Below are 288,358 nucleotides of genomic sequence, written 5' to 3'. Positions count from 1 at the left end.
CATCTGCTTTGTGCAGGAGAGAGGGAGAAAGCCTGGGATGTGTAGCTGCAAGCTGAGCCAGTCCACCTGCTGAATAGTATCCCCAAAAGTACATCAAAGCTTCCTTCTTATTTCTTGTCAAGCATAAAGCTCAGGACTGCTGTCCTTTGTGTAAATGGCAGTGTACTGCAGCATGTCCTCAGTGCTGCAGTGTAATCTCCCCCTTCCTTTAGCTTCTTAGCAACAAACCCCTTTAACTACTTATGCTTTTTAATATTTTTTTTTAATCCCTATCACACCGCACCTTGCAAAAGTAACCTCTTCTTCATCCACATGAACATCTATAGTATCGTACTGTGTAAATAATCCACCAGCAAAGAGTCAGCCTGTTTACCAACCCTTTCATGGCAGTGTGATGAGTGTTGTGCAGTGATTGACTAGGTAACTTGGGGAGAAAGCGCCTGTGTGTGTGTGTACTACTGGCAAACAGCACAGCCCTGGTGCCGCCCTATGATGGGGCCTCTCAGATGCTTAAAGGGGTACTCCGGCAAAAATTAACTTATCTCCTATCCACAGGATAGGGGATAAGTAGCTGATCATAGGGGGTCCGTCCGCTGTGACCCTCCAACATGGGACCCAGGCTCTCCCAGTGAGGAGAGCGTGTCGTCTACCGGTAGACAGCATGCGCTCTATTCATTTCTATGGGAGCGCCGATGATGCCAGAGTGCTGAAGAATACACTCCTCACTCCAGCGGGACCCTCATGATAAGCTGCTTATCCCCTATCCACAGGACAGGCTAATTATCGCCAGAGATCTCCTTTTAATAAACTGCAGTGAGCTCACTCAAATTTACCTTGTCCCTACTCAACAAATGGGTTAAAGGGTTAACAAAGCCAGACAGGTTTATAAAAATCTTTTGAAATGACAGGTATGATTTAAAGAGTCTGAAAGAGCTGCTGGAAACTGTCAATCACCTTTTTTCTAGACAACAGAAAAAACTAAAATGGCGCTACCCTCACCTAGTGGCCAAAGGAGCTGCTGTGCTCCTAACACATAAAGAGCTTTATAGGAAATGTAGATTCCCACATTCCTGTAGAGAGACACTGCTAGACACCCATTCAGTGCATGCACTTCAGTAATACAGATGTTTTACCAGTAAAATGCCTCTCAGGTGTTTTATTGGGAGACGCAAGTGCCATGGGTATCGACTAGAGATGAGCGAACTTGCAGTAAATTCGATTCGTCACAAACTTCTTGGCTCGGCAGTTGATGACTTATCCTACATAAATGAGTTCAGCTTTCAGGTGCTCCCGTGGGCTGGAAAAGGTGGATACAGTCCTAGGAGACTCTTTCCTAGGAATGTATCCACCTTTTCCAGCCCACCGGAGCACCTGAAAGCTGAACTAATTTATGCAGGATAAGTCATCAATTGCCGAGCCGAGAAGTTCGTGACGAATCGAATTTACTGTAAGTTCGCTCATCTCTATTATCGACTGCTGACACAAAGGATAAGGGACATCTGGACTGTCTAGACTCTAGACAGTCCAGATGTCCCTTTTCCTTTGTGTCAGCAGTCTATACCCATGGCACTTGAATCTCCCAATAAGATGCCTGAGAGGCATTTCACTGGTAAAACATCTGTATTAATTAAGTGCATGCATTGTCTAGAGCCTTGTATGTTGAGTATGGTTTCAGTATTTTCAACATGCACTGGTCTTTCCTGGAACACTATTGTAACATAAAGAACTCACATAAAGAGAACAATATACAGTATAGCCCTCTGCTACATATCACTTGCCTCTGTTTATATTCTTTAACACTGATAATTTACTTTCTTTCTGCAGCTGGTGCCTCACAGGTTAAATGGAACAAAAAGAACACAAATTGTCTCGCCACAAGTCACGACGGGGATGTGAGGATCTGGGATCGGAGGGTAAGTAGAAGCTGGGGAGTCAGCAGGTGTGGGGTGAGGGGCTGTGTCACTGCTTAGATTCCAGACTTGCATTTCATTATTGATCAGTGTTTAAATAATAAGTTGTGAAGGCCAGAGCAATGCATCTAGTCCTAATTAAATGCATCCTGCTCTATCATTCCAGAAACCCAGCACTGCAGTGGAGTACATCGCCGCCCACTTATATAAGATCCATGGACTAGACTGGCATCCAGACAATGAATATGTCCTAGCGACTTCAAGCCAAGACAACTCTGTGAAGGTAATGTTCCTGGATCAACAGCCTTTCACACTCATAAACTAAATATATTAATTAGAAAAGCAGTGATTGAATGCTGCTTCTTACTCCATATGACACTCTAAGAGGTCTGTTGTAAGGAGAGCTCTTTGCAGGGTCCTTAGATTAGATGTCTGACCACTTTCATGTAACTTTTTAGGAAAAGCTGTCCTGTGTGTGTATACAGTCATGGCCGTAAATGTTGGCACCCCTGAAATTTTTCTAGAAAAGGAAGTATTTCTCGCCAAAAAGGATTGCATTAACACATGTTTTGCTGTATACATGTTTATTCCCTTTGTGTTTATTGGAACTAAACCAAAAAAGGGAGGAAAAAAGAAAATTGGACATAATGTCACACCAAACTCCAAAAATGGGCTGGACAAAATTATTGGCACCCTTTCAAAATTGTGGAAAAATAAGATTGTTTCAAGCATGTGATGCTCCTTTAAACTCACCTGGGGCAAGTAACAGATGTGGACAATAGAAAAATCACACCTGAAAGCAGATAAAAAGTAGAGAAGTTCACTTAGTTTTTGCATTGTTTGACTGTGTGTGCCACACTAAGCATGGACAACAGAAAGAGGAGATGAGAACTGTCTGAGGACTTGGCTATCCGTCGACATTTAAATTAAATGAAACACTATAGCAGGAGACCCAGAAGCACCCCACTGCTGACACAGAGACATAAAAAAGCAAGACTACATTTTGCCAAAATGAACTTGAGTAAGCCAAAATCCTTCTGGGAAAACGTCTTGTGGACAGATGAGATGAGATCAAGACAGAGCTTTTTGGTAAAGCACATCATTCTACTGTTACCGAAAATGGAATGAGGCCTACAAAGAAAAGAACACAGTACATACAGGGAAAAATGGTGGAGGTTCAATGATGTTTTGGGGTTGTTTTGCTGCCTCTGGCACTGGGTGACTTGAATGTGTGCAAGGCATCATGAAATCTGAGGATTACCAACGGATTTTGGGTTGCACTGTACAGCCCAGTGTCAGAAAGCTGGGTTTGTGTCCGAGATCTTGGGTCTTCCAGCAGCACAATGACCCCCAAACATATGTCAAAAAGCACCCAGAAATGGATGGCAACAAAGCACTGGAGAGTTCTGAAATGGCCAGCAATGAGTCTAAATCCCATTGAACACCTTCCTATAAGAGAGACCTGGAGCAGTTTGCAAAGGAAGAGTGGTCCAATATTCCGGCTGAGAGGTGTAAGAAGCTTATTGATGGTTATAGGAATCCACGGACTTCAGTTATTTTTTCCAATGGGTGTGCAACCAAATATTAAGGGTGCCAATAATTTTGTCCAGCCCATTTTTGGAGTTTGGTGTGACATTATGCCCAATTTTCTTTTTCCTTTTTTTTTTTTTTTGGCTTCGTTCCATTACACACAAAGTGAATAAACATGTGTATAGCAAAACATGTTACTGCAATCCTTTTTTTGTGAGAAATACTTAATTTCTCTATCGGCTCCATTGGGGGACACAGACCGTGGGTGTATCTTGCTTTCTCTAGGAGGTGTGACACTATGGTAATAAAAAAAAGTCAGCTCCTCCCAGCAGGATATACCCGCCTTCAGGCTCTGAGCTAGTCAGTTTAAGCTTAGTGTCTGAAGGAGGTGGACGGGTCTGGTTTGCTCCAGACCAGGTCTTCTGTTTTTTGTTTTCCTAGTATACGGTTTTTCTATTCAAATCTTTTTGTGGTCCCCAAGAAGGTCTGTTCTGTGCAACCAATTCTAGACCTCAAGCGCCTCTTCCGAATGGGATCTCTCTGCTCGGTGGTAACGTCCCTGGAACAAGGGGAGTTCCTTCATCGGTGGACATCACGGATGCCTACCTCCATGTGGCAATATTTCCAGGCCATCATCGGTACCTCTGCTTTGCGGTTCCGGAGGGGCATTTTCAATTCGTAGCCCTCCCCTTTGGTCTAGCCACGGCTCCTCTGGTCTCTACAAAGATCCTTGCACCAGTGATGGGCTTGTTACGGTCGAGGGGTATCTCGGGGATACCCTATCTGGACGACCTTCTCATCAAGGCTCCAACCAGAGCCCAGACTCTGGAGAGTCTGGACGTCACTCTCCACACTCTGACTCGCTTCGGGTGGATGGTCAACCAGGACAAGTCAGTCCTCCATCCTACCCAGTCTCTAACCTTTCGGGGACTTCGATTCGACACGGCCTCTGCCCGAATTTGTCATCCGCCGGACAAACGTCTGGCGCTACAGGCGGGGGTCCGCTCCCTTCAAACCCAGGTATCAGTCTCCATCCGCACTTGTATGGAAGTCCTGGGTCGGATGGTGGCATCGATGGAGGCCGTACCCTTTGCCCAGTTTCTTTACCGCCCCCCTTCAACTGGCGATTCCCTCTCGATGGAACAGGTCTCCTCTGTCTCTCTATTGCCAGATTGTTCTCCCCCTCAGGGTCCATCAGTCCCTGCTCTGGTGGCTTCGCTCCCCCCTTTTTTCTCCAAGGGCGGTCCTTTCTTCCCCATCACTGGTAGGTTGTTACAACGGATGCCAGCCTGTCGAGCTGGGGTGGTGTGTTCAGGGATTGGACGGTTCAGGGACTCTGGTCTCCTCCGGAGACCCTTCCTCCGATAAACATGTTGGAGTTATGGGCGATTCTTCTTTGTTTTCTTCATTGGGAGTCCCTTCTTTAGTCCCGTCCTGTCCGCGTTCAGTCGGACTACGCCACGGCGTGGCGTACATAAATCAACAGGGCGGCACTCGCAGCTCGGCAGCCATGGCCGAGGTGACCAAGATTCTCTCCTGGGCGGAGAACAAGGTTCCGGCCATTTTGGCTTTTCACATTCCGGGAGTGCTCAACGGGGAAGCGGTGAGTGGTCTCTTCATCCGGAGGTCTTCACACAGCGCTGCGGCCTCTGGGGCATTCCGGACGTGGACCTCTTCGCGTTCCGACACATTCGGAAAATTAGTCCGTTTGTGTCCAAGTCCCGGGACCCTCAGGCTTTGGCCCTAGTGATTCCTTGGGCGGGGTTCGCCCTACCTTATCTGTTTCCCCCTCTTCCGCTCCTGTCCAGAGTGCTGGGGAAGCTCAAGGCAGAGGACGTCTCCGCCATTCTATTAGCTCCAGATTGGCCCCGAAGGTCGTAGTACGCCGACGCCTGATTACTTATCTGCCCACCCCAGGGACGGTTTGGTACGTCCCACGGTCTGTGTCCCCCAATGGAGCCGATAGAGAAAAGGAGATTTTTTAACACTTACCGTAAAATCTTTCTTGAAGGATCCATTGGGGGACACAGCTCCCGCCCTTTTTGGGTTTTTTCCTTTGGTTCTTTGTCCGAGGGTGTGTTCAGTTATGTTTTTTCTTCTGGTTCTCGGACAGTTTTGGGTTTTTCTTTGACCTCTTGGTCTCCTCCTATTGCTCTGGAATTTAAACTGACTAGCTCAGAGCCTGAAGGCGGGTATATCCTGCTGGGAGGAGCTGACTTTTTTATTACCATATTGTCACACCTCCTAGAGACAGCAAGATACACCCACGGTCTGTGTCCCCCAATGGATCCTTCAAGAAAGAGATTTTCCGGTAAGTGTTAAAAAATCTCCTTTTTCTTGAAAAATTTCAGGGGTGCCAACATTTACGGCCATGACTGTATGAGGAATAGAGCTATTTATGGCCAGGTAACTTGAATATGGTATTTTTCACCAGAGTTCTGCTCTATAGGTTTTTTTTAATTTTCGGTTGTTGACTTGATATTAAAGTGTCTCCCATACACTGCACACACAAGGGGTCTCTGCTCTCCTGTATCTCTGTAACCGAAGAAGCAGCAAAATAGGTGACCTAATTGAACAGTACTGATCAGTGTAAGCAGAGAATCGAAGACTGGGGTCAGATATAACACTCACTACAAGCTGCAGGAGCCGCTCCCTGTCTCTCTGCTTCTGTCCCTCTCCAACCACTCCCCACCCCTCTTTTCATAGACGTCAAAGGGCAGCTGTAACCTGATACTTCAGTTAGATGATTTGTTTTAAGATGAACTTGAGAAGTTTTTGCAAATTGAATGATGAGTTTGAGTGAGCAGAAAAAGTTGGGAAAGAGGCATTTATCTTTGATAACACATTCTACAAAGTTTATTTCATTACCTTTAAAGCTTGTACTACGGATTTATGCAAAGCTTGTTAAGTGTAGTGCCTATTATGTTTACCTACAGCTGAAATGGCAGATTTTGAATTTGCTACTGTAAAAACATATTAAACATCATTGCTTTTGGATTTTATTTACAATTAATTTAAATGGAAACAGTCACTTACATATCTGTGCTACACAATATTACTTTTTGACTTGCATTGGGATTCTGTCTTGTTCCCCCAAACTGTCTCTTGACATTTCAAAAAAAATAATATATTTTTTTTAAGTGACAGATTTAATAAAAGTTTATCTTACAGCATTAAAACATCTTCAGATATGTTGCTCATAGTTGTTAGGTACATCAGGTCTCACTTCTGAGACCCTCTGAGATAGTGAGCTATTAGCCGTGGCATCGCGCTCCACTTCTCGACCTGCCTGCATGATTCAACCTTTTCTCTGCATAGAGGTCATTTTAACTTCATTTTGGTTCTTTTTGCTGGGGACTAATTGGACAGTTGGACTCGAGTATGCAGGCCATGATCGCCCTGATATCAGATCACTGCATTTGCGGCAGTGCGGCACTTAAAATGGCTGATCTGATCGCCCGCGGCACTGCCGCACGTATCTGATCTGTCAAGATTGCGCACGGAGGTCCCCTCACCTGCCTCCGTCCTTCTTCCCGAGTCTTCTGCACTGATCTGCCTTTCAGCAGATAATACTGATCAGTGCTATGCCCTATGCATAGCACTGAACAGTATTAGCAATCTAATGATTGCTATAAATGGTCCCCTATCGGGACTAAAAAGAGTTTTAAATGATTGTAAAAAAAAAAAAAAAGTTTAAAAAAAGGGAAAAATTTGAAAAAGCCCCTCCCCCAATAGTTTAAAATCACCCCTTTTCCCCATATTAATACAAAAATGCATAAAAACTATAAATAATAAACATATTTGGTATCGTCGTGAGCGTAAATGTCCAAGCTATAAGAATATAATGTTAATGATCCTCTTCGGCGAATGGTGTAAATGTTGGGGGGGGAGTCCTAAATTTCTGCTTTTTTGTCACATCAAACTGCAAAAAAAATTAATAAAAAGTGAGCCAGAGAATAAAGAAAACATGAAATGTTTACCTTTTTGAAGTGTACAGCATGAAAACAAAAACTCCCCCTAATTTGCAAAATTATGATTTTCCTTAAAATTTCCGTGCATAAAAAAATTTTTTTTGGGTTTACCTTACGTTTTAGGGTAAAATTTGTGATTTAATTACAAACTACATCTGGTCACGCAAAAAACAAGCACTCATATGGGTCTGTGAATGGAAATATAAAAGAGTTATAGATTTTAACAGTCGAGGAGGAAAAACGAAAACGCAAAAATAAAGTTGTCTGTGTCCTAAAGGGGTACTCCAGTGGAAAACCTTTTTTTCTTTTTTTTTTTTTTAAATCCAACTGGTGCCAGAAAGTTAAACAGCTTATTATATTACGTCTATTTAATAATCTTAATCCTTCCAGTACTTAGCGGCTGTATGCTCCAGAGGAAGTTCTTTTCTTAGTATCTGCTGAATCTGGCAGCATCCTTCCGAAAGTCTCCCGGTTGATCTATTCTATATACTTAGAATATATACCGTATATACTCGAGTATAAGCCGACCCGAGTATAAGCCGAGACCCCTAATTTCAACCCAAAATCCCAGGAAAAGTTATTGACTCGAGTATAAGCCTAGGGTGGGAAATACCTCATCCCCCCCTGTCATCATCCAGACCCGTCATTAACATCCTCATCATCCCCTTGTCATCATCCCACACATCCCCCCTTCATCATCCCCTTGTCATCATCCCACACATCCCCTTATCATCCCACACATCCCCCCTTCATCATCCCCTTGTCATCATCCCACACATCCCCTTATCATCCCACACATCCCCCCTTCATCATCCCCTTGTCATCATCCCACACATCCCCCCTTCATCATCCCCTTGTCATCATCCCACACATCCCCTTATCCCACACATCCCCCCTTCATCATCCCCTTGTCATCATCCCACACATCCCCCCTTCATCATCCCCTTGTCATCATCCCACACATCCCCTTATCATCCCACACATCCCCCCTTCATCATCCCCTTGTAATCATCCCACACCCCCCCCCCCCCTTCATCATCCCCACCCCCCTTCATCATCCCCACACCCCCCCCCCTTCATCATCCCCTTCTCATCATTCGCCCTCAGTGGTCTTCAACCTGCGGACCTCCAGAGGTTTCAAAACTACAACTCCCAGCAAGCCCGGGCAGCCATCGGCTGTCCGGGCTTGCTGGGAGTTGTAGTTTTGAAACCTCCGGAGGTCCGCAGGTTGAAGACCACTGCGGCCTTCAACATGCGGACCTCCAGAGGTTTCAAAACTACAACTCCCAGCAAGCCCGGGCAGCCATCGGCTGTCCGGGCTTGCTGGGAGTTGTAGTTTTGAAACCTCCGGAGGTCCGCAGGTTGAAGACCACTGCGGCCTTCAACTTCATCCAGCCCCCTCTCACCCCCTTTAGTTCTGAGTACTCACCTCCGCTCGGCGCTGGTCCGGTCCTGCAGGGCTGTCCGGTAAGGAGGTGGTCCGGTGAGGAGGTGGTCCGGGCTGCTATCTTCACCGGGGGCGCCTCTTCTCCGCGCTTCCGGCCCGGAATAGATCCGTTGCCTAGACAACGACGCATCTGCGTCGTTGTCAAGGCAACGTGACTATTCTGAGGCCGGGCCCGAAGCGCTTAGAAGAGGCCTCCCCGGTGAAGATAGCAGCCCGGACCACCTCCTCACCGGACCACCTCCTTACCGGACAGCCCTGCAGGACCGGACCAGCGCCGAGCGGAGGTGAGTACTCAGAACTAAAGGGGGTGAGAGGGGGCTGGATGATGTTGAAGGCCGCAGTGGTCTTCAACCTGCGGACCTCCGGAGGTTTCAAAACTACAACTCCCAGCAAGCCCGGACAGCCGATGGCTGCCCTGGCTTGCTGGGAGTTGTAGTTTTGAAACCTCTGGAAGTCCGCAGGTTGAAGACCACTGCGGGTGGGGGAGTTCACTCGAGTATAAGCCGAGGGGGGTGTTTTCAGCACGAAAAATCGTGCTGAAAAACTCGGCTTATACTCGAGTATATACGGTACTTATAAATAGCACGGCCATCTGTTTTTATTTACAGGGCGCTGGGAAGGGACTCTGTGAGTTGATGAAACACATTCTGTAAACTAGTTATAATATACGGTAGTTATCCGGCCAGTTGCTAAAATCGTTTTTCTTTTAGGACGCTGTACCGGTGTCTAACCCAACTTCCTCTAGAGCATACAGAAGCTAATAAGTACTGGAAGGATTAAGATTTTTAAATATAGATACTTTACAAATCTGTTTAACTTTCTGCCACCAGTTTATTTATTATGGAAGGGGAGGGAGATAACTGAGCCCTTGTGAGACCTACTCTGCCCTGGATGCCCTATTATGTGACCCTGAGCCTAAGCAATGTAGACACCCTAAAAAGGTGTCAGAATTATTCATATTAAATAAAACATGCAAAATTAAGATGGATCATGGATTTGGGGCAGTAAGCTAAAGATCTCTGAGATCCTGATCAAAACTTTAAGGAAGAAGGATTAACATTGTATTAGGATTTTGTTATTAATATAATCCCATTGTAAATCAAGATGCTTTTAAACCAGAGTTTAGTCTTGACTGTGGTCTGGAGTAAGCGTTTTGGTCATCTCAACTTCTGATGCTTTTCTTCTCTCTTTCAGTTCTGGGATTCACGGCAGCCCCGTAAATGTCTTAGTGTCCTAGCATGTCAAGTGCCCGTGTGGAAAGCACGTTACACTGTAAGTGTAATATCTGATTTTTACAAAGCCATTATATTGTGAAGTATTAACATCAGAACACATGGTAGAGAAATAATATTGTTTGGTTCAGACTGTCTCTTGTAAAGTCCCCTAGGATAATGTATTAAAAGAGGAGGCCTTTGCCAAACTAGTCCCCCTGTGTTTCATGGAGGCTCCAAGTGGGTTTCCCTGGGCTAATATTATTGATATCTGAACTCTGGGGCCCCAGTCTCTCCCCCAGAATGGTGCGTCATGACCACCCCCCCCCCCCTGCCTGAAGCGGGGGTTGCCACGCCCCCTCCATATATCTCTATGGGAGAGCCGTTCGGCAAACTTTGGCTCTCCTATAAAGGTATATGGAGTGGTCATGACGCACTGCTCTGGGGGAGAGCCAGGGCTCCATACAGGAGATCGCGGGGAGCCTCAGCAATCAGGGGATACGTTTTTTTTGTAATTTCAGGTAAGAGACTTCTTAAATTATTTCTGTGCTTTTCTGGGGAATATAAAAAGGGGTTGTCTAAAGTGAAGTTACCTTTACAGCCCCAACTGCTCTGGACCTGGAGGCCTATATCTTGATAATGGCTTGATCTATAAACCTTCAGCATTTTCAAAAAATGTGACCGTTTTATTGACAACTGTACCCTAGAATTTCACAAGCAACTGTCCTACAATCTGTTAATTTATTTTTTATCTTTCAGCCCTTCAACAATGGCCTGGTCACAGTCATGGTCCCCCAGCTCCGCAGAGAGAATAGTCTTCTGCTCTGGAATGTCTATGATCTTCATTCCCCTGTGCACATCTTTGTAGGACATGACGATGTAGTGCTTGAGTTTCAGTGGAGAAAGCAGAAAGAAGGTTGGTTTTCCTCAGTTTTTATCGGTGGTAAATTTTTATCCATTCTCTTCCACAGCAAAATTAAAAGGGAGTTTGGTATTTGGCTACATTGTAAGGATGCCCATACACATGTACCTGTGCTTGCTGTGAGGCTAAAAATAAAGTTTCTCAAGTGCTTCATTGGGGGACACAGGACCATGAGTATATGCTACTTGCTACTAGGAGACTGACACTAGGCAAAAAAAAAAAAGAAAGTTGGCTCCTCCCAGCAGGATATACCCGCCTCTTGGCTCTGAGGAACTCCGTTTTAGCTTGGTGTCAGCAGGAGGCAGACACAGGTCTGGAGTTCTCCAGACCTGGTCTTATTTCTTTTGTTTTTTTTCCCAAGTTTCAGCCTATAGTTAGATTTTCTCTCCCTTTTTTAAAATTTTTGTAAACATTTTTTTAAGCGTGGGGGTGACAGGAGCATGGCGCTGCCTGATCCCCCACCCCCGAGCTGAGGGCTAGGTGCATTGCTGAATGGGCCGTCAACCCATCCCCCCCCCCCCCCCCCCCCCTTGCCACCAGCCAGCACCTGGTGTTGTACCCTGGGTCCGGTTCCCCCATTTTCCCCTGTTTGCTAGCCGGGCTGGATTAAGGCAGGTGGCCCTAGCTGCTCCAAGTCTTCAGGGTGAGTATGTACTACGTGGGTAAGTATGTTTTTATCCTTCTACCCCTTCCCATACCTTCTGCCTGCTGGTCTTTGTCTTGCCGTGCACCTCGCCTTTATTCTGCGCATGGCTCCAGTGCCGATGGGTGCGGTCCCTTTCTGATGCATGATGCATGGTTGGTCCTGGTGCGGCCGGCTGTCTGCGCTCCGGGCTGCAGGCAGAGAGCTCTCTGTGCTCTGCGCTGCCAGTGGCTCCCCCGCAGCCTCCGGGGCTCTTTAGGGGGAACTTTGTTAATGCGCATGGCGCTGCAGCGCTACGTGTGCATTCCCTGTTGTTCCGGCCCAGATTGCGGGTAGTGACACTAATCGAGCCCGCTGCTTGGGCCTAGTGATAGCTCCGCCTCCTTCTCCGCGCAGCTTTGCCTGCCTACAACACTGAGGGCTGCTCCTCTCCTGCACCCAGGCCTCTAATCTCTCAGCACACGCTCCAGGTACAGAACTTGCCCTATCCTGTGGGAGCGCGTGCTGCACGGGGCTTTGTGTTCTCCTACTAAACACCCCCCCCCCCCCCCTCTTCTCACCCAATGGGTCACCTGGCCCAGCGTGGACCTGGCTGTATCCACAGTCCTGACCTGACGCCTTTTGAAGCAGCAGGCGCGGCTTTGTCGCCAGCCTTTGCCTCCACTTGGGTATCCAAAGCCCTCTCAGTTTGGGCCGGTCAATTGTGCCAGGGGATTTTAACAGGCGCCTCCCCCGGCGATTTGGCACAGCTAGCTCAGCAGATCGCTAATGCTGGGGACTACATCTGCTCTGCCTCCTTGGAGTCGGCTCGCTGCGCTGCCTTTGCCTTGGGCAATCTGGTGGCTCTTCGGCGTTCCATGTGGCTTAAAGCTTGGAATGCCAATGCGGCTTCTAAGTGCTCCCTTACTGAGCTGCCTTTCCTAGGGTCTCTTTGGTTAACACCTAGATGAGACTATATCTGAGGCTACCGGGGGCATCAGTTCCCTCTTACCCCAAAATCGTCCATGCCATTCGGACTCGTGGCGGAAGACTTCCTCCTTTTGCCCCTTTTGATTCTTGGGCCGCCAGGACAAACCGGCGTACACTCAGGATAGGAGAACACCCTCTTTCAAGACTCTCTCCTCCTGGAAGTCAGGGCCCGTTCAAACTGCCCCTCTTCCATATCTGGAACTCGCAAGCCTCCCACTGCCTAAGGGTGCTCTGCGCCCCCATCCGAGCCTTCCCCTCCGGTGGGTGGTCACCTGTCCCTCTTTCGGGACATCTGGCTGGTGCAGGTTCAGGATGCTTGGGTTTGAGAGGTCGTGTCCCAGGGCTATTGCATAGAATCCTCTTCTACTCCCCGGGATCGTTTTTTTCGATTCCCAAACCCCCTTCCACCCCCCCCCACGATCTCCTGCTCTTGCTGCAGCTTTTCAGGTGGCCCTTCGCACCCTCCTGTCCCAAGGAGTAATTGTGCTGGTTCCTCCTTGGGAAAGCTTTTCGGGGTTCTACTCTATCTCTTTGTTGTTCCCAAGAATGACGGCAATGTCATGGTGGATTTACCACTGTACCTGGCGGGCCTATTTCCGCTGGTGTGAGGCTCTTTCTCTCTCCCCCACCTCTTTTTCCTTGCCGAACCTCTTGTCTTTTTTACAAAAAAGGAAACACGCCTTGCCCTCAGTTCCATCAAGGGACATGTTTCGGCTCTTTCTATCCTCTTCCAATGCCCCCTTGCATCTGACCTTCATGTGCGCACTTTTTTGCACGGCGTGGCTCACGAGGGACCTCAACCTCGTATTGGTTGCTCGGCAGGGCGCTCCGTTTGAGCCTCTTGGTCAGGTTTCCCTTCGCTTCCTTTCCTTGAAGGGGACCTTCCTTGTTGCAGTCACGTCCATTCGCCATGTGTCGGAATTGGCTACCCTCTCTTGCCGTTCCCCTTTTCTGGTGCTTCACCAAGATGAGATGGTTCTTCAACCGGTACCCTCTTTTCAACCCAAGGTTGTGACTTCCTTTGACCTGAATGAGGAGATTGTGTTGCCTTCTTTCTTTACCTTCTCTTCCGCAGGAACGCCAGCTCCCTAAACTAGACTTGGTTTGGGCGATCGGACCTGTTTGTCGATCACGCCATTTCGGAAGCATATCGTTGCAAGGGTGGGGTGCCCCCCTTTCGAGTGACGGCTCACTCCGCTCGTTCGGTGAGGGCGTCCTGGGCGGTCAGCCTCGAGGCTTCGGCTCTGCAGGTTTGCAAGGCGTTGTCTTGGTCGTCTCTGCATACCATTGCCAAGTTTTACAGGGTTCATACCTTTGCGTCCAATTCCGCAATTCAGCCGTCCGCCTGAGTTTCTTTTCTGGCTGGGATGTTAGTCTTCCCTCCTCAGGGACTGCTTTGGGACATCCCATGGTCCTTTGTCCCCCAATGAAGCGCCTGAGAAAAGTAGATTTTTTAGACTTACCGTAAAATCTCTTTCTTGGAGCTTCTATTGGGGGGGGGGGGGGGGGGGGGGACAGCACCTGCCCATTGGTTTGTTTGTGGCCAGCCAGTTTCCGTGGCTGTGGTGCAGGGATATTTTTTTTGTGGTCGGTTGCCCTTCATTTGTCTGTGTTTGTTTGTTAGGACTTTTTTCTTGGCTGGTTCTCCTTCTGCTTTGGGGCTAAACTGAGTTGCTCAGAGCCAGGAGGTGGGTATATCCTGCTGGTAGGAGCCAACTTTCTTTTGTTTTGTCAGCCTCCTAGGGGCAAGCAGCATCCCATGGTCCTGTGTCCCCCAATAGAAGCTATGAGAGAGATTTTACGGTAAGTCTAAAAAATCTATTTACGGTATTTGTTCTTCTTTTGTCATTATTTTTGTCCGAAACTAGGAATAAAATCAGATTTATCAATCTGAAATCAGATTTATCAATTTGCCTGAAACCCATACTGTCTTTTTTTTTTTTTCACAGCAACCAATCACAGCTCAGCTTTTATTTTACTAAAGCTCATTAATTTTACTTGATCTGTGATTGGTTGCTGGGGCTAAACCAGATGGGTTGGATTTCAGGCAGATTGATAAATCTGGGCCAGAAAAAACCATAACGGAAAGATTTGCATCATTTTCTGCATTTTGGACCCACTTTTAGATTAGGTTAATATTACAGACCAAAATGAGGACCAAGTACTGACCAAAATATTACATGTGAACCCAGCCACCCCCAGACATGAAAACTAAGGAGAGTACTAATCATGTGTTGCATCACGTGACCCTCTGCTTTCTGCTGTTTATATGATCAGAACGTTATATAATTATATATTTGTTAGTCCCTTGTTTTCCCATTTTGTACACATTTGTAAGGAATGTATAATAAAGCAGAAAACCCCCTTAACTGGAAACTGATGAACAGAAGGCATTATGTATTACATATGTATTCCTTTGTTGTTGTTATTATCATTATGATTAATAATAATTTTTTCTCATTTGTGAACATTTTTGTTTTCCTAGGGCTAAAAGATTGCCAGTTGGTGACTTGGTCACGGGACCAGACCTTGCGAATGTGGAGAGTGGATGCTCAGCTTCAGAGAGTAAGATGATAATGTCACAAGCCTGTAGAAGAGATATTTATTGCCTTTTTTATTTTTTGCATCTGTACAACTACTTTTACTATGTAGCTAGATACAATATATAGATTTAATTGAAGATCTAGAATTATGTTTACATAATTTTCATTCTGAAATCCAGCTGTGTGCCAATGATATCGTGGAGCCAGGGGATGAATTAATAGACGGAATACCCTTGATGCCAGAGCAAGAAAAGACTCTACAACCTCAAGAGCAAATATCTGTTCCCTCAGAAGAAGAGGGTAAGTGATAAGACAGACTTTTATCTACTTAAATCATGTTATATCTCTGAAGGGGATGGGTAAAAAAAGTTTAAAGGGGTATACCAGCTATAGACATTTTTTCCCCTATCCAATCAGCACCCGGCATTTTTTTGGTGGGCTACTGCGTAAGTATCGGAAATCTTCCATAGACATGAATGGAGGGGGCATGGCGTGACATCCCTTCTCCAGTTCCGGAAACACAGTTTTCTGAGACTGGAACACCAGCCTGGCAGAGAATGCTGGGTGCTACACGGAGATCGCAGGGGTCCCAGCGGCGGGGCCCGTCGATTAGACATCTTATCCCCTTTGGATAGGTGATAATATGTCTATGGCCGGAATTCCCCTTTTAATATAGTTCTATAATTTTGTAATATAACATTATTTAAAAAAAAAATACTGTTGTTGTGATACATACATACTTTTATTAATTATATGGCAGCAGTAAGAGCTGACATAGGGCTATCTATGTCAGGAACAGTGGGTTTGTTCATGCTCTTGCACAGTTAATCATCACTAGCGCTATCGTGCACACAGCACCAGTGGTAGCCTGTCCTATTGTATATTCTTATGCATTTTAGCATAAGAATATAAAATGCAGAGGGGGGAGCTCTGTATGTCCAGTGCTGTGTGCGTGGCAGCCTCTAGCAGAGTGAGCCATACTTGTTAGTAATCACTGCTCTCTTTGCTAGAGCACAAGCAGCACTAGTGATAGATTCTCCAGAGTAAAATATATTGTAATGCTAAAGTGCCTCATAATATACAATAGGATAGACTCTCTATCACCAGCGGTGTGTGAATAGCAGGAACAGCCCTGCAGTTCCTGAAACAGGAATTGGTGACATCAGAGAGGCATGTGCTTGCTCTTATGGCTCGCCCTCAAAGTTAAAAAAATAAAAAATAATCTTTTACAAAAATAGTAAAACATTTCTAAATAATGTTATTTAACAGAATTATAATTATTAAAGAAATTGTTTCCGGATTACCTCTTTAAGCACCAAGGCTTGGGTGCAACTTCTACTTCTGCCCCCTCTTAAGCTATCACACTTAAAAACGACTTAAGCAAACTTGTACATGGTAATGAACTGAATCTAAGTGGGGCATTTGTCAACTGATTTTAAGCAGTTTTGTGGCATTAAAAATGTGCATATTATGGTGCATGGCACATTTACAAACACATTTCTGTGTTTTCTGTAATTTTGCTTAGAAATTACACTTGGAAATTCCGGTGCTGCAGAATCCCATTGCGGTCAATAGGTTTCCACTGCACAGTGCTAATTGGGGAAATTCAGCTACCGAAAGAATTTCAGCGGCGGAATTTTACCGGCCAGAGATTCTACAGTGTGATCCTAACCTAAGTGTTTGAATGAAGTGGCAGTGCACATGCGAAACCGACCCTCTATTCAATAAAGGGAGCAGGGTCACCATTTTTGTGATCTGTGTAGGGTACAGTGGTTGTTGGACCCCCACCAATCAGGTACATTGCCTATCCTGTGAATAAGCAATATACTCTGCTATCCCAAGCGCTCCAATGGACAAATAAATGGAACATGTGCTGCCCCACAGTTCTACTCAGTGGGGGTTCGTTCTGAAGATTAGACACTTATGTTTTATGGGCTGGAATACCCCTTTAAGACCAAAATTTGCCAATTTGATTTCTCGTCCATATTATTGGAGGACACTGGAACCATTGGTATAGGTTTCTGTCACTAGGAGGCTTACACTAAGGAAAAAAATAATTTTCTCCTCCTAAACAAGCTTTATCTGTGCACTAACAGTGAGGTAACCAGTTATAATTTAATGTCTGTACTAGGCAGACACAGGTCTGGAGTCTTTTCTTTATTAATGTTTAGTATAGCTTTCTGTCTTTTTTTTTTTTAGATTTTTTTTTTTGCAGCAGTTTAATCACGGAGACTTATTTCTGTTGACGGCCATCTAGGATGCCTACATGCACGTGCCGATCTTTTCTTCAGTAGTTTCTCTGCTTTGTGTTTCATGCTAAGCTTTTTTAGCATGCTTCCCGAGTATTCACCAAGATTCTAATTTCAGTAATGGCCGTACTCCGCTCTTGAGGAGTCTCAGCAGTGCCATACCTGGAGGACATTCTTATCAAGGCTCCATTCCCATGCAAATAACCCGGAGTGTTGACCTTGCGGACACTTTACTGTTTTGGCTGGATCATCAACACAGCCAAGACCAACCATTCTCCCTCCCTGTCCATTCTTTTCTTGGGCTTGCATCTCAGCATTGCAGCAACTTGAAGCGCAACTGTCATGTACTTGGGGCTATATAACCTACACACAGCCTTTGTACTGTGGGCAGATTGTGTCTACAGTAGTGTTTTTACCTTAGTTCTCTCTGCTTTTATCACCCCCCAAAAAACGTTTTTGATATCAGCCACACACAGTCGGATAGGCGTGGCGAAAGGTTCGCTATGCACTGCCGCCAACACGCCTATCTCCTGTACATAAGCGCTGGGACCGCTGTGCGAGTGACACACAGGTCCCAGCGCATGCGCATCTTAGCTTATCCCTGATGCACGCCGCAGTGTGTTATCCTGGCAAGCGCTCGCTCCCTCCGCCTGCCTCCTCAGTGCGCCTGTGCAGTGCTAGAGTCAGAGAGGCATGTCGGCGGCGGGGCATAGCGAACCTTGCGCCACGCCTATCCAACTGTGTGCGGCTGCTATCAAAAACTTTTTTTGGGCTGATAAAAGCAGAGAGAACTAAGGTAAAAACACTACTGTAGGCACAATCTGCACACAGTACAAAGGCTGTGTGTAGGTTATATAGCCCAAAGTTCATGATAGTTGCATTTTAAGTCCATTTTTCCCCCGAGGACAACTGGACACTTCTGCACTCCGAGATTTAAACTTTTCTAAATTGAGAAAGTCAAGAAACCAGCTCGCCTGTTTCCAGCTTGGCCACCTTTTATACCACACAGATTCTGTGTGCCAACTTCCTGAAAGAGATGAGCGTAATAGGCACAGAAAATTTTCCTTTATTTCCAAGCTAATAAAAACACATTGCACAGTCAACGGTATCCCCACTCCCTCTGACTCCATCCCAACTACTGGCAACAGCTAGCGGGTGGGTGGGAGAAAGGTTGGGAGATCTGCAGAGAAACTGTGTCCCCATTCTTGTGAGAAAGGGTAGCGGGAATGGAGTGAGACGGAGCGGGGATGCTGGTAACTGTGTCCTGCTGTAAAGAAGGAAACTGTCCCTGTAGCAAAGGGTGTGCTCGCGGCTGAGCCAATTACAGCCCAGGTCACATTCGGGTACAGGGGCACTGTTTTCTTCACACCGGACGCTGGATATATGTGAAACCAGTCATACAGATAAGTGTAAAAAAATAAAAAATAAAACATTTTAATAGATCTGGTGCATGTTACTCTAATTAACTTCTGCTTTGAGCTAACGAAAAGCCCCAGTCTTAATAAATCTTCCCCTAAAGTGTTTAGAGAGTTACAGAACAAGATACAAAACAGTGATTAGATTTTATTTATGTAAAATACATGAAAGCCCCTTTTAAAGGTATATTAACTCAGGTCATTTATCACTACCACCATGACAAAAAATATACCATAATGTAACATGCTAAGGAAATGACAACCTTTCTATGGATGCTAAGGTCTTGTTTTTATTAGTTTAGTTTATCTTTTTATCCCAGTGGCTTTTGATGAGGAGTCTCCTTCAACGCCGATAGTGATGGGTAATTCAGAGCAGCCCGGGCTCCCTCAAACACTTCAGCAAGAATTCTCCTTGATTAATGTACATATCCGCAATGTTAACATTGAGGTAAGTGTGAAACAGGTTAGAACCTTTAGCAGCAATTTAACTACTTGCTTTTATTCATCTGACTGCCTAGGACTTATGGGTGTGGTTCTGCAGCTCAGTTCCATTGAAGTGAATGGAGCCAAGTTATTATACCACACACAACCTGGAGACAGACGGGGAGCTGTTTTTGAAAGAAATAAGCTCTGCTTTTCTATTCCTGGATAACCTCTTTAAAGCTACTGTCTGGGGAGCAGAAAAGGTATTACCTCCTCTGTTCCTCAGTGCTCCACCTCTGGGGACATCATTACGCTGTTGGACATCGCAAACGATTATCGCAGCTAGTACCTGCCCCCTCTCAAAGGTATACGTCTAAAATGTGCTGAGGGCAAAAGTGACTGGTAATACCTTTTCTGCTCTCCAGGCAACCCCTTATATTTAAAGTTTAGCTTTTTTGAAATTTTACTTTTTAAATAATGGGGACTTGCTTATGGAGTAAGTGGGTGCTAGTGCTGGGTGATATTGTGTGAAAGATGCACCAAAGCAGACTAAAATGCAAGTTGACAAATTATAAACTTAAAGAGAAACTGACAACTTTTTCACCAAACCTAATATACTTGGTCATAGTGTGAGTAAACAGCTTTAACCCCTTAAGGACCCAGCCAATTTTCACCTTAAGGACCAGAGCATATTGTGCACATCTGACCACTGTCACTTTAAGCATTAATAACTCTTGGATGCTTTTACTTTTCATTCTGATTCTGAAATAGCTTTTCTACTTTGTTAGTGGTAAATTTTCGTCGATACTTGCATCATTTCTTGGTTCAAAATTCCAAAATGTAGCTTTTTTTTTTTTACTTTGAAACTCTCTGCTTATATGGAAAATGGAAATCCCAAATAAATTATATATTGATTCACATATAAAATATGTCTACTTTGTTTGCATCATAAAGTTGACATGTTTTTACTTTTGGAAGACATCGGGGGGTTTCAAAGTTCAGAAGCAATTTTTCACAAAATTTTCTAAATTGGAATTTTTCAGGGACCAGTTCAGTTTTTATGTTGATTTGAGGGGTCTTCATATTAGAAATACCCCATAAATGACCCCATTATAAAAACTGCACCCCTGAAAGTATACAAAATGATATTCAGAATGTTTGTTAACCCTTTAGGTGTTTCACAGGAATAGCAGCAAAGTGAAAGAGAAATTTCAAAATCTTCTTTTTTTACACTCTCATGTTCTTGTAGATCCAGTTTTTTAAATTTTACAAAGGAGAAAAAGCCCCCAAAATTTGTAACCCAATTTCTCTCAAGTAAGGAAATGCCTCATATGTGGATGTAAAGTGCTCTGTGGATGCACTAGAGGACTCGGAAGAGAAGGAACGACAATGGGATTTTGGAGAGTGAATTTTGCTGAAATGGTTTTTAGGGGGCATGTTGCATTTAGGAAGCCCCTATATGCCAGAATAGCAAAAAAAAAAAAAAAAAACACACATGGCACACTATTTGGGAAACTACACCCCTCAAGGAACTTAACAAGGGGTACAGTAAGCCTTAACACCCTGCAGGTGTTGGACGACTTTTTGGTAAAGTCAGATGTGTAAATAAAATTATTTTTTTCACTAAAATGCTGTTTTTTCCCCCCAAATTTCCAAAAAAGAGGTAATAGGATAAAATGCACCCCAAAATTTGTATGAAAATACCCCATATGTATTAGTTAAGTGCTTTGTGTGCGAACTACAATGCTCAGAAGAGAAGGCGCACCATTGAGCTTTAGGAGAGAGAATTTGTTTGGAATGGAAATCGGGGGCCATGTGCTTTTACAAAGCCCCCATGGTGCCTGAACAGTGGACCCAGTGGACATGGGTGATCCATGTGACCCCATTTTGGAAACTACACCCCTCACAGAATGTAATAAGGGGTTCAGTGAGCATTTACACCCCACTGGCGCTTGACAGATCTTTGGAACAGTGGGCTGTGCAAATGAAAAATTTTAAGTTTTCATTTTCACGGACGACTGTTCCAAAAATCTGTCAGACACCTGTGGGGTGTAAATGCTCATTGCTCCCCTTATTACATTCCTTGAGGGGTGTAGTTTCCAAATTGGGGTCACCTGGGGGGGGGGGTCCACTGTTCTGGCACTATTGGGGCTTTGTAAACACACGTGGCCTTCAATTCCGGACACATTCTCTCCTTCTGTTCTTAGCATTGTAGTTCGCCTGCAGAGCACTTTAAATCCATATATGGGGTATTTCTATACTCAGAAGAAATGGAGAGGGGCAAACCTTCAGCTCTTGCAAAACTACAACTCCCAGCATGCACTGACAGACCATACATGCTGGGAATTTTAGTTATGTAACACCTGGAGGCACATTGGTTGTGAAACACTGAGAGTTTATTACTTAGTGTTTTGCAACCAGTGTGCCTTCAGCTGTTGCAAAACTGGAACTCCCAGCATGTACGGTCTCTCAGTGTATGCTGGGAGTTGTAATTTTGCAACAGCTGGAGGCACACTGGTTGTGAAACACTGAGTTAGGACACAAACTCTGTTTCACAACCAGTGTGCCTTCAGCTGTTGCAAAACTGCAACTCTCAGCATGCATTGACAGCCGAAGGGCATACTGAGAGTTGTAGTTTTGCAACAGCTGGAGGCACACTGCTACAACTCCCAGCATGCCCTTCGGCTGTTCTTGAATGCTGGAAAAAATGTGTTTCCAGCTGTTGCATAACTACAACCTCCAGCATGCACAGACTACCAAAGGGCATGCTGGGAGTTGTAGTTGGAAGCAACAGCAGGAGGGGAACAGGCCACACCTCCTGCTGAATCCGACCGCCGTCGCTGCTGCCATCGCTCCTGCCACTGCTCCTGCCTGCGGCAAAGGTAGGAGACCCCCGCCGGCCCCGATCCCCGCCCAGCAGGGTAGTGATTGGTTGGTTGTTCCGACCGATCAATCACATGATCGTGAGGTGGCACCCGTGCCACCTCACTCCTGCTGGGTAAGGCTGAATGGGGCTGCCCCATTCACCCTTTTTTCCTGGTCATTGGGTCACAGGAGACCCGATTGACCCGGAATCACCGCAAAACCCTGGTCTGAATTAACATAGGGGGTCTCAGGACCCCCCAGGGGTTTGCACGGGGTTCCTGCTGAATGATTTCAGTAGGCATCCCTGTGAGCGGCAAGGACCGGAATTCCCACGGGCGTACATGTACGCCCTTGCTCCTTAAATAGCAGGACGTCAGGGCGTACCTGTACACCCGTGGTCTTTAAGGGGTTAAAGGGGTACAATCAACTGGTGCCAGAACGTTAAACAGATTTGTGAATTACTTCTATTAAAAAATCTTAATCCTTCCAGTACTTATCAGCTGCTGTATGCTGCAGAGTAAGTTCTTTTCTTTTTACATTTATTTTCTGTGTGACCACAGTGCTCTCTGCTGACACCTCTGTCTGTCTTAGGAACTGTCAACAGCAGGATAGGTATGCTATGGGGATTTACTCCTACTCTGGACAGTTCCTGAGACACAGAGGTGTCAGCATTGGGCACTGTGGTCAGACAGAAAATACATTTTAAAAGAAAATAACTTCCTCTGGAGCATACAGAAGCTGATAAGTGCTGGAAGGATTAAGATTTTTAAATAGTCATTTACAAATCTGTTTAACTTTCTCGCACCAGTTGATTTTAAAATATTGTTTTTCACCAGAGTACCCCTTTAAATAGAGGGGTGACTCACATTTATTGGTGCAGTACTTGCAAAGTTATGGCTGTTTATATCTTCGTTCTTATTGCGCTGCTCTGTACAATGGAGGCTGGAAGCTGTGACTGCCAAGCTGCGGATTGGCTGTGACTGTCACGTGATCTCTGCTAACTAATAAGTAAGACAGGAGTGCCGACTGCAGGTTAAACTGGAAAATCAATTATTTCAGTGCATTTGGAAGTTTTATTTATTTACTAGCTGAGTACTCGGCGTTGCCCGGTTTTTCCTTCCTAATCCTTGTTGGGGAGGAAAATAAACAAAGGAGGAAGCTTTTGACTTCATATCCCATCCTCATATATTGTTGTCATATCCCAACCAACTATCCCGTCCTCCTATCCCGACCTCTTATCCTGACCCGTAATATGTTTACCAGGTATTTAAAATATCTCCAGCCGTACAGAAGTTATGTGAGAACATACATTTCCCATTGATTTGCATGACACTTGAAACAAAAAAAAACACCCTCACAAATGGGGGTAGTTAAGTTTTAAATTAACTTTCCTATATTTTAACCCCTTGGGGACGGAGCCCATTATGACCCTAAGGACGGGAGCATTTTTTGCAAATCTGACCACTGTCACTTTAAGCATTAATAACTCTGGAATGCTTTTACTTATAAATTTGATTCCGAGATAGTTTTTTCGTGACATATTCTACTTTATGTTAGTGTTAAATTTTCGGCGATACTTGCATCCTTTCTAGGTGAAAAATGCAAAAATTTAATGGAAAATTTGAAAATTTTGCATTTTTCTAACTTTGAAGCTCTCTACTTATAAGGAATATGGATATTCCAAATAAATTATGTATTGATTCACATATACAATATATCTACTTTATGTTTGCATCATAAAATTGACGAGTTTTTACTTTTGGGAGACATCAGAGGGCTTCAAAGTTCAGCAGCAATTTTCCAATTTTTCGCAAAATTTTCAAAATCGGAATTTTTCAGGGACCAGTTCAGGTTTGAAGTGGATTTGAAGGGTCTTCTGGTTAGAAATACCCGATAAATTACCCCATTATAAAAACTGCACCCCTCAAAGTATTCAAAATGACATTCAGTAAGTGTGTTAACCCTTTAGGTGTTTCACAGGAATAGCAGCAAAGTGAACGAGAAAATTCATAATCTTCATTTTTTACACTGGCATGTTCTTGTAGACCCAGTTTTTGAATTTTTACAAGGGGTAAAAGGAAAAAAATCCTCTCAAAATTTGTAACCCAATTTCTGTCGAGTAAGAAAATACCTCGTTTGTGTTTGTCAAGTGTTCGGCGGGTGCACTAGAGGGCTCAGAAGCGAAGGAGCAACAATGGGATTTAGGAGAGTGAGTTTTTCTGAAATGGTTTTTGGGGGGCATGTCCCATTTAGGAAGCCCCTATGGTGCCAGGACAGCAAAAAACCCCACATCGCACACTATTATGGAAATGACACCCCTCAAGGAACGTAACAAGGGGTACGTTGAGCCTTAACACCCCACAGGTGTTTGACAACTTTTTGTTAAAGTCGGATGTGTAAATGAAAAAAAAAAATTTTCCACTAAAATGCTGGTTTTTCCCAAAATTTTACTTTTTTACAAAGGGTAATAGGAGAAAATGCCCCCCAAAATTTGTAACCCCATTTCTTCTGAGTATGGAAATACCCCATGTTTGGACGTCAAGTGCACTGCGAGCGAACTACAATGCTCAGAAGAGAAGGAGCACCATTGAGCTTTTAGAGAGATAATTTGTTTGGAATGGAAGTCGGGGGCCATGTGCATTTACAAAGCCCCCCGTGGTGCCAGAACAGTGGACCCCCCCACATGTGACCCCATTTTGGAAACTACACCCCTCACGGAATGTAATAAGGGGTGCAGTGAGCATTTACACCCCACTGGCGTTTGACAGATCTTTGGAACAGTGGGCTGTGCAAACAAAAAAATTAAATTTTTCATTTTCACAGACCACTGTTCCAAAAATCTGTCAGACCCCTGTGGGCGTAAATGCTCACTGTACCCCTTATTACATTCCGTGAGGGGTGTAGTTTCCAAAATGGGGTCACATGTGGGTATTTATTATTTTGCATTTGTCAGAACCGCTGTAAAATCAGCCACCCCTGTGCAAATCACCAATTTCGGCCTCAAATGTACATGGTGCGCTCTCACTCCTGAGCCTTGTTGTGCCCCCGCAGAGCGTTTTACGCCCACATATGGGGTATTTCCGTACTCAGCAGAAATTGCGTTACAAATTTTTGGGGTCTTTTTTTCCTTTTACCTCTTGTGAAAATAAAAAGTAAAGGGCAACACCAGCATGTTAGTGTAAAAATTTTTTTTTTTTTTACACTAACAGGCTGGTGTAGACCCCAACTTTTCCTTTTCATAAGGGCAAATTTGCCGCAGCTCATACTTGAAGCAGGAAACTTGCTGTAAACCCGCCCGTGTGAATGTACCCTGTACGTTCACATGAGGGGGGGGCGCAAACCTCCAGCTGTTTCAAAACTACAACTCCCAGCATGCACGGTCTGTCAGTACATGCTGGGAGTTGTAGTTTTGAAACAGCTGGAGGCACACTGGTTGGAAAATACTGAGTTGGGTTCTGTTACCTAACTCAGTATTTTCCAACCAGTGTGCCTCCAGCTGTTGCAAAACTACAATTCCCAGCATGTCTGATCACAGAAGTGCATGCTGGGAGATGTAGTTATGCAACAGCTGGAGGTACGCAACTACAACTCCCAGCATGCCGAGACAGCTGTTTGCTGTGTGGGCATGCTGGAATTTGTAGTTTTGCAACATCTGGAGTGCTACAATTTAGAGACCACTGAACAGTGATCTCCAAACTGTGGACCTCCAGATGTTGCAAAACTACAACTCCCAGCATGCCCAGACAGCAAACAGCTGTGTGGGCATGCTGGGAGTTGTAGTTTTGCAAGATCTAGAGGGCAGTATAGAGATCACTGTGCAGTGGTCTCTAAACTGCAGACCTCCAGCTGTTGCAAAACTACAAATTCCAGCATGCCCACACAGCAAACAGCTGTCTGGGCATGTTGGGAGTTGTAGTTTTGCAACATCTGGAGGGCTACAGTCTAGAGACCACTATAGTGGTCTCAGACTGTAGCCCTCTAGATGTTGCTAGGCAACTACTCACCGGCTTCCGTCGCATCCGGGAGCCGTCCTCTTCTGCCGCACGCCGCCGCCGATCCCCGTTGCTCCGCTGCCTCCGGAGGGGTAAGTGGACTCCGGCGCCGCTCCTCTTCGTTTTCCCCGTTCTGCCCCGCCTATTGTGGGAGGGCAGGACGGGGAAAAGGAAAGTAAACCCCTCCGCCCCAGATCTGCTATTGGTGATCGCGTCTAGACCACCAATAGCAGAGATAGGAGGGGTGGCAACTCTGCCACCTCACTCCTATCGCTTTAGGGGGATCGTGGGTGTCTTAGACACCCGCGATCCCCCTTCTATTCCGGGTCACCATAGACTTGCAACACCATAGACAAGTGAATTCACTTGCGATTTGCGCCGATCGCCGACATTGGGGGGGGGTCTAATGACCCCCCTGGGCATTTGCACGGGGTGCCTGCTGATAGGTATCAGCAGTCACCCCGGTCCCCGCCCGGCGCGCGGCGGGGGCCGAAATTCCCACGGGCGTATGGATACGCCCTTCGTCCTTAAGTACCAGGACGCAAGGGCGTATGCATACGCCCTTCGTCCCCAACAGGTTAAGTGGACATATAAGTAACATGTGACCAAGTATTATCGACTTGTAGGGGACTTTAAACAAAAACCCTGCCCCTGGCAAATGGGGTGAGTAAGGGTTAATTCACCTATCCTATGTTTGTTGTTGACGTATAAGTAACATGTGTGGGACGTGATGCTGACACACACACACACACACACACACACACACACTGCTATGGGCAACTGGGAAACTTTTTCCTCTGGACAGGTTTTTATAAATCTCCCCCATTGAGTTTTATATATAATATTCATTTATTTTCAAACATGTTAACTTGGAAACACCTTTACATGTAAATAGAAAATAAACTGTAAAATATTTATGTGCGTGAACTACTAAAGACCCTTTACTATACATTTGCTGTAATTCTGTATTATTTCGGTAGGCCCTTTAGTTGTTTTGGGGTGCAATAATATTCTCAGTGTCCTCATGTTTTCCCTTCTTTCCTTTTAGATGGATGCTATGAACCGGAGCTGCACTGTGTCTGTCCATTGTGGTAACCACAGGGTACGCATGGTTGTCATGTTTCCTGTCCAGTATCCCAATAATGCAGCTCCATCCTTCCAGTTTGTCACTCCTACAACAATCACCTCTGCCATGAAAATGAAGTTGCTGAAAGTAAGTGAATGTCTTTTCTCTCCACAGATGTTATTTAGACAGTGAGACTTGAATGCTTGAGTTAAGTTGTCCCGAGCTGGTGCTTGACTGGTGACAGGTAGAGCTGTATTTTATGTATATTTGTGGTGACAAACTATGATGATATGCTGTACTGGTTGAAAGATTTTCTTGCTATGCTCTAAATACACTATCCGTAATAATGTTCACTCATATACACACACTAGTCAAACAAAGGAGGATGAGGATGGTAATATGGTGATAAGAATTTCTCAGTATTGTAGTTTCAGGTTTTGGGCCTGTAAAGCAAATGTGCAGATACAACAAACAGATAAAACAAACAGATTTCACTTTTTGTAAAGGACATTTAAGGGCCATGTATAAAGTTCTTCTGCGTACACACTTGCATATGCCTATTTTAAACATCAAGATTTTCTTTGTTCTTTTTAATGCCACTACCTAGTTTTTACTGAATTTACCATGTGGTATCATTAATATGTTTACCTTTTTTGCAAAAATAGGTAGAATTATAGTGATACCAAATTTATACAGTTTTTATGTTTACTTTTTTTTTAATAATAACTTAATAAAAACATGCTTTTAGGTAGAGCTTTTGGTTTTTGTCTCTCCATATAGAGCCCCATTTCTTTTTTAATTGACTGAGCTGTGTGATGACCTTTTTATTTGTGATGAGTTGCTACATCTCTTCCCTTCATCTCTAAACTCCTTAAAGGGGTACTCCGGTGAAAACCTTTTTTCTTTTAAATCAACTGGTGGCAGAAAGTTAAACATATTTGTAAATTACTTCTATTAAAAAAGCTTAATCCTTCCTGTACTTATTAGTTGCTGAATACTACAGAGGAAATTCTTTTCTTTTTGGAATGTTCTCTGATGACATCACAAGCACAGTTCTCTCTGCTGACGTTATTATAATAATAATAACGCTTTATTTATTGTTTTCCTTAGTGGGATTTGAACCCAAGTCCCCAGCACTGCAAGGCAGCAGTGCTAACCACTGAGCCACCATGCTTCCCTTAGCATACATCTGCTATGCATAGTTGCTAAAATGGACAGAGATGTCAGCAGAGAGCACTGTGCTCGTGATGTCATCAGTGTTCCAAAAAGAAAGGAATTTCCTCTGTAGCATTCAGCAGCTAATAAGTACTGGAAGGATTAAACTTTTTTTTAATAGAAGTAATTTACAAATATGTTTAACTTTCTGCCACCAGTTGATTTAAAATAAAAAAGGTTTTCACCGGAGTACCCCTTTAAACATTTGGTCTGTTCTCACCTAATTGGCTATTTCTCCGCTAACTCCCTTCTTGACTCCTCACAATCTGTTTTCTGGTCTCAACAATCTTCAAAAACTGTACTCATTAAATCTCAATGATCTTCTGACGGCTAACTCTTATATTTATTCTCTGCTGATTCTTCTGAATCTTTCTATAGTAGTTGACACTGTAGATCACTAACTCGTACCGGGTATGCACCACTGTATGAACACAAAAGCTTGGGGCTTCTGTGTTCATGGCATCACACCATGCCCCCTCCATTCATGTCTATGGCAGGGGGCATGATGGCCGTGTACTAGCCCTCACATTCCCTCCCATAGACATGCATTGAGGGGGCGTGGCATGACATCACGAATACATTGTGTTGCCGGCCCGGAGATTGCGGGGGTTCCCAGCACCTGGACCCCCTGCAATCAGACATCTTATGTCCTATCTTTTGGATATGGAATAACCTATCTAGGGGCGGAGTACCTATTTAAGGATACTGCTCTCTCTTAGTTTCATACTTCCTCTGATTGTTAGTTCACTTGTATGTTTTAAGTTCTTCTCCTCTTCCCTTTGCTGTTGGGTTTCCTAAGGGATAAGTTCTGAGTCTCCTTTTTGTACACTTTTAATGGCGGGTGGTCCCCCAGTTTATCTTTTTCCTCTGAATCTACGGAATGGTGCTTGGACAAAGCTAGTACCGACAGACAGTACTGCTTTCCTGACAGATCAGCCGTGCCTCCTCAGGGAATTCCTCTGACTTGGACTTAGCTTGAATAGAATGGAACACTAAACTGGTATCCCTCCTGCAAGCAATTATCTGGGCTGCTTCCGGCACCTTGTCCATTAAGAACGAGTCTTCCCCATTCATGGATGGGGTATCCTTCAGCTGTCAAAGGTGCCAACCTTTAGTTCCCCTAAAGTAGAAGTAAAGGAACAACATGAAGAGGTATTTAGCCTCCGTTTTGAAAAGGGAACTTTATATCGATTTTCTTAGAATATTTGACTGTCATTGTGCTCTGCTTTTCCAAAACTACTACTCACCTCTTCTTAGACACTTTTGGGGGAATTCATCAAGACCTGTGATAAGGAAAAGTTGACCAGTTTCCCATAGCAACCAATCAGAATGCTTCTTTTATTTTTATTTTAGAAACCTTTTCAAAAATGAAAAAAGCGATCTGATTGGTTGCTATGGGCAACTGGGCAACTTTTTCTCTGCACGAGTTCTGCTGAATCCTTCCTTTTATCCTTTAGTGACTTAATTTCTTTCTTCTGGATTAGCAAGGTAAAGTGTGCACAGCTTGTGCAAAACATCTTCAGTGCATCTCCACAGTAGTGTCAGACAGTCTCACAACAGTGTGGATGAAATTTTCTCTTGAGCCATCAGGGGGAAAAGATTATCCCTTTCCTAGTACCGATCTAACCACTCATCTCAAGTCAACATGTTCTAAGCCCATTATTTCCAAGTCTTTATCTGAATGGTCCCTTTGCTCAAGGACTTTTATTGGTGTAGGGAAAACTCCTCATCAAGGAGTTATGGCTTGCCCACATAGATTATGGGTTTAAAGGGATATTCCAGGAATTTTTATTGTTTGACTATGATACAGGGGCTGTAAAGTTAGTGTAGTTCATAATATAGTGTCTGTACCTGTGTGTGACGGTTTTCTCACAATTCTTCTGTGATTTTCACCCCAATATTTATTTTTATCAGCATACAAAATTACTGTTGTCTCAGATTTTTCCCAGCTTGCAATGCGGCCGAGACCTGACTCACTAGTCAGCTGATGACAGGGAGCCTGTCTGCTTCAATGGGTGGAGGGATCGCTTGGTGGGAGAGAGATCAACTGCATCTAATGCAACAGCTGTAGGCACCCTGATTTGAAAACCACAGGTCTTTTGTTTCAATGGGTGGGGTGGCTGATTTGTGGGAGGGAGGAAAATGGAATTGTGGGATTTGTAGTAAAAAAAGAAAAGTCAAACAGGAAATACAAGTTCACAAAAAGCTAGCCACAGTATTATGGTAATTCCATGACACAGCCATTTAGCCCCAAGACAAGCACAGATCCTTCCTAATCATGTCCATTACTGTCTGCCAGGTATGTACTAAAATCACCTTATTGTGGATAACCCCTGTAAAAAGTGGTGTCATCAGACTACAAAATCAATTTTTGTTTTTTTCTCCCACCAGGTCAGTTCTTCCTGTTGACACCTCCTCAGTCCCTGTCTCACACATCTGCTTATTTTTCTAAGCTATTTATGCTCCAATGTGGGATCGCCCCCATCCAGAAATCATCATCCTGCATTCATTTTCAAAGTTGCTATTTTAACATTTTTACAGTTCTTAAAAAAATAATTTCCGCCAGACCTATCTTCAAAGAGTTGAACAGTTTTTTGTCCATTTGCGGCTTTTGGCCTTCCCAAAAGACACTCTTGTCATTTTTAGGAGGAGTTATCTTTGGCTTTATGCTTAAATGGGTCAAAGCAGAGAGAATCCCTGTTTTTGTTTTGGAGGGTGTGGTCAATTGTGCTTTCCCAACTCAGCCATTCCATTGATCCCTTTGATCTTAACCTAGAACTGGAAATCCTCCAGGTTTCTCAGTTAAATTTTTTTTTCAAATCAAGTGATGCCGGAAAATTAGTTGGATTTGTAATTTATTTCTAATTAAAAACCTCAAAGGGGTACTCCAGTGGAAAACATTTTTAATCAACTGGTGGAAGAAAGTTAAACAGATTTGTAAATCACTTCTATTTAAAAATCTTAATCCATCCAGTACTTATCAGCTGATGTATGCTCCACAGGAAGCTGTGTGGTTCTTTTCTGTCTGACCACAGTGCTTTCTGCTGACACATCTGTCCATGTCAGGAACTGTCCTGAGCAGGAGAGGTTTGCTATGGGGATTTGCTCCTACTCTGGACAGTTTCTGACACAGACAGAGGTGTCAGCAGAGAGCACTAAGGTCAGACAGAAAAAAACTATACAACTTCCTCTGTAGTATACAGCAGCTGGAAGTACTGAAAGGGTTAAGATTTTTAAATAGAAGTAATTTACAAATCTGTTTAACTTTTTGGCACCAGTTGATTTATAAAAATATATATAGTTTTCCACCGGAGTACCCCTTTTAAGCCTTCCTGTACGGAGGTGGCAGCAAAGAGTATTGTGGTCTAACTGGAAAGAACTGCGCCACATCAGTGCTTGAAGGCATAACATTTTAAAATAGACATAATATAATGGTGGTTTCACATCCTGTTTCATCAACTAAATAGCATAGATTTGGCAAACAGTAGCAAGGGTAAGGGCTCGGGTTCGTGTATGGCAGTTTGCACAAAATACTTGGATGAAGTGCTGTAAGTTTGCGGCGGATGTCACCAGGGATTTACACTCTCAGCATTTTTAGAATTTTCTAAGGGTTTGCAAAGGTTCTCTCTTCCCCCCCCCCCCCCCCCCCCCTAATCCACATGATCAGACTTTTATCTAGTGGTTAGGGGGATATGTTTTTGTTGCTGGTATATCCCTTTAATTCCTTCCCAGAGTCCAATGATGCATAAGTTTCACAGCCTGTCAGCAAATGACAGATCCAAGCGGCATTAATTAGCAATATGTTACTTGAACTTATTTTGTAAATTCATCTGCATGTATTATGATAGGATGTCATCATGTCCCTTACCAAATTTAGGTCTTTCAGCTGCTGCTTGTACGAACCTCTGCCAATGATTTCCTTTATTTTATTTTGGAGGAAGAGGTGTTTTTTGGCTCGACAGAAAAACTTCTTTTTTTAAATGAACATTTATTCTTTTCCAGATATTAAGGGACACTTCGTTGCAAAAAGTAAAGCGGAATCAAAGCTGCCTGGAGCCATGTCTGCGCCAGCTGGTCTCCTGCTTGGAGAGCTTTGTTGTAAGTATTCTAAATATACTTTGTATCTTAATGTCTCACCATTGTCACCTCACCTTGCTGACAGTGAAGGGGAACATTATTGTTTACAACTCTGCCTTCTAAACTACCGTAATACTTTACACACTCTTTACAGTCTGAAATACAGACTGTAATAATTTATCAGCAGGTAAAGTAACATTTATTAAACTGTCAGGACAGGAGAGAGATTTGTGCTACTGATGGCTTATAGGGTTCTGGGCTGTGCCTTGATAGGACATCACCCTTCACTCCCACCCACTTTCAGCTGTTCTACATTGGAAACATTGTGAGGAGTGTGTTGTTACCTTTTCCTGAACCCTAGAGGATACAGGATGTACACGTCCGCCCTCGCTGCCTGGTACCTGGCACATCATGACTTACATGTCTTCTCGCTTCATAGACTGGGGGTCGCAGCGATCATGTTCATGTCCACCATTACCCTTTAGATGGCAGCCAGAGCTCTGTTCACCTAATTCATGGCCAGGCCATGGCTATCCTTTTGTATGGCGTGCCTTCTGGCAGGCTGTACAAGTAGATCACTGATATCACGGTTGAATGCTTTGCCTATTGATTGCTATTACACTAAACGGTAATGGCAATCAATGGAATGCTATATATATAGTCCCCTATGGGCCTGTGAAAGGCAGTGCAAGGCTGTTGAAACTTAGCTATTTTAACATTGTAGGATGGAATAAAGTTCACTTTAAATTGCTGAAACCTCTGTGTGCCGCAGTTTTTCCTGGTATCAATTCAAGGAGCCTCTGACCAAGGTTCATCAACCTGTGTGCACCTGTATATTATATTTCTGCTGTGCTGCTGTTCTGGGAATTTTTAGATAGATATAGCATTTTATTATTTGTTTTTTAATTCTATAAAAGCCCCTTCCCTAATAAATAAAATGACCATTCTTTTCCCATTTTACAAAAATAAGTATATAAAAATATATAGGTATAGCCGCGTGTGGAATTGTCCAAACTATTAAAATATTATGTTTATGTGAACAGCGTTAATGTAATAAATAAAAAATGATAGCAATTAAAAACTATAGATCAGGACTCAAAAATGAGCCCTCATACAGCCCTATATACTAAAAAATTTTTTTTAAAGTTTATACGGGCCAGACTAGGACAATTTTAAGCATAATGATTTTGCTTAAATTAAAAGAAAAAAAATTCCTTTTTTTTTTTTAATGCAGTACAGTAATAGAAAAACTATACACATTGGGTATCGTTTTAATAGAAAAACAAAATGTAAGAGCAAAACCCCCCTGAAAGTTACAAAATTGCGACTACAAAAATGTTATGGTAAAATAAAAGGTGTCATTACAAAGTACAATTGGCCGCGCAAAAAGCAAGCCCTCATATGGGTCTGTAGGAAAACAAAAAAAGAGTTATGGCTCTTAAAATGCAAGGAGGAAAAAATTTAAGTAGCCTGTGTCCTTAACCTGTTAAGGACCAAGGGTGTACAGGTAAGCCCTTGTGTCCTGGTACATAAGGACCAAAGGCGTACCTGTACGCCTTGAGTCCTTAAGCAGCTTTGAAGCTTCATAACCTAGTGTCGGCTACTATCAGTAGCCAGACACTCATTGTTAATGGCAGGAAGCAATACTGCCGCTGCTAGTCATTAACCCTTTAGATGCCGTAATCAATGCTGATCATGGCATCTAAAGTGAAATAAAAAATCTCCAGTAACTCAGAGGGGCTTGCGGGGGTTCCGTGAGCTAAAACGGCAGAGAAGGGTCCCCTTGCCTCCCTCATACATCCCTGTATACGGAAAAATAAAAAAATTATAGGGGTCAGAGAAGGGCAATTTTATGCATATAAATTTTGTTTTTCCTGGTTTCTTCTAGAACCAGGAATCTAGTCCATCAAGTAATCTCTACACCTTGCAAAGCCCTGTCACTCCACCACTGCCAACATTTGCCCGGGTAACCAATGCTTATGGGTCTTACCAAGATGCCAACATTCCATTTCCCCGAACTTCTGGTGCTCGCTTCTGTGGCGCAGGTAATATAATGTTCTGGCATAATATGTCTTAAGAGCATATGTGCAAGACTTGATGATTATTTCAGATTTTTTTCCTCTTGAGGTTATTTGGTTTACTTCACACGGCCCATGACTATGCACAGAGCCATCTCCCCCACAGAGCCCACCCCAAGGTCAGTTCCAGGTCTAAGTGTGTCTTGTCCTTTTAAATGTCTTTGTTCTGAAGTAATATAAGGATTATGCAATTTGTCTTTTTACATCCGTAGCACCTACAAAATTCATATAGGGGGACATTTATCAAAGTCAGTGTTGGTGCATTGGTGTTATACACATGTGTTGATGGTGTAGTACAAGTGTACATGCACCAAATGTATTAAATGGTACAAGGCATGTGATAAGTATGGTGCTTGTACACATCTCCCTTCGGAACACCACTTTGTATGTCTCCTTCTGACTTTTTTTTTGCACCTGTGCAAATTTTGTGCGACTTTTAAAACTGCTGTCTACAGCAATTTTTGTAAGCCAGGTCTGGGCTGGTGTATGTTTGTGGTGTAATTAAGGGCTACGGGACAAATCTGGGAAAAGTCACACTTAAAAATGTTCCTAAGTCATTTTAGTCAATATCACTTTATCAAAAAGTTGCACGCTTTGCAAGTGCGACAAATGTTTAACAAACTTCCACCAAAAAGCTGTGTAAAAAGCTTAACATTTTTTGAAATTCTATAAAAAAAAAATGTATATTGTTCATAGCAGTAATAAGTCTCCACACGGGGGGCATTGCTGTAAGATAAAAATAATTCTCATTGTTAATGTGTACCTGTTGTCAACAAAAACTTTTTTTTATTATGTAGATAATACCATTTTATGTATATTTGTAATATACATTGGTTAAAACTGTATTTCTCGGTCGCTCTTCATTGGGGGACACCTTACAGATAGGTATATCCTCTTGCTACTAGGAGGCGCTGACACTAGGAAGAAAAAAAGTCGGCTCCTCCCTGGCAGGATATACCCGCCCACTGGAAGTGAGGTAATCAGTTTTAGCTAGTGTCAGCAGGAGGCAAGACACAGGTCTGGGTGCTCCCCAGACCTGGTCCTTTTGTATTATTTTCTAGTAAGAGCTGTTTAGTTCTTTACTCCTTTTTATTTCCTTTATATTTGCTTTTTTTCAGGTGGGGTTCAGGAGCATGGCGCTACTTGTTCCCCCATATGCGGCTATGGGGCACGAGACATTAATGAATGGCACCGTTAACCACTTTCCGCCAGCGCCTGGGGTTGCACCTAGCGTCTGGGTCCCCCTATCTTGCCTGCTCGTCCCGCTGTTGCAGCCTGACGTGATGCAGGTGACTTAAAAGCTGGCTGAAGACACTCCTCTGGTGGGAGGAGTTTATGTCCTTTTGTATGGCTGGCGTCAGCTGGTCTAGCCACAGTCTGTTGTTTCGAGTTCTACCATTGCTTTTTTCCTCCCTCGGAGCAACCTCCCTGAAAAGGTGTGTTCTTCATTCCCCTTTGTTTGTGTCAGTTTGTACTGCATTGACTCCATAGTCTTCTGAAGTAACCTTCCTGTACCCAGAGCCTGCGAGTCCCAGCTGGGTTCTCATTTGTTTCCCCCTCCGTTTCCGTTCTGGTGGGATGTTTCTCCGGAGTGCTCTGGTCCGCTCGGACCTCTAGGGTCCAACACTGTTTGTCTCCTTGGCTTGGACTCTGTCCTAGGATGCTGTGACGTGCCTTCCTTTTCAGATGGCTCTTCCGGTTTCTTGGGCCTTAGTGATGGTTAAGGTCTCGGGCATGTGTAGTTATGGACCCATACTCATCCATCGTCCGTGGAGTTTTCGCAGACGTCGGTTCAGGGGTGAGTCTTCCATTACGGGTCCATCTTCCAGATGACTCAGAAATCTCCAGATTCCAGGTCGGTCTCTCAGGTATTTGGGATTCCCACCTTTCAGAGCCTTCCACTCCTTTTTTTCCTTCAGGGTCCAGGTCCTCCCGAGATAGAGGGCGTTCAGGTCTTCTGGATTACACCAGTGTGGCCACTATCGCCTTCCATGTGCTCATGGCGGGCCCCTGGGTCAGGGTTTTTTGGGTCTGCAGCAGTCCTGTTCTTTGTTCTCTGCACCAGACCTCTCAAGAGCAGATTCCGTCTTTCTTTTTTTTCCCTGTAGTTTCTGGTCTACACCTCCTGTGGAGATCAGGCGTACACTGATCTCCCTGTTGTGTTCCTGGGACTTTTTCCTATCTGCTTCCGGGATGGTTTCTACCCATCTGGCTTCCTGGTCGACCCTTTCTGGTCTCTATAGGGACCGGGTGTCTTGAGTCTACAATGGATGATCCGGGTGTCTTGAGTCTACAAAGGATGGTCCCTTCTTTTGGTGTCCTAGCCCATCTCCATGGGCCGGAGATCTTCCTGGAGCTCGATTCTGGGCCTTGTTTGTCTCTGGCCTGGGTGCTCGTCCGCAGGCCTTGTGGTCTCGGAGTTCAGTCTCTGGACTGACTCTTTTTCTCTGGTGGTTTGTTTTTCCCACCCTAGGGGACTGCTTTAGTACATCCCATCTATAAGGTGTCCCCCAATGACAAGCAACCGAGAAAAGGAGATTTTTTTTTTTGTGCTTACTGTAAAATCTCTTTTTCGTAGCCTTCATTGGGGGACACCGCACCCACCCATTTCTTCATCTTTTTTCCGGATTACTTTTTCCGGTTCTTGGGTTGTTTATCCTTTCTAGTGTCCTTCAGACAGGTCTTGCTGGCTTCTCCTACTACTTTGTGACAAAACTGATTACCTCACTTCCAGTGGGCGAGTATATCCTGCCAGGGAGGAGTCGACTTTTTTTTCTTCCTAGTTTCAGAGGCTCCTAGTGGCAAGAGTATATACCTATCTGTAAGGTGTCCCCCAATGAAGGCTACAAGAAAGAGATTTTACGGTAAGCACAAAAAAATCTCCTTAGGTTTGTCCCTGCAGCTATTGCCTGTATGTCTCTGTGAGGAAGTGTGAATGGACTAGCGGGGCTCTGCGCGTGGAGGACAAACGGGGCTCTGCGCGTGGAGGACAAGCGGGGCTCTGCGCGTTTTCACCCAAAAATATACACATTTTTTAAACAATGTACATTACAAATATACATATCGTATTATCTTCATTATATAACTTTTTTTGATGACAGGTACACTTTAAGGCAAGAATGTGTTTACTTTCAAACATTGGAAAAAAATATGAATACATCTCCTGAGAAAGGTGGACATGACCACAAGGAAACTGTACAATGGGCAGACAGCGCTATTCAACCTTGGCCTTAAAAGATCCCTAAATGCTTGCAGATCTCAATGCTCCAGTATGGTTTATCTTGGAATAAAGGGGTATTTCTGTGGCAGAAACGTATTCTCTATCTATTCATTGGCAGTACAGTGGCCGGGTGTCTCTGGTGCCCCAGTACAGTGGCCTTATATCTGTGCGCCTCTGGTGGAGTTTAGCTCCACCCCTCCACCTTTTCTGGGCGGCGCCGCTTTGTACTCAGAGCGGCTAAGTCGGCCTCCCTAAGCTGCTGCTCGGCAAGAGCTCCTCCTATCCGGGACGTTCTGTTGCCCTACCCTCGGAGCTATGTGGCAGCTTAGCAGGCGCTTCTAAGCGAGCTGCTTCGTGCTGTCGCTGCTCCTGAGGCTGCCCACTGTGTGTTTTTTCTTATAATTCTATAAGAGAACTGCTTGTGGTGTGTAAGGTAGGCACACTCTTTTGTCTCTTGTTAATACCATGAGGTGCAGAGTTCAGGTCTCCAGTGGACCAAAAAGTAATAGTTTTGCATCTATTACATTTTAAAATACAGCCTTGGAGAAGAAGTTGAAAAAAGAAAAAGAAAAAAAAAATCCACACACACGTTTCCTGGTCACTCTGACCATTTGGTGTAGTTTGGTGCCATCTTGTGGCCAATTCTTGCATTGCACTCTAATTCTTTTACAGCCTTGTCCAACCGGCCATATCTGTTCTTCTCAGTTTAATGTCTGCATCGGGGGCTGCTTTATTTGTTTGTCACCCTAAATGGTGACCTACTATACATGAGCTGCTTAATGTATCCCTCTGGCGTCCCTAATTCTGCATTGTTGCTCACTGTCATGGAGCATATGCGAAACGCTGTGGCAGGTTGTTGCCAGGGATGCACGGTCCCTTGGAAACTATCGGAGATATATCCAAGCAATATGTTCTCTCCTGCCACTGAGTGCCACACCTTGTGCAAGCTCTTGGCGTTCCTGACAGACACTCAGGTCTTTTTGAGGTTCCTCATCTGTCATGTCTGCCGGCCACCCATCCTGGGGTGTTCTTGGCATGTCATACTCTATGATTCCTTCTCCACAGGCTACTGCATTTAGTGCTCCGGATCCTCACATCCAGTGCTTGGTCTCCATGGGAATATCTCTGTGTGGGCATGGTTTGGCTGATATCACTATGCCAAACATTGATCTCGCCTGTCACTCATCTCACAGCTGCCTGGTCAGCGGCTGGCACTTCGGTACCCTACTGCTGGTGCGAGGTGTCTGAAGGAATGCACCGTTGTCTAATAGGGACCCATACCAGTAAGCCAGACAGTGGTCTGCATGGTTTCCTACACCTCCTGTCAAACATTACATGGCTGATGTATCTGCGGCTGGAGTTCCGGTACCTCACTACTGTGCGACGTTTCTGACGGAATGACTTGCTGTCCACTATGGATCCATACCAGTAAGCCACACAGTTGTCTGCATGTTTTCTTCTGCCGACTGTCACATGTCGCGCGGCTGATGTTTTTGCGGCTGGAGTTCCGGTACCTCAATGTTGTGCACGGTATACGTAGAACTGACCCAGCGTGTCCCACGGACACTCTACGGATGTCAGGGATGCATTCCATGGCCCCTCTGCCTTCCTCTATCTTCACAGGGGGCGGGGTTTCTAGGCCTCCCCACCCTCCCACCTATAACAAAGGGGCACAGTTATCGCATGTCTGATTGTTCCCTTTTCACCAAACGCCTGGGGGTGTTCTTGTTCAGCCAGACTGTCTACACTGTTTCCGCCATCATCGGTCTCTGACCTCGGGGCTGCCGCGGACATAGCCAGGTTTCCCGTACCTCACAGCTGGGTGAGGGATCTGAAGTAGGGTCCCTACAGGTATACAGGATTGATACCAGTTGGACAATCCTTCATCTGTTGTTTTTTCTGCACCACCAGGTCGCCTGTTGGATAGGTCGCACTCTAGTACCCCGCTTTCTGTGGGAGGTTGAATGGAGTGACCCTGGATGCTCAGGTATCCTTTACCTGCCGGCCAGACGGTTTTCTGCATGGCTTACTACTACTTCGGGCCACCTTCCATACACTTTCACCCCGTGGACGGTAGTTCAGGTTAACCACTGCCATAATGTAGTTTTGGAGTGATTCACCCCATGTGCCTTATACAATGCACCACATACCGGTTTATGGGGTTACCTACTTGGCCAGGTCCCTTTCTGCATGCCTGCTACTCTGTTTACAGGCTGGTACCTCACTCCACTGTGTGTTTCTGGTGTGGACACTGACCCTTTGCCACATAGCCAGACTGTGTCTGCAAGGTGTTATAATCCACCTGGTCACTTCCCCCGTTTCTGTCGATGCCGTGGCGGCAGTCGGGTGTCTTTCTGCCAGGTGCAGTTCCGCAGAGTGTGTACCTGTGTAAGTCACGCTGTGTCTGTATTTTTCCTGCTCCCTATTCATTCTTCATCTCCTGAGTCTGCGTCTGCAGCCATGGTGTCTGGCACCATTAGGAGATGGGGTGTGGTTTTTCTTTTTCTTCAGGTCCCAGGGACTTTCTCAGCAACAGCAGCATCACTGTTCTCCTTTCTTAGGTTGCACTGTTGGTCTGCTAGAGACATACCTCCCTACCTGCTGGTCCTTGGATGACTGCGGATTATTTTGTGTCTGCAGTCTTGGTACCCCACTGCTATTGTGGGGTACCCATGTCTGGATTTCTACATATGCTAAGACCGCTATGTAGATGTAGAGCCCACCTTTCCTTTTTTTTCGATGGGGTGAGCCTCGGGCTTCCAGTGATTTTGTTTCCGCAGTTCTGCGGCGGTTGAGCACTTCTGTTCTGACATGGGGCCTGCTGGGGAGATGGTCTGTTAAGCCCCTCCCTATGCCTCCAGGTGTTTTTTTTCTGAGTTTTCTGTCCGGGGTGGCTCGGGCACCTACTCATTACTGTCTGTAATGGCTCTCAACACGTCTTGTAGCCCAGCTCCAGTGTACAGGATTCCGATCCCTCTTGGGACACAAGGTGGCTCCTCCAGACATCGATGGTTGCCGCTGGGGCCTGGGGGGCTCCGTCCGCCCAGTACTTTTTCCGTGCCTGTTGGGCAGCATTTCCCTGCTCCAACTGCGCCTGGCACGTTTTGTCAATCCCCTTTCCACAGGGGGTATGGGGATCAGGGTGCTTGACATGGGTCTGTACTTGAGTTTTCATCTCGACCACCTTTATTTTCCCTCCTCTGGAAGGACTGTTTTGTTGATTTTTTTCTGCTGCCAAGATGATGCCATCTCGCTGTTCCCACTATGTAGGTGGAGTATCGGGCGGGGCCCCTGTTTTTTTGCTGAGAGCATTCAACGGGGATTTTTACTGTCTAGGCTGGTGTGCTTACTGTCCACTATTACAGCCTGGCTCTCTTTCTGTTTTTTGGTTATCTACTGCTGCTTACGCAGCCTTGGCTCTCTCCTCTGTTGGAGGAGTTTGTACAATCTCCCCGGAAGGGGTGTGTTCTTCCTTCCCTTTGTCTGTGTCAGTTGTACTGCACTGACACCAAAGTCTTCTGGAGTCATCCTTCCTGTGCCCAGACCCTGAAAGTCCCAGATTGTTTCTCCCTCCACTCCCATTCTGGCGGGATGTTTCTTCAATGTGCTCTGGTCCACTGGGGTCTATGACTGGTTGATCTCCTTGGCTTGTCCTAGAAAGCTGTGGCGTGCCTTCTTTTCAGGCGACTCTTCCGGTTCCTTGGGCCTTGGTGTTGGTACAGGCCTTGGACATGTGTAGTGATCCGGCCAAGACTCCTCCGTTATCCCATTAGTCGGGGCGGTCTTTCTGTTCTGCACTCCTTCACTTCTTCATGGAAGTTTGTCACCAGGAGAGTTTTCGCGCACGTCTGTTTTCCTTACTCTTCAGGGGTTCGTCTTCCAGGTGACTCTACGTCTCCAGTTTTCTTGACGGTCTCTCCGGTATCCAAGAGTCCCCCGTTTTCAGGGTTTTTGCCGCTCCTTTCTTCTTTCAGGGTCCATGTCCTCCTGAGTTGGAGGGGCGTTCAGGTTATCCACATTACACCAGTACGGCTATTGTTGCCCTCTGGGTGCTCATGTTGGGCCCCTGGGACAGGGTTTTTTGGGTCTGCGGCTGTTCAGGTCTTTGCTCTCATGCACCGGACCGCTCCAGAGCAGATTTTCTTGTCTCCCTTCCCTGGGCATCCTAGTCCGTCTCCTTAAATGGGAGATCTTCTGGGAGTTCAATTTCTGGGCCTAGTGTGTCTCCGCCTGGGGGGCTCGTCTGCAGGCCTTGTGGACACGGGAGTTTAGTCTCTGGACTGATTCCTTTTCTCTGGTGGTTGTTTTTCCCACCATAGGGGACTGCTTTGGTACTTCCCATCAGCAAGGTGTCCCCCAATGAAGAGCGACTTAGAAAAGGAGATTTTTTTTTTTGTGCTCACCGTAAAATCTCTTTCTCGTAGCCTTCATTGGGGGACACCGCACCCACCCATTTCTTTTTTCCGGACTCTTTTTATTTATTTTTTTTCTATTTTTTTTTTTCTTTTTTTCCGGTTCTTGGGTTGTTATCTGGGATTCCTTTCTAGGGTCCTTCGGACGTATTTCTTTGTTGGCTTCTCCTACTGCTTTGTGACAAAACTGGTTACCTCACTTCCAGTGAGCGGGTATATCCTGCCAGGGAGGAGCCGACTTTTTTTTTTTTTCCTAGTGTCAGCGCTTCCTAGTGGCAAGAGCATATACCCATCAGTATATGCTCAGGTGTCCCCCAATGAAGGCTACGAGAAAGAGATTTTACGGTGAGCACAAAAAAAAAATCTTTTTAATCTGTGGTTTCTCTTTTTATGCACTATAGGGGGATTTTACATTTGATTTTGAATTATCTTTTTTTCTGTGTGTGTTTGGTGCAGTGTGTTTTTTGCACAACATATTTGAGACTTCATTTGGAATATATAGTGTAAAGTTTGTACAGAGGTCTTGGATTAATTGTATGTGCCTTTTATGAAAGACTTATTTTATGTCGCAACTTTTTACACCACAAATCCCCACCAGCCTGGACCACACTTAGGAACTTGTCTACATCTAAGCTATTTGGTTATTTATGAAGAACGGTCACTGAAAAATAGTGGTGTTGCAGCATAGCACACATTGTGGACAATATGCATAGAATAGTCCACTAAAGAATGAACCCTACAGCATGCAGAAACAGCATTACGTGCGTTGGGTTAGGTATACTTGGGTCTGACCTGATAACATGGCATGTAGTTTTAGCTTGATTCCCTTTGGTTACATTATTCCTGTTTGCATTTCTGGTGCTTTTTCTGTTTGGAGACACTACATGTACAGTATCTTTATTTGTGGTTATTTGTCTACCACAGATATATTCCCTATGCACTTTACTTTTATTGTTCTGTTTCTGTATGCCATAGGGTCCATTTTTTCTGCTGGGTCACCCTGTATGTATACACAACCTATTTTTTTTTTCTACTAAAGTGTTATCCTTGATTCCTCTTTAGATCTCTCTCTGCCCTATCTGCCTATCATAGCGGGGTAATCGCACCCATGAAAATCCGTACAGAGGCTCAAGGGAACCTGCGACTTTACAGCGGGAGTCCGACACGTAGTGAGAAGGAACAAGTGTCAATCAGTTCATTTTATTACAAGGAAAGGGTATGTATGGCTTGCTTTATCAGTAGAGCATTCTTTATAGCTGATCAAAGTAACTCACGCTAATAAAGATTTCATCTGCTTAACACCTTGTTATAGTACAATAACTTTCAGGCAAAGTGCAGAGTCCTCTCTCTCCCTCCCAGCCAATGAGCTGTATCCAACACAGTATGCTTCTTGTGAACGATGCATGACTGGCTGCATGTCACCCGCCACGCATCACTCCACACCCTCTGGCCCAGTGCATTTATTCCACTCACTCCCATATCCCCTCCTCGGCATAGCTCTTTTTCCGTCAACATTATCAGGGCTATGATTTTTGCAGTTGTATTTGTTTTTTGGAAGCTTTGTTTACTGTGAAATATTGGGCAAAACAAAAAAAAAATATATATATATTTGTAGGCTGAAATAAAAAAAAATTAAAAAGAAAACTGTAGTTCTGCAAATTTTAAGGGGTTTTGGTTTTTATATTGTTTTCCATGTGGTAAAACTTACATAATAATTTTCTACAGGTCTGTAAAATTAAAGTGATAATTTATCTATTCTCTGCAAAAATGTTTAAAGTCAATTTTTTAAAACCAACATTGCATTGCCATTTTTATTTTCCCACAGAGCTGTTTTATTTATTTATTTTTAGTTTTTAATGGTAGCAATACACATAGATTCGTCTAAAAACTCATTTTTTATTAGTATCGGGGAGTTTTTTTTATTCTTTTTGTGAAAATGTTTTTTATTTATTTATTTATATTTATTAAATTTTTAGTCCAGATAGTGGACTATACTGAGTACAAGTCCACTGCAATACATTTGATAGGCAGGCTGTTATAGGACTTCTATCTTTGCAGCCATGGAGGCCTTCAGAAGGCCTGTGGCTTCCACAACAACCAGTTTGCACCTTGTGATTGCATTGCAAAGGAACTGTGGGACCCTGGAAAAGACCAGCGCATGGCTTCTAACCACATAGATGCTGTGGTTGTAATTATCAGCAGCATCTCCACTGCCGGCCTCTGGCCCCTTCTGTCAGCTGCTAAAAGCAGCCCAGATATGTTTAATATAGAGCAGGCTCAGCTTTTCAAACCGTTCCTTATGCCCCCTGTATGCATTGGGTATAAATATAAGCCTGATGATGCAAATGGGTTAGTCAAGCTCAGTCATGAAGAAGATATTTTCATGGCTCTATTAATAAATCACTTAAATTGCAATGTGAGTTTTATGTTTTTGGAGCCCCTTCCTTGAAGTCCTGACAGGGGCAGGGATTAAGGCATTAAAATTAGTTTCAGTGGCCGTTCAGACAATTTCTACCAATTTTCTTGATAATTTTTTATTTTTTTTTTCCTTTTTTTTTTTTTCCTCCCCCTTTACTCCTTCTTACTTTCCATCCTCTCCTTTTCTAATATGCAGACGTCCCCCCTGTCTGCTCGCCGGCGCTGGTCCATCCAAGTGATTAACGACTTCCCGGTACAGTGCCCTATGCTAAGTAACCACCGCTCCTGTCTGCTCACCTCTGTTTTTGACAGAAACCTTGAGAATAAGGGGAAATTCAAACACTGTTGCCACTCTGAGTGTTGTATATACCATAGAGATACTGAATGTGGGGATCCTATATTCTGTATCTGTGTCAGTGTCTGTAAAGAGGATGAATTTCTTTGGCTCATTACATGAGATGCATAAGTTACACCAGATACTGTACACCTAAATAAAATATTATGCAAAAGAGTGATAGGCATAGTATGCAGTTATGGCTATTATGCCTCTGTCTCCGGACAACTTTTTAGATGTATGACGGTTTTATGAGCTCCTGATGTGACGGGAGAATAAGACTAAAGTTCAGTACACAATAAGGCAAACTTTTGCTGGGTTGAGCAGCCACAGATTAAACCAAACCTACAATTTAGGAGATGCTTGAAATGGGGTGTATCCTAATGTTTCTCCACTTTTGGAGCATCACTTATGTCCTCAGAGTGTGTCCTACAGATGTCAGCTTTTTCTTTCTTCTCGAGGTTGCTGGTAGTACTGCACCCCATTTTAACCTGCACATTCTGTAAATAAATGTGGAGAATGTCAGTCTCACTTGGCTTGTAACAAAGGCTTGAGCTTTGTGCCTCCTGTTATTAATAGTTATTCCCTTTGCTCTGTACTAGGTCTGTGGAGTCCTGGTCTACTTGTGCTGTATGCTCCGTCCATTCCTATGGCTCTTTTTATCATTTGCTTTCTCTCTTATTTTACTCCCTCTCCCCTCCCACTTCAATATTCAGTTCCCTGTCTCTCTTGTTTTTCTCTTCTTTATTTTTCTTTTTATCATGCAAAATGTCAGCATCCCCCCTCCATCCTATTTTTTCTTTTTTTCTATCTCCATTTCTGTAAAGTGTCTGACTGGCTCTGCCTTACAATCACTGGGTGATTCTTGGGTTTCTGCAGACTTAATTTATCAAGTGGGCACTAAAATGGTTAAATGCCACATTGTTTGGGATCCAGGACTAGATAACAACCTATTAATTGGGTCTAAAATGTGTCACTGCTGTGATGGGTTTATCTTCGGATGGCATTATTTTGGGGGCATGAATCTACTGAAACTTTTTTGTTTGTTTGAGGTAAGTGTCTATTCTTATATTTGTACTTATCTGAGATGTGGCAGCTTCAGGGGGATGTTAGCTTATCCTGCTGTTGTGACAGGGCCACTGCCCATTTTCTGTGTCCAGCTCTGCTGCCCTCTGGCTTGAGTTGACTGAAAGCAGATGACATCTCAGAGATGCATCCAGCACGGACCATATCTATTGACTCTGTAGGACAACAAAGGTACCCACTCAAAGCGGTGGACCTACCGGATAAAAGCAACAAATTATCTACAGTAGAATCGCCCAAACCCAGTAACTCCGTCAACCTTAATTCCACACAAGCATTCACTTGAAAAATTTGAATGCATCTTCAACCCCTGAATGATTCCTATTAAGGGCAGGGTCACACAGGGTACATCCGTAGCATATTTCACGTTGTGGATGCGCCGTCAGCAGTCACAGAGGAGCTTCAGATTGAGCTCCAGGCTGCGGCCAAGTAGTTCTGTGTGTCCGCATGTGCAGCGGCAAATATGCCACTACAAGTGGAGCTCGCTCTGCAGTTCCTCTCAGACTACCGTCGGCGACTACACAGTGTGAAATATGCTGCAGATGCCCCCCCTGTGCCCCTAACCTTAAGATATCCCATGTGATTGCCATGGACAGGAAAATAGTATTTAATCTTTCACTGTGATTGTAAGGATGAGTGTAACACCCATTTTTTTTTCACTTGCCCTTAGTATGTTAGATTGTCCAGCTATTAACCAAGGAACTGTAGCATCATTCACTGACACAGCCTTACAGTTTCCTTACTGGTAACTCTGCCGTCTAAAGTGTCAAAATGCAGCATTTTATTTAGTTTAGGGGAAGGTTACAGTTTGGCCACTACATAAACTTCTTCTTTTGTAGCAATATTTAACTTAGTGGTACACATCCTCATCTGTTAGTGGGCAGCAGAGTTATATATTGTAGTCTTCCCACCTGCATACAAGAAGTTCCCTGACTTTCCTGTGTTCCGAACCTGATGACATGGGGCGGTTCTGAACTTTCCCTATAATTAAAGTGTGACTTGTGTGTGTCCCCCAGAAATCCCGAAGATGGAAATCCAAAAGAGAGAGCAGTGACTCCAGCTCTAGGCCAATCAAAGCAGCTGGAAAAGTCATCATTCAGGACATCTCATGTTTACTGTCTGTGCACAAGGCTCTGGGTGAAATGTACATGTGAGTACTGTGTTTAAAGTGTAACTAACTATAATCATTTTTTAGACTTGCTGTCAGTAAATGTAAAAGTTTGTGTTTTTCAGGGGTGAAAAAAATCCTGTCCTAAGCTAAAACATACCTCTGTAAGATAAAACACACTGGACCAGATGTTTTTTTTTACTTCCAAACATGGTCTAATAAAGGACCCTTAATGCATTTTGAGACAGTGCATGGCTATGTTTTTAAGTATTATTAAAGTATTATTCCCAACATCAAACATTTTCCCATATCCTCAGGATAGATGATAATAAGCTGATCAAAGAGGGTCCCACCACTGGGACAGCACCCCAATTTATATTCTACCGAATTCCAAAATTGCAGAGTACTAAACAGTGCTGTTTATATGCTCCATACCACCATCATCATCATCATTACAGATATGGCTTTAGAAAGGTCCAGTGTGGACCAAAGTGTTGTCTGTAATCCTGGCTAAATACAAATGACCTAACTTGGATTATGTCTGGATAGAATATGTGTACTAAAAGGTGCTGCATTGCGTTTTGTTTTGTTTTTTTGCACCATCCTCTTTTAAATGGTCACTATTGTTTCAAACAACTTCCCTCCATTTGATAGCCTATGTCATTCTAACATACAGTAACCCCCCCGCCTTACGATGGCCCCGACATATGATAAAATCAACATACGATGGCCTCTCAGAGGCCATCGCATGTCGATGTCAACATCGACATACGATGCTTTTATATGTCGGGGCCATCGCATTAACTGCTATCCGACAGCGCAAAATGCTTAAGCTGCTGTCGGATAACAGTTTAAGCATCCCAGGCAGGTTCGCTTACCTATTCCCGCTTCTCCGGGTCCACTTCGCGATCCTCCGGTGTCTTGCGCATCTTCTCCAGGGTCCGGGCCTTGCTTTCCGGCGTCGTTATTACGTCACTACTCATGCCACGCCGGCGCAGCAGCGTAATAACGTCACCAGAAAGCGAGGCCCGGACCATGCAGAACATGCGGAAGACACCGGAAGATCGCGAAGAAGACACCAGAGCAGCAGGACAGCATCGGGAGCACCTGGGACAGCATCGGGAGCGGTGAGGACCTGGTCCGGAGCGACGGGGACAGGTGAGTACAGCTTCCTATACTTTACATTGCACAGATCCCTCAACATACGATCGATTCGACAAACGATGGGTCGTTTGGAACGAATTACCATCGTATGTTGAGGGACCACTGTATTTGTAAATCACCCTGTTTATCAAAAATTACTCCTCATCCCATAAAAGCTGTAAATGACCACCCATAAAGTTCCCAACGGCTTCCCATTATATTCTTACTATTGTATAAATACAGCGCTGCCTCCTAAATGTAATATTCCCATCCCTTTAACTTGCCATCATCATCAGCAACAGTATGTGCAGTTCAGTGCTTAGTTTAACCCCTCCCTTGCTGAGCTACTGCTGTGTCTTTAATTTTTGCACACTCAGCATGATGCAAACTAAGTGCACCACTAACCCCATTCTCCCTCCACATGTCATCTATAGTAGAGTACTATGTAAATAATCCTCTAGCACAGTACCAGCCTGTTCAGTCCATCACAGTTTTAAAAGTGCTATGTCATAGAATAGCAAGAAGAAGTATATGCTGTGCTGTTAATGGCCAGACAAGTAAGGGAAAGGGATCCCTGTGTGTGTTCTATTGGCTCACAGCACAGCTTTGGTCCTGCTTCCTGAAATAAGGTGAATGGTTAATAGCTGTTCACCAGTGAGATCTTAAGTCCCTTTAAATTTCAGTTGAGCCCCTGAAAGGGGTACTCCACCCCTAGACATCTTATCCCAAAGGATAGGGGATAAGATGTCTGATTGTGGGGGTCCCGCTGCTGGAAACCCCTGCGATCTCTCCTGCAGCACCCCCTGTCATCTGCTGCACAGAGCGAACTTCGCTCCGTGCCTGATGATGGGCCATACAGGGTATTGTGACGTCACAGCCCCTCCCCCTTGTGATGCCACGCCCCCCAATGCAAATCTATGGGAGGCGGCACGGCGGCCATCACGCACACTCGCATAGACTTGAATTGAGGGGGCGTGACGCACGTCGTCACGCACGGTGCGAAGTCCCTCAGGCACGGAGCAAAGTTCTGCAGGAGATCTCGTAGGGGTTCCCAGCGGCGGGACCCCGTGATCAGACATCTTATCCCCTATCCTTTGCATAGGAGATAAGATGTCTAGGGGCAGAGTACCCCTTTAAGAACACAGCCAGTTTAATTTTTGCTTTCTTGTTTTTTTTCCTCTAAGAGCCATAACTCTTTCTTTTATTTTTCCATCTACAGACCCATATGACGGCGTGTTTTTTTTGTTTTTTTTTGAGTGAACAATTGTAATTTGAATTTTGGAGGGTTTTGTTTTTACGCAGTACACTTTTGAGTAAAACTGAAATGTTTATTTTGTTGGTTGATGCAATAAAAATGATACCCATGTTTATATGCTTTTCTATTATTGTACTGCTATAAAAACAAACAAAAAAACTGGGCTGTACAAGAGGTCCACTTTCTTGTTCGGCTCCTTTGGGGGACACAGGAACTGTGGGTATATATTGCTACCACTGTACGGTTTATCAGTGCATGCTGGGAGTTGTAGTTTGCAACAGCTGGAGGCACACTGGTTGCGAAACACTGAGTTAAGTAACAAACTCTGTGTTTTGCAACCAGTGTGCTTTCAGCTGTTGCCAAAGCTACAACTCTCAGCATGCAGTGACAGCCGACTCCCAGCATGCCCTTTGGCTGTCCATGCATGCTTGGGATTGTAGTTATGCAACAGTTGGAGGCACACTGGTTGCAAAACACAGAGTTTGTTACTTAACTCATTGTTTCACAACCAGTGTGCCTCCAGCTGTTGCAAAACTACAACTACCAGCATGTATGGTCTGTCAGTGCATGCTGGGAGTTGTATTTAAGTAACAAACTCCCAGTGTTTTGCAACCAGTGTGCCTCCAGCTGTTGCATAACTACAACCCCCATCATGCACTTACAGCCGAAGGGCATGCTGGGACTTGTAGTAATGCAACAGCTGCAGGCACACTACTGCAACTCCCAACATGCCCTTTGGTAGTTTGTGCATGCTGGGAGGTGTAGTTATGCAACAGCTGGAGGCACACTTTTTCTTGGAGAAAATATGCCTCCAGCTGTTGCATAACTACAACCCCCAGCATGCACAAACTACCAAAGGGCATGCTGGGAGTTATAGTTGTGCCTTCTGCTGTTGCATAACAACAACTCCCAGCATGCCCTTTTGTGCATGCTGAGAGTTGTTGCTAAGTAACAGCAGGAGGCCAGCCTTACCACCTGCTGCTGCATGATCCTCCTCCTGCCTGCCACCACCACTGCTGTCTCATCTCCTGGGGCGGCGGGATCGGGGGCCTCCACTCCATGGCACCCGCTCTCGCCTTCTGGAATAGGGGTGGAGTGGGTGCTGTTAGGGACACCCCCACAGCAGGAGTCTTGATTCGGCCAACGAATCAGGATGATCGTGAGGTGGCAACAGTGCCACCTCACTCCTGTTGCTAAAGGATGATAGGTGCCGTCTCGGACGGGACCTATCACCCTTTTTTTCTGGGTCACCGGGGACCTGATCGACCCGGAATCGCTGCAAATTTGGACCCACCTAGGGGTTTGCACTGGTGTCTGCTGAATGATTTCAGAAGGCATCCCAGTCTGGTCCCGACCAGCGGGGACCGGAATTGCCACGGGTGTACAGGTACGCTTTTGGTCCTTAACTGGTTAAAGGAAAACTGTCCGTAAACTCACCCTGTACTAACCAGATATCAATATTCTGCCTACCACGCCCGGATCCGCCCTGCCGTTCTCCCGTTATCTTCATTCTGTTGGATATGCAAATTAGCTTCTAACTGGCACGGGCAGGGTTACAAGGCTCCTTCTGGCACTCTGACGTCAGCGCCGCTCGTCTTCAGCACCGCCTGGCTTATGAATATTCATAAGCTGGGTGGCGCTGCAGACGAACGGCACTGACGTCAAAATGGCCGAAGGTGCCTTGTAACCCTGCCCATAGCTCATTTGCATATCCAGAAGAATAAAGATAACGGGCGAATGGCAGGACGGATCCGGGCGTGGTAGGCAGCATATTGATCAGCGTCCCCTGCACTACCAGCCAGTACCTCTAGTTAGTGCAGGGGGAGTTTACTGACCGTTTTCCTTTAACTTTATTTCTAAATAGTTTAGACATTTACACACTTGTCGAAACCAAATATATATATTTATTTTTTTACGCTTTTTTTGTAATATGGGAAAAGGGGGTGATTGTTGATTGTCAATTTTTATTTGGAGGGGGACGACTTTTTCACATTTAAAAAAACGTATTATTATACTGACTGAATTTTTTGTGTCTCCATAGGGGACTATTTATAGCAATCACTTGATTTCTAATACTGTTCAGTGCTATGCACTCCCAGAGGACAGACCACATCAGAGGATCGCAGCAGGAGGCAGATGAGACCTGTGTGCCATCTTGACTCATCGGACCCCTTCAATCGTGCTGCGGGTGGTCCGATGAGTCTTAGTCCCAATAATTCTTTAGATGCCATGATCAGTACACTTCACAGTAAGGGTTAATGGCGGAAACTTGCCAATACCAGCAGGGGCCCGTCGTTCATGAAGCAATCACCTTGTCACCACTCTGATTGTTTAATCTACCAAAACTGTGCAGATTTTTGAAATGACAGGTACAGCCCTATTTACACCTGGGCTGTTTCCTACACATTGGGCATTAGAGGGACTGTCAGCGCTGCTATGGTGGTAATAACTTTTGAAAAAGGATGCATTGCATCCCTGTGGCTCTGTGGCACTCTCGCTATAGGGAAATGCCATCAATTTAGAACATTGAAATGCTCTGTTAATGACAGCATGCCTAGCATAGCTTTGCATCACTTTTAGTTAACATTTTTGATTTATGATTTTATTTAAACAGATTAAACCGTGGTGATCTCCAGGAAATGTGTCAGAAGAATGCTGCTTCTGCCCTCATTGTGGGCCGCAGGGATCTGGTGCAGGTAAGTGCCCCCAAGGCCTTTATATATGATTCAGGTAAAAATCATTACTGTATTTTATTTTATTTATTTATTTTATAGTAACTGGGTCAACAATAGCCTGTTCTTTTCTGGCTGCGCATGATACATGGTCAGACATGATACATATATGTCAGGCAGAACAACTATCCAAAGCTTTATCTTGAGTACAAACTGTCATAGAATTACAGTAAGTTGTGACGCAGATTCTTAAGCAGGCAATCATGGGAATTTTGCTCTTACCATTAGGTCAGGACTGTATTGCTAAGTTTCCTTATCTAAAGATGTTGTGGCGGTAATAAGGCAAGCTGCCTCCCCAGTACATTTGCAGTCAGCAAAAGGCCAAAATATCAACAGGGTTCAACAATTACAAGAGTTTTCTGATTTGATGTAAATTAACCTAGAGGAGTTGGCCTAGTTGTATCACCTATAAACAGGATAGGAAATACATGTATGAAAATGTAGATACAGATCACCTCTAGATCCTGCACCTGTCCTGGATTAGAGACCTCTTTTGCCTGAAAATAGCAGAGTGGGTTGTATTAATCATTTTGCCTAACTCCTATTGACTTTAATGGAGGGTTGTGTACATAGTGTAGCACTGCAAGCTGTGTTGTTTGTGTAATTTGGAGCCCACATCTATTAGATGTTTATGGGATATGCAATAAGTGTTAAGATGGCAAAGCACCTCTTAACTCTGGAGATTCTACTCCTGGGATGACCGTAAATTGTACAGCGTGAAAACAAAACAAAATACCCATGACTACATACTTTTCTATTAATGTTGAGTTAAAAAAAAAACGCAAACTTTTTAACCACATTAGTACGTTTAAAATCACTCTAATTTTTTTTTCTTTTTTCTGTATAAGTGGCGGTATGAGGGCTTTTTTTTTTGCACCATGATCTGTACTTTTTATTGCTACCATATTGGCATATATAAAACTTTTAATACATTTTTTTATCAAGTTTTTTGGGAATAAAATGTTCTAAAAAAAAATAAATAAAAAAAAGCTGTTTTTTTTGTTTTTTTTTACGTTCAGTGTACGGTATTATTAACATTATATTTTTATAGTTTGGATATTTACGCACGCGATACCAAATATGTTTATTACATTTTTTTTACACTTTTTGAGGGTGCAATGGGGAAAATGGGACAATTTAAATTTTTAAAAGGGGAGGGAATTTTTCAAATTATTTTTTTCCTTTTCCTTTTTTTATTTTTACACTTTAATAGTCCCCATAGGAGACTATTTATAGCAATCATTCGATTGCTAATACGGTTCAGTGCTATGCATAGGACATAGCACTGATCAGTGTTATCGGTCATCTTCTGCTCTTTTCTACTCGATCTCAGACCAGAGCAGAAGACCCGTGGAAGGCAGGTGAGGGGACCTCCGTCTGCCGTTTTGGATGATCGGATCTCCGCTGCAGGCGATCTGATCATCCATTTTAGTGACCGCATCGCTGCAGATGCCGTGATCTGTATTGATCACGGCATCTGAGGGGTTAAAGGCGGACATCCGCGCTATCGCGGATGTCTGCCATTACCGGCAGGTCCCTGGCTGCTATCCGCAGCCAAGACCTGCCCCGCATGACCCAAGCATTGCTCCGATACTCACGGTCATGTATAGGTCATAAATGTACATCCTGGTGCGTTAAGTACCACCTCACCAGGATGTACATTTACGTCCTGCGTCGTTAAGGGGTTAAAGCTCTGGTAAAATGAAATGTGAGCTGTCCTATGTGCAAATATGGGCTTAAGTCTTTTTCCAACATATACTTGAGAAGGACTTTGTAATATAGCCAAAATGTTGTATTACTGGAATAAAAATAGAATTAATTCTATTCTCAATTATGGACTTTATTATGTGAAAAAAAAATAGTGGGTGAGGTGAACCAAACCCTCCGCAATCTTATCTTTGGTGTGATCATGGGGGACATTTATCATTGTTGCTTTAGTAAGCAAGTTCTGAAGTAATTTTTTTTGCTTTAGTTTTGCTTATGTGTGACATATTTATCATACGATCACAGGGGGTTGACAAATTTGGCTCACATAAGCAAAAACCAGCAAATCACTTTAAAACAGCACTTTTTTTTTTTTTTTAAGCACACATGTGAAAAACCAATAAATTACACTAGTTTGTAACACGACCTCCTCTCCTCTGTGACTTTTTTGCTCTAAAGTCCCAGCTGTGTTAAAGATGTGCAAGATATACATATATATATATGTGTGTGTGTGTATAGATTACGTATTTTTTACAATTTTTCCCCCCCATAAATGTACTAACCTATTTTTCGGGGTTTTTCTTCTCATTTCAGACCCGTGTATGCAGAGGACATCTTCAGATATAGTGGACTACATCATTGACCCTAGTTTTTTTGTTAAATATTAATAAAATGAGGGCTTGTGTGTTTTTTTGGAATAAAAGTTTTTAAAACATGTTGTTTTTTATTTACTTTACATGCTTAGTAGTGGAAGCTATCTTATAGACGAAGTCCATTACCAAGCCAGGGCTTAGCATTAACCCCAATTACAGCTGGTGCTAACCCCCAATTTATTACCATGGTACCCAGCACCACAGGGGTGCCGGGAAGAGCCAGTACGAACAGGTCCGGAGCTTTAAAAAAATGGCGCTAAGAGGCTGATGTTATTTCGGCTGGGGAGGGCCAATAACAATGGTCCTCACCCACCCTGGTTAGGTCAGGCTGTTGCTGCTTGGTTTGTATCTGGCTAAGAATGAAACGGTGTGGTCCCCCTTATTTTTATTCTCAGAGACCAACCCAGTAGCCACAGCCTGACTGTACCAGGGTGGGTGAGGAACATTGTTATTGGCTCTCCCCAGCCTAAATAACACCATCCTGTTGCCGCCTAGGCCCAGGTGCGCCATTTTTGACACTCTGGGTCTGTTGGTATCGGCTGTCCCCAGCACTTCTTTGGTGGTGGGTACCTGGGTAATAATTGGGGGTTAGCGCTAGCTGTAATTGGGGCTACCGCAAAGTCTAAATCTATAAGACAGCTTCCACTACTAAGAAAATTAAAAAACATGTTTTAAAAGCTTTCATTCAAAAAAGCACTCCCCCACAAGCCCTCTTTAACATTTTATTAATAGTAAACAAAAAAAAAAATGCATGTCATCGACCTAGTCGAGTGTATCCGAAGTAGTCCACAGGATGCAGGGATTGGTTAGTACATTTATGGCGCTCTCCCCTGGGGAGAAAACCCATAAAGCAGGGTTTCCAAATAGGGAGCCTCCAGCTGTTGCTAAACTAGACTTCCCATCATTTCCAGACAGCATTGGCTGTCTGGGAATGATGGGAGTTCTAATTTAACAACTGTGAGCCTCCAGTTAAGCACTAGCTGGAGTCTTGCTGTTCCTAAACTAAAACTCCCGTGATGGGAGTTGCAGTTTAGCAATAGCTGGAGGCACCCTGGTGTTAAATTGGCTCCCCTGCCCCCTGCCTGCATCTCCCACCTGCCCGCTAGCTGTTGCAAGACTACAACTCCCAGCATTCCCTTACAGTGAGGACATGCGGGGAGTTGTAGTTGCAACAGCTAGCAGGCGGGTGAGAGATGCGGGCAGGTGGCCAGAGATCAGAGCCGGTTGGCTCAGAGAAATATGAAACTACGGCACTGTAATTTCATATTTCCCGCCTGGAGCCGACGGGAAATATGAAATTACAATGCCGTAGTTTCATATTTCTGTGAGCCGGCCATCTCCGCTCCTTGGCCAGCAGCCACCCACTTGCTTCTACTGCCCGCCCGCTGTTGTAACTACAACTCCCAGCATGCCCTTATAGTGAGGACTTGCTGGTAGTTGTAGTTGCAAAAGCAATTTTTTTTTTTTTTTTTTTTTTTTTTTATGTCTGGTCTGACCTGGCTTTGACTTGCGACTTTTTATAAGGGGTTTAAGACTTTTTTTAATTTTTATTTTATTTTATTTTTTTGCTTACGGAAATTTCGGACCACTGCAAAGTGAACTAACTGAAAGTTTCTTAGTTAGGGATATTTGCAGCTTTATGCCTACCCACAAAAGTCCCACAAAAAAATTGCTTAGGCACACGTGTGAGTTTTTGTGCGACTTTTGTAAGCAAAAAAAAGCTCTAAATCCCTTGATAAATCTCCTCCATGATGATTACCAATATTTTCTTATCATTCACCGTCTGCAGGACTGACAGATAGCTGAGATCTTTTCTTATCTCCATCAGTTCATAGACACTGAATAGAGCAGTGCTCACACTTGAAGGGGGGCTCCATTGGATAGCTGATCAGTGTTGATAGTGGCCCAGCCCCTGTAATTCTTGTACATTTTCCAGCTTATTAACATACTCTGTGTCAGATGTTTATCATTTTCAAAATATCTGCTTAGTTTTAGTTAATGGAAACCTTCAGGGGATGCAGCCTATGTATGTAAAGCATAACTATGTCCAGTTACTAGCCGCATGCAGACATCTTGAAAACTATAAAGAATGAATACAAAATTATATTAAAAGCTGAAGAATGTCTAATAATAATAATCTTCTTTAAGAGATGATGAGGGTTTTGCTACAATGTTAGAGATTGGTTGTGAATGGCAGGCTAAGCATATTTTAAAAGCGTATTCCAGAGAATAGCTTCAATATTTAAAAGTGCACAGGGTGCCAGAGATGTAAAAACCATGCATTCCTCTGCTTCTGTTACAATGGTGCTGGTCTTCGCTGTCAGCATTTATTTTTCTGCCTAATTCTCTGACTGGCTGAGAAGGCATTTCCTACATATCAGGATAGAAAAGGGGAAACACTGACAGCTTGGACCAGCAACCTTGGGTGAATCTGTGACATGTGAGTATGTTTTTTTTTTTTTTTAATGTTACGTTCTCCTCTGGACTACCTATTTATTGATTCTTTTCTCAGGTTTGGAATCTGGCTGCTGCTGCTAATGACTTATGTCTTACACCTAAGTCTGACCCTGATACTGAGACCCCTTGGGCTCGTCACCCATTTGGCCGCCAGCTGCTGGAATCATTGTATGTACCCTGTCTCTTCTCTTTTGTCTCACAGTTATGGCTGTGTTTTTTCTTTTTTGTTAAATTTTTTTCACTTTTTTTTTTTAGATTGGCCCATTTTTGCCATTTACACGATGTTCAGACCCTAGCCATGCTGTGTAGTGTGTTTGATGCCAGCCTGCAGCCACAAAGCAATGGACTGTCCTCGTGCCACCCGTTTTCTTCACGTTCCACCCACAGCCGTTATGTGAGTCCCATCACTAACCTTTTCTTTCCATTATGCAGGTAAAAATTGCCTTAATAAGTGTGCATTATCTACTTCCAGCCAAGCTTTACATCCTCTGGCTCTGGATCCAGTATATCTGACCCTGGTTTCATCAACAGTGGTTGGAGTATAGGTATGAAAGCTTGTGTTGTACAATTTTTCTTTTACATTCCTTGCCTTAAGTGTCTGCTTACATCTGAGCAACATTTACAGTTTACGCATAGATGCAAGCACAATGTTTGCAATTGTAGACTTCCACGTCTTTAAAGGAGTATTCAAGTAAGGCAAGTTTTTTAAAATTAATTTCATTAAAGTTAAAAAGTACCTGTCATCAAATAAACTCTTCTAAACTACCTCCTTTTTCAGAGCTTTAAAAAGCTTTTTATCATATCTTTTTATTCTTGCTCACATAGTGCAATCTACTAGCAGGAGTAAGTGTACGTTTCCCAGCAGGCATGACATCACTGAAGCCTGCTGGGGGACCACTTCCGCCCTCACGTTGTTGCAGTGCTGTGCTGAATAGAAGACCTCAAGCCATGTGCAGTTTTCAGTGAGGCTCTTTGCAGCTTTCAATCAAGCTCAGTGCAGAGAAGCACTTCCTGAGTTTGGTATCCTGCCAGGCCTGGAGGAGACCAAACTCACTGTATTAAATGTGGTAGGGAACAGAACAGAGCCACCTATTGGCCATTTTTTCTATTACATTTTAAACCTATTTATGTTGATAATTTTAAAAGCAAGTGAAAGAGAAAGTGTCTGCTAATTACACAAGGAACACTATATTAAAAGTTTTATTTGGTGAGAAGTACTCTTTAACAAACAAAGCATATTCTCCTGCCCCAGTCTGCCACTGCTTCCATTCCTATGGCTCCTGGTACTCTCTGCTTCCACTGACTTATTGACTCTGCAGAAATTGTCTACTCAGCAATAGCAAATAACTGTCTACACTGTTGACCCGTCTGGCATTTTCTACAGGGTTGACATGATAGCGTATGTGGGAGCATAAAAAATGCTGAAAACTATAAGTTATGTTTTAGAGAGCCATACTTTCTTATGTTTCGAGGCAAGGATCTCCTGTCTGCATAATATTTCTATCTTATGATGTCAAATGGGCAACAATAATCTATAGTTCCATAGTGTGACATACTATGCAATTCACATGAATGTGCAAACAGCAATACACAACTATAAGTACTTCTCTCTCCTTTCTTTTCCTTGTAAATTCTGATAAATACTATGTTCATTTGCCCTGCCCCCCCCCCTTATCTGAATGTCTGGCCCACATAACCTTTCCCCCGTGGACATTTCAAAAGAAAACATCCTAACAAGAAGTTGCTGATTCCCTTTTATGTTTCCATTGAGAACCCTTTCAGCACTTCCCATTAGCACAAGCCAGATAGACGATACCACTGGACATAGAATGTGTTGGCAGAACCATTTGGCCTATCTAGTCTACCCAATATTCTGAATGCTATCACTAGTCCCTGGCTCTCTTATATGAAGGAAAGCCTAAAGCCTATTACATGCATGCTTAAATGAGCACTGTCAGATAGAAAATTGTTAAATGTTGAACATCTGGGCAAAATATTAACCTTTCTAATATACTTTATAAGAAAATGTTATTTCCTTTTTATAAAAATCATTGCTTATAAAATCATGGCTTTATCCAAGCTGAAGCACAGGCATGGACAAAGTCTAGTAAGTGAGGGTGGCCTAGCACTCCTCTGTGCTCTCTCCTGTCTGATAGTACTCCTGTGTGCTCTCTCCTGTCTGATAGTACTCCTCTGTGCTCTCTCCTGTCTGATAGTACTCCTCTGTGCTCTCTCCTGTTTGATAGTACTCCTCTGTGCTCTCTCCTGTCTGATAGTACTCCTGTGTGCTCTCTCCTGTCTGATAGTACTCCTCTGTGCTCTCTCCTGTCTGATAGTACTCCTCTGTGCTCTCTCCTGTTTGATAGTACTCCTCTGTGCTCTCTCCTGTCTGATAGAACTCCTCTGTGATCTGTCTGATAGTACTCCTCTGTGCTCTCTCCTGTCTAATAGTGCTCCTCTGTGCTCTCTCCTGTCCTATCAGACAGGAGAGAGCTTAAAAGAGTCTAATAACAGGGGAATCTCTGGACCGATGCTGCGGCATTTTGGTCACGAAAGCCTGGCTGTGTATTAGCAGTTTATATACTTTTCTGTTATTGTACTGCTTTAAAAAAATTAAAGCGTACCGGTCATCACTGAGCCAAAAAGAACACTGCAGCCATACTTGGTAATGGTCTGTGATCATGTCCGGCCTTTTATTTTTTTATTTTTTATTTTTGTTTTTCTGAGCTGCAAGCACCCTTTATCTCCTGTATAAGCTTCTGATGTTCTTCTAGACTCCGGCTGTTCCCTGGCAGTGATGATGCTTGCCCTCACTGCTGTAAACTTCATGCCTCTTAGTTGCCAGGTTGACAGCAGCAGCCAATCAGCTTTCCTACAGCATACCTTTCTGTTTACCTTGGAGATACACAGAGCAGAAGGAAACACAACTACATATACATCTCTACTACTTTCTCTCTCACTCACACACACACACAGCTTAGTCCTTCACACAAAGCCCTGCACACTCAGCTCAGCGGGGGCGGTGCTCGTGTCATGTGGCCATCTATATTGTGTATCTAACACTGTTCTCTTCCGTGTGTTCAGCTACCACAGCAGGAGGATGCCTGGTCATTCATTCCCCGCTATGCAGATCGCGCTTGCAGGGGGGAGAAGCTGATAGCTTCTGGTCTCCGATCCCCGATCAGGGTCGGGGAACAGAAGCACTGCGCCTGCGGCACACGGCTCATTCTGTCCCCGATGTGGGGACAGTGCGTGCGGGTGCCAGTTTGTAAGCGCAGCAAGGGGAAGACGTTGTCAGCTTCTGTTCCCCGATCAAGGTCTGGGAACAGAAGCACTGTGACAGGTATCTGGGGCCCAGGTCACCTATTATGCCTGCATGGGCTGCAAAATGAAAATGCCTTGTGGTTCGGCTGAACCTTTTTGTCCTGCCTGCACCACTGTGCCCCCCCGGCCCTCCTGGTATATCTTCCCAGGACGTTCCACTAGAACCTGTGGGCTCTGCTCTCCCTCCGGTGTGGATGTCTTCCCTTTCCCAGTCGATTTCTGACTTGGCGCAGGTCTCCTATTCTGTGGTGACTGCATTGGAGAAGTCTTCCTTACGCCAGCCCTCCAGGAAGGCTCGCTCTACTTCTCCATAGGCGCTCTCACAAGTGCCCTAGGGATTTGTCCTCTGGCTTGTCTCCAGAGTCTGGAAGCAGGAATAGGCGCTCTCCTCATAGGTATCGCCCCTCTTCCCAGACATCCCAAAACCGCCCCTCTTCTAAGGGGCACTCTCCTGGTCCCCATTCTAGGTCTCCAGATCTGCGTACCAGGTCCGTTTCGTCTTTATCCAAGGCTGCCTCCACCCGCTCCCACTCTCCTGGGGAACTGGAAGATGAAGCTTCAGGTTCTGCCTCTGACTCGGAGGACTGAACCGGCATGTTTGACATGGTAGACAATTTGGTCTCGGCCGTAAGGGACACCTTTCACCTAGGGGACCCAGGAACTTTGGACACAGCTCCAGAATTTTTCTTTCACCGCTTCCAACCCTCGCCTAAGGTTTTCAGCTCTCATGCTGAATTTGACACCTTACTGGAAACAGCCTAGAAGCATCCTCACAAGCGTTTTCAAGGGACTAAGAAGGTTCAGGCACAATTTCATTTTGCCCAGGACCTTGTTGTAAGATGGACATCTCCACCAACCTGTTTCCCGCCTGTCAACAGCGACCCCACTGCCCTTGGCAGATGCAGCTTCCTTAAAGGATCCAGCGGACAAGAGGCAATATTTTGCTTCGCTTCTGCTTGGGTGTCAAAAGCCCTTTCTGTTTGGGCTTCTCAACTTCTATCAGGGGCCCCTGCGGAGGATATGGCAGATCTGACACTTCAACTCTCCAATGCTGGAGACTATTTGTGCTCTGCTTCTATACAGTCGGCCCGTTGTACGGCTTTTGCCACAGGTTATCTGGTGTGGCTCAAGGCCTGGAACAGTGATGCCGCTTCCAAGAAGTCTCTCACGGAGCTTCCCTTTACTGGGTCTCGGCTGTTTGGAAAACACCTGGATGAGATTATCCCAGAGGCGACTGGAGGTAAGAGTTCTTTATTACCACAGAATAAGTCTTGCAGTACCGTCTCCAGACGGAAGTCGACCTCCTTTCGGTCTTTTCGGTCCCATGTCTCCAGTAGGGCGACCAGACTGACACCCTCACAGGACAAGAAGGCTCTTTCTTTCAAGAGCTGTCCCTCCTTGAAATCTCATAACTGTTCCAGTCGTTTCGTGGCCAAATCAGGCACACGTAAACCTCCCTCTGCCTGAAAGGACGGCCCCCAACCGAAGATTCTTCTCAGGTGGGAGGGCATTTGTCACTCTTCCGGGACGTTTGGTCTGCCCACGTGCAGGACTCTTGGGTCCGAGATGTCGTTTCCAACGGCTATTGGATCAAGTTTGCTTCTCTTTCGAGAGATTGCTTTTTTCTTTCCCGAGAAGCCCTTCTCCTTAACAATACCCTGGAACTCAGGGCAATCTATCTTTGCCTGTGCCATTGGGAACACCTTCTTCAGGACTCTCCTGTTCGTGTCCAATTAGATAACTCCACAGCTGTGGCATATATCCTTCGCCAGGGCGGCACACGCAGCTCAGCCGCGATGGCCGAGGTCTCCAAGATTCTTCTCTGAGCAGAGCTCAGAGTTCGCTCCATCTCAGCGATTCACATACCAGGAGTGAAAATTGTGAAGCAGACTTTCTCAGTCTCTCCTCGCCCGACCCCGGCAAGTGGTCTCTTCATCCAGAGGTGTTTGCGGTAATCTGCAACCTCTGGGGCACTCCGGATGTGGATCTATTTTCGTCACAAACAGAAAGTCCCTTGCTTTGTGGCGAAGTCCGCTGCGCTTATGCTAACAGCGCTACTGTCGCCCGTGGACGCAGGGCTCACAGCGGGAGGAAAAATCCTCCCGCTGTCAGCTTGTGTCCATGTAGCGCGATTGCGATCTCCACAGTGGGGAATGAATGAAATGGCAGCCTCAGCGCTGATGTCACCCGTGGGTTCAGGGCTCACAGCGGGAGGAAAAATCTTCCCACTGTCAGCTTGTGGCCCGCTAGCGCGATCCCCATAGCGGGGAATGAATGACCTGGCAGCCGCAGCGCTTGTGCTTTCACAGCAGGAGACATCCTCCTGCTGTGGTAGCCGAATACACACTGAAGAGAATGGTGTTAGACAAACAATATAGATGGTCAAGCGCACCCCCCAACCCCCCAAAGAACCAATGGTAGGGGGCGTGGTGCGAGTGTCAGCCAATAAAGCAGCCTTAGTCTAGCACTGAAAAGTGCTGAGTCATCTATCACATTCTATCTCAAAACACAGAATTTTTCAGTCCTCAGCATTACGCTGTGCTCTGCAGAGTGACTGACAGGCCAGCACTGTGCTAAGCCCACCCGCTGTATTCCGACTAAGCTAGAGAATTGCCGCAGTTGGTTTGCAGAGGGACAGCAGTGTGAAAGAGGATATGGGCACCCCTAGTGGCCACTGTTTTAAGGGGGATTTTCACAGGTAAAATGCCAAAAAAATAATACAAATATATTGGAGATTCACTTATCTGCATATGCACTTATTATTTTGTTTAAAAAAATTAAAAAATTTTTATGACAGTGCCTATTAAAGTCAGCAAGTAGAAAATGTATAGAATTACTGCCATGTTCCATTGTACATTTAATATTTTACTAGAATAACCAGTTCTTTCTCATTCTCTGTCCATAGGATGAACCACTTAAATCTTGTTATGATAAGGATGGCATAAGACCATAAAGTTTTCTTCCATCTGTAAAGCTGATAGCTAGACTTGGAGCCGAAAATCACTGCTATATTTTGTCATCTTTGTCTTTTGACAGGTGGTCAAGATGGAGATCATTGCGTTCCCTGGGGTGATGCTTCACCTGATGAATACCGCTACAGTAATTTAAGTTACGTTGATCCCCGGGAACGTGAGAGAGAGCAGCATGACAAGAACAAGAGGTGATTAACATATTGCCCAAAACTATGTCAAGTTGTGTTTTGTTGCTACCTTGGCGTGCCTCCAGTAGATATGGTTAGAAATTAGTGTGTGATTATTCTAATCCAAGTTAGAAAACTCAAACTGCAGGGCAGTCACATCATGGCCAGTCTCCAGCTGGGATCACACAAGATATAATCTATTCCTGGTCTTAAAATTCTTGATCATTTCTACTGGATATTTTATTGTCCAGTTATGGCGATGAATATAATGGCGATGAATTTTCATTTGAAATTGAAGCTCCACTGTGACACCTGCAGAGAGTCCCTCTTTTCCTCCTCTATTGCTGAACAACAGCAATTCATATTTAAGACCTTGATTCTCCCATGCTTGAGTTGATGGAATCTTGTTTGAAAACAGTTTTTTTACATTCATGAAATCCAATAAACAATAGTTTAGCAACTAGTTTCCTATATTGGTGTGACCGAAAGAAACTTTCCTCAAGGGCTCAAAATTAGAAATATTGTATAGATAGGGTAGGGGATTTATTATTCACTGAAAAGAGCAACTAAAACAAAAACCTACAGGTGTGGAAGACCACACAATAAATAGTGAATATACCCCAGTTAAAAATAATTTATGACAAGTATAATCATGTATAAAAGTAATTTTATTGAAATATATAGTTTAAAAAATACATATATGTATATCTGAAATCACAGAATCAATTCATAAACAGTAGTAAAAAAATATATAGAATATATAAAAATATAAATATAAAAGTATAAGGTGGATGCTGGGGTGAGAGAGCCTGTATGCCAATAAAATAAATAAGGAGATAAAATAGTTCTTTGAGAAGTCACAATGCTAATAGTGAGCTGCAATTAATAGTTTATAAATCATAAATAAACTATAAATTAGTATCTGCAGGGGTTGCATGCACAAGGTGAGGGGAAGGAGGGGGGAAGGGCGTTGTGCAAAATGTGCAAAAAAGATGTGCAATACTTGTGGAATTAAATTACCACGCAATGGCCGGTGAGGGCAACCAATTATATGTGATAAAATTATTGATTAATAACCAAGACAAAAAGCAAATGAATAAAACATAACACTCAAGTGAGTTGCAACAAGTGCAAAGAATTAAAAATTAAAAAATTAATTAACCCTGCAAATGAAGTGAACAAGGACTTGAACATGCAGCCTAAAAAAGGGGAAATAATAACACCTGGGTCACACGGTATAGTGCTGATAATAAGCAATAACAACCAACAGGCAATGGGCAGCAATAGTACAGATAGCAGCAGATGGATAGCAGCAAGTTTAGGTGGTGACTAGCAACAAAGAATAAAATGCAGGAAAGAAACGGTTTAGTATAAAGCTGGCACAGGACTCACCCCAATCCACCTCCACAACTCCGACGCGTTTCGCCGGAAGCGGCTTTGTCAAGGAGTGAGGTGGACTGGGATAGTCTCGCTATAAGTAGTATATGTATGCCAATGAGGAGTGAGGAATGCACCTCTTACGGGACACTGGGTGATGTAAACCGGAAATGGCGTCGGGTCACATGAGCGGATCGGCTCATGTGAATGAGACCGGGATCTCGCGAGAGGAGGGCCGTGTAGGCCGTCCACGCCTGGGGTACACTACTGCGCATGTATGCTGGCTCAACTCCCATATAGGGAGCCAGAGACGCGCAAAGATGGAACTAATGGCGCAGGCCACACAAACATGGCCGTATGCTATGATGTTGCGCATGTGCGCCGGGCCCGGTCCCTAGAGGCAGAAGATGCCTGTGGCCTCACTAAAATGGCTGACTGCCGATAATAAATTAAGGGAATGAGGAGATGTATAAAGGGTAATAGTTAATGGGGGGAAAACTTAAATCAACCATGTAGGATATATGTTTCCTATATTGGTATCCAACTGATTTTTCATCTCCCAATATCACCAACAAAAAAATAATTCCAAACGGTATTAAAGGGGTACTCCGGTGAAAAACTTTTTTTTTTTTAAATCAACTGGTGCCAGAAAGTTAACCTCTTAATGACCATGGACGTGTATACACGTCCAATGGCCCTTAACCGGCCATGACACGGGCTCCTTACTCGAGCCTGCGTCATACCGCCCGGCCCCCAGCTGATTCCTGCAGCTGGGGGCCGGCGTTAATAGCCGACATGCGGCGATCGCCGCTGGCTGCTATTAACCCTTTAGATCGCCGCTGTCAAAGTTGACAACGGCGTCTAAAGGTGCCTGTATTCAGTCCCTGGTGGTCCAGTGGGGTGGATCACCCCCCGCAGCGCGATCGCGGGGGGGCTATCCACTGCTGAGGTAGCCTGAGGGCTTACCTCTCCTTCCACGGCGGCTCCGGCTCTGGCTCTCTGAATGATACAGCCTGGCAGGACCAGGCTTTATCATTCGAGCGCAGAGCACACTGATCACTAAGGTTCTATACAACCATAGTGATCTGTATGAGGAATCTAATGATTCCTCCTAAAAGTCCCCTAAGGGGACTAAAAGTGTAAAAAAAAAAAAAAAAAAAACATTTAACCTTTTTTTTTTTTTTTTTTTAACACACACACCTTTTCCTAAATTCCATATAAATAATATATAATAAAAATAAACATATGTGGTATCACCGCGTGCGTAAATGTCTGAACTAATTAAACCGCACGGTCAATGGCGTACGCGCCAAAAAATTCCAAAGTCCAAAATAGCGTATTTTTGGTCACTTTTTATATCATTTATATCAAAAAATGATCAATAAGTCCAATCAATACAAAAATGGTACCGATAAAAACTTCAGATCACGTCGCAAAAGATTAGCCCTCGTACCGCCCCATACGCAGAAAAATAAAAAAGTTATAGGGGTCAGAAGATGACAATTTTAAACGTACACATTTTCCTGCATGTAGTTATGATTTTCTCCAGAAGTACAACAAAATCAAACCTATATAAGTAGGGTATCATTTTAACCCTATGGACTTACAGAATAAAGATAAGGTGTAATTTTTACCGAAAAATGTACTGTGTAGAAACGGAAGCCCCCAAAAGTTACAAAATGGCATTTTTTCTTCAATTTCGTCGCAAAATTATTTTTTTTCCTGTTTCGCTGTAGATTTTTTGGTAAAATTACTCAGGTCCCTGCAAAGTAGAATTGGTGCCGCAAAAAATAAGCCATCGTATGGATTTTTAGGTGCAAAATTGTGAAAGGGTTATGATTTTTAAAAGGTGAGGAGGAAAAAATTAAAGTGCAAAAACGGAAAAACCCGTGGTCCTTAAGGGGTTAAACAGATTTGTAAATTACTTCTATTAAAAAATCTAAAATCCTTCCTGTACTTATTAGCTGCTGACATCATGAGCACAGTGCTCTCTGCTGACATCTCTGTCCATTTTAGGAACTGTCCAGAACAGCATATGTTTGCTATGGGGATTTCCTTTTACCCTGGACAGTTCCAAAAATGGACAGAGATGTCAGCAGAGAGGACTGTGCTCATGATGTCAACAGACAGTCCTGTGTTTCAAACGGAAAAGAATTTCCACTGTAGTATTCAGCGGCTAATAAGTACAGGAAGGATTAAGATTTTTTAATAGAAGTAATTTACAAATCTGTTTAACTTTCTGGCACCAGTTGATTTAAAAAAAAAAGTTTTCCACCGGAGTACCCCTTTAAGTCTATCGTTTATAATAATCATAATATTCCCCTAAAACTCCATTGCCTTTGCACTAGACACAATCATTTGGACCATTCCTGCAACACACATATAGCTGATATTTGCTTTATGTACCTGATTTGTTGATAATGTTCAGGTAATCGGCACTTTATGCACACGGCACTTCAATGCTAAATATTTAACTGTCATCCTTTTGCCTTGTGTGCTGCCTAGTATTTAGTGGTATACATACATTTTTTCCAATTATGTCCCATATAATGTGATAACTTTGGTGTAGAGGTTTCAGAGATGTTGCCTTCATGTTAATGCATTTATTCCTTCTTTCTGTTCATAGATATGTAATGTTTTATGAGTTATCCTTTAATAAAAATGTTATTGTTTAAATATTTGTAAAAGTGACTCTGTTGGTGTGTTCTTTTTCGGTTACATTTTATTCAGTATCAGAGCATTATATGTCAAACCCCCCAAAAAAACATTGACCAGTATAGTGTGCATTTTAGTACCCTTATTATGTATATACAGTTCACCTGCTTTCTCACAGACCCCTGTTATAGTTACAATACTGAAAGTTAGTGTACTTAGTTTTGTTAGTTATATACATGTTCAATTTAAACCTGGATCTGATTTTCTTGTTACTGGCACAGAATTCTGGATCCAGCTAATGCTCAGCAGTTTGATGACTTTAAGAAGTGTTATGGAGAGATTCTTTATCGCTGGGGTCTTCAAGAGAAACGAGCAGAAGTTCTGAAATTTGTCTCATGTCCTCCTGAGCCTCATCGGGGTATCGGTGAGTAGTGACTGTTTATATAATGTTAGCCCACTGATAGATTTGTCCAGCCCTATTCTTAATATACCTACACTGCTCAAATAACATATAGGAACACGAAGATAACACATCCTAGATCCGAATGAATGAACTAATCGTATGAAATACTTTTGTCTTTACATAGTTGAATGTGCTGACAACAAAATCACACAAAAATTATCAATGGAAATCAAATTTATCAACCCATGGAGGTCTGGATATGGCATCACACTCAAAATCAAAGTGGAAAACCACACTACAGGCTGATCCAACTTTGATGTAATTAAAACAAGTCAAAATTAGGCTCATTAGTGTGTGTGGCCTCCACGTGCCCATATGATCTCCCTACAAGGCCTTGGCATGTTCCTGATGAGGTGGTGGATGGTCTCCTGAGAGATGTCCTCCCAGAACTGGACTAAAGCATCCGCCAACTCCTGGGCAGTCTGTGGTGCAACATGGCGTTGGTGGATAGAGCAACATGATGTCCCAAATGTGCTCAATCGGATTCAGGTCTGGGGAATGGGTGGGCCAGTCCATAGCATCAATGCCTTCCTCTTGGAGGAACTGCTGACATGCTCCAACCACATGAGGTTTAGCATTGTCTTGCATTAGGAGGAACCCAGGGCCAACCGCACCAGCATATGGTCTCACAAGGGGTCTAAGGATCTCATCTAGGTACCTAATGGCAGTCAGGCTACATCTGGCAAGCACATGAAGGAAATGCCACCCTCCACCATTACTGACCCACCGCCAAACCGGTCATGCTGGAGGATGCTGCAGGCAGCAGAGCGTTCTCCATGGTGTCTCCAGACTCTTTCACGTCTGTCACATGTGCTCAGTGTGAACCTGCTTTCATCTGTGAAGAGCACAGGGCGCCAGTGGCGTATTTGCCAATCTTGGTGTTCTCTGCCAAATGCCAAGTGTCCTGCACGGTGTTGGTCTGTAAGCACAACCCCCACCTGTGGACATCGGTCCCTCATACCACCCTCATGGAGTCTTTCTGACCATTTGAGTGGAAACATGCACATTTGTGGCCTGCTGGAGGTCATTTTGCAGGACTCTGGCAGTGCTCTTCCTGCTCCTCCTTGCACAAAGGTGGAGGTAGCGGTCCTACTGCTGGGTTGTTGCCATCCTACGGCCTCCTCCATGTCTACTGATGTACTGGCCTGTCTCCTGGTAGCACCTCCATGCTCTGGACATTATGCTGACAGACACAGCAAACCTTCTTGCCACATTGATGTGCCATCCTGGATGAGCTGCACTACCTGAGCCACTTGTGTGGGTTGTAGACTCCGTTTCATGCTACCACTTGAGTGAAAGCACCGCCAGCATAGAAAAGTGACAAAAACATTAGCCAGGAAGCAAATTCACTGAGAAGTGGTCTGTGGTCATCTCCTGCAGAACCACTCCTTTATTAGTGGTGTCTTGCTAATTGCCTATAATTTCCACCTGTTGTCTGTTCCATTTGCACAACAGCATGGGAAATGTATTGTCAATCAGTGTTGCTTCCTAAGTGGACAGTGTGATTTCACAGAAGTGTGATTGACTTGGAGTAACATTGTATTGTTTAAGTGTTCCCTTTATTTTTTTGAGCAGTGTTTTATAATGTACACGAATATAATTACTATACTACTGCCTCACCTATGTACAAGAATACAACTACTATAATACTGCTCCTCTACATAAAAGTGTATCATTGTAACATACACAAGAATAATTATAACTACTATAATACTGCTCTCCTATGTACAAAACCTATAAGTATTATACTGGACCTTACATACAAGAGTACAACTATCATAATACTGTCCTACAATAGTATAACTATTTTAATACTGCTGCTCTACATACAAGAGTTTAATTTTGTACAATATGTATAACTAGTATAATGCTATCCACTATGTGCAATAATATACTATAATACTGTCCCTATGACTTAGAATATAAATACTTTAATACTGCCCTCTATGACCAAGAATTTAACTACTATATTACTACCCCCTATGAAACCCTAGTATATACTGTATACTATAGTACTGTCTCCTAAGTATAAAAATATGACTACTATAATGCTTTCCCCTAGGTACAAGAATATAACTACTATAATTTATCGGTTGCCTTTGTGGGAACACAGAGACCATGGGTATTATGCTGCTGTCCACTAGGAGGCTGACACTAGGCAAAAAAAGAAGTCTGCTCTTCCCAGCAGGATATACCCGCCTACAGGCACTGATCTAATCAGTTTTAGCTTAGTGTTAGTAGGAGGCAGACACAAGTTTTTTTTTCCCTTTGTTATTTTTCTAGGTTGGGCAACAGAAGCATGGGGCTACCTGATCTCCCACATGCGATAAAGGGGCATGGTGCATAGAGTTATGGGCCGTTAACCCCTTCTCGCCAATGGAGTACTCGGGGTCCGGGTCCCCCACTTGCCCCTGCCCGCCTCGCTATGGCAGCTTGGCATGATGCAGCACGGTTAATTAGCTGGCCGAAGACTTCTGGGTAAGTATAGGAAGATGAGGTCTGCGGGGGAGTATGTACTACATTCCCCCCTCCCTTCCTCCTCTACCTTCCAGGGGTCTTATGCACTGTACCCAGCTCCTCGGCCACGATTGCTGGTGGCTGCTCTGGGCAAGACCCCTCATGGCCCCAGCGTCATATCTGTATGGGTCAGTCCTATGGTCTGTCCCTCCCTCATCCAGCCACTCAGCTCACCAGGTAAGGACATTTTTTCCCCCAGCTTCGCTCCTCCCACTGCCGCAATCCCTGTCGGCTAGCTGGCTGCCAGGTAAAGACAACTGAAGCGGCATTACACTTATCCCCTATCCACAGGATAAGTGTTTGTAATTCTGCAGGGGGTATTCCAGGAAAAAACTTTTTTTTATATAGCAACTAGCTCCAGAAAGTTAAAAAGATTAGTAAATTACTTCTATTAAAAAATCTTAATCCTTTCAGTACTTATGACCTTCTGAAGTTAAGGTTGTTCTTTTCTGTCTAAGTCCTCTCTGATGACACCTGTCTCGGGAAACGCCCAGTTTAGAAGAGGTTTGCTATGGGGATTTGCTTCTAAACTGGGCGTTTCCCGAAACAGGTGTCAAGTTTCGCTTAGTGCCTGGCCGCTTTTCATGGCCTTTCCATGCAGGAACCTCTATGGGAGCGGTTCTCCGGTCCGTGGCAGGGCAATGGGGACAGGCCAGCTGCACCAGGTATTTTGTCTCCGGCCTGGTCCGTGCGGCGACGCGTTTTTTTTGCAGCGCTCTTTCTCCTTTCCTGCCTGCTGGCGCCCTGATCGCGCAGCCATTCAATCCTTAGCCTGGTTTCTGGGACTGCTGCCGGAGAGGCGCGGTGTCCAGCTCGCTGTGATTCCCGTCGGTCCACGGGTGCTCCATAAATTTAGCCCCCGGCTTCTTCCTTACTGTAAGCCATTTTTGGCGGAACCTGGGGTGTTTTTTTTTCACCAGCGCGCCCTTTTTCTGAGGGCTGCGTGGTCTGCGAATATAGAAAAAAAAGGGTGAGCTTCTCATGGGCACTCTGCGCCTTCCAGTGGCTGAAAATTTTAATCACTGTTTTCTCTCCTGTGTTAGGCCCTCCTCTAGTGGCCACACATGGTTATTACAGTTGAATAGTTTTGCTATGGCCCTTCTCCTGACGCTTTAGCAGTTTGGAGTATCTCCCTCAGACCCCCTGTTCGGTTCGGTGGCCTGGGGTTGCCTGGCGACTCACATCCCCCCTGCCTTGAAAGCGTTCTGATAGCTTCTCGGCCTTTCGGCTAAGATCAGGTGCCGTATCTGTTCTTATCAGTTTAATATCTGATTCGTCCCCTATTTGGGGACCATATATTATAGATTTTTGAGAACGGGGGCTGATTTGAAGCTTGCTTCCGTCACCCTGTGCATTGACCCGATATTGCAGTATTTTCAGGTACAGTGCATTTCCCACAACTCTTTACAATCTGTCACACTATTAGGTCCTCGGTCCGCGTGTTTGCGACACTTAACCTTTGCACTGTAGAATTTTGCCTACATAAGTTCGGTCTGCAGCCATGTGCTTTCCTAGCCCCTGTTTTTCTGAGCAATGGTTTCGGGCCCTGGCCCGTTTTCTGTAGTGACTTGATTGGTCATTTTACTGGGGTATGGGATTTTGACAGTGGCCCAGGCTTAGCGACAGTCATTGGCATGGCTCACCATGCTACCTTTATCCTTCCTTGGGGAATTCCAGGAAACCTGACAGCACCTGTCAGTTTCCTTCACCACCGTCAGCAGTGCCAGGTCTGTGCCTGAAGTTCTGTTCTGCCCTCTACCTGTGTGCGAGGTACCTGAACGGGGTGACATGGCGTGGGTGACAGAGTCTCTGCAGCTTCCATAGGCTAGTCCTGTGTAGATTGGTGAGCGTGTCCTTTGCCACAGCTGCAGTTCCGTTACTCTACTGGGAGTGGGGGTAGACTGATGTACAATGGGCCCTCTACGACTCCTAGGGAGTACGTGACTCCTGCCGCATCCACGGCTCCAGTTCCACTACCCCACTATGTGTGAGTGGAACGATGTAGAATGGACCCTCTACGAAGGCCCATGGACAGCGTGATGTATACCACATCTGCGTTTGCAGTTCCAGCACTCCACTGTGAGTGAGAGTTGACCAATGTGCAATGGCCCCTCTATGCCTCCTAGGGAGTATGTGACGCTGGCCGCATGTGTGGCTCCAGTTCCGGTACCCCACTATACGTGAGTGGACCAATGCAGATTGGACCCTCTGTGACGCACATAGACAGCGCGTTGTCTGTCACATCTCCACTGGCAGTTATGGTACCCCACTGCACGTGGGAGTTGCCGAAGGGGTGATCCTGCATGTGCTGAGCACTCTCTATCATGTCCGGGGAGCTTGCGGTCTGCCACACTTCAGCTAAGATTCCGGTCCCCAACTACCTGCAGGAGGGGTCCCATGACTGTCCCTCCAGGTGCAATGTACCACCTTCGCCAGCAGCAGCGACCACTTTATCACTGCCATGTGTGATGTACCATGGGTGTACACTGGTGTCTAATATTGTCCTGCCTGGAAGCCCATGCCATAATTGCCTCTTTTGCAGCGGCGGTTCTAATACCCTGCTACTGGTACGAAGGGCTCTGTAGAGTAATCCTGCATATTCACCGGGCTCTGGACAGTCATGGCGTCCTTTCCCTCCCCCCTTCCTTATGTGAAGTATCAGTGGTTTTCTAGTGTCAGTATTTTGTGGACTATCTGCTGTGGCTCTCACATCCAGCGTACTCCCCCTTTTTATAGAAAAGGCAGGTTTGTGGAGTATCTGCACAGGTCACTACAGCCTTTTCTCTTCCCCCTTCAACGGGGGTAGTCGTTCGCAGTCATTAGTGATGGTGTATCCAGGTCGGGGCTTAGTGGATTCCGACTCTGGCTAGTCCAGGTTTCACATCTCCTTTCCCAGAAAAGGTGTCATGGGGAGATTTGCTACTCTACTTCTCCAGCTGGTTCATCAATCACATTTTTCTCCATGGCATGGGTAGTCGTGGTCTTGCTACCTATTTCTATTGCCTACTATACGATGCCTGCTATTCATCATGCAGTCATTTCTCACCCCCTGGCTTATGGGCACGTTTCGTAGGTGGCCTACTTTTTCTCCTGTGGTCATTGCATTTCTTCTCTTCTGGGCGATCTTCTATATTCCTCCTATGGCGTGTCCAGCCATCTCGTTGACCTCTTCCGTTACCAGCCTCTGGGTGGCTTGGTGGGCTGCCGGCTATCCGAATTTCAGCCATTATGCTTCTCCTTCCTACAGAGAGAGTTTTGCAGGCATGGCACTGTTCCTGTTTTTGTTCTTTCAGCTGTCGTCCTCCAGCCTCCTTGTATTGGATGGTTTATTTTGTAAGTAGTACATTTATCTCCTGCCATGCGTGAGCGCCGCTCTTCTATTCTTCCTATCTATGCCATCATCCTCCCACCTCTGGCGGAGTGCTGCTGTATTCTTAGTTGCGGCTGTTGCTCTCCTGCTTTTCACGCTGCTGGGATGGTTTCTGCCTTATCCCCTCCCCCGTCTTTTCTGTGTGGGGTGTTGATGATCCTGGCGTAGTTTCTACTCTAGTTACCCTGACCCTCATGTGGCACTCTCCTTCAGGGTAATTTCCGCGACTGGACGACAGTCTGGTGGGCGACCTCCTGTGCCCAGATCATGTCTTCTGTTCATGCGCCTTATTGCTTCGGCTGGACTGACTCTGGGTCCCTTCTGTCTCCCTCTCTGTGCCGTGCCTTCTGGGCTGTGTCTCCTTGGAGTCATCCAGTCCATTCTGAAAGCTGGGATCCAGATCCAATGCTTGCTCGGCCTTGTATCTGAGGGGACTTGGGCTGCGCAATGATCTCAGTGCTAGCGTTGCCTGTTGCTCTGCCCGCCGTTCCCTCGTAGGGTATGCCACTTCTTTCATGGTGGTCCTAGACTTGTTCAGGACCCTCTCCCTTGATGTTCTACTTGTGCAGGACTTTTGTGTTATGCTATCTTCTAGGTAGCGGTTACACGTCTTGGTCTCCGAGGTGGTTTCCCTATTCTTTTTTCCTATTCTTTCTTTTGCTCCGGCTTGGGTTTGCTCAGCCACTTCTGGTGTGGGACCCCGCGGTCCCTCAACTTATTCCCGGTTCTGGGAACCTCTAGTTCTCGTGATGACTGCTCCAGGGTTTCTGGACCGTTCTAACCTCCTCACCGACCTGTTTGTCTCTCATAGTCTCCCTGTGGGGGTGAACGGACCTTGTGGCAGAGAGCCCTTCTGTCCTCCAGGTTACCTCTGTCTGGCAATTCGCACCTAGATGGGCGTTGTCCTCCCATCGCCCTCAATTTTTCTCGCCCTTCCAGGCAAGGTTGTGTGCTCTTTGAGTTTCGTCTTCCACCCGGTCCCTTGACAGCGTGGCCTTGGGGACTGTGGTTTGGTGTCTGAGCGGATAGCAATGTGCTCCTGCCCTAGTCTGGGCGGGATTTCTCTGCGTTCGGGCCTGGACATGGATCTTGTTTGTCTTTCTTCTCCTTTTCCGGCGGCTTCTAGTTTCACCTTCTAAAGGTCTTGCCCTCTGCTGGGCGTGTTCAGCTGCCGCCTTCTTGTTATTCTCTCTCCTCTGCCTTGGTCCTCTAGTTGCGGCTTGCTTCCTAGCGGGGCTTTCCCTTCGGGCCTGTCTGGCACGCTTCTCTTCTGGCAGCTGGAGTTTCCTCGCCATGTTCCTTTGTGGAATCCCTGAATTGGAGTTCTCTTGTCGCTCTCTCTTCCACGTTTGGGCCAGGCCTCGTTGGTCCGGCACCTTATGTCTTTTTCTTCGGAGGTGGTGTTCGCTCTCTGGCCAGGGGGGTGTCTGGCCAGCAGGCCTCCGAGGCGACTTTCTTGTTGCATTTGGTTAGAGGTTGGACCTCCGTCCTTGCTTGGTTCCTTCTTTTTCGTGTCCTAGCTCTCCCCTCATGTTTTGTGGGGGTTTCCAGGTTGTGGGTTTCCGGTTACCTCCTGGGCCTCTTCCATGTTCCTTTGCGAATGGGTATAGTTCAGTCTCTGGACTGCTCTTCCCTTCTCTGTCTGTTGTTTTTCCCACCCCAGGGACTGCTTTGGGACATCCCATCATCTCTGTGTTCCCCAATAAGGCGACTGATAAAAGGAAATTTTTTGTGTACTCACCATAAAATCTCTTTCTTGTAGCCTTCATTGGGGAACACAGCACCCACCCATTTATGGTTCCTGGTCAGGTTGTTTTGTTGCCTGTTGTACTCTTGATGTCCTTTGGACGTATCTCCTGATTAGCTCAGTACCTGTAGGGGGGTATATCCTGCTGGAAGGAGCAGACTTCTTTTTTTGCCTACTGTCAGCCTCCTAGTGGACAGCAGCATAATACCCATGGTCTCTGTGTTCCCCAATGAAGGCTATGAGAGAGAGAGATTTTACAGTGGGTACAAAATAATCTTCTTATTGCCCCCTAAGGGCCAAATATGATGACTATATAATACTGTCCTCTATGTATGATATTACGTCTATAATATTGCCTGAGTGTATAAGAATATGACTTTACAATGCCTATGGTAAAGAATATAACCACTGTAGTACCACCCCCTATGTACAAGAATATATCATAACTTTTATAGTTCTGCCCCCAGTAGACACTGTTGTTTTTTAAGGTTAGATATTAGGCTAAATGTCTGTCTTCTGCCAACAGAATTTGGAGTATATTGCAGCCACTGTCGCAGCGAGGTGCGGGGAACACAATGTGCAATTTGTAAGGGATTCACATTTCAATGTGCTATTTGTCATGTAGCTGTGCGGGGCTCTTCCAACTTCTGCTTGAGTTGTGGACATGGTGGCCACACTGCACACATGCTGGAATGGTTTAGCTCACAAGAGGTCTGTCCCACCGGCTGCGGTTGCCACTGCCTTTTAGAAAGCACCTTCTAATATATCTTCCACTGGGATGAATCATCATAGGCAGCTCCTTGTCAAACTTCATCATAGTGACACGAAGAACTGCCCACCGTTGTAAGATCTATTTACAGTGGACATGTGTATTACCTCTTCACATCATCTACAAGGCCTTCATCTTAGGACATTATCACAATGGAAACTGCTTGCTGGAAACCATCATTTCAGGAGTCTTCACAATTGTGACATTTGCCTTCACTCCGATGGAGGCTGCCATCTTGGAGCAATTTTACAATTTTGGTTTTGTCAGTGAAAAGAATCTCTTAAAGTGGAACTGTCAGATACAAAAACAGTACTGCAGTACATCTTGGCAAAACATTTATCTTTATAATATACTTCATAAGAAAATTTTATTTCCTTTTTCTAGAAATCATGGCTTATAAAATCATGGCTTTGTCCAAACTGAAGCACAGGCATGGACAGTAAGTGAGGGTGAGCTAGCACTCCTTTGTGCTCTCTCCTGTCTGATAGGACTCCTCTGTGCTCTCTCCTGTCTGATAGGACTCCTCTGTGCTCTCTCCTGTCTGATAGGTCTCCTCTGTGCTCTCTCCTGTCTGATGGCACTCCTGTGCTCTCTCCTGTCTGATGGCACTCCTCTGTGCTCTCTCCTGTCTGATGGCACTCCTCTGTGCTCTCTCCTGTCTGATGGCACTCCTCTGTGCTCTCTCCTGTCTGATGGCACTCCTCTGTGCTCTCTCCTTTCTGATAGTACTCCTCTGTGCTCTCTCCTGTCCTATCAGACAGAGGACTGCTAGCCCACCCTCACTTACTGTCCATGCCTGTGCTTCAGCTTGAACAAACCCATGATTTTATAAGCCATGATTTCTATAAGAAGGAAATAACACTTTCTTATGAAATATATTTGGTTAATCTTTTGCCAGGATTTGACAGTGCCCATTTAAACAGCGACTGTAACATTTCTAAGATAATTTCCTTATAGAATCTATTTCCTTGGTCTTTATTTGACTTTATATGTATGACTTTGCTGCTACCAGTTTGATGGGTTTGTATTATACACCATTTTTGGCAGAAGCTTCTTGTAATTTTTTTTAAAAGAAATGATTAGAATGACTAGCATAGGGCAGTGATCTCCCAGTATTTTTCTTTTTAATGGCTAGTTTATCCATAACAGTGATCTTTCCAGCTGTTGAGGTACAACACAAATGGTCACTGTGGACAACAGTTTACTTTACTTTTGCACTAGTATTTTTACTGTTTGTTTTCCTAATTTTCCCTGGTTTTGTCTCATCTACCTCATTCTCATGTTTCTGTCAAACACTGCCATTTCCCACTGTTTGTTTTGGAATGAGCTGAGCTTGGATAGGTGTCTCAAAATAGAGACAATGACAGTTGGCAACTTGTAACATTACATAGAACCTGTGGCCTCTTAAAAAACATAGCTATCATGCTCTCTTCATCACCCAGCTGTCGGAGATATTAGTTTAGGTTCCCAATATGCTAATGGGGGCCTAAATTGAGCATCAGTTGGGTGGTCACAAACAATAAAAAGCACACAAATATGTGAAGCAGCGGCTCCACATGTATCATTTTTTGAGGAGGTCACAGGTTCTTTTTAAAGTTGTCCTCCTGGCTCCTCACCCTTAATAATGGCTCCTCCCTGGTAATTGGTTTTCACCTCCTTATTATACACATGATGATTATTATTTGAGGATTTTCATCATCTCACTTGTGGTTTAGCTGCTTGTAATATATGATTATTCTGCCCTTGCTTTCTGTGCACTCATTTTCTTCTGAGCTGGTGCTTGTACACAGCAGCCAATCTGAAAAAGATGACCGGCATTGTAAAGTGTAGGGGAAGGACAGAGCAGCAGCTTTAGCCTCTCATTAAACGAAAAGTGTTGTTCTGACTACTTGAAAAGTGTTGTTCTGACTACTTCAGAGTCCAGTAGACAATGCTGCAGTGTAAAGCATGAGAGACCAGGGTCTGGTTTTAGCTGTGTCATAAAACTAAAGCGCCTCCAGTAGAAAAGAAAATGAACTGAAAGACAAGTTTCTCAGACAAGTTGGGTACCACTGGAAAAGTGACTGATCACTCGTAATTGAGCTCTCTATATGACAAACATTGTCTTCTGCCATTATATTATACCGGACCGCATTATCTGAGAATGTTGTATCAATGATTAACTAAAAAAAAAAAAATCTGTGAAATATAACATATAATATCTGTGCATTATGTAGGTGAGGTACGGTGTCATTATGCAGCCAAGACATTTTCAAGCACTAGTCTATGGTATTGCATGGTAGCTTGATGTACATTAAGAATGGTACCATTACTGTGATAGTATTAAGTCATTACTAGTTCCCGGTTTCCAATTAATGGCAAGATGCTCCTATTTTGTAGGTGATCAGGTGACTGTGGGCGGTGGGGTGTCTGTTACTGCTTTCCCGGCACTGGCCGGCTGACACACACTTACACGCCTGCAGCAAACACCTTTGTCCAGAGTAACATCAGTCGTGTCCTTTGGATCTTATTACTTGCACCCGATACAGGTCAACGCTTTACAATTGTGAGTGTATTTGTGTTGTGTGGTTGCCGAGTCATTACTCCACACCCATCAGCCTCTGTCACTACTGACTGGATTGTATGAGGATTCCCGGTACATGCTGTGGGTACAGGAACATGACATGCAGGTCCAGAACCTGAAACCCTTTGCTGTACAACGTCTCAATCTGCTCATTACTATAGACTAACATTATTCATTTACTAATTCCATAAGTTATCCTATTCTGTCAACAGGGAGTCTCGGTGATACCAGATAGGGTACAGATGCACAGAGATTGTCAGTAGGTTTATCCCAATAAAATATTCTAAATCTAATATAAAGAACTCATAAATATGTAATTTATCAATTGAAATGTACTAAAATATTTTGACTTTATGTAGATACGGTAACTTACAGTGGTGGAAGTGTTAGTGCACCATAGTTTTTTTCTTCATTACAAACACCTCTGTCCCCCTAGTGGGTCACACATGCATGAATATAATTATGGCGCACTAAACAAACTCAAAATATTATATATTTCAGTTTGTAAATTGCTTATCCTTAATGGGGTATTCCAGGATTTTTTATTTGACTATGCTACAGGGGTTGTAAAGTAAGTGTAATTCATAATATAGTGTCTGATGGTTTTCTCACAATTCTTATGTGATTTTCACCCCAATATTTATTTTTACCAGCATACAAAATGACTGTTATCTCAGATTTTTCCAAGCTTGCAATGCGGCCAAGACCTTACTCACTAGTCAGCTGATGACAGGAAGCCTGTCTGCTTCAATGGGTGGAGTGATCAATCTGCAACTAATGCAACAGCTGTAGGCACCCTGATTGAAAACCACAGGTCTTTTGTATGGATGCAGCTCATTTATGTTTCAATGGGTAGGGTGGCTGATGTGTGGGAGGGAGGAAAATGGAATTATGGGATTTGTAGGCAAAAAAAAGGAAAAGTCAAACAGGAAATACCAGTTCACAAAAAGCTATCCACAATGTTATGGTAATCTCACAACATAACCATTTATCCAAAAGAAAAGCGCAGATCCTTCCTAAGCATGTCCATTACTGGCAGGTACGTACTAAAATCACCTTATTAATAATTTTGTAATTGGATAACCCCTTTATGTCCCAGCTGGCAAATCTGTCTAGTTATACAGAAAATTGATCACTTTTTAGTATTCAGAAGGCTGGGAAAGCCCATAATGGTGTCCATGTTACTTGCTCTCTAAAAACAAAAACAAAAAAAATTTGAACTCAGAACAACTAAGCTTCTAAGACACTATATTATGAACTACATGGTTATGGAGTAGAAGAAAAAGACAGAGACCCTCTGTCCCTCTGTCTGAACATCCGTGTTTGCATGGAAAATGTATGTGTCATATATTATGCAACAATGGTACAAAACCAAAGTGAAAGACCTCCAAAAAAAAAACGGCAGTCTCTTTTGGTCGCTTTTTTTCAGCAGTGTTGCATCCTTTTACCCGTTGACTTCGGTGAAGAAAAAGTAAAATGCAGCAGTGATGGAAAGCACAAACAGAAGTTTGCATTATTTCTGTAAGCAGTGTTTGCCAACTAGGGTGCCTCCAGCTGTTGCAAAACTACAACTCCCAGTATGCCCGGACAGCCTTCGGCTGTCCGGGCATGCTGGGAGTTGTAGTTTTGCAACAGCTGGAGGCACCCTGGTTGGGAAACACTGACTTAAGCAAGGAGCTGCCAGGAGGGGGCGTTCTAGGAAGTGTGGGAAAAGTAGAAGACTTGTAAATGATATGACATCCTAGTTTCAATGTTATGCATATAGTATTGTCATCTATGGAGATTTTGAAAGTCATGTTATGTGCAATGTATGTAACCAGTAGATAAGCCAATGTCTGCACCAAGGTCTCTGGCTGATGTCATATGTTAACAGCAAGTCAGCACCTTCATCGTAACAAACAAGAGATAAGTGGAAATTCCACTCAGACGTCACAGTGGTGGAATTTTACTGTGTCACGCCAAACGTACTGCAAACTTTGCTTTAATGTATCCGTAAGTAGAAGGTTTATTTCACAGACAAAGAATTGTCTAGCCTGGATACAATTAAAACAAACCTTCATTTCGGAGACGTGAACGTCTGCACTCATTTTTAGATTCTGGATATAAAAAAGAATAGATTACAATTACTTGATTCAATCCTGCTATTCCCAGCCAAGGTTTATTGTGTAGTACAATCCTCACCTTCCCAGACAGTGGTTTTCCTGTCCATAAAAAGTTCTGCACATTTCTAATTTACAATGGGGAAAGTTTTTAAAACCTGTGTAGAATGCTTCTTTCATTTTTCAGAAGCCTTTGTAAAAATTAAAGGGGTTATCCAGGAAAACTTTTATATATATATATATATATATATATATATATATATATATATATATCTCATCTGGCTTCAGAAAGTTAAACAGATTTGTAAATGACTTCTATTAAACAGTTTCTTTCCTGGAATACCCCTTTAATCTACGCCCTGCACCCAGTCCCGGTATATAACACAGTGACCCCACGTCATACTGGGTCGGTCCCGGCGGCTAATGAAAGCCGGGACCCTGAGCTAATAGGGTGTGGCACCGATCGTTGTGCCGCGCTATTAACCATTTTAGACGCGGCATTCAAAGTTGATCGCCGCATCTAAAATGAAAGTAAAAGCTTCCCGGCAGCTTAGTCGGGTTGATCAGGACCATCGTGGTGAAATTGCGATGTCACGATCAGCTAGAATGCGAACGGAGGTCCCCTTATCAGCCTCCGTCGCGTCCGATAACACTGCAAAAAAAAAAAAAAATGTGGAAAAACTTAATAAAGCTCATTTAACCCCTTTCCTAATAAAAGTTTGAATCACCTTTTCCCATAAAAAAAAAATCTCTGTAAATAAACTTATGTGGTATCGCCAGGTGCCGAAATGTCCGAACTATAAAAATATATCTTTAATTAAACCGTGCAGTCAATCGGGTACACGCAAAAAAAATTCCACAGTCCAAAATAGCGTATTTTTGGTCACTATTTATATCATGAAAAAATGAATAAAAAGCGATCAAAAAGTCTGATCTATATAACTTCAGATCACGGCGCAAAAAAATTGCTTTTATACTGGCCCGTACGTGGAAAAATTAAAAAGTGATAGGAGTCAGAAGATGACAATTTTAAACGTATACATTTTCCTGCATGTAGTTATGATTTTTTTTTTTTTAGAAGTAATACAAACTCAATCCTATATAAGTAGGGTATCATTTTAATTGCATTTGGAAAATTAATGAAATACATGTTTAAATAACCAAATCTTACAAACTGAAAAATTGTGTTGGTCATTTAAAAAAAAAAAAAATATCCTGGCTCCTAACTTTTTTATTTTGCCAACCCTTGTCCTAGACGGTCAAAAAATGTGCAACATTTACCAACAACCTAGGCCACTTTGATAAATGTGCTTTCTTGGGCTGCTTTCACACTATAAAATTCATCCGTTTTAAAGATCCGTTTGATGTTCCGTTATGAAAACCCTGAAAATCGTCCATTAAACGTCCGTTAGAAAATCCCCTTATAGTCTATGGGATTTTTACATTATCCGTTTTAATCCGTTATAGTCCGTTATTAATAACGGACGTTATTTTGTGACGGGATAATGAACGGAAGAAATAGTGCATGCACCCCAAAGTATATGAGAAGCTTACAGAATTCTTTATTTTCTGATGATTAAGCTTCATGTAAAACAGGATATCTGTGATTGTTGGCTGCAGACACCTAGAAGGTTGCAGGCTTTTCAGTGGTCCAGCAATGTGTCAAGAATTCCTTAAGAACATTTAGACAGACTTATCAAAACCTGTCCAGAGGAAAAGTCCAGTTGCACATAGCAACCAATCAGATCGCTTCTTTCATTTTTAACCTTAAGGACCCGGGTTTTTTCCATTTTTGCACTTCCATTTTTTTCCTCCTTACCTTTACAAAATCATAATTCTTTCTTTCAATTTTGCACCTAAAAAATCCATATTATGGCTTATTTTTTGCGCCACCAATCCTCCTTTGTAATTACATCAGTCATTTTACCCCAAAATCTATGACGAAATGGAAAAAAAGAAATTGTGTGACAAAATTGAAGAAAAAACACAATTTTGTTAATTTTGGGGGCTTCCGTTTCTACGCAGTACATTTTTCGGTACAAAATGACACCTTCTCTTTATTCTGTAGGTCCATACCATTAAAATGATACCCTACTTATATAGTTTGATTTTGTCATACTTCTGGAAAAAAAAAAATCATAACTACATGCAGGAAAATGTATACGTTTAAAATTGTCATCTTCTGACAGCTATAACTTTTTTATTTTTCCGCGTACAGGGTGGTATCAGGGCTCACTTTTTGTGCCGTGAAATGAAGTTTTTAGTGGTACCATTTTTGTATTGATCATACTTTTTTTTTTTTTATAGCTTTTTGTTAATTTTTTCATGAAATAAAAAGTGACCAAAAATACGCTATTTTGGATTGTGGAATTTGTTTGCGCGTACGCCATTGTGATTTAATTAACGATATAATTTTATAATTCGGACATTTCCACACACAGCGATATTATATATGTTTATTTTTATTTACAGTTTTTTTTTTATGGAAAAAAGGGGGGTGATTCAAACTTATTAGGGAAAGGGTTAAATGGGGGCTATAACACTGCACACACTGACCTTTTACATTGATCAATGGTTTTTCATAGGAAACCATTGATCGATGATTCTGCCGCTTGACTGCTCATGCCTGGATCTCAGGCACTGAGCAGTCATTCAGCGATCGGACACCAGGAGGCAAGGTAAGGGAGCCCTCCTCGTGTCCTACAGCTGTTCGGGATGCCGCAATTTCACCACGGCGGTCCTGAACAGCCTTCTGAAGTAGCTGGGGGTAGTTTAGTTTCACTTTTAACGCGGCGATCAACTTTGGACGCCGCGTTTAAAGGGTTAATAGCGTGCAGTTCCACGATCAGTGCCGCGCGCTATTAGTCACGGGTCCCGGCCGTTGTTAGAAAGTCCCTGCATTATAGAAACAGGTACAGGTACACCCTTGGTCCTTAGCAGGTTAAAAAGGCCTATGAAAAAGCAATCTGATTGGTTGCTATGGGCAACTTGTCAACTTTCGTACTGCACAGGTTTTGATAAATCTCCCTCTCCATTTTTGTTGACATTTCTCTTCAGTTTTCTAATTTTGCCTATAAAGCACCAATTATTTGGAAACTTTGTAAAGTACAAAGAAATTGCATAACTAGAAATTCCCTTACATTTTATAAGAATTGGGCTTGTAGAAGTCATGTGGCAATGACATATCAGGTCTGCTGACACTAGGGTTGCCACCTTTCTTGCAAAAAAATTCTGGCCATACTAATTTGCATAATTTATACATGCATGAAATTACAGGATACACATGGGGGGAAAATTTTTCCTATTTTGACCCCTATAACTTTTTTATTTTTCCTTATATGGGCCTGTATGAGGGCTAATGTTTTGCACCCCAATCTGTAGTTTTTAACAATACCATTTTTGTTTTGATGCGACTTTTTGATAGCTTTTTTAATTTAAATTCGGTAGTTGCAGTTAGTTACTAACTACAACTCCCAGCATGCCCTGATACAGCCTGTGGCTCAAGCAGCTGCCCCCAACGATAACTACAACTCTTAGCATGTTGGACTATATAGTAGTATAGGTCAGCATTTACCAACCAGGGTCTGGGCATGCTGGGAGTTGTAGTTTTGCAACAACTGTAGGCGCTGTGGTTGGGAAACACTGGTATAAGTTATGGTGCAACATTCCGGTAGTTGGAGGATTGGTTGGATAAATACAGGCCATTGCATTGCTGCTATTTTTAAAGGGGTATTCCAGGCCAAAACTTTTTTATATATATCAACTGGCTCCGGAAAGTTAAACACATTTGTAAATTACTTCCATTAAAAAATCTTAATCCTTCCAATAGTTATTAGCTTCTGAAGTTGAGTTGTTTGATGACTCGCGTCCCGGGAGCTGTGCAGTTCCTATGGGGATATTCTCCCATCATGCACAGCTCCCGGGACGTGACATCATCATTGAGCAGTTAGACAGAAAACTTCAGAAGCTAATAACTATTGGAAGGATTAAGATTTTTTAATAGAAGTAATTTACAAATCTGTTTAACTTTCCGGAGCCAGTTGATATATATATAAAAATACTGACAGGGTGGCCAAAATACTAGCTGTGTCAGTAACATACCGGCTAGGTGGCAACCCTACCTGACACAGACTGTTGTGGTCTCCAGCAGCTTTTTGTGTCTGGCCTGACTTTTGGTGCTTTTTCTTTCAGACAGATTGAAGGGAATACAACACTAGAATAAAAATTGGCTGTGTCCTTAAAGGGTTAAATCTTGCTAATACTGAAAATGTTGATTGGTTTCGGCGTTGCCATTCACGGACACAGCTGAAAGAGCTCCCGCTCCTCCCGGCCCCTAACGCTGTTCTCTCTCCGGCATCTGCTCAACCCCGCTGGCCTCACAGCTCGGGTACCTGCTCCCAGTCCCTGCCCATCTGTATGGAGCGATATTTGCTCCGCAGCTGCCAGAAATCTATTGCCCAATACAGTGATAGGCTGGCCTCCTCCCGACGCTTGGCGGCAACGCAGTGTGGTCCCGCTGCGAATGCGACTAGTCAGTCTTCTCATCCCTCCTCCTGGTCTCTGGGCTCTGATCTACCTGAGGGACATCTTGGGACTCGTCAAGCTTCCTCCAGAGCAACAGGTGGGCTCTGTAATTGCGGGTACTCCCCCTCCATAGTCCTCACGGAATCTTGTGGTGCTAAGATGGCGGCGGGAGGGTCTCTAATCCCCTCTCATGTCCAGTCCCCCTGCACTCCTTGGGACTCACATGCTCCACCTCAGCTCAGTATGTCTCTCAGCAATCTTCTGCCAGAGAGCAACCATGAGGGAGCAACTACAGTTTTCTTAGCTCAAGGGGGTAAGACTCTGGCTGCTCAAGTGATGGCCCAGAGAGTGGCAGACTTACAGAGGACATTGTAAGCTTCGTTTGACCTTCCTCACACCACAACTACAGTAGCAGAGGGCCAGAATGATGTTAAGACATTTGAAAGGGGGTGCGCTAATATGTCTGCTCATGTCTCTGATCTCTAGCAGGAGAATGCCAGTCTTTGAGCTAAACTAGATGACCTGGAGAACCGCTCCAGTCGGAATAACCTGCGCATAGTTTGGCTCTCTGCACAAGTCAAGGCATTTGTGAGAAGGAACTTTCTGACGCCTTGGGCCTAGACCTTTATTGTAGAGTCGAATGGGCGCACAGACTGGCCCCAGACCCTGGGGTCCGTGACCACACCATGAGACCCTCCCCATCTTCACAACAAAACCGACATCATTAAACTTTTAGATTATAATGACCGGCAGGCCAGACTACAGGCTTTCCGGCGACACACCGCCCCTTTTTAGTGATCCGGGACTGTTATGTCTTGCTATTTGAGGACTTTATGGCACCAGAGGCACAGAGCTTTGAACTGTTCCGGCGGAAGACTAAATTTCAACTTCAATACCCTGCTATTCTACGTATCTTCCATGATGATGGCACTTCTTCTGTATTCAACAGTCCATCTGTTGCAGAGGCTGCACTACACAGTACTGCCAGCATGAGAGGAAGCCCACATCACTCTCAAGAGGACCCTTCCACCTTCTCTCCCCGACATTCCAGTTCCCAATGGGAGGTCTACTGATTTCTTATTACAACCTTGAAGCTTCCTGATGGACTGTGCCTTGCAGGGTGTTCTGCTTCCTGGAAGACATGGTGATCACTGCCATTTACCTCATGTAGCTGCCGTTATTGTGCTTTTGGAGCGGCAGCCCTCTCCGGGTGATTGGGGACTTTATTTATTTATATTTGCTCTTTAAGGGGATTTATCTTGTTTAATGTGAGCCGTTCCATTCTGTACTGCCCGGGACCGTAGGTTTAATAACCATGATATTGTTGCTCTTCATGGCAGCTTCTCTCAGGACCCTGGGTTACTTAGGATTCTTTGTTAGGTGGGAAGGCTTGTTTCCCTATGCACCTGTATTCCACGTGGGGAGTGTTTATATTGTACCTTTTGGGGGGTTCCATGTTACCCCTTTTTCTCCTGCTATATGCCGGGAGGCTGCTTTCTCTGTGCTAGTAGAAAAAAGAGAAGTCCCTAACACAGTGTAGGCCACTTCTATAGTGTCCGTATGCACAGAATGTTTATTATACCGTTTATTGTTGCATTTCTGTTTTGCTTATCTAGTTACGCACCCTCATCGCCTGGGTTTTGATGGTGCTGTCTGCTCCACTACATTCCCTCTCCGATCCAAATAGTGTGAGTGTTTTTTGGGTGTGTGTTTTGTCTTCCCTTCCTCCTCTTGTCTCCTTTTTTCTTTTTTCTTTTTTTTCCCCTCTATATTCCTCTCTATTCCTTCTCTCTGCAGCCATGCATTTGATCTCCTGGAATGTCAAGGGCCTCCACTCTCCTAATAAGCAAATGCAGATCCTACGTCACCTGAAAAGACTACACCCAGATGTTGTTATGCTCCAGGAGACTCATCTAGCTGCTGAAGATCTGACCCGCATGTCCAAACTCTGGGTAGGTGCTGTTATCGGGACACGGGCGGTAGGGGGCAAAGCGGGCACCTTAATTCTTATACACACAAACTTCGGGGGTACGATGGTAGCCCAGGAGTTGGATAAGGAAGGTTGAAGGGTGTGGGTACACTTACGTTATGAAGGCCGAGATTATAGCCTGTATAATTGTTATGCTCTAAGGGTACGTTCCCACGCGGCGTATTTTGCTGCGTATTTGGTGCTGCGTATTTTCCTACCCATTGACTTCAACAGAGAAAATAAAATACGCAGCAGCAAATACGCAGCAAATACGCCGTGTGGGAATGTACCCTTAATGTGGATAACAAACGTTTTTTCAGTCAGTGGAGACAATAATTTTAGCTGATATTAATGCCTACAAGGTGGTGGGTGAACGCTGTAGCAGTCACGAAAGAGGATAAGAAGGGGGTGGGGGGTCTGCAGACCATACACTTGACGTAGTGACGAGGTGATTTTCCAATTTTCTAGAGTCCGCTGATCACCGAGACCCTTGGCGATTGACACACCCAGATAGCAGGGATTTTTCCCCTTTTTATCATAGTCACTCTTCCTGGTCCCGCATAAGATTATATGGTTGTTTCCCCAGGCCTGTTGGCCAAGGTAGTGTTCTCAGATATCCACACCATGGTGATTTCAGATCACTCTCCTATCTCTTTATCACTAGCTGACTCCTTCCTGAGAGGCACTGATTTTCAATGGCGCTTTCCTGCCTATATGGCAAAAGATGATAACTTTGCTGAATCTCTGAAAAGTTGGTGGGCGGAGTTCTCTTGGCCAATTTCCCATAAAGAGGAGCTTGAAAACATGACCGCTATTATGCCAAGTCAGTGCTTCGTGGTCGTCTGATCGCCTACATGGCCACTGTGAAAAAGTCCCTCCACCACTTCCAAGAGGCCTGCAAGGCTTTACAACCTGCTTATACCTCCTACATAGCACAACCAACAGCGGCTGCTTGCCAGGTGTGGAAGGAGGCTAAAACCACCTTTGACCTATGGTCGTAACATAAATGTTTAGCTGCCTACTCCAGGTTTCGAGTGGAGTTGTTTTGCGTTGGTAACAAGTTTGGTCGCCTCCTTGCACGCCTTGCCAAGGGCCATAGGCCCCCCCCCCCCCCAACACTTCTCCTCCTTGCATGACGATTCTGGAATGGTCCACTCTGACCCTAAAATGATTAATTCCATCTTCCGCTCTTATTACGTGTCCTTATACTCTTCTTCCCCTGCGGATATGGTATTCGGTAGGACGTTTCTGGAGTCGGTTCAATGCCCTCGCTGTCCTCCGATCACAGAGATGCTCCTTCCAGCACTTTTTAGCAGCTGTATGCTACAGAGGAAATTCCTTTCTTTTTTTGAATTTCTTTTTTTTTGTGTCTTGTCCACAGTGCTCTCTGCTGACACCTCTGTCCGTGTCAGCAGCATAGGTGTGCAATGGGGATTTTCTCCTGCTCTGGACAGTTCCTGATATGGCATCAGGTGTCAGCAGAGAGCACTGTGGACAAGACAAAATAGAAATTCAAAAATAAAATAATTTCTTCTTTGCATACAGCTGCTAAAAAGTACTGGAAGGGTAAAGAAATTTTTAATAGAATTTACAAATCGATCTCAGACCAGAGCAGAAAACCCCGGGAGATGGCCGGAGCCAGGTGAGGGGATCTCCGGCCGCCATGCTGGATGATCGGATCACCGCGGCAGTGCTGCGGGCGATCCGATCATCCAATCAAAGTATCGCAATGCCGCAGATGCCGTGATCTGTATTGATCACGGCATCTGAGGGGTTAACGGTGGACATCCGCGCGGGTCCCCAGCTGCTGCTAGCAGCCGAAACCTGCCGTGTATGACGCGAGCACCTTTCCGATGCTCGCGGTCATACACAGGACTTAAATGTACATCCTGGTGTGGGAAGTCCCGCCAAACCAGGACATACATTTACGTCCGTGGTTAGTTAAGGGGTTAAAGGGATGCGTCAGGGATGTCCCCTGTCCCCTCTCTATATGGCCCTGGAACCTTTTGGCCCGTCATCTGAAGGACTCGGATTTGTTTCAGGGCATTGCAATCCAGCGCAAAATGGTCAAATTGACCCTTTTCGCAGATGATGTTTTTATCTAGCCAATCTGAGTGCCCATTATGCCCCCTTGATGTCCATTTTAGCTCATTTTGGTACCTTCTCTGGGTGTAAAATCAGTCAACTAAAAAGTGAACTACTCCCGCTGGGACGCTCTAGGTCTACCTCTTACTGGAATACCCTGGGCATACCCGGGGATCTTGTCAAGCTCCATATCACTTACTAAGGTTTAAAAATTGGTAGAGACTTGTCTTCCCTCTACACCTTGAATTATCTCCCTTTTGTTCAAGCAGATCCAGGATGAGCTGCGTTGCTGGCATCATTTACTAATCTTTTTCCTAGGCAAATGTCATTTGATCAAAATGATCAGCTTTCCTCGACTCTTATACCAGTTACAAACCCTGCCTGTTTTATTGAAACATAAGGATGTGACTACTCTAATCTCAGCCTTCACACGCTTTATATGGGCTGGTAAGCGCCCGCGAATTGCTCTACAAAAACTGATGCTTAGCAGGCCTGATGGCGGTGTTTTGTTTTCCCAACCTCTGTGGCTATAACCTCTCATGCCTCTTTCTACTTGTCATGGACTAGCTCCATGAGTCTAGTTTCCATTCCAACTATTCTCTGGAGGTGGATCTCACTTCTCCTTGGAATTTGGTATCCTGCCTCCATACCCGCATGCCATGCCTTCCCACCCATATAAAGCATTCATTAGTAATTAGGGATACTATCTTAACGTGGAAAGCTGTTCGTAGGGCCTATGGTCTACCTTTTCTGCTATCTGGGCATCTCAGTCTCTGGGGTCATCCAGAATTTCTCCAGGGCAGAGAAAACTGCTTGTTTGAGGTTTGGCGTAGCAAGGGGATAAATGTGGCAAGACAGTTGATACATGCCGAGGAAAGACTGTGGCTCCGCCCGCAGGAAATTTTAACTAACTTCTCTCTGCCTCCTTCTCATTTTCTCCAAGTGTCTCAACTTCTCTCTTTTTGCACTTCTCGGCTCAGGAACCCGTCCTCCGATTTGTCTTCCTCCTCTTTTGAAGACATGGTGGGTCCACAAACTAGGAAGGTGCCTATTTCAGCTTTGTATAGATGCTTTAATGATCATCTTTTAAAGGTCTCCAGACATACACTTTTAGCCAAATGGGAGTTGATTCTTCAGGATCCTGACGTACGCAAGTGGAAATTGGAGGGTTGGTCAGAAGTGAGAGCTAATGTCATCAATGAGCGCTGGCGTGAAACGCTTTTTAAGCTAATGCACTTTGGTTACTTGGGCTTTAATATCACAGCAACCTCTGCATTCCCAGACAGACTTGCTGCCTGTCCGAAATGCAATACTCCTGACACGGATTTTTATCATGGCATTTGGTCCTGTTCCAATTCGCAGAGCTTTTGGGGGGACGTTGTAGACTATATAGCAAGGTATTGGACCGTTCAGGTTCCATTGATTCATCAGGCACTTCTGTTCCAGTCTGTTGATCTTTCTTTTGCAGAGGAGGTGGGTCTGCGATTTATCCCAAAATTCCTCCACGTCATTCTCCTTGTGGCCACACGCATAATTATGCGTGACTAGATAAAGACTACCATGCCAGTCATATCCGATGTGGTAGAAGAACCTAAAACTTTCTTGGAGGTGGACAGACTTGACACAGAGAGCGCAATGCAAGGAAATTCTTTGCAAAGTGGCGTACTTTCTTGTCCGCTCACTATACCAGAACCCAAATTGATGCCATAGTGTTACCTTTCTGTCACACTGAATGGTACTCCCTGGCGTCCCTTAGTAATACTTCCGACCTTAGTTTCCTGAGGTTTTCCATGTGTCTTCTTTCTTTTTCCTTTTCCTTGTCTTTCCAAAATGTACCCTAAATTATGCCAACAATCTACTGGCATAGATTTTTCTATGACCTTATGGATGAGCGCAGTAAAAAAGATATAAGAAAAATGATTAATAAATAAATTAAAACCAGTGTTAAAAAAATGCACAAATGACATTTTTTATTTAAGAAAAGGTTTCTTCACAATTTCCATCACAAAAATACAAATTTACTTATGTAAAAAATGATATAAACTTTAAGCCAGATGTATCACAAAAGTCAAAAAAATTATTTGAATACCCAAATGAGAAGTTTTCATAGCCTTCAAATCTACATGTACAAAAAAAAAGAAAGAAAAGGGTGAATTGTCAGTGCTTAAAGGGGTACTCCACTGCCCCAGGTGCGGGATCGGGACATCACGGCCATGCCCCTCGTGATGTCACACCCTCCCCCAATGCAAGTCTATGGGAGGGGGCGTGGCAGTCACCACGCCCCCTGCCATTGACTTGCATTGAGGGGTGGTGGTGTAACACCGCGAGGGGCGTGGCCGTGACGTCAGGACGTCATTTATGACAATCATTGTAAAGCCCATAAGCAGAAATAGGTGTCCATTGATAAAGAAAAGCGTGTTGGCCTGTGCCACTTCTGACCTTTGTGTAATTGTCAGCTTGGCATGTATTATATCAAATTACATTAGCACTATTATAGTAGGCTTATTGAGTTTTACGTGACATATTCAAAACACACTGATAGGTTTAGATTTTGCTCCCCAATGGGGACAGAGATCAATTGGAGGGTACAGCACTGCGGAATCTGTGTGCGCTATACAGCGCTGCGGAATCTGTGTGCGCTATATAAATAAAGTATTATTATATCATTTTATTTTACATGAAGATATTTTGATGCTTATACAGATTTCTCCCTTTATGAGCCATCTATTGTCACTTGCTGCCCTGTGTTGTATTTCTTGCTTTGGAGTTGTTCCTCTAGTTTTGGTTGCTCTATTTTCGTTAACCTCGTGTTTCTCACCATCCACCTATAATCTTCAGCATTCCTGATGACTGATCAGACTTCTGATGCCTCACGTCTTTCTCTGTATTAACAATGAACATGGGATATCGTGTGGTTGTCGGAAAATTAAACGTTTTATAGGAAGCAGCTGTTGTTTGTGCCGTCATCAACAGAACGCAGCAGACTGTAAACTAGTAAAGAATTTACATCTCATCCAGCTTGTTTTTTACGATCCTGGATGCAGACGAGACAACAGCTTCCAAAAATCTTGGGTGCACAGGAACGAGACACACCTTTGACGGCACTAGAAGAAAAGAAAGCTGATGTTAGGTTGTACAAATGTAATGACTTTATTAAAATAGCCCCAGATGTGGCATTGTAAGGCTAGGTTCACACTGCGGAATCCCCGGGCAGAAGATTTCTGCCCTGAGTTTCCCAGTGCGACCAGCGCCGACTGAATCAGTTGGCGCTAGGACCACGCGGACACTGCAGTCTCCAATAGACTGCAATGTGTTCCGTGAGTATTTCTGCCTGAAGAATGAGCAACACCGTTCTTCAGGCGGAAATTTTCAAGTGGATTTTCCGTTCACAAATTCTGCTTCACAAATTCCGAAATGTGACTTTGTGTACGGAAACCCATTCACTATACAGTACATTTTAGTAAGCGGAATTTCTGCCTGCAATTTCAAAGCGGAATTGCAGGCGGAAATTCTGTAGTGTGAACCTAACCTAAAACTACTATGCTTGTAGGTTCCAGAATAGTAGAACAGCAGGTCATATGCGAAAGTTTTAACTCTGATTCAAGCAGAATTATAAGTGCATCAGTGGAATACAGTACAGACTGTAGTACAGGATCAGTAAAGGATAAGTTATGTATACACATACTCCAGAGCTACCTGCTCTCTCTTCTGCTAGGAGTCAAATACAGGCTGTAACTTGGGATCAGTACAGTATAAGTAATGTAATGTACACAGTGACTAGTGAGCGTCTTCTACAGCGACCTCCCCAGATACAGTATGTGAACCAGGATCACAAAAAGAAGAGTATATTCTATACATCAGTCAGTCTAAACATTAAAACTACCTTGGTAATAGTAATAAATTTTATCTCTGAGTGGCATTGCATATAGCAGAGAACAATGCCAGTGTTCTTCTCAACGTTCAGGTCCTGGGGCTGTGAGGCACCTGGGACCTGACAGGCTCGATCTAATGCGTTACTTTTGAAATGTCATATGTTTAGATTTGTTGGGCTCAGTGCTGAGTACCCCTCTCATCTCTAAATATAGCGACTGTATGCTTCACTTCCCAGCTCAGTGCTCAGTCTGTTTGATTGCAGGAAACAGGATTTTGCAATTAGATGGTCCAAGCTATATCTAGAGATTGAAGGGGGTCTTAAGATCAGACCCTGACTGATCTTAAAACATTTAACATGTCACAGACGTGTCTAAAGTTTACAGAAGTGATAGCCCTGTATATTGTAAAGTGGGGCCATTATGGATAAGACTTGTTTTCTAGCATGTCCCACATCTTTTTGATCACCCTTTATTCCACTGCTCCATGGTCTAGTTCTGTTGCTTATTGGACAAGGGACAGCATAGCACTATGAGGAGTCTGCAGCTCCACACACAGCAACCTGCGATTCACTGTGTATTCTGACACCTTTCTGTCATAGCCAGCAATATTTTTTTCAGCAGTTTTGTTCTTTAATAGCTTTGTTGGATGGGATCAGATGCTAACCTTTACACTCCATGTACATAAATGAACTTTGGGCACTGATGACCCTGTTGACAGTTCATCGGTTTCATTCCAGGAACACTCCCTTGTCAAAGTCTCTCAGATCATTTTTCCTAAGCCTGTTTTTTTTCTACACCTAACACATCAACATCAAGAACCGACTGTTTAGAATGAGCTATATACAAAGTCACTCCCCCAGCTGCTTACTGAGTACAGTTCTTCAGTATACAGGCTGGGCAAGTCCAGGCCTTTATAGATGGTCTGTCCGGAGGCAGGAAATGAGTGCCAGTACGCACTTTGTAAGACAGCCTGTCACATGGGATTAGTAGAGCATACTTAATGTCATTTATTTACAAATGTACATAAATGTTTTTGTATTTAAAGGGGTACTCCTGCGCTTAGACATAGGGGATAAGATGCCTGATCGCCGTTGGGGACCCCCATGATCTTGCACGCCGCACCCCGTTAAAATCAGTCCCTGGAGCGTGTCCGGCCCGGTTCTGATTACTGTCTATCGCGGAGCCAGAGCATTGTGATATGACGGCTTCGCCCCCGTGTGACATCACGCTCTGCCCCCTCAATGCAAGCCTATAGGAGGGGGCGGGACACCCGCAATCAGGCATCTTATCCCCTATCCTTTGTATAGGGGATAAGATGTCTAAGCACCAGAGTACCCCTTTAAGACTAACGCTGGTGGGTTATACCTACAGTTGTATCATAGGATTTTATTTTTAGTTGCTGGTGTTCACTCGTAATCATACCACCTGCAGTTTTTCAGCTGTGGGACATGTTAAAAGAATGGTTTGTTTTTAAGGCTACTTTTACATAGGAAGTAATGGAAGCTTTTTCTCTCCTGCTCACCTGTGTGGGTCTGTCTGAGGTATCTCTTGAGTTCTTTCATAGGGCAGTTGCTGGAGAACTCTGATTAGTTGTGTAAGCTGCATCAGTGTAAGTTCAGTAGTCGGTCTTGCTCTTCTTCGCCGGCGCTTTATCAAACATGGGGGGGATCCGAAAAGTGAAAAATAATTTCTATTCATGCCCATGAGTTGCAGCGCTGGCTTCTTACCATAACATGAGGCATACTGCAAAAAAGATTGAGTAAAAGATTCAGGGGTTTTCTCTTTTTCTAGAACAATTATTAGTAATGAGAGAATATCCAGACCGGAATACTCAGGGCTAAGTCAAGAGGGAATATCCAGTCCGCAATACTCAAGGCTAAGTCCAGAAATGCTCTCCTGGCCGTTCTGCACAGAGTGGTGCAGAGAGATGTAGCTGACTCTTGGCAGTACAGTTGTTAAAGGAACCGTACGACACCCAGAAAGTTCCGTGCAGGTGTCCCGTTCTTCAGAAAAGGGTTTGGGCACATAATTAGTTGCTTCTCTGCAATGATCTGTACAGAACATGTACAAGAGCACCTCTAGACTGCACCACTCTTCCTCTACACCCCCCCCCCCCCCCTTATAATATACTGGGGGAAATGTATTAAAACCTATAGAGACAATTTGAAACACAAATGGGGAGGAGTTATGAAGAGTGGAATAGTGGTGCAGTTGCCCATAGAAACCAATCAGATGGCTTAGAGGCCTTTTTAAATTGAAAGAAGCAAAGATGCAATCTGTTTGGTTGCGATGGGCAATTGCACCACTATTCCACTCTTGCTAAATCTCCCCCTTTGTGTTTCAATGTGGATCTCTTCTTGCTGTCAGTGAATGGGTTATATTCTTATTCATGTCCATAAACTAAAAACCTAATCTGTAATATGTTGCAGCACCCATCACTCTACTTGTTTGTTACATATACCCCATAGAGCCAGTGTCTGCTATGGAAGCCATAGCATTAAGCAATAAGGCAGGAAGGTGCTTGCGTTTCCTTTGGAGGGATGGATATTTATGGACTTCTCAATTGGCTGCAGAAAGTTATGATATCTTGAGGTAACCATCCTGAGGGAATACTGAGGATATTGATTGAACATGTAAACCAGTACCAGGATATGGCCCCCATTGTGGTTTTGTTATAAATCTCCCTATAAACTATCTAGGAAGCCCCCTAAAGTATATAACATAGCTTTACCCTATAAGAAGTCTTGACCCTTCTCTTACTACACTCACCCCCTGCACATGGTGCTATTCATACACTATTGGTAAAAAGATAATTAATCACCTATGTTAAACTGTATGCACTACTATACAGAAGGTGTATTACTCACAGGCAGGAACGTGGCCATTATTCACACCGGATGAGAAACTCGGGAGATGGTTGTGCCCTTGGTACCACACAGCTCTTCTGTCTCTGCATTTCCCAGTACTGGTTGGTTTTATAGGGAATACCCTTTGTGTCCTCCTCTCCCACCCTCACGTTCAGTCTAGGTATCTGGTGTCTCAGTGAGATCACTCAGTCTCAAGATATGTGTGTAAATCTCACATTACACAGATCACTGAATGAAGCATATGAATTATACAGCAGGGTGGGGTCCACCGCACTTTACACCTGTCACTGTGTGTGACTGTACGTAGCCGAAATCTCAAAAATATTACCTGATGGAGGATGTAGTACTTTGAGGTTGTCTGACACAGTAAGGCTATGTTCACACGGCAGAATTTCTGCACTAATTCATACAGAATTCCATGCAAAAATTCTGGTGTATGAACATAGCCTAACACACATGCTAGGATCAGATAGCCCAGCTCAGCATGTAGTATTGCAGGTTGGGCTTAGATACCACAACTTTGCAGACACTACTACACGTGACATGCTTGGATACAGTAGCTCAGCAGACAGTATCACACATGAAAGGCTTAGAAAGACCAGCAGAACTATATTTACTTTTCTTCCTTGTTGCATCTAATCCTGATTTAAAGGGGTATTCAGGGCAAAAACATTTTATCCCAAGATGTCTGGTCGCGGGGAGCCCGCTGCTGAGACCCCCTGTGATCTCCCTGCAGCACCCGCATTCTATGCCGGTGCTGAGTCTCCAGTTTCGGAAACTTCCGGGACTGGAGACGTGACGTCACGCCCCGCCCCCTCCATTCATGTCTATTCATGTCGGCCGTCACGCCCCCTCCCATAGACATGAATGCAGGGGGCGTGGTGTGGTGTGACATCACGTCCCCAGAGCCTTATCAATCAGCTGTTCTCAATAGCAATAATAATGCAGTATTTACTTTTAGACTATGTGCTGTTTCTATAAGTATACTGTATGATGCAGCTCAATCTGCTGTGCCGGTTTACATGATGGTGTTGCTCTTTATTTCACCAAGGTCAGGCATGCAAATCAGGGAATAATATAAAAGCTGTAAATTATTAAAAGGATTATCATGGTCCAGATATTCTGATTATCCAGCACAGATAATATATGCTTTATGTTGTCTTTTTGCAAATATCCAATAAACCAGAATCTTTGATAATTTACCACCTAGCAGTTCCTCATTGATGCTCTGTTGTAACTGCACCACAACTGATCCGCAGAAAGACAGAAGCGGGTGCAGTCAGTTCCTTTTTCTTTCAAGCAGAAGAAGGGTCAATGCCCACAGTTTACTCTGTGAATAGGGCTGTTGTTTGGACTATTTATACGGAGGAGGTTGGCATGAAGAAGATCATCACCAGATCTGGACAATAGATTCCAGTAAAGGTGCCCCCCTGCATCCTGAGCGCCAGCTGTGACTGGTAAGACATACTCTCATTGTCCTCACATAACACTGGTCTGAGTGTCTCCCACTACATCCATCTTTCTATACTGCTGAGTTTACAGGAACGTGCTTCAAACATTGTGGGGTGTTCTATAGAAGCACACAGGCCAGGAGCAGGCACAAGGGAGCACCAACAAAACAGACTCCAGACATACTATGATGCTTTTCATGACATACAAGTGACATGTGCATGTGGATCACAAAATACCATTGTGTGGCACAGGGTAATATTTACTTTCTGCCCACAAAAAGTTACTAGAAAAGAGAAAGATATAATAAATTATTGGCAGCAATCATATATAGCATCAACATCAACCATCCACATGCAGCATGTAAATACAAAAACATCTAAACAAGATAATAAATATGCAGCAGTGTACCAAGAAACCTGGAAATGTGTGACAGACAGACAGGGGAGACACTCCAGCTCAACATAAAACAGGAACACCCCCTGACTAAAGGTAATCTTCATACCCCTAACAATTTATCCAGGAGACCCCTACAGTACCACTCTGTACTGGAATGGGCAAACCGTCAGGTATTTTTTGAGCAGAATTATTTATGTTCAATAAACGTTTCCCATTTGACAAAAAATCTCTTAGTGTCTTTTCTTTGTGTCTTTCCTGTGGGCTGTCCACAGCAAACTTTCGGCAGCAGAGTCTCCACTTCCGAAAATCAGCCACAGACTCCATTATAGTCAATAGGGTCTGCGGCGCATTTTCAGCAGCAGGGATTTTGGAGAGCACACCCCTTTCAAGTGGGAAACACGCTGCAGTTATAAAAGGAAATACACTCTAAACTCTAAGAGATGACCATTTAGGTAGAGGTACGTGTGAAACTCCACACCTTGTGCCACAGGTTAGTAAGTGGTAGCTAACATTTTGGGCACTCAGTCATCAGAAAAGGAAGAGGGGGTTGCATTTTTAAACCGTGTAAAGTTGCATGGGCCACTTTAAAGTATGTCTCCCTCCACCTCGATGATGATGCAAGACCTCACCTTGGCCCAACCATCCAAGATATGTTCAGGGGTAGCCTGAACCTGTGACCATTCAGATACAGAAACTTTCTGTGGACCATTGCCTATGATAACCAAAATATAGGATTACAAATATAGGTTCTTCAGTTTGGATGCACAACATTTAAAGCCTGGTGTATGTGTAAGATATGGTAGTCCACCGAGGTGTATTTAGTCCATATCTACCTTGGAAAATATCTCCTTATGGTCTCTGTGAGCTAAACAGCCTGGACTCCAGATGAATCCAATGTAACAAATTGCAAGGGCAGAAGATAGTTTTGTAAAAAAAAATCTATGAAAGATTGAAATAGCCGGCACTCGCCATAATTCTTCAGCTTCTTCTTTATTAGAAAATGATACTAACATATTACAAAGGGGGTGGCCGCAAACAGGGGGGGTACCACAAGGCGTCTACTCCCTTTGTAATATGTGAATATCATTTTCTAATAAAGAAGAAGCTGAAGAATTATGGCGAGTGCCGGCTATTTCAATCTTTCATTGATTTGTTGAAGTTACCTGTTGTTGGATTCCAGAGCAGCACGTATCTTACAGCTATTGAAGACTTCCTTTAACTGTTCAGTTTAATGTTGGATTGTGAATCAGCAGTGCCGGACTATCTGTTCTTAGTTTCAGAAGATAGTTTTGTACTACAGATGTGTTTACCTTAAGGGCACGGTCACACGGCGCATCCGCAGCATATTTCACACTGCGGATCCGCGGAGTCACAGAGGGACAGCAAAGCGAGCTCCTGCCTGCTGCTGAGTAGCTCTGCGTGTAAGCTTGTAGTGGCGAATTTCTACAGCGAGAAATCCGCCACTATGAGCGGACATACAGAGCTACCTGTCCACAGCCGGGAGCTCTTTCTGCCGTCCCCCTGTGAAATATGCTGCAGATGTTTCCTGTGTGACCCTGCCCTTAAAGGGGTACTCCAGTGAAAACCTTTTTTCTTTTAAATCAACTGGCTCCGGAAAGTTAAACAGATTTGTAAATTACTTCTATTAAAAAATCTTAATCCTTCCTGTACTTATTAGCTGCTGAATACTGCAGAGGAAATTCTTTTCTTTTTGGAATGCTCTCTGATGACATCACAAGCACAGTGCTCTCTGCTGACATTATTATAATAATAATAATAACAAGTCTTTATTTATTTATTGTTGTCCTTAGTGGGATTTGAACCCAAGGCCCAAGCACTGCAGGGCAGCAGTGCTAACCACTAAGCCACCATGCTGCCCTTAGCATACATCTGCTATGCATGGTTGATAAAATGGACAGAGATGTCAGCAGAGAGCACTGTGCTCGTGATGTCATCAGTGTTCCAAAAATAAAGGAATTTCCTCTGTAGCATTCAGCAGCTAATAAGTACTGGAAGGATTAAGTTTTTTTTAATAGAAGTAATTTACAAATATGTTTAACTTTCTGGCACCAGTTGATTTAAAAGAAAAAAGGTTTTCACCAGAGTACCCCTTTAATAGGAATGTCTAGACTTGATACAGTTGTATGAAACTCTCAGCATTATTGTTTCAGCATCTGGATTGGAGGAGGGATGTTCCCATTTACATGCAGAAAGAAAATATCTTGAAACTGGTGAACAACTGTGTTCAGTAGAAAGTCAAAGAGGGGATTTATCATTGGTTTTACCCTTTCTTGGTGTTAAAAAGTCGAAACATTTTGTTCAGTGGGTGATTTGCGCAAAACGTTTCAGAAATGTCATTTAAACTCTTTCAAGCAAAGAAAATGAATGAAGTGTGGCCTGGGTAGCTTTTTGCAGTGGTTGATGATTTATCAACTGTGACTTTTTAAAATTGTCCCAAAAACTTTTTTTGTGAAACTTGCTTAGAGCTACACTATGTAGCTATTTATGAAGAAAATGCACCATTTTGTTATATTTGAGGGAAGTACACATGACGTGGACATGGCTAAAAATAACAATGGTAAATTCCCCCCCATAGAGCTGTGACACATTATGGAATCAACTATAGGTTTTCTGTTGTTTCATTCAACACTAGGTATCCCCCAATGCAGAAAATAACTAGCTGTGAAATGCATTAACTTGGCTTCTCTACCTACTGAAAAACTTTACAGATTTATGTAGAGATGCTTGAGGCCTTCTGGAAATTGCTCCAATCACAACTGCTAAGGAGTTTTTCACCATGTTTTGGGCTTTACATGTTAATCATTATATAAAGGGTTAGGTATCTGTAATCACCTCCCCTGGGACCCAGTAGTCAAAAGCTGGGACTGAAATACAATTCCTTTATCAATTCATTGGGACTTTGCCCATGAAAACACAAGCAATAACTGAAATGGTGAGAGCCAGTGCAAACAGAGTGCAGCCTCCTCACTTATTGACTTTTGAGATAATTTTTTATTCAAAATGCTTTTATGTTATTTTAATGTTTTTCCAAACCAGAAAATATTTGTAACATGGGAGATATTGTTTACACTATGCAGCTGATGTGCTTCCTACTTGTAATGCCTGCACTTCCGGACGGACACGCCAGCGGTGAGCGCTCTTTGCTAATGTCCTCGCTGCCGACAGGGCTGGGATTCGCATCGAGGGACGCGCCCGCATGCGAATCCCAGCCCGTCACTCACCTCCCTCATCTTCCGCCTCTCTGTGTCCCCGCAGCCCCTGCGCACATGCCCCCTGCCCCCTGTCCTTAAATATCAGCTCCTCCCCTGTTTCCCTGCTGGATCTTTGGTTGCCTTGTGCCATAGTGAAAGTTCTGTGTCTCTGTTACTGTGTACCTATTCCTTGCTACCTTACCTGCCCTGCACCTGTGCCACCTGCCCTGACCTACTGCCATCTTGCCCCATCTTGCCAGTCTCTGCCTGCTGCAGCAAGACCATCCCGCTTTGCAACGGGCTCTGGTGACAACCAGTGGCCCCTTTGACTCGGCTCCCTAGCATGGCTCACGTCATCATCCACACAGGCCCAGAGGATCCACCACCTGCCGTGTCCCGTTACACTACTATGGAAAACTACAACCCCCAGCATTTTCTGAGTCTCAGTTTCACCACAGTTGGAAAGTCACTTGTTACATTGCTTTAATTGGAATAATTTATCACCTATGATAGAGGAAATCTCTCAGCATAAAGATCCTATTATTTATCACTTATCATAGAGGATATATTTCAGCATACAGATTCTATATTTTATCACCTATTATAGAGAATATCTCTCAGGAGACGGATCCTATTATATTTATCACTTATTATAGAGAATATATCTCAGGAGACAGATCCTATCATTTATCACTTATATATCTCAGGAGACGGATCCTATTATATTTACACTTATTATAGAGAATATATCTCAGGAGACGGATCCTATCATTTATCACTTATTATAGAGGATATATCTCAGGAGACAGATCCTATCATTTATCACTTATTATAGAGAATATATCTCAGGAGACGGATCCTATCATTTATCACTTATTATAGAGGATATATCTCAGGAGACGGATCCTATTATTTATCACTTATTATAGAGAATATCACTCAGGAGACAGATCCTATTATTTATCACTTATTATAGAGAATATCTCTCAGGAGACAGATCCTATCATTTACTACCTATTATGGAGGTCACATTTCAGGAGACAGATCAGTGGCGTAGCGACGGAGGGTGCGGGCCTCACCGGGTGACACCAGCCCAATGGTGTGACACTCATGCAACGCCCCCCCCCCTCCAGTCTTAAGCTTCACCGGCTGCATCTGCGCTACAACCCCCCCCCCCCCCCAGCTGGGGTGACACCTGCTCAGCACCCTGTCTCCCCCCACCCCCTGTCCAATGGAACCCTATTACCTTCACTAACCCCTCCGTCTTCAGTTGCGCCGAGTCTGATGAGGGATATCGCCCAAGTGACGCAGACCCGTGCATGAGGACGTCAGTGACGTCACTCATCAGGCCGCCACCAGAGAGAAGTGCTGCACAGGCCAGGTGAGTGTGTGTGTGTCACTGTCTCTGTCTGTCTTTGTGTGTGTGTGTGTGGGGGGGGGCTGAGGACTATACTACCTAATGTGGGTAACCTGCTACTTAATGACCTAATGTTGGGAACCTGCTAACTAATGACCTAATGTGGGGAACCTGCTGCCTAATGTGGGTAAACTGCTACTTAATGTGGGCAAACTATGCTACCTAATGTGGGGGAACTCCTGCCTGCCTAATGCTCCCCCCGGCAGTAGCACCCTCATCATCCACCAGCAACACCCCCCCAGCAGTAGCACCCCCATCAGCAGATCCTGCTGGTGAATGATGGGGGTGCTACTGCCAGGATGATTATCCTGACGATGGATGATGGGGGTGCTACTGCTAGGGGGGGGGTCAGTAGCACACTTATAATCTACCAGCAACCCCCCCCCAGCAGTAGCACCCCCATCATACACCAGCAACACCACTGATTCCCCCCTCTCCTGTGGTAATAGCATCAGCTAACGGATGATGAGGGGTGCTACTGCTGTTGTGGTATTGTATTCAGAGGGTGCACTGTATGGCAAGGTTATATTCAGAGGGCGCAGTGTGTGGTAGTATATTTAGAGGGTATGGTGTGTGGCACCTGGCTGCGTTCGCACTACAACCCCCCCCCCTCAGCACCCTGTCTCCCCCCCCCCCGTCTTCAGTTGCGGTGACACCATGCCACTCAGCACCCTATCTCCCCCCTGTCCAATAGAACCCTATTACCTTCGCTATTGTCTTCAGCTGCGCAGGCGGCCGGCCGGGCCCAGGTCTGATGAGGGATGTTGCACAAGTGACATCACTCCGCAGACCTGCGCAGGAGGACGTCAGTGATGTCACTTGTCTGGCCGCCGGCGGAGAGAAGAATCGCTGCACAGGTGAGTATGTTTGTGTGTGTATCGGGGGGGGGGGGGGGGGAACTATGCTACCTAATGTGGGGAACCTCCAACCTAATGACCTAATGTGGGGAACCTGCTACCTAACGTGGGAAAACTGCTTCCTAATGTGGGGAACCTGCTACCTAATGTGGGGAACCTGCTACCTAATGTAGGTAATCTATGCTACCTAATGCTCCCCCCCTCCTGGCAGTAGCACCATCATCAGAAGCACCATCATCATCCACCAGCAACACCCCCCCCAGGGGGTGCTACTGCGAGGAGGATGATCCTGCCGATGGATGATGCAAAACCCCCCCTCTGGCAGTAGCACCCTCATCCACCAGCAACCCCTCCAACAGTAGCACCCCCATCATACATCAGCAACACCACCAATCCCCCCTCTCCCATGTTAATAGCATCAGCTAACGAATGATGAGGGGTGCTACTGCTGTTGTGGTATTGTATTCAGAGGGTGCACTGTATGGCAAGGTTATATTCAGAGGGCGCAATGTGTGGTGGTATTTTCATAGAGTGCTTTGTATGGGAGTATTGTATTTAGAGGGTATGGTGTGTGCCAGGTTTATATTCAGAGAGTGCAGTGTCTGTTGGTATTATATTCAGAATGTACAGTGTGTGGTAGTATTATATTCAGAATGTACAGTGTGTGGTAGTATTATATTCAGTGGGTACGGTGTGACATAGTATTACTTTCAGTGGGTACAGTGTGTGATAGTATTACATTCAGTGGGTACGGTGTGTGGTAGTATTACATTCAGTGGGTACGGTGTGTGACAGTATTATATTTAGAGGGTACAGTAGTATGTGGCAGATTTACATTCAGAGGGTACAATATGTGGCAGATTTATATTCAGAGGGTACGGTGTGTGGAAGGTTTATATTCAAAGAGTGCAGTGTATAGTAGTATTATTGTGCAACACAAAAAGAGAAACACAGCCGCACATCCACCATTTGTAATTTGATCTACTTGCTTCTCAGCATAATTTCAAAAACTAACAGGTTGTTAGTATACATTTTGATCAAAAAGTACAAGCCCACTCGCCGCGTCAAGGCCACCTAGTTAGAGTGGGTCCCTAACCTGACACTGACATAGCGCCCGGCAGCGACCACTGCCTCCGAGACTCCGTGCCCAACGGGGGGAGCGACCCAGTGGCCAGGCAACCCTACTACTGCCCGACCAAGCCCCTGGCTCTGGGCCACTCCACCCCACAGACAAAGCATCACAGAAACAATGGCCGCCACAGAGAACCACACCAGTATGAAACCTACCATGTGTTCACTGCCAGAGGGCTGGGAGAATGGTATGAGGAAACCCTTATGCAGTTTCCTGCTTATTAAAAACGCCTGGGCCAAATGGATGGAGGGAAGTGCTGGCCACAGAAGAAGGGAGAGACTACAAATGTGCAACACAAAACGAGAAACAAAGCCGCACATCCACCATTTGTAATTTGATCTACTTGTTTCTCAGCATAATTTCAAAAACTAACAGGTTGTTAGTATACATATATACATGTATACGTATGTATACATGTATACGTATACATGGTGGATGTTTTATCTGAATTAGATAAGGAAAGGCTATAGAGAAGACGTCACCTGTAGTCACTGATATTGTGTATGCTCCTCACTATGTCCTATCAGAGCTGTAGTCACTTGTAAGTTCTACAGTTATGATGAGTGAAACTACAATTCCCAGCATAACCTTACCATTGCTTAACCTGTTAAGGACCCAGGGCGTAAATTTACGCCCTGAGTCCCGGTCCTGCGATATAACGCGGGGTCACATAGTGACCCCGCATCATATCGCGGCGGGCCCGGCGTCATAGTGAAGCCGGGACCCGCCACTAATAGCGCGCGGCACTGATCGCGGTGCTGCGCTATTAACCCTTTAGCCGCGCGCTCAAAGCTGAGCTGCGCGGCTAAAAACTAAAGTAAAAGTGCCCGGCTAGCTCAGGGAGCTGTTCGCGATCGCCGCGGTATAAGCTGTAGCACAGGAGGAAGGTCTCTTACCTTCTCCTGTGCTGTCCGATCACCGAATGAATGCTTCAAGCCTGAGATCCAGGCTTGAGCATTCAATCGCCGAAAACATTGATTGATCCATTCCTATGGGGATGCATCAATCAGTGTTAAAGATCAGTAAATGCAATGTTATAGCCCCTTATGGGAGCTATAATATTGCATAAGAAAAGTGTAAAAAAATCATTAACCCTTTCAATTATCCCTTCCCCTAATAAAAGTTTGAATCACCCGGCATTTCCAAGAATAAAAAAAAAAAACTGTGTAAATAAAAATAAACATATGTGGTATCGCCGAGTGCTGAAATGTCCGAATTATAAAAATATACCTCTTTTTAAACCGCATGTTCAATGGCGTACGCGCAAAAAAATTCCAAAGTCCAAAATAGCGCATTTTTGATCACTTTTTATACTACAAAAAAGTGAATAAAAAGTGATCAAAAAGTCTGCTCAGAAAAAAAATGGTACCGCTAAAAACTTCAGATCACGGCGCAAAAAATAAGCCCTCATAGTGCCCTGAACACAGAAAAAATAAAAAAGTTATAGGGCTCAGAAAAGGACAATTGTAAACGTATAAATTTTCCTGCATGTATTCGTGATTTTTTTCTGAAGTGATACAAAATCAAACTTATACAAGTAGGATATCATTTTAACCGTATGGACCTACAGAATAAAGATAAGGTGTCATTTTTTGCCAAAAAATGTACTGCGTAAAAACGGAAGCCCCCAAAACTTATAAAACAGTGTTTTTTCATAAATTTTGTTGCACATTGATTTTTTTTCCTGTTTCACCGTAGATTTTTGGGTAAAATGTCATTACAAAGTAGAATTAGTGACGCAAAAAATAAGCCATCATATAGAAAGCCCCTATGGTGCCAGAACAGCAGAAAACACCACATGGCATACCATTTTGGAAACTACACCCCTCAAGGCACGTAACAAGGGGTCCAGTGAGCCTTAACACCCCACAGGTGTTTGACAACTTTTTGTTAAAATCGGATGTGTAAATGGAAAAAAATAATTTCACACTAAAGTGCAGTTTTCCCCCCAAATTTACAATTTTTACAAAGGGTAATGGGAGAAAATGCCCCCCCAAATTTGTAACCCCATCTCTTCTGAGTATGGAAATACCCCATGTTAGGACGTAAAATGCTTTGCGGGCAAACTACAATGCTCAGAAGAGAAGGAGTCACATTTGGCTTTTTGAAAGCAACTTTTGCTGAAATGGTTTTTTGGGGGCATGTCGCATTTAGGATGCCCCTGTGGTGCCAGAACAGCAAAAAATACCCACATGGCATACTATTTTGAAACTACACCCCTCAAGGAACGTAACAAGGGGTCCGCTGAGCCTTAACACCCCACAGGTGATTAAGTGATATAAATGTAAGCAAATCCCCAGGACCGGATGGACTACACCCAAGAGTTCTTAGAGAGGTAAGTTCAGTAATATCTGTACCCCTGTTCATGATATTTAGAGATTCTCTGGTGTCTGGTATTGTGCCAAGGGACTGGCGCAAGGCGAATGTGGTGCCAATCTTCAAAAAGGGCTCTAGGTCTTCCCCAGGAAACTATAGACCGGTAAGTTTAACGTGCATTGTGGGTAAATTGTTTGAAGGACTTATAAGGGATTACATACAGGAATACATAGGGGATAATTGTATTATAAGTGATAGCCAGCATGGGTTTACTAAGGATAGAAGTTGTCAAACCAATCTAATTTGCTTTTATGAAGAGGTGAGTAGAAGCCTTGACAGAGGAATGGCTGTGGATATAGTGTTTCTGGATTTTGCTAAAGCATTTGATACTGTCCCTCATAGACGTCTGACAGGTAAGTTAAGGTCTTTGGGTTTGGAAATTTTAGTTTGTAACTGGATTGAACACTGGCTCATGGATCGTACCCAGAGAGTGGTGGTCAATGATTCGTACTCTGATTGGTCCCCGGTTATTAGTGGTGTACCCCAAATTTCTGTACTGGGCCCGCTGTTGTTTAATTTATTTATTAATGATATAGAGGATGGTATTAACAGCTCTGTTTCTATCTTTGCAGATGACACCAAGCTTTGTAGCACGGTACAGTCTATAGAGGATGTGCATAGGTTACAAGATGACTTGGATAGACTAAGTGTCTGGGCATCCACTTGGCAAATGAGGTTCAATGTGGATAAATGTAAAGTTATGCATCTGGGTACTAATAACCTGCATGCATCGTATGTCTTAGGGGGGATTAAACTGGCAGAGTCACTGGTAGAGAAGGATCTGGGTGTACTTGTAGATCACAGACTACAAAATAGCATGCAATGTCAGGCTGCTGCTTCCAAAGCCGGCAGGATATTGTCATGTATCAAAAGAGGCATGGACTCAAGGGACAGGGACATAATACTCCCCCTTTATAAATCATTGGTACGGCCTTACCTGGAATATGCTGTTCAGTTTTGGGCACCTGTCCATAAAAGGGACACTGCGAAGTTGGAAAGGGTGCAGAGACGCGCGACTAAACTAATGTGGGGCATGGAACATCTTAGCTATGAGGAGCGATTAAAGGAGTTACAATTGTTTAGTCTTGAGAAGAGACGTTTAAGGGGGGATATGATAAACGTATATAAGTATATTAATGGCCCATACAAAAAATATGGAGAAAAACTGTTCCAGGTTAAACCCCCCCAAAGGACGAGGGGGCACTCCCTCCGTCTGGAGAAGAAAAAGTTTAGTCTCAAGGGGCGACACGCCTTCTTTACCATGAGAACTGTGAACTTATGGAACAGTCTACCTCAGGAACTGGTCACAGCAGGAACAATTAACAGCTTTAAAACAGGATTAGATACATTCCTGGAACAAAATAAGATTAATGCTTATGAAGAAATATAAAATCTCATCCCTTCCCCAATATCGCGCCACACCCCTACCCCTTAATTCCCTGGTTGAACTTGATGGACATATGTCTTTTTTCGACCGTACTAACTATGTAACGACTTTTTGTTAAAGTTGGATGTGTAAATGAAATTTTTTTTTTTTTTTACTAAAATGCAGTTTTCCCCCAAAATTTTACATTTTTACAAGGAGTAATAGGAGAAAATGACCCCCAAAATTTGTAACCCATTTCTTCTGAGTATGGAAATACCCCATGTTAGGACGTAAAATGCTTTGCTGGCGAACTACAATGCTCAGAAGAGGAGGAGCGCCATTGAGCTTTTGGAAAGAGAATTCGTTTGGAATGGTAGTCAGGGGCCATGTGCGTTTACAAAGCCCCCTGTGGTGCCAGAACAGTGGACCCCTCCACATGTGACCCCATTTTGGAAACTACACCCCTCACAGAATTTAATAAGGGGTGCAGTGAGTATTTACACCCCACAAATCTTTGGAACAGTGGGCTGTGCAAATGAAAAATTTAATTTTTCATTTTTACGGACCACTGTTCCAAAAATCTGTCAGACACCTGTGGGGCGTAAATTCTCAATGTACCCCTTATTACATTACGTGAGGGGTGTAGTTTCCAAAATGGGGTCACATGTGTCGGGGTCCATTGTTCTGGCACTGTGGGGGCTTTGTAAACACATGTGACCTTCAATTCCGGACAAATTTTCTCTACAAAATCCCAATGGAGCTCCTTCTCTTCTGAGCATTGCAGTTCGCCCGCAGAGCACTTTAAATTCACATATGGGGTATGTTCTTACTCAGAAGAGATGGGGTTACAAATTTGGGGGGGGGCTTTTTTCCTATTTTCCCTTATGAAAATGAAAAATTTAGGGTAACACCAGCATTTTTGTGAAAAAATATAATTTTTTTTCATTTTCCCATCCAACTGTGGGGTGTTCAGGCTCACTATACCCCTTGTCACGTTCCGTGAGGGGTGTAGTTTCCAAAATGGGGTCACATATGGGTATTTATTTTTTTGGCGTTTGTCAGAACCGCTGTAAAATCAGCCACCCCTGTGCAAATCACCAATTTAGGCCTCAAATGTACATGGTGCGCTCTAATTTCTGAGCCTTGTTGTGCGTCCGCAGAGCATTTTACGCCCACATCTGGGGTATTTCCGTACTCAGGAGAAATTGCGTTACAAATTTTGAGGGTCTTTTTTTTCCTTTTACCGCTTGTGGAAATAAAAAGTATGGGCAACACCAGCATGTTAGTGTAAATTTTTTTTATTTTTTTTACACTAACAGGCTGGTGTAGCCCCCAACTTTTCCTTTTCACAAGCGGTAAAAGGAAAAAAAAGACCCCCTAAATCTGTAACGCAATTTCTCCCGAGTACGGCGATACCCCATATATGGCCCTAAACTGCTTCCTTGAAATACGACAGGGCTCCGAAGTGAGAGAGCGCCATGCGCATTTGAGGACTAAATTAGGGATTGCATAGGTGTTACGCCGAGCGCTTCGGGTCCCCGCTCCTCCCCGGAGCGCTCGCAGCGTCCTCTCATTCGCAGCGCCCCGGTCAGACCTGCTGACCGGATGCGCTGCGATATTACTCCCAGCCGGGATGCGATTCGCGACGCGGGACGCGCCCGCTCGCGATGCGCATCCCGGCTCCCTTACCTGACCCGTTCTCCGTCTGTTTTGTCCCGGCGCGCGCGGCCCCGCTCCTTAGGGCGCGTGCGCGCCGGGTCTCTGCGATTTAAAGGGCCACTGCGCCACTGATTGGCGCAGCAGGCCTAATCAGTATCTTCACCTGTGCACTCCCTACTTATACCTCACTTCCCCTGCACTCCCTTGCCGGATCTTGTTGCCATTGTGCCAGTGAAAGCGTTTCCTTGTGTGTTCCTAGCCTGTGTTCCAGACCTCCTGCCGTTGCCCCTGACTACGATCCTTGCTGCCTGCCCTGACCTTCTGCTACGTCCGACCTTGCTCTTGTCTACTCCCTTGTACCGCGCTTATCTCAGCAGTCAGAGAGGTTGAGCCGTTGCCGGTGGATACGACCTGGTTGCTACCGCCGCAGCAAGACCATCCCGCTTTGCGGCGGGCTCTGGTGAATACCAGTAGCAACTTAGAACCGCTCCACCGACACGGTCCACGCCAATCCCTCTCTGGCACAGAGGATCCACCTCCAGCCAGCCGAATCGTGACAGTAGATCCGGCCATGGATCCCGCTGAGGTCCCACTGCCAGTTGTCGCCGACCTCACCACGGTGGTCGCCCAGCAGTCGCAACAGATAGCGCAACAAGGCCACCAGCTGTCTCAACTGACCGTGATGCTACAGCAGCTACTACCACAGCTTCAGCAATCATCTCCTCTGCCAGCTCCTGCACCTCCTCTGCAGCGAGTGGCCGCTTCCAGCCTCCGATTATCCTTGCCGGATAAATTTGATGGGGACTCTAAGTTTTGCCGTGGTTTTCTTTCGCAATGCTCCCTGCATTTGGAGATGATGTCGGACCAGTTTCCAACTGAAAGGTCTAAGGTGGCTTTCGTAGTCAGCCTTCTGTCTGGGAAAGCCCTGTCATGGGCCACACCGCTCTGGGACCGCAATGATCCTGTCACTGCCTCTGTACACTCCTTCTTCACTGAGATTCGAAGTGTCTTTGAGGAACCTGCCCGAGCCTCTTCTGCCGAGACTGCCCTGCTGAACCTGGTCCAGGGTAATTCTTCTGTTGGCGAGTACGCCATCCAGTTCCGTACTCTTGCCTCCGAATTATCCTGGAATAACGAGGCCCTCTGCGCGACCTTTAAAAAAGGCCTATCCAGTAACATTAAAGATGTGCTGGCCGCACAAGAAATTCCTGCTAACCTACATGAACTTATTCATCTTGCCACCCGCATTGACATGCGTTTTTCCGAAAGGCGTCAGGAGCTCCGCCAGGATATGGACTTTGTTTGCACGAGGCGGTTTCTCTCCCCGGCTCCTCTCTCCTCTGGTCCTCTGCAATCCATTCCTGTGCCTCCCACCGTGGAGGCTATGCAAGTTGACCGGTCTCGCTTGAAACCTCAAGAGAGGACACGACGCCGCATGGAGAACCTTTGCCTGTACTGTGCCGGTACCGAACATTTCTTGAAGGATTGTCCTATCCGTCCTCCTCGCCAGGAAAGACGTACGCTGACTCCACACAAAGGTGAGACAGCTCTTGATGTGAGCTCTGCTTCCCCACGTCTTACTGTGCCTGTGCGGATGTCTTCTTCTACCTTCTCCTTCTCTGCTACGGCCTTCTTGGATTCCGGATCTGCAGGAAATTTTATTTTGGCCTCTCTCATCAACAGGTTCAACATCCCGGTGACCAGTCTCGCCCGACCCCTCTACATCAACTCTGTTAACAATGAAAGATTGGACTGTACCGTGCATTACCGCACGGAACCTCTCTTAATGTGCATCGGACCCCATCACGAAAAAATTGAATTTTTGGTCCTCTCTAACTGCACTTCTGAGATCCTTCTTGGATTACCGTGGCTTCAACGCCATTCCCCAACCCTTTATTGGACCACAGGGGAAATCAAGAACTGAGGTACTTCTTGCCACAAGGACTGTCTTAAACCTGCTCCCAGTACTCACAGTTGTGACCCTGTTGTTCCTCCGGTATCTGGTCTTCCTAAGGCCTATCTGGACTAAGTTGATGTTTTTTGCAAGAAACAAGCAGAGACTTTGCCTCCTCACAGGCCTTATGACTGTCCTATTGACCTCCTCCCGGGTACTACTCCACCCCGGGGCAGAATCTATCCTCTGTCTGCTCCAGAAACCCAAGCCATGTCGGAATACATCCAGGAGAACTTAAAAAAGGGGTTTATCCGCAAGTCCTCCTCTCCTGCCGGAGCTGGATTTTTTTTTGTCTCCAAAAAAGATGGCTCCCTACGCCCTTGCATTGATTACCGCGGACTTAATAAAATCACGGTAAAAAAACGCTACCCCCTACCTCTTATCTCGGAACTCTTTGACCGCCTACAAGGCGCCCACATCTTTACCAAGCTGGACTTAAGAGGTGCTTATAATCTCATCCGCATCAGGGAGGGGGACGAATGGAAGACTGCATTTAACACCAGAGATGGACACTTTGAGTATCTGGTCATGCCCTTTGGCCTGTGCAACGCCCCTGCCGTCTTCCAAGACTTTGTAAATGACATTTTTCGTGATCTTCTATATACCTGTGTTGTGGTTTACCTGGACGATATTCTGATTTTTTCTGCCAACTTGGAAGAACACCGCCAGCATGTCCGCATGGTTCTTCAGAGACTTCGGGACAATCAACTTTATGCCAAAATGGAAAAATGTCTCTTTGAATGTCAGTCTCTTCCTTTCCTAGGATACTTAGTCTCTGGCCAGGGACTACAAATGGACCCAGATAAACTATCTGCCATATTAGATTGGCCACGCCCCTCCGGACTCCGTGCTATCCAAAGTTTTTTGGGGTTCGCCAATTATTACAGACAATTTATTCCACACTTTTCTACTATTGTGGCTCCTATCGTGGCTCTAACAAAGAAAAATGCCAATCCTAAGTCCTGGTCTCCTCAAGCGGAAGACGCATTTAAACATCTCAAGTCTGCCTTTTCTTCTGCTCCCGTGCTCTCCAGACCTGACCCATCTAAACCCTTCTTATTGGAGGTAGACGCCTCCTCAGTGGGAGCTGGTGCAGTTCTTCTACAAAGAAATTCTTCCGGGCATGCTGTTACTTGTGGTTTTTTTTCTAGGACCTTCTCTCCTGCGGAGAAAAACTACTCCATTGGTGATCGAGAATTACTGGCCATAAAATTGGCGCTTGAGGAGTGGAGGCACCTGCTGGAGGGATCCAAATTTCCAGTTATTATTTACACTGATCACAAGAATCTCTCTTATCTCCAGTCTGCCCAACGTCTGAACCCTCGCCAGGCTAGGTGGTCGTTGTTCTTTGCCCGTTTTAACTTTGAAATCCATTTTCGCCCTGCTGACAAGAACATTAGGGCCGATGCCCTCTCTCGTTCTTCAGATGCCTCTGAAGTGGAAGCCTCTCCGCAACACATCATTCCTCCGGACTGTCTTATCTCCACTTCTCCAGCTTCCATCAAACAAACTCCTCCAGGGAAGACCTTCGTTTCTCCACGCCAGCGCCTTGGGATTCTCAAGTGGGGACACTCCTCCCACCTCGCAGGCCATGCGGGCATCAAAAAATCCGTTCAACTCATCTCTCGATTTTATTGGTGGCCTACTCTGGAGACTGACGTTGTTGATTTTGTGCGGGCCTGTACTGTCTGTGCCCGGGATAAGACTCCTCGCCAGAAGCCTGCTGGTCTGCTTCATCCTCTGCCTGTTCCTGAACAACCTTGGTCACAGATTGGTATGGACTTTATTACTGACTTGCCCTTATCCCGTGGCAACACAGTTGTTTGGGTGGTCGTTGATCGATTTTCCAAGATGGCACATTTTATCCCTCTTCCAGGCCTTCCGTCAGCGCCTCAGTTGGCAAAGCAATTTTTTACACACATTTTTCGCCTTCACGGGTTGCCCACTCATATCGTCTCGGATAGAGGCATTCAAGTCGTGTCTAAATTCTGGAGGGCCCTCTGTAAGCAGCTTAAGATCAAATTAAACTTCTCTTCTTCTTATCATCCCCAATCCAATGGGCAAGTAGAAAGAATTAATCAGGTCCTGGGTGACTATTTACGACATTTTGTTTCCTCCCGCCAGGATGACTGGGCAGATCTTCTACCATGGGCCGAATTCTCATACAACTTCAGAGTCTCTGAATCTTCTGCTAAATCCCCATTTTTCGTGGTGTACGGCCGTCACCCTCTTCCTCCCCTCCCCACTCCCATGCCCTCTGGTTTGCCCGCTGTTGATAAAGTGACTCGAGATCTTTCCACCATATGGAAAGAAACCCAAAATTCTCTTTTACAGGCTTCATCCCGGATGAAAAAATTTGCTGATAAAAAAAGAACTCCCCCCATTTTTGCTCCCGGAGACAAGGTATGGCTCTCCGCTAAATATGTCCGCTTTTGTGTCCCCAGTTATAAACTGGGACCACGCTATTTTGGTCCTTTCAAAGTCTTGTGCCAGATCAACCCTGTCTCTTACAAACTCCTTCTTCCTCCTTCTCTCCGTATTCCCAATGCCTTCCATGTCTCTCTCCTTAAACCACTCATCCTTAACCGCTTCTCTCCCAAGGTTGTCTCTCCCACTCCTGTTTCCGGTTCGTCTGACGTCTTCTCGGTGAAGGAGATTCTAGCATCCAAGACAGTCAGAGGTAAAAGATTCTTCTTGGTTGACTGGGAGAATTGTGGCCCAGAGGAGAGATCTTGGGAACCTGAGGACAACATCCTAGACAAAAGTCTTATCCTCAGGTTCTCAGGCTCCAAGAAGAGGGGGAGACCCAAGGGGGGGGGGGGGGGTACTGTTACGCCGAGCGCTCCGGGTCCCCGCTCCTACCCGGAGCGCTCACAGCGTCCTCTCATTCGCAGCGCCCCGGTCAGACCTGCTGACCGGGTGCGCTGCGATATTACTCCCAGCCGGGATGCGATTCGCGACGCGGGACGCGCCCGCTCGCGATGCGCATCCTGGCTCCCGTACCTGACCCGTTCTCCGTCTGTGTTGTCCCGGCGCGCGCGGCCCCGCTCCTTAGGGCGCGCGCGCGCCGGGTCTCTGCGATTTAAAGGGCCACTGCGCCACTGATTGGCGCAGCAGGCCTAATCAGTATCTTTACCTGTGCACTCCCTACTTATACCTCACTTCCCCTGCACTCCCTTGCCGGATCTTGTTGCCATTGTGCCAGTGAAAGCGTTTCCTTGTGTGTTCCTAGCCTGTGTTCCAGACCTCCTGCCGTTGCCCCTGACTACGATCCTTGCTGCCTGCCCTGACCTTCTGCTACGTCCGACCTTGCTCTTGTCTACTCCCTTGTACCGCGCTTATCTCAGCAGTCAGAGAGGTTGAGCCGTTGCCGGTGGATACGACCTGGTTGCTACCGCCGCTGCAAGACCATCCCGCTTTTCGGCGGGCTCTGGTGAATACCAGTAGCAACTTAGAACCGGTCCACCGACACGGTCCACGTCAATCCCTCTCTGGCACAGAGGATCCACCTCCAGCCAGCCGAATCGTGACAATAGGGGTGGACATAGGGGTATTCTACACCAGTGATTCCCAAACAGGGTGCCTCCAGCTGTTGCTAAACTCCCAGCATGCCTGGACAGTCAGTGGCTTGTTGTTTTGCAACAGCTGGAGGCACCGTTTTGGAAACCCTGCCATACATGACGTTTTTTAATTTTTATTGGGGGGGGACAGTGTAAGGGGGTGTTTATGTAGTGTTTTACCCTTTATTATGTGTTAGTGTAGTGTAGTGTTTTTAGGGTACATTCGCACTGGCGGGTTACGGTGAATTTCCCGCTAGGAGTTTGCGCTGCGGTGAAAAATTTGCCGCAGCCCAAACTTGAAGCAGGAAATTTACTGTAAACCTGTCCGTGTGAATGTACCCTGTACATTCACATGGGGGAGGGCAAACCTCCAGCTGTTTCAAAACTACAACTCCCAGCATGTACTGACAGACCGTGCATGCTGGGAGTTGTACTTTTGCAACAGCTGGAGGCACACTGGTTGGAAAACCTTCAGTTAGGTTCTGTTACCTAACTCAGTATTTTCCAACCAGTGTGCCTCCAGCTGTTGCAAAACTACAACTCCCAGAATGTACTAATCACCGAAGGGCATGCTGGAGGTACCCAACTACAACTCCCAGCATGCCGAGACAGCTGTTTGCTTTCTGGGCATGCTGGAATTTGCAGTTTTGCAACATCTGGAGAGCTACAGTTTTTAGACCAGTGCAGTGATCTCCAAACTGTGGACCTCCAGATGTTGCAAAACTACAACTCCCAGCATGCCCAGACAACAAACAGCTATGTGGGCATGCTAGGAGTTTTAGTTTTGCAAGATCTGGAGGGATATAGTTTAGAGACCACTGTATAGTGGTCTCAAACTGCAGCCCTCTCCAGCATGCCCAAACAGCTGTCTGGGCATGCTGGGAGTTGTAGTTTTGCAACATCTGGAGGGCTACAATTTAGAGACCACAGTCTCAGACTGTAGCCCTCCAGATCAACTTCCCCGGCTTCTGTAGGATCCCGGGAGCCGTCCTCTTCTGACGCACATCCCGCCGCCCGCCGATCAACGTCGCCGCAGCCTCCGGATCGGTAAGTGGACGTCAGCGCCGGGTCCCCTTCGGTTCCCTGTTCTGCCCCGCCTTTTGTGGGTGGGCAGGACGGGGAAAACGAAAGTTAACCCCCCCCCCCGCCCCCGGTCTGCTATTGCTCGTCGCCTCTGACGATCAATAGCAGACCAATAGCAGGGATAGGAGGGGTGGCACCCCTGCCACCTCACTCCTATGCCTACAGGGGGATCGTGGTTGTCTTAGACAACCGCGATCCCCCTTATATTCTGGGTCACCATAGACCCGTATGACCCGGAATCGGCGCAAATCGCAAGTGTGAATTCACTTGCTATTTTCGCCGACCGCCGACGGGGGGTGGGGGGCGGCGGCATTTGCGCAGGGTGCCTATCAGCAGTCACCCCGGCCTGGTCCCCCCCCCGGCAGGGACCGAAATTCCCACGGGCGCATGGGTCCTTAAGTACCAGGACGTCAAGGCGTATCCATACGCCCTAGGTCCTTAAGTGGTTAAAGGGTTAAAGGGGTACTCTTTTTATCAACTGGTGCCAGAAAGTTAAACAGATTTGTAAATTAGAAGATGGAAAAGTGGAACGGCTGGCACACTTAAAGCTCTAAGTTTATTGCAGCTTTAAAATCATCAGGAACAAGGTGAACAAACAGTCAGCATGCACGCTGGTTGCGTTTCGAGTCTACGACTCCAGCTACATAAAAGATAGTAAACACCTGTTATCTTTTCTGGATGACATGGTTTGGGATGACTCGATGTCCTGGCTAGTCTGTGACATTGAGTCGTCATATACATCCTTACCCCACACGATGTCAGTAAAGGCCGTCTCAGATATTATGAAACAATTTTCATTATATGACTTGGAGTTGCAGGGGATCATTCTGGATGTCTTATGGTATGTGCTATCACATCATTTTTTCATTTGTGGTAAATGTTTACCGGACAACGTTCTTACCGAACATTGTTCTAGCAACCTTACCTAACGGTCTGAGGTGTGCCAAAACCGTACGTGAGGGCACGCCTATAGAGGGCAAAAACACACAGATAGGGTTTGAAAAGGTTTATTTTCAGAAACAACATTACAAAGCCAAAAAGATAAATACCTCGGCTAACTCAGCATGGGGGTTAGGGATATAACGTTCAAAACAACCAGAATCCCACCTGCCCAAGCTTTTAATCAAATGAGCGGGCACTTTGTGACGTGAAGCGGCAGACACTGCCCCCATACGGAATGAGTGCCCAGATATGGAGTTGGGATCGTAGCCCAAGGCGGCTACTAGTGTACGAACGTGTTTAACGAACCAAGAGGTGGTGATTGGTAGGTTATTGTGCGGGAGTAATGGAAATGTAAGGACCTGAGCTGATAGTGCCGCCAGCAACTGCCGCAACACCAGAACCGGGCACCATTTATGCCCAGAGGGGAAGAACCTGACCTGTACTGGTGTGAGGGAAGTTTTAGTATGTTTCAGGGTGAGGGTAAAATATGGGTCCTGGAAAACTAACTGGCCCTTCGACAGCCCCAAACACTTAGTGGAGGAAACAGTAAACTCACCTGGTCGTAGGAAACCATAGAACCCTAAGTAAATGGCCGCCTTGAGGACTAAACTGTCCAAAAACCCAAAGGGAAGGGCGTCCAGAGCATCAGACACACCTCGGAACAGTACACCGGAAATGGGGACTCGACTAGGGGCCTTGCATACTGATAACTTGAGAATACCCCTTAAAATAGCTCTGATTGGATGGGCGGCAAACAAGGACGGCCTACTAGGATGTCTGAGGGCCATGTGGTGTTGGATACCTGCCAAGTAGTTTTTGATGGTGCTATGTGACAGATGCAAAGTAGAATGGCAAAAAGCCACAAAACAACGTAGGGAAGAGATATAGTCCTCCGTGTCTTGAGGGTTAGTGGCTAGAAAATTCTGATAAGCCTCCCATGCCACCCGATAGGCCCTCCTGGTGTTGGCTGACAGTGAACCGATGATGAGGCCGTTGGCAATGTGTCTGTAGGAGCTCAACCCATTATCAGGGACTGAAAAGGGGGGACCGGAGAGCCCGCTGCATGTGCCCCAGGCATTGTCTGAAAGAAGAGATGAAATTTAGCTCTAGACAGGGAGTCTGCAGCAACATTGTTAACCCCTTCTTTGAACTGTGCAGTGAATTGGAAATTATGCAATATTGATAAATACACAAGCCTCCTGAGAAAGCACATGATTTGAGAGGACTTTGATCTGCCTTTGTTGAGTATTTCCACCGTGGCTGCGTTATCGCAGACAAAGGTGACCACTTTCCTGGACCAGAGCCTACCCCACAGCTGGGCTGCTACTACTACTGGGAAGATTTCAAAAAGTGCAGAACACGTTGAAAAACCTTGAAAACCTCTAACCTGCTCCTGCCACATGTCGGCCACCCAATGGCTGTCAAAAATTGCTGCGAAACCTATAGATGAAGAGGCGTCGGAAAAAACCCTGGGAGAGTCTAATGAGACACTGGGCACAAAAAAGGTAACCCCATTCCAGTTCTGTAAGAACTCCTGCCACATGAGCAGATCAGCTACCGCCTCATGACCCAGATGGACCGCAACCTCCTGACTAGGGGCTAGCGGCAATAGTTCCAAGAGACCTGACACAAAGGATATACCTGTGGTATAATCCTCATAGCGAAAGCTAACATACCAAGCAAGCTCTGGAGCTCTACTCTGGTGGCTACCTGGCACCTCGTGAACCTACCAATCACGGAACGGATCCTGTCCAGTTTGTCTGAAGGTAGCCTAGCCTCCATCTTTACTGCATCCAATACGACCCCCAAAAAGGTCAGCGCGCTCACCGGACCTTCCACCTTTTTTGGGGACACAGGCACCACTAAATGCTCGAAGAGTGCTAGACACTCCTGTAACTGGAAAGGAATTACCCCTGAAGGCTCAATGATGAGGAAGTCATCCAAATAATGGAGTACATTCCTGCACCCCACAACGTTCTCCATGGCCCAATGTAAGGCAATGGCCAACTGATCGAACAGCCAGGGGCTGCTCTTTGAGCCAAACGTTAGCTTAACCGCAAAGTAGTACAGCTGCTGCCATTTAATGCCGTACCACTGCCAGAGGTCCTGCCTGACGGGCAACAATTTAAAAGCATCGGTGATGTCAATTTTAGACAAACGCCCCTGGGCCTAGCTGCAAGATCATTTGAATGGCTTGATCGATGGATGCATATTTCATGCCGAATTCCTCTGAAGGAATTAGGGAATTCAAACTGGGGATTAAGGATGAATGAGGTGCGGACAAGTCATAAATCATACGTTTTTTATTATTAAACTTACCCACCACTACTCCAATCGGGCTGACCCTCCAGGAGATAAATGGTGGAACACAAAAGGGGCCAATGACAAAACCCTTAGTCACCTCCGCCTGTAACAGTTCCGTCACTGCCAGAGGATCCGCCATGGTGGACCTGAGGTTATCACACTCATGTGTGGATTGAGGCAATGCCACCAAGCCGGTATGGAAACTGCCGGAAAGCCAATTAATCCATCCTCGGTCAAGGTGATCTCGCAAGACCCTGTCCAGTGCCATCACCTCACCCCGCCTAGTCATGCCTGAGAAGCTTTGACAGGGCATACAGACCGAGGATGAGCCCGAAAACAATTAAAGCAAACGGGAAGGAGCCTACATTGATTGTAGTTGCATGTTGATATATTAAAATTATTACAAATCTGGTTGCGCCCCAGATACCTGACCGGTCTCCCCAACTTGTCGACATTGGCCGCGCCTTTCTGGCCCCCGCCAGTCAATGCGCCAGACCCTCTGCCCACCTGGCTGTCCTCTTGCACCAGGGAACACCACGCAGCCGTATGAGAGATGGACTGACACAGGGTACAGGCAGGAGCCCTCAAGCCCGCAAAATGCCTACAGAAGAGGTCAGTATCGACCCTGGACCAATCAGTGACGTATCCGTACTGGGCAAAAGCGGCCGCAGCCTTAGCTGCGAATGACTTGTGGTAGTCATAAAAAGATGATCCGGCTTATCAGTAACCTAGATCCGTCACGTCAAGGAGGTACATATCTAACTCCTCCCTCCTGTCCGGTCTGGCGGAACAGATAACATCACGGAAAAGGCTAAAGGCAATCACAAACTCAGGTATGGACAACTTCCGGTTCAGCCTGGCATCCTTACTCCTGAAGGTTACTGCCAGCTCCCCACAAGACACCGTGATGTCATGGGTGGATATGAGGAGAGATGCCAGATTGACATCCTTGCCCTCCAGAATATCCTTGCGGATGCTGGCCGTGATGAAATGGGAAGGAGCTACCCTGGGAGGTTCCTTCTGCGTACCTGCAGCGGGTGTCAGAAATGAGGATGCAACTGGCATCAAAGCAGCACTAGGCCCCGGGAGAGGCTGACCAGCCGGCTCCATGACAGGAGTGCTGGCAGCTTGTGCGGCCTGGGCGTTGCTTCTGTCCATGGCGTCGAGCCTAGCCTGAAAGTCCGCCATGGTATTCATGACAGACGACATCATGTCCTGCATCTGACTCCCAGAAGCGGGCTCTGGAGCCACCGGCTCCGGGTCCTGGCCAGAGCCAGCACCTGACTCGGCAGCCGGTAACCTATAGAAATCCACTTTCCGGGCGCACGCAGGGTACACAATGCCTCTCCTGCGGAGCTCGTCCATCAGCCTGGGGATGGTCCACAAGCGGTACTGCAACCCGCTGTCCCTCTGAGAACTTCCCAGTGGGGTAGCCGGTAGAGACATCGTCTCTTCGATGTCCGAGCCGTGTGACATATCCGCTCCCACCTAACCGGGCCAAACGGGTACAGGAATAAGAAAACAATCGTAAGAACACCGTAACACCAAATGTACGTGGCTCATTGGAGCGAGAATACACACCTGATGACAAGCCACTAGAACCGTAAGCTGCTCCTACAAGACGTAAGCTCAATCTAAAATCGACAAGAGAACAACATGAGTAAGCCCTGGGCCAAGAAAAGAACAAGCAGCAAGCCTATGGCCTACACTCCCACCTGCACACAACTGAGCACCTGCTGGCAGCCCGACAGGAAACTGTGGTGAGACCACCGACCTTTGACGACCACAACTAGATAGACAGAAAGACAATGAGGAAGATAGCCATTTGTCGGCACGCATACTACCCCTGACCCAAATAACCTTGTTATTAACTATATATATATATATATATATATATATATTATTATTATTATATTATTTTTTTTATTTATTTTTTGTTACCCTTGTGGTACATACTCACTCATGCGTATTGTAGTGTGTTCCCCTACCCCTGGACATGTATAACCGTATGACTGCGCTGAAGACGAGTCAGGAGGCAGTGATAACGTGATTGTACTGAAAGAGACAGTAACAAATATCCCAGTATGAAATGTTAGATTAACTGTACTGAGTGGAGTCAGGAGACAGTTTCAACTACGAATTGCACTGAAGACGTGTCAGTAACAAATAATTGTGTACGTACGGATTGCTGCTCTGAAGATGAGTCAGGAGTCAGCATGAACGAAAATTGCTCTGAAGACGAGTCAGCAACAATTCCCCGAATGGGTATCAACTTAAACTGCTCTGAAGACGAGTCAGCAGACAGTTTGACTACTTAATTGCTCTGAAGACGTGTCAGTAACAATTAATAGGATGTATGTAGGGAATAACTACTGCTCTGAAGACGAGTCAGGAGACAGTAATGATAGTTACATAGTTACATAGTTAGTACGGTCGAAAAAAGACATATGTCCATCAAGTTCAACCAGGGAATTAAGGGGTAGGGGTGTGGCGCGATATTGGGGAAGGGATGGGATTTTATATTTCTTCATAAGCATTAATGTTATTTTGTTCCAGGAATGTATCTAATCCTGTTTTAAAGCTGTTAATTTTTCCTGCTGTGACCAGTTCCTGAGGTAGACTGTTCCATAAGTTCACAGTTCTCATGGTAAAGAAGGCGTGTCGCCCCTTGAGACTAAACTTTTTCTTCTCCAGACGGAGGGAGTGCCCCCTCGTCCTTTGGGGGGGTTTAACCTGGAATAGTTTTTCTCCAAATTTTTTGTATGGGCCATTAATATACTTATATACGTTTATCATATCCCCCCTTAAACGTCTCTTCTCAAGACTAAACAATTGTAACTCCTTTAATCGCTCCTCATAGCTAAGATGTTCCATGCCCCATATTAGTTTAGTCGCGCGTCTCTGCACCCTTTCCAACTCCACAGTGTCCCTTTTATGTACAGGCGACCAAAACTGAACAGCATATTCCAGGTGAGGCCGTACCAATGCTTTATAAAGGGGGAGTATTATGTCCCTGTCCCTTGAGTCCATGCCTCTTTTGATACATGACAATATCCTGCTGGCTTTGGAAGCAGCAGCCTGACATTGCATGCTATTCTGTAGTTTGTGATCTACTAGTGCCATCGCTCTGAGGACGAGTCAGTAACAATGACAGGGTAGGCTGTGTTGCTGCCGTGACAACCGAGTCCGGGGACAGCAAAGCGTGAGATTGCTCTGATGACGTGTCAGTAACAATATATGATGCCAGTAGTGTACCCACTCTGAGGAAGAGTCAGAGGCAGCTACTGAGGTAACTAAAAGCCCTACCTGACCGAGTCAGGAATGACCTCATGTGTATTGAAAATACGTACTGGTGTGTACCTATGTCTGAGTATATGTAACGTGTAGAGGCCCCCCTTTTTTATCCCCCCCCCCCACTACCCATACCCGCGCACAACCCTCCACAGTCTCCCCCTTATTATTATTTATTTAATTTTTTTCATTTTTTTTTATAATTTTTTTTTCTTTTTTTTCTTTCCTTTTTTTTCCGTAACCCGTAGCAACCAGGCCCAAACTAACACAAACAAAAACCCCAAGAGTAAAAATGAATGGGGAGGCAATTCACCTGACACACTAAACCAAAGACAACACTGTAAAAAGAAGAAGACAAGAGGGGGAGAAGGTATAAGCAAACAGCAGACTGCAGGTCACGTGGCAACCTGAAAACCCCCCACCGTACTCGTGAGTAACATGACCCCTGCGGCTGCCCGTACAGAGAGCCCGAGGGGAGCGTACGCTGAGGCTGACCACTGCCGGCGGCGTGAGGACCGCGTGCCGTCCCCCCTAGCCGGGAAAGGAGAGGAGCGCTACAGCCGCACCACCCCAGTAAAGGAGTAGTGCATCCCGAGCGCCCGCCGCCGTCCCCGACCCAAAGGCGCACACCTGCCACTCTTCCCGCCGGACAGACTCGCAGCAGGAGCGGGGTTATGCCGCAGCCGACCCGAGAAGCGCGGCTGCTGCTGCGGCGAACAAGCAAAACACAAAGCACCGAACCCTCTCCCCTACAACACCCGGCGCGGCAGCCGGTTAAGAAAGCCATGCCGACGAGCGGCACTTACCTGATACAGCAACGAAACGGCAATGTACGAAAACCGAGCACCGGGAACACCAAAGAACGCCGGGAACGTAAGAGCTAGTGGCAGTGTACTATGAAGAAACACTGCTGAACGCTACATACGCACCTGTTGCAGGTAAGGGGAGGGTATATGTAGGGACTCCCAGCTCCTCCCACAAATTAAGCCTGATGGGCTTCTACGTATGAAATTGTTTTCTACTTACAAAAAACAGGAGCCAGTATGAGGGCGAAGTCCTCTCCAACTGTAGCAAATTTGTTTGGTTTTTGGTACGAAAATCATTACATTTTTTGTGAAACCAATCTATACTTGCACCCCATCAAGTGGTTCGGCAGATATGTGGACGACATTGTTGTCATGTGGACAGGTACGGAATCCAAAGTTTCTGTTTTCGTCGATTACATGAACAACAATGTCCACAATCTCTGTTTCACTTACCAGTGGCATAAGAATCAGGTTCCATTCCTTGATGTTAACTGCCAACATACCATTATCCAGAATCGATACCTGCTCCTACCACAAATCTTTCATGGTTAATACCATTCTATATGCTACTTCTTGTCATCCCCACCATACAATAACAGGCAAACCAGTTGGCGAATTAATTAGGACAAAAAGAAACTGCTCAACCAGAGAGAACACAATTGCAGAATCGGACACAATATGTAGTCGTCTCAAAGCTAGAAGGTACAAAACTTGGATGTTAGAGAGCGTTAAACACAAAATTCAGGATAGATCAAGAGCAACCCTGCTTGAGAATCGGAAGGTGGCACAAACTAACAATCAGCTGGACTATCAGAATAAAATTTTGTTTGTTACTACGTATAGTGCAGAATTTGGTGCCATTAAGGCAATTGTGAATAAATACCTTCCGATCCTCAGACAGGATAAAGCCTTGGATATCATTTTAAAAGTAGGGTGTAATTTTTCTTCTCGAAAGGCAACAACATTAGCCAGTATTCTCTCCTCCATCCACCACTGAAAATGCAAGTAACTGGATTAAAACACAGGGTTTTCATAGATGTGGACAGGCAAGATGTGTAGTATGCCAGTATGCCACAAAAACGTTTTCCTCCTCTGATGCACGCTCCAATAAAACATACAAGATCAGAGACTTTCTTAATTGTGATTCTTGTTTTGTAATATATAAGATAACATGCTCCACTTGCAACTTGACATACATTGGTTCTACTAAAAGAAGTGTAAAAAAATGCATTCAGGAACATATCAGGGGTGCAACTAATTCAGTTAATGTGAATGCATCCAATGTATCTCATCACTTTCGTGATGTTCACGCTGCTGACAATTCCAGTATGCATTTTTTTTGCCATAAACAAATTAGAGAAGGCAACTGGTTTAAGGCACTTAGAGACCGGGAGACCCTGTGGATATATTGGTTTGACTGTTTCCAGCCAAAGGGTTGAATAACTATGCAGATTTATTTTTTCATTATTAGGATATTGCCGCATTGTGTCTTTGTATTTGTCTCTGCAGCAGAAATAATTCCAATTTCCAGCTATTATTGTTTTATGTTTGATTCATATTTTTTGCTTATTCAGATGATGCCGTTTCACCAGCCAATATTGGCAGTTACGTGTAAAAGGTGTGAGAGCGCTCAGTGAAAGTCCACAGGGGGTTAATACCCCAACAGGTGTTGACTATCACTGTCCACTCTCCCTCCCGCCCCATGACTATAAATATGTTACAATGTTGCACATGCTATAGGTTTCGTTAAAGAATCGTAGACTCGAAATGCGTCAACCGTGCATGCTGACTGTTTGTTCACCTTGTTTCTGATGATTTTAAAGCTGCAATAAACTTGGAGTTTTAAAGGGGTATTCCTGAGGAAATTACAGATTTGTAAATTACTTCTATTAAAAAATCTTAATCCTTCCAGTATTTATTAGCTGTTGAATACTACAGAGGAAATTCTTTACTTTTTGGAAAACAGAGCTCTCTGCTGACATCATGAACACAGTGCTCTCTGCTGACACCTCTGTCCATTTTAAGAACTGTCCAGAGTAGGAGAAAATCCTCATAGAAAACATATGCTGCTCTGGACAGTTCCTAAAATGGACAGAGATGTCAGCAGAGAGCACTGTTGTCATGATGTCAGCAGAGAACACTGTTCTAAGAAGAAAATCATTTCCTCTGTAGTATTCAGCAGCTAATAACAGCTAAGCAGCTAACTGGGAGGATTAAGATTTTTTTTAATAGAAGTAATTTACAAATCTGTTTAACTTTCTGGTACCAGTTGATTTAAAAATAAAATTTCCCCCCCGGAGTACCCTTTTAAGTGTATCGACCGTTCCACTGTTCCTTCTTCTGCTTATCGAGAGTTGGACCGTGCACCTCGCCCCCAGCGAACTGACTACTTCCTTGCTGTTAGATTTGTAAATTACTTCTATTTAAAAATCTTAATACTTCCAGTACTTATCAGCTGCTATATGCTCCACAGGAAGTTCTTTTCTTTTTGAATTTGATTTCTGTCTGACCACAGTGCTCTCTGCTGACACCTCTGTCTATTTTAGGAGCTGTCCATAGTAGGAGCAAATCCCCATAGGAAACCTCTCCTGCTCTGGACAGTTCCTGACATGGACAGAGGTGTCAGCAGAGAGCACTGTGGTCAGACTAGAAAGGAAATTCAAAAACAAAAGAACTTCCTGTGGAGCATACACCAGTTGATAAGTACTGGAAAGATTAAGATTAAGATTTAATTTACAAATCTGTTTAACTTTCTGGCACCAGCTGCTTAAAAAAAAACGTTTTCCACAGGAGTACCCCTTTAACCCCAAGCCCATTTTCACCTTAAGGACCAGGTCAATTTTAATTTAGCCTTTTCGTTTTTTCCTCCTCGCCTTCTAAAATCCGTAACTCTTTCATATTTCCATCTACAGACCCATATAAGGGCTTATTTTTTGCGGGACCAATTGTACTTTGTAATGAAACCTCTGATTTTACCATAAAATGTATGGCGAACCCCAAAAAATATTTTTTTGGGAGAAAATTTTAATGAAAACCCCAATTTTGCACATTTTGGAGGGTTTAGTTTTCATACTGTACAATTAACGGTAAAAATGACATGTGTTCTTTATTCTGTGGGTCAATATGATTAAAATGATACCCATGGCTAGATACTTTTATATTTTTGTACCGCTTCAAAAAAATCTAAAACTTTTTGTACAAAATCAGTAATCTAAAATCGCCCTTTTTTGACCACCTATAACTTTCATTTTTCCTTATATACGGTGGTATGAGGGCTAATTTTTTACGCCGTAATCTGAACTTTTTATCGATACCACATTTGCATATATAAAACTTTTATATAATTTTTTATTAAATTTTTTTTGAATAAAATGTCACAAAAAAAGCATAATTTTTGGACATTTTAATTTTTTTACATTTACGCCGTTCACTGTACGGGATCATTAACATTATATTTTGATAGATTTGATAGTTCGGACATTTACACACGCGGCAAAACCAAATATGTTTATAGAAAACAAATTACGCTTTTTGGGGGTAAAATGGGAAAAACTGACAAAATTTTATTTTTAATGGGGGAGGGGATTTTTTACATTTTTTTTACTTTTTATTTTTACATTTTTCAAATTTTTATGTCCCCATACTTTTTATGTCCCCATAGGGGACTATCTATAGCAATCATTTTGATTGCTAATACTGCTCAGTGCTATGCATAGGACATAGCACTGATCAGTATTATTGGCTATCTTCTGCTCAATCTCAGACCAGAGCAGGAGACGCTGGGAGACGGCTTGTGCCAGGTGAGGGGACCTCCAGCCACCTTTACAGATGATCGGATCGTCGCGGCAGCGCTGCGGGCGATCTGATCATCTATTTTATTATGCGCATTGCTGCAGATGCCGGGATCTGTACAAATCACGGCATCTAAGGGGTTGATGGCGGACATCCGCGCGATCGCGGATGTTGGCCATTACCGGCGGGTCCTCGGCTGCTGATAGCAGCCGGAACCTGCCGTGTATGAAGCGAGCACCGCTTCAATGCTCGCGGTCATACACAGGACGTAAATGTACGTCCTGGTGCGGGAAGTACCGCTAAACCAGGACATACATTTACGTCCATGGTTGTTAAGGGGTTAAGTCATTCTGGAAGCTGTAGTTTTAAATGGTGAAAACTTCTTTAGCGCTTTCCCATTCTGTGGCAATTGATATATTAGATTACTATACTTGAATTTTTCACAATGAGCTACACCAGTGGCGTCTGTCACAACAGGCCAAAAAAATACTTTGGGGGTGGGGGGTAGGTATGGGGTGACACCATTTTCTACCACAACTGGTGCCACCAACCGGTGCCACAGATCCTATCATCCTGTCCTATCATTTATCACTTATTATAGAGGATATATCTCAGGAGAAAGATCCTATTATATTTATAACTTATTATAGAGGATATATCTCAGGAGACGGATCCTATTATATTTATCACTTATTATAGAGAATATATCTCAGGAGACGGATCCTATCATTTATCACTTATTATAGAGAATATATCTCAGGAGACGGATCCTATCATTTATCACTTATTATAGAGGATATATGTCAAGATTCGGCAGGCTGGAGGTGGATCCTCTGTGTCAGAGAGGGATTGGCGTGGACCGTGTCGGTGGACCGGTTCTAAGTTGCTACTGGTTTTCACCAGAGCCCGCCGCAAAGCGGGATGGACTTGCAGCGGCGGTAGCAACCAGGTCGTATCCACCGGCAACGGCTCAACCTCTCTGACTGCTGAGATAGGCGCGGTACAAGGGATTAGACAAGAGCAGGGTCGGACGTAGCAGAAGGTCAGGTCAGGCAGCAAGGATCGTAGTCAGGGGCAACGGCAAGAGGTCTGGAACACAGGCTAGGAACACACAAGGAACGCTTTCACTGGCACAATGGCAACAAGATCCGTTAAGGAAGTGCAGGGGAAGTGAGGTATTATAGGGAAGTGCACAGGTGAAGACACTAATTAAAACTCATGCGCCAATCAGTGGCGCACCGGCCCTTTAAATCGCAAAGACCCGGCGCGCGCACGCCCTAGGGAGCGGGGCCGCGCGCACCAGGACAGCACAGACGGGGAACGAGTCTGGTAAGCGGGTCGGGATGCGCACCACGAGCGGGAGCGTCCCGCATCGCGAATCGCATCCCGGCTGGGGACATTATCGCAGCGCACCCGGTCAGCGGGTCTGACCGGGGCGCTGCGAACAGGAGAATGCCGTGAGCGCTCCGGGGAGGAGCGGGGACCTGGAGCGCTCGGCGTAACAGTACCCCCCCCCCCCCCCTTGGGTCTCCCCCTCTTTTTAGAACCCGAGAACTTGTGGATAAGGTCCTTGTCGAGGATGTTGTCCTCGGGTTCTCATGACCTCTCCTCCGGGCCGCAATTCTCCCAATCTACAAGAAAAAATTTTTTTAACCACTGACCGTCTTGGATGCCAGAATTTCTTTTTTTTTTTTATCAAATCTTTATTTTTGATTTTGACAGTATATAAACACGTAACATCCCCAGGATCCCAGGCGCAGCTGGGGCCATGAGGTAGAACAGTAGAGGATCATAAAGGTAGATCCTTCACAACATCGACATAGTAAAGGAATGACAAAATTCCAATAGATGTACAACTGGGGTCAATCAAAATTTGTCGAAAAAGAAGAAAAAGAGAGGAAGGGAGAGAGAAAAGAAAAAAAAAAAGAAAAAAAGGAAAAAACAATCTAGATGACATCTGGTACACCCATTGAGACCGACCAATATTTGGTATTGTACAGTGAAGGCGTCTGGGTGTGATATAAGTCAGCCCCCTAACCTACAGGGGGGGGGGAGGAGGTGTGAACAGATGAAGGGGAAGTTGCGTAAGAGGAGAAGGGGGAGGGGGAAAGGGGGGGAGGAGAAGAACACAGAGACGAAGAGCGGGGGCGTGAGAAGGAAAAGAAAAAGAGGAAGAGAAGGAGAAGGGATAAAGGGGTTGATAAAAAAAAAAAAAAAAAAAAAAGGATTAGAATGATGCTAAGGGGAAGGGCGGGTAGAGTGTAGCGGAGTATAGTAGATCAGGGCAAGTAGAGTAGTCTAGAGTAGGGTAGAGCAGAATGGAGAAGGACTGAGTAAGTCAGAGCTGCAGACTCCCAGGGGATAGCCGGAACACAAGGAGGTATAATGGGGAGGTAAGGCCAAAGAAGAAGAAAAAAAAAAAAAAAAAAACCTAATCAGGAGGTATAAGTAAGGGAGAGAGGCAAAATGGATCAGGAAAGAAGGAGTAGCCGGGTAGGATAGGGTGTGAGCCAAGATGTGACCGTAGGAAGACTAGGAGCCGACTGCAAGTGGCCAGCGGCTCGAGGGCTAGGTGTCAGTCATTAAAGGAAAGAGAGAGGGTAAGAGGAAGGGACAAGAAGAGAAAAGCTAGTCATGGAAAGCTCGAATCTGCGGATTTGTAAGTGAGCCATGGCAACCATGTTTGACGATAAATGTCATATGATCTGGTGCTCCAACTGGAGAGCTCTTCCATCCTGCAGAGATGAGCTACCTTGAGCAGCCATTCCGCAGTGGTGGGTGGGTTCGGTTGCATCCAGTGAAGCGGAATAAGGCATTTCGCCACTGAAATCAAATGAGCAAGTAGGGAGTGTTTGTGTAGGGAGTGGTCTTTGCAGGGCAAACCTAAGATGACAAGTGATGGTGTCAGAGACACGTCCCTGCCTAGAATAGCAGAGATGCGTCCCTCTACTTCCTGCCAGTATGATGTAATTTTGGAGCAGGACCACCAGATGTGGTAGAATGAGCCCGTCCCTATCCCACACCTCCAACACTTCGCTGACGGGGCGAGGCCCCAGTGGTGAAGTAGTTCAGGAGTTTTGTACCATCGTGTAAGTAGTTTATAATGGTTCTCTTGCAGTTTGATACATCTGGAGAAACCATGAGAGTTGCGCAGGATGGTTGCCTTGTCCGAATCTGTGAGAGTCAGGCCCAATTCCCTCTCCCATGAAAGAAGGAATGTGGGCGTGTGGGAGGATCCCATATCTAGTAGGCGAGAGCGGTACGCCGTGAGCCTATGTTTCGAGGCGTGTGCCGTGTGTACAAGGCGTTCGAGCCAGTTGTGGTCACCAGCTATGTCGCATACCCTGAGAGCCTCCACGCAAGATTGCCTGATGAGATGTGTTTGGAGAAAGTTTAACCGAGAAGCGGGCAGTAACGATTGTATGTGTGCCGGCATGGGGGGGAGCCTATCGGTGCAAAGTTCGATGATAGGAATATCATTCAACTTGTTCCATACTCCATCCGGGTGTGTGGTGTCGGGGTGAGAGGCATACGGGACTAATGATGAGGGGGTGAACATAGGGAGCCTCCTTTTCCCGTTCTCCAACTGGGAGTGTTGCATATCGTACCTCATTTTCGTCGCTAATGTGCCTTTCAGTATAGGGTTAGTGACGTCAGCTAGGCCGCGGTGGGTGGGGAGCCAAATATTCCGTAAAGCGAGAGAGCGAGGCGTACCCAGCTGGTCTCGCTCCAGGGAATGTCCCTGCAATAAGCTCGTTTCCGAGGCCAGTTCAACCCACCTTTGGAGATGGGTGGCCAGGTATAACTGCTCAACATTAGGAATGCCAATGCCTCCCTCACCCTTCCTCCTTGACAGAAGTGAGTACGGAAGTCTAGGCCTCCGACCCGCCCATAGAAAATTAGTGAACAACCTCCTCCATTGGGACAAGTATGCCGCTGGTAGTTTCAGTGGGACCATCCTCAAGACGTACACAATGGAAGGAACAATATACGTCTGGAGTAGGCTCCTCCTGCCAAACCAAGACAAATACGGTAGTCTGTAACCGGCTAGTTGGGATTTTATTTTTGACAACAGAGGAGTGTAGTTTAAGTGGTATAGGTCTGTCAAGGAGGGAGGTATGGCTATCCCAAGATAGGTGATGCTTTTGGTGGGCCAGCGAAATTGTGAGGTCAGTTGTAATCTCCGAGCCTGCTTCAGCGGAACGGAAATATTAAGAATCTCCGATTTGGAGAAATTGACCTTGAAATTGGACAAAAGTCCATACTGTTCAATAGTGTGTAATATCTGAGGAAGTGCGTCAGTGGGATTGGAGACCAACAGGAGCAGGTCATCGGCAAAAGCGGCCGTGAGGTGGGTGTGTCCGTCAATGGTTAGTCCTTTTATGTTGTCGTCCTGTCTTAGTGCCTGCAGAAGCGTCTCCATGACAATGATATACAGGGAAGGCGACAAGGGGCAGCCCTGGCGGGTCCCATTTCTGATCGGGAAGGAGGGTGAAAGAGTGCCGTTAATTTTAATGCGGGCGCTGGGATTGTGGTAAAGGGACATGATGGCCGAAATAAAAGGCAAAGGGAAGCCGAACTTGCGCAGTGTCAGGGTCATATAGTCCCATGCAACCCTGTCAAATGCCTTCTCGGCATCGGTGCCGAGAAGGAGCAACGGGGTGCCAGTTGTCCGAGCATAATGGACCGCGTGCATGACCCGCAGAGCATTATGACGTCCCTCCCTCCCCCTAACGAATCCCGTCTGGTCAGGGTTGATAATGTTTGGCAAAAGGCCGCTCATCCGTTGGGACAGTAATTTGGCCCAAATTTTGACGTCTAAGTTTAAGAGGGAAATTGGCCTATAGCTCGGGCACAATGATGGGTCCTTTCCCTCTTTGGGCAGTACGGTGATGTGGGCACACAAAGCTTGAGGGGGGAGAGTGGAGCCAGATAACAGAGAGTTGCACCACTTTGTGAGGTGGGGTAAAAGGACACTCTGTAGCTTCTTGTAATAAAAGAGGCTCAGACCATCCGGGCCAGGGCTCTTGCCCAATGGGAATGAGTTAAGCACCGAGGTCAGTTCTTCCTCAGTACAAGGTCTGAGTAATGTCTGCCCCTCCTCTAAGGTAATAGAAGGTAGGTTCAAGGATGACAAGAAGGTACATATGGATTGCTCCCTTGTGCCCTGGGGCGGCTCATCAGGATTTAGGTTGTACAGGGATTGGTAGAAGGCTGTGAACGCTTCTGCAATATCCGGAGTGCTAGTACAAGTGCAGCCCTTGCTGTCTACAATGGAAGGTATAAACGCTTTTTCTTTTCGCTTTTTGATCATTGCCGTCATGAGTCTACCCCCTTTGTCCCCATGTAGAAAAAGTCTCTGCTGAAATCTGACCACATTATCTGCATATTTCTTATTTAGAATATCCTTCAACTTATCCCTGACCGAAATCAGCTCCCTATCATTGAAACGAGGGCCCTGAGTGTATTGCCGCCGCTCAAGTACTGTTATCTGCGATAGCAGGTCGGCAATTTGCTTGGAGCGTTCTTTCTTTCTCCTAGATCCCAAGGCTATCAGCAGCCCCCGGACATAAGCCTTGTGGGCCTCCCAGACCATCGGCATGGAGACGTCTGGTGTCATGTTAATGGTGAAGTAAGAAGACAGTTGTGAGGAGAGGGAGTCAAGGTCGGGGTCGTGGGTCAGTAATGACTCGTTAAGTCGCCATGTCCAGTCCTTCCGTGGTAAGTGCGTCAAGTCAACGTCTACATGAGCAGGTGAGTGATCCGATAAGGTCCGAGGACCAATGTCAGCGTCAACCACAGTCTGTAGTAAGCTGTCATGGCAGAATATGTAGTCCAGTCGGTGGTGGGATTGATGAGTAGCGGAAAAAAAGGAGTATGACCTATCTCCTGGGTGTAGTGTACGCCACACATCAACTAGGCCTAATTCATGTAATTTGTTTCGGAGAGTCCGAAGTGAGAGGGCTGGAATAGTGGATTTCCTGGTGGAGGAATCAAATGTGGGGTCTAGCGTCAGATTCAGGTCCGCCCCAAAAATAATGGGGCCCTCCGCAAAGGAACGTAGCTTCTCGAGGGTATCGAGGAGCCACGGGACCTGTCGTTTGTTAGGAACGTAGAGGCTCGCCAGGGTATACGCCACCCCCCCAATCCTACCTTTCAAGAACAAAGCTCTGCCGTCGCCGCTCTCGTACCTGGACTCAAAGACAAAGGGGACATCTCTGTGGAGTGCGATGGAGACTCCTTTGGACGAAGAGTTCGTGCTCCCACTATGAAACCAAAGTGAAAAATAATTAGAGGGAAGAGTCGGGATCCTACCATTCTTAAAGTGAGTTTCCTGCAAAAACAGTATAGAGACCCCGTCCCTCTTCAGTAATGAGAAGAGGCCGTGTCTCTTTCTCGGTGAATTAAGTCCCTTCACATTATAGGTGAGAAACCTGAGGGGGGGCATCGTTAGTCAGCCCACAAAGAGTGGGGGGGGGTGGGGGGGTAGGCTGGAAGAACGGATGGGGTAAGGAAAGGAGAGCAAGACTGAGGAAAGGGAAAGGCAGAGACCAGGGGAGAGAGCAGGAATAAGTGAAAGAAGAGTAGGCAGCCAAGGGGTCAGAGGGAAAGTAGAGTGGGGGGGGGGGGAGAAAGTATAGAGAAAAAAGAAAAGTAGGGGGGGGGGGTCTGCAGCCGAGTCAAGAGTAAAGTAGAAACCAAGAAAAAGAGGCAAAGAGAAGGGAAGTGAAATAGACTAGATGAGAAAGGGTAGAGAGTAGAAAACTAATGTAGAGGGTGACACGGTAGAGCCAGTCACCACTGGAAAAGCAGTGTCTCTCCAAGTAGGGAGAGAGAGAAGCTGGGGGGGAACGGAGGGTCTACCTGTACCGACAGCCCTCCTGCACCCTTAAGTAGAGGAAATTAGGTCAAGTTTAGCGTGAACGTAAGGCACCAGCATAACAGGACACATGTGGTTGGGCAAACCACCTATCAATCGGCAAAAGTAAAGAAAAGCAGAACAAACAGAACATTTACAACAGGATTGAAAACATATGATTGCTCGCTCCGGGGGCCTGAGATTCCCGCTGCTACTCGGTCCGGTCGCAACCAAGGGCCAGCTCAAGATATAACCAATGTGGCTGATGGGGGGGGGGAGGGGGGGGGGGGGGGGGTGGCTGGAGGGGAGGGAGTGGAGGGAAGGGGTGTCGGGGGGAAGTGCCCAGTAATGAGCTGGCCTAAGGGTCAGGGAGGGAAGGGGGGGGTTGTAGATCAAAGGGCTTCCTATGCAGGATATAGAGGGGTCAATAACCCAGACATGAATTCTTTTATGTATATATATATTTATGCACATATATATATTAATATATTTTTTTTTTTTTTTTTTTTTTTTTTTTGTTATATTTTTAAATTGTATGACTTCTTTTGGATTCCCCGCCCTCCCCCCCGCCCCCGGCCACCCAAGGAAAGGCAAGTCGGGAAGGTCATTGTACCACAGCAGGGATAGGGATAATTAAGGGGAAGCCTTATCTTAAAGAGTGTCCCAATTATACTCATCGTTGTCAGCACAGGAGGGAATAATGTCTCACAGCAGGAAAACAGAGGCCAGCAGCAGTCCATGAAAGCTTGAGGAAGGGAGTATACATGAGGGTCCTCCGTATTCAGGTCGCTGCAGGTCTAGGAACTTGACCCTCCGTAGGGAGGGAAGGAGCCGCTCCTGGGTTGCAGATAAGTCCATCGAGGAGGGATGATGGATGGGGTAGGGGATGGGTGAGTAGATCCATGGGTCCTTGGAAGAGAAACCGGGAGAGGGAGGGAGGGGGGGGGGGGGGTAAAGTCGTGGTTGAAGTAGTCCAGTAGCATAGGACCCGTAGCCTCCACGGGGCTGTGTAGGGTGAGGGGGCCAGGGGCCCATCAGTCTATTTTCAAGAAACAGAGCTCGTAGGTTGCAGGGCCACGAACAGCGGGAGAAGTTCTCAGGAGGGACGCGAGGGGTGTCCCACGAGTAAGAGGACCGGAGCTAGCATCAATGCGAGGAACAGGTCAGTTAACATACGATGTAAACCACGCTCAGGCAGGAGTAGGGTCTTCCCGGTTCTGCAGCTTTTGGGCAGCTCTCTTCTGTTGCTTCGGGGATTTGAGCTTCTCCACCTTGGACCAGGGGGTGATCTTGGGGGGCGCCGGCAGCAGATGACCAAGCTGTACCGGCAACCATGAAGGTATGTCCATAGGGGGTATATCCAGGAAGCGCCAGGCCCTCTCCAAATCATCAGGGTCTCTTATGGCGAATCGCCGGCCATCTTTTAGGATAGAGAGTCCGAACGGGTACAGCCATGAATAAGGTAAGCGCAACTCCCGTAGCTTCTGGAGTAGGGGATTGAGGACCCTGCGCTTAGCCAGGGTGGACGGGGCAACGTCCTGGAACAGGTTAATGGGAGTCCCTTCGAACTGTAGGGTATCAGCTTCCCTGTTAGCCTTGAGAATAGCCGCAGTATCCACAAAACTGAGGAGGCCGCAAATGATGTCCCTGGGCGGTTCTGCCGTCTGCGGTTTGGGCCGTATAGCCCTATGCACCCGTTCTATGACCACCTTCCCGGCCCGCTCCTCACCTAGAAGCGTGGAGAATATCTGCATGGCCACTCCCGGTAATGCTTCAGCCGCGTAAGTCTCGGGGACCCCTTTCAGCCTAATGTTCTTTCGCCGGCTCCGGTTCTCCTGATCTTCGAGGAGGAGGAAGGCTTTGTTCAGTTGCGATTCCTGGGCCTGCAAGTGATGTGCCGTAGCGTCGCAGAAGGTTACAGTCTCGGTAAGCACAGATTCCATCTGTTCAGTGCGGTGGCCAACCTGACGCACGTCTGCCTTAATTTCCGCCAACTCCTGTAGCACCGGAGTCAGGGCCGACTGCAGAGACTTGGTGATCGCTTGTTGTACTACCTTCCGTATAAAGGACCTTGTGAGAGAGAGCCTGGCGTCCTCTCCGCCCGAGTCCAAATGACTACCCGGTCCGCTCTCCGCCTCCGAGTCATCCTCTCTCTCTGCATCGCTTGTGGAAGCGGGAGCCGGCGCCATCTTGGCTTGGCGTGCCGGGCTATTAGACTGCTTCTTCTTCAAGAATTTAGCCATGTCCGCCTGATTTCTCTGCGGTTTAACGGAGCCAGGGGTATCCCCCACATGTGTCTTGTCCGATTTGCCCATTTTCAGTAGTCTGAGGTGCCGCTTTATAAGGGTACAGGTTCAAGCCGTGGAGAGCGACACAGCTATGCGTCCATCCAGCTCAACGGTCAGGCTCCGCCCCCCATGCCAGAATTTCTTTAACCGAGAAGATGTCAGAGGACCCGGAGACGAGGAGGAGTAGGAGCAAAAACCTTAGGAGAGAAGCGGTTAAGGATGAGTGGTTTAAGGAGAGAGACATGAAAAGCATTAGGAATACGGAGAGAAGGAGAAAGAAGGAGTTTGTAGGAGACAGGGTTGATTTGGCATTTGACTTTAAAAGGACCAAGATAACGTGGTCCCAGTTTATAACTGGGGACACGAAAGCGGACATACTTGGCGGAGAGCCACACTTTGTCTCCAGGAAAAAAGACAGGAGGAGTTCTTCTTTTTTTGTCGGCATGTTTCTTCATCCGGGATGAGGCCTGTAGGAGAGATTTTTGAGTCTCTTTCCAGATGGTGGCGAAGTCCCGAGTCACCTCATCAACAGCGGGCAAACCAGAAGGCATGGGAGTGGGGAGGGGGGGAAGAGGGTGACGGCCGTACACCACAAAGAATGGGGATTTAGCGGAAGACTCAGAGACTTTGAAATTGTACGAGAATTCGGCCCATGGTAGGAGATCGGCCCAGTCATCCTGGCGGGAGGAAACAAAATGTCGCAAATAGTTACCAAGAACCTGATTAACTCTTTCCACTTGCCCATTGGATTGGGGATGATAAGAAGACGAGAAGTTTAATTTGATTTTAAGCTGATTACAGAGGGCCCTCCAGAATTTCGACACAAATTGAACGCCTCTATCAGACGAGACGATATGCGTGGGAAGCCCGTGAAGGCGAAAAATGTGCACAAAAAATTGTTTCGCCAACTGAGGCGCAGAAGGAAGACCTGGAAGAGGACTAAAATGTGCCATCTTAGAAAAACGATCAACGACCACCCAAATAACTGTGTTGCCATGGGATAAAGGTATGTCTGTAATAAAGTCCATAGCAATCTGAGACCATGGTCGCTCAGGAACAGGCAGAGGATGGAGGAGACCGGCAGGCTTCTGGCGAGGAGTCTTGTCCCGGGCACAGACTGTACAAGCCCGAACAAAATCAGCAACATCTGTTTCCAGGGTAGGCCACCAATAAAAACGAGAGATGAGCTGGACGGATTTCTTGATGCCAGCATGGCCGGCGAGGTGTGAGGAGTGTCCCCACCTGAGAATCCTGAGGTGCTGGCGTGGAGGGACGAAGGTCTTTCCTGGAGAAGTTTGTCTGAAGGAAGCTAGAGAAGCGGAGATCAGACAGTCAGGAGAAATAATGTGTTGCGGGGAGGCTTCCATTTCAGAGGCATCCGAGGAACGAGAGAGAGCATCAGCCCTAATGTTCTTGTCAGCGGGGCGAAAATGAATCTCAAAGTTAAAACGGGCAAAGAACAACGACCACCTAGCCTGGCGAGGGTTCAGCCATTGGGCAGACTGAAGATAAGAGAGATTCTTGTGATCGGTGTATATAATAACTGGGTATTTGGACCCCTCCAGCAGGTGCCTCCATTCCTCGAGAGCCAGTTTTATGGCCAGTAGTTCTCGATCCCCAATGGAGTAGTTTTTTTTCCGCCAGAGAGAAGGTCCTAAAGAAACCACAAGTAACAGCATGTCCGGAAGAATTTTTCTGTAGGAGTACAGCTCCAGCTCCCACCGAGGAGGCGTCTACCTCCAGTGAGAAGGGTTTAGATGGATCAGGTCTGGAGAGTACGGGAGCAGAAGAAAAGGCAGTTTTGAGACGGTTGAACGCCTCTTCCACTTGAGGAGGCCAGGACTTAGGGTTGGCGTTTTTCTTGGTTAAGGCCACAATTGGTGCCACAATAGTGGAAAAATGTGGAATAAACTGTCTGTAGTAATTGGCAAACCCCAAGAAACGTTGGATTGCTCGGAGTCCGGAGGGGCGTGGCCAATCCAATACGGCTGATAGTTTGTCCGGGTCCATTTGGAGTCCCTGGCCAGAGACTAAATATCCTAGGAAGGGAAGAGATTGACATTCAAAGAGACATTTTTCCATTTTGGCATATAACTGATTGTCCCTTAGTCTCTGAAGAACCATGCGGACATGCCGGCGGTGTTCTTCTAGGTTGGAAGAAAAAATCTAAATATCGTCCAGGTAGACCACAACACAGGTATATAAAAGATCATGAAAAATTTCATTTACAAAGTCCTGGAAGACGGCAGGGGCGTTGCAAAGCCCAAAAGGCATAACCAAATATTCAAAGTGTCCATCTCTGGTGTTAAATGCGGTCTTCCACTCGTCCCCCTCCCTGATGCGGATGAGATTATATGCACCTCTTAAATCCAATTTGGTAAAGATGTTGGCGCCACGTCACAGAGTTCCGAGATAACAGGTAGGGGATAGCGTTTTTTAATAGTGATTTTATTAAGACCGCGGTAATCAATGCATGGTCGTAAGGAGCCGTCTTTTTTGGAGACGAAGAAGAATCCAGCTACAGCAGGGGAGGAAGACTTGCGGATAAATCCCATTTTTAAATTTTCTTGGATGTACTCCGTCATAGCTTGTGTTTCCGGAGCAGACAGGGGATAGATTCTGCCCCGGGGTGGAGTAGTACCAGGGAGGAGATCAATAGGACAGTCATAAGGCCTGTGAGGAGGCAAAGTCTCTGCTTGTTTTTTGCAAAAAACATCAGCATAGTCCAGATAGGCCTTGGGGAGACCAGGTATCGGAGGAGCCATAGGGTTTTGACTGACAGGACTGGGAGCAGACATAAGACACTTTTTGTGGCAAGTATTACCCCAGTTCTTGATTTCCCCGGTGGTCCAATCGAGGGTAGGGGAATGGCGTTGAATCCAAGGTAGTCCGAGAAGAATTTCAGAAGTGCAGTTAGAGAGGACCAGAAATTCATCTTTTCATGATGGGGGTCCAATGCACATTAAGAGGGGTTCCGTGCGGTAACGCACAGTACAGTCCAATCTTTCACCATTAACAGGCGATGTAGAGGGGTCTGGCGAGATTGGTCACTGAGATGTTGAACCTGTTAACGAAAGAGGCCAAAATAAAATTTCCTGCAGATTCGGAATCCAAGACGGCCACAGCTGAGAAGGAGAAGGTAGAAGAAGAAATCCGCAGAGGCACAGTAAGACGTGGAGAAGCAGAGTTCACACCTAGAGCTGTCTCACCTTTGTGCAGAGTCGGGGTGCGTCTTTCCTGGTGTGGAGGTCGGATAGGACAATCCTTTAAGAAGTGTTCGGTACTGGCACAGTACAGGCATAGGTTCTCAATGCGACGGCGTGTCCTCTCTTGAGGTGTCAGGCGAGACCGGTCTACTTGCATAGCCTCCACGGCGGAAGGCACAGGAACAGATTGCAGCGGACCAGAGAAGAGAGGAGCCGGGGAGAGAAACCGCCTCGTGTGAACAAAGTCCATATCCTGGCGGAGCTCCTGATGCCTTTCGGAAAAACGCATGTCAATGCGGGTGGCCAGATGAATTCATGAAGTTCATGCAGGTTAGCAGGGATTTCTCGTGCGGCCAGCACATCTTTGATGTTACTGGATAGGCCTTTTTTGAAGGTCGCGCAGAGGGCCTCGTTATTCCAGGACAATTCGGAGGCGAGAGTACGGAAATGGATGGCGTACTCGCCCACAGAAGAATTACCCTGGACCAGGTTCAGCAGGGCTGTCTCGACAGAAGAGGCTCGGGCTGGTTCCTCGAAGACACTTCGAATCTCCATGAAGAAAGAGTGTACTGAGGCAGTGACAGGATCATTGCGGTCCCAGAGCGGTGTGGCCCATGACAGGGCTTTCCCAGACAGAAGGCTGACCACGAAAGCCACCTTTGACCTTTCAGTTGGAAATTGGTCTGACATCATCTCCAAATGCAGGGAACATTGCGAGAGAAAACCACGGCAAAGTTTAGAGTCCCCATCAAACTTGTCCGGCAATGATAAACGGAGGCTGGATGCGGCCACTCGCTGCGGAAGAGGTGCAGGAGCTGGCGGAGGAGATGGTTGCTGAAGCTGTGGTAGAAGCTGCTGTAGCATCACAGTCAGTTGAGACAGCTGGTGGCCTTGTTGCACTATCTGTTGCGACTGCTGGGCGACCACCGTAGTAAGGTCAGCGACAACTGGCAGCGGGACCTCAGCGGGATCCATGGCCGGATCTACTGTCAGGATTCGGCAGGCTGGAGGTGGATCCTCTGTGTCAGAGAGGGATTGGCGTGGACCGTGTCGGTGGACCGATTCTAAGTTGCTATTGGTTTTCACCAGAGCCCGCCGCAAAGCGGGATGGACTTGCAGCGGCGGTAGCAACCAGGTCGTATCCACCGGCAACGGCTCAACCTCTCTGACTGCTGAGATAGGCGCGGTACAAGGGATTAGACAAGAGCAGGGTCGGACGTAGCAGAAGGTCAGGGCAGGCAGCAAGGATCGTAGTCAGGGGCAACGGCAAGAGGTCTGGAACACAGGCTAGGAACACACAAGGAACGCTTTCACTGGCACAATGGCAACAAGATCCGGCAAGGAAGTGCAGGGGAAGTGAGGTATTATAGGGAAGTGCACAGGTAAAGACACTAATTAAAACCCATGCGCCAATCAGTGGCGCACCGGCCCGTTAAATCGCAAAGACCCGGCGCGCGCACCCTAGGGAGCGGGGCCGCGCGGGCCGGGACGGCACAGACGGGGAACGAGTCTGATAAGCGGGTCGGGATGCGCACCACGAGCGGGCGCGTCCCGCATCGCGAATTGCATCCCGGCTGGGGACATTATCGCAGCGCACCCGGTTAGCGGGTCTGACCGGGGCGCTGCGAACAGGAGAACGCCGTGAGCGCTCCGGGTCCCCGCTCCTCCCCGGAGCGCTCACGGCGTTCTCCTGTTCGCAGCGCCCCGGTCAGACCCGCTGACCGGGTGCGCTGCGATAATGTCCCCAGCCGGAATGCGATTCACGATGTGGGACGCGCCCGCTCTCGGCGTAACAATATATCTCAGGCGTAACAATATATCTCAGTGATCCTATTATTTATCACTTATTATAGAGGATATATCTCAGGAGACAGATCCTATCATTTATCACTTATTATAAAGGATATATCTCAGGAGACAGATCCTATTATTTATCACTTATTATAGAGGATATATCTCAGGAGACGGATCCTATCATTTATCACTTATTATAGAGGATATATCTCAGGAGACGGATCCTATCATTTATCACTTATTATAGAGGATATATCTCAGGAGACGGATCCTATCATTTATCACTTATTATAGAGAATATATCTCAGGAGACGGATCCTATCATTTATCACTTATTATAGAGGATATATCTCAGGAGACGGATCCTATTATTTATCACTTATTATAGAGGATATCTCTCAGGAGACGGATCCGATTATTTATCACTTATTATAGAGAAGATATCTCAGGAGACGGATCCGATTATTTATCACTTATTATAGAGAAGATATCTCAGGAGACGGATCCTATAATTTATCACTTATTATAGAGGATATCTCTCAGGAGACAGATCCGATTATTTATTACTTATTATAGAGAAGATATCTCAGGAGACAGATCCTATCATTTATCACTTATTATAGAGAATATATCTCAGGAGACGGATCCTATCATTTATCACTTATTATAGAGGATATATCTCAGGAGACGGATCCTATTATTTATCACTTATTATAGAGGATATATCTCAGGAGACGGATCCTATTATTTATCACTTATTATAGAGGATATATCTCAGGAGACGGATCCTATTATTTATCACTTATTATAGAGGATATATCTCAGGAGACGGATCCTATTATTTATCACTTATTATAGAGGATATATCTCAGGAGACTGATCCTATCATTTATCACTTATTATAGAGAATATATCTCAGGAGACAGATCCTATTATTTATCACTTATTATAGAGGATATATCTCAGGAGACGGATCCTATTATTTATCACTTATTATAGAGGATATCTCTCAGGAGACGGATCCTATCATTTATCACTTATTATAGAGGATATATCTCAGGAGACAGATCCTATCATTTATCACTTATTATAGAGGACATATCTCAGGAGACGGATCCTATCATTTATCACTTATTATAGAGGATATATCTCAGGAGACGGATCCTATCATTTATCACTTATTATAGAGAATATATCTCAGGAGACAGATCCTATCATTTATCACTTATTATAGAGAATATATCTCAGGAGACGGATCCTATCATTTATCACTTATTATAGAGAATATATCTCAGGAGACAGATCCTATCATTTATCACTTATTATAGAGGATATATCTCAGGAGACGGATCGTATCATTTATCACTTATTATAGAGAATATATCTCAGGAGCAGTGGCGTTGCGACCGGGGTGCGGGGGGTGCGGCCCGCACCGGGTGACACCATTCTGATGGGGTGACACCAGGTACGCCGCCGGTCCTCAGTTGCGCTGCCTGTCTCCGTACTAGCAGCACCCCCCCCGGCCCCCACTTGCGCTGTCTCTGTAATAGCATCATCACCTGCCCCCCCCCCCGGTCCTGACTTGTTGCGCCTCCGTACTGGCACCCCCGCCCTCCCCCCGTCACCTGCACAGTGAACCGGCCTGCGCCCCCATGTCTTCTGTTGCGCCAGTCCGACGTCCCTCCGCAGGGCTGGTGCAGGAGGATGTGACGTCACTCGCTGAGCGCCCGGAGAGTAGGAGCGCTGCGCTGGATGGGTGAGTGAGTGTGTGTCTGTCTCACTCTCTCTGTTTGTGTGTCTCTGTGTGTGTGTGACTGTGTGTGTGTGTCTGTGAGTGTGTGTCTCTCTGTGTGTGTTTGTGTGTGTGTCTGTCGCTATCTCTGTCTGTGTGTGTCTCTGTGTTGTGTGTGTGTTTTTTTTTTTTGTGTGGGGGGAGGGGGGTTTGTTTGAACCAGCGATCTAATGTGGGGAGAGTTTGACCTATTGTGGGGAACATGCAAGGGAACCTGCGGCCTAATGGAGGGGAAACTACTACCAAATGTGGGGAATCTATGCTACCTAATGTTGGAAAACTGCTACCTAATTTGCGAAGGCTGCTACATAATGTGGGAAAACTGCTACCTAATGTGGGGAATCTGTGCTACCTAATGTGGGGAAACTGCTACCTAATGTGTGGAATCTATGCTACCTAATGTGTGGAATCTGTGCTACCTAATGTGGGGAATCTGTGCTACCTAATGTGGGGAAATTACTACCTAATGTGGGGTAACTGGTACCAAATGTGTGGAATCTATGCTACCTAATGTGTGGAATCTGTGATACCTAATGTGGGGAATCTGTGCTACCTAATGTGGGGAAATTACTACCTAATGTGGGGTAACTGGTACCAAATGTGGGGAATCTATGCTACCTAATGTGGGGAAACTGCTACCTACCTAATGTGGGGGAACTGCTACCTACCTTAAGTGGGGGAACTGCGGCCTACCTAATGCTCCCCCCCCCTGACAGTAGCACCCTCATCATCCACCAGCAAACCCCCCCAGCAGCAGCACCTCCATCAGCAGATCCTGATGGTGGATGATGGGGGTGCTCCTGCCAGGAGGACGATCCTGTTGATGGGGGTGATACTGCCAGGGGGGATGGCCAGTAGCACCCTCATCATCCTCCAGCAACACCTCCCCAGTACTAGCACCCCCATCATCCACTAGCAACACCGCCAGATTTATATTCAGAGGGTACAGTATGTGGCAGATTTATATTCAGAGGGTACAGTGTGTGGCAGTATATTCAGAGGGTACAGTATGTGGCAGATTTATATTCAGAGGGTACAGTATGTGGCAGATTTATATTCAGAGGGTACAGTATGTGGCAGATTTATATTCAGAGGGTACAGTGTGTGGCGGTATATTCAGAAGGTACAGTATGTGGCAGATTTATATTCAGAGGGTACAGTGTGTGGCAGATTTATATTGAGAGGGTACAGTGTGTGGCAGTATATTCAGAGGGTACCGTATGTGGCAGATTTATATTCAGAGTGTACAGTATGTGTTGGTATTATATTCAGAATGTACAGTATGTGGCAGATTTATATTCAGAGGGTACAGTATGTGTTGGTATTATATTCGGAATGTACAGTGTGTGACGGTATTATATTCAGAGGGTACAGTATGTGGCAGATTTATATTCAGAGTGTACAGTATGTGTTGGTATTATATTCAGAATGTACAGTGTGTAGTAGTATTATATTCAGTGGGTATGGTGTATGGAAGGTTTATAATCAAAGAGTATAGTGTATAGTAGTATTATATTTAGAGGATACAGTGTCTGGCAGGTTTATAATAATACTTGTTTTCATATAGAGGATGAGAATGCGCTGACATAGTGAGGAGACGTCTGGGCGTCACGTTCTGCAGACAGAAGTTTTAGCTGGACCAGGCGGTATGTACCATCTGAATTAGATAAGGGAAGACTATAGAGAAGACGTCACCTGTAGTCACTGATATCATTGTGTATTCTCCTCACTATAGAGAAGACGTCACCTGTAGTCACTGATATCATTGTGTATTCTCCTCACTATAGAGAAGACATCACCTGTAGTCACTGATATCATTGCACATTCTCCTCTCTATGTCCTATCAGAGCTGTAGTCGCTTGTCAGTTCTACAATTATGATAAGTGAAATTACAACTCCCAGCATAACCTCACCATTGCATAAATGGGTACTCTACTGGGAAAAATTTTCAAGTGGTGCTACAAAGTTAAACAGATTTATAAATTACTTCTACTTAAAAATCTTAATCCTTCCAGTACTTATTAGCTGCTGTATAAGTGATTCACAGGAAGTTCTTTTCTTTTTTAATTTATTTTCTGTCTGACCACAGTGCTCTGTACTGACACCTCTGTCCATGTCAAGAACTGTCCATAGTAGGAGCAAATCCCCATTGCAAACCTATCCTGCTCTGGACAGTTCCTAACATGGACAGACAGAGCACTGTGGACAGACTGGAAAGAACTACACAACTTCCTGTGGAGAATACAACAGCTTATAAGTACTGTAAGGATTAAGATTTTAAATAGAAGTAATTTAAAAATGTGTTTAACTTTCTGGCACCAGTTGATATAAAAGTAAATGTTTTCCAGTGGAGTACCCCTTTAAGTAATTCTGGGAGCTGTATATTTAAATAGTGAAAACTTCTTTAACACTTTCCCATTCTGTGGCAACTGGTATATCTGATTATTATACTGGAATTTCTCACAATGCGCTACACCAGTGGTGTCTGTCACAACAGGCTAAAAACTTACTGAGGGGGGGGGGAAGGTATGGGGTGACACCATTTTCTACCGCACCGGGTGACACCAACCCTAGCAACGCCACTGCTCAGGAGACGGATCCTATTATATTTATCACTTATTATAGAGGATGTATCTCAGGAGACGGATCCTATCATTTATCACTTATTATAGAGGATATATCTCAGGAGACTGATCCTATTATTTATCACTTATTATAGAGGATATATCTCTGGAGACGGATCCTATCATTTATCACTTATAGAGGATATATCTCAGGAGACGGATCCTATTATTTATCACTTATTATGGAGGATATATCTCAGGAGACGGATCCTATTATTTATCACTTATTATAGAGGATATATCTCAGGAGACGGATCCTATTATTTATCACTTATTATAGAGAATATATCTCAGGAGACGGATCCTATCATTTATCACTTATTATAGAGGATATATCTCAGGAGACAGATCCTATCATTTATCACTTATTATAGAGGATATATCTCAGGAGACGGATCCTATCATTTATCACTTATTATAGAGGATATATCTCAGGAGACGGATCCTATCATTTATCACTTATTATAGAGGATATATCTCAGGAGACGGATCCTATTATTTATCACTTATTATAGAGAATATATCTCAGGAGACAGATCCTATCATTTATCACTTATTATAGAGAATATATCTCAGGAGACGGATCCTATCATTTATCACTTATTATAGAGGATATATCTCAGGAGACGGATCCTATTATTTATCACTTATTATAGAGGATATATCTCAGGAGACAGATCCTATCATTTATCATTTATTATAGAGGATATACCTCAGGAGACGGATCCTATTATTTATCACTTATTATAGAGGATATATCTCAGGAGACAGATCCTATCATTTATCACTTATTATAGAGGATATATCTCAGGAGACGGATCCTATTATTTATCACTTATTATAGAGAAGATATCTCAGGAGACGGATCCTATCATTTATCACTTATTATAGAGGATATACCTCAGGAGACGGATCCTATCATTTATCACTTATTATAGAGAATATATCTCAGGAGACAGATCCTATCATTTATCACTTATTATAGAGAATATATCTCAGGAGACGGATCCTATTATTTATCACTTATTATAGAGAATATCTCTCAGGAGACGGATCCTATTATTTATCACTTATTATAGAGAATATATCTCAGGAGACAGATCCTATCATTTATCACTTATTATAGAGGATATATCTCAGGAGACGGATCCTATTATTTATCACTTATTATAGAGGATATATCTCAGGAGACGGATCCTATTATTTATCACTTATTATAGAGAATATATCTCAGGAGACAGATCCTATCATTTATCACTTATTATAGAGGATATATCTCAGGAGACGGATCCTATTATTTATCACTTATTATAGAGGATATATCTCAGGAGACGGATCCTATTATTTATCACTTATTATAGAGGATATATCTCAGGAGACAGATCCTATCATTTATCACTTATTATAGAGGATATATCTCAGGAGACGGATCCTATCATTTATCACTTATTATAGAGGATATATCTCAGGAGACGGATCCTATTATTTATCACTTATTATAGAGAATATATCTCAGGAGACGGATCCTATTATTTATCACTTATTATAGAGGATATATCTCAGGAGACGGATCCTATCATTTATCACTTATTATAGAGGATATATCTCAGGAGACGAATCCTATTATTTATCACTTATTATAGAGGATATATCTCAGGAGACGGATCCTATTATTTATCACTTATTATAGAGGATATATCTCAGGAGACGGATCCTATTATTTATCACTTATTATGGAGAAGATATCTCAGGAGACGAATCCTATTATTTATCACTTATTATAGAGAATATATCTCAGGAGACGGATCCTATTATTTATCACTTATTATAGAGGATATATCTCAGGAGACGGATCCTATTATTTATCACTTATTATAGAGGATATATCTCAGGAGACGGATCCTATTATTTATCACTTATTATAGAGAATATATCTCAGGAGACAGATCCTATCATTTATCACTTATTATAGAGGATATATCTCAGGAGACGGATCCTATCATTTATCACTTATTATAGAGAATATATCTCAGGAGACGGATCCTATTATTTATCACTTATTATAGAGAATATATCTCAGGAGACAGATCCTATCATTTATCACTTATTATAGAGGATATATCTCAGGAGACGGATCCTATCATTTATCACTTATTATAGAGAATATATCTCAGGAGACGGATCCTATTATTTATCACTTATTATAGAGAATATATCTCAGGAGACAGATCCTATCATTTATCACTTATTATAGAGGATATATCTCAGGAGACGGATCCTATCATTTATCACTTATTATAGAGTATATATCTCAGTGATCCTATTATTTATCTTCACTCGAATTGACTGAGTTGTTTTTGTGTACTTTGTGCAAGGCAAGCTTTCTCGCAAAAAGGTTAATATCTTTAACCCACGTAAAAGGGTTAAAGTTAGGGGTAGGAGTGAAAGATAACCCCTTCCGTAAGATTGACTCCTGGTCTGATGTTAGCTGTATTTTTGAAAGGTTGCATATCTGCATTTCTCCATTTTTCTCTAAGTGGGTCTGGGATGTAATGGGTTTTGTAGGTATCCCCATTTCTCCCTGTCTCTCAATTGAATACCTCCTCCTAAAAAATGGGGTTGTGGTTGATTTATTCCTCCTCCAGGTTGTGTATGTGGGTGAGTAGCCACTGCCAATTGTTGAGTATGTTGGGTCTGAGATGTTAATGGTGGTATAGAGGAGTAGGGTGCCAAGGAGGAGTCCTGCAAGTTTCCAATAGGTTGTGCTATTGTTTGAGGTCCTGGGTTTTGTGCCATTGTTTGAGGTCCTGGGTTTTGTACCCATGTCTGCTGCTGTTGGTAATTCAGATTTATATAGTTATATTGATTGGGATTATTTTTTTGTTGTTGTTGATTATACTGATTGTACTGTTGACCCCCAGGTCCTTGACCTTTATTAGTCTGATTCTTGTTTTGTCTCTTGTAGCTGTATTTTTGTTTGTTTTTTGCTTTGTATCTCCCAGTACTATAATTGGCACCCTTACCGCTTAGTTGATCGTCAGACTCTGATATTTCTGACTCTGATATATCAGTATATTTGATATGCTGATTATAAGCGTTTTCTATGCCTCTTTTTATATATATCAGACCAGAGTCAAAGTCTTTTTTTATCCCTTACGTATTTTCGATGCTTGCGTTCTTTCAATTCAGATTGAAAGCTCTCAATATGCTTTTGGAGTTGTTGTTCTAAATTATTAAATTCTGTTTGTGATTTAAAGACCTGAATTTCTTCTATCTGTTCTTCCAATTGTTTGGTAACCTCACTAAAAACTCTTTTCTCATATGTGACTAAATAGTCTAACATCCAAAGTGAGTTTTCGGTTAAGAGTTGTTGCCAACCTTTAATGAACTCCAAATCCTCTTGATGTGAATTAGGGGTGATGTTTATCCTAAGTCCCCTATACACAATTTTTTGTTGCAAATAAGTCTCCAGACTTGCAATCTCCCACCAAGAACGTAAATATTTTTTATATGTTTTTTTGAGATTGCGGAATGCGGAATTAATGTCAATTTGATTTAGTGGCAATTCATTGGCCGAAAAAACATGCTGCGCCTGAGTGATGAACAAATCTGGATTTAATTTCCCAGATAAAAAGCCTGCCATTTATGTTGGCAATATTGCCTGGTCTAATCAAAGGAGGGAATTAACCTCTATTCACATTCACCATACCTGGTAAGACCAGCATATGGAGGGTTAAATTTGTATGTTTATTTCCAATAGATTCCCCTTTGGGAATCCAAAAAAAACCTAATTTCCCATATACTACTTATTGTGATTAAAATTCCCATAAGCTTTATTAGTTTCTACACATATGTATTAAAATCAAACAGCGCTGTTTGCTCCAATTATCCTTTTGATTGTTAGATTTTCAATGCAGACTTCTCTGCTAATTTCCTCCTTGTTTGTGAGTAAACTATCCTGTATGCCTGCAGGTCATACAGGGTTATTGCTTAGGAGCAGAAGCGCTGCCATGGTTAAAATATCCACTCTGCCCCCCTCAACATGTTTCGCTACGACGTAGCGTTATCAAGAGGTAGCGGGCAAATGAGCGTGGATGCGATGTCAGTCATGTTTATAACCTACGTTTGTAACGTCACTGATAGACAGCAGGATGTATTACACAACCAATGAGCTGCAATTGTCAAAATGCAGGCAGCTCATTGGATCAGCCCTTTTGATTGATGGGCTCTGGCTCCATTTAGAGTCCTGCTCCAAGGTCAGCCCTAATTTGTGACATCCTTCTCAGGTCCGTTAGCCAATCAATTCTTTTGTTTACTTACTACGTCAGTACATGACGTGAGTGGCGTAGTCTCGGCTGCGCGAACTCTTGATCTCTTTTCCTCGTCCCTGGGCTTATCATCACGTGTGCGCACTCTCGTGTGCGCGAACTGTTAGATGTCTTAAACACTGTATGCGCAAACTAGTGTGCGCAAACTCTTAGAGTCTTTTAGAGGTATATTACTCCATTATTCCATCTCTACATTGTGATCCTATGCTTTGATATTTAAATAGGATTACCATTTTTTCTTTTTTTATTGGATAGTTCTTGTCCAGAGTTATGTGATATCTTTCCAAATTTGGAAGGAAAGAGGGGAAGGGGAAAGGGGGGGGGGGGGGGGAAGAGAAGGAGAGGGGGAGGGGAGAAGGGGGGGGGGGGAAGGGGGGGGAAGGGGGGGGGAAGGGGAGGGGGGGGGGTTTGTTTGTTATATAGGTGGGGGAAATTCCTTGATGTTTCCTTAGGTTTTAATTTGATGACTGAATATTTTATTAAACTAGTTACCAAACAGGAAGATGAATTTTTTGACTTATTCACTATTCTTTTACGAATTAGACTTCCTCTATCACCCTCCTCCACCATGAGGACAAGGTAACTAGTTTAATAAAATATTCAGTCATCAAATTAAAAACCTAAGGAAACATCAAGGAATTTCCCCCACCTATATAACAAACAAACCCCCCCCCTCCCCTTCCCCCCCCCCTTCTCCCCTCCCCTCTCCTTCTCTTCCCCCCCCCCTTTCCCCTTCCCCTCTCTCCTTCCAAATTTGGAAAGATATCACATAACTCTGGACAAGAACTATCCAATAAAAAAGAAAAAAATGTAATCCTATTTAAATATCAAAGCATAGGATCACAATGTAGAGATGGAATAATGGAGTAATATACCTCTAAAAGACTCTAAGAGTTTGCGCACACTAGTTTGCGCATACAGTGTTTAAGACATCTAACAGTTCGCGCACACGAGAGTGCGCACACGTGATGATAAGCCCAGGGACGAGGAAAAGAGATCAAGAGTTCGCGCAGCCGAGATTACGCCACTCACGTCATGTACTGACGTAGTAAGTAAACAAAAGAATTGATTGGCTAACGGACCTGAGAAGGATGTCACAAATTAGGGCTGACCTTGGAGCAGGACTCTAAATGGAGCCAGAGCCCATCAATCAAAAGGGCTGATCCAATGAGCTGCCTGCATTTTGACAATTGCAGCTCATTGGTTGTGTAACACATCCTGCTGTCTATCAGTGACGTTACAAACGTAGGTTATAAACATGACTGACATCGCATCCACGCTCATTTGCCTGCTACCTCTTGATAACGCTACGTCGTAGCGAAACATGTTGAGGGGGGCAGAGTGGATATTTTAACCATGGCAGCGCTTCTGCTCCTAAGCAATAACCCTGTATGACCTGCAGGCATACAGGATAGTTTACTCACAAACAAGGAGGAAATTAGCAGAGAAGTCTGCATTGAAAATCTAACAATCAAAAGGATAATTGGAGCAAACAGCGCTGTTTGATTTTAATACATATGTGTAGAAACTAATAAAGCTTATGGGAATTTTAATCACAATAAGTAGTATATGGGAAATTAGGTTTTTTTTGGATTCCCAAAGGGGAATCTATTGGAAATAAACATACAAATTTAACCCTCCATATGCTGGTCTTACCAGGTATGGTGGATCCTATCATTTATCACTTATTATAGAGGATATATCTCAGGAGGAAGATCCTATCATTTATCACTTATTATAGAGGATATATCTCAGGAGACAGATCCTATCATTTATCACTTATTATAGAGTATATATCTCAGTGATCCTATCATTTATCACTTATTATAAAGGATATATCTCAGGAGACGGATCCTATTATTTATCACTTATAATAGAGGATATATCTCAGGAGACGGATCCTATCATTTATCACTTATTATAGAAAATATATCTCAGGAGACGGATCCTATCATTTATCACTTATTATAGAGGATATATCTCAGGAGACGGATCCTATTATTTATCACTTATTATAGAGGATATATATCAGGAGACGGATCCTATCATTTATCACTTATTATAGAGGATATATCTCAGGAGACAGATCCTATTATTTATCACTTATAATAGAGGATATATCTCAGGAGACGGATCCTATCATTTATCACTTATTATAGAGGATATATCTCAGGAGACAGATCCTATTATTTATCACTTATTACAGAGAATATATCTCAGGAGACGGATCCTATCATTTATCACTTATAGAGGATATATCTCAGGAGACGTATCCTATCATTTATCACTTATTATAGAGGATATATCTCAGGAGACGGATCCTATTATTTATCACTTATTATAGAAGATATATCTCAGGAGACAGATCTTATCATTTATCAATTATTATATAGAATATATCTCCGGAGACGGATCCTATCATTTATCACTTATTATAGAGGATATATCTCAGGAGACAGATCCTATCATTTATCACTTATAGAGGATATCTCTCAGGAGACGGATCCTATCATTTATCACTTATTATAGAGAATATATCTCAGGAGACGTATCCTATCATTTATCACTTATTATAGAGGATATATCTCAGGAGACAGATCCTATCATTTATCACTTATTATAGAGGATATATCTCAGGAGACGGATCCTATTATTTATCACTTATTATAGAGGATATATCTCAGGAGACAGATCCTATCATTTATCACTTATTATAGAGGATATATCTCAGGAGACGGATCCTATTATTTATCACTTATTATAGAAGATATATCTCAGGAGACAGATCTTATCATTTATCACTTATTATATAGAATATATCTCCGGAGACGGATCCTATCATTTATCACTTATTATAGAGGATATATCTCAGGAGACAGATCCTATCATTTATCACTTATTATAGAGAATATATCTCAGGAGACGGATCCTATCATTTATCACTTATTATAGAGGATATATCTCAGGAGACGGATCCTATTATTTATCACTTATTATAGAGGATATATCTCAGGAGACGGATCCTATTATTTATCACTTATTATAGAGGATATATCTCAGGAGACGGATCCTATTATTTATCACTTATTATAGAGAAGATATCTCAGGAGACGGATCCTATCATTTATCACTTATTATAGAGAATATATCTCAGGAGATGGATCCTATCATTTATCACTTATTATAGAGGATATATCTCAGGAGACGGATCCTATTATTTATCACTTATTATAGAGGATATATCTCAGGAGACGGATCCTATTATATTTATCACTTATTATAGAGGATATATCTAGGGAGACAGATCCTATCATTTATCACTTATTATAGAGGATATATCTCAGGAGACGGATCCTATCATTTATCACTTATTATAGAGGATATATCTCAGGAGACAGATCCTATCATTTATCACTTATTATAGAGTATATATCTCAGTGATCCTATTATTTATCACTTATTATAGAGAATATATCTCAGGAGACGGATCCTATTATTTATCACTTATTATAGAGGATATATCTCAGGAGACAGATCCTATCATTTATCACTTATTATAGAGGATATATTTTAGGAGACGGATCCTATTATTTATCACTTATTATAGAGGATATATCTCAGGAGACGGATCCTATCATTTATCACTTATTATAGAGGATATATCTCAGGAGACGGATCCTATCATTTATCACTTATTATAGAGGATATATCTCAGGAGACGGATCCTATTATTTATCACTTATTATAGAGGATATATCTCAGGAGACAGATCCTATCATTTATCATTTATTATAGAGGATATACCTCAGGAGACGGATCCTATTATTTATCACTTATTATAGAGGATATATTTTAGGAGACGGATCCTATTATTTATCACTTATTATAGAGGATATATCTCAGGAGACGGATCCTATCATTTATCACTTATTATAGAGGATATATCTCAGGAGACGGATCCTATTATATTTATCACTTCTTATAGAGAATATATCTCAGGAGAAAGATCCTATTATATTTATCACTTATTATAGAGAATATATCTCAGGAGACAGATCCTATCATTTATCACTTATTATAGAGGATATATCTCAGGAGACGGATCCTATTATTTATCACTTATTATAGAGAATATATCTCAGGAGACGGATCCTATTATTTATCACTTATTATAGAGAATATATCTCAGGAGACGGATCCTATTATTTATCACTTATTATAGAGGATATATCTCAGGAGACGGATCCTATTATTTATCACTTATTATAGAGAATATATCTCAGGAGACGGATCCTATTATTTATCACTTATTATAGAGGATATATCTCAGGAGACGGATCCTATTATTTATCACTTATTATATAGAATATATCTCCGGAGACGGATCCTATCATTTATCACTTATTATAGAGGATATATCTCAGGAGACGGATCCTATTATTTATCACTTATTATAGAGAATATATCTCAGGAGACGGATCCTATCATTTATCACTTATTATAGAGGATATATCTCAGGAGACGGATCCTATCATTTATCACTTATTATAGAGGATATCTCTCAGGAGACAGATCCGATTATTTATCACTTATTATAGAGAAGATATCTCAGGAGACAGATCCTATCATTATCACTTCTTATAGAGGATATATCTCAGGAGACTGATCCTATCATTTATCACTTATTATAGAGAAGATATCTCAGGAGACAGATCCTATCATTATCACTTCTTATAGAGGATATATCTCAGGAGACAGATCTTATCATTTATCACTTATTATAGAGGATATATCTCAGGAGACGGATCCTATTATTTATCACTTATTATAGAGGATATATCTCAGGAGACAGATCCTATTATATTTATCACTTATTATAGAGGATATATATCAGGAGACGGATCCTATCATTTATCACTTATTATAGAGGATATATCTCAGGAGACAGATCCTATTATATTTATCACTTATTATAGAGGATATATCTCAGGAGACAGATCCTATTATATTTATCACTTCTTATAGAGAATATATCTCAGGAGACGGATCCTATTACACAAACAATCTAGTTGGTTACTATGAGCAACAGGTCCACTTCTCTGCACAGCTTTCAATAAATATCCCCCTTAGTCTTTCCTTTAAATATATTCTTCCTTTATGATCTGTTTGTGTCTTGGATTTCAAAAACTGCATAAACAACCCAAACATGGGAACCCACCCTCAGAAGATCTAATACTGACTAGGAAATCTGTTCTTCCACCCTTACAGGATACTCCCTAGTAAGTAATAGTAGGAGCTGTAACTGAAGCAGCTTTGCAGGCAGCTTCCTACTTCCTGGATACCGAGGAGCCTTAGAACGTCTACACTGCAGTGCCTCGTCCTCTAGAGGGCAGTGCAGAGCCGAATGCTCTTACCCTCACCTGGCTCATTATGAATTCAACGCGGCCCCGCCCTGGATGAATATTCAATGATATGCAGATGAAGTGGCGGAGGGTGACTCGGCTGGCGCTGCTGGGCTGGACACTCTACTTTACCTCAGGGTCTATGGCTGAGCGCCGGGTAACAGCCGCCGAGCTCCGGGACAGGTGCTCCGCGGGCGCCTGCTGGCTCCTCCGGGGTAGCAGCGTCTACGATGTGTCCAGCTTCGTTAAGTTTCATCCCGGTGGGGAGCAGCTGCTGCAGGACCGAGCTGGCACTGACATCCAGCGGGACCTAGACGGACCTCCGCACCGGCACTCGGACAATGCGCTCCGCTGGTTAGAACAGTATTATGTGGGGGAGATGGAGCCGGAGGAGCCCGCACAGCAGGTGAGAGAGGGGACCTGTGACTTATATATATATATATATATATATATATATATATATATATATATATATATATATATAACTTCTATAGAGGGGACCTGTGACTTATATATATATATATAAATATATATAACTTCTATAGAGGGGACCTGTGACTTATATATATATATATATATATATATATATATATATATATATATAACTTCTATAGAGGGGACCTGTGACTTATATATATATATATATATATATATATATATATATATATATATATATATAACTTCTATAGAGGGGACCTGTGACTTATATATACATACAACTTCTATAGAGGGGACCTGTGACTTATATATACATATAACTTCTATAGAGGGGACCTGTGACTTATATATACATATATATATAACTTCTATAGAGGGGACCTGTGACTTATATATACATATAACTTCTATAGAGGGGACCTGTGACTTATATATATATATATATATATATATATATATATAACTTCTATAGAGGGGACCTGTGACTTATATATACATATAACTTCTATAGAGGGGACCTGTGACTTATATATACATATAACTTCTATAGAGGGGACCTGTGACTTATATATATATATAACTTATATAGAGGGGACCTGTGACTTATATATATATATATATATAACTTCTATAGAGGGGACCTGTGACTTTATATATATATATAACTTCTATAGAAGGGACCTGTGACTTATATATATATATAACTTCTATAGAGGGGACCTGTGACTTATATACATATAACTTCTATAGAAGGGACCTGTGACTTATATATATATATAACTTCTATAGAGGGGACCTGTGACTTATATATATATATATATATAACTTCTATAGAGGGGACCTGTGACTTATATACATATAACTTCTATAGAAGGGACCTGTGACTTATATATATATATAACTTCTATAGAGGGGACCTGTGACTTATATATATATATATAACTTCTATAGAGGGGACCTGTGACTTATATATACATATAACTTCTATAGAGGGGACCTGTGACTTATATATACATATAACTTCTATAGAGGGGACCTGTGACTTATATATACATATAACTTCTATAGAAGGGACCTGTGACTTATATACATATAACTTCTATAGAAGGGACCTGTGACTTATATACATATAACTTCTATAGAAGGGACCTGTTACTTATATATACATATAACTTCTATAGAAGGGACCTGTGACTTATATACATATAACTTCTATAGAAGGGACCTGTGACTTATATACTGTACATATAACTTCTATAGAAGGGACCTGTGACTTATATACTGTACATATAACTTCTATAGAAGGGACCTGTGACTTATATACTGTACATATAACTTCTATAGAAGGGACCTGTGACTTATATACATATAACTTCTATAGAAGGGACCTGTGACTTATATACAGCTTATATATACATATAACTTCTATAGAGGGGACCTGTGACTTATATATACATATAACTTCTATAGAGGGGACCTGTGACTTATATACAGCTTATATATACATGGGACTTCTATAGAAGGGACCTGTGACTTATATACAGCTTATATATATATACATGGAAGAGACCTGTAACTTATATACAGCTTATATGTTTGTAATTTATGTACAACCTAGTTACCTAAAACTTATATACAGCTTATGTACAACCTAGATGCATACAACTTATATACAGCTTATATGTACCTGTAACTTATATACAACTTATATACCTGTAACTTTATACAGCTGATATATATATATATATATATATATATGTATATGTATGTATATATATGTATATGTGTACCTGTAATTTATATATAGCATATACACCTGTAACTTATATATAGAATATACACCTGTAACTTTATACAGCTGATATATATATATGTATATGTGTACCTGTAATGTATATACAGCTTATACACCTGTAACTTATATATAGCATATACACCTGTAACTTATATACGGCTAATACACCTGTAACTTATATATAGAATATACACCTGTAACTTATATACGGCTTATTCTCCTGTAACTTATATATAGCATAAACACCTGTAACTTATATACGGCTTATTCTCCTGTAACTTATATATAGCATATACACCTGTAACTTATATACGGCTTATTCTCCTGTAACTTATGTACAGCTTATACTCCTGTAACTTATATTGAGGGGACTTGTAACTTATATACAGCTTATATACCTGTAACTTATATACAAGGGATGGGGTGAACCTATGGGAGCTGCATCTGTGACTTATATATAGGGGAGCTTGTGTATCTATAGGGAATGCACCTTTAACTTTTATACACAGAACCTGGTGTATCTATAGGGATGCACCTGCAACTTATATACTGTGGACCTGATAATCTATATACCTATAACTTATATACCTGTAATGTATCTACAAGGGACCTGATATAGCTATAGGGACTGCACCTGTAACTTTCATATAAGCGACCTGGTGTATCTATAGGGCTGTACCTGTAACATATATACATGGGGCTTATTGTATCTATAGGACTGTACCTGTAACTTGTATACAAGGGGCCTAGTGTATCTATAGGGGCTGCACCCTTAACTTTTATACTTTCAACTTATCTATAGGAAAGGCACCTGTAACTGATATACAAGGTACCTGGTGTATCTCTAGGTATTGCATATGTAATGTATGCACAAGAGATATGGTTTATCTATAGGGGACCACTGAAATGTATAGGCGACTACACCTGTAATATATATACCACTAAAGCAGTATCTATGGGGCACTATACCTACTATTTAGATATAGGAAACCACTTAAGTAATATATTGGGGGACTGCACATGTAGTTGCTGCTGTATGCTCCAGAGGAAGTTGTGTAGTTCTTTCCAGTCTGACCACAGTGCTCAGTGCTGACACCTCTGTCATTGTCAGGTACTGTCAAGAGCAGGAACAAATCCCCACAGCAAACCAATCCTGCTCCGGACAGTTCCTGACATGGTCAGAGGTGTCAGCAGAGAGCACTGTGGTCAGACTGGAAAGAACTACACAACTCCCTCTGGAGCATACAGCAGCTGATAAGTATTGGAAATTTAGAAATCTGTATAACTTTCTGGCACCAGTTGATTTGAAAACATTTTTTATTTTTTTTTACCACCGGAGTACCCTTTTATAAACGTTGTCATTTCTCTAATTTATTAATATGCATCTGTTATATATACCTATAGGTGGATTTTTGCTCCTGTTACATTTCTGTGATGTCCAGGTGTAGTGTGTATGTCTGTGGAGTAAAGTAGGTGACGTCATGATGTGTGCTATAGGTGAACCTGACAGGAATGTCTATGGGAGACAGGGACACCTATCTATTGTATTGAGGAGAGGCATCCTAGAGGAGCTGTGTAATGGGGTGTACCCTTGCTTAAATGTCAGACTTTTTTTTTCATTCACAAGGAGATAAACAAAGGTTATTCGTTACTGTTACCTTTTAGTACATAAAGCTTTGTGCTTATACAAACATTTCATAGGAAACTTGCTCTTCAACACACGGGATAGTTGCAGTACATCAGCTATAACTTGTTAGGTTAGATATAGCAACAGCTAATAATCCTTTTGGCATTTTTTTTTTTCACTGTTTTTGGGCGTTTTTCAGTTTCTTTAGCGGTTTTCCAAAATCACAGCATGTTAAACCACTGGCGTTTTTTTCCCCTTAAATTGTGGCGTTTTTCTCCCATAGAAGTCTATGGGAGTAAAGAAACGCCAAGAAAAACACCATGTGGGTTTTAACTTTGGCGTTTTTTCAGGCGGTTTTTATTCTCTTTTGGACTAGCGATCCAAAAAAGTGATGGAGATACCTTTTTTAAATAAAATTTCGTAGGGTACCATTAAATAGATAAAAAAAAAAAAAGATACAGTAGTGATGGAAAAAATTCTATTTAATGAAATTTATCTTTTTTATAACAACATTTTTAAATTTTTTTAAACAGGGATCAATTTATATGGGCGGGCAGGGACCTAAAAATGTAGCCGACAATAATAAAAATGTAGTGTGTGTGTGTTTTTCACTTTTTATTCTTAATTTTTTAGGTGGTACTACTACTCCCAGGATGGAACACACACTGTTTCATGATGGGAGTAGTAGTACCTGTACTAATTTACAGATCGCCCCGGGTTCCGTTGCGATCCTCCTGTATAATTTATAGATGCGGACGGCCGCTCTTCTATGGTCCCTTGCACTGCCGTATATATACACCTATTCATATTTCCTAGAGAGAGCTGTGATTGACCAAAGGATAGGGGATAAGATGAATGATCGCAGGGCCCCACTACTGGGGACCCCATGATCTCGGTGCAGCCCTCGGCATTCTGTGCCAGGCGGAATCCATCCAGAATATTCCACACAGACATCCTGCTGCAGCAGAGTTCTATTGATTTCAATGGGATTCTGCTGCACTGCGCACACATGTTTCTGCCTTGGAAACTCAGATTCTGGCATCCGCAGACATATCTACTCTTCCTGCAGATTCTGCTCAGAAATGCATTGTCGTCTATGAGACGGCACATTTCATAGCAGTCCTAGCTCCCTCTGGATCGTGCAAATGTGCGGAATGTTCAAAAGTTGAAAAGGTGATGGAGCAGATATTACAAAGTAATAGCAAAGGTGAAAGTGATTTCTGTGATGTATGGGTGTGGCTGTGCAACGACTGGTACAGGGGAGGCCATGTACATGTAGGTGTGTGCTGTGTCAATGACAAATCCAGTTGAGCAAGGAGATCACCGCAGTCTCAGTGTGAAACAAAACGATCACATAACTCTCACAGAATTAGTTGTAAGCTTCATGGTCCAGTGGCTGATGGGAAGCCTGCTCTGTGTATAGTGTAACGGAAGGTCTCCTCTCAGAGGGGACCCAGTTTCTTTAATAATTTGATCTGTAGATAACTGACTAAATTGCAGCTTAGAATTTTATCCATAACCCATAAAATATTACTGATTTCTTAAAATAAAACAGCTCCACAACTGTGCTCAGGTTGTATATGGTATTACAGCTTAATTCCTTTTAAAGGGAATGGAGCTAAGTTGTTATACAACAAGCAACCTGAGGACAGAGTGTGTGCTGTTTATTTATTTATTTTTTCTTTTCTGGATAACCCCTTTAAACGTACTTGTCATATCCCATAAAAAAGTTAAGTTACTCAGAACCTAATCCTGATCATGTACATATATTTATTTTAGTGTCTAGCACCGATATTTCTCATGAATCTATTTGCTCACTTGCTTTTTCATTCTGTGCTTTGGATAGGGCATGTCCTCACTGTCCTGCGTAACTCGTTTTTCTCCCTGGGGTATGTTCACACATTAGGAAAATGCGCGGAATGTCTGCCTGGAAAACATGGCTTGACATTTTGCACCTTTGAAAGTCCAGGAGCTAGTACCGCTTGGAAATGCACCGTCTCATAGACAGCAATGTATTTCCAAGCAAAATCCAAAATCGGGATTTCCACTGTGTGAACAGTGCAGCAGAATCCCATTGAAATCATCAATCTACAGCGAAATAGCCATGAAGATTATTCCGGAGAAATTCCACATGGACATTCTGCTGCGTGAAGATACCCTGCTGTGTCTGCTGTGCTGGGTCTTTTCATCCAATCACTGCAGGCTGCTCTTTATTCCCTCCCCCTTTTCATGCTGCAGTCTGATAGGACAGGAGTGAGCACAGAGGAGTGCTAGTCCCACCCTCACAGGACTTTGTCTATGCCTGTGCTTCAGCTTGGACAAAGATGATGCTGAAACCAGACAGCCATAGTCTCAACGTGCTCGACATATTGAAAAGCTGCCACTGAGCCCAAAAATGCAGAAAACTGCCAGAGGAGTAAAAATATGCCAAAGAGAAAGTGGGTTATGGCATTTCATCAATCCTTACTGATTTACATCTAGCCAAAGATTTTCACTAAATAAAAATATCAATGCGTTTTTTTCAGCATTTTTACTTAATTTTATTTTATTTTTTTTTTAAAGTAAGCGGAGACTTAGCCCTACCCTGTTTTTCCAGCTTGGTCCTGCTACATAGGAATGCTTATCTTTTGTACAATTCTAATTGTTGACAATGGTCGTCACTCAATGATCCCTGCAGGGCATATAGGGAGGTTTATCAAAACTTGTGTAGAGGAAGAGTGGTGCAGTTGCCTATAACAACCAATCAGATGGCTTTTTTCATTTTTCAGAGGCATGGTTGCTATGGGCAACTTCACCACTCTTCCTCTAGACAGATTTTGATAAATCTCCCTCATACAAGCTATATATATACTAGGGTGTCTGTCAGTACATTTTATTTGATATAAACCATAACTGGTGCTCAATAACTTCTAGGAAAGCATGTTTAAATGTACCTGAATGTAACATGTTTATGTTCCTAGTCATTGGACTGCTGCCAAATCCAAGTATTATTCAGGCCCACAAGTGTCCTTGAGGTGTTTGCAGCACCCAGCTCAGTCTGCCCTGTGACCCAAACCCAAACTGCCAGTCAAGGGGAATTGCGAGGAGATAGGGACTGTAAGGAGGTAAGTGAAGAGGCAGTAGTTAAGCGGGCTTATGCGGCATGCCTGTTTGTGACATATATATTATTTGAAAGTTTTAAAAAGTTGCCTAGACTTGGCAAGACAAGTCTGTTGATAAATCTGACCTTAAGGGTCTATTCACACGTATTCTCCGCAGATTTGATGTGCAGGATTTGAAGCTGTGTTCATTCATTTAGTTTTCATTGAAATCTGAATCTGCAACAGAATATCCTGCGCATCAAATCTGCGCAGAATACTGTACTTGTGGATAGACCCTAAACGTGCCAATTTTCGGACAAGGTGTGCTGCATAGCTTGTAACATTTTGATTATTTTGTTATAGACTAAGAAAAAAAAAATTGTGACAGATAAAAAAAAATTAAAAATTAAACTTAAAAACCCCTCATGATAAATGAACCAGCAGTAGAACTGAGACTGCAGGCAGCAATGAGTTTCCAGGAGAGACACATTGTTCTGTTGGATCATCTGATTGGCAGCTATGCCTCTGGTCAGCAGGGCACAATCATAAGTTTGGACTGGGAAGATGATGACTGCTGGCTCCATTGCATCGCTAGGCAGCACAATTGGGTCGGAGAACAATTGAGACACCACGGGGTCTCGACGGATCCAATCGACTTGAATGGAGTATGTCGAAGATCTGTTATTTTAGTTGAGTAGAGAAAAAAAACAGAACATGCACTATATTTTTTCTCTGTTTAAATCTCAACTTTCCGACAGACTATCTGACGGAGCTTCCTTTACAACGGCAATATGAACAAGCCCTTACTTACACATGTGCAAAATTACCTGCGAATGCGTGTCTATGTGATCAGGTAGATTGCCTTCTACCATATGGGTGGACGTTGAACATCCCATTCATAGACTCCTAGGGTATGTTCACACGGCGAACTTACAAATAGAATCAGCAATAAAATTCTGCTCAGTAATTCCGTTGCAGCATAGTCTCATTGGGGGAGATTTATCAAATCCTGTCCAGAGGAAAAGTTGCTGAGTTGCCCATAGCAACCAATCAGATCGCTTCTTTCATTTTCAGAGGCCTTTTAAAAAATGAAAGAAGGGATCTGATTGGTTGCTATGGGCAACTCAGCAAAGTTTCCTCTGGACAGGTTTTGATAAATCTCCACAATTGTCTAATTGTTTTTAATAAGATTCTGCTATGTCAAACGCATATAATTGAGTATTAGGTCCACCTTGTGGATAACCTGGAGCTTTAAAAAAGTATTTCCTATAGAGCAATGATCGCTAGCTACAACCTCTAGCATTATAATTTTGCAACAGTTGGAGAGCCGTAGGGTGGGGATCACTGTGATAAGTGATGGGAGATTATTTTGTTTAAAGTTTACCTGTCATTTCCAAAAACTTTTTATAGAATGTAGTTGCTAAAATTATATGTATAGTAATTTACAAAATGTGTATATTTTGGGTTGAAAAATCATGTCTTCTCCCTGCAGCTTTGCCTGTGTTTCTCTGTGTAGAGACAAAATACAGGAAGTGTTTGCGGACGAGCAGGACTCTGTGCACTAATGACAAGCAGGGCTCTGTGCACTGATGCTTTTTGACACCCCCTCCCCCCTGCTCACACACAGGGCCGTTTGAAGGAATTTGGGGGCCCCAAGCAAAATGGACATGGAGGCCCCCCCTCCCCCCTTTAATGTTCACGCACGTCACGCTCTAGGGCCGGCGTCAGGACAGGGCTTCAGGGCGTCAGGCCTGCCCATGAATTATGGGAGCGCAACGTGAGCGAACGTCGATACGACGCACATTAGGTGCAGCAGTGTTCCCCCCCACATTAAGTGCAGCAGTGTTCCCCCCACATTAGGTGCAGCAGTGTTCCCCCCACATTAGGTAGGCAGTGTTCCCCCCACATTAGGTGCAGCAGTGTTCCCTACCCATACCCCTTGTCCAGACCCCCCCCCCCAGGGCCATTTTTTTGGGTGGGGGTTTGACTGCTGAGACCCCCACCGATCACCTTGGTTAAAGTGGTTCTCCAGCTGTTGGAAAGCTAAAACTCCCATCATGTCTGAAGAGCCTCGCAGAGACCCATTCACACTTAATTCATTCTTTGCGCGGAAAAATTTCAGCGGCTGAATTGTCCGTTGCGGAAATTCTGCAGTGTGAACGGGTCTCGCGGAGACCCATTCACACTAATGTTAAGTTCAAATCTCTGTATCTTACCATTCTTCTTGCTCACTTAGTGCAATTTCGAAGCAGGAGAAAGTGGGCCTTTCCCAGCAGGCATGACATCATTGAATCCTGCTGGGGGATCACTTCCGCCCTCACATCGTTGCAGTGCTGTGATAAATAGAAGACCTCAGGCTCTGTGCATGTTTCAGTCTGTGCTGTATTCAGTGAGGCTCTCCTGCAGCTTTCAGTCTTTCTGTGAGAATTTGTGGAACTCCTTACAGTCCCTATCCCTGGCACTTTGTGGGGCCATTTAGTAGTTATTTAACCCTGGAAATCTTTTTATTTTGACAACATTAAATAAACATCGACACCCAGAGCAACATGACCCCAGTTCTCTACTCTATAAAGAATATAGAACTATATACTGTATTTAGAGTCATCAGCCCCTTCTGCTGTAGGAAGCAAGAGTGCTGTAAAAATATCTCTGGGGAGTGGGGCATGAAGAAAAATGGAAAGGAGTACGAACACCTAATACACCCAGGCTTGGTTCTTCCAGTTCTGGGGCATGATGTGCATCTTTGTTATGGTTGTCTATAAGGCACACGTGGTAGATTACAAGGGGCTTTGTGTTGTGGCAGACACATTGGTCCCTTCCCTCCTCAGTTAAGTTGAATTTCTTCTCTGACTGGTTCCTGAAAGCTCCATAGAAGCTGAGTGTAAATGACACAACCACCCTTATTATACAATCTATGAGGAATAGGGTTAATACCAGAGGAGTGAGGGTCCTGGTCACTAGAGCTTACACTCTATATGGAGAGAAAGGGAAATAGAGGTGATACAGGTGGTGAGAAATGCTTAATTTGTGCAGTGGTCCAGCCACAGCTCATAATATACGTAGTGGACATATAAGCTGCATGAGTCCAGCAGACCCTACAACAGCAGCACATTAACAAACTTTTCCTGAGGATTTCTCGGCTATTGGTATATGATACTCATCTTATTCTTTCAGTTGCTGAATGTCTTGTTATTTGGTGTGTTCAGTGAGTGGAATTTTTCATTCTTCATCGAAACCTAGAGCAGAGGAACAGGAATAACCAGACAACCTGGTCGGTGCATGGAGTTATCTCAGTGATAACCTGCCTGGAGTATAGTCTGTGCTTTCCTCTGGTTTAACTCTGTAGGACTGGGGTGTAATTCTGGAGCAGCTGGGACACCTCTGAATACTGGAGTACAGGATGACATGAAATGATACAAAGCAAAGAGGGGCATAAAGGAGAACTTAGCTTTTGATTTCAGAATGTTTAAGTATTTAATAGAGGTTACGGTATCCAGTGTGTACAGTCATATAATGCCTCTGCATACATCTACAATAAGCTTTTTTTGTATTTTTTTGTGTAAGGATGGCCAATTGATGTCATATGACATCATGAATACATGGGATCTCACTGTAAAATGATTCTCTATTTCTTTTCTTGAATTGATGTTCTTACATCATGTCTTATACTCAAATCACATTCAGATCTGCACTCAAAATTCTACTGGTGTTCAGGAGCAGGGCATTGTAGAGTTTCCTAAAGGGAACCTGTCAAGAATGTTATGCAGCTCATGGGACAGGCTCCCTTCTTACTAGAAACTATGATGGCCCTATATGTTAGACAGCTTATGTAATTACTTTTCATTCACTATTTATATCAGTACAGGAAAGGGAATAAACTGATACCAGACTCCCTGGCAATGAATTGTCTTGTGTGGGAAGAAAATGCCAGTGATGGTGAAGTCCAATATACCTGATAACATTCCTATAACCGTTCTGTTAGAGGACAGTCAGGACTCATTGGTGGATTTGGCCAACTTTCTTGTATATAATGTGGCAGTATAGCTTCTGGAGTGACATGGATATGCCATTAAAATTAAGAAAACAGGCTTTTCTCATGTTAAGATTGGATCTAGAGCACAAATACAGGAGCTAGAAGTTGGTGATGGGAAGAGCACATTCCAGCTATATTACCCGCCTTCTAGGAGTTGACTAGACTCAGAAACATCCCAGACACCTGTCACCTGTTGCTATGGAGGAGTAGGCTCCAACTAATAGTTAGGGACGCTGTCTGGTATTAGTTTTTATCAGGTTTTTGTTTTGTCTAATGTGCATATAGTTGCCAAAGTTTACTTTGTGGATGAACAATAAAGCTGGCTGAGTCCAGTGTAAATGAACATTGCTGTGTTTGGACTGCAGTTTGTGGTGTGCCAAGCATCTCCGATGTTGGAGATGGCGACCCCTGTGAGAGATTTACCCCTAAGTTTGTCACAATGGTCAAATGTATCAAGTGCAGTAGCAGGGTTTTGATTGTTGCTTTGGATTTTAGTGGAATGTAAGATATCAATTTGTACAAAATAAGTAAAGTTCTTTATTATTTTCCGGCAGTGTGTCTTTCATATCCAAAGATGTGCTTCCACTTATTGGCCCTGATTTACTATTGTAAACCCGACATGTTTTGTCGGGTTGTGCGCCCCAAATTCTGTCTGCGCCAGAATTGAAAAAAAACATTTTACATAGAAAACCCAAAAAAGGGGCATGGTCGCCGTGAAAAGTGGGTGTAATCACCGAAAAGGGGTGTGTCCCTGACATTTTCACAAAAACTCAACATATTTACTAAGGTTTCCACAGAAAATGTAGTGGATTTGAGCTGAGGAAAACCAGACAGATCAGAACATGTGTTAAAAAAAAAAAAAAGCAAAATGTAGGGAAACCTTAGTAAATACTGTGGAAAAAAAATTGTAGAGAATTAAAACCCACAAAGAAAACTACACTCCACTCTTCATAAATGAGAGCCATTGTTGTGAAGCTAAATGGTCTTAATGAATGACACATCCTATAAAAGTTTATGAGATTCATTGTGGTTTTTAAAGGGTGGGGGTAGTTATGGGTATGTTCACACTACGTATGTGTCGCTGAATCTTCGCTTGCAGAATTCAGCGAGAGGAGATTCAGCCTGGCAGCCAGCAGCGGCGGTAAGACCATGCGGCACTGCACCGTCACCATTGACGGCTATGCAGTACTCGTGGACTTCCGTGCAAAGAATGAACATGTTCTTTGCGCGGAACAATTTCAGCTGCGGAATTGTCCGCCGCTGAAATTCTGCAGTATGAATGGATCTTGCGGAAGACCCATTCAAACTGATTCTAACATTCACTGTGTGAATGTGATCATGTGACCATTTGAAGACTTCTGTTTTCAGTATTACACACACTGATCTGAACTGTGTTACCAGTCGGTCATAACATCTGACCCCAGGGTGGCTGTGTGACTGAGCGGACATTCACACTATGTGGCACACTGCTGCTCTGTTAGAACATGAGCTGGGCAACAGGCAATGTAGGCTACATCATAGATCTTAAGTGTTCTATTATGCTGTCAGTCTGTGTCATTAGACCTGCAGTCAGTCCGCGACTTCACACTGCATTTTTTTTTGGGGGGGGGGGGGGGGGGTGTATGCTGCAATGTTTGTGACAGTGTTTCATTAATTCTTGTGGTTTTAAAGCGCAACTGCCATGATTTTTTAGTCCCCCAGACTGCTACAATGTTACAGATGTCCATAAAGTGAGTGTAACCATGTATCTATACCTATCGCTTCTTTTATAACTTATAAAATACATTTATCCAGTGGTCGGGCACAGTCGGATAGGCGTGGCTTGGGGCCGTCACCGCCATGCGTATCCTCTCTTTTCAGTGCTGGGATCACTGTGTAGTAAGACACAGCTCATCCACAGCGCATGTGCCCCTCCTGACTTGCGTGCGCCACCACGCGCCTATCCGACTGTGCCTGACCATCGGATAAATGTATTTTATAAGTTATAAAAGAAGGAAGAGAAGTTACAAAGGTATGGTTACACTCACTTTATGGACATGTGTAACAACATTGTAGCAGTCTGGGGGGCTAAAAAATCATGACAGTTGCGCTTTAACCCTTCAAGTCAGAAGCTCGCTCCATACATCCTTAGAAGAACCATGACGGACTATATCTGTCATGTGTCGCAAAGGAGTTTTTGAGCAAAAGAAAGATGTAGATTTAAAATAAATGGGAGTTTTTACCCCTAGGGGATACATGACCTACAGGTTTAGTACTACCGTCTAGGCTTTGGCACACAGCAATGTACATGTACGTCCCACTGGTATCACTGCATGCGTAATTATCTGAAGATAATTTTGCTAAATGAATATACTTGCAAAAATATTTAACTTGATGTGTCCTACAAGTTTAACTGTGTTAGCAACCGATCAGATGGCTTCTTTTATTCTTCAGAGGCCTTTTCAAAAATTAAAGAAGCAATCTGCTTGGTTATTTTGGACAACTGGTCACCTTTTCCTTTGCACAGGTTTTGATAAATCACCCTAAGGCTAAGTTTCCATTTGTTTTTTTTTTCTGGCAGTTTTTGAAAAACTGCCACTGCAGTTTTTGAGCCAAAGTCAGAAGTGGATCCATAAGGGAGGAGAAGTGTAAGTCTGTCCTTTATATGTCCTATTCCTTTTGAATACACTTCTGGCTTGGCTCAAAAACTGCAATGGCAGATTTCTAAAAACTGCCAGAAGAAAAAAAAGTGGAAACTTAGCTTAATGGTGCCAATGAAGAGAGCTGTGTAAGCACATGTTCAGTTTGGGGAAAAAAGGGGAACCTGAATACAGAAAGTTCTGAGAATAGTTTAATTGTAAAACAGGAACATAAACACACATTTTGTGAGGGGGTATTTTTAGCTTCCATGCTTGTTTTTTTGTTTGTTTTTTTTTTATGCCACAGCGAGTCCAACATGATAATCTACAATTTATCTGCAGCCAAAGCTTCACATACTCTGCTTTACTTGCACTGTTTCATCTTCTGTTACATCATGTGTTAAGTTGGCAATACACATTGGATGTTTCTCTTGATCCCTGCATACAAGTGTATAAGTGTGCATATGTACTAAGGCTGGGTTCACACCATGTTTTCACCCACCGGTTCCCGCATACGGTTGCGGAGACTGTGGGGGGGGGGCGTAGGAACCGCACGCACCCGTATGCGGGAACCGGAGGCAATTATTTCCTATGGACCCGTATCAGCCGACCGGAGTGCAACGCAGCCTCCGGTCGGCTCCGTTTTCGCCCGCATGCGGTTCCCCACCCGGACCTAAAACCGTAGTTGACTACGGTTTTAGGTCCGGGCGGGGAACCGCATGCGGGCCTAAACAGAGCTGACCGGAGGCTGCGTTGCACTCCGGTCGGCTGATACGGGTCCATAGGAAATCATTGCCTTCGGTTCAGGAGGGTGAAAACGTGGTGTGAATGCACCCTAAAAGGGGAGATGGGTATTGGCAGAGGCTTATATGCCCAAGAACAAAAGGATCGGATAGTGTAAATCGAATATACCTAATCCTTCTGCCTTTAGGGGAGTGTCTGGTTGCTCCTAAAAAATATAAGATGGTTGACTTGTCCAAATGAAATGTGCTGGTTCAACCAACTCTTATTTAATTTACAGTCGGGGCCGTATTTATGGCTCATGCTGCTCTAGGCACTCAGACTGAATGCACACCGCTAGGTTGATTCCACAAGTGACAGAATGGTTTTATTGTAGATCTGTCAAAAAAACACAAGTTGCATAGAGATTTTGTTGCAGAATGATCGTGTATCTCAGCCTTATACAAAGACTATGGTAAAATGAATCACAGATCAGCAACATAATGAAAGGCCGTGCAAATCTGCAGTTGTTCTGATCCATGTGGATTCAACAAAATGAGGGAGAGGGGGTACCAGGCCACAGCATGGCAGCAGCTTGATTAAGGCTGGGTTCACACTGTGAATCTCCAGCCAGATTCAGTCCTGCCGGAGCTTCCGGAGTACGAGCAGCGACGTCTGAATCAGTCAGTGACAGGACCGCGCAGACATTGTTGCCACCATAGATGGCAATGTCTGCGGAGCAGAGAACCACCAGAACATTAAACAAGTTCAATGTTCTGTTTGAAATGTTTGAAAGGATTTTCCAGTTGATTTGAAAAAATTTTTTTTCCACCGGAGTACCCCTTTAATACAGCAGATGCGATGTTCGGCTGTGTTGCATAATGTTCTGCAGCAACTCTTGGAAGGGAACTGGCAGGAGTGCTATCTGAGGGCTGTGATGAAGAGCTAGGAAAAGCAATGCATTCTGGAAATTGTAATGCTAAGCAACTACTGAAACAGGTAGTAGTGGGAGGACATGATAGAGAAGAGGATTACAGATTACAAAACAAATGGATTTTTGTTGATTTCAGATCTGGAGCAGATAGGTAACGCTATATGCTTCTGCAGCATTTTTATTTTTACCTGACTGCAAAATACCCCTTTAGTGTAGGGTCACGTGTTGTATTCTGCTGCGTATTTTCTGCAGCTGATTTTGCTACCTGTCAGGCCCAAGGCCTGATTATGGAAACATACATGTGTTTTATAAGACATGGGTGAGGGGTCATTCAGACGGTGTATCCTTTGTTTTTTGTGTATTGCATTTTATTGGGGGGTCTGGCTGTTTGTTTGTATCACCTTTGAAGTCATGCACTCTGGTCTCATCATATAATCAAAGAGATAAGGGGCCAGGAAGAGAGAAGACCCCCTGGTGGGATCAGAGGGGAGGGGGGAATGGAGTCTCCCTCCAAAAAGGCAAATATATAATATTTAACAATGCTAGACTCAGTGGCCCTCATTTACTTAGAAAATCGGGTTGTAAGTCTATGTTGCTTTCTTACCCGATTGCTTTTTTTCCCCTGGTATTTATTATTATGTCGCATCCTGTTTGTCGCACGTGGGTTTTGTTGGTTTTGGTTTCCAACTCCTCTGAGTTGTCGGGAAAAAATCCTCAACAATTCAACAAATTCGGGTTGGAAACCTTTATAAATACGTGGGAAAGCTCACAAATGTCGGGTTACGCCCCTTTTTCGGGTTTGGGAGAATCCACATCGGGTCCGTCGGGAAAAAATGTTGCATCATGTCGCAGACTGGCGCACGATGTCTGCGACATGTCGCAGACAAAGATGCGCCAAAAAAACCCGACAAAACAAGTCGGGTTTAGAATAGTAAATGAGGGCCAGTGTGTTCAATGCTGTGCTACAAGCTGACAAGACCATCCTAAGAACAGCTGGAACTCACTCTCATGGACTGATACCATCATGCTGTAAGAACTTCATATTTTGTTTTCTGAACTTGCCTTGCTAAACTCTTTTATATATTGTTATACCTGTATGTCATTTGTTCCTGTATTTTTATATATTTAGCACTGTGATACCTTTTATCAGATTAAATGTTTAATTAATCAGCTCTGGTCTTTGATCTCTAAATATATGAACTCACCTTCCTGAAGGCAGCTCTGGTGGAAACACGTTTATCTAAAGGTTAATTTGTTGACTTGCTGGGACTAGTAGTGTATACCCAGAGGTCTGGTGGCCTTAACCCTTGCACCATCACACTCTCTCTAGAGTCTTAGCTGGACCGATAGGGTGTGATCGTGACAACTGGTGGCAGCGTCGGGATATATTTAGAGATTTTTAGAGCTTGCTGGATTTTACCTGTAAGGAAATCTTAGCACTAAAAAAGAAATTGCATACATTTTCTTGTGTGTAAATTCCAAAGACAGAGCTCAGTGCTGGTTTAAAAGACATACAAAAAGAGTGCAAGACAGTTCTGTCCTCCCCATCTCCTGTTTTACCTCCTCTGTCTCATCTCGGAAATATGGAGCATATCGCAAGCAGTCCAAGCCTGCACTGGAGCTAATGTGCCAAAAAAAGGACACCCCTACTGCAGGAAAGAACAACAAAGGAACAACTTATTGCTGATCTTGTGGAGTATGATGCCCTTGCAGAAGAGCTGAGTGACATGAGGCAAAGTCCTGCAGCTGAAACTGCCATCCAAGGACTGATATCTCCTGGGGAATATAACATTGCTCCCCATCAGGACAGTACTCCACATGAGGCCTTGGACTCTTATATGCGGACTGCCTTACAACACCTTGGGAATATGGATGCCAATATGAAACTCCAACTGCTTCTCCAGTACCAAACTGCAGAGAGAGAGAGGCTCAGGCACGAGCTGCAGAGAGAGAGAGGCACGAGCCGCAGAAAGAGAGGCCCAGGCACGAGCCGCAGAAAGAGAGGCCCAGGCACAAGCCGCAGAAAGAGAGGCCCAGCGAAGGCATGAACTGGAGGTTCTGAGGCTGAGAGGGGATGCTTCATCCGCACGGAGTGTGTAGGATCAAGGAGACCACAAACCCTGCTTGGAACATTTCCCCATGTTGGAGAAAGATGGTGATCTGGATGTGTTCCTGAGGGGATTTGAAAAGGTTTGCCGGCAGTTCCATCTACCTAAGGAACAGTGGGGACGATATCTAACCCCACGGCTGCGAGGGAAAGCACTGGATGTGTTTGTTTCGCTTCCCTCTGAAAGTGACCAGGACTATGAGGCAATAAAATCTGCAAAAGTTTTAATCTGACTCCAGAGGCTTATCGGAAAAGATTTAGGACTTTGCAACAAAGCGCCACAGAAAGCTGCACTGAACATGTAGGTGAGCTAAGGACTGCATTCAGTCAATGGACTGGGGGCCTACAAGTCACTACCTATGAGGCCCTGGAGGACTTGATGGTCCTGGATCAGTTTCTCCAAACACGGAGCTTTGAAGCCAGAGTGTGGATTTTGGACCACAAGCCCAAGACAGCAATGGAAGCAGCCGAACTAGGAGATGACTTTGCCAATAACCGGGTGCCAGCAGCAAAGCATGGATCTGCACAAACTGGATCAAGTACCTGGAGGGGAGCCACACAACCACAAAGCACCACTAGGCCAGACAGGAAATTCTTGCCATCATCCCCAAAAGCAACAGGAGCCACATTGGGTCAGGGGGACACCCGCCGATGTTACAGATGCCACAATATTGGGCACCTGAGTGCCACTTTCCCCAACAAAAAGAATTCTCCATTAGTAGCTGGAGGACACACAGCCATTCTTCTGGTGTCCGGAGCGGTGGAGAAAAGAGCAGATAACCTGCAGAGTGTAACTGTGGGTGACCGGGTGACAGTGGGGTTGCGAGATTCTGGAGCCTCCTTTACCTTGGTGTGGCCTGAAGTGGTGGATACAGAGGACATCATCCCTGGAAGAACCATGGCTTTAAAAGGAATTGGAGGTGTGCGGCCTGCTGTGCCCATGGCCCGTGTGTACCTGGATTGGGGTACAGGCAAAGGTTTGCAGGAGGTGGGGGTCTCTGAAGACATCCCTGTTAATGTTCTGCTGGGGAATGATTTGGGTCGGATGCTCTGTCATTATGCTCCAGAGGACACTACCTGCACACCGGAAGGGCTAGGAGAGAGCCCTGTTCATTCTGAGGTACTGTGCGAGACTTTGGGAGACACTGCGAAATGTGAAAACTGGGAGGGAGTGCAGGGATTGATAAATGTTTACCTGTGACTGAACCAGTAATGTTTTCCAAAAGTGGAATGGGGTGTATTGTAAAATGTGGTGACAATGCCAATGCCAAAGCCTAGTGGAGATGGGCTAGGGGGGAGGGGTTGGTGTGCCCCTGGTGACAGGTAAGGATGAGGGACCAGCAGTGAGTGATATGTCCCAATTCTGTGAGCCTAAGGAGGAGGAGGGAAGGAGTGATAGCCCTGTGTATGATGCCTGTAACATTGTTATGTCTGGAACTGAGGGAGAGGAAGGTGGAGATGCTAGTTCATCTGGGGGAAATGTGCTCCCTGATGCCCCAAGATGGGGGGAGGGAAATTAGCATTTCCGGGAAGCTCTGCGCAGTGACCCTTCCCTTGAAGGGCTGAGACAACGTGCTGAGCATACAGATGTTGACACAGATGGGCATCGGGTATATTGGGAAAATGATATCTTGTACTGAGAGTCCCTTTCCAAAGGCATGCTAGGGGCCCAGGAGGGAGAAAGGCCGTTAGTGGTTCCTAGGCAGTACAGGAAAGATCTGGTAAGGTTAGCCCATGAGACCCCCCTGGCAGGACATTTGGGAGTGTCCTATGCGGTCATAGAGAAGGAATGTCTAGCTGTGGTCTGGGCTTTGCAAAAATTACAGCCATACCTGTATGGCAGGGATTTTACTGTCATAACTGATCACAACCCTCTACATTGGTTGGACAGAGTGTCCGGTAACAATGGCACCTTGAAACAAATGCTAAAAACATTTGTAGAATCGGAGGGCAGAGACTGGGAAAAGTATTTACCCCATCTGTTATTTGCTTACAGGGAGGTACCCCAAGAGCCTACAGGTTTCTCACCCTTTGAGTTATTATATGGTCACAAAGTGCGGGGACCCCGATATTTAGTTAGGGTAGAATGGGAAGGGGGGCCAGCTGCCCCTGAGACTTCTGTTGTGAAGTATGTTCTGAGATTCAGGGACAGGATGCAGACATTGACCGGGCTGGTACATGACAACCTCATAGGAGCGAAGTCCAGGCAGAGGTACTGGTATGATCACAATGCAAGGGACCAGGTCTATGAAGTGGGACAGAAGGTAATGGTTCTGAACCCCATCAGGCACAATAAGTTGCAGGCTGCCTGGGAGGGTTCCTTCCCCATTCTGCAGCGCCTAGAACCCACCACATATGTAGTTGCCCTTGATGGGAAAGGTCAGAGGCAGAGAAAGTACCACATTAATATGGCATACTATGACCCTGAGAAGGTGGTGCTCAGTGTATGTAGTGCACCAGAGGAAGGGCTGGGTAGGGATCCCCTACTAGACCTAGTGGACGAAGCTAAGAGCCAGGGATCCCTTCAGGATGTGGAGATCAATCCACAGCTCTCAGATGAAAGAAGGAGGCAGCTTAATCAGGTACTAGGCCCCTTCAGTGCCATCTTTGCCTGGGAATGCAGGGCCTGTGGTGTCAAGAAAAGAAATAGATGGTTAAGGGAGACAGATCTATCAGCCTGGACAGGCCAGATCTCTCTGTCTCCATCTTAACCCCTTAAGGACCAAGGACGTACCGGTACATCCTAGCTCCTGCTCTCCTGATATAACTCGGGGTTACACAGTAACCCCGCGTCATATCACGGCGGGCCCGGCGTCATAGTGAAGCCGGGACCCGCCTCTAATAGCGCGCAGCGCCGATCGTGGCTAAAAGCGAAAGCGAAAGTTGCCGGCTAGCTCAGTTGGCATAGCCGTTGGCTGTTCGGGATAGCCGCGGTGAAATCACGGCATCCCGAACAGCTTACAGGATAGCGGGAGGGCCCCTACATGCCTCCTCGCTGTCCGATCGCCGAATGACTGCTCAGTGCCTGAGATCCAGGCATGAGCAGTCATGCGGCAGAATCGTCGATCACTGGTTTCCTATGAGAAACCAGTGATCAATGATGAAGATCAGTGTGTGCAGTGTTATAGGTCCCTATGTGACCTATAACACTGCAAAAAAAAAAAAGTTAAAAACAAAAGTGAATAAAGATCATTTAACTCCTCCCCTATTAAAAGTTTGAATCACCCCCCTTTTCCAATAAAAAAAAAAAACACAGTGTAAATAAAAATAAAAATAAACATATATGGTATCTCCGGAAATGTCCGAATTATAAAAATATATCATTAATTAAACCGCTTTGTCAATGGCGTGCGCGCAAAAAAATTCCAAAGTCCAAAATAGTGCATTTTTTGTCACTTTTTATATCATTTAAAAATGAATAAAAATCAATAAGTCCTATCAACGCAAAAATGGTACCGTTAAAAACTTCAGATCACGGCGCAAAAAATGAGCCCTCATACCTCCCCATACACGGAAAAATAAAAAAGTTATAGGGGTCAGAAGATGACAATTTTAAACGTATTAATTTTCCTGCATGTAGTTATGATTTTTTCCAGAAGTCCGACAAAATCAAACCTATATAAGTAGGGTATCATTTTAATCGTATGGACCTACAGAATAAAGATAAGGTGTCATTTTTACTGAAAAATTTACTACATAGAAACGGAAGCCCCCAAAAGTTACAAAACTGCGGTTTTTTTTCAATTTTGTCGCACAATGATTTTTTTTCCGTTTCACCGTAGATTTGTGGGCATAATGACTGACGTCATTACAAAGTAGAATTGGTGGCGCAAAAAATAAGCCATCATATGGATTTTTAGGTGCAAAATTGAAAGAGTTATGATTTTTTAAAGGCAAGGAGCAAAAAACGAAAATGCAAAAACGGAAAAAAACCCCGGTCCTTAAGGGGTTAAGGGGGAGGTGTCAGGCCCAAGGCCTGATTATGGAAACATACATGTGTTTTATAAGACATGGGTGAGGGGTCATTCAGACGGTGTACCCTTTGTTTTTTGTGTATTGCATTTTATTGGGGGGTCTGGCTGTTTGTTTGTATCTCCTTTGAAGTCATGCACTCTGGTCTCATCATATAATCAAAGAGATAAGGGGCCAGGAAGAGAGAAGACCCCCTGGTGGGATCAGAGGGGAGGGGGGAATGGAGTCTCCCTCCAAAAAGGCAGATATATAATATTTAACAATGCTAGACTCAGTGTGTTCAGTGCTGTGCTACAAGCTGACAAGACCATCCTAAGAACAGCTGGAACTCACTCTCATGGACTGATACCATCATGCTGTGAACTTCATTTTTGTTTTCTGAACTTGCCATGCTAAACTCTTTTATATATTTGTTATACCTGTATGTCATTTGTTCCTGTATTTTTTATATATTTAGCACTGTGATACCTTTTATCAGATTAAATGTTTAATTAATCAGCTCTGGTCTTTGATTTCTAAATATATGAGCTCACCTTCCTGAAGGCAGCTCTGGTGGAAACACATTTATCTAAGGGTTAATTTGGTGACTTGCTGGGACTAGTAGTGTATACCCAGAGGTCTGGTGGCCTTAACCCTTGCACCATCACGCTCTCTCTAGCGTCTTAGCTGGACCGATAGGGTGTGATCGTGACACTACCCATTGACTCCAGTGGTTAGAAAAATACGCAGCAGCAAATGTGCACCTAAATACGGCACATGTGACCCTACCTTTAAAGTGTATCTATCACTTCATCAAACTTCTGAAGTTGGGATTGACGGGTGTTCACTTCTGCTCAGTTTTCTCTTTAGAAAAGCAAGGCAGCAGTATACAGGTTTGCAGAAAATATCATAGACTTTGATTAAATCTGTATACTGCTGGCTTGGCTTTCCCAGGAGAGCCAAACAAATGTGCATGGGCACAGTGCTTAGGCTGTGTTCACATCAAGTTTTAGGCAATACGGGACCGCATACCGTGGTCTACCACGGTTTTAGGTCCGGTGGGAAAACCGCATACGGGTCAAAAATGACCCGACCAGAGTCAGTGTTTCACTCCGGTTGGCTCATTGAAATACATGACATACAGGCCACATACGGCAAGGATATGGGAGCGCCCGGTTTTAGCTCCCCCAGCCATATGCGCTCCCGTATTGCCTAAAACGTGATGTGAACCCAGCCTTATATGAGTGATTTCCCCCTTCATTCTAGTGATCAGTGAGGGGGTTCACCATCTGAACCACAATGATCACAAGTTAGAACATCAGAAGTTTAATAAAATTATAGGTACATTTTAAGCCAAGTAATAAATGGTGTAAACTAGACAAAACAATCTTATGTTTTTATATTGTGCTATAGTTGGTATAGACAAATCTAGATTAACCACTTTGACCACAAATCAGGACAAAAGCATTCACCAGTAGAGGAGAATGCCATGTCTGTGGTGCCCTCTGTCAGGCAATTTTTATGGGGGCACTTTGCTATTGATGTTGGGGAGGAGTAGCAATGTGCCCTATTAGTGGATAATCGTGTATTCTGAGTGGTGTGATGGACGGCTTTACAATGACACTAAGATTGGTGAGGTTGAGTAGATGGAATTAGTGTAAAGTGTCCTTTACCCTGCTGGGTGTAGCCGTGCAGGATACATGCTGCAGAGCTTGTCTGACTGCTGTGTAACTTCACTGGAAACAGAGAGATAAGACATTCACCCTTCATGCGGTGAGCAAAGGTTGCAGGTGTATACGTGATGATAAGCTGCATAGTAGGCGTGCTCCTGAGGTTGCAGGCAGGTGTGCACGCCCAAATTCTCAGACCTTGGAGTTTTATTATTAAAATTCAACTCCACCCAAACACACTATTGTTCTCAAGCCACCCATTCATCAGCAATACTAAGCCTATGAACAGACACATATTGTTATGCAGTTTTTGAGAAAATATGTGGACATGTACAAAACAGCTTTTGCATTGATTGTTCCCCTGTACATCTGTTAGCAGTTCCCATTGCAGGGTTCTTAGATACACAGAAGAAAATAAAGCCTTACATTTAATATGAACTAGGTTCTATGTACGAGTAGTGCCAGACTAGATCTACCTGTCTATATGTCGTTTTTTAGATACAATCAAAAACTGTGAACAATGTACGTTGGTGAAATTTTTGATGTGTGAATCCGGCCAATGTTTAATGAATTTATTTTTTTAGGGGGTTGTTCATTGTTTTTTTACATTTTTTTTTTATATTACATCTTATTTCATTTCATCCTCACAAGGGGACTTTCACAAGAAATCTCTGCTGATGGCATTTCTAGGAGCCTTTACAGAGTCCCCGGAGCAATAGACACCCGTCGATCATGATTTCCAGAAAGCCGATGGGATTCATGGTCCACACAAACTCCCTATATGTAAGGGGTTATCTTAACCGGAGTTTCTCTCTTCTGGTAGTTAAAGTGGGAGCTGAAAATTGTACACTTTATGACCACCTTGAAAAGGCATATTGGTGGTCATTAAAGCAATAATATCCCTGTGCCTCCAAGGGGTAATAGTGCCCTCCCCCCATATAACAATAATGCACCTATGCCTCCAAGTGGTAATAGTGCTCCTTGTGCCCCCCAAATGCTCATTATGCCCAAATAGAAAAAAACTAAACAATAATACATACCTAGTCCATGTTTTCACAATAAACGGAGCTGCTCTGCTTTCTTCAGGCCTGCAGCATGTGAGCCGCGAGGAGTAAATCCCCGGGCCGGCGTAATGACTGCTCATACGTTGCAGGTCTTAAGTGCCTATGAGAGTGAATGGTAAAATTGGGAGCTGACAGCTCCAGCTCCACCTTTCTACTGTACTGCCTCTGCGTCCGGCAGGGTGGCTAGGGTGACACCATCACGGGATGATTACTTCCCGTTTGGTGGTATCACCCTGCTTGAGGTGTCACCTAGTGCAATCTGCATCCCTTTAGCATCACCAATGATGCTGATTCTAAATATCTTGTACCTCTGTTTTGTAAATATAGTGTTATTGGAACTATACTAAGCTGCTATATAGGGTTGGTAGACCATATGTCGACTGTAACTATATTGTACCACCCAGGGCTGCCATCAGACATTTTGGGGCCCATTACACAGCTCAAGGCCTGCCCCCCCCCCCATGGCCTGCCCCAACTTCACCCATATGCCCATGGCTCCGCCCCCAGACCTAAATTAATATATTAAAGCTATATTTAAACAGTTTGGACATGTGTGATAAATGAGGCGATACCACATATGTATATGTTTGATCTTATTCACATTAATTACTTTTTTTTTCTTTTACAAATTTTTTTCACAATAATTTTATCCCTATAGTATATGATTTCGTCACGGTGGTAATGATTAGCTCGCTGGAGCCAATTTCCCACATTTAGGCGTCTAAAGGGTTAATCTCATGATCGGTGAGGTCAGCCATTAGCCATGGGTCCCTGCTGCTGATAGCAGTCTGGACCCACTGGGTATGAAACTCTCAGCTTTTGAGCACGCTTTAAATTGCAAAAGTGGTTGCAGGACATACACTTATGCCCTATGTCCTTAAAGGACAACTGTAGTGGAACACTTTTATGTATGCCCGGGCCTCAAAAATAAACATAATAAACTCATACATACCTTCCTACGAGCCCCGGTTGGTCTGGCACAGGCCTCATGGTCCGGCAGTGCTGACCTCATTCCACTTCCTGGGGACGGGGATGCCGCTTCTTACATGACAGTGGGCTCAGCCTATCACTGGCCGGGGCGGGGCATCGCTCCGGCCGGTGCTGACGGCTGTCCACGTTCCAGTCCCCTGCGTGCGACCGAGGTGGGTGAGTTAAAAGTTTATTTTCTGTATCTTTTGCAGCCCGGGCATAGGTATACAGCGTACAGCAGTGGTCTCAAACCTGCAGACCTCCAGCTGTTGCAAAACGACAACTCCCAGCATACCCGGACAGCCGTTTGCTGTCTGGGCATGCTGGAAGTTGTAGTTTTGCAACATCTGGAGGTCTGCAGGACATCTGTGAGTAGTACCCCGCTGGGCTGATCATTAATTGGGGGGAGCAGAACGGGTAAACATAGGATTAGTTCCCCGATGTGGGGACAGCGCTGCGCTGATAATACATTCCCAAGGGGGAGGGGCCCAACCGGTATTGCGGTATGGGGGAAAATTCATATCGTGCAGCCCAAAAAAATTCAGTATTTGGTATGAACCGGTATACAGCCCAGCCCTACTTGTAGTACTTAGCCCTTGCCCCAGGCAGCAGGCTCCAGCCAGCTGCCAGTGCAATAGAATTCTGCCCGGGCCCTAGGCCCCAAGTCATATTATATATACATTTTTTTTTACAGTACCCTCCAGTCCTCAGGGCAGGCTCAGGCTCCTCTTCCTTTCACGTCACCTATGCCGTTCTCCTCCTCGGAAGCCAGCATAGCAGTAGCAGGCCCTGCACAGCAGCAGCAGGGCAACTATTCTCTGCTCCACTACTGCATACCTCCCAACGTATGCTGAGAGAAAAGTGGGAAAAGGCACGCCCCTAATCTCCTTACTACTGGGGTGACACACTGTATCAAACCTCCTCCTCCTCATGTAATCTCCTTACTACTGGGGTGACACACTGTATCAAACCTCCTCCCTATGTAATCTCCTTACTATTGGGGTGACACACTGTAAAATAAACCCTGCTCATGTAATTTCCTTACTACTGGGGTGACACACTGTAACAAACCTCCTCCTCCTCATGTAATCTCCTTACTACTGGGGTGACACACTGTATCAAACCTCCTCCCTATGTAATCTCCTTACTATTGGGGTGACACACTGTAAAATAAACCCTGCTCATGTAATTTCCTTACTACTGGGGTGACACACTGTAACAAACCTCCTCCTCCTCATGTAATCTCCTTACTACTGGGGTGACACACTGTATCAAACCTCCTCCTCATGTAATCTTCTTACTACTGGGGTGACACACTGTAACAAATCTCCTCATGTAATCTCCTTACTAATGGGGTGACACACTGTAACAAACCCTCTCCTCATGTAATCTCCTTACAAGTGGGGTGACACACTGTAACAAAGCCCCTCATGTAATCACCTTACTACTGGGGTGACACACTGTAACAAACCTCCTCCTTATGTAACCTCCTTACTACTGGTGTGACACACTGTAACAAATCTCCTCTTCATGTAATCTCCTTACTATTGGGGTGACACACTGTAAAATAAACCCTCCTCATGTAATCTCCGTACTACTGGGGTGACACACTGTAACAAACCTCCTCCTCATGTAATCTCCTTACTACTGGGGTGACACACTGTAACAAATCTCCTCCTCATGTAATGTCCTTACTACTGGGGTGACACACTGTAACAAACCCTCTCCTCATGTAATCTCCTTACTAGTGGGGTGACACACTGTAACAAACCTCCTCTTCATGTCATCTATTTACTAATGCGGTAACACACTGTAACAAACCTCCTCCCCATATAATCTCCTTACTATCGGGGTGACACACTGTAACAAACCTCCTCTTCATGTAATCTCCTTACTACTGTAATTCCTGACCCCTATAACCCCTATAACATTTTTATTTTTCCCGTATACTGGGCTGTATGAGGGCTCATTTTTTGGGCCGTATTATACTGTTTGTATCGGTACCAATTTGGTATTGATCAGACTTTTTGAACACTTTTTTACTTAATTTTTTCTGGGATATGATTATATAAACATAAAAAACGCAATTCTGTGATTTGGTGTTATTTATTTTTGATAGTTCGGACAATTACGCACACGCCAATACCAGATGTTTATTTTTATTATGTTTACATATTTGTATATGGAAAGGGGGTGGGGGTGATATGAACTTTTAATATGGAATGGGTTAATGGGTCTTTTTAAACTTTTATTAAACTTTTATTTTTAAATACAATTTTTTAGGAGGAATCATTTAGATTCCTCATACAGATCAATGCATTTCTATTGGACTCCATTGATCTGTATTCATTTGGTTGAGCCTGCTCAAGGCAGGCTCAATCAAATGCAGATCCACGGAGGCAGCCATGAATACAGAGGTAAGCCCTCCGGCCACCTCCACAGGGGATCGACGCCACCAACCCCAGTCCAACCCCCCCGTGATCGCGCTGCGCGGGGGGGTGGTTGACGCAATCCACACCGCTAGACCACCAGGGATGGTTAAAAGATCGCTTTAGACACCGCTGTCATTGGTGACAGCGGTGATCTAAAGGGTTAACAGCCAGCCGTGGCTATTGCCGCATGCCAGCTATTAGCGGTGACCCCCGGCTACTGAAATCAGCCGGGAGCTGCTGAGTATGGAGTGGGCTCGAGTCAGCAGCCCGCTCTGTGCACCCTGACCGCCGGTGTGAGGGGCAGACTTGCGTCCCATGCAAGTCTGCATCCGCTCCTGCACCTCACACCGGCATTATAAAAAAAACAAAAAAAGGGGCAAGTCGGTCTGGCCCTGCTTGCCCGATACAGGGCTAATTCTATGAAAAATTCACCTGCCCGGCGCCCGAAACTACATGTCCTGGGTGTCGGGCGATAGGATTTCCACATCCCTGGGTTGACATGCAACCTCCACTCCAGCTCAGCCCCACCTCCTCCACAGCATCACACAGGTACTCGAACCACTATTACATCTATCCTGCACAGTCACATGATGGTCACATGATAGTGACATCATCACAGGTCCTATACCATTAGCATCTGCGGAAGGGTGCGCTGTAGGCAGCTGCCTTATATGTCTATGTGGTGCGCTGGGCCTGCTTACAAGTGGGACAGAAGGGGGGCTGTTCCAGTACAGCGGAACATGACCCCGAAAACGGGACTGTCCCGCTCAATCCGGGACAGTTGGCAGGCCCCCAGTGGTCAGTGAGTGACAGACAGTCACTCAATGACACAGGCAAAAAAAAAGTCCAGGGCCAGACGGGCCCCCCTGGAGCTCCGGGCCCCTTACCCGAGCAGGGCTGGCGTTTGGGCGGGGCAAACCAGGCAATTGCCTAGGGCCCCCAGGGGATCCGCGGCCGCCACTGAGCAGCCCGCAGGGGCCCCCCGTCACATTCTGGACATACCTGTGTCCAGAAAAATCTTTTCGGGACACAAGGATGTCCCTGTTACCTTTCTGCAGCGGCCCCCACGTTAACTTAAAAAACACAGGGTCCACCGGGAGTTAGCGCACGCAGGGACGTCCTATAGCAACGGAGGAGCGGAGCATCGACGAGGAGGACGCGCTCCGGCTGGAATGATAAGTCACCACTACCAGCTGGCAGCACGTCCTCTTCGGTGCTCCGACCACCAGTCCTACGGTCCCGGGACCTACTGCTATGGTCTAAAGGCCATAGCAGTAGATCGTGACCCCGGACCGGAGGACCGGTGGTCAGAACACTGAAGTGGGGCAGTACACAGACATACAGCCTCCAGCCATACACTGTATATGGCTGAAGGCTGTATGTCTGTGGGGGAACTGTACTGCACCTAATGTGGGGGAACTATACTGCACCTAATGTGGGGGAACTATACTGCACCTAATGTGGGGGAACTATGCTGCACCTAATGTGGGGGAACTGTACTGCACCTAATGTGGGGGAACTATACTGCACTTAGTGTGGGTAACTATACTGCACCTAATGTGGGGAACTATACTGCACCTAATGTGGGGAACTATGCTGCACCTGTACTGCACCTAATGTGGGGAGCTATACTGCACCTAATGTGAGGGAACTATACTGCACCTAATGTAAGGGAGCTATACTGCACCTAATGTGGGGAACTATACTGCACCTAATGTGGGGAACTCAGTGGCGTTGCTAAGGTTGGTGTCACCCGGTGCGATATAAAATTGTGTCACCCCATACCTACCCCCCCCCCCCCAGTAAGTTTTTAGCCTGTTGTGACAGGCGCCACTGATGTAGAGCAGTGTGAAAAATTCCAGTATAATAATCAAATATACCAATTGCCAAAGAATGGGAAAGCGCTAAAAAAGGTTTCACCAATTAAAACTACAGTTCCCAGTATGACCTAAGCAGTGGTGAGGTTATGCTGGGAGCAGGCCCGGTGCTGTCATAAGGCAAACCATGCGTCCGCTTGAGGGTGCATGTACTCGCAGCTGATGGGGGGCGGAAAAATGAAGACTTTTTTTTATACTAAGACCCCCATCTGTGCGCCCCGCCGCCACACAGCAGAGGTCACTGCCACCACTCCACCCTCTCTGGTTTTATTGCTGCGGCCCACCGAGATTCCCGAAATGGAGCTTCGCTTGTGTAGGCAGAAATCCTTGCACCGGCCCTTGCTGGGAGTTGTAGTTTTACTCATCACAACTGCAGAACTTACAAGTGACCACAGCTCTGATGGGACATAATGAGGAAAATACACAATAATATCAGTGACTACAGGTGACTTCTCTATAGTCTTTCCTTATGCACCCTCATCATACATAAGGAGGATCATCCTCCTGCCAGTGGCACCCCCATCATCCAGGATGGTGGGGGTGCTACTGGCAGAAAGATGATCCTCCCAATGGATTATGAGGGTGCTACGGCCAGGATGATGGGGGTGCTACATCTGCAGGAGCATCCTCCTGCCAGTAGCACCCCCATCATCCCGGAGGATGGCCTGCTGATGGATGATGGGGGTGCAGCACCCCCATCATTCATCAGTAGCACCCCCATCATACATAAGGAGGATCATCCTCCTGGCAATGGCACCCCCCAGCCAAAGGCTGTCTGGGCATGCTGGGAGTAATAGTTTTGCAACAGCTGGAGGCACCCTGGTTGGGAAACACTGCATTAAATACACAGTTTTGCAGAGAGGTCTCACCAGTCTCTTGTCTTCACTTTCTCCTCTCCCCGGGCGGCTCCAGGTCCAGGAATGTCCAAGGGTTGGGGAGGAATTTATCACCCATGAATCCTCAGAAGACGCGGAGCACATGAGGCAGGGACACGTCGGGGGAGGGAGCAGACGTGCGCACGGCACTTCTGTTCCCAGAAAGCATTGCAGGTCTTAAAGAGGCAGCTTCCTGGGGCTGGGGGATAGGATTGTGTCGGAGGCTGAAACTGGAGTGCGGCAGCCTGCAGGTCATGAAAGAAGCCTCTTCTGTCTAGGGATGCTGCAAATACCGGCTGAGTTGAGTGACAGTGTGCAGATGTGGGGTGCTGCCGGACGTGGTGTCACCCCTCCAGGCTGGTGTCACCCGGTGCGCTCCGCACCCCCTGCACCCGGGTCGCAACGCCACTGGGGGAACTATACGGCACCTAATGTGGGGAACTATACTGCACCTGTACTGCGCCTAATGTGGGGAGCTATATTGCACCTAATGTGGGGAACTATACTGCACCTAATGTGAGGGAACTATACTGCACCTAATGTGGGTAACTATACTGCACCTAATGTGGGGAACTGTACTGCACCTATTGTGGGGGAACTGTACTGCTCCTAATGTGGGAAACTATACTGTACCTAATGTGGGGAACTATACTGTAACTAATGTGTGGGGAACTATACTGCACCTAATGTGAGGGAACTATACTGCACCTCATGTGGGGGAACTATTCTGCACCTCATGTGGGGGAACTATACTGCACCTAATGTGGGGAACTACACTGCACCTAATGTGGGGGGAACTGTATTGCACACCTAATGTGGGGGAACTGTACTTCCAACCTAATGTGGGGGGAACTGTACTGCCAACCAAATGTGGGGGGGGGGGACTATACTGCCAACCTAATGCGGGGGGTACTATACTGCCAACCTAATGTGGGGGGAACTATACTGCCAACCTAATGTGGGGGAACTATACAAAAATATAAAATTGTACTGTTCTGATCCCTTTTATTTTTCTGTATATGGGGATGTATGAGGGTCATTCTTTGCGCTTTGATTTGTAGTTTTTATCAGTACCATTTTTGTTTTAATGGGACTTTTCAATTGCTTTTTAGATATTTTTTATGTTATTTGAAGTGACCAAAAATGTTAAAACCTGGTTAGTGCACTATTACTTTTGGGTCCCCACTTTTGATTTTGCCTATGGCCACGCTAAGTCTAAAACTGGCCCTGTACCCGAGTATGGGTTGTACTCCCCCCCCCCCCCCCCCCTGACGGCGGCTCTGGTGCCACCATTTGTTTTTACACACATTAACACACAGTGTTACAGATATAGAGTTACATTTACACAAACACCCAAAAACATATACAAATTACACATGTACACGCAGACATGAAAAGACAAGTGTGATTTGTTTTGTTTAGACTCCACACCAGCGACTATAGGTTGCACTTCCCTCCATAAGTCTCTTATGGCATGAGACCATCTGATCCATTCCTTACCTCCGCAGCAATCAGGTCTGATGAAGGTCCAGGATTAGGACCGAAACCTTACTATATTTCATTATTTGAATTACTAATAAAATATCTACACCTATTCAACTCAATTCTGGCGTGCAAATTTTCTCTTGTATGATTACAGATTGTGATTGCTACTTCAGCACCCACACGTCTAAGAGTGTGACGTATTCTTGGTACAACTTGTTTTGTTTAGAATCAAAATTTCGGATGCTAATCGAGAAATTCAAAGGTCTTGGAATTACACTAGTAATACTACGGGAAAACTCTAAATTTCACTTGGGGAGGAAAAAACTGTTGATCCTATTGGATGTAACAAATATCAAAATAAAATAAAAAAGTCCACTTTTCAGTTAAGGGGAGGGGCTAATCTATACTTGTCCTTCCCCAATACACAAAATAGGGTTGCAAATTCGGTCTATTGCATGATAGATCTAACTAAATTTGATTTTTATCAGATTCAATTAATCAAAATCATTGGTGAACTGCTGATTACATTATTACCCTCATCCCTTGTTATTTTTGGGAAAATAACATTGCTTTTTATTTGTTATACCTTACACCTTATCTTTTTATGAATGCCATGTTGCCTATATGCTGCAGTTAAAGGGGGACTCCAGTGGAAAACTACTTTTTTCAAATCAACTGGTGCTAGAAAGTTAAACAGATTTGTAAATTACTTCTATTCAAAAATCTTAGAGTACTTCTCATGATCTTGTTATATTTTATAATTCTCCCAGTTCACTTCCCCCATCATGATAAACCACTCCATGCTTTTATATTTATATTTTTTTAGTTTTCTACCTTGATATTGCTCTGTGTTTTCTGCTCAGATTCACAGACTGGGAAGGGGTGTTACCCAGCAGGCATGACATCATCTGAAGCCATACAGGGCAGAACTTCCTCCCTCACTCTGCTACACACAGCCCAGAGCAGGTCAGTGTGAGATGAGCTATGATTGGCTAAGGCTGCACACACCCCCTTAGCACTCAGACTGCATTTCCTGAATTTCGACTTTTGCCAGGCCAGCAGGAGTCCAAAGCCTGTTCAAGAGATGGGGGGAAATGTGCTCTGAACAAGTAGGGAGACACATAGTGGCAGCTTTTTTTAAACACAAAAAATGGAAAACTTAATTTTTTGAAAACAATGTACATTAGAAAATTGTTTTATTTACCATAAGGAATGCAATAGCCAAAATTAGTTTTAATCATAGTGCCCATTTAACCCTTCCAGTACTTATTAGCTGCTGTATGCTCCAGAAGAAGTTGTGTAGCTCTTTTCAGTCTGACCACAGTGCTCTCTGCTAACACCTCTGTCTGTGTCAGGAACCGTCCACAGTAGGAGCAAATCCCCATAGCAAACCTCCCCTGCCCTGGACAGTCCCTGACACAGACAGAGGTATCAGCAAAGAGCACTGTGGTCAGATTGAAAAGAACTTCACAACTTCCTCTGTTGTATACAGAAGTGGATAAGCACTGGAAGGGTTAAGATTTTTTAATAGAACTACTTTACAAATCTGTTTAACTTTCTAGCATCAGTTGATTAAAAAAAGTACCCCTTATCCACTTAGGGACCATGGGTGTAGAGGTACTCCCTGACACCCTGGCACTTAAGAACCAAGGGCGTACCTGTATGCCCGTGGGAATTTCGTGACAATGCCCCATGTCGGCGATCAAATTAACACTGGTGATTTGCGGTGATTCCGGTCATACGGGACCCGATGATCCGGAATTAGTTGATCGGCGGTGTAGTACACACCGCCAATCATCTCCTGTAGCTAGGGGGAGGTGGCAATCCTGTCACCCCCCAAGGAGCACTGCTATTGGTCGGACCAATAGCAGCCGGCAGAGGAGGGGTTAATGTCCCCTTCTCTCAGCTCTGCTCGCCCACTGCATTCAGTCAGTGGGCAGAGCTGTGAGAAAGAGCCAGGGAGTTCAGGGTGAGTTTTGTCTGCAGGGACAGGTAGGAGTTAAAAAAATAAAAAGAAAGTTAAAAAATCCCCCACCCCCCCGACCCCCTAATAGGTCCTCAAGTGTCTGCCGTAGATTCTGCTGCGTGACCCGGGCCCTATTAGGGGTTCAAGGTGCTGCGATTTGCCACCCTTCTTTTTTTGGCCACAGCATTTTTTTTTTTTTTTTTTATAGTATAATGGTGTGTGAATTATAATCACACACTGTTATGTAAAGTATACATCAAGCACATACACTACATACTTCCCCGCCCTCCCCCCCCCCGCACACACCCACTCCCCCCCCCCGTAGAAAAAAGGTGATGGCCCGCCGGTCATTTTCGGTGGAGGAGGCAAACGTTTTACTTGCCTCCGCCTCCGCCGAATCTGCCAGTGAGGATGAGGAACATCCTACTTTTTTGTGTTCTTCCTTGTCCTCCTCAACATCAGCAGTGATGATGAGTCCCCTGTACGGCGGCGGAGACGCCAGGTGGGGCCACCCCCCCCCATGATAGTGACCCAGTGACCTACACTAGTACGAGCTTCCATGCTGCTCGTAATAGGAGTCCATCCCCCAAGACAAGCATGCTGGAGCCCCCTTCCGGTGAACCTGTCTGGAGACCCCCAGAGGGTTATCAGCCACGGATTCCTGAGTTTGTTGGCGACTCAGGAATCCGGATTGACACGGCCGGATGCACTCAAATAGACTATTTTAGTTACTATTTCAGTGACGACTTTGTCAATCTAATGGTGGAGCAGACGAATCTGTACGCCCAACAGTTCATCGCCCACCACCCTGATTTGCTTTTGGCTAGGCCCAATAAATGGTACGCGATCAATGCAGCCGAAATGAGGACATTTTGGGGCCTCGTACTGCATATGTGCCTGGTCAAAAAACAAAGTGTCAGGCAGTACTGGAGCGGGGACGTCCTCTACCAGACCCCGCTTTACAGTCTGGTCATGGCACGGAGGCGCTTCGAGGCCTTTCGGAAATGCCTCCATTACACTGATAATGCGGCATGTCCCCTCCGTAGTGGTCCCGCCCATTACCGACTTTACAAAGTGAGGCCGGTCATCGATCACTTTGGGACCAAATTTTTGGAGGCCTACATACCCCTCAGGGAGCTCTCGGTAGATGAGTCTCTTATCAGATTTAACGGGGGACTCATCTTCCACCAGAATATTTGCTCGAATCGGGCGCGATATGGCGTGAAACTCCACAAACTGTGTGAGAGTACCTCCGGGTACACTTACAAGTTTAGAGTATATGAGGGATGAGATTCCCGTATTGAACCCCCAGAATGTCCCCCCACTCTGGTTGTTAGCGGGAAAATAGTTTGGGACCTTGTACACCCATTGCTGGATAAGGGTTACCACATGTACGTGGATAACTTTTATTCCCAGAATGATGATTCAGAGCATAGGTTTTGGGGTGTTCATATTTTTTTGTTTTGGCTATGCTCTGGGTCATCATTCTGGGAACATAACCTATTTTAAAATTTTACGACCCACCATACCCCACTTTACTAACATAGTGTACCCCATGTAACACTCCTTGAGGGGGGGGTACCGCTGTTCTGGCTCCATAGGCAGCTATGTAAATGCTCAAGGCAGATATGAGGTATGTCCTTACTCCAAAGAAATGTATTTACAAACTCACAGTGACATTTTCTCCTATTGCCACTTGTGAAAATGAAAAATTTGGTAACCCCAGCATGTTAGTGTAAAAAATCAAATTTTACCTTTTCACATCCCACTTTAATGAACATTTATCAAACACCTGTGGGTTGTTAAGGCTCACTGTATGGCTTGTTACGTTCCTTGAGGGGTGTAGTTTCCAAATTAGTATGCCATGTGGGTTTTTCTTTTGCTGTTCTGGCACCATAGGAGCTTCCTAAATGCGACATGCCCCCCCCCCCCCCCAATTTCAGCAAAATTAGCAAATGTGACTCCTTCTCTTCTGAGCATTGTAGGGCAATCGCAGTGCACTTGATGTCCACTTATGGGGTATTTTCATACTCAGAAGAGATGGGCTTACACATTTGGGGGGGGGGGGCATTTTCTCCTATTACCTTTTGTAAAAATGTAAAATTTGGGGGAAAACCAGCATTTTAGTGGAAAAAAAAATTAATTTACACGACGAAAAGTCGTCAAACACCTGTGGGGTGTTAAGGCTCAATGTACCCCTTGTTACGTTCCTTGTGGGGTGTAGTTTCCAAAATAGTATTCCATGTATTTTTTTTTGTTTTTTTTTGCTGTTCTGGCACCATAGAGGTTTCCAAAATGTGACCCCCTCCAAAAAACCATTTCAGAAAAATTCACTCTCAGAAATCCCATTGTCGCTTCTTCCCTTCTGAGCCCTCTATACTTCATCCGCCAAACACTTTACATCCACATATGAGGTATTTCCTTTCTCAAGAGAAATTGGGTTACTCATTTTTGGGGGATTTCTCTCCTTTTACCCCTTGTAAATATTAAAAAACTGGGTTTACATGAATTAAAAATGAAGATTTAGAAAATTCTCCTTCACTTTGCTGCTATTTCTGTGAAACACCTAAAGAGTTGTCGCACTTACTGAATGTCATTTTGAATACTTTGAGGGGTGCAGTTTTTATAATGGGGTAATTTATGGGGTATTCCTAATATGAAGGCCCTTCAAATCAACTTCAAAACTGAACTGGTCCCTGAAAAATTCCGATTTTGAAAATGTTGGGAAAAATTGGAAAATTGCTGCTGACCTTTGAAGCCCTCTGATGTCTTCCAAAAGTAAAAACATGTCAACTTTATTATGCAAATATAAAGTAGACATATTGTATATGTGAATCAATATATAATTTATTTGGAATGTCTATTTTCCTTACAAGCAGAGAGTTTCAAAGTTAGAAAAATGCAAAATTTACAAATTTTTCATGAAATTTTGGAATTTTTCACCAAGAAATGATGCAAGTATCGGCTAAAACTTACCACTATGTTAAAGTAGAATATGTCTCAAAAAACTGTCTCTGAATCAGATTCATAAGTAAAAGCATCCCAGAGTTATTAATGCTTGTCTAAGTGACAGTGGTCAGTTGTGCAAAAAACGCTCTGGTCCTTAAAGGAGATCCGTAGTGCAATATAACTTTATAAGTTATAGATCACAAGGAGTCCGAGCGCTGGGGCCCCCTGGGATCTCCTGGACGGGGCCACAGCAGTATGCTGGAAAGGGGGTGTTCCGTCCGCGCATGATATGGCGGCCAACACGCCCCTCCATGTACCCCATAGAGATACATGGAGGGAGCGAGTCTGCCACGGATTTCTGCTGGGGACGAAACTTCACTTCCTACAGACTGCCGCTGCCCCGTCCAGGAGATCCCGGGGGGCCACAGCACTGAAAAATAACAACTCCCAGTATTGCCGGACAGTCATTGACTGTCCAGGCATGTTAGGAGTTTTAAAACAGCCGGAGGCACCCTGTTTGGGGAAAATTGACTTACAGTATTTTTGGTGGAGGAGGCAAGTGTAATGCTTGCATCTGGGTACACTCCTATGAAAATCCCTAATTTAGGCCTCAAATCCGCATGGCGCTCTCTCACTTCGGAGCCCTGTCATATTTCAAGGAAACAGTTTAGGGCCACATATGGGGTATTTCCGTACTCGGGAGAAATTGCACTAAAAATTTTTGGTGGCTTTTGGGGTCTACACCAGCATGTTAGTGTAAAAACATAAAAAAAATTTACACTAACATGCTGTTGATGTCCCATACTTTTCATTTTCATAAGAGGTAAAAGAAAAAAAGACCCCCAAAAATTTGTAACACAATTTCTCCCAAGTACGGAAATACCCCATATGTGGCGCACAACAAGGCTCAGGAGTGAGAGCGCACTATGTACATTTGAAGCCTAAACTGGTGATGTGCACAGGGGTGGCTGCTGGTTACAGTGGTTCGGACATAAACGTAAAAAAAAAATCCCACATGTGACCCCATTTCGGAAACTACACCCCTCACGTAATGTAATAATGGGTGCAGTGAGCATTTACACCACACAGGTGTCTGGCAGATTTTTGGAACAGTGGTCCGTGAAAATGAAAAATTTAATTTTTCATTTGCACAGCCCACTGTTACAAAGATCTGTCAAACGCCAGTGGAGTGTAAATGCTCACTGCACCCCTTGTTACATTCTGTGAGGGGTGTAGTTTCCAAAATGGGGTCACATGTGGGGGGTCCACTGTTCTGGCACCACGGGGGTTTTATAAACGCACATGGCCCCTGACTACCATTCCAACCAAATACTCTCTCCAAAATTCCATTGTCGCTCCTTCCCTTCTGAGCATTGTACTGCACCCACAGAGCACTTTACATCCACATATGAGATATTTTGTTACTCGAGAGAAATGGGTTTACAAATTTTGGGGGACTTTTTCGCCTATTACCCCTTGTAAAAATGAAAAATTTGGGGTAACATCATCATTTTAGTAAAAAAAAAATTTTCATTTTCACGTCCAACTTCAACGCAAAGTCGTCAAATACCTGTGGGGTATTAAGGCTCACTGTAGCCCTTGTTATGTTCCTTGAAGTGTGTAGTTTCCCAAATAGTGTTCCATGTGGGGTGTTTTTCGCTGTTCTGGCACCACGGGGGCTTCCTAAATGAGACATGCCCCGCAAAAAACATTTCAGCAAAATTTGCTTTCCAAAAGCCAAATGTCGCTTCTTCCCTTTCAAACCCTCTAGTGCAGTGGTTCTCAACCTTTTTGGCGACTGTACCCCCAAAGGCTGAAAGTATGTATGCGGGTACCCCCTCATGCGGAACTTACGGGTGAGGGGTACACGCGGACAAAAGGCTTGTTCTTACTTTCTTACTAATGCGATACTTAATCCCCTTGTGTTATTAATCTCCCTCCATCTTTATCCCCCAGTGCCAATATTCCCCCCTCCCTCTGATCACCTTTTGCCATTATTCCCCCCTCCATCTTCATCCCCTTGTGCCATTATCTGATATGGCAAAAGGGAATCAGAGGGAGGGGGGAATGATAGCACAATGGGATTAAGATGGAGAGGGGAATAATGGCACAAGGGGCTCCCTCTGATTCCCGTTTGCCATATCCGATAATAATAGCACAAGGGGATAAGATGGAGGGGGGGGATATTGGCACAAGGGGATTAATATGGAGGGGGGGGGAGTAATGATTAACCCTCCCCCCTCCATTTTAATCTCTTGTGCCATTATTGCTCTCTCCCTCTGATCCTCTTGCGCCATTTCCCCCCTCCATCTTAATCCCCTTGTGCCATTTTCCCCCCTTCCTCTGATCCCCTTTTGCCATATCGTATAATAATGGCACAAGGGGATTAAGATGGAGGGGGGAAATGGCACAAGGGGATTAAATTAGAGGGGGTAATAATGGCACAAGGGGATTAAATTAGAGGGGGTTATAATGGCACAAGGGGATTAAAATGGAGAGGGAATAATGGCACAAGGGGATTAAGATGGAGGGGGGGGGGTAATTAATGCCCCCCTCCCCCGATCCCCTTTTGCCATTATTCCCCCTCCATATTAATCCCCTTGTGCCATTATTACTCCCCTCTAATTTAATCCCCTTGTGCCATTTCCCCCCTCCATCTTAATCCCCTTGTGCCATTATTATACGATATGGCAAAAGGGGATCAGAGGAATGAGGTAAAATGGAACAAGGGGATTAATATGGAGGGGGGGAAATGACGCAAGAGGATCAGAGGGAGGGAGGAATAATGGCACAAGAGATTAAGATGGAGGGGGGAGGTTAATCATTACTCCCCTCCCCCCCTCCATATTAATCCTCTTGTGCTATTATTATCGGATATGGCAAACGGGGATCAGAGGGAGGGGGAAATAATGGCACAAGGGGATTAACATGGAGGGGGGAGGGTTAATCATTACTCCCCCCACCTCCATATTAATCCCCTTGTGCCAATATTCCCCCCTCCATCTTAATCCCCTTGTGCTATTATTATCAGATATGACAAAAGGGAATCAAAAGGTTAATCATCCCCCCTCCAAATAAATCCCCTTGTGCCATTATCCCCCCTCCCTCTGATCCCCTTTTCCATTATCCCTCTCCCCCCTCCATCTTAATGCATTGTGCTTTATTTCTCCCCATCCCCCCCCTCCGCCATTATGCCTCTTTCCCTCCATCTTAATTATTATGATGGAGGGGGAGAGGGATAATGGTGGAGGGGGGATGGGGAGAAATAAATTACAATGCTTTAAGTCTTATTTCTTCAACCCTAGGGGTACACGTACCACAAGTTGAGAACCCAGGCTCTAGTGCACCTGCAGATCACTTTACATCCACATATGAGATATTTTCTTACTCGAGAGAAATGGGGTTTCACATTTTGGGGGACATTTTCACCTATTACCCCTTGTGAAGATGAAAAATTTGGGGTAACATCAGCATTTTAGTGAAAAAATTTAAATTTTCATTTTCACGTCCAAATTTATTGAAAATTTGTCAAACACCTGTGGGTGTTAAGGCTCACTGTACCACTTGTTACAATCCTTGAGGGGTGTAGTTTCTCACATAGTATTCCATGTGGGGTGTTTTTTGGTGTTGTAGAACCATGGGGGCTTCCTAAAAGCGACATGCCCCGCAAAAAACATTTCAGCTAAATTCGCTCTCCAAAATCCCATTGTCACTCCTTCTCTTCTGAGCCCTCTAGTGCACCCAGAGAGCACTTTACATCCACAAATCAAGTATTTCCTTACTCAAGAGAAATTGGGTTACAAATTTTGGGGGGCCTTTTCTCCTTTTACCCCTTGTAAAAAAAAAAAATGGGTCTACATGTTAGTGTAAAAAATAAAGATTTAGAATTTTCACCTCCACTTTGCTGCTATTCCTGTGAAACACCTAAAGGGTTAACAAACTTTATGAATGTCATTTCGAATACATTGAGGGGTGCAGTTTTCATAATGGGGTCCATTATGGGGTATTTCTAACATGAAGACCCTCAGATTAACTTCAAAACTGAACTGGTCCCTGAAAAATTCAGATTTTGAAATGTACTTGAAAAATTGGAAAATTGCTGCTATACTTTGAAGTCCTCTAATGTCTTCAAAAAGTAAAAAAAATGTCAACTTTATGATGTCAACATAAAGAAGACATATTGTATATGTGAATCAATATATAATTTATTTGGAATGTCTATTTTCCTTACAAGCAGAGAGCTTCAAAGTTATAAAAATGCAAAAATTTTCTTATTTTTCATGACATTTTGGACTTTTTCACCAAGAAATGATGCAAGTATCAATGAAAATTTACCACTTACATAAAGTAGAATATGTCACAAAAAACAATCTTGGAATCAAATTAATAAGTACAAGCATCGTAGAGTTATTAATGCTTAAAGTGACAGTGGTCAGAATTGCAAAAAATGCTCTGGTCGTTAAGGTTAATATTTGGTTGCACACCCTTTGGAAAAAATAATTGAAATCAGTCGCTTCCTATAACCATAAATAAGCTTCTTACACTTCTCAGCCGGAATGTTGGACCACTCTTCCTTTGCAAACTGCTCCAGGTCTCTTATTGGAAGGGCACCTTTTCCCAAAAGCAATTTTAAGATCTCTCCACATGTGTTCAATGGGATTTAGATTTGGACTCATTGCTGGCCACTTCAGAACTCTCCAGCGCTTTGTTGCCATCGATTTCTGGCTGCTTTTTGACATATGTTTGGGGTCATTTTCCTGCTGGAAGACCCAAGATCTTGGATTCAAACACAGATTTCTGACACTGGTCTGTACAATACGACCCGAAATCCATTGGTAATCTTCAGATTTCATGATGCCTTGCACACATTCAAGGCACCCAGTGCCAGAGGCAGCAAAACGACCCCAAAACATCATTGAACCTCCACCATATTTCACTGTAGGTACTGTCTTGGTCTCATCTGTCTACAAGACGTTTTCCCAGAAGGATTTTGTCTTACTCAAGTTAATTTTGGCAAAATGCAGTCTTGCTTTTTTATGTCTCTGAAAACACAACGCGTCGGGTATTGATACAATGGCTCCCACAGCCAATATGATAGGTTAAACCCTTGGTGGAATATTATTATTACAATCCCACAGATACTAAGAGACACATCAATGAGGTTTTACAGATGCAATAAAATCACTTTTACTTTGTGTAAACAATAGATAGATACAAATAGATATCAAATTGTGAAAACTTACAAAAATGTACAATGCAGTGCCAAGATGGGAGAAGTGGGATGGGGTAACAGGTGAATGCCTACACTAAGAACCCTACCTATCTAGGTGGGGGACTCCTATCACTATGTGTGGATGGTGAGGGAAAAACAAAGATAATAGAAGATCAATAGACCTCTCTTACCTTTAAGAGAGGTCTATTGATCTTCTTTTATCTTTGTTTTTGTTTTTCCCTACCCCCATCCACACATAGTGATAGGAGTCCCACTGCGAGTTACGCTACCATTCATTTGAATGGGTCCATTCATTTGAATGGGTCCGCAAATCTGAAACTATTGCGGACTGTCCGCGGACCCATTTAAATCAATGGTAGCGTAACTCGCAGCAGGATTCCCGCTGCTAGTATCAGCGTGTGAACGCACCCTAAAGGTGTTTTCATGCACAGCTTTTGTAGAAAAACACCACTATTCACAGGTCTACATAAAAAAAAAAAGTTCTGCTGACCTAAGTATTTTTGCTGATTCTACCCAAATGAAAGGTGCTGATTCCAGATATTAACTCCAAAAATATGCAATACGTCAATTTTTTTTTCTTACAAATAACAACTATCGGGGAGATTTATCATCGTTGCATTGGTAAGAGAATTCTGTAGGCATTTTTTTCTTGCTTTTGGTTTTGCTTATGTGTGACACATTTATTAAACTATCACAGAGGGTTGATAAATTTGGCTTACATAAGCAAAAACCAATAAATCTCTTTTAAATACAATTTTTTTTGCACACATAAACAAAAACCAATAAATGACTACAGCACACCAATTTGTAATCCCACCTCTAGTTGCAGCTGTGAAAAAAAGTTTGATATATATATATATATATATATATATATATATATATATGCATGTTTATTACCTTTAATTTACCACTCCCCCCCCTAAATGTACTAACACATTTTTTGTTTGTTTATTTTTTTCTTCTCCTTTTAGATCCGTATATCCTATGGACTACTTTAGATTTGGTGGAGTACGGTGTCCAGCTTTTTTTTGTTTAATATTAATAAAAGGGTTAACAAGGGCTTGTGGGGGGAGTGTTTTTGAAATAAAAGTTTTTTAAACGTGTTGTGTTTTTTTTTTTTACCTTTCAGGCTTAGTAGTGCAAGTTTTCTTATAGATGGAATCCATTACTAAGGCTGGGCTTATCATTAGCCCAAAACCAGCTAAGGCTAACCTCCAATTATTACCCCAGTACCCACCGCCACAGAAGTTCCAGGAAGAGCCGGTATCAACAGGCCTGGAGTGTCAAAAATGGCGCTCCTGGGCCTAGGCTGTAACAGGCTGGCAATATTTAGGCTGGGTAGGGCCAATAACAATGGTCCTCGCCCACCCTGGTAACGTCAGGCAGTGGCTGCTTGGTTGGTATCTTGCTGAGAACTAAAATACGGGGAACCAAACACATTTTTTTCCATAAACAATTAAATATTTGAAAGAAAAAAAAACGCATAGGGTTCCCTGTATTTTTATTCTCAGCCAGATACAAACCAAGCAGCAACTGCCTGACGTTACCCGGGTAGGCGAGGAACATTGTTACTGGCCCTCCCCAGCCTAAATAACACCAGCCTGTTACCACCTAGGCCCAGGTACCTGCTCTTCCCTGCACCCCTGTGTCGGTGGGTACCGGGTAATAATTGGGGGTTAGCGCCAGCTGTTTTTGAGGCTAACTCTAAGCTCTGGCTTAGTAATGGATTCCGTCTATAAGAGGGCTTCCACTACTAACCCTGTAGAGTAAATAAGAAAAAAACAAAAAAAACACAACACTTTTATAAAGAATTTATTCCAAAAAATACTCCCCCACAAGCCCTCGTTAACTGTGCAGTGGTCTCCAAACTGTGTCCTTCCAGATGTTGCAAAACTACAACTTTCAGCATGCCCAGACAGTCCAGGCATGCTGGGAGTTGTAGTTCTGTAACATCTGGAAGGGCACAGTTTGGAGACCACTATACAGTGGTGTTCAAACTGTAGCATTCCAGATGTCAATTCAAAGCATGGCGAGACTCTCCAGGTATGCTGGGAGTTGTAGTTCAGCAACATCTGGCCCTTCAGATGTTGCCGAACTACAGCTCCCAGCATGCCTGGGCAGTCTGAGCATGCTTGGAGTTGAAGTTTTGCAACATCTGGGGGGCTACAGTTTGGAGACCACTACACAGTGGTCTCCAAACTGTTCTCCTCCAGTTGTTGCACAACTACAACTCCCAACATATCATTCGGCTGTCTGGGCATGCTGGGAGTTGTAGTATTGCAACAACTGGAGGCACACTGGTTGGGAAACATTGTATTTTTCCTAACTCAATGTTTCCCAACCTGTGTGCCTCCTGCTGTTGCAAACCTTAACTCTCAGCATGCACTGACAGACCATGCATGCTGGGAGTTGTAGTTTTGCAACAGCTGGAGGCACGCGAGTTGGGAAACACCGAGTTAGGAAACAGACAGTGGTGCGTAAACACTGCGGTAGTCTGATACCTAACTCTGTGTTTCCCAATCCCAACCAGTGTGGCTCCAGCTGTTGCATAAATACAACTCCCAGCATGCACGCTCTGTCAGTGTATGCTGGGAGTTGTAGTTTTGCCCCCCCCCCCCTCCCCCAAGTGAATGTACAGGGTACATTCACACGGGCGGCGGTTTACAGCAAGTTTCCCGCTTCAATTTTGTGATGCGGCTATAAACCCGGGCCCGTGTGAATGTACCCTAAAAACACTACACTACACCTACACATAATAAAGAGTAAAACACTACATATACGCTTACACTGCACCCCCCCCCCCCCCCCAATAAAATTCAAAAACGTCTTGTACGTCAGTTTTTCCAAAACGGAGCCTCCAGCTGTTGCAAAATAACAACTCCAAGTATTGCCGGACAGCCATTGACTGTCCAGGCATGTTGGGAGTTTTGCAACAGCTGGAGGCACCCTGTTTGGGGAAAACTGACGTACAGTATTTTTGGTGGAGAAGGCAAGTGTAACGCTTGCATCCGGGTAAACCCCTATGAAAATCCCTAATTTAGGCTTCAAATGTGCATGGCGCTCTCTCACTCCAGAGCCCTGTCATATTTCAAGGCAACAGTTTAGGCCCACACATGGGTATCTCTGTACTCGGGAGAAATTGCGCTACAAATTTTGGGGGGGCTTTTTCTCCTTTTACCCCTTATGAAAATGTAAAGTTGGGGTCTACACCAGCAGGTTAGTGTAAAAATGTTTAATTTTTTACACCAACATGCTGGTGTTGCCCCATACTTTTCATTTTCATAAGAGGTAAATGGGGAAAAAAACAGCCCCAAAATTTGTAACACACTTTCTCCCAAGTACGGAAATACCCCATATGTGGGCATAAAATGCTCTGCGGGCGCACAACAAGGCTCAGGAGTGAGAGCGCACTATGTACATTTGAGGCCTAAACTGGTGATTTGCACAGGGGTGGCTGCTGGTTACAGCGGTTCTGACATAAACGCAAAAAAATAAACCCCCGCATGTGACCCCATTTCGGAAACTACCCCCCTCATGGTACGTAACAAGGGGTACAGTGAGTATTTACACCCCACAGGTGACTGAAAGATTTTTGGAACAGTGGTCCATGAAAATGAAAAATGTAATTTTTCATTTGGACAGCCCACTATTACAAAGATCTGTCAAACGCCAGTGGGGTTTAAATGCTCACTGCATCCCTTGTTACGTTTGCCATGTGGAGTGTTTTTCACTGTTCTGGCACCATGGGGGCTTCCTAAATGAGACATGCCCCCCAAAAAACATTGCAGCAAAATTACTTTTCCAAAAGCCCAATGTCACTCCTTCCCTTCTGAGCCCTCTAGTGCCCCCCGCAGATCACTTTACATCCACATATGAGGTATTTCCTTACTCAAGAGAAATGGTGTTTCAAATTTTGGGGGACATGTTCACCTATTACCCCTTGTGAAAATGAAAAATTTGGGGTAACAGCATTTTAGGGGAAAAAAATATAATTTTTCATTTTCACGTCCAACTTTATTGAAAATGCATCAAACACCTGTGGGGTGTTAAGGCTCACTGTACCCATTGTTACGTTCCTTGAGGGGTGTAGTTTCCAAAATAGTATGCCATGTGGGGTGATTTTTGCTGTTCTGGCACCATGGGGGCTTCCTAAATCTCCTTCTCTTCTGAGCCCTCTGATGCGCCCACAAAGCAATTTACATCCACATATGAGGTATTTCCTTACTCAAGAGAAATGGGGTTACAAATTTTGGGTGGCTTTTTCTCCTTTTACCCCTTGTAAAGATAAAAAAATATGGGTCTACAAGAACATGTTAGTTTAAAAAATGCAGATTTTGATTTTTCTCCTCCACTTTGCTGCTATTTTTGTGAAACACCTAAAGGGTTAACAAACTTTCTGAATGTAATTTTGAATACTTTGAAGGGTGCAGTTTCTATAATCTGGTAATTTATGGGGTATTTTTCACAGAAAGGCCCCTCAAATCCACTTCAAACTTAACTGGTCGCTGAAAAATTCAGATTTTGAAAATTGCTGCTATACTTTGAAGCCCTCTAATGTCTTCAAAAAGTAAAAACATGTCAACTTTATGATGTCAACATAAAGTAGACTTATTGTATTTGTGAATCAATGTAAAATGTATTTGGAATATCCATTTTCCTTACAAGCAGAGAGTTTTAAAGTTAGAAAAATGCAACATTTTCATAAATTTTTATGAAATTTGGGGATTTTTCACCAAAAGGATGCAAATAACGACGGAAATTTACCACTAACATAAAGTAGAATATATCACGAAAAAAAAATCTGGGAATCAGAATGAAAGGTAAAAGCATCCCAGAGTTATTAATGCATAAAGTGACAGTGGTCAGATGTGCAAAAAATGCTCTGGTTCATAGGGTCAAAATGGGCTTTGTCCCAGAGAGCAATGGGTCTTAGAGCTGAGGAGAGATTTGGGTAGTGGATAGAAGATTTTGGGGGATATTTATCAAATGATTTAGAATGTTTTTTCCTGTCTAAATTTGTCGCACAGAAAGTCGCAGTCTATGTGCGACTTTTTTGCGACTTTTTTGCGACATTTACTCTAGAGGATTTTTAGAACATGATGCATTGTAGTCTATTTTAGACGGAAATGCATTGGAAAATGCATTGGTGCTGAATCTATCAAAAGCGACTTTTCTGCGACAAGTCGCATCGGCTAAAAGTACGCCGAAATGTCAGACCATGTTGGAGCAGGTTTAAATACAGTCTAAGGCATAGATCCCGCAGTCTGTGCGCATAATTTATCAAGAGCCTTGCGCCTTTTGATAAATTAGGCGCACAATAGACCGGGCCTAGTTTGGTCTATATTGATGCGGGACATAGACAGCTTTGTTAAATATCCCCCATTGTCGTTATGTTCATCCCCGTAATATTTACCAAGCAGAAGTTGCAGTCATCAACATGGTTTTGAGGCTCCCACCACACCATTGGAACTCCAAAGCTTAGACTTTTTCTCTGACCCGTAGTCCACTGTCAGAGATTTTTGACACATCCTGCACACTTTATGTGGTGCCCAAAGTTTGTCCTGGTCACACAGTTTAACACCGAAATATGCGTGGTAAGCTTCACGCACAAAGTCAGTTATGTTTGCCCTTTTTTTTTGGTGTTGTAATACAACCACAAATGTAACAGAATATATCAGGATAATTCCTGCACGTCCATGAACTGTTCGAGTGTTGGATGACATATCCATCAAAAACCTATTGAACACATTCACGCTTGCAGGGACTTGTAAGACTGAAAGACTTGAACGATTGAATGCTGCCGTCTGTTTTCATGCAGCTTATCTAGCCATAAAATGCCGACATCAGCAGTTTTATACTGCTTATTGCATTTTGTGTTTTTTTTGCATATTGCGCATATATATATATATATATATATATATATATATATATATAATGTTACGTTGTCACTGTAACAACAATTTATTAGTAAACAGTGTTTTGCGGAAAAGCCATACGTGACTGAAGAAACTGATGTGATTTTTGGATTCAGCACACGAAAATACATAAAGATCACATGTCCTCTTGTAGTCAGCAAAACTGATGTAGACCTGTGATAATTAAAGCCAGAAGTGGATCCAGCAAGAAGTACAATCCTTGGTTGCTGTGAGTGCATTTCATTCTGGGAATTGGCTGACTGTCACGTCTTATCCAACAGTCCTGGTTTCATGCCACATGTACTGCAAAATGTGCTGATTAATGTCATCTATGCTGTGTCAGTTTTCCTTATAGAAATCTCCTGCATAGTTATAAATGGCGGGTACAGGCAGCTTGAACTTATCACTGAACCCAGCATATAACAATGTAAGGTGGAATGCAATAGCAGAAATATTCATATTTAGGGTATGGTCACACATAGCGTTTATGCATGCTGGGCATAATCTGCAGCAGGAAATATGATGCATATTTTTCGTTGAGCATATAGACAGGGCTGTCCGATGGCAGCCCTGTGTGTTCAGTGAGATTTGGAAGCTGGACCACCTCCAAACCTCATTGAACAAACAGGGCTGCTGCTGAGGAGCTGTGTGTATGCTCCTCAGAGAATACGCAGCGTATTTCCCGCTGCGCAGCAGACTTTACGCAGTGTGAAATACACAATGTAAGCAGGACCATACCCTTAATCTTCAATTTCAGTGCATACAGCAAACACAGCAGATGGCAGGTGAGGAGTATCACTGAACCCTACATGTTGTTTGAGAATATTGATGTAATTGGTGACTTAGCCCCATAACAACGCTACATATAATCAATATCAGAAGAGGACACTTCATGAGTCTTTCAGTAGTACAGCCTTAGGCTTTGGAGCTGTAACGTGAAAGCCACTTGTACAGATAACTATTGAACCAAGCGCTGCGTCCCTGTGAGTGGTGATTTGCTATGATTTCTTGGTTTGAATCACAATTTGTTTGTGTGCATTGAGGGTTAACATAATCACCAGTGTGACTAGACACACATCTATTACATCGGTAACAGTGGGTGTGCCGCTGTCCGCGCTGACCCTACTCCAGTGACACAATGTCCGGGCCAGGCCTAGAGTAAGTTAACAATTGATTGTAGTGTAAATAGCTGGTTCTCATCGGCACCTGGTACTAGATACTTATCTCCTGAAGCTGCTGTTAACCCTTCAGACTGTTATATTGAAGCTGCTGTTAACCCTTCAAGTTCAGACTGTGACATTGCTTATAAACTGGTGATATGCAGCTCTAGAATGTGTATGTGTGTGTGTGGGGGGGGGGGGGTTGAGAGTGTGTAGAGTTCAATACTGGTACCCTCCTATCACGCCCCCTCCTGTAGGCTTGCATTGAGGGGCGGAGCGTGACGTCACACGGGGGCAGAGGCGTGACGTCACACGCCGCCGGCCCGGTGGTCGCCCGTAATCAGACCCGGAACGAACACGCTCCGGGGACTGATTACAAATGGGGTGCCGCGTGCATGATCACGGGCGTCCCCAGCGGCGGGACTCCCGCGATCAGGCATCTTATTTTGGATAAGGGATAAGATGTGTAAGCACCGGAGAACCCCTTTAATGTGCATAAAGAAGCCAAGGAAAGATGGAAAAATCTCCAAAAGGCATCAAATTACAGATTAGACATTCTTATAATATGTCATCAAAAGTTTGATTTTATTTCCATAATTTACATTTTCAAAATAACAGAAAAAAAACATGGCGTCTGCAAAAGTTTGGGCACCCTGCAGAATTAATATCTTGTACTGCCCCCTTGGCAAGTGTCACAGCTTGTAAACGCTTTTTGTAGCCAGCCAAGAGTCTTTCAATTCTTGTTTAAGGTATCTTTGCCCATTCTTCCTTACAAAAGTCTTCCAGTTCTTTGAGATTTATTGGCTGTCTGTCATGCACTGCTCTTTTAAGGTGTATCCATAGATTTTCAATTATGTTGAGGTCAAGTGAAGAGATTGTGAAGGCCATAGCAAAACCTTCAGTTTACGCCTCTTGATGTAATCCCCCGTGGATTTCGAGGTGTGTTTAGGATCATTATCCATTTGTAGAAGCCACCTCTCTTTAAAGGGGTATTCCAGGCAAAACCTTTTTTTTATATATATCAACTGGCTCCGGAAAGTTAAACAGATTTGTAAATTGGAAATGTAAAATATGTGTAGCTCACTTAGGATAAAAGAAATAATGTGCTTGAGGTTAAAGGTGTTGCCTTCACCCAAAAGGCCTAATGTAATATGTAGAAATTATAAATATAAAATATTTATGTGAACCAGTCCTCAAAAGCACAGGGGAGAGAAAAAGGAAAAGACTAGTGGAGATGGGATCCAAGAAATGGTCTTTATTATATAAAAAGGATATATATGACCAATCGCCTAGCAGGGCCCTTGCTAAAGGCGAATGGCATATACTGGGTAAAAAAAAAATAGATATAATAAAAAATACCGAATATAGTAGGATTAAAATGAAATAAATATGATGGGTAAGTAGCACCAAAGAAAATTCATTAATTAAATATCTGCTGCATATATCAGGAGAAAACGTTCTCAGTCCATATAATTCATAGGGATATTTCAATGAAAAATCCACAAGAAATGTCCAGAATGAAAAGTCACAATTAGTTTGGGTGTGTCCGGAGTAACGGTATATGGTAGTGAGTGTAGCGACAATAGCTACAATAGGAAATTCATGGACAGGTAATGCAGACAATGTGGCAAACACTGTCAGCGATGAAGATGTCAAGTCTCGGTGCACAGCACCACTCACCCTCCTTTGGAGTCCTCAGGTCCGGGCTGGCACGGCTGAGTCCGGCACTCTGGATATCAATGCCCGCCTGGGTGGTATGCTGGGTGAATGGCTGAATCTCCGGGGGTCCGAGTGTCCTGGGCTGGCACGGGAGGCGTCCGGCCTTGGGGAGGATGATGTCCAGGAGTAACTCTGCCGACCGGGGCTGTGAGAGGATGCAGGTAACAGGTGGTGCGGATTGCACGTATGAATAAGGTGCTAACAGCGCGCGTGCAGCAGTGGTCCCGGAATCGCGGGCATCCAGCTGTTGCAATTGGAATATGGCAGATACAGTCTATTTGAAGTGATATACACTTATGGATAAGGTGCAGATAATGGGCTAGACGCGTTTCAAGGCCGCGGGCCTTTTCTTCAGTAGCTATAGGTGAAATTACTTCTATTAAAAAATCTTAATCCTTCCAATAGTTATTAGCTTCTGAGGTTTTCTGTCTAACTGCTCAATGAGGATGTCACGTCCCGGGAGCTGTGCATGATGGGAGAATATCCCCATAGGAACTGCACAGCTCCTGGGATGTGAGTCATCAGAGAGTAGTTAGACAGAAAACAACAACTCAACTTCAGAAGCTAATAACTATTGGAAGGATTAAGATTTTTTAATAGAAGTAATTTACAAATCTGTTTAACTTTCCGGAGCCAGTTGATATATAAAAAAAAGTTTTGGCCTGGAATACCCCTTTAACTTCAGCTTTTTCACAGATGGCATCAAATTAGCATCCAAAATTTGCTGAAATTTTATTGAATCCATTTTTCCTTCTACTCGTTAGATGTTCCCTGTGCCATTGGCTGCAATACAACCCCAAAGCATGATTGATCCACCCCCATGCTTAACAGTTGGACAGATGTTATTTTTATTAAATTCTGTTCCCCTTCTTCTCCAAACTTACCTTTGCTCATTCCGGCCAAAAAGTTCAATTTTAACCTCATCGGTCCACAGAACTTGTTTCCAAAATGCATCAGGCTTGTCTATATGTTCATTTGCAAAGTTCAAACCCTTTTTTTTTGTGGTGAGGAAGTAGAAGAGGTTTTCTTCTGATGACTCCTCCATGAAGACCATATTTGTACAAGCATCTCTTTATAGTGGAATAGTGTACCACAACTCCATTGTCTGCCAGATCTTTCTGGAGGGATTGTGCAGTCAAACATGGGTTTTGTTTGTTTTTCTCACATTCCTGCGAGCTGTTCTGTCTGATATTTTCTTGGTCTTCCAGATCTTGCTTTAACTTCCACTGTTCCTGATGACTGCCATTTCTTAATTACATTCCGAACAAAGGATATTGACATCTGAAAAGTTTTGCTATATTCTTATAGCCTTCTCCAGCTTTGTGAGCGTCAATTATTTTCAGTTTCAGATTTCTAGACAACTGCTTAGAAAAGCCCATGGTGCTGATTGTTGGGGCAAGGTCAGATGAGTCTGGGCATTTAAGACCTTTGAGATTGACATCACCTGGTCTTCACAGCTGATGATTGAGAACAATCCATGACACTGGCAGGTCTCAGCTTTGCAAAGGGGGCAGTGCATGCTATAAATTCTGCAGGGTGTCAAAACTTTTGCAGACTCCATTTTTTTGTTTTCTGTTATTTTGAAAGTGTAAATGATGGAAATAAAATCTAACTTTTGTGGACATATTATAAGAATGTCTAATCTGTAATTTGATGCCTTTTGGAGATTTTTCCATCTTTCCTTGGCTTCTTTATGCACATCAATACAAATTTTTACCTGGGGTGCAAACTTTTGATCCCCACTGTACCTGTACATTAAGAGATTTAATAGAGCTGACTGTGTGTTCTGAATGAGAAGATGTAAATAAGCGGCTGCCAGACTCCTCTGGCAGCTGCTTCTTTTTCCTGAGAACAAGAGGAGTGTGCACCTTGAAATTCAACTGCCACTTTAAAGAGATAGGAGGCCTCCATACATGCTCAGCCGGTTTAGCCCACATTAAAGGGAGTAGAAAACGTTTACCTATTCTGCCCTATTTCTGTGTTTAGCAGGTCGTGGAAGTATACCTTCCGAGACACAAGGAGGCAGGTACCAAGCTGTGATCATTGCGTGTGGCCAAAACCACACCTACATGTGATGTCAAATAGCTGAAACATGTTTCCGATATCACGAGATATCTCGAGACTTAATACCCACCACCTCTCGTCTTAGAAGGTATACCTCTAAGACGTGCCTATGGCCAATGTGAAGTGCTGGTGTGCAACATAGATAATGCTATTTATGATCCCGTTATAACCCCTCAATGACTACGATACATCTTTTGTTGGTGTGGCCTAAAGTAGCATGGCATTGGTCTTCTGTGCCGAATATTGTGGGGGTTTTACTGGTACAGGACAGGTCCTTCTAGCTTTACCTCTTAGATGCTATGATTAAATTGCAATTGTGGTTTCTATGGGCACCTGGGTAAAGTGATTGCCTGGAAACAGATGGGTTTTACATAGTAGCAGGGAGCTTAAAAATAAGGTTCCTAGGTATTCCATGTATTTGCGTCTACACTAGGGTTGTCACCTTTCTGGCCAAAAAATACCGGACATGCTAATTTGCATAATTAATTATGTGTGACATCACAGGAAGTAAAAAATGTTCTAAATCGTGCCTTAATCAAGTAATCTGGGGCTGAATGATGGCTCATTTTTTGCGCTGTGATCTGTAGTTTTTATTGGTACAATTTTTGTTTTGATGGGATTTTTGGATCAGCAATTATGGACTTTTGTATTCTGTTACATTTACGCCATTAACCGTGCCATTTAATTAACATTAATTTAGCTTTATCTGTTCTGCCTGCACAACACATAAGGAGGGAGTGGGTAGGGTTCAGACTGTATATAGTATATACCAGTGTTTCCCAACTCTCAACTGTTGGAAAATTACTACTCCCAGCAGGCCCAGACAGCCTTTGACTGTCTGAGCATGATGGGAGTTGTAGTTTTGCAACAGCTGGAGGCATACGGTTTTGGAAATACTGGTATATACTATATACAGCACTCCATGCATGTGGCAAGACAAGATTTAGCTTAATTTGTCCTGCCTGCAGAACACATATGGAGAGAGCAGGTAGGCTGCAGACTGTATATAGTATACACTGTATATACTATATACAGCCTGCATCCTAACTGCTCCCTCCAAATGTTTTTTGCAGGCAGGACAAATTATGCTAAATCTGGTCTTGCCACATGCATGGGTTGCATAGTTATAAACTATATACCTTTTAAATGTAATGCACCCTGACCGTGGCTGCAGAAACTTTTTACCAGATCTCCCCATGAGTGGCTGCGGTGGCCGGGTTGCTCTGGCAGGCGGGTGGCAGATAGACAGTGGAGGTGGATGGTGGAGCAATGTAGGTAACGGGCAGCCCGGTGCACCCTCTCCCCGGCTATGCAACTGCACTGCTCCTCTTCTTCAGACAGCAGGGCAGGACACAGCAGCATCAACATCGGGCTTGTCAGCGAATGTGCCGCACGCTTGAACAGCTTTGCTCTTAAAGTGGCAGCGCTGTCTAAAAGTGTCTGCGGCTGGCCACACAGGGCATTGAGCAGGAGCTCCAGGTATGCTAATGTTAACCTGGCCCTGCGAAAGCCTTACAGTAATCTGAAGATCAGTTAAAATTCAATAGTTTAAAACAGAGACGTAATGAGACAGACCTCTTATAAATACAGGATGCATCTCTTGATAAAGTTTGTGGTAACGAAATGTATGTTGGGGCTGGCAGGATCCGGGTCTCTAATGATAGGTAAGCTATGTTTACTGCCACAGATCAACTTTTATATATATAGTGGGGTAGTGCAATAGTAACATAGTAACATAGCAACATAGTTCATGAGGTTGAAAAAAGACCAGAGTCCATCAAGTTCAACCTATATCCCTAATGAGTCCCTACGGAGTTGAGTTGATCCAGAGGAAGGCAAAAAACCCTCATACTAGAGGTAAAAATTCCTTCCCGTCTCTATACAATATGGCAGTCACAATAAATCTCCGGATCAACGTTCTGTCCCTATAAATCTAGTATACGTAACCAGCGATGTTATTACTCTCCAAGAATGCATCCAGACCCGTTTTGAACTCTTTTACAGAGTTCACCATGACCACCTCCTCAGGCAGAGAATTCCACAGTCTCACTGCTCTTACAGTAAAGAACCTCCACCCTGTGCTGGTGTAGAAACCTTCTTTCTACTAGACGTAGAGATGCCCCCTTATAGATACAGTCCAGGGTATAAATAGATCATGGGAGAGATCTCTGTACTGTCCCCTGATATATTTATACATAGTTATTAGGTCACCCCTAAGTCTTCTTTTTTCTAAACTAAATAACCCTAATTCTGATAATCTTTCTGGGTACTGTAATCCTCCCATTCCCCGTATTACTCTGGTTGCCCGTCTTTGAACCCTCTCCAGCTCCACTATATGTTTCTTGTACACTGGTGCCCAGTACTGTACACAGTATTCCATGTGTGGTCTGACTAGTGATTTGTACAGCGGTAGACTTATTTTCTTGTCCTGGGCATCTATGCCCCTATTGATGCACCCCATGATTTTATTAGCCTTGGCAGCAGCTGCCCGACACTGGTCACTACAGCTAAATATACTGTTAACTAAAACTATTCCTTTTCCACATCAGTTGTCCCAAGTGAGCTCCCATTTAATACATAATCCCAGCCCGAATTCTTCCCCATGTGCATTACCTTACATTTATCAGTGTTGAACCTCATCTGCCACTTCCCAGCCCAAACTTCCAACCTATCCAGATCCATTTGTAACAGTGCACTGTCCTCTATAGTGTTTACCGCTTTGCAGAGTTTAGTATCATCTGCAAAGATTGCTACTTTACTATTCAACTCCTCTACAAGGTCATTAATAAATATATTAAATAGAACAGGACCCAAGACGGACCCCTGTGGTACCCCACTAGTAACAGTCACCCAATCAGTGTCAGGATCCAGACTGGTGTACTGGGAGGACACAGGAGTTGATCCTCTGTGTCAGTGAGGCGATGGCGTGGGCCGTACCAGGGGAACAGAATCTAAGGGGTTACTGGTTTTCACCAGAGCCCGCCACAAAGCGGGATGGACTTGCTGCAGCAGGTAACCCCCAGGTCGTTCCACCCGATTGCGACTCAACCTCACTGACAGCTGAGACAGGCGCGGTACACAAGGACTAGGCAAGGCGAGGTCAGTTGTAGCAGAAGGTCTGACCTCGCCTTGATCTGACTTTTTGATCACTTTTTATTCATTTTTTAATGGTATAAAAAGTGACCAAAAATACGCTTTTTTTGACTTTGGAATTTATTTTACGTGTACCCTATTGACCGTGTGGTTTAATCAACGATATATTTTTATAATTCGGACATTTACGCACGTGGCGATACCACATATGTTTATTTTTATTTACACTGTTCTATTTTTTTTAATGGGAAAAGGGGGGTGATTCAAACTTTTATTAGGGAAGGGGTTAAATGATCTTTATTAACACTTTTTAACTTTTTTATTTTTTGCAGTGTTATAGCTCCCATAAGGACCTATAACACTGCGCACACTGATCTCTCATCCTGATCACAGGCGTGTATTAACACGCCTGTGATCAGTGTTATCGGCGCTTGACTGCCCCTGCCTGGATCTCAGGCACGGAGCAGTCATTCGCCGTTCGGACACCGAGGAGGCAGGTAAGGTCCCTCCCAATGTCCTGTAAGCTGTTCGGGACGCCGCAATTTCACCGCGGTGGTCCTGAACAGCCCAACTGAGCAGCCGGGATACTTTCGCTTCAGACACGGCGGTCAGCTTTGATCGGCGTGTCTGAAGGGTTAATACAGGGCATCACCGCGATCTGTGATGTCCTGTATTAGCCGGGACCGTTGATGGCCGCCGGGACCGACCCGATATGACGCGGGTACACCGCGTGACCCCGCGGCATATCGCGGGAGCCAGCGGAGGACGTAAATATATGTCCTTCGTCATTAAGAAGTTAAAAGTTTAGTTTGGTGACAGGTACTCTTTAAAAATGGACCTCACTAAAATGGTTCACTATTCTTATCCCACACTGCAGGTTATAAGTCACTGTTATGAATTTTTTTTCTTCATAACATTCTAATATCTGAGATTTGCAGAAGGGTGTACGGGTCTGCAGCAAATTGATGTTGTGTTTAAAGGGCACCGCTGTCAATAAGGTGTCATTGACCTTTCAGTGTATTAAAACTGTAGTGTTCCTTTAAACCTCTTACATGGTCTACCACAGCCCATACTTTAGGATTTACCAGCACCCACTATTGCCATGTTTATGCAGTGATAGTCAGAGCAGCCAGAATATGGTGAAAGACACTGCGAGACCTCAATAGCCTGAACACCTCTGTCTATCTTGTAACTAGTGGAGAAGATCTCTTATACTGGCTATACAGAGACATTGGCAATGGATCACTTAATATGGAGATTGTATTTCTGTGGAATGATTCTTCACTTTGCTATGCCAGTTGTGTCAGGCCATTAACAGGCTGTAATTATTGCTGGATATGGTCTGGCATGGAGGTGTATAGGGATTAAGGGGTCTGAGTAACAACACCATAGCCCTAACCTTATTAGAACAATTTCTCAGGTGCTTCTTTTCTCCATCATCTCTTCTCCAGGATCCTTGAGCTGGTTGCCAGCTCCCTTATTTAAAGAACCTGTTGAGGGGTTCTTACTGCTTATTAAAATAAGTGCAGTGCAGCCCCCCTAAGGCTATGTTCACATAGTGGAAATTCTGCTATTCTGCAAAGCTTGCTACAGAATTTGTGCAGTGTTGCAGATGTGGTGCCTTGGGGGGTGTATGGAAGTTGGGGTGTTGCTGTGAGGTAAATCACGGTTATAATTAACTCTTGTCAGTCGTGACGCCAGGGTGTGGGTTAATACTGTGATGCTTGGCCTATCGCCACCCTTCCCAAAAGCGATAGGGAGATGTAGAATAAAGTATTGTCCACAACCAGAGCTTTGCTGAAAACTTGCATAAACTTTACTGAAGATTTTCTGTAACATGCGAATACTGGAACAGTCTTTATAACAGAGTCCATATACAGCTTAGCTGAGATTGATATATGGTTGGGACTTTTGTAAGTTCTTTAGCTTAGTAGGATTTAGTATTCGCAGATCCGCTGGATTTAGGGTTATGTTTAGGTCCAGGGGTCTCGCTAGCATAAGCAGGGAAGTTGTAAGAACTCACTGTTTCGCTTCAGGTCAAGGCCGGCAGGCTTTGGCCCAGTATTTGTCTTTGTAAGTTGAGGAGGTCCTACCTCATGAAGTGTCAGCAACCCAAGAGCAACGAGATGCTTCTTGCTTTGCAGCACAGGAACAAGAAAAGAGAACAAGAGAAAGAGCTGATGCTGCTTGCTTTGCAGCTCAGGAACAAGAGAAAGATTATTGGCTGCAGCTCCCTTATATGGGCAGGGGCTGGCCGTTTTAGGATTGGTCCACACCATCTGTCAATCAGCTTTACAAGGCATTGTGGGTATCACATGACCCCGCACCTCCAAAGGTCCTTTTACCTACCATAGAGACTAAAGCACAGTCACATGACCCGCAGGCCCTGCGACGCTATGCAAGGTAAGTATACACTTTCTATACAGTATTTATATTTATTTTAGAAATATATTAACTATATAAGGGGTGACTAGGGGATGACTAAAGAAGCGGAACCCCACAGTTACTAGGAACTCTGACATTGGGGAACCCTAACCAAGGTACGGTATGCAATACGGTACCAGGACACCACACAGAATTTTCGCGGAGTGCGCTGAAAACAAAGAATTCTTCCGAAATTCAAAGCTCCATTGAGTTCAGTGGGATTCTGCACAAAATTATGCAAAATTTAAAACACCTGTTCAGTGTTTTTACTGAAATTCGTGCAGCAGAAATTCTGCTGTGTAAATAGGACAGCGGAATTCCCGTTCAATTTAATGTGCAGTAAATTTTGCGGAATTTCTAAGCTGAATTTTCCGTTGTAATGTGTGAACAAAGCCTAAATGATATGACTGTTTCTGTCTACAATTTGCCTAGTGTCTAAATATATGGCAAGTATGGCAAATCTATAAGAATTTATATTTTTCTTACTACAGAAGCATTAGATAAATGTATGGAATCATTGACATTCTACTTGTATACCCCAGCCATACCGCATCAAATAATAATTTCTTATCTGTGCATGGTCCCAGCCACTATCATATTCTCACTGACCACCATGAACACTTACAACTAACACTTCAACAATGAGTGAAGTAGGACTTGTAGTAGGACTGAAAAATTGAATGCAGACCATGCTGACTGATGACAGGGACTGACTTGACTTGACTTATAAAGCTGTGACTTTAGCTTACTTGAAATGATGTTGGCTGCAGGACTCGACTTTGAGGCCTCCAACACTCTGGACACACACACACTGTAAACTGTCTGCTCCTCTACAGAATATTCAGAATTTCAGGCTGTGGTCGAATGAAGCCCTTTAGTGCTATAGGGGGTAATGCATACAATGCTGTTGTGTGGCCCTTCACATACTCTGCTCATAAAAATAAAGGGAACACTAAGATAACACATCCTGGATCTGAATGAATGAACTAATCGTATGAAATACTTTCGTCTTTACATAGTTGAATGTGCTGACAACAAAATCACACAAAAATTATCAATGGAAATCAAATTGATCAACCCATGGAGGTCTGGATATGGAGTCACACTCAAAATCAAAGTGGAAATCCACACTACAGGCTGATCTAACTTTGATGTAATGTCCTTAAAACAAGTCAAAATGAGGCTCAGTAGTGTGTGTGGCCTCCACGTGCCAATATGACCTCCCTACAATGCCTGGGCATGCTGCTGATGGTTTCCTGAGGGATGTCCTCCCAGACCTGAACTAAAGCATCCACCAACTCCTGGACAGTCTGTGGTGCAACATGGCATTGGTGGATGAAGCGAGACATGATGTCCCAGATGTGCTCAATCGGATTCAGGTCTCGGGAACAGGCAGGCCAGTCCATAGCATTAATACCTTCCCCTTGCAGGAACTGCTGACACACTCCAGCCACATGAGGTCTAGCATTGTCTTGCATTAGGAGGAACCCAGGGCCAACCGCACCAGCATGTGGTCTCACAAGAGGTCTGAGGATCTCATCTCGGTACCTAAAGGCAGTCAGGCTACCTCTGGCAAGCACATGGAGAGCTGTGTGGACCCCCAAAGAAATGCCACCCCACACCATTACTGAACCACTGCCAAACTGGTCATGCTGCAGGATGTTGCAGGCAGCAGACCATTCTCCATGGCGTCTCCAGACTCTGTCACGTCTGTCACATGGGCTCAGTGTGAACCTGCTTTCATCTGAGAAGAGCACAAGGCGCCAGTGGCGAATTTGCCAATCTTGGTATTCTCTGGAAAATGTCAAACGCCCTGCATGGTGTTGGGCTGTAAGCACAACCTCCATCTGTGGATGTCGGGCCCTCATACCACCCTCATGGAGTCTGTTTCTGACCATTTGAGTGGACACATGCACATTTGTGGCCTGCTGGAGGTCATTTTGCAGGGCTCTGGCAGTGCTCCTCCTTGCACAAAGGCGGAGGTAGGGGTCCTGCTGCTGGGTTGTTGCCCTCCTACGGCCTCCTCCACATCTCCTGATGTACTGGCCTGTCTCCTGGTAGCGCCTCCATGCTCTGGACACTACGCTGACAGACACAGCAAACCTTCTTGCCACAGCTCGCATTGATGTGCCATCCTGGATGAGCTGCACTATCTGAACCACTTGTGTGGGTTGTAGACTCCGTCTCATGCTACCACTAGAGTGAAAGCACCGCCAGCATTCAGAAGTGACCAAAACATCAGCCTGGAAGCATAGAAATTGAGAAGTGGTTTGTGGTCACCACCTGCAGAACCACCATTTGCACAACAGCAAGTGAAATTGATTGTCAATCAGTGTTGCTTCCTGAGTGGACAGTGTGATTTCACAGAAGTGTGATTGACTTGGAATGACATTGTGTTGTTTAAGTGTTCCCTTTATTTTTTTGAGCAGTGTATATCATGTGTCCTGCAATACATAAATTATGAAGGTAGTGTGCTGACATCTCAGCTTGATTACATGGAAGGACACAAGGACCGCACATGATAAGTAAATCAGAAGGCACCTTGGAGATTGTGAACCATCAGAAAAACGTAAAACGTGCTTGACTGATAAACTAATCTGCATTATACATAATCTAGGTTATACTTAATCACAAGTACTAGTAGCACTGTGACACCAACTATTGTGTTACAGTGACATTCCCTAATGGTACATGAAGATAAATGTAGTGCAGTACGGTTCTTTAGGATTGTATCATACATAATAGGCGCTACACTGCCTTTGGCAGCAGTGTCACACGTTGATCCCTGCTAACAGCAGGTGCAATGGAAATAATCATGTATTCGGACTAGATTTTACAATTAAATGCATTGCATTATACTAGTCCCATCTCCAACTGCTAAACCTTATGCAATCATTTATTTTTATTCTGCCATAACCATACTGCATTTAACCCCTTAACGACGAGCGCCGTAAATGTACGTCCTGGTGACGTGGTACTTAACACACCAGGATGTACATTTACGTTCCAAGCATAACCGCGGGCATCAGAGCGATGCCCGGATCATGCGCTGCGGGTCCCGGGACCCGCCGGTAATGGCGGACATCCGCGATCCCGCGGATGTTCGCCATTAACCCCTCAGATGCCGTGATCAATACAGATCACGGCGTCTGCAGCATTGCGGTCACTTAATTGGATGATCGGATCACCCGCAGCGCTGCCGCGGCGATCTGATCATCCAGCACGGCAGCCGGAGGTCCCCTCACCTGGCTCCGCTGTCTTCCGGGAGTCTTCTGCTCTGATCTGCCTTCCCGCAGACAAGAGCAGAAGATGACCGATAACCCTGATCAGTGCTATGTCCTATACATAGCACTGAACAGGATTAGCAATCGAATGATTGCTATAAATAGTCCCCTATGGGGACTATTGAAGTGTAAAAATAAAAGTAAAAAAATTTGAAAAAACCCCTCCCCCAATAAAAACGTAAATTGCCCCATTTTCCCTATTTCACCCCCAAAAAGTGTTAAAAAAATATTTTATATACATATTTGGTATCGCCGCGTGCGTAAATATCTGAACTATTAAAATAAAATGTTAATGATACTTTAACTTAGTGGTAAAATTTTGTGGTAACTTGCATCCTTTCTTGGTGAAAAATCCCAAAATTTGATGAAAAATTTGAAAATTTTGCATTTTTCTAACTTTGAAGCTCTCTGCTTGTAATGAAAATGGATATTCCAAATATTATTTTATTTTATTCACATATACAATATGTCTACTTTATATTTGCATCATAAAGTTGACATGTTTTTACTTTTGGAAGACACCAGAGGGCTTCAAAGTTCAGCAGCAATTTTCCAATTTTTCACAAAATTTCCAAAATCACAATTTTTTAGGGACCAGTTCAGGTTTGAAGTGGATTTGAAGGGTCTTCATCTTAGAAATACCCCACAAATTACCCCATTATAAAAACTGCACCCCCCAAAATATTCAAAATGACATTCAGACAGCATTTTAACCCTTTAGGTGTTTCACAGGAATAGCAGCAAAGTGAAGGAGAAAATTCACAATTTCCATTTTTTACACTCGCATGTTCTTGTAGACCCAATTTTTGAATCTTTACAAGGGGTAAAAGGAGAAAATGTATACTTATATTTGTAGCCAAATTTCTCTTGACTAAGCACATACCTCATATGTCTATGTAAAGTGTTTGGCGGGCGCAGTAGAGGGCTCAGAAGGGAAGGAGCGACAAGGGGATTTTGGAGCGTACGTTTTTCTGAAATGGTTTTTGGGGGCATGTTGCATTTAGGAAGCCCCTATGGTGCCAGAACAGCAAAAAAAAACACATGGCATACCATTTTGGAAACTAGACCCCTTGAGGAACGTAACAAGGAATAAAGTGAGCCTTAATACCCCACAGGTGTTTCACGACTTTTGCATATGTAAAAAATTTAAAAAAAAATTTCAATAAAATGTGTGCTTCCCCCCAAATTTCACATTTTTGCAAGGGTTAATAGCAGAAAATAGCCCCCAAAATTTGTAACCCCATCTCTTCTGAGTATGGAGGTACCCCATAAGTTGACATGAAGTGCACTACGGGCGAACTACAATGCTCAGAAGAGAAGGAGTCATATTTGGCTTTTTGAGAGCAAATTTTGCTCGTGGGCATGTCGCATTTAGGAAGCCCCTATGGTGCCAGGACAACAAAAAATACCCACATGCCATACCATTTTGGAAACTAGACCCCTTGAGGAACGTAACAAGGAATAAAGTGAGCCTTAATACTCCACAGGGGTTTCACGACTTTTGCATACGTAAAAAAAAATAAAACATTTTCACTAAAATGTGTGTTTCCCCCCCAAATTTCACATTTTTGCAAGGGTTAATAGCAGAAAATACCCCCCAAAATTTGTAACCCCACCTCTTCCGAGTATGGAGGTACCCCATAAGTTGACCTGAAGCGCACTACAATGCTCAGAAGAGAAGGAGTCATATTTGGCTTTTTGAGAGCAAATTTTGTTCGGGGGGCATGTCGCATTTAGGAAGCCCCTATGGTGCCAGGACAGCAAAATAACCCCCACATGGCATACCATTTTGGAAACTAGACCCCTTGAGGAACGTAACAAGGGGTACAGTGAGCATTTACCCCCCACTGGTGTCTGTCAGATCTTTGGAACAGTGGGCTGTACAAAATTTTTAATTTGCGCAGCCCACTGTTCCAAAGATCTGTCAGACACCTGTGGGGTGTAAATTCTCACTGCACCCCTCATTACATTCCGTGAGGGGTGTAGTTTCCGAAATGGGGTCACATGTGTTTTTTTTTTTTTGCGTTTATCAAAACCGCTGTAACAATCAGCCACCCCTGTGCAAATCACCTCAAATGTACATGGCGCACTCTCCCTTCTGAGCCTTGTTGTGCGCCCCCAGAGCACTTTGCGCCCACATATGGGGTATCTCCGTAGTCGGGAGAAGTTGCATTACAAATTTTGGGGGGCTTTTTTCCCTTTTACCTCTTGTCAAAATGAAAAGTATAGGACAACACCAGCATGTTAGTGTAAAAAATTTATTTTTTAAACTAACATGCTGGTGTAGACCACAATTTTACCTTTTCATAAGGGGTGAAAGGAGAAAAAGCCCCCCAAAATTTGTAACACAATTTCTCCCGAGTACGGCGATACCCCATATGTGACCCTAAACTGTTGCCTTGAAATACGACAGGGCTCCAAAGTGAGAGCGCCATGCGCATTTGAGGCCTGAATTAGGGATTTGCATAGGGGTGGACATAGGGGTATTCTACGCCAGTGATTCCCAAACAGGGTGTCTCCAGCTGTTGCAAAACTCCCAGCATGCTTGGACAGTCAACGGCTGTCCGGCAATACTGGGAGTTGTTGTTTTGCAACAGCTGGAGGCTCCATTTTGAAAACAGTGGCGTACCAGACGTTTTTCATTTTTATTGGGGAGGGGAGGGGGGCTGTGTAGGGGTATGTGTATATGTACTGTTTTTTACTTTTTATTTTATTTTGTGTTAGTGTAGTGTAGTGTTTTTAGGGTACAGTCACACGGGCGGGGGGGTTACAGCGATTTTCCCGCTGCGAGTTTGAGCTGCCGCGCAAAATTAGCTGCATCGCAAACTGCAGCCTGATACTCGCTGTAAGCCCCCTGCCCATGTGAATGTACCCTGTACATTCACAAGGGGGGGACCTCCAGCTGTTGCAAAACTACAACTCCCAGCATGCACAGTCTATCAGTGCATGCTGGTAGTTATAGTTTTGCAACAGCTGGAGGCACACGGGTTGGGAAACACTGAGTTAGGAAACAGACAATGTTTCCCAACCAGTGTGTCAAACCAGTGTCCCAAACATTCTCAGGCATGCTGGGAGTAGTAGTTCGGCAACATCTTTAGAGCCAGATGTTGCCGAACTACAACTCCCAGCATGCTTGGAGTTGTAGTTTGCAACATCTGGAGGACTACAGTTTGCAAACCACTAATACAGTGGTTCCCAATCTGTGCCCTTCCAGATGTTGCAAAACTACAACTCCCAGTATGCCAAAACTGTCCAGGCATGCTGGGAGTTGTAGTTCTGCAACATCTGAAGGGCCAGATGTTACAGAACTACAACTCCCAGCATGCCTGGACAGTAAGGGCATGCTGAGAATGTGTAGTTTTGCAACATCTGGAAGGACACAGTGGTCTCCAAACTGTGGACCTCCAGATGTTGCAAAACTGCAACTCCCAGCATGCCCAGGCGCCAAGGGCTGTCTGGGCATGCTGGGAGTTGTAGTTTACAGGGTCCTATTACAGCAATGCATGTCGCTTTACGGCGACGTGCATTGCTGTAAAGGGCCCGACCGCGGCTGAAGATCTACTCACCTGTCGCCGCCGCCGCCATCTTCATCGCCGGGATCCGGGTCTTCAGGGACGAGGTAAGTACCGGGGCCGGTCCCCAGCACTCCCCCGTCCCCCAGCCGCGTCCTCCGGTCTTCCTCCCGTCCTCTCCGGACTTTCAGGGGCCGGGCAGGATGGGAGGAAGTAACCGCCCCCCCTCCTGCGATTGGTCGGTTAACTAACCGACAGATCGCAGGGTATAGGAGGAGGTGGCAGGCTTGCCACCTCGCTCCTATACGTTAGCATGGTCCTGGCTGTCTGTGACAGCCGGGATCATGCGAAATTACCGGGCGGTCGGGTCCCAGAGACCCGATCAGCCCGGTATCGCCGCAGATCGCAAGGGCGATTTCCCTTGCGATTTGCGGTGATCGCCGACATGGGGGGCATACATGGCCCCTGAAGGGGTTACTGTATTGTATGTATCCATCACACAGTGTCTTTATCCTGTCAGCATTTAATGTTATCTCTTTTCTAGGAATGTAGCCGCGAAGGTTAATTAACCATATTAGGACTTCCTATTCTTACATGTGTTATGGCTTTCTCGATCATCTGTCTCTCCCATGAATTCTCTCAGAAACCTCCGTATACCTAATATTATAGGCTAGAGATTATACCAAATATTTGAGTGACGGAAGGAGGGGTGCAACCCCCCCCCCCCCCTATATTATGTGCTTACGGACTACTGAATAAACTAGAGTGAATTTGACCAGACAAACTGTTGTTACGTGTTATTTCTGGTAGATTCATTCTCCTGGATCCAGATAAAGACTTAAATCAAGCTAACCACCGAAGTTCGGTACCAGGGGTACCTAGATAAGATCAGATCTCCTTACAGCCCCCCTCGGCGTTTGCCCTGGATCCCTGCTGAAGGATTTCAGCAGGGATCCGCTTCCGATCTCCGCCGGGTGAACGGCGGAGACCAGGAAAAGACATGACGTATGCATACGTCATGGGTCCTTAAGACCCAGGGTGTGAAGACGTATGCATACGTCATGGGTCCTGAAGAGGTTAAACGTACTAATTTGGTTAAAAAGTTTGTTATTTTTAAGCGCAACTGTAATATAAAAGTATGTTATCATGGGTATCATTTTAATCGTATTGACCCAAAGAATAAAGAACACATGTCACTTTTACCGTAAATTGTACGGCGTGAAAATGAAACCTTCCAAAATTAGCAAAATTGCGGTTTTCTTTTTAATTTCCCCACACAAATAGTATTTTTTTGCTTGCGCCATACATTTTATGGTAAAGTGAGTGATGGCATTACAACGGACAACTGGTCGCGCAAAAAACAAGCCCCCATACTCGTCTGTGGATGAAAATATAAAAGAGTTATGATTTTTTGAAGGCGAGGAGGAAAAAATGAAAACGTAAAAATACAATTTTCTTTGTCCTTAAGGCCAAAATGGGCTTTGTCCTTAAGGGGTTAAACATGGCTGCATGTTACCCAGCAGACTGCTTGTATAGAGCAGTTATATTTTTGTACAAAGAAGGCACAGTAATTATTTTATTGGACACTAATCTTGACTTCCAACCGACATCGGCCCACAACAATTTTGGCTCCCCAAAAATTAATTTTTTATTCTTCCCCCTAAAAAATGCCCTGTGTGTTTTTAGCCTTAGAGTACGTTCACACGTACACAGATTTGATGCACAGGATTTTCTGCTGCAGATTTGAATGTAAACTAAATGACTGAGCACAGCTTCTAATCTGCATTTACAAATCTTGCGCATCAACTCTGCGCAGGATCCTGTATGAGTGAACGTCCCATTAGAGTATGTTCACACATAAGTATTTTGCTGCTAATTTTCTGCTGCTCATTTTCCTACCCATTGACTTAAATGGGTAGTAAAATCAGCAGCAGAAAATCTGCCGCAAAATATTCCTCTAGCTGTTGCAAATCTACACCTCCCAGCATGAAGCATTCTGGAAGTTGTAGTTTTACAACAGCTGGAAGCACACTGGTTGAGAAACACTGCTATATGTGTTATCAGTCCTGTTATGTCTCAGTATAGCATCATATAGTGAACTAGAGCTGATACCATCTGTACTTGCTTAGGTGACAGTGTAATAATCCTGCCCTCTATATTGTCCTGAATTAGCATCACGTATCATATGTTAACAGTCAGAGAGGCTGTGCTGCCTGCCTGCTCCTCCACATCTGTGTTATCATCAGTATTTGTGAGGCGAGTTTCTGTTCTCCCTATTGAGAACATGTAACTATACTGGAAAATCTGATGACTGAGATGGGAAATCTCCCCCTTGCCTCCTCTTCTCCTGGGGATTGGTTCTATCACATATGTAAAACTGATCCATAGAGATCCATAGACCAACAGTGTATAATTTTGGCTTCTATTTGGGTCTTCTGGAAGAAATAGCGCTGAGATAGATGCAGTATACTTCCTTTTTACTATGCCTCCCCCCCCACGACATATACGTCAACGAACACTGCATAATGCAATGTAAAGTCAGAAAAGATTCCTGTGAAAACCACTGATGATTTAGATTAATCAAGATTACAGTAGTCAGCATACTGGACACCAGTGGCGACAGCGCCGCGTCTCACCCCACGTAAAGCATGGGATGTGAATGTATGTAGGCTGCAGTAAATGCGCACTCTCTGTGCCGTACTTGTCTGTGCAGGGTATTCACTGACTTGTGGAGGGAGAGTGTGGGTAGAAGCAAGAATTGTATGAATGCCGGGGCACACACAAAAAGCACAATGAGTAACACTGTACATTTTACAGCATCATTGTATTAACTCTTCTGCCCCTGGTAAAAGTAAAAGCACTTTAAATTGTAAAAGATTGCACATTTCTTTCCACTAAATCACACAAAGGAAAGCCAAGACTGGTAACTGGCTGAAGGTCAGATATGGCTACCTTCAACCATGTTAACGCAACAGATTTTGTGTTGTACACTGCAAATATTTGAGCGTTGATAAAACTTAATTTGGATACATATACAGTACAATTATCCAAATACCAGGCTTTGGTTGTGGCAGTATCATGCGGACTAACCTCTATCACATTGAAGTACATCGGTGTAAGCTTCAGCAGCCAGAATAACACAGCACAAGAAAAAAGCATTTAATCTTCACAAATAAAATGTGCCTGTGGTAAGCTTGTGGGGGTGTAGGGTATATGGGGTGTAGCTGTGCAGTGATGAAAGGGTGCTGGTTTAACCCTTAACTGTCGTGACGCCAGGGTGAGGGCTCCTCTGTATATGCTTGTCCTATCGCCACCCGTCCCAAGAGCGATAGGGAGGTATAATAAATTAATGTCCACAACCGGAGGTTCCAGAAAACTGTCGGAACTTTTTGTGCAGGTTTTTGTCAGAATTAAACAGGAACAGTCTTTGTACAATCAGAGTCTATGAGGCTCCTGACAGTTGGTTGGGACCTTGTGAGTTTTAAGCTCAGGAGATTTATATTCGCTGTTCCGCTGGATTTAGGGGATTGAGTTTAGGTCCAGCAGTCACGCGGACTTTAGCGGAGAGTTGTATTATAACTCACGGTTTGGTATTATCAGGCTTCGGTCTGGTCTTGTCTTTGAAAGTTGCACGGATCTCTACTCTCTGCTAGTCCGGAACCCAAGAGAGCGAGGATTGGCTGGCAGCTCCCTTATATGGGCAGGGGCTGGCCTTGATCTCATTGGTCCATACCATCTGTCAATCACTTTACAAGGAATTATGGTCTAAACATGTGACCACACACGTGACCTAGGAAGGTCCTTTACCATACCTTAATATAAATTTACATTATTCATGTGACCTAAGGTCCTGCGACACTATATTCACCATTAAATATACATATAAACATCACAAAATTGAAGTAGGAAGGGGTGACTAGGGACTATCCCATCAGGAGGATGCTACTGGAACGAAGTAACTCTGACTTTGGGGACCACCATACAAGGTACGGTATACCATACGGTACCGGGACACCACATGTCCACATAACCCAAACCCTCTAACATGCTATCCAATATAATTCCTAACTAACAATATCAGCCATATTCCTGTATTATTTCTTTATAATTATTGTTTTAGCACTTTATTACAGCAGTACACAGTAGTCTCCAATTTACAGTGTTACTATATAGTGCCTATATAATTGTTAGTCTTTTCAGTAACTATGCTATAGTACCTACCAGAGTACCCACCAAGAGGTATGATGCCAGCTAGCCCATGTTTGTAGATAAATTAGGTTTAAAAAAATGTCTTTTGTGTGTAATAACACATTGGCAATAACCGCACAGAAAAAACACAGCAACGTGCCTTGAAATGCACATGGCTTTGAAAATGTACATGTTTTAAAACACAACAAAAATGCAATAAAAGAACTAAAACTAAACAAATGTGTATCGTTTGAACCCATTCTTGGGGTGTATCAGATGAATTAGTTTAACGGAGTGTGATCCTGGAGAGTATTCTTCTTTATATCTGCTGCACAGAGAAGGAAGCCAAGACTAAAAGATAATTATTTAATCATCATGGTCGTCCGAACAACCATTTTGCCAATTTAGTCACAATTTAGTCTCTCTTGGTAGTTACAGTGGTTCAAGCTGACCATACATAATCAGTGATGGAGAACAAAGGATAAATAATCTTTCTGAGTATGTTCTGGAAAAATTCTGCAAAATTTTCTTTCCCGAAAGATTGTTTGTGGACTTTCATCTAGCCATCAGATGAAAATGTCAAACACAGAATTTTTGGGACAATGACTCTCTGTCATCGATCAGCTAAAATGATCTTTTGCTATGGAACTCATAGTGACTATTCATTGTACATATACAGCACACACTTAGGACGCTATGAGTTTACCAGCAGGAACTAGGTCTGTTCATTCGCCCTCAGCAACGTTAATGGCGCAGATTCCATGATGTATTGTCACAGATGTATTGATCAGTGTATCTAGGGGTTAACGGCGGACATCAGTACGATTGCTGGTGTCCGCCATTACCGGTGGGTCCCTGGCTACTGATATCAGCCGGGACCTGCCTTGCATGAAGTGAGTGCAGCTCCTGTGCTCGCTTCATGTATACGATGAAAATATACATCCTGGTGCATTAAGTACCAGTGCATCGGGACGTATGTTTATGTCCATTGTCCTTAAGAGGTTATGCTTTGCAGCACATTCTATGGTGAAATAAATTATGTCTTTAAATGGGTTCTCCAATGGGAAAAAAAAGGTTTTCATATCAACTGGTGCCAGAAAGTTAAACAGATTTGTAAATTACTGCTATTTAAAAATCTTACTCCTTCCAGTACTTATCAGCTGCTGTATGCTCCAGAGGAAGTTGTGTAGCTCTTTCCAGTCTGACTACAATGCTCTCTGCAGACACCTCTGTCCATGTCAGGAACTGTCCAGAGCAGGAGAGGTTTGCTATGGGATTTGCTCCTACTCTGGACAAGCAGCTAAGTACTGGAAGAATTAAGATTTGTAAATAGAAGTACTAAATTTGTTTAACTTTCTGGCACCAGTTGATATAAAAAATTTTTTTCCACCAGAGTACCCATTTTAAAAAGTACAAATAGTCCTGCAAAAAACAAGCCCTTTATATGACTCTGTTGATGTGTTTTGAAAAAATCTCTGTTAGGGAAAGGGGTCAGATATTTTATTTTATTTTTTTAAAACCGCTGAAATTGTGTAAATTTTGCAAGACTCCTTGAAAAAGTTAGATTATGATACTCAGCATTTTTGACATTCACTGGGTTTTATCCGAGATTAAGAAATGTTTCTATTTTTATTTAAATTTGCTGTGCTTTGTTTAAAATTTTTATATCTGTATTTTCTTGTATGTTGATAAATCTGAGTGAATGATAACAAGTGGGATATTGTTCCTGGCTGGGGGAGCAGCTATGAGATTCTCATCTGAATTCTCCCCATTTTGAGTTTGCTCCAGTCGTTCCCTGTACGGAACAAGTCTCCATGTGTATACCAGATTGGTACAAACACAAAACTCCTACTGTTAAAGACACAATATCTTTCAGAGCACGTGCCAGTGGCCTGAGCCCTGTACCACAGCCTGGAACATGGAGAATGAGTAGCACTGTTTTTTTTTTTTTTTTTTTTTACTTACTGGAAATATCTATCTTAGAATTGATGTTGCAGCCAAATGTGATTTTAAATGTGATACAAAAGCGTTTTGATTACCCATTCTATCCATTCCCTTTATAGATTAAAAAGAGCCCCCAGCAATAATGTGTGCTCACCTAGGTTATGCTTTAAAGCAGAGGTAGGGAACAGTGAGGCGTGTTCACACGGCAGAGTTTCCGTGCCAGATTCCGCTGCAGCAGAGTCCGGTTGAATTCAGCGGTATTCTGTTGCTCTGTGCACACGGCAGAATTTCTGTGCCAGATGTTTCCAGCATAGAAATTCTGATTTGCGGGTCCACACAAAGAATGAACATGTTCATTTGTTGTGCAGAGTCTGCACGGAATGCATAGCGATGGTTCATTCGTGTGTGATCCTTATGCCAGCATAATATGCCTGCGCCCCGTAGTTTGGACATTCCATCATACGAACAGGTTCCCAAGTCTGAATTTCCGTGCGGATATTCCAAGCGGAAATTCCGCGGCAGCAGAGTCCCATTGAATTCAATGGGATCCTGCGGCACTGTGCACGTGGCAGGAATTTCTGTGCCAGATGTTCTTTCTTTTTGTGGAGTCCGCACGGAATGCCAAGCATCTATGAGATAGCACATGTCTGTGCGGTCCTAGCACAGGAGGCTAAAATCCAGGGTGGGCCATTTATATGGATACACCTTAATAAAATGGGAATGGTTGGTGATATTAACTTCCTGTTTGTGGCACGTTAGTATATGTGAGGGGAAAACTTTTCAAGATGGGTGGTGACCATGGTGGCCATTTTGAATCCAACTTTAGTTTTTTCAATAGGAAGAGGGTCATGTGACACATCAAACTTATTGGGAATTTCACAAGAAAAACAATGATGTGGTTTTAACGTAACTTTATTCTTTCATGAATTATTTACAAGTTTCTTACCACTTATAAAATGTGTTCAATGTGCTGCCCATTGTGTTGGATTGTTAATGCAACCCTCTTCTCCCACTCTTCACACACTGATAGCGACACCGCAGGAGAAATGCTAGCACAGGCTCTCAGTATCCGTATACACTGCTATATACTACTATATACACCGCAGGAGAAATGCTAGCACAGGCTTCCAGTATCCGTAGTTTCAGGTGCTGCACATCTTGTATCTTCACAGCATAGACAATTGCCTTCAGATGACCCCAAAGATAAAAGTCTAAGGGGGTCAGATCGGGAGACCTTGGGGGCCATTCAACTGGCCCACGACGACCAATCCACTTTCCAGGAAACTGTTCATCTAGGAATGCTCGCACCTGACACCCATAATGTGGTGGTGCACCATCTTGCTGGAAAAACTCAGGGAACGTGCCAGCTTCAGTGCATAAAGAGAGAAACACATCATTATGTAGCAATTTTGCATATGTAGTGGCCTTGAGGTTTCCATTGATGAAAAATGGCCCCACTATCTTTGTACCCCATATACCACACCATACCATCAATTTTTGTGTTCCAACAGTCTTGGAGGGATCTATCCAATGTGGGTTAGTGTCAGACCAATAGCGGTGGTTTTGTTTGTTAACTTCACCATTCACATAAAAGTTTGCCTCATCACTGAACAAAATCTTCTGCGTAAACTGAGGGTCCTGTTCCAATTTTTGTTTTGCCCATTCTGCAGCACCTGAAACTAGCATTTCTCCTGCGGTGTTGGTATCAGTGTGTGAACAGTGGGAGAAGAGGGTTGCATTGACAATCCAACACAATGGGCAGCACATTGAACACATTTTATAAGTGGTCAGAAACTTGTAAATAACTCATGAAAGAATAAAGTTACGTTAAAACCAAGCACATCATTGGTTTTCTTGTGAAATTCCCAATAAGTTTGATGTGTCACATGACCCTCTTCCTATTGAAAAAACAGAAGTTGGATTCAAAATGGCTGACTTCAAAATGGCCGCCATGGTCACCACCCTTCTTGAAAAGTTTCCCCCCTCACATATACTAATGTGCCACAAACAGGAAGTTAATGTCACCAAACATTCACATTTTATTAAGGTGTATCCATATAAATGGCCCACCCTGTAGTTATCTGGAGGCTAAAATGGTAAAAAATGAAAAAAGGGGTTGTTAAATTTTTCTTCTCTGCAGTGGATGGTGACAGTGGGTATTGGTGTACTGTGGGATCTGTGATCAGAACCCAGGATAAGTATGTACTTTGCATTTGTTGATCTTTGTATTTTTTTTTATCAAGATGGTAGGCTGGATTTACATACAGTGCCTTGCAAAAGTATTGCCCCCCCCCCCCTTGACTTTTTTCATATTTTGGTGCCTCACAACCTGGAATAAACATGGATTGTTTGAGGATTTAGACAATTGATAATTTATTTACAGAACATACCCACAACTTTGAAGATGATTTTTGCTGGGCAGCCGTCTTTTGGCAGGTTTGCTGTTGTGCCATGTTCTTTCCATTTGGTTATGATATATTTGATGGTGCTCCTGGGGATATTTTTTTTTATAACATAGCCCTGACTGAACAATAGTTTTATTTATATATTTTCTCATCACACTTCACCAATTTAGACTGTTGTGTTCTGATCCATCACATGAAATTCAGATTAACAAAACATTGAACTTAATTCCTTAAGGACTTAGGGCATACCTGTACGCCTTGAGTCCGCTCCCATTCTATTACGCAGGGCCACAGCGTGATTGTATCGTCATTACGGGTCGGGCCTGTGGCTAATAGTGTCCGGCACTAATCGTGGTGCAGCGCGCTATTAACCCTTTAGACACGGCGTTCAAAGTTGATGGCCGCGTCTAAAGTGAAACTAAAATGTTGCCGGTTAGCTCAGTGGGCTGTTCGGGATTGCTGCGGCAAAATCAAGGCATCCCAAACATATGTAGGACACGAGGAGGGTCCCCTTCCTTCCTCCTCACTGTCCGATCGCCGAATGACTGCTCAGTGCCTGAGATCCAGGCATGAGCAGTCAAGCGGCATAATCATTGATCAATGGTTTCCTATGAGAAACCATTGATCAATGTAAAAGATCAGTGTGTGCAGTGTTATAGTCCCCTATGGGAGCTATAACATTGCAAAAAAAAAGTGAAAAAAAGTGAATAAAGATCATTTAACCCCTTCCCTAATAAAAGTTTGAATCACCCCCTTTTCCCATAAAAAAAAAAAAAAGTGTCAATAAAAATAAACATATGTGGTATCACCACGTGCGGAAATGTCTGAATTATAAAATTATATTGTTAATTAAACTGCATGGTCAATGGCGTAAGTGCCAAAAAAATCCAAAGTCGAAAATTGCGCATTTCTGGTCACTTTTTAGCCCCTTAAGGACCCGGGCTTTTTCCATTTTTTCATTTTCAATTTTTCCTCCTTAATGGGTACCTCTCATCAAATAAACTTTTGATATATTTTAGATTAATGAATGTTGAATAACTTTCCAATAGCATGTTAATGAAAAATATGCTTTTTTCTATTGTATTTTTCCCGATCAGTCCTGTCAGCAAGCATTTCTGACTCATGCTGGAGTCCTAAACACTCAGTGCTGCCAGCCTGCTTTGTTCACAGCCAAACAGGCTGTGAACAAAGCAGGCTGGCAGCTCTGAGTGTTCTCCTTTGTGAACAAAGCAGACTGGCAGCTCGTAGTGTTTAGGACTCCAGCATGAGTCTGAAATGCTTGCTGCCGGGACTGGTAGGGAGACCCCTAGTGGTCATTTATTCAAAGTGGAAAATTAAATAGAAAGAAGCATATTTTTTTATAACATGCAATTGTAAAGTTATTCTGCATACATTAATCTATAATATATCAAAAGTTTTTTTGATGAGAGGTACCTTTTAACTTTAAAAAATCATAACTCTTAAAAATTTTCACCTAAAATTCTATATGATGACTTATTTTTTGCGTCACTAATTCTACTTTGTAATGACATTAGTCATTTTACCCAAAAATCGACGGTGAAACGGGAAAAAAAATCAATGTGCGACAAAATTGATGAAAAAACACTATTTTGTAAGTTTTGGGGGCTTCAGTTTTTACGCAGTAAATTTTTCGGCAAAAATGATGCCTTATCTTTATTTTGTAGGTTCATACGGTTAAAATGATACCCTACTTGTATAGGTTTGATTTTGTATCACTTCAGAAAAAAATCATGAATACATGCAGGATAATATATATGTTTAAAATGGTCATCTTCTGACCCCTATAACTTTTTAATTTTTCTGTGTTCAGGGCGCTATGAGGGCTAATTTTTTGCGCCGTCATCTGAAATTTTTATCAGTACCATTTTTGTTCTGATCGAACTTTTTGATCACTTTTTATTCACTTTTTTGTGGTATAAAAAGTGATCAAAAATGCGCTATTTTGGACTTTGGAATTTTTTTGCGCGTACGCCATTGAACGAGCCGTTTAAAAAGCGGCATATTTTTATAATTCGGACATTTCCGCATGCGTCAATACCACATATGTTTATTTTTATTATTATTTACACTGTGTTTTTTTTTTTATTCTTGGAAATGCCGGGTGATTCAAACTTTTATTAGGGGAAGGGATAATTGAAAGGGGTTACACTTTTCTTATGCCATATTATAGCCCCCAGGGGGGGCTATAACATTTCATTAACTGATCTTTTACACTGATTGATCCATCTCCATAGGAATGGATCAATCAGTGTTTTCGGCGATTGAATGCTCAAGCCTGGATCTCAGGCTTGAAGCATTAATTCGGGGATCGGACAGCACAGGAGAAGGTAAGAGACCTCATCCTGTACTACAGCTTTTCGGGATGCCGCGATTATACCGTGTCGATCCCGAACAGCTCCCTGAGGTAACCGGTAAATTTCACTTTCGTTTTTTACACTGTGCGTTTACAAAGCCCCCCCATGGTGCCAGAACAGTGGACCCCCCCACATGTGACCCCATTTTGGAAACTACACCCCTCATGTAATGTAATAGGGAGTGCAGTGAGCATTTACGCCCGACAGGTGTATGACAGATTTTTGGAACTGTGGTCCGTGAAAATGAAAAATTTTATTTTTAATTTGCACAGCCCACTGTTCCAAAGATCTGTCAAACGCCAGTGGAGTGTAAATACTCACTGCACCCCTTAATACATTACATGAGGGGTGTAGTTTCCAAAATGGGGTCACATGTGGGGGGACCACTGTTCTGGCACCACGGGGGGCTTTGTAAACGCACATGGCCCCTGACTACCATTCCAAACGAATTTGCTTTCCAAAAGCTCAATGGTGCTCCTTCTCTTCTGAGTATTGTAGTGCGCCAGCAGAGCATTTTACGTCCTATCATGGGGTATTTCCATACTCAGAAGAGATGGGATTACAAATTTTGGAGGGCATTTTCTCCCATTACCTTTTGTAAAAATGGTAAATTTTGGGAAAAAACTGGACTTTAGTGAAATTTTTTTTTTTTCATTTACACATCCGATTTTAACGAAAAGTCGTCAAACAAGATGTGAGGTATTAAGGCTTACTGGACCCCTTGTTACGTGCCTTGAGGGGTGTAGTTTCCAAAATGGTATGTCATGTGGGGGGTTTTCTGCTGTTCTGGCACCATAGGGGCTTCCTAAATGTGACATGCCCCCCAAAAACCATTTCTGCAAAATTCACTCTCCAAAATCCCATTGTCGCTCCTTCCCTTCTGAGCCCTCTACTGCGCCCACCGAACACTTGACATACACATATGAGGTATTTCCTTAATCGAGAGAAATTGGGTTAAAAATTTTGGGGGGCTTTTCTCCTATTACCGATTAAAAAACTGGGTCTACAAGAACATGCGAGAATTTCGAATTTTCTCCTTCACTTTGCTGCTATTCCTGTGAAACACCTAAACGGTTAACAAACTTACTGAATGTCATTTTGGATACATTGAGGGGTGCAGTTTTTATAATGGGTCATTTGTGGGGTATTTCTAATTTGAAGGCCCATCAAATCCACTTCAAAACTGAAATGGTCCCTGAAAAATTCTGATTTTGAAAATGTTGTGAAAAATTGGAAAATTGGAAAGCCCTCTGATGTCTTTTAAAAGTAAAAACATGTCAACTTTATGATGCAAACATAAAGTAGACATGTTGCATATGTGAATCAATATATAATTTATTTGGAATGTCTATTTTCCTTACAAGCAGAGAGCTTAAAAGTTAGAAAAATGCAAAATGTTCTATTTTTTCATCAAACTTTTGAATTTTTCACCAAGAATTGATGTAAGTATCGACAAAAATTTAGAATATGTAGAAAAATTAGAATATGTCATGAAAAAACAATCTCGGAATCAAATTTATAAGTAAAAGCATCCCAGAGTTATTAATGCTTAAAGTGACAGTGGTCAGATTTGCAAAAAATGCTCCCGTCCTTAGGGTCATAATGGGCTCCGTCCCCAAGGGGTTAAGGGGTTAAAGGGGTACTCCGGTGGAAAACTTTTTTTTTTTTTAACCTAAAAATCCATATTATGGCTTATTTTTTGTGTCGCCAATTCTACTTTGCAGTGACATTAGTCATTTTACCCAAAAATTCATGGCGAAACGGAAAAAAAAATCATTGTGCGACAAAATCGAAGAAAAACATTTTGTAACTTTTGGGGGCCTCCGTTTCTACGCAGTGCATATTTCGGTAAAAATGACACCTTATTATTCTGTAGGTCCATACGGTTAAAATGATACCCTACTTATATAGGTTTGATTTTGTCGTACTTCTGGAAAAAATCATAACTACATGCAGGAAAATTTATACGTTTAAAAATATCATCTTCTGACCCCTATAACTTTTTTATTTTTCCACGTACAAGGCGGTATGAGGGCTCATTTTTTGCGCCGTGATCTGAAGTTTTTATTGGTAGGATTTTTGTTTTGGTATAAAAAGTGACCAAAATACGCTTTTTTGGACTTTGGAATTTTTTTGCGCGTACGCCATTGACCATGCGGTTTAATTAATGATATATTTTTATAGTTCGGACATTTAGGCACGCGGCGATGCCACATATGTTTATTTTTATTTACACTGTTTTATTTTTTTTTATGGGAAAAGGGGGGTGATTCAAACTTTTATTAGGGAAGGGGTTAAATGACCTTTATTAACACTTTTTTTTTACTTTTTTTTTGCACTGTTATAGGTCCCATAGGGACCTATAACACTGCACACACTGATCTCCTATGCTGATCACTGGCGTGTATTAACACGCCTGTGATCCGTGTTATCGGCGATTGACTGCTCCTGCCTGGATCTCAGGCACGGAGCAGTCATTCGTCGATCAGACACCGAGGAGGCAGGTAAGGGCCCTCCCGGTGTCCTGTAAGCTCTTCGGGTCGCAGCAATTTCACAGCGGCGGTCCCAAACAGCCCGACTGACTAGCCGGGATACTTTCGCTTTAGAAGCGGCGGTCAGCTTTGACCGCCGCTTCTAAAGGGTTAATACCGCACATTGCCGCGATCGGCGATGTGTGGTATTAGCCGCGGGTCCCGGCCGTTGATGAGTGCCCGGACCGACGCGATGTGATGCGGGGTCGCAGCGCGACCCCGCATCATATTGCGGGAGCTGGCGCAGGACGTAAATATACGTCCTGTGTCGTTAAGGGGTTAAATCAACTGGTGCCAGAAAGTTAAATTGATTTGTAAATTACTTCTGTTAAAAAGTCTTAATCCTTCCAGTACTTATTAGCGGCTGTATACTACAGAGGAAATTCTTTTCTTTTTGGATTTCTTTTCTGTCACGACCACAGTGCTCTCTGCTGACACCTCTGTCCATGTCAGGAACTGTCCAGAGCGGGATAAAATCCCCATAGAAAACATATGCTGCTCTGGACAGTTCCTAAAATTAACAGAGGTGTCAGCAGAGAGCACTGTGGTCGTGACAGGAAAGAAATCCAAAAAGAAAAGAATTTCCTCTGGCACCAGTTGATTTAAAAAAAATTAAAAAAAATTCCACCGGAGTACCCCTTTAACCCCTTAACGACGCAGGACGTATATTTACGTCCTGCGCCGGCTCCCGCGATATGAAGCGGGATCGCGCCGCGATCCCGCATCATATCGCGTGGGTCCCGGCGCTAATCAACGGCCGGGACCCGCGGCTAATACCACACATCGCCGATCGCGGCGATGTGCGGTATTAACCCTTTAGAAGCGGCGGTCAAAGCTGACCGCCGCTTCTAAAGTGAAAGTGAAAGTGACCCGGCTGCTCAGTCGGGCTGTTCGGGACCGCCGCGGTGAAATCGCGGCGTCCCAAACAGCTGATCGGACACCGGGAGGGCTCTTACCTGCCTCCCCGGTGTCCGATCGACGAATGACTGCTCCGTGCCTGAGATCCAGGCAGGAGCAGTCAAGCGCCGATAATGCTGATCACAGGCGTGTTAATGCACGCCAGTGATCAGCATTAGAGATCAGTGTGTGCAGTGTTATAGGTCCCTATGGGACCTATAACACTGCAAAAAAAATGTTAAAAAAAAGTGTTAATAAAGGTCATTTAACCCCTTCCCTAATAAAAGTTTGAATCACCCCCCTTTTCCCATAAAAAAAATAAAACAGTGTAAAAAAAATAAAAAATAAACATATGTGGTATCGCCGCGTGCGTAAATGTCCGAACTATAAAAATATATCATTAATTAAGCCGTACGGTCAATGGCGTACGCGCAAAAAAATTCCAAAGTCCAAAAAAGCGTATTTTGGTCACTTTTTATATCATTAAAAAATGAATAAAAAGTGATCAAAAAGTCCGATCAAAACAAAAATCATACCGATAAAAACTTCAGATCACGGCGCAAAAAATGAGTCCTCACACCGCCCCGTACGTGGAAAAATAAAAAAGTTATAGGGGTCAGAAGATGACATTTTTAAACGTATAAATTTTCCTGCATGTAGTTATGATTTTTTCCAGAAGTGCGACAAAATCAAACCTATATAAGTAGGGTATCATTTTAACCGTATGGACCTACAGAATAATGATAAGGTGTAATTTTTACCGAAATATGCACTGCGTAGAAACGAAAGCCCCCAAAAGTTACAAAATGGCGTTTTTTTTTCGATTTTGTCGCACAATGATTTTTTTTTCCGTTTCGCCGTGCATTTTTGGGTAAAATGACTAATGTCACTGCAAAGTAGAATTGGCGACGCAAAAAATAAGCCATAATATGGATTTTTAGGTGGAAAATTGAAAGGGTTATGATTTTTAAAAGGTAAGGAGGAAAAAACGAAAGTGCAAAAACGGAAAAACCCTGAGTCCTTAAGGGGTTAAGGCTGTAATGTACAAAATATGAAAAAAGTCAAGGGGGGTAAATACTTTTGCAAGGCACTGTATGTCTGGCATCCGGCTCAGTGAACCCAGCCTAAGCCTGCTGCAACTGATGCCTAAAGTGCATCAGTTGTCATCTGTTCCTTTTTTAGAATCCAGCATCCATTAACACTGCATGCTGGACATGGGAACGAAGGAAGATATGTTTCCCTGTCGTGTACCCATGCAGGGTGTTCCACCAACTTGAGATGCTGGATGAATGTGACCCATCGCATTCAAATGAATAGGATCAGTTCTACCATCACTTTTCCTCCTGTGCTTATTCTACAACGCCAGAGCGAAACAACATCGGATGATGCATATGTGTGAAGGGAGCCTTAAAATTGGTTTCTAAGTTTTAACCCAAAGGAGATTTATCACAACTCGTGCAGAGAGACAGTGGAAAAGTTGTCCATAGCAACCAATCAGATTTCAGCTTTCCTTTCAAAATTAAAGGGGTATTCCAGGGAAATTTTTTTTTATATATCAACTGGCTCCAGAAAGTTAAACAGATTTCTAAATTACTTCTATTAAAAAATCTTTATCCTTTCAATAATTATCAGCTGCTGAATTTGAGTTTTTGTTTTCTGTCTGGCAACAGTGCTCTCTGCTGACATCTCTGCTTGTCTCGGGAACTGCACAGAGCAGAAGAGGTTTGCTATGGGTATTTGCTTCTAAACTGGGCAGTTCCCGAGACGTGTCATCAGAGAGCACTTAGATAGAAAAGAACAACTCAACTTCATCAGCTCATAAGTACTGAAAGGATTAAGATTTTATAATAGAAGTAATTTACAAATCTGTTTAATTTTCTGGAGCCAGTTGATATACAGTACAGACCAAGGTTGGGACACACCTTCTCATTCAGAGTTTTCTTTATTTTTATGACTATGAAAATTGTAGATTCACACTGAAGGCATCAAAACTATGAATTAACACATGTGGAATTATAGACATAACAAAAAAGTGTGAAACAACTGAAAATATGTCATATTCTAGTTTCTTCAGCAGAATGCTGTACGTGTGAATAGACTCTAAATAAAAACAGTGTTTTATTTGTTTTCAATTTTTCTTTTAGTTTTAAACAGATTAATAAATAAACATAAAAACAAAAGCCCAACTCAGGGGCAGCAGAGCATTGCAAGAGCAATGAGTACAATCTTAGCAAAAATAGAAAAAAGGGAGTAAAACAAAATCCACACTGGCACTAAAGGGAACCCAAAGGGAGAAAAACTGTGTTTTATATGTTGATATTGATGAAAAATAATTTAGCAAAAACTCAGTGTGTGAACTTGGCTCAAACCTTTGTTATAATGCAGACTTCCTTCAGTGTATGTGGAGCTGCTTGGTGACTCACATATATTATACACTGACACCTCTATATTAATTCTTTAATGACGTAATCCTTTTCTTTGTTATCTTACAGCACTTAAGAGAGCGAGGGAATCACTACACAAAGAAGTCTCCTCACTATTCAGATGGAATTCAGTTTAAAACTTTTAACCCAGAAAAGGTGAGAAATCCTGTATATATGTTCATTTCTGAGGAGCAGGAATCTAATTGGTTGCTGCTTCGTTGTCTTCTTTGAGCTACATCTATTTATTTCCTTTTGGGCCTCTGTCCTTTCTTTGAAATAAATGAAGAAATAATGTAAAATATGTCATTTGGAATCTCAAGGCTGTAAATCAATTGTCAGACAGCTCTGACCAATTGAATTTGGGAACTATCGCCAGATCATGGAAATTTGCAAATGACTTTTATGCATCCGGTTTTCTTTATTTTCATTATTTGTAAACAATAGTGCCGCACTGTAGGTTAAAGTAATGTTCAAGGAGGATAGAGTTCTGCTGGAAAAGCTTTGGGGAATCTTGTGTTTTCCTTGGAAATTGAACTACCCTTTTTGTCTCTGCATATTCCACATATGCTTCTGCTTCACTCCTGCTGGCAGTACTTCAAATATAGTTTTTATAAAAAAAATTCCTAATAATTATTTATATTTATTTATATTTATATGTTATTTACATTTTGTTTCCACCTCATGTTATGGTTGATCCCTAATGTGATGATTCTGCCTGCAAATTAAAACATAAAGGAAAACTGTCAGCTTGTTCTCCCCGCACTTACCAGCAGTACTGGCTGGTATTGTGGGGGACGCTGATCAGTTTGATGCCTATCATGCGTGGCTCCGCCGTGCCGTTTGCCCGTTATCATCTTTCTTCTCGATATGCAAATTTCTCTGCTAACTGGCATGGACGGGGTTATTGCCTTCATCTGACACTGTGACGTAACCGCCGTCCAGCCCGCAGCACCGCCCGGCTTATGAATATTCATGTTCTCCCTCATCATCTCCCTCTCCTCCCCGCTAATTTCAGGATTCCACTGCGCATGTACTGGCTTCCTGTCTACACCCGGTAGCTGCTTCATTCCAGCGTACAACGTACAATACTATACAGTTTTGTGTTTTATTTATGGGCAATGTAATAACAGATTATTAAATGAAGGCAGGCATGAACCAGCCTACACCCTTACTGAAGCTCAGCTCCGCTGGAATGAAGACGCGCTGAAGCGGCTTACGGGTGTAGACAGGAAGCCAGCACATGCACAGTGAAGTCCCGAAATCAGCAGGGAGGAGAGGAAGATGATGAGGGAGAACATTAATATTCATAAGCCGGGTGGTGCTGCGGGCTGGGCGGTGGTTACGTCACAGTGCCAGATGAAGGCAGTAACCCCACCCGTTCCAGTTAGCAGCTTATTTGCATATCAAGAAGAAGAAAGATAACGGGCAAATGGCGGCGGCAGATCCGGGCATGGTAGGCATCAAACTGATCAGCGTCCCCCGCACTACCAGCCAGTACCGCTGGTTAGTGCGGGGGAGCAAGCTGACAGTTTTCCTTTGATTATTGCGACCCCCAATACTCAGTGCCTCCTGAACTGTTTAGAGACATAGATATAGTAGGCACAATGAGACACTTTATTTTTTTTATTTTTATAGTTGGCCTTGCTGGTTTAGAAAACCCAATTCTGACTTATTAATTAGGTCACTTGTTTAGGGCCCTCATCAATAACCAGGAACAGAGTATAGCTACAAAAAGCATATATTTTTTTCTGAAGGGCCTTGCCCATTCATACGGTAAAGAAATACTAAATGCCCCAAAAAATTAATTATATCCCTGCACTTGCTCTATTAACGAACATCCTTTGAATCTATTTTTATTGCATTTTATCACTTTCATGGTGATAAAAAGAAAAACCTGAAACTTTGAAGCATTTTCCTCTGCGGCTTGCATGTATCCCAGTGCTCTGCAAGCTACTTCCTGCTGTTCACTGTCAATTCTATCAGACAGGCACAATAATGGTTGGTCTCTAGTGATTCTTGTCTTCTCTTGAATGTTCATCTAAGCTGAATTCTGATCAAATCAAAGTTGGTCACAAAATATATGTTGGTCACAGATAAAAAGTTTTTTTGTGCATTAAATATATTCAAATGGGCACTGTCATTAAAATAATTTTTTTATGCATGTGATACAGCAGGTAAAATTAAATAAGATTTGTAATTTACTCCCTGTAAAAAAAAGTATTTTAATTTCACTTTCATGGCCTTATAAATCTGGCCACTATGGGTCTCCCTTTTGAGCCAGAGCACATTCCGTCTGCTCAAAAGCACAGGCTTTGGTCTCTTGCTGGACTAGCAAGAGACCAAACTCAGGAAGTGCGGTCTGACCATAGGCAGTGCATAGCACTCACTCTCTGTCTGTGTATGAAACAGGGAGAGCGAGTGCTATTCACTGCCTATGGCCAGACTGCACTTTCTGAGTTTGGTCTCGTGCCTGGAGACCAAAGTCTGGGCTTTTAAGCAGACGGAATGTGGTCTGGACCAGAAGGGAGACCTCTAGTGGCCAGATTTATAAGGCCATGAAAGTGACATTAAAAGAAATTTTTTTACAGGGAGTAAATTGAAAATCTTATTTATTTTACCTGCTGTATCATATGCAAAAAAATAATTTCAATGACTGTGCCCATTTAATCCAATTTATTCTGTTTTATTAAAAGCTAAGAAGTGTATAAAGAACTCTTCTTCTTTAACCATGCCCCTTCCTCCGCTTGTCCTGTGTGTGACTGTAAGACAACATACTGCAGCAGCACCTTTGCCCTGTAGGACACAAAGATTATGCCACACCCCTTAGCCATAACCCAACCAATAATGAAAAGGATCAGCGGAAGATAAACCCCTTTGTTCTCCTGAAACATACAATCAATGGCCCTTATTTACTAAGAGTGGAGTGTAGGTTTCTTTGTGGGTTTTATTTCCCTACAATTTATTTTCCACAGTATTTACTAAGGTTTCCCTACATTTTGCCCTCTTCCCTACACTTTTCTTTTTTTTTTTTTTTTACACATGTTCTGATCTGTCTGGTTTTCCTCAGCTCAAATCCACCACATTTTATGTGGAAACCTTAGTAAAAATTTTGGGTTTTTGTGAAAATGTCAGGAATACGTCCCTTTTTTATGACCAAGTCCCCTTTTCCTGGCGGTCACGCCCTTTTTCGGGTTTTCTTAGCAAAATGGAGAGTTAGTCGGGGTTTTTTCAATTCTGGCACAAAATCTGGTGCAGACAGAATTTCTGGCGCACAACCAGACAAAACATGTCGGGTTTGCAATAGTAAATGAGGGCAAATGGGGGAAAATTTTATTACATTTTACTTTTAACCTTAATTTCTACATTTAGTGTTCTTTTTGAAGCCTGCTTGTAGACATGCTGTTATTTGAGTTGTTGTACATGCAAGCATAGTTGTTGCGTGGAGGAAAGACTTTGCTCTAGACAGAAAGTCAGATGTGATCTTTGGAAAATATAAAATTAAATACCTTTTTATTGGTGCAAGCAAACGCATTGTTCCTTCCTCAAGAGCTGATACAAAGACTTATCTGCTGATAATGGTGAAGATTAACTCCAGTTGTACTGAGCAGATGGTTTTTGCAGAGTCTAAGGGTCATATAGCATGATAAGATAGAAGGACTCTTCTCGATTACATATATTTGCAGCACTAAGAATAAAAAAGGCTTGAAATTATTTAAAGCACAGGATCAATAGACATGTCAATAGTATGCCACACACTTACAGTCCTTAGCATGTTATCTATGAGGCCATAATGGTTGTCTGAGGGGTGTGCACTTGGGTGTGCAAATTATCAATATCTACTGTTGGCAACTCTCTTTTTAATTGCTCATCAATGTCATCCCAGATGTCCTTGATGGGAAACAAGTCCGAAGAAGCTGCAGACCATGGTAGCATGTTTAGGCCACGACAGCTGCTTACGGTAGCATAAGCACCATGCAGCTTATTGATAAACAGGTCCTGGAACACTTAATATATCTGGTCATAGAACCAGTAGTAAAGGCCTTTTCTCTGAAGTGCTGAGCTGTTAGTATACCTGGAATAAAGACTAGAGGAGTTTGGCTACTTTAGATTATGCCACACCACACCATAGTGGCAGGAGTAGAAACGATGTGACTTTTGCTCCTGAAGGCTTGTTGGCATTGCCTATATGGTCTCCAGACCAATTTCAGCTTGTATTATGTACGGGGATAGACCTCCATTGCTGTCTTGCTTTGCACCATGATAGCTTTTGAGAGCAGTGATATAATGTCAGTAGAACACCTGTAGCTGGACATCTGGCTTATAGCCTAAGATCGTGCAAGCACCTTTTTTATGCTTTGACTTGACACTCTTAAATTTCCTAGTTTGGTGATTGATGTCCTTTCTTCTAATCTGAGAATCACACAATCCTACTATTCTGATTTGATCCAATTACTGAGGTTTCACTTGGCTAAAAAAATTCCTTTGATTTGACCTTAAAAGGGGTACTTTGTCCCTAGACATGTTATCCTCTATCCAAGGGATAGGGAATAACATGTCTTATTGCAGGGGTACAGTGCTGGGACCCCCGCGATCTCCGTGCCGAATGACGGGCAACCACCGCCGTCATACCCCCTCCATTCATATTTATAGGAGGGGGCATTATGGCTGTGTAATAGCGGTCACGTCCCCTCCCATAGGAGTAAAAGGAGGGGGATTGGTGCGACGTCATGAACACGGAAGTCCCTGGCTTCCATGTTCATGAACGCTGCAGCACCAGCCTGGGCATGTGAGAGGGGCTTCGATGGTTTAAAGGGGTACTCCGCCTCTAGACATGTTATTCCCCTAGCCTTTGGATATCATGTCTGATGATAATATGTCCAGGCGCTGGGACCCCCAATGATCAGGCATGTTATTCAAAGGATAGGGATAACATGTCTAGGGGGGGAGTACCCCTTTAAACCATCAAAGCCCCTCTTACATGCCATAGATTGGAGCTAGGTGCTTGAAAATGTGATCCTTTGCAGACCTCAGCAACACCTGCTATTCCCTTGATGGACAATACCTTATGCCTTTTTCCTCTTGGTCTTGTGTTGAAGAGTGTATATATAAAGAATAGAGTCACTGTAAGAGTGTTACAAAATTTTAGATGTAGCTATGGATCCTAGTAACTGAAGAAAATATGTTACCATTTGCAAAGTACAAGGTGTTGTATCATGCCATTACACAAAGCCTTAGAGGGCCAAGTCTTTGTTGGCTTCAAGAAGTTAGCACTGCAGAACACTCCACATTGCGCCCCATCACAGTACCCGCTTCTTTTACATGATTCACAATACATACAGTGCCTTGCAAAAGTATTCACCCCCCTTGACTTTTTTTGTATTTACGTACATTATTCTGAATTTTATGTGATGGATCAGAACACAATAGTCTATGTTGGTGAAGTGAAATGAGAAAAATCTATAAATAAAACTATTGTTTAGGAATAGAAAACAGAAAATTGGCCTGTTCATATGTATTCACACCCCCTTTGTTAGGAAGCCCATAAAAAGCTCTGATGCAACCAATGACTTTCCGAAGTCACATAATTAGTGAAATGATGTCCACCTGTGTGCAATCTAAGTGTCACATGATCTGTCATTACATATACACACACCTTTTTTGAAAGGTGCCAGAGGCTTCAACACCTAAGAATGAGGCATCAGTAAACAAACACTGCCATGAAGACCAAGGAACTCTCCAAACAAGTAAGGGACAATGTTGGTGAGAAGTGCAAGTCAGGGTTATGGTATGAAAAAAATATCCACATCTTTGATGATCCCCAGGAGCACCATCAAATCTATCATAACCAAATGGAAAGAACATGGTACAACAGCAAACCTGCCAAGATACAGCCGCCCACCAAAACTCATGGACCGGGCAAGGAGGGCATTAATCAGACAGTCAACACAGAGACCGAAGGTAGCCATGAGGAGCTGCAGAGTTCCACAGCAGAGACTGGAATATATGTACATAGGACGACAATAAGCTGTGCGCTCCATAGAGTTGGGCTTTATGGCAGAGTGGCCAGAAGAAAGCCATTACTTTTTGTTTTTAGTTGAAAGTAATGGCTGTGAGTTTGTGAAAAGGCATGTGGGAGACTCCCAAAATGTATGGAGGAAGGTGCTCTGGTCTGGAGACTAAAATTGAGCTTTTTGTCCATCAAAGAAAAAGCTATGTCTGGCGCAAACCCAACACATCACATCACCTAAAGAACACCATAACCACAGTTAAACATGGTGGTGGCAGCATCATGCTGTGGGAATGTTTTTCAGTAGCCGGGACTGGGAAACTGGTCAGAATTGAGGGAAAAATTGATGGTGCTAAATACAGGGATATTCTTGAGCAAAACCTGTACTACTCTGTGCATGATTTGAGGCTAAGGCTGGGTCCACACTACGTTTTGTCCCATACGGGAGCGCATACGGCAGGAGGGAGCTAAAAGCTCGCGCTCCCGTATGTAACCGTATGCGCTCCCGTATGTCATTCATTTCAGTGAGCCGACCGGAGTGAAACGTTCGGTCCGGTCGGCTCATTTTTGCGCCGTATGCGCTTTTACAACCGGACCTAAAACCGTGGTTGACCACGGTTTTAGGTCCGGTTGTAAAAGCGCATACGGCGCAAAAATGAGCCGACCGGACCGAACGTTTCACTCCGGTCGGCTCATTGAAATGAATGACATACGGGAGCGCATACGGTGACATACGGGAGCGCGAGCTTTTAGCTCCCTCCTGCCGTATGCGCTCCTGTATGGGACAAAACGTAGTGTGGACCCAGCCTAAGTGAGGTTCACCTTCCAGCATGACAATGGCCTCAAACACACTGCTAAAGCAACACTTGAGTGGTTTAAGGGGAAACATGTAAATGTATTGGAATGGCCTAGTCAAAGCCCAGATCTAAATCCAATAGAAAATCTGTGGTCAGACTTAAAGATTGTTGTTCACAAGCGCAAACCATCACACTTGAAGGAGCAGTTTTGCAAAAATCCCAGTGGTAAGATGTGGCAAGCTCATAGAGACTTATCCAAAGTGACTTGGAGCTGTGATCGCAGCAAAAGGTGGCTCTACAAGTATTGACTTTAGGGGGGGTAAATAGTTATGCACATTGGCTTTTTCTGTTATTTTGTCCTATTTGTTGTTTGCTTCACAGTAAATAAATAAATAAATTAAAACATCTTCAAAGTTGTGGGTATGTTGTGTAAATTTAATTATCTAAATCCTCAAACAATCCATGTTAATTCCATGTTGTGAGGCACCAAAATACGAAAAAAAAGTCAAGGGGTGAATACTTTTGCAAGGCACTGTAAGTTAGTGGGGGTGGTAATTCCTGGTGAAACTATCAAAAACTGTCTAAGGGTGCATTCACACATATTTGAAAAGGGCCTGTGGCCTCCCCAGACCCTCTACACTTAGAGTGTCCTGAGTCTAGAGTTGTTTTTATTTGATGAATTCACCCCCCATTCCAGAGATATAAGGGACTTTGTTTCCACATCTGACACGACTGTATGATCTTAGGCACCAGGATGATATGAGAGATATGATTTGTAATGTAAGGGTCCTGGTAGTGCGGATCTCACACTTTGTACATGACAGTGCACAGTTCCTGCTCTACACTCTGCCAGGACCTGCAGCTTCTACACTACAAACCTGTTTGTTTTTTTTGTTTTTTATTTTTTTTTTATTTTTTTTAGCATGGGAGTGTGAGCCGCGATCTAGTGCTGCATTAGGAGTGAAGCAACATGGGGTAGTTGTACCTGCACAATAATTTTTTCTGCTGGGCACAGCATGCCCCTTATGTAAATCCCAGCCCCTCACTGCAGCATCAGCACACAGTTGTGTAATGAAGAGTATGTCCATCTGACTGATTTACTGACAGTCAGATGGGGTAAAAAAAAAAAAACCTTATGTAGGGTGAATTCATAAAGAGGCACCCTAAGCTTTTAGGGAGGTACTAAAAAGTCAGCTTACAGGCTCTCTTTAACCCTTTCCCGACCCTTGACAGATCGGTACATCATGGTTTGAGTGAAGGGCGTATGGTGCGGACCCGTGTGTTAAGTCTGCGTCATGACCAGCAGATGCCCACTGCTAATAGTAAAAGTACTCTGATGTCCGTCATTTAAATGGCTAAAGGCTACTATCTATGCAGATCACGGCATTCAAACATTAAATGCTGGTAATCCCTGGTGTTTTGTGGACCCATCGGCACCTCCACAATGTAATTGCGAGATGCTGATTGGTTGCTGGGAAAGCCTGGAGCCTTACCTCTGTTTCCGGGTCTTCTTTGGCTTTATGGTTGTTAGAATGAAGTTAGCATGTCAGTTTTACCATATTGTGAACGCCCAAAAAATTATATAAAATTTTTATGGCATTGTTATACATTTTATGATAACGTGTGCCAGGTCATGAAGGGGTTAAAGGGAATCTAACAAGCTGTTCACCTGCACTATACTCAATACACTGGGTTATATTGTGGATGAACAGCATCAAAATGAGGGGTCACTTACATAAATTGCTTCAGTGGATTAAAAGTTTTGCCTCCCGGGCATGTGAGCACTCTGCTCTTGTTGCAAAACACAGGCAACCGTAGACTCTCACCTCGCTAGGCTGGAAGAGTGAAGAAATCAGAATATTCATCAGATGGGCAGGCAAAGCTCTCAGCAAGCCAGCACCCATCCTCCACTGCGTACAGAAGAGAACTTTTAATCCACTGAATTTATATAAGTGATCCCGTGTTTTAATGCTGTTCCCCGGCACTATAACCCAGTGTATTTATTTATAGTCCATATTCTGAAATCTACAGCAGATTATGTGTGAACGTACCCTAAAACAAAAACCATAGCCCATAGCAACCATTGTAAAATTGGATTCTACTGTTGTTAAATGAAAGCTGTGATATGATTGGTTGGTGTGGGAAACTGTTTTACTCTTTCTTTGTATCCTGCCACCTGCTGTTCATTGATTTCCTGGCCTATGAGTTGAGACCACAATTGCCGAGTTGTCTTATTATGTGTTTATTCACAGTTTTATTTCAGGCCTTGCTAAAACTAAAAATACATGTTTGGTTTACAGCAGTTTTATAGTTTTTTTAATGACACAATATTTTTTAAGCTGACAGAAAACATTTCTATTTACAATGGATGGGCGGTTCCTAGCTTTAGTCCTGTGAAGTTGTTAACATCTGTCACTTTGCTAACAGCCATAAGACAGCAGGAAATGAATGACAGTATGTGCCTGTAATTGTATCCGTCGTGGATACAAATGAGTACACTGAAACTTGGCAACAACACAAAGGACAATGGGTTGGTCACTGACACGAGGTAATTGTCATGGGAAGGATTCTTACAGTTTACTGGGTGATAAGTTTGTGGGCTTAGTGTTACAATGCAGCAGACGGGCGCAACCCTATCTTTTCTGTCAAGTATAGGTTTCTCTAAGGCATTAAACACGTGCTAATTTGTGTATGTAAAATGACCTATAATTATCATTTTGTCTATCCTAGGACTTGGTAGACTGGCAAAAACCTCTGCTCTGGCAGGTTGGTCACTTGCGGGAAAAATATGATGAATGGGTTCATCAGCCGGTAGATAGACCCATCCGACTTTTCCAATCAGACCTTGTGGAATGGTGTTCAAAGACAGCATGGTAAGGTTACAGGTTGCGTTTACATGTGTTATGTGTTCCAAAAAATAAATTAGAAAATGGGACTATATTTATCTAAAATCAATATATAGGCTTTATTTACTGATAAAATGAGAAGTCCCACCAAGGTAAAGACAGGGTATAATGCTATAAAGTAAACATTGTACCTGTGAAAAATACTGATAAACAGCCACTCACACATGAGGGACAGCTGCTTAGCATTAACCCCTTAAGGACCAAGCCCATTTTCACCATAAAAGGTATTCCAAGCCTAAACTTTTTTATATATCAACTGGCTCCGGAAAGTTAAACAGATTTGTAAATTACTTCTATTAAAAAATCTTAATCCTTCCAATAGTTATTAGCTTCTGAAGTTGAGTTGTTGTTTTCTGTCTAACTGCTCTCTGATGACTCATGTCCCGGGAGCTGTGCAGTTCCTATGGGGATATTCTCCCATCATGCACAGCTCCCGGGACGTGACATCATCATTGAGCAGTTAGACAAAAAACTTCAGAAGCTAATAACTATTGGAAGGATTAAGATTTTTTTAATAGAAGTAATTTACAAATCTGTTTAACTTTCCGGAGCCAGTTGAAATATATATAAAAAAGGTTTTGCCTGGAATACCTCTTTAAGGACCAGGCCAATTTTATTTTTGCATTTTTGTTTTTTCCTCCTCGACTAAAATACATAACTCTTTTATATTTCCATCTACAGACCCATTTAAGGGCTTGTTTTTTGCGTGATCAATTGTAAGGAAACCTCTCATTTTACCATAAAATGTACGGCGAACCCCCCAAAATTTTTTTTTTAGGGAGGAAATTTAAATGAAAACCACAATTTTGCACATTTTGGAGGGTTTCGTTTTCACACTATACACTTTACAGTAAAAATGACATGTGTTCTTTATTCTGTGGGTCAATACAATTAAAATGATACCCATGGCTAGATACTTTTCTATTTTTGTACCGCTTAAAAAAAATCTAAAATTTTTTGTACAAAATCAGTAATCTAAAATCGCCCTAATTTGACCACATATAACTTTTTCATTTTTCTGTATATAGGGTGGTATGAGGGCCCATTGTTTGCGCCGTCATCTGTACTTTTTATTGATACACCATTTGCATATATAAAACTTTTAGATAATTTTTTATAAATTTTTTGGGAATAAAATGTGACAAAAAAAGCTTAATTTTTTTACTTTTTTTTTTTTTTTACGTTTACGCCGTTCACCATACGGGATCATTAACATAATATTTTGATGGTTCAGACATTTATGCACGCGGCGATGCCAAATATGTTTATTTAAAAAAAAATTACGCTTTTTGGGGATAAGATGGGAAAAAACTGATAATTTTCATTTTATTGGGGGAGGGGATTTTTAACTTTTTTTTTTACTTTTTATTTTTAAATTTTCCAAATTTTTTTTTACACTTTTTATGTCCCTCATTTGATTGCTAATACTGTTCAGTGCTATGCATAGGGCACAGCACTGCTCAGTATTATCGTCTATCTTCTGCTCTGGTCTGCTCAATCTCAGACCAGAGCAGGAGACGCCGGGAAACGGACGGAGGCAGGTGAGGGGGCCTCCGTCCGCCATTACAGATGATCGGATCACCGCGGCAGCGCTGCAGGCGATCCGATCATCTGTTTTAACATGCGCATTGCCGCAGATGCCGTGATCTGTACTGATCACGGCATCTGAGGGGTTAATGGTAGACATCCACACGATTGCGGATGTCGGCCATTACCGGCGGATCCCCGGCTGCTGATAGCACCTGGAACCTGCTGTGTATGATGCGAGCACCACTCCGATGCTTGCGGTCATACACAGGACGTAAATGTACCTCCTGGTGCGCGAAGTACTGCCAAACCAGGACGTACATTTACATCTGTGGTCATTAAGGGGTTAAAAGGTAATGGGTCTCATTTACTAAGCTGAAACCGACCAGTTTTTGTCTGGTTATTTTGTCGCAGAGTGTCTGAGACATGTGTGCGCCTGGAAAATCCGACAAACCCGACATTGCACTGTGAAAAGCTGAAAGGGGGCGTGGTCTGTCCTAATGGGGTGTGGTTTCACAAACAGACCGATTTACTATTGAATTCACAGAAAATCCTGTGGATAAATGGCTGGAAATATCCACCTAGAAAAGCTGCTCAGAAAATGTTCCCAATAGTAAATAGAGAGGAATCCTACAAGTCTGAAACATTTCCCACTAGTAAAAACCCGACACTCTTAGTAAATGAGGCCCAATGTGTCCTCAGAACATGACTGTGTTTAAATCAAGTTGTTGTTTTTTCTTAAATATATTTTAATAACTTTTGGTGGTAATTGTTTTCGAATATTCCAATCTATATAATAAAGCAATCATAAAATCTTGCCATTTTCATTCTTAAATGTAGAATGCATTACTCTGAGCCTGTGAACGATGCAAAGTATTCTCTATAAGTTATAGCAATATCCCTTTAGGGTATATCCTATACTTCATAAATCAATACAGACCACACACCAATTTAACCCAAAATGATACTAATGAAAAAACATTAGCTCATCTCATTAAAAGTCCACACACCGCTTTGTAGACAAAAAAAAAATAAATGTTTTTGAAACCCAAAATAGTGATGCAAAAGAAATATGAAAAAGGAAAAAAAACAAACAACAAAAACAGTAAAAGGTGCTATGGGCTAGAACACCTCCTCACTCCCCCTCCCATCCCTTTTCCTTAATTTACTGTCAGCTGGAACCTGAGCCCTAAGGCTAAGTCTCCACTCGTTTTTTTTTTTTTTTGCTTTTTTTGCAAAACGCAAAGAAAAGCGCCAATTCTGCCGCATGGCGTTTTTTTGGTCAGAAAACGCTGCGGCCAGATGTTAGCTGTAAGTCAATGAGAAATCGCAAATTTTCAAATTCCACTTTGCGTTTTTTCATTTTGGCTTTTTTTTTTATCCTTTTGGCTTTTTTTCACTTTTTCTGCGTTTTTTTCCGCTCTTTGGCGTTTTGAAAAAAACGCTGTAGTTCCCTTAAACCGGCGTTTTTGGTCAAAATCGTGGTGTTTTGCTCCAATAGAAGTCTATGGGAGTGAGAAAATGCCAAGAAAAACGCTATGTGGATTTTAACTTTGGCGTTTTTGCAGGCGGTTTTTAATCTTTTTTGGATTTTAGCGATCCAAAAAAGTGATGTAGATAGCTGTTTTTAATAAAATTTCGTAGGGTACCATTAACATTTCTTTGTCAAAAATATACAGTAGTGAAGGAAAAAATTGTATCTAACGAAATGTATATTATTGAAAAAAAACTATTACTTTTTAAACAGGGATCAATTTATGTGTGCGGGGAAATACAAATGTAGCCGACAATTATAAAAATGTATTGTGTGTGTGTTTTTCACTTTTTTGCTTTATTTAAAAAAATTCTTTTTAGTTAGCACTACTACTCCCAGCATGGAACACACTGTTCCATGATGGGAGTAGTACTACCTGTACTAATAGACAGATCGCCCGCTGCGATCTTTCCATATAATATATAGATGCGGCGGCCGCTCTTCTATGGTCCCCTGCCCTGACGTATATTTACACTTATTCATATTTCCCACAGGGCTGTGATTGGCCAGATGGTTCCAGCCAATCACAGCTCTCTGTGAGAAATAGGAACATGTGTATATATACGGCCGTGCAGGGGACCATAGGAGAGCGGCCGCTTCTATACATTATACAGGAGGATCACAGCGGCTGTCAGAAGTGATTCCCGCTGTGATCTTTCCATAACTGCAGGTAATACTACTCCCAACATGGAGCACACTCTGCCTCATGCTGGGAGCTGTAGTACCTGCATTAATGGACAGATCGCAGCGGGTGTCAGAAGTTACACTTGCTGCGATCTGTCTATTAATACAGGTACTACAGCTCCCAGCATGGAGCAGAGTGTGCTCCATGTTGGGAGTAGTAGTGCCTGCTTAAGGACACCTCACAGTGGATGTCACTACTGACACCCTCTGTGATCGTCCTGTCTATGGCAGAGATGGAGCGACTGTATACATCGCTCACATCCCTGCTCTGCACTATACTCCGGGCCGGCCACTCATTCATTCATCTTTTCCTCAGAGCTGTGATTGGCTGCAACCATCCGGCCAATCACAGCACTGGGTGGGAAATATGAATTTCTGTTGACATCAGTGGCTGGAGTATAGTGCAGAGAGGCGAGCGTTGTATAGACCCCTCGCTTCTCTGCTATATTATGGACGATATATGTCTATAGTACAGGTACTATCACTCCCAGCATGGAACACACACTTTATTAAAAAATAATAAAAATTGGGTTATAAAATATATACATTGCGTTTAATATAAAAAATTTCCATCACTGCTGCATCCTTTTTTTTTTCGGTACCCAAGAAATTTTGGGTACCAAAAAAAAACGCCAAGGTGCAATTTCCACACAAATGAAAAAAACGTCAGAAAACAACGCCAGAAAAAACGCATGATGACGTCACTTGCACTGGCGATTTTTCAGGCGTTTTTTAATCCCTAAGAAATGCAGTGCAAAAAACCAAGTGGAGACTTAGCCTAACAGTGAATTAAGCAGGGACAGGAGGGGGATCGAGGAGGCGTTTTAACCCTCATCACTTCAGAAACATAGGAACTCCTCTTTGACACTTGGCACTAGAGAATAAAAGCATTTTCTATGTTATTGAAACACAGACTAGAATATGAAAGGCGCCATGGGGGAGATGTATCAAAACCTGTGTAGAGAGAGTGGTGCAGTTGCCCAAATCAACCACCAATCAGATTGCTTCTTTCTTTTAAGTTAGTTATAAACATTTAAAACATGGCGTTAAAATAGTATTGCACTTAAACGGTGGGACAGTGGTGGGGGTTTATAGTCCAATGTATGTTATAGGATATGGAGGCTCGCAGTTACGAGCCCACTGAGTATACTTGTATGCACAGTAGCACTAAAGATCTATCCTCTAGACCCCGGCGGCACGGGGACAAGGTACAAGAGGAAAAATAGATCAAAGTCAGGCACTTAGTGCTTCTTACCGGCTCCGGTGAAAGCAGTCATATGCGCATTGCAGCGCGTAACGGTGATCCGGATTGATGCCTCTCAGCCCCAGCAGCACGGAGAAGGTGTAGGAGAGGTGAAGATGTCCGGTACAGATGGTTATTGCGTAGGTCGCTGAAAAAAGGTAATGTTAGTTTGTAGTGTATGGCAGTGCTGGAGGTCTTTGGTGAGGTCTTTGTCCCCCTGCCGTCGGGGTATAGAGGATAGATCTTTAGGGCTATTGCGCATACAAGTATACTCAGTGGGCTCGTAACTGCGAGCCTCCAGCGCTGCAAAAACTGTTTATTGGAATTATCCTATTACAAACATTGGACTATAAACCCCCACCATTGTCCCACCTTTTAAGTGCAATACTATTTTAACATCATGTTTTAAATGTATATAACTAACTTTTACCATTCTGTTTTAGTAATCTGTCTGTGGCAAGGGCCCTGCCCCAGACCTCACAGTATTATTCAATAAATGTAATTATATTTTATATCTTATTATCAGACACATCCTTTCTTTCTTTTGCCTTATTCTAAATTTTCTTCCTAGCCTAGTAGGACTGCTATTTTTCCATTTTTTAATCAGTATATATTTGGCACATGGGTATGTGCAACACAGTATCCTCGGTTTAGGTCTCTTATATTTTACGTAGAGCTCCCACACTTGTACATTAAAATCAGAATTCAGCTGCATTGAACTTTACAGCAGTGCAGTGGAAGCTCAGTTGGTCATTACACATTTATAGCTGGGCAGAGCTTCATGCCTGACTAATTGGGTGGAGCTAGGCAGACCATGTGTCTCATACAACCCCTTTAAATAACTAGGTAGTAACTTTGTTACCTTCCTCTGGTTTCTCTGGTGTGCACCACAGTGTTAATATGTTAAAACCATTATGTGTAAAGCCATGCCCTGCAACCATGCCAGTGTCAACATGATTATTACTATTTATTATTTTTGTCACATTGCAGTGGCTACCTGGCACAGGATTTTTGCTCCCATATGTTGGATTATTGTAATTGCATTTCCTTTTCTCTGTCTAGGTACATTGTGTTGGCAGTTTGGACACCAGTTATAGTATATTTAACATGGTATTGTCTCACAGAACTGGCTCGAGGGGAAACCAGACTGTTTGCTTCATTTACCAAAGGTATAAAATGTTCCATGCCTAATCCCATGCCCCTACCAAAATCTATCTCCAGACTTCCTGAGCTGTAAAAATGTGGGGCAGATTTACTACTAATCCTATGTAATACTAACAGTCTAGAGATGCTTCAGATTTTCCAGTGGCTCAACCTTGGACCAATCTGAGACTTGTCTGACATACAGTCATGGCCATAAATGTTGGCACCCCTGAAATGTTTCTAGAAAATGAAGTATTTCGCACAGAAAAGGATTGCAGTAATACATGTTTTGCTATACCCATGTTTATTCCCTTTGTGTGTATTGTAACTAAACCAAAAAAGGAGGGGAAAAAAGCTAATTGAACATAATGTCACACTAAACCCCAAAAATGGGCTGGACAAAATTATTGGCACCCTTTCAAAATGGTGGAAAAAGTAAGATTGTTTCAAGCATGTGATGCTCCTTTAAACTCACCTGCGGCAAGTAACAGGTGTGGGCAATATAAAAATCACACCTGAAAGCATATAAAAAGGAGAGAAGTTCACTTAGTCTTTGCATTGTGTGTCTGTAGGTGCCACACTAAGCATGGACAACAGAAAGAGCAGAAGAGAACAGTCGACTTGAGAACCACAATTGTGGAAAAATATCAACAATCTCAAGGTTACAAGTCCATCTCCAGAGATCTAGATTTGCCTTTGTCCACAGTGCGCAACATTATCAAGAAGTTTGGCACTATAGCTAATCTCCCTGGGTGTGGACGGAAGAGAAAAATTGATGAAAGGTGTCAACGCAGGATAGTCTGGATGGTGGATAAGCAGCCCCAAACAAGTTCCAAAGATATTCAAGCTGTCCTGCAGGCTCAGGGAGCAGTGTCAGTGCAAACTATCCGTAAACATTTAAATGAAATGGAACGCTATGGCAGGAGACCCAGGAGTAACCCACTGCTGACACAGAGACATAAAAAAGCAAGACTACATTTTGCCAAAATGAACTTGAGTAAGCCAAAATCCTTCTGGGAAAACGTCTTGTGGACAGATGAGACCAAGATAGAGCTTTTTGGTAAAGCACATGATTCTGCTGTTTACTGAAAACAGAATGAGGCCTACAAAGAAAAGAACACAGTACCTACAGTGAAATATGGTGGAGGATCAATTATGTTTTGGGGTTGTTTGATGCCTCTGGCACTGGGTGCCTTGAATGTGTGCAAGGCATCATGAAATCTGAGGATTACCAATGGATTTTGGGTCGCATTGTACAGCCCAGTGTCAGAAAGCTGGGTGTGTGTCCGAGATCTTGGGTCTTCCAGCAGGACAATGACCCCAAACATACGTCAAAAAGCATCCAGAAATGGATGGCAACAAAGTGCTGAAGTGGCCAGCAATGAGTCCAGATCTAAATCCCATTGAACACCTGTGGAGAGATCTTAAAATTGCTGTTGGGAAAAGGTACCCTTCCAATAAGAGAGACCTGGAGCAGTTTGCAGAAAGTGGCCCATGATTTCAGTTATTTTTTCCAAAGGGTGTGCAACCAAATATTAAGTTAAGGGTGCCAATAATTTTGTCCAGCCCATTTTTGGAGTTTGGAGTGACATTATGTCCAATTTGCTTTTTTTCCTGACTTTTTTTGGTTCAGTTCCAATACACACAAAGGGAATAAACATGTGTATAGCAAAACATGTGTTACTGCAATGCTTTTCTGTGAGAAATACTTCATTTTCTTGAAAAATTTCAGGGGTGCAAAACTATTCCTACTGTCAATATGAGAAAATGGTATAGGAGGCACAATTGAGTATTCTTTTGGAATATTTACTTATTTTAATTATTATTTCATAATATTTAGAGTCAAAATTGCAGCAACTTTTTGGCACAATTAACAACAAGGTCTAAGTGTAAATACGTTAATACATTTTTTCACTATGGGGGAGATTTATCAAAACCTGTCCAGAGGAAAAGTTGCTGAGTTGCCCATAGCAACCAATCAGATTGCTTCCTTCATTTTGCAGACCTTTTCAAAAATGAAAGAAGCGATCTGATTGGTTGCTATGGGCAACTCAGCAACTTTTCTTCTGGACAGGTTTTGATAAATCTGCCCCTATGTCTATAAAATTCCAACTGTGAACCATGTTTGAGGAAGAAAAATTTGTGCTCTTTGGGGGCTGCAGCAGCAAGGAAGTAAACACTTACCAGCTGTTTGAGAGCCATATATCCCGTTCAGTAACTTTACAAATATAATGATCCTGAGTTAAAGTCTATGTGGTGTCCCAGTACTGGAGTGCGTCCTATCAGGTAAACATTGCTTCACATTCCTGCGCTAGGCTCCACTGCTCAGGTGATGCTCTGATATTCATTGTAGTCTTTGTCTGTTCATTCATATTGTTTTGCACTGTACCTTTAAGAAATGTAAAGGATATTTGTTAGGAGGCATGATGAAGAGTACCCATGGGACCCTGGCCTAATGGGAAGCCCCCTAACTAGGCCATAAAAAGTGTAGGGGGAGGAGTTATACAGTTTAGGAGTTTGTTGAGCCTAGTGCCGAGCTCAGTGTGAGCTGCAGTGTGGAGAAGAGACAGCAGAAGTGTGAGGGGATTGAAGGGAAGCCTAAAGAAATCTTCAAGCAAGCGGCCACACCATTCTGCAAGTGTTCCCTGCCCAGGAGGAGTCCGAAATTCCTAATTGTAAGCATAAGAGCCGGTGAGTCGACGGGCCACGCAGTGCTAGTTCATACACTGGCAATGTAGCATTTATTGGACACTATCAGAACCTTAGTCAGCGTGGGAGGCCTCAGAATTAAAGTGTACCCTTCAGATCCAACAAAAAAAAATATATTTTTAATATATCACTCAGTTCCTAATCCTGACTATGTACATAGGTGTCTAGCATCTTTATTTATTTTTTTTATTACACTTTTAATTTAGCTCACTAGTCTGAATTCCTCTCAAAGGGAGGGGGTGTGGCCTCACTGTGCAGATCTCCGCCCCCTCCCTCAGTACGCTGTCTGCTCACATCTCGCCTAGCATTAGCAAAACTACAACTCCCAGCTTGTCCTCATTGACAGTAGTGGGACACAAGCTGACAGTGGGAAGATTTTTCCTCCAGCTGTGACTCCTGCGCTCACAGCTGTCAATCAAGGAAGTGGGTCCATGACATAGGTGATGACTGCCTTTTTATAGTATGAAATACTGAAAATTTTCTAATGAAAGCAATTGCAAAACCTGTTTGGTTTTGCATGCTTTACAACATATCAAAAGTTTTTGTATCTGACAGTGCCCATTTAAGTCTAAAGTCCCGTACCTGCAACAAGTAAAGTCAGTTCAGTGTAAAATACTTCAAGTCACAGCAAGTCTACTGGGCTCCTTGCATCTTCTCCACTCTAAGGCTTAGTTCACACCACGTTTTTGCAATACAGTTCACGTATCAGGTTTTTAATAAAAAACGGATTCCTCAAAACCTGACTAAACTGTATCAAAATGTGTGTACAAATTTTTATCTGTATACGGTTGAAAACCATATACGGTTTGAAAAATGATGTCCGGTTGCATCCGTTTTTTAAGAAAAAAAACGTAAACTTTTTAAACTTTTCACTCCATTATGAATAAAGTTTCATTTGTTAGATTGAAATTCCAAGAAAAAAAACGGTGCAAAGTAAAAAACCATATGGTGAATACCGGATGGAACCGTACACACATACGGTTCTGTACGGTTCCCATTGACTCCCAAAAAATTTATACGGTTTAATACGGTTTTTCACCCGGACCAAAAACAGTGGTAGGCCACGGTTTTCTGTCTGGAAAAAAAAAGTTAAAAACCTTATGGTTTTAAAAACGGAGATGACCATATACATTATGGTGCATACGATTTTGAATGGGAAATCTATGGGCATGGTTTTCTGTACGGTGGCCTACGTTTATTTTTATGAAACCATATGCTTAAACCGTATAGCAAAATCGTGGTGTGAACCCACCCTAATCTGCGCTGTGAAGATTGTAACATCTACTCCTGCCTCAGTAAAGACAGTTATCCGTAACCTGGCATCGGTATATTTATTATCCCGCACCTGGCCCAGGAGAAGCTGTCCCAACCTCGGACCGTGTAGGTTAACAGTGCCCTGGCATCATAAATATATCCGAACACCCTTCACGCAGTACCCCATAATTGGACGCCACACCTATATTTTTATTTTCCATTTAAATTTATCTTTATTGCTACATTTCAATTACAGTAGTTATACATTCTTCATAAAATTACACTTTCATTTTCTTCACATATTAACAATATTACAAAATGTTTAACCCCCCTATACATCTATTCTTATTACTAATTTGAATAATCCCTCCTCTCTCCTCCCCCTCCCATATCCCACCCTTAATCATTAGGTAAAAAAAATTAAAAAGAGTACCATATATCTATACAAAAAAAATAAAAAATATCTAATAATAATATTAACTTATTGTTTTTTACATTTATGCCGCATGAAATGTGGACATATCATCCAACATCAAAAAGAGAGCTTTACAGCATGGTTTAACCCTTTAAGCACCCAGGGCATACCTGTACATCTGTGGAAATTTCCACCGGGATTCCTTCTGAGATCATTCAATTCAGACCGGCAATTTGCGGCGATATCGGGTTTCGGGTCATCTTGTACGGCACTGTTTCCAAAATGGAGCCTCCAGCTGTTGAAAAACAACAACTCCCAGTATTGCTGAACAGACTGTTGAGGCATGCTGGGAGTTTTGCAACAGCTGGAGACACCCTGTTTGGGGAAAACTGCAGTAGGGTATTTTGGTGGCGGATGCAAATCCCCAAAATAGGCCTCAAATGCGCATGGCGCACTCTCGCTTTGGAGCCCTGTTTTATTTCAAGGCAACAGTTTAGTGCCACATATGGGGTATTTCCATACTCGGGAGAAATTGTGTTACAAATTTTTTACACTAACATGCTGGAGTTGCCCCATACTTTTAATTTTCACAAGTGGTAAAAGGAAAAAAAAAGACCCCCAAAATTTGTAATGCAATTTCTCCTGAGTACGGAGCTACCCCATATGTGGGTGTAAAGGGATCTGCGGACGCACAACATGGCTCAGAAGTGAGAGTGCACTATGTACATTTGAGGTCTAAATTTGTGATTTCCACAGGGGTGGCTGATTTTACAGTGGTTCTGACATAAACGCAAAACAATAAATACCCACATGTGACCCCATTTTGGAAACTACACCCCTCACGGAATGTAACAAGGGGTATAGTGAACCTTAAAACCCTACAGGTGTTTGATGAATTTTTGTTGAAGTTGGATGTGAAAATGAAAAAAAAAAATTCCACTAAAATGCTGGTGTTATCCTACATTTTTCATTTTTACAAGGGAGAATAGGATAAAAGCCCCCCAAAATTTGTAGCCCCATTTCTTCTGAGTATGAACATACCCCGTATGTGGATGTAAAATGCTCTGCAGGCAAACTACAATGTTCAGAAGAGAAGGAACGCCATTGGGCTTTTGGAGAGAGAATGTGTCCGAAATTGAAGGCCATATGTGTTTACAAAGCCTCCATAGTGCCAGAAAAATGGACCCCCCCACATGTGACCCCATTTTGGAAACTACACCCCTCATGTAATGTAATAAGGGATACAGTGAGCATTTACACCCCACAGGTGTCTAAGTGATTTTTGGAACAGTGGTCCGTGAAAATTAAAAATGTAATTTTTCATTTGCACAGCCCACTGTTCCAAAGATCTGTCAAACGTCAGTAGTTAAGTATAATTAGTTCAGCATAGAGAGATCAATACTCAGTTATTTGAGCAAAAAGAAATCAGTATCTGAATAATATCCCAGTCACTGATACAGTAGCGACTTGGGTTGTGCCTGGAATGAGTAGATGCAGTACACAATAAAACAGTGAGCAGGGAATGCCTCAAATGGTCCAGTCTGTAGACCTCTTTGAGTTGCTGCGTCCGCGCTCGTCTCCTGCGCAAACCCGCTGTAGCGGGGTGCCGTGCAGTTGTGCCGGCTACAGTAGCCGGCACAACTCCACGGCTCCCTGCCACAGCAGGCACAACCCAAGTCGCTACTGTTTCAGCGACTGGGATATTATTCAGATACTGATTTCTTTTTTCTCAAATAACTGAGTATTGATCTCCCTATGCTAAACTAACTATACTTATATATCTTCTGAGTCACTGTCTCCTCTTATGCCCCTGAGGAAGACATTTGACTGTTGTCAGAAACGCGTCGGGCTACAAATTGGAGACGTGCAGACTGAGATAGTGACTATATCTACAAGCATTGAGATATTTTAATTGTAAAGTAATTGACTTTAATAGGAGTCCATATATTGCATCTTTTTGGAGGGCCAACTGTTTGCCCATGTACGGTATACACTCACTAATAAATATATGTTTTTGTGATTAACTAGTAAAAGTTATGTTTTATGTCACTCCTCATCAATTGCTATATTGATATAGACTGGGAGCACTGCATACCTAGGTTTATAGATACCTGACCTATCTCATATTATTTTCTAAACGCCAGTAGTGTCTAAATGCTCACTACACCCCTTATTAAATTCTGTGAGGGGTGTAGTTTCCAAAATGGGGTCATGTGGAGGGGGGGGGGGTGTCTACTGTTCTGGCACCATGGGGGCTTTGTAAACGCACATGGCCACCAATTTCTATTCCAACCAAATTCTCTCTCTAAATGCTCAATGGCGCTCCTTCTCTTCTGAGCCTGCAGAGCATTTTAAATCCACATATAGGGTATTTCCATACTCAGGAGAAAAAGCCTCCCAAAATTTGTAACCCCATTTCTTCTATTACCCCGTTTTAGTTAAAAAAAATCAAATTTTTCATTTTCATGTCCAACTTTAGTGGAAATTTGTCAAACACCTGTGGGGTGCTAAGGCTCACTGTACCCCTTACGTTCCTTGAGAGGTGTAGTTTCCAAAATAGTATGCCATGTGGTTTTTTTTTGCTGTTCCGGCACCATAGGGGTTTCCTAAATGCAACATGCCCCCCAAAAACCATTTCAGCAAAATTTGCTTACCAAAAGCCAAATGTGACTTCTTCTCTTCTGAACATTGTAGTGCGCCCGCTGTGCACTTGACGTCCACACATGGGGTATTTCCATACCCAGAAGAGATGGAGTTACAAATTTGGGGGGGCATTTTCTCCTATTACATCTTGTAAAAATGTAAAATTTGGGGGAAAACCATCATTTTAGTGAAAAAAAATAAATTCATTTACACATCCAACTTTAACGAAAAGTCGTCAAACACTTGTGAGGTGTTAAATGGGCACTGTCAGATACAAAAACTTTAGATATGTTGTAAAGCATGCAAAACCAATAGGTTTTACAATTGCTTTCATTAGAAAATTTTCAGTATTTCATACTGAAAAAGCCAGTCAAACAACTGCCCCCCCTTCCTGCTTGGACACTTACTAGTCCTGCTGTGTCCATGCGCCATCGACTTGGACACACTTGATTGACAGCTGTGAGCGCAGGGCTCACAGCTGGAGGAAAAATCCTCCCACTGTCAGCTTGGGTCCCGCTACTGTCAGTGAGGACAAGCTGGGAGTTGTAGTTTTGCTAATGCTAGGGGAGATGTGAGCAGACAGCATACTGAGGGAGGGGGCGGAGACCTGCACAGTGAGGCCACACCCCCTCCCTTTGAGAGGAATTCAGACTAGTGTAATAAAAAAAATTAAGGTGCTAGACACATAAAAATTAGATGTACATGGTCAGGATTAGGTACTGAGTGATATATTAAAAAAAAAAAATTTTTGTTGGATCTGATGGGTATGCTTTAAGGCTCACAGTACCCCTTGTTATGTTCCTTAAGGGGTGTATTTTCCAAAATAGTATGCCATGTTGTTTATTTTTTGCTGTTCTGGTACTATAGGGGCTTCCTAAATGTGACATGACCCCCAAAAACCATTTCAGAGAAACTCACTCTCCAAAATCCCATTGTTCTTCCTTCCCTTCTGAGCCCTCTACTGCGCCCGCCGAACACTTTACATACACATATTAAAGGTATTTCCTTACTCAAGTGAAAATGGGCTGGGTCCTTAAGGGGTTAATAACTCTCAACATGTCTGGAAATAAGTTAATTAGTATCATGTTATGTTAAATGACTATACTTTTGAATTTTTCTATTACATAGTTAACATACAGTCCAGATTTTTCCCATTGCTATTCAATTTAGAAAAAGTGTTGCCCAGGTGGCAAATTTTTATGTCCGCTTGGATGCTGTAGTTTCACTTTAAATGTGATAACATGTTTAAAAAAATATAGAATAAAAAAAAAACAGTAAGAAAGCTTTGTTACAAAAACTCCTTTGATTAGCTGGTTTCTGTAATGGCAAGGTCAGTTCACTACTGAACAGTCATCTGGTGTAGGAGAACTGACTCCACCACATGCCACAACTGCTGTACATCAATACAAGAAAGCCACAGCCAAATGTTGTCAGGGAGTCAGTAGGGAATTATGAAATGTCAATCACACTTTTTGTTTTTGCGTTTGCTGCTTTTGGATCACTGGATGTTTCCCCAAAATGCAGCATGTGCCAGCATGTACAGGGGTAAATAGTGATTCATAGCATCACTACCTACCTCCAAAGGCTGCATGATATAGTTCACCGCTGTATACTGTACTGTACTGGAGAGTCCCTGCTCCTAACGGGGTGAGCTGTGCCCGCAGCTATGCAGCCACTCTTACAGCTCAGGATGGGCAGGACGTATACATTGTGTACCTACTGCCCAGCAAGAACATAAATAAACCTGTGATCTGTTTAGTAGTCAGTAAGCAGGCATCCATATAAAAATAGGGGGAATCCAACACTTTTTCTTTTATTTATTAAGTGTGAGGTCATCCCTATTTTCAGTATCAGCTAGCTACCAACCAAGCAGTAACAGCCTGACCTTGGGTGGGTGAGGACCATTGTTTTTGGCCCTCCCAAGCCTAAGTAACATCAGCCTGTTACCTCTTAGGCCCAGGAGCACCATTTTGTGATGCTCCTGGGCCAGTTGGTACTCCTGTTCCTTTCTGTCATCCTATGTTGCTCCGCTTCTAGTGATGTCCTCACTAGAAGCGGGGCTACACAGGACCAGTCCGGAGCAGAAACAGAGGTGGGTAAGGGAATTTTTGATCACAGTCTACAGCCATCTATACAGGCTTGTGGCTTGGAGTAGAATTAGATTTGTCTCAGAAGGTTATACAGTAACTGCTTAGTCAAATGTCTGCAGGCCATGTGTCATCAAGATGGCTGCCCAAAACCATGTGATCAGTGTAGACTCAAAATGGCTGACGACACATAAGCCTCAGTAAATATTCAAAATGGCTGCTGACCATGTGGTTTAGTGAATATAATATACTCATAAAACCACAAATACATTACAATAGCTGTATACTTTATACCCCCCAATGAGTTAACTAGTGCTGCTGAGAACTTTTTCATTGCTGTGCTGAGCACTATGCACCGGCCTAGCAAGGGGTTACCGTAAACCAGTGGTCTATACAGATTCCTGCTTTACTGTATGTTCCTTGATGAGCAGGGACTCCCATCAGTGTAATGACCACCAGAGTCCGAGCTCTGGTATAGTATACAGTGTTGCGCTATGCACTCCTGTGTACAGCCGGCTCAGGTAAGTAGTGATGCGTGGCACTCCGGGGGCCAGGCTCCCTGCATCCGACCCACGGCGTGGTACCATTTATCCATTGTCTCCTCCCAAGTAACGTAACCTTTTATTTTTTACCATCGACAAAGCCACATGAGGGCTTGTGTCAATGTTTTTGGTTCATATATCTTATTGCTTATTTTTTATGATACCACATTTTTATTGTTTTTTTTTTACTACATTGCAAAAATAAAAACATGAAAACATTACAAGATCATTAACTTTTTCACCTGACGTAGCTATTGTTAGGGCCAATTTTTTTACGGTAAAACTGAGTTTTTATCGGTATTATTTGGGAATACATTAATTAATTGGTATTAATTTGGAATACATATGACTTTTGATCATTTTCTTTTGCGTTTTTTGGAGCCGAATTAACAAAATACTGCAGTAATGGAGTTTTTTTTTTACAGTGTTCAACTTGTGGGATAAATATTAAAATAATTGTATTGTTCTGGTAATTATGGACCTAGTGATAGTAAATAGATGCATTTTTACTTTATATTTCTGTGTATATAAAGAGTTAGGAAGGGGAAAGATATTTATTTTTTGGGAAGATTTTTTATTTTTTTTTACTACATTTTACTTTCTTTATTTTATTTATTTTTCAAGGTGACTGGCACATGAGTGCAGTGGCATGTGAAGGGTTAAACTACCTGGAGCTCCTGGCACCTGGAGCCCAGTGGGTTAGAATAAGTACCATTAATGATCGCCTTTAAAAGATGTTTCAACTGTCAATAAGAGTTTAAAAAGTTCCCCTGTCATATACTAAACACAGTGCAGTAGTGCTTTACGTATGATCCAGGGATACCTTTGTTAAGCATTTAGGGTGATTTATATCCATAAAATGTTTTGTAAGGTGTCTTTTATGCTCCAGGGCCGCAACTCCTCTCTCTGTGCTTATGCCATGCTTGTTGCTCCTAGTGATGGCCATCAATGTGTATTATGGCGCATGCGTGGTGAGTCTACAAATGATTTAGAACCTCTCTGTTCATGGTTCATGCTAACTGACACCATTTTTGTTTTGGCAGAATACTCCATTCCTGTTCCAATGTTCTGCTTCTTCCCTCTCTTTCTTGTGGGAATGTTGGTGTGGACACTTATGGAATATGGAATTCACAGATATATATTTCACATGAACCCCCCAGCCAGCAACTACTTCCTCATCACCCTGCATTTTATGCTTCATGGACAACACCATAAGGTGAGATGGAGAGAAGGTTTACACATAAACATCATTGTTGAGTGTCTTGAGTTTGCATATATTTAAAGGGGTACTCCGGTGGAAAATATATATTTTTTTATCAACTGGTGCCAGAAAGTTAAACAGATTTGTAAATGACTTCTATTAAAACAATCTTTACCCTTCCAGCACTTTTTTAGCAGCTTTATGCTACAGAGGAAATTCTATTCTTTTTAAATTTCTTTTTTGTCTTGTCCACAGTGCTCTCTGCTGACACCTCTGTCCCTGTCAGAAACCATCCCGAGGAGCATAGGTTTCAATGAGGATTTTCTCCTGCTCTAAACAGTTCCTGATACGGGCATCAGGTGTCAGCAGGGAGCACTGTGGACAAGACAAAAAAGAAATTCAAAAAGAAAATAATTTCCTCTGTAGAATACAGCTGCTAAAAAGTACTGAAAGGGTAAAGATTTTTTAATAGAAGTAATTTACAAATCTGTTTAACTTTCTGGCACCAGTTGATTTAAAAAAAAAAAAAAAAAAATTCCACTGGAAAACTCTTCGCTGGTGCAGGGAATGATAATCCCCCCTTCCCTTTGTTTTGTTTTTTGATAAATCTCTGCTGCTTTTTTCAGTAAGAACTTTCCTAATGCCATTAGATAAATGTCTGTGCTAGACATGTGGCAGACACATTGGAGCATGGCTGATTACAGCATATGCATTGAAGCTGTGTCTTGTAACAGACTGAGTACCTGTTTGTCCAGCACATGAACAGGATACTTTTTTTTTTATCTATGGGAAGCTGTAATGTGTAGTCACACATTTGAGGCATGTCTAATTAGTAAGCCATAAAGGTGAATTGATGAAGGCATTCAATGGGGGAGATTCTCAAAAGCTGCTGTAATTTCTGTTCCAGCTATATTATTCACCTCCTCACATTTTCAAAGTTCTCTTGTGCTGCTTAAAAAATATGAAAATATGTGAAAATTCATTTGAGCGCCACTTATGTTTTTTTTTGCGCCCAAAAATGTTTTTTGTTGCAGCCATATTGGATTTTTTAGTGCCAAAATTGCAGAGTTTGGCGCCAAAATCGGCAATTTTGCGTCAAACATCTCCCGAAATATTCTATGGTTACTAGTGCTCAGACAAGCGATAACTGTATAAATAAAACATTTCTGAGCTTAAATGTGAGTGCAGGTGCAATGACCAAGGAAAAAAAAAAAAAAAAAAAAAAAAAAAAAAATATATATATATATATATATAGATATATATTATATTATAACATTTTTCAATAATAACCTTTTTTTTATTTTTTTAATAATTGCTTAAATAACACCTTTCCACCCCACAAAAAAGTAAAAAAAAAACAATAAAACTACAACCATTTCTGTGATTTCTAAACTATCAAAAGCTGGTGTGAAATTTTTATGTAAACTGGACTCTCACCTAGTGCTGGGCGGTATGACCAAAATGCATATCACAGTATTTTTGTAAGTTATAGCGGTTCTTCACGGTATTTCATGGTATTCTTCCCCCCCCCCCCCCACGCTGGGGAACTAATCAAATGTGACCCGCCGGCACTGCTCTACTACTCTAACCCCCCCTCCCCCCAATGAATTATCAGCCGCAGTGCTGCGCTGTCCCCCACATCGGGGAACTAATCATATGTTACCCGCAGGCACTGCCCCCCCTGTCCTCATGTGATCCGCCGGCGATTTAAATGAACGAGCTGCGTGCTGCGGCGCTGGAAATGATTAAAGGACATCTGTACTGCATGAGTTTTCCATATTCCTGTGCCTGGGCTGCAAAAATAAACAAAATAAACTTTGACTCACCTTCCTACATTCCCCCATTGCTCCAGTATTGGCCTCACGGTCCTCCGCTGCGATCCTCATGCTTTTTCCTGGGGACGGGAATGTCACAGTGCCGTCAGCGTATCACCAGCAGCAGCGATGTCCCGTCTCAGCCGGTGATTACTGTCATGTAAGGAGCGTGTCCTTTAATCATTTCCAGCGCCGCGGCCCGCGACTCATTCATTTAAAGCGTCGGTGGCTCACAGGAGAACGGGGGTGGGAGAGCAGCACCTGCGGGTAACATATGATTAGTTCCACGATGTGGGGGACAGCGCAGCGCTACGGCTGATAATTCATTCATTCGAAGGGGGAGGGACCCGACTGGTATTGCGGTAAAGGAAAAATTCCTATCATACAGAAAAAACATACCGATATTCGGTATGAACCGGTATACCGCCCAACACTACTGTCACCCCTTTGAAAATATGATTTAAAGCAGACAATATAGGTGGACATGGTCACTATTACAAAACTGACGTGAACAGTTGTCGCAAAAAATTTTTTTCTTGCCCCAAAATTCTTTGAGAATCTCCCCCAGTGTCTCTTTCAGCAGATGTGACAGGTTTTGCAGCATTTTGTAAAATGAGACCAGTAATATCAGACCACATCCTAATACTTCTTTCTCCTCTCCTAGGCTCCCTTTGACAGCTCACGTTTGGTTTTTCCTCCGGTCCCTGCTTCATTTGTGATCATACCACTGTACCTCCTGCTACAGGTGGTTCTTCCCCAAGTAGTGGGACTCTCCCTGTTTGTCGGGGGGCTGTTTGGATATGTTGCATATGATATGACACACTACTACCTACACTACGGTTCACCCTCTAAAGGGTCTTACCTCGCCTGGCTCAAGTCTTATCATGTCCGACATCACTTTGAGCACCAGAAGTCAGGTATGCAAAGAAATCTATTTTACCGTATGATACTTACAGAAATGTTTGCAACCTAGAAACCTTGTCCTCTCTGGATTGCCCTTGTAATGAAAAAAAGTATGCCAGTGTGTACCCACAGCAGCGTTAATTAACAGAATGTACTCTACTAGTGATTATATCTGATCCACTTCCATGATGTTAAATCCCTCAAAATAAGTAGGTAGACTATGTTCAGTCCATCAATATGAATGGGACTGCCACAGTATTCGTTGGCATACCTTTTGTTAGTAACCTGACTTACATCAGCGACAGGCTGGGTTGACACTATGCTCAGGCTCTGACATGTATGCTTATGTCAGATCATTGAACAGTGAGGTGAGCCTGTAACATACTAAAGTTGGTGTTTAAATACAGACATTTTAAATACAGAGTGCAGCCATTTTTGGGATATCAACTTTTATTACATTTAAAAAAAAACAAGTAAAACTGAATAATCCCCATTAAAGGTAAATTTAGTCAGCCAGCCTCTGTATTAGTAATGCTAGCAGGCCTATCAAGGTGAAAACAGGATGCTGCCACTCACTTCATTTTTTTTTCTCCCCCCCACCTAGGATTTGGCATAACCAGCACCCTATGGGATCGTCCATTTAATACTCTCATCCCTGAAGATGCAATAAAAGATTACTAGTTGCTTCAGAGAATCACTGTGTTGACTATGATGCCTGCTGACTACAGTTGACATGTTGGGGGAGGAGAAAACCATTGTATTTCAGTCATTAAATATTTTTTAATTATTTTTAGTTTTCTTTAGTTTTTTTTTCTTCCATTGATCCCATGGGAGCTTTTCAGCAGGAATTAATTATTTATTTAAGCTTAAAAGAAAAATCTGAGAAGTTCAGGGGGGAATTATAGCGACTGGTTACTGAGTGCCCGACCTCTTCCAGCTGTAACAGCGCTGTGTACGCCGGATGAGACTTTGACTTGACCATGAAAAAAAGAATGGACTCCTGTTTAAATACCAAAATGGCACTGACAATTAAATATGTTAACCAACCATGTGAAATACTTGCTGTAAAATCCGTAATATGTACAAATGCTTGAAAAAATAAACTAACTTTTTTTTGTAAGAAACTTTATTTAAATTTTTTCCTCTTAATGAAAAAGCTGCAATGTAAATCATGGGCGAAAAACATAAGCGTTTGACTTATAATTGCTACATTATCAGACTACCTCAGACTTTAATAGACAATGGAACCAAGTTTAGGCATTAATTGTAGTTATTACTCAAAATGATTATTTTATAAGAGACACCAGACCTTCAAGGTTCAGAGTTTAATTGTATGGAAACTAGACATGTGACTTCTAAGTGCATCAAAACATAAAGTTAACAAGTTTTCTGTGAATTAGTTTCAGCATAAATTTACATAGGAATAAGAAATAAGAAGATCGTGGGATATAAGCAACTTTTAACAAGGCCTAGTTATCTGTGCAAGACCAGCCGCGGTCAGGATTTTAAAAACTGCAAGCCTTGTGGGGTTTTCTCATACAGCAGTGTAAAAAGAATACAAAGAATAGTGGGACTAAGGAAGAGGAGAATGCTGGTGATATAAACAGCCATTTAATGAAAGGGGGGGGGGGGGGGCAGAGAAGGATACAGTAGAATGCAATGCTAGTGCTTCAAATAATGTGTCACATGGCACAACTCCCCATTCCTTAGCACAAATGAGGTATAAATGCAGATGGCCAGTTCATCTACCATTAAAACAGAAAGAGAGAACAATTGAATCACTGAGCAGTGGAAAAACTTTGCCTGATCAGATTTATCCAGATTACTGTTGAACCATGATCATGGGAGGATTTGGCATAAGCAGTGTGAACCTATGAACCCGCCCTTTCAGTTATCAACATATGAGGTAGTGGGTAATATTTTCATGGGAAATCCTGGCTCCACTGATATCTATGGATGGACAACAGTTGGACAGTAGGATCTACCTTTTGGAAGAAGAATAATGGGCCATGTCCCAAGGCTCCTATATTCATGGATTGATTCCAGGAACATGACAGTGAGTATTATCTGCTTCCTTGGCCTTCACAGTCCTCACAACCTTATTGTGTAGAGCATCTCTGGGACAAAGTAGAACAGTCTATTCAGAGCATGTCAGTACCACAATCTATTTTGCAGCAACTGTGAGAAGCTTTCCTGTCTCTGTGGGCCAATATTCCAGCACAGCAATTTCAACACCAAGTAAAGTCCATGCCATGACAAATGGCTGCGTTTCTGACGGCCAAAGGAGATCCAACATTATACTATATCAGTGAATATATAGCTTGTCATGTCCTAATGGAGTAAAGGGAGGGCATAGCAAGGTGATAGATTTTTGACCACTATTAAGAGAGTGGAGCCCTCTGACAACAAACATATATATTGTGTATATAGCCACTTAGATAGCACAGTAAAAGAATCTCTCTGCGGATCACCAATACCATGTGTGCTAATGCTTACAGTATAAAAATAATAAATACCCGAGAAGGGGCATGAACCAACCTTCATGATGAATGAGAAGAAAAAAAGTTAGAGGTTAACTCCGTTACATAAGGATTTTTCAAACCGGTATTTCTGGATAAAAGGGTGCATTGTGTATACTCCTAACAACATAGTAACATTGTGTGAAGAGCAAGATATTTCATAGCTGACAAGCAACACATAGCAGGTAATACACACACACACACACACACACACATTACTTACATATTCCTTTTATTAGCCACTTTCTATATAAGAGTTATCCAATAGTTCTACTTCAGTGAATGGCACTCTGCACTGTCATCCTGATGCTAGTTACTGCTGCCTTTACTCAGTCTTTGGGGCTGCAGGAAATATCTAATGATTATAATTTTTCTGCTTTATCAGAGTCCTACGGCTTGTGAATGGATTTATCCTGATGATACAGTCATGGCCGTAAATGTTGGCACCCCTGAAATTTTTCAAGAACATGAAGTATTTCTCACAGAAAAGGATTATAGTAACATTTTTTTTTTGCTTTACACATGTTTATTTCCTTAGTGCTTATTGGAACTAATTCAAAAAAGGCAGGGAAAAAAGCAAATAGGACATAATGTCACACCAAACTCCAAAAATGGTTGCACACCCTTTGGAAAAATTTACTGAAATCAGTCGCTTCCTATAACCATCAATGATCTTCTTACACCTCAGCTGGAATGTTGGACCATTCTTCTTTTGCAAACTGCTCCAGGTCTCTCTTATTGGAGGGGGGGGGGCCTTTTCCCAACAGCAATTTTAAGATCTCTCTACTGGTGTTCAATGGGGTTTATCATTGCTGGCCACTTGAGAACTCTCCAGCGCTTTGTTGCCATCCATTTCTGGGTGTTTTTTGACGTATGTTTGGGGTCATTGTCCTGCTGGAAGACCCAAGATCTCGGACACAAACCCAGCTTTCTGACACTGGGCTGTACAGTGCGACCCAAAATTCATTGCTAATCCTCAGATTTCATGATGCCTTGCACACATTCAAGGCACCCAGTGCCAGAGGCAACAAAACAACCCCAAAACATCATTGAACCTCTACCATATTTCACTGTAGGTACTGTGTTCTTTTCTTTGTTGGCCTCATTCCATTTTCAGTAAACAGTAGAATGATGTGCTTTACCAACAAGCTCTATTTTGGTCTCATTGGCCACAAGACGTTTTCCCAGAAGGATTTTCTCAAATTCATTTTGGCAAAATGTAATCTTGCTTTTTTATTTCTGTGTCAGCAGTGGGGTCTCCTGCCATAGTTTTTCATTTAATTTAACTCCTTGGGGACAAAGGGCGTATGCATATGCTCTAGCGTCCCGCCACTTAAGGATGGAGGGCATATCCATATGCCCTCCGTATTTCCGATCACCGCAGCTCGCCGGTCGGTGATCGGACCGGGATGACTGCTGATATCTATCAGCAGGCATCCCGTGGCAATGCCTAGGGGGGTCCTGAGACATCCCCCCCCCCCATGTCGGCGATTGCAGAAAATCGCAGGTCAATTCAGACCTACGATTTGCCGCAATCCAGGCCCGGAAAATAAGAATGATCGGAGCTGTCAGAGCCAGCTCCGACCATCCTAAAGGATAGAAGCGAGGTGGCCTCCTATCCCCTGCCATTGGTCGGTCAGGCTGACCACCAGTAGCTGGAGGGGGCCGGGGGGTTTAGAGTTAATTTCCCCGCTCTGCCCGGCGATCGAAATCGGTGCAGGGGGGGGGGAGCATGGCCGGCTTACCCGGACAGGCAGATGCGGCATTCCAGAGCAGCGGCGGCAGCAGCAGCAGGAGTGTGGCCGGAAAGTGTGCATGGAGAAAGCTGCAGTGAAGATCGCGGTAAGTGATCTTCTCTGTGGCCTTCTAAAAGCTACAAAACTACAACTCCCAGCATGCCCACACAGCCAAAGGGTGTCTGGGCATGCTGGGAGTTGTAGTTTTGCAACATCTGTAGGGTCACAGTTTGGAGACCACTGTGTAGTGGTCTCTAAACTGTGGTCCTCCAGATGTTGCAAAACTACAACTTTCAGCATGCACTGACTATCTGGGCATGCTGAAAGTTTTGCCCATCTGAAGTGGCACAGTTTGGAGACCCAGCATTTCCCATACAATTCCCAGCATGGCCAGACAGGGATGCTGGGCATGTAGTTTTGCAATATCTGGCCCTTAATATTGCAGAACTACAACTCCCAGCATGCCTGGACAGTCTGGGCATGCTTGCAGTTGTAGTTTTGCAACATCTGGAGGGCTTCAGTTTGGAGGCCACTACTTAGCGGTCTCCAAACTGTTCTTCCCCAGTTATTGCATAACTACAACTCCTAGCTGCCCAGACTGTCCAGGCATTCTGGGAGTTGTAGTTCTGCAACATCTGAAGGGCCAGATATTGCAGAACTACACACCCAGCATCCCTGACTGTCTGGCCATGCTGGGAATTGTAGTTTTGCAACAGCTGTAGGCACACTGGTTGGGAAACACTGAGCTAGAATCTGTTTCCTAACTCAGTGATTCCAACCCGTGTGCCTCCAGCTGTTGCAAAACTACAACTCCCAGAATACACTGACGGACCGTACATGCTGGGAGTTGTAGTTTTGGAACAGCTCGAGGCACACGGGTTGGAATCACTGAGCTAGAGTCTGTTTTCTAACTCAGTGGTTCCCCACCAGTGTGCCTACAGCTGTTGTAAAAGTACAACTCCCAGCATGTACGGTCTGTCAGTGCATTCTGGGAGTTGTCATTTTGCCACAGCTGAAAGTTTGGGGGCCCCCCCCCCATGTGAATGTATAGGGTACATTCACACGGGCGCGTTTACAGTGGGTTTTCTTCTACAAGTTTGAGCTGCGGCAAATTTTCTTCCGCAGCTCAAACTCCCAGCGGAAAACTTACTGTGAACCCCCGCCTGTGTGAATGTACCCTAAAAACACTACACTACACTACTCTAACAATAATAAAAAGTAAAACACTACATATACATCTCCTTACACGTCCCCCCCCCCAATACAAATGAAAAACGTCTCATACGGCAGTGTTTCCTAAACGGCGCCTCCAGCTGCTGCAAAACCACAACTCCCAGTGTTACCGGACAGCCATAGACTGTCCTGACAAGCTGGAAGTCTTACAACAGCTGTTTGGGAAACACTGCTGTAGGGTTTTTGTGGAGACAAGCCCCATCCTTGTAACCTGGTCTGCCCCTATTGCAAATTCCTTATTTAGGCCTCAAATGCGCATGGGGCTCTCTCACTTCTGTCGTATTTCAAGGCAACAGTTTACAGTTATCATCGTACTCGGGAGAAATTGCATTACAAATTTTGGGGGGATTTTTCTTCTTTTACCCCTTATGAAAAGGTAAAGTTGGGGGCTACACCAGCATGTTAGTGTAATTTATTTTTTATTTTTACACTAACATGCTGGTGTTGCCCCATACTTTTCATTTTCACAAGAGGTAAAAGGAGAAAAAGACCCCCAAAATTTGTAACGCAATTTCTCCCGAGTACGGAAATACCCCATATTTGTACGTAAAATGCTCTGTGGACGAACTACATGGCTCAGGAGTGAAAGAGCGCACCATGTACATTTGAGGCCTAAATTGGTGATTTGCACAGGGGTGGCTGATCGTTACAGTGGTTCTGAAATGAACGCAAAAAAAACGTGTGATTACATGTGACCCCATTTTGGAAACTACACCCCTTACGGAATGTAACAAGGGGTATAGTGAGCCTTAACAACCCACAGGTCTTTGACATATTTTCGTTAAAGTTGGACATGAAAATTAAAAATTTGTTTTTTTTCCCTGAAATGCTGGTGTTACCCCAAATTTTTCATTTTCACAAGGGGTAATAGGAAAAAAGCCCCCCAAAATTTGTAACCCCATTTCTTCTGAGTATATAAATACCCCATATGTGGATGTAAAGTGCTCTACGGGCGAACTACAATGCTCAAAAGAGAAGAAGCGCCATTGGGCTTTTTGAGAGAGAATTAGACTATAATTGAAGGCTATGTGTGTTTACAAAGCCCCCATGGTGCCAGAACAGTGGACCCCCTCCACATGTGACCCCATTTTGGAAACTACACCCCTCACGGAATGTAACAAGGGGTGCAGTAAGCATTTACGCCCCACAGGTGTCTGACAGATTTTTTGAGCAGTCGTCAGTAAAAATGAAAAATAAAATTTTTCATTTGCACAGCCCACTGTTCCAAAGATCTGTGAAATGCCAGTGGGGTGTAAATGCTCACTGCACCCCTTATTAAATTCTGTGAGGGGTGTAGCTTCCAAAATAGTATGCCATTTTTCATTTGCACAGCCCACTGTTCCAAAGATCTGTCAAATGCCAGTGGGGTGTAAATGCTCACTGCACCCCAAAATAGTATGCCATGTGTTTTTTTTTTTTTGCTGTTCTGGCATCATGGGGGCTTCCTAAATGGGACATGCCCCCAAAAACCATTTCAGCAAAATCCGCTCTCCAAAAGCCCAATGTCGCTCCTTCCCTTCTGAGCCCTCTAGTGCACCCGCAGAGCACTTTACATCCACATATGAGGTATTTCCTTACTTGAGAGAAATGGGGTTGCAAATTTTGTGGGGCATTTTCTCCTATTACTCCTTGTGAAAATGAAAAGTGTGGGGTAACACCAGCATTTTAGTGTTAAAAATTTAATTTTTCATTTTCATGTCCCACTTTAACGAAAGTTCGTCAATCACCTGTGGGGTGTTAAGGCTCACTGGACCCCTTGTTACGTGTCTTGAGGGGTGTAGTTTCCAAAATAGTATGCCATGTGTTTTTTTTGTTTTGTTTTTTTTGCTGTTCTGGCACCATAGGGGCTTCCTAAACGTGACATGCCCCTCAAAAACCATTTCAGAAAAATTCACTCTCCAAAATCCCATTGTTGCTCCTTCCCTTCTGAGCCCTCTATTGTGCCCGCAGAACACTTGACATACACATGAGGTATTTCCTTACTCAAGAGAAATTGGGTTACAAATTTTAGAGGGCTTTTTCTCCTATTATCCCTTGTAAAATTTAAAAAACTGGGTCTACATGAACATGCGAGTGTAAAAAATGAAGATTTTGAATTTTCTCCTTCACTTTGCTGCTATTCCTGTGAAACACCTAAAGGGTTAACAAACTTTCTGAATGTCATTTTGAATACTTTGAGGGGTGCAGTTTTTTATAATGGGGTCATTTATGGGGTATTTCTAATATGAAGGCCCTTCAAATCCACTTCATAACTGAACTGGTCCCTGAACAATTCTGATTTAGAATTTTTTTTTGAAAAGTTGGAAAATTGCTGCTGAACTTTGAAGCCTTCTGATGTTTTCCAAAAGTAAAAACATGTCAACTTTAGGATGAAAATATAAAATAGACATATTGTATTTGTGAATCAATATAAAATTTATTTGGAATGTCTGTTTTCCATACAAGCAGAGAGCTTCAAAGTTAGAAAAAGGCAACATTTTAAAATTTTTCATCTCATTTTGGAATTTTTCACCAAGAAATGATGCAAGTATCGACAAAAATTTACCACTAACATAAAGTAGAATATGTCACAAAAATTTTTATCTCTGAATCAGAATGGAAAGTAAAAGCATCCCAGAGTTATTGATGCTTAAAGTGACAGTGGTCAGAATTGCAAAAAATGCTCCCATCCTTAGGGTTATAATGGGCTCCGTCCCCAAGGGGTTGAATGTCGACAGATAGTTCACCCTGACACTGATGCTCCCTGAGCCTGCAGGACAGCTTGAATATGTTTGGAACTTGTTTGGGGCTGCTTATCCACCATCCGGACTCCTTTAATCGCTCCTCATAGCTAAGATGTTCCATGCCCCATATTAGTTTAGTAGCACGTCTCTGCACCCTTTCCAGCTCCGCAGTGTCCCTTTTATGTACAGGCGACCAAAACTGAACAGCATATTCCAGGTGAGGCCGTACCAATGCTTTATAAAGGGGGAGTATTATGTCCCTGTCCCTTGAGTCCATGCCTCTTTTTATACATGATAATATCCTGCTGGCTTTGGAAGCAGCAGCCTGACATTGCATGCTATTCTGTAATCTGTGATCTACAAGTACACCCAGATCCTTCTCTACCAGTGACTCTGCCAGTTTAATCCCCCCTAAGACATACGACCGTCTGTTCCTCATACTAAAACATACAAACAAATAATTGCAAGAGACTTGCAGAAAACTGGTTGGATAACAGTGATATAATAGGAGCTCTCAGTTTTTGCCAAGCTGGTTTTGCATCATCCTGTTGGCAGGCACCCATTACCTCTGGGCACATACACCGGCCGTTCATACTTCTCAGTAACTATCAGTCCCTTGTTTGCTTTTAATCTATGGTTGGTATCGTCCATTATGTACATTTCAGTTGATTCTGTTCAGCTGCAGAGAAATAGTTTATTGTTTTAGCTGAGCTGTACTTGGAGTTGGGGGCTAACCAGTCCCTTGAACCAAACCCCTACCTAGCACAGAAGTACTTGACTCCTATTTTACACTGCTTTCTACACTTGATGTAATGAAGGCAGTATGGCCCTTGATTGTATCCCCCTTTCTTCAGTTTCCAATGTGAGGGTACCTATCTGGCTCATACAATCATAGAGGGTGAAGATTGAGCCGGGATTCCCCTTTTCATAAGAGCTATGAAGTTTCATAGGAGGTTGCTTTTTTGTGAAAAGCTAGAGCTCAAAGCTTTAGATGGATACGATATAGGTAGATTGGAAAACTTCTCTTAAAGGGCTACTCCACTGCTAGACATCTTATCCTATATCGAAAGGATAGGGGATAAGATATCTGATCGCTGGGGTCCTGCTGCTGGGGTCCCCCACAATCTCCCGCAGAACCAGGCATTCTAAACAAACACCGGGTTCCTGTAGCAGTGGTCATGATGTCATGGCCACACCCTCTTGTGATGTCATGCCATGCCCCCATTCATGTCTATGGGAGTGGGCGTGTCAGCCAAAATGCCCCCTCCCATAGACATGAATGGGGGGGGCGTGGCGTGGTGTCACAAGGCGGCGTGGCTGTGACATCACAGCCTCTGGCTCCTAGCATTCTGAACAAAATGTTCAGAATGCTGGAGCACCGGAGTACGCCTTTAAGGATGACATTTTTGTATCTGATTTATTTCATAACAGAGCCACCATTGATTTCAATAAACTTTTATTTCATCCACACTACGGACATTTGGCCAGCGGATAGGAAAGAAAACTTAAAAAAAAAAAAAGCATGACAACTGTAATCAGGTTGTGTGTGGTATTACAGTTCAGTTCCATTCCCGAGCACAGGTGTGATGCTGATTTTGGAAGAAATTAGCTCTGTTTTTCTATTGCAGACTAACCTCTTTGTTCACATGGCAAAATTTTGTGCAGAATTCTGCACAAAAATTCTGCAACAGCAGAGTCCCATTGATTTCATGGCGGAATTCCTACGGCATGTTTCTGCCACTGAAATCCTGATTACGGAGACTTCGCAGAAAGAATTGACGTGTCTATTCATACTGTGGGGCCCGCACGGAAATGCATTCCTGTCTATGAGATGGCACGTTTCCAAGTGGTCCTAGCGCCAGCAAGTTCTGCTGGCGCTCCATTGACATTCAACCATTTGCAGACATTCAACCGTTTGAACATCTGGTCACCAGTCTGGTCACTAGGCTTAATATTAAGCGGAGACTTCCTCTTCTGTACAGATCACTGTCCAGCAATGTCCTCCTTATCCCAGACAGGAATCCAGGGAAAGGTGATTTACACAGCTCTGAATCCCCCTCCTCAGAGTGACAGAGCATGCCTAGAAACCTTTGCCATTCATGTCATTGGATCACCTCAAGACTATTGTTGTCTGAGGCTTGCAGAAAAGCATATCTTGGCGTTAAACACAGACCAGGCAAGATGGCTGCTCCTATAAAAAATATACAAAAATTAAAATAATTTACAATAGGAGGGAGAAAAAGATTAGAAAAATAACAGGTTGCAGTATCTGGCTATAATAGAAAAAAATCTAGGTAATACATTAGCTTAAACAGTACAGCTATAAATGAATATCACTCTGACCTTTTGGCTTTACATATCAGCTGCATCCCAAGATCTGTTTTAAGTAGCTGTGACAGCTTTATGGCTACAGATGACTTGGCTGTTACCTATAGGATGCTAATAGTTGTGCATCTTGTGACAGGACTAAGCACAGATCATGTGCTTTAAATAACATGTCATAAAGCAGAGGTCATATTTCCTTCTTTATGATCGTGTGATCACACACTTTCACTGTGCCATTAAAATCCTGGTATTAAGCAATACAAACGAAAGCAGTTCTCCCACAGGCTGAAATTTATACTGCGGGATCTGTGTTATATTCATTTCACTGATGCATTAGCCTTCTCCACTGGAAAGAAATTATAGGAGCCATAGTGTGACTAGGCCAATGTTGATCTAAGAAGGATGATTTTTTTCTGGCCTAGGGGATCAGGTGTGTAGGAGGCTTCTGTTGCAAAAAGTTCCTTTGCATCCAAGTACTTTTTTGTGATCCTGAAATATATTACTAATATAAAACTGGTAAACTTCTGTTTATCTGTCCCATTATTAAGGCCTTCTAATTTTTAACAAACAAAAAAAAGTTTCTTAACAGTTAGTAATCGAAGTGCAGCTTTCTTTTACCGCCTGCTGAAAGTGCACAAGAACATATAAAGTAGTCGAGGTAAGCATATAATTTCTGCACAGCTGTCCCTTTTCAGCAATTCATAAAAAAAAGGTCAACCTACCATCAAACCTCATAACTTCAACAGCGCTGATCATGGAAGAGGATTATCGATTTGTCACCCTTGATGTAACCTCTATATATTCAACTCGAAATTTAAGAGAATCCTTTCTATTTGCTGCAGATGTTGGATATCTGTTAGGGTATGACAGCAAACTTTTCCCTTCCTGGAGTTGATAATGGTTGCCAAACCTTTAAAACTGCATTTTATTTCTCAGTCGAGTGTCAAGGAGGCAGGGCCCAGCTGTTGAAGTGCCAAAGACTGGCGCACTTCCTTGCTGAACCTCACCTCGACTGGCGTACAGAGCTCAGTATGTCAATCAAGGAGGGGCTGACATGTGAGGGCAATCTGCTTATCAGATGTGGCACTTGAGCAGCTAGGCTCTTCCTCCTTGACACTTTGCTCGTCAGCTCCAGGAAAAAGTTCAGTTTGCTTTATACCATAATATCTATCCAACAGTATTGACAGCTCTTAGCATCATACAGAGCTGACAAATTCCTCAAAAATAGTAATGGCCTACTTGAAAAATTAGGGCTATCTAAAAGATGGCCAAAATATTTTTTTACTTGATGGTTCAGGAATTTTATTAACGCATAGCATCTTCACATACAATAGGGTACTTTTCTATCAAATACTGAGGGTACTCAGTTTGTACCCAGCTTCGCTGATTTGTTCATAGGTAGATGTGAGTACCAATATATTGCAGATTGCCCCTAGTTTTCCAATCAAATAATACGGTGGTATAGTGTTATAATGCAACCTTTTTTTTTTGCCTATGTACCCCTTGCCAGTTGATTTTCAAAAAAAGTGTACCCCCCCCATATTAGGGATATGTTTGTAATTAATAAAGATGCTTTTATTTCAAATTCATATGCTTTACTTTACTTCATATCCTCTATCCAGCCTCCTGCTCATTTTCCTATCTCCCTATGCCCCTTGATTCTTTCATCTCCCCAGGAGAGTTTGTTTTGTTTCAGATTTTAAATTCTGTTTATAAATAGCCAATGGTGAAGTGACGTCAGATAGTACAAGCAACCACTGCTTTCTTCTCTTAAAGTCAGGGGGACCAGATTTTGAGGAAACAACAAAAACAATAAAAAAAAAAACACAACGGGACACCAATTAAAGGGGTACTCCACTTTCCAGCATTCGAAACTAAATATTCCGAACGCTGTTTTTGCGCTGTAGGGGTTGGCCACGCCCCTCATGATGTCACTGCCACACCCCCTCAATGCAAGTCTAAGGGACAGCTGTCCCACCCCTCCCATAGACTTGCATTGAGGGGCCGTGTCCGTGACATCACGAGGGGCATGGCCGACCCCCGCAGCACGAAAAGAGCATTTGGAACATTTAGTTCCAAACACTGGCCAGTGGAGTACCCCTTTAAAGATACAAATTTGCCCTAAAAAAATGGCCATATGAATACATATCAGAAAAAGAATGAATAAAAGGGATCAAACAGTGCCATTAAAACAAAAGTTTTGCCGATCTACAGATCTTGGTGCAAAAAATTAGCCCTCAAATTTTCACAGGTGACACCTTCTCTCTGTACGTATCATTGTTTATTTGGATTATTGTATATATGCTTTATAATTGGGATATATATTTCACACATTTGGGTGTGCATCATTGCAGTGTTTTTCTTTGCTTTTGTTTTGTACTATTTGTAGTTTATACTCAATAAATATTCATGGCAGAGCCCCCCACCAAGACTTACAAATTTGACTTGTGTAGGTATTTTGTTAACCAAATCTTTGTTATAGGTTTAACAGTAAAGGGGGTAAATACATATGCACTTAACACGTTTCAGATTTTTATTTGTAACTAAGTTTTCCCCCCACTGCCAAATGATGGACTATTATGTGTTAGTCCATTATATAAAAGCACAATGAAATACATTTGAATCTTTAGTTATACCATGACAAAATGTAGAACAGTACAAGGGGTGGATACTTATGCAGGGTACTTTATGCAGCTGCTTGTCTCTGCACCTTTGCTGCCTGTCTTGAACTTCTGCTATGTTGACTACGCTACTGCCTTATCCTCCTGTACCTCACCTTGCCCAGCTACCTGTGTGGTCGAGCCGTTTCAGGGGTAGCGATCTGGGTGTCACCTGCCGCAGCAAGCCGATCCTGCCTTGTGGAGGGCTCTGGTGAAGACCAGCGGCACCTTAGACTCCGCTCCCCGATACAGTTCGAGTCATCAGCCACGCAGGTTAGAGGATCCACATCCAGCTTCATTACAACAAGATCCGGCCATGGATCCCACTCGGGTTCCTCTGCCCCATAGTCCAGATCTCGCTTCCACCATGGCGCTCCAGTCCCAGCTGTTGGCCCAGCAGGCACAGCAGATGAGCCAGTTATCCGCCTTGATGCAGCAGTTGTTAACTGTTCAACAGCAACTATCACGACCACAGCCTCCTCCTGCTCCGGCGGTGCCTTCTGCTCCTGCAGTTGTCTCCGGTTCTAGACTCCGCCTGTCTCTTCCCGAGAAATATGAGGGGGATCCCGAGTCTTGTTGTGGTTTCGTAACTCAGTGCTCCATGCACATAGAACTCATGGCGGATCTGTTCCCTACGGAAATAGCAAAGGTGGCCTTCATCCTCAGTCTTTTAACTGGAAGGGCTTTGGCCTGGACAACTCCGCTTTGGGACCGCGGTGATGCTCTCACTACCAATCTCCAGGCGTTCCTGACGGAATTTCGGGGTGTCTTCGAAGAACCTGCTCGAGCTTCCTCTGCTGAGACGGCATTGCTGAGCCTTACTCAGGGCAACTCCTCTGTGGGCGAGTATGCCATTCACTTTCGTACCCTGGCATTGGAGTTAGAATGGAATGAAGAAGCTCACTGTGCCACCTTCAAGCGAGGACTGTCAAGTCAAATCAAGGACGTTCTCGCTACCCGGGAATATCCATCTAATCTCAATAACCTTGTACAGTTGGCATCCCAGATTGATATCCGTTTCTCAGAGTGACGTGAGGAACTACGCCAAGAAAGGGAGTCTGCACGACCTCGGCGCTTTCCAGCCTTCCAGCAACCACTGCAACCTTCTCCCTTGCCTCCCGCAGTGGAGGCTATGCAGGTGGATCAATCTTGCCTGACCCCGCAGGAAAGGACTTGCCGACGAACTGAGGATTTCTGCCTATACTGTGCCAGTGTGGATCACTTCCTAAAAGACTGTCCTCTGTGTCTTCAGTCAGGGAAACGCTAGCATCTAGGGTTTGTGGGAGAGGCCTCCCTAGGTGTGAATATCACCTCTCCATGCTTAAATATGATGGTCCTGCTTTTTCTACCTTCCAAAGAGATCATCTCCGTTATTGCCTTTCTGGACTCTGGGAAATTTTATTGATGCTTCCCTAGTGCATAGGCATCGTCTGCCGGTGTCCCGCCTGTTAAAGCCTCTCTTCATCTCCTCGGTGAATGGTGAAAGACTGGATTGTACCGTGCTATATAGCAGAGAACCATTGACTATGCAGGTTGGAGTCTTGCATAGGGAGAACTTGTCCATCTATCTTCTCCCACATTGTACTTCTCCTCTTTTGCTTGGCCTACCATGGTTGCAACTCCATGCTCCGCAGCTGGATTGGAAAACTGGAGAAGTTCTTCGCTGGGGTCTGCATTGCAACAAAAACCTTATCCACATACGTATCACAAAATTGGAACCATCCTCTTGTCCACTGCCTGGTTTGCCTTCCTTTCTTCTGGACTATGATGATGTCTTCAGTGAAAAGCAAGCCGAAATGTTACCACCACATCGCCCCTATGATTGTCCAATTGACTTGCTACCAGGCACCACACCTCCCAGGAGCAGAATCTACCCTTTATCTGTTCCTGAGACTCAGGCCATGTCTAATTATATCCAGGAGAACCTTCAGAAGGGATTCATCAGGAAGTCCTCCTCCCCTGCCGGAGCTGGTTTCTTCTTCGTGGAAAAGAAAGACGGGTCTCTACGACCACGCATCGACTACCATGGTCTGAATAAAATTACTGTAAAGAACCGCAACCCACTTCCTTTAATCTCGGAGTTGTTTGATCGTCTGCGAGGTGCCAAAATCTTCTCTAAATTGGATCTTCGTGGGGCCTATAATTTGATTCGTATACGAGAAGGGGATGAATGGAAGACCGCAGTTAATACTCGTGACGGACACTTTGAGTATCTTGTGATGCCATTCGGACTCTGCAATGCTCCAGCAGTTTTTCAGGAGTTCATTAAGGATATTTTCCGTGACCTCCTGTACTACTGTGTCGTTGTTTACTTGGATGACATACTCATCTACTCGCCCAATGTCCAGTCTCATCGCTCTCACCTAAGTCAAGTCTTACAAGTGTCTCTGAGTAAATCATCTCTATGCTAAACTAGAGAAATGTACATTTGAAAAAAAACAGCCTTCCATTTCTGGGGTATATTACTACAAGTCAAGGCCTCCAAATGGATCCCAACAAGCTGTCCGCAGACTAGACTGGCCTCAACCTTCGGGCTTGAAAGCACTTCAGCGCTTTCTTGGCTTTGCCAATTACAATCGACAGTTTATTCCTCACTACTCCACTCTGGTAGCTCCCATCGTCTCGCTTACCAAGAAGACTGCTAATCCAAGAGTCTGGACTCCTGAGGCTGAAGAAGCTTTCAAACAGTTAAATAGTCTGCCTTTGCTTCGGCTCCTGTTCTGTCTGGACCCCATCCTAGCAAGCTATTTATAAAGTAGATGCTTTGTCTGTTGGAGCAGGTGCAGTGTTGACATAGAAGTCTTCTAAGGGAAGAACTTTAACCTGTGGATTTTTCTCCAAAACCTTCTCCCCTGCAGAGAAAATTACACCATCGGAGGCACTGTACACCCGCTTACTGTCTATTCCGACCACAAGAATTTGCTCTATCTCCAGTCTGCTCATCGGCTCCATCCCCGACAGACTCGTTGGTCTCTGTTTTTCTCCAAGTTTAACTTCTTAATCCACTTCTGTCCTGCAGAAAAGAATCTTTGTGCAGACGCTCTGTCCAGATCCTCCAATGTTCAAGGCCTGGAATCCCATTCTCAACATATTATTTCCCAAGATCATCTCATCTAAGCAGAGTCCTCAAATGGGGTCATTCCTCTTTATTGGACGGTCATGGTAGAATTCGTAAGTCCAGACAGCTCATTTGCCCGACAGTATTGGTGGCCCACTCTAAAACAGGATGTTGTCGATTTTGTCTGAGCATGTCAGTTTGTACCCAGAACAAGACTCCTCGTTCCAAGCCTGTTGGTCTACTACATCCTTTGCCTGTTCCAGAGCAACCCTGGACCGATATTGCAATGGACTTTATCACCGATCTTCCCTCTTCTGGCGGTAATACGGTTATTTGGGTTGTTGTGAATAGGTTCTCTAAAATGGCTCATTTTGTGCCCTTACCTGGATTACCCTCTGCACCACAGCTTGTCAAGTTGTTCCTCTGCCATATCTTCCGCCTGCATGGATTGCCCTCCCATATTGTCTCTGACCGAGGAGTCCAATTTGTCTCTAGGTTCTGGAGGGCCCTCTGTTCACGCCTTCAAGCTAAATTGGATTTCTCTTCGGGTTACCGCCCTCAATCCAATGGATAGGTTTGAAAGAGTAAACCAGGTCTTGGAAGACTATCCCTGCCATTTTGTTTCCGCTCGCCAAGACGACTGGGCCGATCTGCTACCCTGGGCCGAGTTTTCATACAACCATAAGGATTCTGAATCCTCTGGGTCTTCTCCTTTCTTTGTAGTTTATGGACTTCATCCTCGTCCTCCTTTACCCTTGTCCACTTCCTCCAGAGTTCCCATGGCAGATAATCAAGTGCAGAACTTTGTCTCCATCTGGCAAAAGACACGTGGCTCTCTTCTGCATGCCGCTACTCGCATGAATTCACAAGTGGACAAGAAAAGACGTCCTCCTCCAGAATTCTCTCCAGGGGACAAAGTGTGGTTGTCTTCAAGTTCATCCATTTTTAAGTTCCATGTTATAAACTGGGCCCTCACTATTTGGGTCCCTACAAGTCCCTGTGGCTTATTCTCTCCATCTGCCCTCTTCTCTCTGGATCCAGAATTTTTTTCATGTATCCCTCTTGAAACCTGTCATCCATAACTGCTTCTCTAAAAAAGTCATCATTCCTACTCCCATCTCTGGTACCTCCGATATTTATGTCGTCAAAGAAATTTTGGACTCCAAGTTGGTCAGAGGAAAACGTTTTTTCCTTGTGGATTGGGAAGGATTTGGCCCGGAGGAAAGATCTTGGGAGCCGCAGGACAACATTCTAGACCGTGACCTTATCCACAAGTTTTTGTCCTCAAAAAAGAGGGGGAGACCAAAGGGGGAGGGTACTGTTATGTCCCGCGCTCCGACCACCTGCACCGGCCGTGAGCGCAGTGTTCACTTGTTCCCGGCTGTCAACGGGGCTGGGATTTGCATCATGGGACGCTCCCGCATGCGAATCTCAGCCCGTCACTTACCCTGTACGGCTGCCGCCTCCTCCGCTGTGTCTGTGTCTGCGTGCGCTGAAGCTCTGAAATTTAAAGGGCCAGTATGCCCATAATTACTGTTTGCACCTGACACTATCTTAGTTAGGGTATTTTATAATATAGTGTCTGTACCTGTGTGTGACGGTTTTCTCACAATTCTTATGTGATTTTCACCCCACTATTTATTTTTACCAGCATACAAAATGACTGTTGTTTCAGATTTTTCCCAGCTTGCAATACATGCAATACTCACTAGTCAGCTGATGACAGGGAGCCTGTCTGCTTCAATGGGTGGAGGGATCGCTTGCTGGGAGAGAGAACAATCTGCAACTAAGGCAACAGCTGTGGGCACCCTGATTGAAAACCATAGGTCTTTTGTTTCAATGGGTGGGGAGGCTGATGCGTGGGAGGGAGGAAAATGGAATTGTGGGATTTGTGGTCAAAAAAAGAAAAGTCAAACAGGAAATACAAGTTTACAAACAGCTAGCCACAGTGTTATGGTAATCTCACAGCCATGTAGCCCCAAGACAAGTGCAGATCCTTCTTAAGCATGTCCATTACTGCCTGCCAGGTACGTACTAAGATCACCTTATGGTGGATAACCCTTTAAGCATTTTAACTGGGGTGGACTGACACCTTATGGGGCTTCCTGGGCAAAAGAAGATCACACTCCTTTAAGCACACTCATGTCTCTCTCTTAGGCGGCCTTTACATGCTGAGATCTCACAGTGATAAGAATGTGGTGAGTGCCACCATGCTCCTATTAGAATTGAATCATCCCTCTGGTAATTAACGGTCAGAAAGAAGTCGTAATGCTGGTGATTCCTTCCTTTATTAACCTACACTTACAACCTGTACTCACTGTTGTGCTGCCTTTACTTGACGGGGAGAGCTGGATTGCAGTAACCACATTACTATAATTCTATGGGATCTCAGAATGTATAGATTGCCTGAGATTGTATAGATTGCCTGAGATTGCCGGCTGTGAGCGCCCTTTGCTCATGCCCCTGCTGCTGGCAGGGCTGGGATTTGCATCGCGGAACGCGCTCGCATGCGAATCCCAGCCCATCACTCACCTTCCTCATCTTCTGCCTCTCCGTGTCCTCGCAGCCAGGCGCGCGTGCCCCCTCCTCCTAGGGTGCGCGGGCGCGGAGCTCTTACTCAGAGCTCATTTAATCAAGTGTCTACACCTGTTCCCTGACCTTAAATATCAGCTCCTCCCTTGTTCCCCAGACGGTTCTTTGGTTGCCTAGTGCCATAGTGAAAGTCCTGTGTCCCTGTTACCGTGTACCTGTTCCTTACCTACCCTGCACCTCTGTTACCTGCCCTGACCTTTAGCCATCTTGTCACATCTTGCCAGTCTCCTTCTGTGCCAGACCACCTCCCAGCTACATGTGTGGACGAGTCATGCCAGGAGTAGCAACCTGGGTGCCGCCTGCCAAAGCAAGACCATCCCGCTTTGCATCTTACACTCCGCTCCCTGGCACGGCTCATGTCATCATCCACACAGGCCCAGAGGATCCACCACCTGCCATGACCCCTTACAAATTACACTCAGACAACCAATGCAGCTCTGGAGGTGACTGCAGTATAAGACATGACGTAACAGCAGAATAATGAGTACAGCTCTGGGGGTGACTGGAGTTGTAGACCTGCTATACACATATCACTCTTATACATAGATAGGTTAAAAGGGAAGGGTTCCTTCACAGAAGTAATAGAAATGTGGATGCACCCCCTCTAGCTATCTTCCTGAACTACTGTTATATACAGACCTCCAGCTTGCACGCTTCCTGATCTTGAAAAACAAGTTCTAGGTGGACAGGCCCCTGGGCATTGCTTGAGTGCCCAAACTGTCTGTGCCGCCCCTGATTATAAATACTGCTTGTTATCATTACATATCTGGTCTTGCATAGCATCACTGGTACCAATATTAGAGGCTATAGCCTATATATAAGATGATCAGCACACATAGTGCTGAGCTGCTTACTAAAATCTGCTGTTTTTTTTTATTTGTGCAGAATGTTGCACAGACAGGTCTCTTTTAGAAACAGCATTGAAATCATGGTATATTGAATATGAATTGGACTGAAAAACAGCATGCTTACAATCTGATTCTGTCATCATCAGCCAAGGTCAACCAGGCTTGGCCATTATGCAAGCAGGTAATAAATCTAAGTGGAGGGAGAGATGGTAAATAATTACCTGGCATTGTCACCTGCTTAACTCATTACCAGGCCCTGTGGGTAGAGAACTTCGAACGTTTGCTGGTAAAATAGTTGCAGTTTATGGATACTACAGCTATAAAGTTCTGAGCCGCATACCTGAGTGTGGAGGGTCCTCATTGTGGCCTCATAACCACTTAAATACCAAAGACTACAGAATAACTAATATAGTGACTATAGCATTCCTTATTGGGGGTGGAAAGCCTCAGGTCAACCCATAATGCCACCTTTACAGGTCCCATATACTTCTGATTAACCTAGCGCAACTCCTGCCGGAAAGACAAGAGTGGGCTGTCTGGCCTTGTCAGAGTCTTCAATCATTGCTCGGTCTACATTCATACAGACCATATGTACCTTCATTCCCTGTCCCTACCCTCATTCTATGATATGTTTTACATTACCTTAGCCTCTAAGTTGTACAAGGACCTTTCTGCCAGTCACAGGTCTGTTTTGGACTTATGGTCAGCTCCGTGTCAGCCTATCTGCTAAGTCAGGGGGACTTCTATGGATGTCCCATTCTAAGTGTTGTGTCATAGATTTCTGCCAACAATGTAACATCAATTCCTCTATTGCACCCTATACCACTAATAATCAACCCATGAAGATCTTTCTTATACCCAACCAACATTACTACCTACCTTTCCACTTATACCTAACCAACAAACATGGCTACCTAAGGCATAAAGATGAAGCTTGCACTCACCATTCCTGTAGAGATTCTTCATACGGTCATTCCATTCTGGCAGGGAGACCTCGGTGATGCGGGGTGCTCAGAGGCGAACAGCTGTATGTATTGAAAAAGGAAACTCAGAGAGCACAATTATTCAAATCCATCTGTGTCAATACAAAGGAAAGCCGGTAAGTCCAGCAGAACAGCAGCCAGATTCATGAATTGTAGTACTACCGACAGGGTGCAAAGCTGAGGGATAGCAACAGAACTGGCATAAATAAGGCATAAAGATGAAGCTTGCACTCATCTT

The 288,358-nt window shown here is 43.7% G+C and overlaps 2 protein-coding genes and 1 non-coding gene across 5 annotated transcripts in view; all 3 read left to right on the top strand.

The window, feature by feature from the left end:
- The window catches only part of WDR59 (WD repeat domain 59), a 92,930-nt gene extending 16,123 nt beyond the window's left edge, over positions 1 to 76,807 (top strand). Inside the window, exons 7-27 of one of the 3 annotated variants that reach the window (XM_056525600.1) lie at positions 1,825 to 1,913; positions 2,077 to 2,193; positions 10,053 to 10,130; positions 10,829 to 10,985; positions 15,089 to 15,168; positions 15,326 to 15,446; positions 19,131 to 19,258; positions 27,139 to 27,303; positions 32,374 to 32,469; positions 34,337 to 34,493; positions 34,576 to 34,645; positions 43,221 to 43,374; positions 44,773 to 44,829; positions 47,010 to 47,143; positions 52,114 to 52,195; positions 57,101 to 57,213; positions 57,301 to 57,439; positions 57,518 to 57,590; positions 63,406 to 63,529; positions 67,822 to 67,964; positions 76,164 to 76,807. In XM_056525600.1, the coding sequence (XP_056381575.1) occupies positions 1,825 to 1,913; positions 2,077 to 2,193; positions 10,053 to 10,130; positions 10,829 to 10,985; positions 15,089 to 15,168; positions 15,326 to 15,446; positions 19,131 to 19,258; positions 27,139 to 27,303; positions 32,374 to 32,469; positions 34,337 to 34,493; positions 34,576 to 34,645; positions 43,221 to 43,374; positions 44,773 to 44,829; positions 47,010 to 47,143; positions 52,114 to 52,195; positions 57,101 to 57,213; positions 57,301 to 57,439; positions 57,518 to 57,590; positions 63,406 to 63,529; positions 67,822 to 67,964; positions 76,164 to 76,399 (2,513 nt within the window). In that variant the 3' untranslated portion in view covers positions 76,400 to 76,807. Of the gene's footprint in view, positions 1 to 1,824; positions 1,914 to 2,076; positions 2,194 to 10,052; positions 10,131 to 10,828; positions 10,986 to 15,088; positions 15,169 to 15,325; positions 15,447 to 19,130; positions 19,259 to 27,138; positions 27,304 to 32,373; positions 32,470 to 34,336; positions 34,494 to 34,575; positions 34,646 to 43,220; positions 43,375 to 44,772; positions 44,830 to 47,009; positions 47,144 to 52,113; positions 52,196 to 57,100; positions 57,440 to 57,517; positions 57,591 to 63,405; positions 63,530 to 67,821; positions 67,965 to 76,163 lie in introns of all 3 variants that reach the window. The other 2 variants (XM_056525601.1, XM_056525599.1) reach the window with 2 other exon arrangements.
- LOC130277898 (U2 spliceosomal RNA) lies at positions 71,729 to 71,916 on the top strand. Its single transcript, XR_008845628.1, has one exon. It is a non-coding gene; the product is annotated as a U2 spliceosomal RNA (small nuclear RNA).
- A 79,503-nt stretch (positions 76,808 to 156,310) lies between the features above and the next one.
- On the top strand, positions 156,311 to 268,551 carry FA2H (fatty acid 2-hydroxylase). Its single transcript, XM_056525602.1, has 7 exons — positions 156,311 to 156,683; positions 238,104 to 238,190; positions 247,569 to 247,711; positions 253,795 to 253,901; positions 264,569 to 264,741; positions 267,205 to 267,457; positions 268,048 to 268,551. Exons 1-7 carry the CDS (start codon positions 156,348 to 156,350, stop codon positions 268,122 to 268,124), a joined length of 1,176 nt encoding a protein of 391 aa, XP_056381577.1. The 5' UTR covers positions 156,311 to 156,347; the 3' UTR covers positions 268,125 to 268,551.
- Positions 268,552 to 288,358: the final 19,807 nt, after the last annotated feature.

Source organism: Hyla sarda, chromosome 6, assembly GCF_029499605.1.
Source record: "Hyla sarda isolate aHylSar1 chromosome 6, aHylSar1.hap1, whole genome shotgun sequence".
Taxonomy (NCBI): domain Eukaryota; kingdom Metazoa; phylum Chordata; class Amphibia; order Anura; family Hylidae; genus Hyla; species Hyla sarda.
Note: the sequence above shows the minus strand (reverse complement) of the source record. Positions and strands in the feature narration are given on the sequence as shown.

What these genes read in the sequence shown, in the direction of transcription:
- FA2H (XM_056525602.1), top strand. Translation starts at nt 156,348, where the DNA reads ATGCAGATGAAGTGGCGGAGGGTGACTCGGCTGGCGCTGCTGGGCTGG. An exon ending in CGGAGGAGCCCGCACAGCAG is followed by an intron (nt 156,684 to 238,103) that starts GTGAGAGAGGGG and finishes GTTATCTTACAG; the next exon opens with CACTTAAGAGAGCGAGGGAA. An exon ending in TTCATGGACAACACCATAAG is followed by an intron (nt 264,742 to 267,204) that starts GTGAGATGGAGA and finishes CTCCTCTCCTAG; the next exon opens with GCTCCCTTTGACAGCTCACG.